Source organism: Corythoichthys intestinalis, chromosome 5, assembly GCF_030265065.1.
Source record: "Corythoichthys intestinalis isolate RoL2023-P3 chromosome 5, ASM3026506v1, whole genome shotgun sequence".
In the NCBI taxonomy this organism is placed as follows: domain Eukaryota; kingdom Metazoa; phylum Chordata; class Actinopteri; order Syngnathiformes; family Syngnathidae; genus Corythoichthys; species Corythoichthys intestinalis.
The window spans coordinates 30328301-30601759 of NC_080399.1; the positions used below are offsets into that span (position 1 = coordinate 30328301).

At 39.9% G+C, this 273459-nt stretch overlaps 9 protein-coding genes and 1 long non-coding RNA gene across 18 annotated transcripts; 5 read left to right on the forward strand and 5 right to left on the reverse strand.

The window, feature by feature from the left end:
• Window positions 1-11811: 11811 nt before the first annotated feature.
• dusp6 (dual specificity phosphatase 6) lies at window positions 11812-16302 on the reverse strand. The gene is made up of 3 exons (XM_057835665.1): window positions 15606-16302; window positions 14504-14932; window positions 11812-12447 (listed from the first exon to the last, which is right to left on the reverse strand). Exons 1-3 carry the CDS (start codon window positions 16030-16032, stop codon window positions 12107-12109), a joined length of 1197 nt encoding a protein of 398 aa, XP_057691648.1. The 5' UTR covers window positions 16033-16302; the 3' UTR covers window positions 11812-12106.
• Window positions 16303-22819: 6517 nt separating this feature from the next.
• On the reverse strand, window positions 22820-106164 carry poc1b (POC1 centriolar protein B). Its single transcript, XM_057836250.1, has 12 exons — window positions 105700-106164; window positions 105395-105479; window positions 100765-100936; window positions 99965-100144; window positions 98921-99028; window positions 98737-98852; window positions 98539-98672; window positions 97540-97608; window positions 87415-87534; window positions 87257-87334; window positions 27501-27863; window positions 22820-27110 (listed from the first exon to the last, which is right to left on the reverse strand). Exons 1-12 carry the CDS (start codon window positions 105700-105702, stop codon window positions 26976-26978), a joined length of 1563 nt encoding a protein of 520 aa, XP_057692233.1. The 5' UTR covers window positions 105703-106164; the 3' UTR covers window positions 22820-26975.
• Window positions 106165-107368: 1204 nt separating this feature from the next.
• Window positions 107369-121218, forward strand: cep41 (centrosomal protein 41). 6 transcript variants are annotated; one of them, XM_057836257.1, is made up of 11 exons: window positions 107369-107454; window positions 108816-108879; window positions 108965-109012; window positions 109117-109178; window positions 109461-109530; window positions 109605-109740; window positions 110019-110179; window positions 115502-115569; window positions 115676-115790; window positions 115866-116078; window positions 120250-121216. In XM_057836257.1, the coding sequence occupies exons 1-11, from the start codon at window positions 107416-107418 to the stop codon at window positions 120369-120371; spliced, it is 1098 nt and encodes a 365-aa protein (XP_057692240.1). In that variant the 5' UTR covers window positions 107369-107415; the 3' UTR covers window positions 120372-121216. The 6 variants fall into 6 exon arrangements, with proteins under 6 accessions (XP_057692240.1, XP_057692244.1, XP_057692242.1 ...); XM_057836261.1 differs by having other exon boundaries at window positions 107370-107454; window positions 108965-109016; window positions 120250-121217; XM_057836259.1 differs by having other exon boundaries at window positions 107424-107454; window positions 108929-109012; window positions 120250-121218.
• A 48-nt stretch (window positions 121219-121266) lies between these two features.
• Window positions 121267-137519, reverse strand: LOC130915960 (carboxypeptidase A1-like). 4 transcript variants are annotated; one of them, XM_057836251.1, is made up of 12 exons: window positions 137480-137519; window positions 136478-136738; window positions 128812-128893; window positions 128592-128726; window positions 128356-128460; window positions 128175-128276; window positions 127384-127485; window positions 127201-127311; window positions 126836-126926; window positions 121865-122064; window positions 121701-121785; window positions 121267-121521 (listed from the first exon to the last, which is right to left on the reverse strand). In XM_057836251.1, the coding sequence occupies exons 2-12, from the start codon at window positions 136543-136545 to the stop codon at window positions 121334-121336; spliced, it is 1269 nt and encodes a 422-aa protein (XP_057692234.1). In that variant the 5' UTR covers window positions 136546-136738; window positions 137480-137519; the 3' UTR covers window positions 121267-121333. The 4 variants fall into 4 exon arrangements, with proteins under 4 accessions (XP_057692234.1, XP_057692237.1, XP_057692235.1 ...); XM_057836254.1 differs by having other exon boundaries at window positions 136478-136734; window positions 137480-137496; XM_057836252.1 differs by lacking the exon at window positions 137480-137519 and adding an exon at window positions 137217-137346.
• Window positions 135576-137327, forward strand: LOC130915963 (uncharacterized). The gene is made up of 3 exons (XR_009063200.1): window positions 135576-135696; window positions 135764-135821; window positions 136513-137327. It is a non-coding gene; the product is annotated as an uncharacterized LOC130915963 (long non-coding RNA).
• Window positions 137520-140666: 3147 nt separating the features above from the next.
• Window positions 140667-148445, reverse strand: LOC130916321 (carboxypeptidase A1-like). Its single transcript, XM_057836955.1, has 11 exons — window positions 148378-148445; window positions 146292-146373; window positions 146063-146197; window positions 145269-145373; window positions 145087-145188; window positions 144006-144107; window positions 143821-143931; window positions 143537-143627; window positions 142216-142415; window positions 142051-142135; window positions 140667-140854 (listed from the first exon to the last, which is right to left on the reverse strand). Exons 1-11 carry the CDS (start codon window positions 148440-148442, stop codon window positions 140667-140669), a joined length of 1266 nt encoding a protein of 421 aa, XP_057692938.1. The 5' UTR covers window positions 148443-148445.
• A 4269-nt stretch (window positions 148446-152714) lies between these two features.
• Window positions 152715-158109, reverse strand: LOC130916297 (carboxypeptidase A1-like). Its single transcript, XM_057836911.1, has 11 exons — window positions 158042-158109; window positions 156692-156770; window positions 156467-156601; window positions 155119-155223; window positions 154932-155033; window positions 154382-154483; window positions 154193-154303; window positions 154023-154113; window positions 153266-153465; window positions 153106-153190; window positions 152715-152902 (listed from the first exon to the last, which is right to left on the reverse strand). Exons 1-11 carry the CDS (start codon window positions 158107-158109, stop codon window positions 152715-152717), a joined length of 1266 nt encoding a protein of 421 aa, XP_057692894.1.
• A 5128-nt stretch (window positions 158110-163237) lies between these two features.
• Window positions 163238-179787, forward strand: tes (testis derived transcript (3 LIM domains)). Its single transcript, XM_057837934.1, has 8 exons — window positions 163238-163885; window positions 168111-168196; window positions 168895-168967; window positions 169665-170270; window positions 170566-170994; window positions 174880-175095; window positions 176342-176500; window positions 178623-179787. Exons 1-8 carry the CDS (start codon window positions 163859-163861, stop codon window positions 178812-178814), a joined length of 1788 nt encoding a protein of 595 aa, XP_057693917.1. The 5' UTR covers window positions 163238-163858; the 3' UTR covers window positions 178815-179787.
• A 41597-nt stretch (window positions 179788-221384) lies between these two features.
• Window positions 221385-234285, forward strand: cav2 (caveolin 2). Its single transcript, XM_057837173.1, has 3 exons — window positions 221385-221604; window positions 224222-224409; window positions 233876-234285. The coding sequence occupies exons 1-3, from the start codon at window positions 221452-221454 to the stop codon at window positions 234024-234026; spliced, it is 492 nt and encodes a 163-aa protein (XP_057693156.1). The 5' UTR covers window positions 221385-221451; the 3' UTR covers window positions 234027-234285.
• A 5945-nt stretch (window positions 234286-240230) lies between these two features.
• cav1 (caveolin 1) lies at window positions 240231-252093 on the forward strand. Its single transcript, XM_057836779.1, has 3 exons — window positions 240231-240421; window positions 242332-242514; window positions 250618-252093. Exons 1-3 carry the CDS (start codon window positions 240386-240388, stop codon window positions 250957-250959), a joined length of 561 nt encoding a protein of 186 aa, XP_057692762.1. The 5' UTR covers window positions 240231-240385; the 3' UTR covers window positions 250960-252093.
• The last annotated feature ends 21366 nt before the right edge of the window (window positions 252094-273459 follow it).

The following is a 273459-nucleotide window of genomic DNA, read 5'->3' on the forward strand; positions in this document are numbered from 1 at the left end:
GCACACATAATTCAGGGCCATCACACTTTACCTTTTTTAATGGACACACGACTCTCCCTCACTTTCCATCCATGTATTCATGCAGTGTTAGAGAGTCTGTAGTGTTGCGGTGTGGGTGGCAGAGTTCGGATGACTCAAAGGCTGAAGAGGAGCCAAAGATAGTTTTTTGTAGGGGGAGAGACGGAAAGCTTTCATAAGTCTGCATCGTGACTCGAAAGAGCGCCAACAGGTTGGAGCACCGGAGCTCAGCGTTAGTCGTAATCGAATGACAATCATCACTCAGGTTACAGTATGTACTGTAGTGATCCTACACGTAACGGATTTTTATGATGTCATTTTATTTATGTTTTTATGCAGCTTGAGATGCAAGTGCCCTGATTTATGAGTTTTTTAACATCCAAGCCATTGTCTTTTTGTTGGTTTGTATGTGTGTGTGTGTGTGTTGGGAGGGGGGGAACAGTATAAAAGCACTATAAATATACTATATATATATATATATATATATATATATATATATATATATATATTTATAGTATATAGTATATATTGTATATTTATATCTATATCTATATCTATATATATATATATATATATATATATATATATATATATCCTGAGACAGTCAGGAAATTAGAATATTGTGTATTCTAATTTCCTGAGACAGTCCTGTATATATACACAGGACTGTCTCAAAAAATTAGAATATTGTGTATTCTAATTTTCTGAGACAGTCCAGTATATATATATATACAGTGCCTTGCAAAAGTATTCAGCCCCCTTGAATCTTGCAACCTTTCGCCACATTTCAGGCTTCAAACATAAAGATATGAAATTTAATTTTTTTGTCAAGAATCAACGACAAGTGGGACACAATCGTGAAGTGGAAAAACATTTATTGGATAATTTAAACTTTTTTAACAAATAAAAAACTGAAAAGTGGGGCGTGCAATATTATTCGGCCCCTTTACTATCAGTGCAGCAAACTCACTCCAGAAGTTCAGTGAGGATCTCTGAATGAGCCAATGTTGTCCTAAATGACCGATGATGATAAATGATCCACCTGTGTGTAATCAAGTCTCCGTATAAATGCACCTGCTCTGTGATAGTCTCAGGGTTCTGTTTAAAGTGCAGAGAGCATTATGAAAACCAAGGAACACACCCGGCAGGTCCGAGATACTGTTGTGGAGAAGTTTAATGCCGGATTTGGATACAAAAAGATTTGCCAAGCTTTAAACATCTCAAGGAGCACTGTGCAAGCCATCATATTGAAATGGAAGGAGCATCAGACCACTGCAAATCTACCAAGACCCGGCCGTCCTTCCAAACTTTCTTCTCAAACAAGGAGAAAACTGATCAGAGATGCAGCCAAGAGGCCCATGATCACTCTTGATGAACTGCAGAGATCTACAGCTGAGGTGGGAGAGTCTGTCCATAGGACAACAATCAGTCGTACACTGCACAAATCTGGCCTTTATGGAAGAGTGGCAAGAAGAAAGCCATTTCTCAAAGATATCCATAAAAAGTCTCGTTTAAAGTTTGCCACAAGCCACCTGGGAGACACACCAAACATGTGGAAGAAGGTGCTCTGGTCAGATGAAACCAAAATTGAACTTTTTGGCCACAATGCAAAACGATATGTTTGGCGTAAAAGCAACACAGCTCATCACCCTGAACACACCATCCCCACTGTCAAACATGGTGGTGGCAGCATCATGGTTTGGGCCTGCTTTTCTTCAGCAGGGACAGGGAAGATGGTTAAAATTGACAGGTAGATGGATGCAGCCAAATACAGGAACATTCTGGAAGAAAACCTGTTGGTATCTGCACAAGACCTGAGACTGGGGAGGAGATTTATCTTCCAACAGGACAATGATCCAAAACATAAAGCCAAATCTACAATGGAATGGTTCAAAAATAAACGTATCCAGGTGTTAGAATGGCCAAGTCAAAGTCCAGACCTGAATCCAATCGAGAATCTGTGGAAAGAGCTGAAGACTGCTGTTCACAAACACTCTCCATCCAACCTCACTGAGCTCGAGCTGTTTTGCAAGGAAGAATGGGCAAGAATGTCAGTCTCTCGATGTGCAAAACTGATAGAAACATACCCCAAGCGACTTGCAGCTGTAATTGGAGCAAAAGGTGGCGCTACAAAGTATTAACGCAAGGGGGCCGAATAATATTGCACACCCCACTTTTCAGTTTTTTATTTGTTAAAAAAAGTTTAAATTATCCAATAAATTTTGTTCCACTTCACGATTGTGTCCCACTTGTTGTTGATTCTTGACAAAAAATTGAAATTTTGTATCTTTATGTTTGAAGCCTGAAATGTGGCGAAAGGTTGCAAGGTTCAAGGGGGCCGAATACTTTTGCAAGGCACTGTATATGACCATGTTTCACCCATAAAATCCCCCAAAAATCCAGCTGTGGCCATTCACACCTGTGTCTTGACACTCGGTGGTCCATGCTACATGGAGTTTTTGGGTCGAAACAAAGAAGGTACACGATAATATCTCGTTAAAATCGTGGCGTCTGTAATTCTGCTCTCACGTGCTCTCACCTCCAGATCAGGTTTTGCTGTTTAAAAAATATTTTTAAAAAAAAAAAAAAATGCACTCCTGTTCAAAATTTTTCTTTCCCCAGAAAGTAGAGATTTTAAGCATTCCAATGATGTATCACAAATGCATATCGGACAATTTTGAAATTTGGCCAATTGGGGGTCTCAGAGCGGAACTTCACGTCACCTGAGTGTTTTCCGCCATATATACACTGTATATATAGATTGTCAAAAATTCCACAGAATGAGACGTCAAGTAATTGCATGCTGTATTGAAGTTTACAGCCAAGCTAAACATAACAAAATCATACTTTTTTTTTTTATATACATCTTTTTGTTTCAGCTTTTTATACAGTACATCAGTCAATACATCTCAGCCAGAACAAAAATAACAGATCGATTGATCTTATTCATGGTCCATCTGGTATAAGAACAAAAAGTAAACGCTTAGACTGACATGATTCCAAAGTTGTGATTGGCTGTATCGTGAGCAGGTCCTTCCTCTATTTTACACAGAAAATGAATATGTCACTAAACAAAAAAAAAAAACATACCAACACACACAGACACACACACACACACACACATAAATAAATACAAATAAGTTTAAATAAAAATAAATTTAAAAAAAGAATATCAACCAAAATTATACATTTTGTATTTAACTCATTCTCTGCTACTTACAGTGATAGGCCCTTCTAATTAAATTATGTGATTTTTATTTTTTGTGTGTGTGTGTCTCAAATTTTTTTCATGCAAGCTCTAACTGAGCTCGAGTCATCACTATCTCCTCTTTCACACAAGAAATTCTGCCTGATTCCCAACTTCTTTTAGGCAACAAAACAGTTAAAGAGGGTTTGGCTGTCAAGTCAAACTGCTAGAAAACACATTCATGACTTCTTGATCAACTTTGATGGAAACATTGGATACCACATGCGAAATGCTGGCTGTCCAACTTTTACCGGCAGAAGATCAAAGACAGTTTTGCTGAAAAGGTCAGGAATCGGGCAGTTGACGACGGTCTAGGAAGCAAGTGAAGCCACTATGTACACACGCCTGTCCTCCCACTGTTCTAATTCCATCCTGGAATTTCAGAGGTGGTGTGGTACTTTTACGGCTTCAATCTGATGGAAAAACAGAAGCCAGGAAGAATGGTCTGTTTGCTTGCCTTACAAGTGTTGTGAGAAAGTGGGTGCAATAAATTTGATAAGAACTTGTCTGTTCCAGGAACAATAAGTACTCAGGACGAAATGTTCCTTGGTCTTAAAGACCAAATGTGAAGTAATTTCATAACATGTCAAATAGGGTCACAATCAAAGTAATCAAACATTGCCCAACAAATAAAGCATGAAAAAAATAATTTATATTTTGTATATTTGACAAAATAGTCGCGTTTCCGAAGTTCGAGCCTGAAAGGGGACAAACCCGGAAGTGATACGTCACACCGAGAACAGCGATGGCAGCGCTCCATACGGCCGCCATACAAAGCCCTTCAAACAATGATTCAAACAGCGATATAAGCGATAGATCGAGCGCAGGGGAGGAAATCCAAGTTTTTGAAGAGTTGGAGGAAGAAGAGGATATTGGAATTTTATGTTGGACCTAACATGTATTAGCCAGACGCTAATCAGAATGCAAACAATGTGCCTAGACTACCTGACATGGAATGGAGACAAGACCCATCGAGATTACAAGATTGGTAAGATGTAGGCTGTTATTATTTTCATTTTGAAGATGCAGGCATTTGCACGTAAGTTTATGTTTTTGTCTATTTGATGACATAGTTTTAAAAAAATAATAATCAGACTTCATGTTCATTTTGGCAGATCCGGCAGCTCTTGTGCATATAAAATATTAATCTAAAAACGTTGGGGGGAAAGAAGGAGATGAGTCGTTGATGGCTTTCTCCACTTTATTGTGGCAACAATAAGAAAACAAAATAATAGCGGACTGCCGCCACATTCGACCGCGAAGTTTTGCTTCTCGTCATCTCCCCCTTGCCTCCTACTACTCAGAGCTCTCCAGTCCTAGCGTGTCTTAAACGGATCGTGCATAGTGTCTTGTTATGAGCTTTTTGTTGACAAAGGTATCGAACACACGACGTGCTGACAACTTTGTTTCTTTATTAACACATGGAGCTAACAGTACGAACACAGCTTGGGGCTCTCGGTAGGCTGTGCGGAGCGATAGATAGAGCCTGTAAAAGTGGCGTCTAATGGCGTGAGGAAATGTAGTTTTTTCACACAAGCGAACAGATTACAATGCACCACTTCAGTGTTGTCCCGAGACTACATTTCCCATGATTCACTGCGTGACCTGCGCTGCTCACTGATTCGCTGCGAGATTGACTCAGTGGCTACGCAAAACCAACACGCTATTTGTCAACTGTCACCTGTCAGCGCCTCTCGTAAAACACAAACTAGAAGGCTATCATGCGATCACCGTGAAAGAAATGCCAAAGCAATGCAATGCTTGATGCATGAAGGTGAAAATACATGATACAAATACAAATAAATGTGCACAAACTCACCAGCATTGTATGTCTCTTACGGCAACGTGACCGTGAATTAACGCGACGCCGACCCGCTGATATGCACATCCACACCCCTTTCCCAATTGACAGTGAATTAACTCTTTCGGACAAGATCGTAGATGACGCACAATTTAAACACGCTTAACCTAGCGAATGCAACAACAACTATGATCAGGGATTGCCACGAGTTAGCTTTCGGCTAACGTCGCTAGCTTCTACTGCTCATTCCACAACAGTTGGCAGCTCTGCTTTGACAAAGTCATCAATCATCTATCCAAAAAACAAACTTACTTTTTGGCAAATACTTGATCATAAGCAGACCGGTTGAGGAAGCAGGCATCTTTGAAGTCTTTGTAGCAGAGAACACGACTCGATGATGGCGTGAAATTCATTCGCTTTGTGCGAACAAAAGATGTCTGTCAGGGAATGCGCGGGCAGGCAGGTTGTGTGGACCCAAAAGCAGTGAAACAAAAATGCAGGGCAGGAGGCAGTGAACTCAAAAAACGTTTTAATAATAACTTACAAAAATCACAAAGTACAAACAAAAGGACTATGGATCAACAAAACTTACTTAAACGGATGGACAGGTACGCGAGGGCTTGGACGGGTCTTGACTTTGGCAAAGACATAGACATAGACAATGACGCAACAAGGAGTGACAAGAAACTGGGTCATTATATACACACACGCAGACAAGGGGTAAAGAGACGAGGAACAGCTGGGTAACACAGGCGGATGCAGATTGCAGGATACACTGGGAGAACACACAGGTGAGAGCAATGGGCAATCACAGGGACAAGTCACACTAGGAGAAACCAACACAAAACCTAACAATGTCCATTTACGTGCCCTGCTATCCTTCAGCCACTCATACAACTTTTCTTTAGATTGAGAACAATACATCGTCACACACCGCCGTGGCATCTTACCGAGAAGCAATGCAACAATACTGTGTGTATGGCGGACTTCCCTCGCAGTTCTCGGTGTGACATAATTTCCGAAGATTTCCGAAGATTGTCGAAGAAAAGCATTTTCGTTGTCAAGGGCGTTGCTATGGGTTAAACAAAGAATCTGGAAGGGTTGCATTAAAAAAAATAACGAAAGTATACTTATTTAGCCAACCTTACTTCACATTTGGTCTTTAAAGTGACAATGCAGCTTTAATAAAACTGGGGTACACACACAAACACGTGTGCACACACAGACATATGCACACAGTGTTGGGTGTTTGTTGTTGTTTCGTGAGCCATCTGTTGCTTCCGATGAGATTTTGGGTCACAGCCTGTTTCCTGAGTGGGATTAATAATCCATGTGTGTGTGTGTGTGTGTGTGTGTGTGTTCATGTGCATGTCGGACATCCAGAGAAAGAGAAAGCAGCAGCAATGATTTACAAAGCTTGCTAGTGGACCTGAGGGTGATGATGATGATGAGGCGGATAGCGTGGCTGGCATGCAAGAGGGAGAATGTGCATTTCCCTGTGGTTGTGTGTGTGATTTTGGAACGTGTAATGGGATCTCTGAGGGCAACAGGAAATTGCTGGTGTGGACGAGGAGGGGGTGAATGTGACATGAGACAGGTGTGCATGGGGGAGTGTTGGGTGGGGGGCAAAAAGGGGACGGAAACCAGCTGTCAACACAGGGCGAGGTAGCCCTGCATCAAAATAAGTATTAATAGAAAGTACATTATATACAAATAAGTTGAATGAATGAATGGTATTCCAAAATAGAAGATGGCATGTACAGTATTTTTCATTCATTCATCATCTGTACCCCTTAGAAATATACAAAATAAGTAGAATATACTTCATTTGAAAAAAATTAAAAAATAAAGTTAGTTCGTGGTGGGTGGTGCCTGGCTCTTGGCGGCCTAAAAAAAGGGGGCGAGGGCCTGCTGTCAGCACAGGGTGGGGTAATCGAAGGTGTGAGGGGAGTCTGTGGACAGGAAGTGTTAGCAGAGGATTAACAGATGCCCCAAGTTTAGCAGCAGGAACTCTATGTCCAAAGACAGGCCATGTTCTGAAGTGAGTGTCACATCCCTCTTTTTGTGACAAAAGAGGCAATGCTACCCAGGAACTTTGAGTTGCTGGTACCGCTTTGTGGGATAAGCCTCCTTAAATTCCCCTAGAACTTACATTACAACATACATTATAATGATATACTGTATGTAGTCATTTACTGCTTACCCTTCCTATTCAAATGTCCATTGCCGTCAATGGCATTTTTTCACCCTGTTAAAGCATAATGTTACTGCTCAACCTGCATGTAGCACTCCAGCATCTTGTAATAATATGCCAAATACTTTTTCAGGATAAAAATACCTCTATTTATTTTTGACAAACACTTAGGCTTGTTTAATTTCAATTGGCTATGACGTTGGTAGTTGGAGCACCAACTGTTTTTTTAGGAGGTACTTGGTGTAAAAGGTTGGAAATTAGCTGACGTATGCGATTGGCAGCGACGAGGCGATGAAGAGACGCTTGGAGTATTTCAACGTGCCATCCTAAAATTAGCGACCCCCACTTCCTGCGCCCTTTAAATCCACAACGGCCGACACCAGAGTAGAGCCAGAGCCGGGGTCCGTGCCTGCCAGGCGTTCCTCACATGCTCACCCCTGCTTGTCAATCAAACTGACAGATTTAGCCACAGAATGAGTAGGTTAATGTAAAGGCTTCAGGATAAATCTAAAATGCACGACACATAGGAATCCCTATCTAGTAAGGGTGTAACGGTACATGTATTTGTATTGAACCGTTTCGGTACATGGTGCTCCGTTTGGAACGGAGGCGTACCGAACGAGTTACTAACGTAATGTAACCCTAACTTTTCGAGGCTGTGAGTCGATCGGGTTACAGTTTCTTCGTGTAGATTATATTTACTCCGTCTTCTCTACTGTAATGAGGACCAACACGGTAGAAACGTCAACGACGCGACAACGTGGCCGCCGCGAGAACGCATTAAAACTCGGGCGTAAAAGTCAATCAGCCAATGCACACCAGTCGCAGTGCGGCCGCGTGTTAGACGCGTCCCAGAAGCGGCTCAACATGACGCACGCGAAAAGAACAGCAGAGTTTATTATTTGACGCGAGACCCTCCTGCGTCAATACTACTACCGGTAGATTATCTTTAAATACCCGCTACTTTATGAGCAGAATTCTAGCTTTGTATAGGCTAATGTTCCTACTGTTGAAAGCACAAAGGTGTGGAATAAACAACTAGCACATTTATTTTGCATTTTGTTTTCTTACTGTACCAAAAATGAACCAAACCGTGACCTCAAAACCGAGGTACATACTGAACCGAGATTTTTGTGTACCACTACTATCTAGAGTAGGTATAGTTCACTTGTATTAAACTTCCAAGTTCCATTTGTTTATATTTAATTTTTAAAAGCATATCCTAGTACATTTTTTACTTTTTTCTGAAAAACCATTTAAACAATAGTTCATCGGTTTTTTAAACATACTTATTTACCTAATTAAGTGCAGTGTTAGCATTTAACTTGTATAAAAAATGTTCACAACACTAGATAGTTATCATTCACTTTTTCAAAAGGAAGCTTTTTAAAATTCTATTATTTTGCCCTATCGTATGTTAGTGTCTTAACCAACATAACCACTGTCTGAGTGTCTAACTACAATCATTTCAAATTACTGAGGTAAATATATTATGAACAGATAACCCTGGCAAGTGTCTTTGTCTTCTTAAGGCGTAGCCAAACAAGTTAAAAAACCAGTCAACCATTAACTGTCTAACACGCACAATGATTTATTATCAGTCACACCCAAACCCACACAATGATTCATTCTTACTTTCCATTTGTGAAGCTATTTTTTCCATGCGGTGCGTAATCATTTTGTATAGAAGTCCAGCATAAGAACAATATGAAAAAACAGGATGTCTCTTTCCGGTAAACATCATAAACCTTCAAAACTAGCAACATTCTTGACAAAACAACAAAGTAGGAACTAATGACTTTATTGGTTGTCAGCGTCCATTAATCTGCTTTTGAGGGCCCTTTTACGACCTCCTCAGACCCACCCACAATAAGTAAAAATCAGCAATTGAGATAATACGGTATTTAGTAATAACAATGTTGCTTTACATCTACAACACACACACCCACGCAAGCACACACACACAGAGGCCAACACAAACGTGCCTGAAACACATTTGGAATTAATAAAACATTTTTAAACACACTGTAAACATATTTGAATATATCAAGAGAGAAAAAAAGTGCAAGCTTTTATTGAAGGTAAATACAGTGGGACAAATAAGTATTTAGTCAACCAGTTCAAGTTCTCCCACTTGAAAATATTAGAGAGGCCTGTAATTGTCAACATGGATAAACCTCAACCATGAGAGACAGAATGTGGAAAAAAAAAAAAAGAAAATCACATAGTTTGATTTTTAAAGAATTTATTTGCAAATCATGGTGGAAAAAAAGTATTTGGTCAATACCAAAAGTTCATCTCAGTACTTTGTTATGTACCCTTTGTTGGCAATAACGGAGGCCAAACGTTTTCTGTAACTCTTCACAAGCGGTTCACACGCTGTTCCTGGTATTTTTGCTCATTCCTCCATGCAGATCTCCTCTAGAGCAGTGATGTTTTGGGGCTGTCGTTGGGCAACACGGTCTTTCAAATCCCTCCACAGATTTTCTCATCTTCAATGCCCTTGCTGACGGAAGGAGATTTTCACTCAAAATCTTTCGATACATGGCCCCATTCATTCTTTCCTTTACACAGATCAATCGTCCTGGTCCCGTTGCAGAAAAACAGCCCCAAAGCATGATGTTTCCACCCCCATGCTTCAGAGTGGGTATGGTGTTCTTCGGATGAAATTCAGTATTCTTTCTCCTCCAAACACAAGAACTTGTGTTTCTACCAAAAAGTTTTATTTTGGTTTCATCTGGCAATAACACATTCTCTCAGTCCTCTTCTGGATCATCCAAATGCTCTCTAGCGAACCGCAGACCGGCCTGGACGTGCACTGGCTTCAGCAGGGGGACACATCTGGCAGTGCAGGATTTGAGTCCCTGGCGGCGCATTGTGTTACTGATAGTAGCCGTTGTTACTGTGGTCCCAACGCTCTGTAGGTCATTCACTAGGTCGCCCCGTGTGGTTCTGGGATTTTTGCTCACCGTTCTTGTTATCATTTTGACGCCAAGGGGTGAGATCTTGCGTGGGGCCCCAGAGCGAGGGAGATTATCAGTGGTCTTGTATGTCTTCCATTTTCTAATAATTGCTCCCACAGTTGATATCTTTACACCAAGCATTTTACCTATTGCAGATTCAGTCTTCCCAGCCTGGTGCGGGTCTACAATTTTGCCTCTGGTGTCCTTCGATAGCTCTTTGGTCTTGGCCATAGTGGAGTTTGGAGTGTGACTGACTGAAGTTGTGGACAGGTGTCTTTTATACCGATAATGAGTTAAAACAGGTGCCATTAATACAGGTAACGAGTTGAGCCTCGTTAGACCTCTTTGAAAGCCAGAAATCTTGTTTGTAGGTGACCAAATACTTATTTTCCACCATGATTTGAAAATAAATTCTTTAAAAATCAAACTGTGATTTTCTGGGGGGTTTTCCACATTCTGTCTCTCATGGTTGAGGTCTACCCATGTTGACAATTACAGGCCCCTCTAATATTTTCAAGTGGGAGAACTTGCACATTTAGTGGTTGACTAAATACTTATTTGCCCCACTGTATTTATTGTGCAATAATCTAATTGTATCATGTATGTTACATTTTTTAATGCATTTTTATGCATCACAAAAGATTTATGTCTCTGACTTTGATGTGGGGAGCGGGGGTTCGGAACGGATTAGGGCATTTACATGGTAAACAGGTCTCTACCAATTTCGTAAGTAAAAGATGCCACTGTATAACCATTTAAATTAAAATCAAGGATAGGCCTCCTGTTTTGATTACTATGAATGTTAACCTGATTGAGACGGTCAATGTCTGTAAAAGCGTATACTGTAAAATGTAGTGTGTAAAATGAAAAGCACTTAAATAATCATTTAAATCCTAGACTCTTATGGATGTTTGTGTGCTTGTGTGTGAACATGTACTTTTAAGTGCTTCTTTGTCATACAAACACAAATTTTGATTTATGACTGGATCTGCCGAAGGGCCAACACCTACAAAAAGACTTGCACCTGCACCAAAATTTGGAAAAACCTGTCTTGACTGCTTACGGCAGCAGAGCGTCAAGGAAAAAGCACAGCAGTTTCGTAGACAAAAATATCCATTTATTAATAACTTATTTTGACATTCATAGGAAGAAAGAAGGGAGGCATCCACAATCTTTTTCCCACTTCAGGGGCAGGGACCCTCTCCACTTCAAATCAAAACACCCACCTGATGCCCCCCCCGAAATGTCACATAAGGAGGTTAAATAAATAAGGCAACCTCAGCATGGCTGATTTAATGGGGGGGGGGGGGCAAGACAAGGCCTGTTGTCGGCTCCAAGCAATGAATCCCAAACAATGTGCCGTGCATTAATTACTTTAACACAATTGGTCCTATTATTCAAGATGTCCATGTGTGCATCTCTATTGAATTCCTCCAAGCTTTCTTTATGTGACAAGTCACATTATAAATCTGTGAGTACATGGAGAGATCATTACATCAGCATATATACTTTTCGGGACATTTTTCCAATATATGATTGGGAAAACACTGCAATAGTTTATATGTAAATAGAAAAGCCTCCTTTTTGATTGATTGATTGATTGATTGTAGGTTTTTTTTGGCATAATCAACAACTATACAGTATACACAAAAGTGTCCATTTTGTGTCTTCACAGAAGACAATAGCAAAAATCAATGTGAGTTCATAGCTCAAAGCAGTGGTCCAGTTTGAACACACTTCATTGGCGGGTTCACCGCCAGTGTTCCGCTTCTTGTCACCCGCCGCCCACGTCCAGCCTAGACGGACAGAAAACATCTTTCCGGGACGTCAATGGCCCTCAAATTTAGATTTTTAGGGGGTTCTCCTTATGGGTTACTCCTCCCTCACGTGGACTCTAAAGGGTCCAGCTGAAAGACATTGTGATTGGTGGGCGTAGTGAAATAGAGGGGCTGGCTCCCGGGCGGCGTCACGACGGTGGCTGTGCTGGCGGTGAGCCGGTTGTCGCACGGGCTCATGAGGCCCAGCGTACGCTCAAAGTCCAGCAGCTGGCCCATGAAGTTAAAGTTGGGCGAGATGTTGGATTTTTTGGTCTTGACGATATCGTAGGCATCATTCATGGACAGCTGCAGCTTCTGCATAAGGTAGGCCACTGTCACAGTTACTGAACGGCTGATGCCAGCCAGGCAGTGCACCAACACGCCACGGTGTTGGCCCCGAGCCTCGTCTGGAAAGGAAGAGAGTGAAGAGGAGCAACGTTAAAGCGGTGTAACACACTCACACAGATAGAACTCATTCATTGCCATTAACAGCGATAGATTAATATACTTGTATTTGAACTGGGAGGGCTGCCAGTGAATGATCATGTTTCAGTCCATTGACAACAATAGACGACAATGGCAACCACTGAGCATCTGCGAGACTTCCTGACAGGCGGATTTTTTTTGTTTGTGTTTGGTGAACTTAAAAGTTTAATTTATCAGCAAAAAAATCACATCTCAACTTAAATAATCAGTTTTACTAGATGATCCAGTTTTGATGTTATCAGTCATTCCAGTAAATACAATTTAATTAAAGACAAAAAAGATCTTTTGGGGCGATGGGGGGGTGCAATCGCAGAAGTTACATTATGCAATAGTAATTTTAATGTAAGTATACTGTAGATACCTGCCAATCATAAACTTATCAATTACAACAGTGGCCATCTATGCAAAAACTGACAGCAAAGGCCAAATAAGAAAGGTAGCTTTTGGATCGCTGACTGTTTCGACAGATGTGCTTTATTTTAAGTCACTTTGTACCTTTGACCTTTAATGCATTCTACTAACTGAATTGTGGCGTTTATCAGAAGGGGTTTACGTTTCACAACATTGTTTCTTTTATGTGCCGATGTGTTATCAGCGCACACGACACGGAAGTGGTAGAGAGATGATGGACAACGCTGTATCGCTCCTGTCTTACGCATCGGCAGGCGCCGGGCTATTGTGAAAGAGCAGCACTGAAAGGTCCTGCCTGAAACCCGAGAGCAAAAAGCCGGACAGTAATTTGAGCGTAACAGGAAGGAAGCACCATTCAAAGTAATCTAGGACATGCCCCCACCCCCTCATTACATGAACAAAAGGAGCCATTTACAGGCCCTGTTGACATCCTGTGGGCCTTGACAGCAGCCTCATGACTCTGGCTGCCCAAATGGCGCCATTGTCACGGAAAGAAGGCTAATAGGCTACGCTAAAACAAAACAAGCAGAGATGTCAACATGCTTCCTCTCTGGAACGTCAGCTGTTTTATCACATGAGCACAAAAAAAAGCTCAAATCCACATTGAGCTCAATTTATATGGTGACATGTGCAAAAGGTTTCGATGGTTTCTCACTAAAAGCCTGCTTTGTGAAGCCGGCCTTTTCGGTTGGACACCATGTTTGCGTATTTTGCTGGTAAAAATTCGGAAATTTCACAACTTTTTTCCCCCCAAGTTTTGCCTTTTATCCACACCTAAAAATTTGGAGGCACCCAGTGTTTGGTCACTTGTAAGGTCACAACCAGAACCTGAAGAACTACCTTGTATTTTTTTGTTCTTTTTCATTAGCCACTGACAATTTTACTTTGTCTTTGCCTCCACAGATTACAAAAAAAAAAAAAAAATTGAAATATGTGCTTTTTTTTTTTGCTTTTGGCTGATCAGGTCGTGAGAAATAACATCACATTTAAACCTGACTGTGTGCAAGTGTACCCTTTGAAAATTAGCAAGAAAGATTGATTTGAATCCATGTAAAGCACTTTGAGCACTTTTGAGTTGGCTAGGACAAGCTCTGGAGGAATAAAGTTGGATTGATATAAATTCAGAGATGAATGTTCTTCGGGTTTTCTCGAGGTCTTGTTTTTTCATCATCACATAAAAACTAACTTGACTGTCATTGCTCGTTTTAACGTGCTTCACGAGCAGTTGTAGGTGAGCGACTTTGTTAGTTGCCAAATCCTGAATATATGTTTAAAAACTTTAACTCAACAGTTTCTTGGACTTCTGGCCTTTTACCCAGACATCACAACTGGGAATGCACGCAGATGCATTCATTAACTCATTGGCTGCTATTGACGCTGATAGACGTCCAATCCATTTGAACTGGGAGGGCTGACTGCGAATGATCATATCAATGGCACTGAAAGAGTTAATTTAAATTTCGAAAGTCTTTTGTTTTTGTCTGCAGCGCCACCTGCTGCTATAACTAATGCTTTACAACCTAAGCTTTACAACATTGGCATTTTGGAGTTCACCGAAGAACTTACCGATGAAGTTGATGGCCTCAGGGAAGAACTGCGACAGGTTCTGGCTCCAGTGGTCCGAGATGGGAATCTGCTTGTACTTGAACTCTCCGGCGTTCTCAAAGAGGTTTGGCAGGTTGGGCGTGACGTTGAGGATGTACTTGATGCCGTACTCCTCCAGTACGTCAAGGTTGGTAGAGTCCTTTGCACAGCCCAGGTACAAGTGGGGCAGGATCTCCACAGGGAAAGATGGCTGTGGGTTGGACAGCGGGCTGCCGTCGGAGTCGGTGGCGCTGCTCGGGTCCACATCCGATTCGATGTCCGACGAGTCCGAGCTGATGCGCAGGCCACCTAGACCCAGGACCTGCGTGGAGGGGGGGCTGCTGTCGGAAGAGCCATCCAGGTTGGTCTCACACAGGTTGGGGAACTCAGCCTGGAACTTGCTGAAGCCACCTGGAAACAGAATGGGCATGTTAAGAAACGACCCATACAGTGCTGAGGGGCCTTAAGCTGCCCTCCCTTGGTGGCAACCCAAGCCCTTCTGCATTTTGCTATAACCATTAAGTTGTGCTGGTTTAAGATAAGATGATCTCAACAGTAGCTACTGGCTTGGCTAATAATAAAAATTTTCCAATCATGTTTTAAGATTTTTGTTTTTAAGTCTTGAAAACTTGCAAGCCTCTTCTTTTTGGACTATCTACCATTTCCCCCCCTAAATTTAAATTCTTTATGTCTTTATGATTGTATATTTTTTAAACAGAGGTAGTTGTTTGTGGGACTTTGTTGAATTGAATGTAGAAACAGTAGTGAAATGCAAAACAAAACAAAAAGAAATATTCTATAAAAATAAGGTTGACAAAAATTACACAAAAAAGTAACAGTAGGGGCTGGATTAAAGTATTTTTTCGGCTAGAAAGACTTGACTTCTTTTGGTCAATTAACAAGATGATTTTAAGATTTCTTTTATATTAAAAAAAATAATTTAAGAAATTCACATGAAAGTTATATGGGGGACAAAAATGGGTGTGTGGGGGGGGGGGGGGGGGGGGCGAGACCCGTTAAATGTCAATTGTAGTTATTACATATAACAACAGAGGATAGCGGTCGTTCCCCGGAGGCAACTCACCCTCCAAGTAGAAGGCCTTGTAGCCCTCGTCCTTCATGCGGCGCAGCAGGAGCCCGAGCACGGAGCCACCGTCCACATTCTCGTTCCACTCGCGGCTGTACTCGTCGTAGAGCACGATGGTGGCGCTCTTGCACCGCCGCGCGAAGCGCTCCCGGTCAGGGCCGTCGGCGAGCAGCGCCCGCACGGGTAGGTTGCCCTTGCGCAACCGGCGCAGCATGAGGCCGGGCAGCGCCACGCTGATGGCACCTTGGACGTGCGACGATTCATAAGGCTCCTGGCCACGGCAGTCCATGAGCAGCAGGAGGCAATCACGGCGCGGCGCCTCCAGCTGCTCGCGGAGCCACGCCGACGTCTTGCTTACCGCCATGACCACCGAGTCGAGTGGTTGCTTCTGCGGTGGGGCCACGGGTTTGAACTTGTCCAGCATTTAGACGGGTCCCGGGAGAAAAGCGCTGTTAAATAAATGGGCGGGTGGGCTCCGTGTTCGTCAGGGTACTGAATGAACCCTAGAGCTGCTCCTTACTCATTCGCCCCGCTTCTTTTTGGACGCCAAATGTATTCCGAGGAGTTTGACTTTCGAACAACCGTCGTACCGAGATCAAAATGAGTCTTCTTCCTTCTTTCCTCGTCGTCCTTCTCTCTCACTGAAGCCCGGAGAGCGGCGCCAAGCTTCTGAATGGCGGCGACGGAGGCGGTGGAGGAGGGAGGCGCGGCATCGGTTCAGCATTCCATTCGCCAGCCAATCACGAGAGACCCGAGTGGCGGTCGCCCTAGCAACGGGGGCCGGAAGGCGCGAACCCCTCCACCCCCATCCCACCCCTCTGTTGATGAATTGTTAATGAGTTTGTCATTCACAAAAAAAAGAGGGAGAGGAATTTCCGCTCCGGATCAAGTGAGTGCAAACACGATGAAGAACTGCGGAAGGAAGGAAGGAGGGAGGGAGGACAAGGGGAGGAAGGGGGAGTCTGCTTTCACATGCTGCACCAACACAATCCTATCGCTCAAAAGTGTGTTGTTACAACACAAGTAAAAGTCAACGAAGTACTGTAAGTGAAAGAATTATACAGTAGTTGGTTTATATTGTAATGAATGAAATGTACAGTTTTGCTGAAAAACGCACCCACTTTTGGGCATTTTGACCACTTTTACATATTCATTCCTGAAAATAAATATTCAAAATTATCATGTTTGCCCTGTAAATTGGCTGTTATGTTTCAAATACGTTATTAATAAGTTGGAATAACTGGTCATAAAAATAATCACAACCTTTGACACAAACATCCATTTATCTATCTATCCACCAAGGCCGTAGGTCTGTTCACAACACTGGTAGGGACAATATAACAGCATAAAAAATTGCCCGGGACATTCAGCAAGTGAAAAGGGGTAAATATATGTCTGAACATAATGACAATTCTCTTAATTATAGTAGGGCCAATTCTATCTTTACAACACATGGGAAGACAATTTAAATTACCTATATAAATGAACTCATTATATAATGCAAATAGGGTTGCTTAAAAGTTGGTGGTGAGGACAATTTAAGCATCCTGAATAGTTAGTAGTGTTATGTCCCTATACTGTCACTATGCAAACCTACGCCCTTGCTATCCACTCCTCTTATACTGTCACTATGCAAACCTACGCCCTTGCTATCCACTCATCGTCTTCAGTCTATCTGGTGTCAGGTCGCACGGGCAGCGGCTTAGGCAAGTGTCTTTCTCCTGAGACATTGCCCCCAGCTCTTGCAGTGGTGGAAGTGAGACCTGAGGTATTGCCAGGCCAGTTAGGAGACATAAGCAGGTGTTACATGCAGATTTTTATTTTATTTTTTTTTTTTTATCAATCCGATTGAAGATCTGTGGTCGTGATCTGAACTGTTTGGAGCTGATGAATCAGAACAGCCGTTTTACAAATGTGTGATGTGCATATATTTGAAAACACCACTCAGTGCAGATGTCTATATCTATTGGGGATTTCCGTCAAAACAGCCATCAACACTGCATCGACTACCTGCACATCATCAATGTTGGCATGGAACATGGCTTCCTCAGACCCTTGGATGTGGGAGGAGTTCTTAAATGTAAACCAATAGTTAAATGATCAAAACTGATTATTTTGCTATGTTTTTTCCCACAGATGTATATTTACTTATACTGTGTCATCACAACTGTCCAACTACTACAGTACATTGCGATACAAACCAGGGTTGACTGAACTTACGACCAGCTCCTACTGTGTTTTCTCCTTAAAAAAAAAAAAAAGAAAAAAAAGATGCCATCAGAGGGGCATTTCCTGGTGGAAAGTGGGCACTAATGGTATTCAAATGTACACTGAGAAGTCCTGCTCTGGTTTTGAAGTAACAAGCATGCCCTCACAACAGGGGTCCAACATGGTGCTGGAAAGAAAACGTGTGTGTGTGTTAGAATATAAAGTCTGCAGCGACTCCAAGCTTGGACGCAGGGCCCTTGTTAACCCCACTCCCCGGAACTTAGCCCCCTTCACTGACCCAGACAGCCCCCACCGTCCTTCATGCAGTGAATGGAGCCAAGCTGTTTGCATTTAAATCCATTGCACTCTTTGACTGCTGTTCCCTGCTGTTTGATACATTTTCATTTCGACTCGATTTCAAGAATATTTTTTTGGATTAGTTGTTACGGCCTGAGTTGAAGACATCTGAACAGCGTCAGATTGCACTAGTAGAGGCGCCACTGATGGATTTAAAATCAAGTCTTAATTTGAAGTCCTCACTAAAATTCTGTCATGCGTACATTTCTTTCACAACTCACTTTAGTGAAATTTTAAGTCAGTTTTATCCCCACTGCAATGCATTAATATGACGCATATTAAAATAATCCAGAAACTGTTTTTTTTTTATTTTTTATTTTTTTTATTAATAAATGCAGACTAATAAATGTAGAAAAAAGACAATTTGTTTAAAGCTTATAAACCTAAAACAAGTCAAGGTATCACAAAAAATATTTGAGAACATCAGATGATTGATGAAAAAATAATGCTAACGAACACTTCACCTTTGCTTATATGCTGTTTTTTCTTAATATTTGTTGGCATTAATCTTTGTTGTTTCACAAATTCACATTTACATTTTATTCTTTGTAAAACATTGTTTACAACCTATCCTTTGTTTACATGTTAACATTTTTTGCACATTTGCTAAAAGCTGCTGTTTCCACATTAATTTAGCAGCTAATTCAATGTCTCTGAGGACTTCTGAGATAACAAATGGCACAGAGTTCAATTAAATTAATATCACTCTTGTCCAAAAATCACATGAAAAAGTGACAAACTTGCGCACACACATGAACCTGGTTAGTTTGAGTATGGTTTGTATCTTTTATGTGAGGACAAAGGACAGCAATCTGAGACAAGCAGCCAGTAGCAAAGAGACACGAGCCCCTTTCACAAACATATCCCAGTATATTCCCATGTAAGGTGACATGGGATTTACTCGCGTCATTGCTTTCACGCATGTAGAGATATCCCGGGAATGGCGCAGGTTGGACACTTTCACAAACTTGTCCCGTTTTGCCCACTGGGGCTTTCTGTGCGGGGAGGGCTGCTAGCGCGATTTTATAACCCGGTGTGCCGAGATATTAATTTGCTGGGCAACACCTTGTACTCTCGAAGTTCGTGCATTTGTTGGTTTGTTCATCTGCCACCCTTGTTTTGAACTCCCCTACCTTGTGCTGGTATTTGTCTTATTGGCCCTCTGCCTACCGCTTAGCTTAGTATTATTGATCCCTGTCGACCTACTGTCACGAACTCATTGTGTTATGCCCCCATTTCCGCAATCAATTGGTATTTTTTTGTATTTAAAAAAAAAAAACTTGAACGCATCTCTCTGTTGTTTTTTGCTTTGCGGTACAACAGTGTTTCCGCAGTTGCGGACCCAAACATTGGCAACAAAATAAACCACACGTTTTCGAAGACTGACTCTTTCTCTGCTCTACGATCCAGTAGCAATTTAATTGCGTAATTGCGTCATGTTTTCACATACGCCTCGTCCCGGGATAGTCACGGACATTATACTAAGACGCGACCCGTTAAATGTTCGCATAATCAGTGTCAGTCGACCCGGGAAATGATTTAAACGGTGTTTAGGTGTATGTGAAAGGGGCCATAAATGTCTCTCTCTCTCACCCCCCCCCTTCCCACACACACACACACACATACGCACACACAGGGAATGTCATTCTGGAACCAGAAAGTTCCTGTGTCACATGACAATGGAGGCAAAGACAGACACAGTAGCTGTCAGCAAGACTGGACAGTGACTTGATGATTGAACTTCCTGTTCTTCTGCCCTTTAGTTGCAACAGTACAGATAATATGTACTTTGCGATAACTTTTAACGCAAACACGCTTGCTAGGATGCCATAAACATGCAGATAAAACAACAATGATAGGATTTTAACGGTGGAGACAATCACACTGAATAGAAGGCAGAAGTAGCCGAGACATACAGTAGGTTTAAAAAAAAAGTCACAATTTTAAATGTCCTAAGATTTTCAGACTGTTGTCCTATGTCAGGAAAAACAATTTTGAGAGTCAGATTTCAAAATGTCATATTTTTTGTTGCAAGTATTTTCCCCAAAAGATTACTAAAATATGCTAGGAACACTGAAGTAGGACCCATTCTATGTCAAGAACACCATTGATATTGACTGTAGAGTTGAAAATCTGAAAATGGGAAACAACACTTGTGCAACACACCCCACACGCGGAACCTCTGACAGCTGCTTTCTGTGCTGCCAACCGATCGTATTTCACATGCTAATGCAATAAAACTATTTACATTACATACAAACACACACAATGGTGACTCTCCTGATATAAGCAGCTCCATCATTTTTGTCACTGCACTCTGTGTGTGCCTTTTGTACTTTATTCAAATCTCAACAGTGTAAAGTTCATTGGTACATGAGCAATGAATATGAACACATAAAACTGCTGAGCTACTACTTGTCAGAGTCTACTGGAACACTCACTGTCCCTACTCATATATTAGTATCATCAATCATGCAGATTGGGTGAAACAAATAAGTCTAGTCGGTCTCTGAATCATAAACAAGGACTCACCTAACACTGCAGAGACACACTTACCTGTAAAAGCAAACTCGAATGCTAAACATTCACAAAAATGACTCCGTGCAATATGAGACTGTCTTAAATACTGCAGGCTGGGCGGGAAAAAACATTTCCCTAGGAGATAAATGTGGGTGCACACAACATTGCGGAGTGACCACGTCAGGTTATACAGCTAGAAAACTATGGTGGGACTCCAGCTGTCAGATGTGCACTAAGCTAAAGGACTTCTAATTTGCTAGCTCTTGTTTTTTTTGCACTTTGAATTCACACTATAGCCTTTTTTTTTTTTTTTTTTTTTTTTTAAATAACTGGCAATGTTGACTTTACATCGGCTTTAGCAAACTGAGTTAATTGTAATAATGAAGTGCAAATTATTACATGGAATTCATTCTAAAAAGATCCAGTGGTGACAGCTGTAAGATCCATAAAACATGCGTATTTACGGCATGTTTAAATCGACAGACGGATATGTTTGTAGGGGAATTGGTAGGCAATGTAGTTCACTTCACAGGTCAATGTAGCACAGATGTGAAGCTGCTGACAAAAACTATATGTATTTCTATGCCTGTTTATTAGTTAGTGGACACGAGCAGTTACAATTCCCTGGATGCAGCAAGTACTCTCTGGATGTAGCCTCTTTGGCTTGGGCCAGCTGCCCAGTGCCCGCAGGTCTCGTGCCGAGTAGTGAATCTTAAAAGATTCCCCAGTGTTAAACTGCTTAAAAGTTCAAAGCTGCTCAATGGAGTAAAGATTAGCGCTCAACGCTTCAACCTGAAGATCCCCGCCGCACAGTGGACCAACTTTTTCTGCCGACACACTCTTCTCTAGGGAAAAAAACAGTTCATTGGAAAGTGCTGACTTTGTATGCTTACCCTAGTAATTTCTGCCTTTCTGTTGTCTGGCATAAATATCGCCACAACAAGTGGAATTCCTCTTGCCTGTTTTCTGCAGGGAAACACTGCCCAAGTGCAATGCACGAAACACTCAAAGATCAAAATGATGAACAGAAAAGGTGAGGCAGGACGCAAAAAATTGTCGGAAAAATTGGGCAAATGTGAGAAAATGGTAGAGGAACAAGAACGATAGTTTTTGCACTCTGATCTTTTATACTGTGTTTCATCAGGTAGTGTTGTTGCTTTTTCTGCCTTTTTCACGTTATTTCCAGGTGTTGATTCATCAAAGGATGCTTTATGTCGGTTAAATTAGATGGTATACCTGATAAAGTGTCAAATTGTTGCATTAAGATGTGTAGGTGTATATGCGCGTGCATGTGCAGTGAAAGCAGACGGGAGGGTGGTCAATCCAATAAGGCAAATGCAGGTAAAGCGGATGGAGAGATAGACGGAGAGTAGAGGAGCTAGAGATAAGTAAGGACACCAACTGATCCCCCCCAGTCACGTAGCAGGTGCAAGCACCGGCAGCAATGAATTGTGGGACATGACCCACAACCCCCAAACTGTCAATAGACAGAACTTTGCAGTCACTTCTTAACAAAGAACACATATTACAACAGTTGAAGAGCCTGTACGGCATTGGTCAGTCTTTCAAAGATCAATTGTTGTGTTCTTTGTTCATATAAGTCCATTTTGTTGTGATGTTTAAATATGTAATTGCTTCTGAAATGCCCTTTTGAAAAATTTATATCACATATCTTTAAAGCGAAAGATGAGTGCATATTGTTTTCACAACATTAAACATTAAACAACATTAAATAAAACAATTCGCATTTTTAGGATTTGTAATTCTGGAGAAAAATGTTGAATATGCCAATAAAATTGCCGTGAGCTGATAATTTTATATGCCAGAGCAGTTTTAGCTAAACAAATGCAAGTATTTCAGAGGTAGTCCGCTTACTGCTTTTGGCTCTAGTTATACCCACAATTTCCCAGGCTATTCTGATGGCGAGGTGTCATTTAGATTGTTGTATATGCATAGATTTTGCTTGAATAAATAAATAAATAAATAAAAGAAGACTTGTCCTTGTTATTGTTGGGTCTTTTTCGCCATAGTTTAGTTTGGTGTGGCATATCTGCAGCTCCCAGTCTGCTGGTCTGGCTTGCTTAAGAGATCCCTGTTGTGTAGTGTATAGTCTTTCATACAAAAATTTCACTTACTTTAACAAAAATAAAATAAATAAATAAATAATAATAATAATAATAAAAAATACAAAAAAAATAAACACACGGCATAAAACAAAAGGAGTGTGCCAATATGCCCGTGTTCAGCTTTCGGTTGTACGAACAGCAAGGGCGTAGGTTTGTAATGGGACGGTAGGGACATAACACTACCAACTTTTCAGGATGCTCAAATTGTCCCCACCAACTTTTACGCAACCTTATTTGCATTATATGATGACTTCAATTATATAGGTAATTTAGCTTGTCTTCCTATGTTGTAAGGATAAAATTAATCCTACCATTATTATGTGAATTACAGTACTTTCAATATGTTCAGACTTACATTGACCCATTTTCCCTTGCTGAATGTGCTAGTCCAGTTTTTCCCCTTTAACACAAGTTTGATTGGCTGATGACTTGACCCCTCCCCTCCTTACACACACACACGCGTTCACAGCAGGTATTCTGTCAAACTTTTCACCCTGATAATATTTAGCTTCTGAAGCTTTTGCGGCGGTGGATAAGCAGTCTTTTACATTCAGTTGGACTCTCAATGTTATCCAAAGGTGCTAAATAAACATGTTACGTACATTATAATCATACACGAGCAACATGAATATGGAAAAAATAAATGCTTCAAGACATGGTGAAGACGTTAACAGTGAGAGAGCGGTGTGCAGTTGAGTTGTGGGCAGCCACATAGCAGATGTGTCTGAGGAGAACCTTTCCTGTACGTCCATTCTCAAATGTAAGTAAATATGCCTTTCTTTATCGAAAGTTTGATAAAACGAATGTGTGAATTCCAAGTGCTGTTGAATGTGAGATTTGGTTCTTCAATGCTCCACTTACGACAAGCGCAAATAATACCATTGCACAACCAAGAGAAATAGCAGCATGTTCAATCACCAATGAATAAATAATATAACATTGCAGAATACATTGCTGTCAGCCACCTAGCCCTCAAAAACGCAAAAGCTCCTGTTTTAAATCAACGATGCCCATGTCCTTCCAAACAACCTTTAACTTCGATAAAGCAAACACATTACATCATCTAACCACTTTTTCTCAAAGCTACGAGTATATAATATGCATTTAACATTGCGAGAAATGAAGTCCATTAATACTGCAGCTGTAAATGGGTCCAAATGCTGTAATGAAATCTCCATTTCAAGAACATAGTAGGCCAATTAAGGTCAAGGGTTTTGTTCCCAAACAATTCCATTTCAAATGTATCAATACTATAATGTGTGTTATACATAAAATAAAAGCTCAAAGTTTCAAAAATAATTCTTTATCATGAAAGATACCTTGATAGAAAGACAGTGTGACCACACCACATACAGTAGATAGTACTAGTAGTAAAAATACTAATAATACTAGCTAGTACTTTCGTACTAGCACACAACAAAAATGAACATCTTACAAAATCAAAGAAAAACATTAATTAGTTATCTATGTGATGAAATTAAACAAAAATTGTTTTTAACTGGGTAGTAATTTAATTAGGTACTGTAATCCTTTATCAAAATAAAGTACAATTCCTTGATAATAACAAAATCAGCTCAGTAAGCGGAATAATGTTGTTCTTGTAAGATATATAGTTGTTCCATATGCAGCAGAGGGAGTATGATCTTGCTTGCACGTTCACTTTTCTCACTCAAGTGACAGGCCACACGGGTACGTCACTGATGCACGAGTGACAGGCTTAAACCAAAGAGCAGCGTTAAGAAGCTTGAGAGGATCGGTCGTGTGAGGCAGCATCCACGAGGCCCTGCGGCAATGGCAGGAGTGCTCTCGGGAGGCTTCTGGTCAGGATGATCAATGGGCCAGTTGCAACTTTAAGCTGCTTAAGGGTTCTTCTCATTCACCTTGTCGTACCTAATAAAACTGAGCCAAATATGGGTGGAGTGGATGGAGATAGGAAAGATATCGGAATCCAGAAAAAATGTCTGCTGAGCCAAAAAAACACCAAGACATTGCACACTTTACTCATTACCATCTTGAACTAGCCTGGCTTTAGGTTTCAAACTATGGTTTGAGTTCCAAGGACGGGATAGGGTCCCACACTGTGGATAGGGTCTCAAGCCAGGGTCATGATTTCAAATTAGAAGGGGGTCTTGTTCACACGCAGCGCCCTCATCCATGTAGTGTCATTATTGCGGGGGCCAGCAATTTACTTGTTTTTTCCCAAGCAATTTAATCGTTTTCATAGGAACAATGGTTAATATGTGTTGTGTCAAAAATTGCTCCAACACAAACACTGCTGATATAAGCCTCTATAATTTGTGGCAAATTAAGTGTTTCCAATGAAGAACTGTTGACAATGGCATTGGAGCTGAAACAGCAAGGCTTCAGTCGGCGTTATTGGCCCATTGCCAAAAGTGCACCAGTAAAAATAAAGTCATTTTGATGTTTTCAGATGATAAATTATTGGTTTTTCAATCTTCATGTTTGGTTCTGTGTAGAGTCTATGGCTATGGTTTCCAAATTAGGGCTTCAAGCAATGGTTGTGATTTTGAATTACATAAGGGTTTCAAGGTATGATTTTGAATTCAGGTTTGAGGCGACGTCAGTATTTAACTCTAGGTTTAGGTTTTCAAAATATGGTTTGAAGCCAGATATAGGGGCCGTTTACTTGGTGAACCTCTAAGAATATGACAAATTTCATGTTTGCATTTACACGGTTCCGTTTCCATTCCAACGATGTCACAATTTTGTGTTAAAACGATGTAGTATTCCTGCCCAGGCATACGGGGCAGTGCAGTTCTACAAGGTGACAGCCTTGAAAACTTGCACTTCCTTGAAGACAACCTCCTCAGCCAGGAAGACAACATACCTACTCACTTGAATCAATGTTATCCTCGCCTTTTTTTCTTTTGCTCCAAAAGGCACAAAAACACGAACATAAAACCTATTTGAACTAAAAATATTAGAAAAGCAGTAAATTAAAGCAGCCGTTCAACCATGTTTGCTGTTTTGAATGTTTAAGAGCAGCGACTGCGTATGCCCAAAGTGACGTGTGCGAGTGCTGACATCATCAGAGAGAGCCTTCCATTCAAATGGTTGCGGAACAATCCCAGCAATTTAATCGCTCCGCTTTGGAGGCCGGAATTAAAAAAAAGTTTGCGTTTTCTCCTTCACCATGTAAGGGGCAGTTTAAATGGCGACTCTGCGACACAAAGACATCGCGTGCATATGGTGTTGGCGAAGACGAAAAATTCTGAATCCTGCCTCCAAAGTGGAAGAATCCGATTACGGGTGATTGAGGGGGGGCTTCCTGGGCATGCATATCAAAGGCTCTCGCGGCGCGAGACCGCGCCATTAACGTCAGCACTCGTACACGTCACATTGGGCGTGTGCAGCGGTGCTACTAAACATTAAAAGCAGCAAATATGGCGGAATGTCGGCTTTAATTTACTGTTTTAATAATATTTTTAAATTAAATATGTTGACTGTTTCAATTTTTGTGCGTTTTTGAACAAAAGAAAAATGTCACTGCTTCGAGTGGGCGGGCATATTTTTTTCCAGGCTGAGGGAGCTTGGTGGGGTCAAAGTGCATAATTCTCTGTCGCTCTGTAAATCTGCACTGGTCCCTGGGGCCTGGCATGAATACTACATCGTTTTCATGCGGAATTGCGACATTGTTCAAATGGAGACGCAAATGCAAATTTGAAATTTTTTCGTATTCTCGGAGAGTCACCATGTAAACGGCCCCTAAAAGCGAGGCCATTCTGCAACACAGTCATTGCGTCTTGGCGTGGCAGCGTCACCATGTAAACGGCCCATTAGTTTCGAATTAGGAATTCAAGAATGAAAAAAAAATGGTACGGAATTGAAATTAGGATCAAGGCATGGCAAGGTAAAGCATCTAGGAAAGTGCGATTAGTTTTACAGTTTTTAAAGTTCATATTGTATTAAAATTGCTCGCTAGGTTCGCTTTAGTTAAAAAAAAAAAAAAAAAACGGGTGTCCAATGACTATGATAAAAATCTTAGTCATTAGTGGCTTCATCTGGCAGCTTTGTTGTTCTCCACATAATGTTGCAGAGTAACACATCCATCCTCTGTGAGCCCATTGGAGCCCGGAAATATTTTTCACGTGACTGAATATCAAGGTCCATGCATGCATGCATGCACCAAAGTACTTTAAGTGAGTTCTTCTACTTTAGTGTCGGTTGGTCCTTCAGGACGCTGTGGCTGTGTGAGTGAAATGGCTTGGGTGATACACTCCTGAACTTTGTCCTCTGTCAGGCTAAGACGTTCCTCCAACACAGAAATGGCCTGAGGTGGGAAAATTGATAAAACGGTCCCAATATTAGCATTACACATTAGAACGCCTTGCTGTCTGCATTTTAAAAAACAAATGATGTTGATAATGATGTTGATAACGATAGCACTTAAATAAAGGTCTTAACAATAATCTAAAACATTTAATTTTAGCTATAGCTTTACCTGTTCTATTTTCTATAAATGCACTTAAACCTATTAAAAACACAACTTTTAAGTAACGTTGCAAATGTTTTTGAACACAGAAACGCTGCTGCTCATTCTAAATTCAAACTATAAAAGACAATATACGTACATATACAGGTATGGTTTTGTTCAGCACGTCTGCCATTCTTAGAATTTTCAAATGTAAGATGACCTGCATTCTTGCCACTACTGACCTACCTGTGTAAGAACTTCCAGCTGCTTGACCATTTGCTCCAAGAGGGAGTTGAGAACAGGCTGTTGCCTGGAGGGGACGGCCGTCTGGTTCGTCGGTTGTATTGTTTCGCCTTCTTCCGGCCACTCTTGTGCCTCCTCTTCCTCCTGACGTTTTTTGACGTTCTTTTCTTGCGGTTTTTTGCTCTTGGTCCCTCGCTGCTTCCGCCGACCTCCATCACGGCTGCTCTCATCACGTCGCTTCCGTCGACTTCCCTCGCGGCTGCTCTCATCCTTTGGCCAGTCTTCAGCCTCCATGGTCGTGGCGACAGATGGCACACTGTCGCGGACGTCCCTGTCATCAGCGTGGTGGTCATTGGTGTCGAAGTGCTGTAGGGAAAACATATTCATTTCATTACATATCAGAAAAAATACAAAAGTGACAAAATAAGTATACTTTACGTCAAAAATAATTCACAATTTAAATATTTTTGATCTGATTTTTTAAAATGGTGTACTGTAATTGGCCCACAGTTAAAAATGTGTTTTAATTATGTTTTTAAATATTTTAAACTGTATTTCAATTAGTGCTGCAACGATTAATCTATGAACTTGAGTAATTCCATTTGGGAAAAAAAGCTTCGAATCAAATTTTGCTGCTTCGAGTATTTGTTTACTAGAGCGGCATTGTAATGGTTTGTTTTGAAAGTGTTTGCATTTAGTTTTATTGATTTGAGTGGATACACTGCCCTGTAGTGGCAACAATGAATATGACGAAACTCAACAAGGCTGAATCTGGCTGCTCCCTGTTAAGACCAACATAGGGTCATAAGTTTTTGTTTGAGGTACAGTGCCTTGCAAAAGTATTCGGCCCCCTTGAACCTTGCAACCTTTCGCCGCATTTCAGGCTTCAAACATAAAGATATAAAATTTTAATTTTTTGTCAAGAATCAACAACAAGTGGGACACAATCGTGAAGTGGAACAAAATTTATTGGATAATTTAAACTTTTTTAACAAATAAAAAACTGAAAAGTGGGGCGTGCAATATTATTCGGCCCCCTTGCGTTAATACTTTGTAGCGCCACCTTTTGCTCCAATTACAGCTGCAAGTCGCTTGGGGTATGTTTCTATCAGTTTTGCACATCGAGAGACAGACATTCTTGCCCATTCTTCCTTGCAAAACAGCTCAAGCTCAGTGAGGTTGGATGGAGAGTGTTTGTGAACAGCAGTCTTCAGCTCTTTCCACAGATTCTCGATTGGATTCAGGTCTGGACTTTGACTTGGCCATTCTAACACCTGGATACGTTTATTTTTGAACCATTCCATTGTAGATTTGGCTTTATGTTTTGGATCATTGTCCTGTTGGAAGATAAATCTCCGTCCCAGTCTCAGGTCTTGTGCAAATACCAACAGGTTTTCTTCCAGAATGTTCCTGTATTTGGCTGCATCCATCTTCCCGTCAGTTTTAACCATCTTCCCTGTCCCTGCTGAAGAAAAGCAGGCCCAAACCATGATGCTGCCACCACCATGTTTGACAGTGGGGATGGTGTGTTCAGGGTGATGAGCTGTGTTGCTTTTACGCCAAACATATCGTTTTGCATTGTGGCCAAAAAGTTCAATTTTGGTTTCATCTGACCAGCGCACCTTCTTCCACATGTTTGGTGTGTCTCCCAGGTGGCTTGTGGCAAACTTTAAACGAGACTTTTTATGGATATCTTTGAGAAATGGCTTTCTTCTTGCCACTCTTCCATAAAGGCCAGATTTGTGCAGTGTACGACTGATTGTTGTCCTATGGACAGACTCTCCCACCTCAGCTGTAGATCTCTGCAGTTCATCCAGAGTGATCATGGGCCTCTTGGCTCCATCTCTGATCAGTTTTCTCCTTGTTTGAGAAGAAAGTTTGGAAGGACAGCCGGGTCTTGGTAGATTTGCAGTGGTCTGATGCTCCTTCCATTTCAATATGATGGCTTGCACAGTGCTCCTTGAGATGTTTAAAGCTTGGGAAATCTTTTTGTATCCAAATCCGGCTTTAAACTTTTCCACAACAGTATCTCGGACCTGCCTGGTGTGTTCCTTGGTTTTCATAATGCTCTCTGCACTTTAAACAGAACCCTGAGACTATCACAGAGCAGGTGCATTTATACGGAGACTTGATTACACAGAGGTGGATTCTATTTATCATCATCGGTCATTTAGGACAACATTGGATCATTCAGAGATCCTCACTGAACTTCTGGAGTGAGTTTGCTGCACTGAAAGTAAAGGGGCCGAATAATATTGCACGCCCCACTTGTCAGTTTTTTATTTGTTAAAAAAGTTTAAATTATCCAATAAATGTTGTTCCACTTCACGATTGTGTCCCACTTGTTGTTGATTCTTGACAAAAAAATTACATTTCATATCTTTATGTTTGAAGCCTGAAATGTGGCAAAAGGTTGCAAGATTCAAGGGGGCCGAATACTTTTGCAAGGCACTGTATGTCTTTTTAATCCATTAGGAATTTAGTTTAGTTTAGTTTTATTTAGAAAGTGTACTGTCAATCTACAAACTTTATTAAATCTTTGTATTATTTCAATTATTTTAATCCAGACAATCAGATTATTTATAACATGTTAGAATTATGTGGTCAATATGTAACTGAATGATGTATAATGTTTAACACAATGACTGCCATTTACAGTAAAAGAAAGTGAATGATCACTGACTGTCCCACTTTAATTGGATTAGATGTGTTTCACCATCAATGACAGGTAGTGAGTTATTAAGAAAATAATACATTGGCAACTTTATATTTAATTGACTGGTGAATGTACGTACTTGACTTAAAACTTTATTTAATAACAGGTTTGTATTATTGTACAAATATTTAAAACACTAACTCTGGTCACTTTTTGCTTTTTTAAAAAAATATTTTAAATATTTATAGTTTATTATAATCAACCAATATTGTTAGTGAAAAAAATAAAAGTTTTTCAGTACCATACATTTGCAACACAATTACAACGATGGAATCGTAATCTCATAGTTGAATTGGCCACAAAAAATAGACAAAATATGATTTTGTTAACCCTAAGCAGCAACAAATGCAAATAAAATAGTTGACCATAACAAACTTTAAGAAAAAATTAATCCACGGTAACGGAAGTAGCATTTTGGAACCAAAGTTAAAAAGTTGTATTTTGGCAAAACAAAACACTTACCTACGTATATTTGAATTGAGAAATACTGCTCACTATAAAATCAATGATAAAAATGAACGAGGAATTATCTGAATTATGATCATTTTAACTGGATTTTATTGTATCATGTACCTAAAAGAATGAGCACTGAGACACACGCACACACAAAGGAAGGAAGGAAGGAAAAAAAGAGGAAGTAAGAGGAGAGGGTGTCACACATTCCAGATTTAATGCAAAGACCTATCAATTCCGGCGTTCTTCCTGTCCTGCTTCAAAGAGCCGTTAATGATGGAATGAGCGGAGGAGGATTGTAAAGACACGAGGAGGAGGGGAAGATAGGAGGTATTAAACAAAGGTGAACAAAGCTGAGTGTGTCTCTGGTCGGCAATCTCTTTTTCAACTCCTCCTGCTCAGCAGCACATCTGGTTGACATCTGCTAAACTCATTTACACTGAGTGCATCCAGACCCCCCCTTGAATTGGCCCATACAGGAAGAGTGCCCGCATTCAAACCCGTTCTGGAGGCAGATTAGCAGATTTACTGAGCGCCAATCAGCAGAACGACACTTTTTACCATTTGTGCTAACCATTTGTGCTAATTAAGAGGTTAGCATAAGTTTAGATTAAATGTAACATTGCTTACAAACACATGCAATGACTGGCCAGACAAGGTCGTTGTTTACAAACACATACAATGGCTGATTATACAAGGTCAGATTTTGGTACATAAAGGGTTGCCCAAAAATTTGTATTTCAACTTCTTGGTGCAATGCAAAAGCATTTTGGCATACAAATATTGCATTTTAGACCATAAATATAGTAATTAATCATGAATCACATTAAAAACAAAACAAAAAAACAATCATTTTGTTTTTAAAATATGACTGGTGACCGGAGAAAGTTGTATTTAGCCCCCCCACCCACAAAAAAACATTTGTGAAAAACAGTTTTGGAATCAAAATAAAAATATATTTTTTTAAATATACACACGGTCCAAGGTTTCAACTGGGACCGTGTGCTTTGGTCAGATGAGACCAAGATTGAGCTTTTTGGCAACAAACACTCTAAGTGGGTCTGGCGTGCCACGAAAGATCCGCATGCTGAAAAGCACCTCATACCCACTGTGAAGTATGGGGGTGGGTCAGTGATGCTGTGGGGCTGTTTTGCTTCCAAAGGCCCTGGGAACCTTGTTAGGGTGCATGGCATCATGAATGCTTTGAAATACCAGGACATTTTAAATCAAAATCTGTTGCCCTCTGCCCGAAAGCTGAAGATGGGTCGTCACTGGGTCTTTCAGCAAGACAATGACCCTACACATATGGCCAAATCTACACAGAAATGGTTCACCAGACACAAAATCAAGCTCCTCTAATGGCCATCTCAGTCCCCAGACCTTGTTTTGTTGGCAAAAGGGGGTTGTAGAAAGTATTAACACCAGGGGTGCTAATAATTGTGACACACATTATTTGATGTCAAATAATTTTTTCTTTATGTGGGATTTTTTCCCCACTGAATGAATGCACTTGTATTGAAGGTTGGATTTTTCTCTTTTTTCCATTAAGGTCCCATATTATTTGAATTAAAAAAAAATATTAGAAGCTAAAAAACACATCTTTTTCAGGGGTGCCAATAATTATGGAGGGCACTGTATGCAAGTGTTAAAAGTTTCTGTTCGTTTGTTTACAGATGGAAAACGCTGTTAGGCAAGGGAAGACAACTTGATGTGCCTCACAACAACACTTACTGTACGTTGATGGACATTTATCGAGAATATGTGCATTCTACTTTGAAGATGGAAGGCTCGACTTATTCTCCACCTTTGTTAATATTGTAGTAACTTTATATATTTGTGTTTTATTGACCTGTTTTGCACATGCACTAATCATTTTAGATAAAAGAAATGGAATCATGTTGTCTAAAAGTTTTATTGCAACCAATATCTGCAATAAAAAGTATTTATTTATATGTACATGTGTGATGAGCTCATAATACCATAACTATAATCTAACCAAACGAACAATACATTGTAGTATTTCCTTGTAACAACAAAATCTGTGTCAGCCCTCCTGCATTCGGCAACTGTAATATTATTTGCAATTTTGCCTCATTTTGGTCACTCTAGTGGCCGGCATATCAAGCTACACTTAATGTTAATACAGGCCGCACTAAGGGTGTAACGGTACATGTATTTGTATTGAACCGTTTCGGTATGTGGTGCTCGGTTCAGAAGGGACGCGTACCGAACGAGTTTCTGACGTAATGTAACCCTTACTTTTCGAGGCTGTGAGTCGATCGGGTTACAGTTTCTTTGTGTAGATTATATTTACTCCGTCTTCTCTACTATAATGAGGACCAACACGGTAGGACTGTGGACAGGATAACCCAGAAACCTCAACGACGTGACAACGTGGCCGCCGCGAGAACGCAATGAAACGCGGGCGTTAAAGTCAATCAGACAATGCACACCAGTCGCAGTGCGGCCGCATGTTAGACGCGTCCCAGAAGTGGCTCAACATGACGCACGCGAAAAGAACGGCAGAGCTTATTATTTGACGCGAAACGCGACCATCCTGCGTCAATACTACTACCGGTAGCTAGGATCGGGCAGACCGGAAGTCACTCATGTAAAAATACGGTGGATCCGGTCGATTTTCAAACTAATATGCAATCGTAACCCACTTTTTGAGTCCATCAGATCTCTTGAGTGGTAGATTGGGGCACAGTTGACTTGTCTTTGTTGATTTACTGCTGTCTTCTCTGCTATAATAATAACCAACACGGCCCCGTGTTCAATACAAAACCCTCCTACCACAACAAAACATGTAGGAAGTAATATTCACATCGGAACTAAAGTTATACAACATAAAATATATTATATAAACAGGGGTGCACATAAGTGGTCCGCATGGACGTAGACAAACGCGCTGGCCCTCAACGGCTTCCATACGCTCTTGCGTACCGATGGCTGACCACTGTATTTGCGGCGGACACGAGAAAATAACTTCTCAAAATGTCGAAGAGGCAGGCCACACTGAGTAATTACGTCCGTGTTCCCCCACCCCCGTCAAAAGACAGACAGACGACAGAGACGTCACCGGAGCTACCGAAAAAAAGGACTTTTGCTGAAAAGTGGCTACAGGAGGTACCGTGGCTAGAAGCAAATGATGCTCGCACGGAAATGCGGTACAAAATGTGCTGTGAGAATCCCAATGTCGCCGATAAGAGCAGCGCATTTTATGTAGGGTCAAAGAATTTCAGCCATCCAAACTTTGAAAAGCACGAAAAAAACAGAGCATGTGGCAATTAAGCAAACTATCGATGTCAAACAGGACCCCACTCGCCCTATGGACAAGTGGCGGAATAGGACGGAATAAAGGTAATGAACAGCGACATGCACTGACAAACGTGTTTTTGCTCGCATTTTACAAAGCTAAACATGCACGTTCAATGAGGTCTTACGAGGAGGACATCCCACTTTTAAAAAGGCTTGGAGTTAATGTGGGAGCCGCATAATGCCCTTTATTTTGAATTGGTGCTTTTTATTTCTTTACATTTCACTTCAAAGTAATGGCAATTTTGTTGTGCCAGTTGATGTTAATCAAGCATTAATTGTTAATATAATTAATTAAAGTTAACTGGCTCTAAGTAAAGCTTGTCATAAATTTATCGCATCAGGCGGGTCGGCTCTCAAGCTCGATGAGGACCAAGTCACATCTCCAGGTCCTCCTCTGAGAACCTGGGCAAAAAAATTATGTGCACCCCTGAATATAAATGAATACTACATCACATTTGTAAAATATAAACACATAATAAAATAAATCATAGCCCATTTAAATAAAATAAATTGAAATAAGCTAAAACACCTGTAATTAAATAAAAAGAATAATGCACATATCCTGCTTACACAATTAAATTTATTAATTTCTGTGTGGCGCTTTAACTTGGGAAAATCCACCAATAATGCTTTTGAAAACCGTTCATAAGAAAAAAACATGATTCACTGAGGCATTTCATTTGTAAAATACATGTTAAAATCTTTGTCATTGGGATTGCTTTTCTCTTTAGCTTTTTTCTTCTTTCTTTCAGAAAGAAAGCTGACCAATACGCGGGCAAATTGTTGTTGGATTATTATCTTTAAATACCCACTACTTTTCTAGCAGAATTCCAGCTTTGTATAGGCTAATATTCCTATTGTTGAAAGCACAAAGGTGAGTAATAAACAACCAGCACATTTATATTTTGCATTTTGTTTTCTTACTGTACCGAAAATGAACCGAACCGTGACCTCAAAACCGAGGTACGTACATACCGAACCGAGATTTTTGTGTACCGTTACACCCCTAGGCTGCACAGATTGTTAGAAATTTGTCCATGAACGATCAACGAAGTGATAAGAACAAATCCACAACACAGAAAGTCCCATAGCTTCATCTACGTCGTGCTGTATCCATTTTTGGAGATTCCGTGGGTTCCTCTGGTTTGATTTTGCAGTTTTAACTTTGTCTATACATTGCTTACTTCAACTGCACTTCATGTTGTTCTGTCTAAACCTGAAGTCCGTAGCAGAAAATGTCAAAGATGGCGCCACCCATGTTTTGCTCAGCAAACTTATTTTTAGTTTTGTGTGAAAGAAATTAGGCAGAACCACTGAATACAAACAACAACAAAAAAAAACCTTTGAGGAAAAAAAAAAAAAAGAAGCAATGGGAAGACCAAAGCCACTCTTCCAGGTACCAAACAACAACAACATGAGACAGAAAAAGCCTCTTGAGGTGACATCAAACAGCTCCACCATGCTGGAGCAGAGTGCATGGCTAATCCTAGCCCGCATGCTAATGACTTGTTTGATCCCACATCTGTGGACTGTATTCCAAATGGATAGGAGGCTACTTTGAATATGATGTTACTTTTGAATCATCACAGAAGACCGTCAAACTTTGCAGCCTCGATGTTACTTTCATAGCTATCACAAGGTTGAATGATTAGAAAAACAAATTGTCTTTGAAGTTTACAAAAACACAATTTTTAAAATTCTTTTCAACAAAACACGTTGCATTTTATGCGGCAAATCAAACATTTGTAAGTAAAAAAAATTCTAGAGTTGAAGATTTGAAATTGTCTTGTGTATTAACCAGTGTTGTTTTTGGAAACCCTTTTAATTTTGGTCTTAGTCTTATGAATTGAATTATACCCACCTGGACGCCATGAACTGTATGTAAAAAAAGTACGAGAGTTCAAGAGGACATGCTAACGTGAATGCTATGCTAATGGTATGAGTTACATTTAGTGCATGACGATTACTCAGCTCAGACCTTTGAAGGCTAAAGCAATGTATTTTCTGTCTGGCCAAGCTAAGAAAACAAATCTTATCATGTGTCCAAGATAGAGCGACTGGAGACGACACTGGTGAGTCGGGGGGTGTGCAAGTATGTCACGACATAACCAAACACTGCTACGATGCAGGCTAACTACACAGAAATGTCACAAATTGGGAACATGTGACAGAAACTAATGCACATTTTCGTCTCGTTCTTGTCTCGTCGGACGAAAACTGGCATTTGTATCGTAATGTTTTAGTCTCCCCCCAAATATTTTTAGCTTGTTACCATCTCGTCATCATTATGAAAAAAAGGGTTCGTTAACGAAATGTTTTCGTTATAACAATAAAACTGGTATTAACAAACCATGAACGATACTTTTTTTTTAAAGTCACACCTTCATCTTAACCATAACTTTTCAAACTTCATTAAACACATCAACTTTTTATGATGAAACATCAATTTACATGTAGTAGCAGGTCTGTATCACCGGGACTAAACAACTAGATACATAACTTCATTGTAGAGCTGAAACGAATACTCGAGCGACTCGAGTAACTCGAGTTTAAAAACTGATCCGAGTAATTTTATTCACGTCGAGGAATCGTTTAATTTTGCCAGCTCTAAGCATCACATTTTGCCCGGACTACTTTTAATGTGGGCCAACGCGCTGACGTCACGTGCGTAGAGGAAGAAGCACTAATCAAAAAAAAAAAAAAAACTTACTGCAGCCGACAACCACTACAAACTACGCCGACGTTGCTAAAAACTATGCCCGCATGATGCTAGTGTGGTAGCAGGTAGTGTCCGATGCGTCTCATAGAGATCGCATGCATTTAGGACTAGATGCGAAATGACAGACTCGGCCTCGCCTGGGCAGCGTTACTAAACAGCCGCCATCTTTAAGCAGTAGACTTCTCGGCGCTAATAAATATAATGTTACTGTCACTCGCTCACGTAACGTTAGCCCTTCGGAGGGCTAGGTTTCTATTGATTATGACCACTGTCGATGCGTGGCTAACGTGTCTTACATACAGGCTTTATTTAATCTGTAAAAACACAGCACTGTAGAGTGATGAGGGTGTAAAATTAAAACATAATAAAGCTAACTGTCAGTTTTAGCTCAGTAGTCATTGCTGAATAAAACACCAAGTAGCACTTGTCCCTAATGTGCTCCAATACAGCAGGTATCATACATTTATTTTGAGCACTGCAAAAACTCAAAATCCTATCAGTATTTACAGTTTAGACCAACTTAAAACTTAACTAGAACTTAAAAATAGCTTGACACAAATTTAAATTCAATTGAAACACGTGGGAAAAACACGTAGCTTTCAAGTGATGTGTGTTATCAAGTGTAATGACATTTTTGGGTAAGAAATGATTTTTTTTTAATAAGATCTAGAAGTTTTTGGAGTGAAAGCAGTGATTTTTTTTCTAGTCACATCTGAGAAGCAATTGTTGGCTGTTTTCAACAATGTACATCGAAAATAAAGACATTGATTGACTGAAAATGGTTCAATATTGGATTAAATGTCTTTTTTTCTCATGCATATTTATAATTTATCTTTACCTAAAAAAAAAGTTTTATCCGATTACTCGATTAATCGATAGAATTTTCAGTCGATTACTAAAATATTCAATAGCTGCAGCCCTACTTCATTGCAATTCATCCTTCACACAGCCACTAGAAAACATATGTCCAATTCCAGGTGACTGGGAGATCAGGACTTTACGACAGTCGTGCAGGTCCTCATGTAAAATGTGGTCTGCCATTAGGCAAAACACTACTGCTTTTGCCCACTGGCAAAAATTACAGAAAACTGAAAAGTTGTTAAGTGTTGCTTTAAAGCTCTTTAATGCTGACTAAACACATGCTTTATTTTTAAGACAAACATCGATGTTTAACTCACAGCAGACAAAAATCTTCCTTGAACTGTAGGATGGTTCCAGAACAGCTTCTTTAACAGCGAGTGTATGTTGATACTTATCGACCTGAAGTAGATAATTATCAACTTGCTTTGATCTCCTGACACACAGGAAGTCAGGTGACGGGCTTTTGATAATTCTTTCGTGCAAAGACTGCAAGATGTGTTTGTTAGGGGGCCACGCCCGCAGCCGCAGGAAGACAAAACACCTGCAGGAGATGCGCCACCCACAAACCATTAAGAGTGTGTGCCGTCTAAACAAACTAAATGTCTGCCAGAGGCGCGGCTCTCAGTTCTTTTTTTTTTTTTTTTTTTTTTTAAAGGAAGCCGACATCCGTTCGTCTATCTCAGTGACATCCGCCCACGCTCAAACCAAAACATCCTGCTTGGCGGCCTTTCAATGACACGCACATACACACAAACACACACACACATACAAATGTCTCCGCCAAGGCCTCGTCACGGCTCAATGGTGGCGTGTCATTCAGAGAAAATAGTTTTGTGGTCAATATTCTTACTTTAAAGCTAAATGACAACTTTTTGCGGTCAAAATGTATCTTTTGTGCAGAAAAATATCATGTCCAGTGGTGAACCTTTGCATTTCTCTGTCAAAAATTTCACATTTTCTGGTCACACATTGCCATTTGCATGACAAAATATTACTTATTGTAGAAAATGTTGTTGGGTTAATCATTCCACTTTATAACAAAAATACAACTTTTGTAGTATAAGTGATATTTTTTTGCCTAGCTCCACCTTTTCGTGGTTAACAAGATCATTTTAACGACAACTACAACTTTTTGTTGCCAGCCGTTGTATTTGTGTACGGAAATACATCTTTTTGTATACAATTGGATTTTTACATCAAAATAAATCTTACAGATCAATGAAAGCTCAAATGACACTTATGCGCACACGCACCCTCACACACACACACACACACACACACACACACACACACACACACACACACACACACACACACACACACAAAAAAAAACAGATGGCCTTTGGCGGAAGTTGGTTGGGGCACCATTGTCACGGTCATCATCAGGATGGTAAACATCCTGTGTCCCTGAGCACAAAAAAAACCTGTTTGTTCTCGTGCTACACTAAACTTTGACCTACTGAGGTTGAAATAAAAGAGGCGTTCACTTCTAAACAGAAGAGATCTTTTAGCCCGTTCCAGTAATGAAAGACTACTTATTCCATGTATAATTTTATTATACATGTTTTTGTGGACAAGCATTTCATTCGGGGGATAAAATATAAAATTTTGTGGCCAGCAAGAAAGGGAAAGGAGTAAGTACCAAATATATAGTATTTCTATTTTTCTCCCTGCAGTAAAGGGTCCTTTTGTTCCATCATTCATGGGCAGTGGTGAGAAAATGTCAGTAAATCTGAAAGAAGACATACATGATACATGTGCCAGGTGCTGATTTGATCAGCCAATACAAAACATGTGATTCACATCCCAACACATCCAAAGTCAAGGGATGTTCCAGTGGGAAAATGTCTCACATTAGAATAATCTATTACCTTCCATCAAGTAGGCTCTCGGCATCACCCTCTTCAGGAAAGCTAATGTAATATCCTGCCAGTTAAGGCTGTACCGCAGCCAATATTAATGATGTACTTCTGGTGGTGATCTGACTTTTAAAATATCACAGTACCGTATTGGCCCGTATATAAGACGGTGTTTTTTTGCATTCAAATAAGACTGAAAAAGTGGGGGTCGTCTTATATTCGCGGTCTAGACGTTATACCCATTCACGACGCTAGATGACGCCAGATATCATTGAAGCGATGTTCTATCATGATGGATCTCAGCTACTCTCAAGTTTAACCAGTTTGCATTATTTTATTGCAATGTTTTTCCTTATTCAGATTTGTTTCAAGACTACAGTTAGGCTTCACTTTGATGGTTAATGCAGTTATTGCAATTTTGTTGTTTTATTACAATAGGTTGGTTTATTTACATTTAAAAAAAACCATAAGCCATTTATTTACGAATGTGATTGCACTTTAGTTTACATATTTAAATGTTCAGATATTAAGATTTGAATGAGGAAAAATAACATGCTTTTCTCTCAAATATATTGTTGTAATCATTTGTTTCAGATGTACTGTAATTATTTTCTGTATAAAAATTTGTTGTTCAAAAAGTCTTTTTTCAAACTTGAGTCTTGAAAAAGAGGGGGTCGTCTTATAATCAGGGCAGTCTTATATTCGGGCCAATATGGTATTTACACTGCAGTGATCTGATGACATTAGGTGTCACGGACAAATCTTTCGAGCAAGAGGAGCACGACTATGCCAACTTCGTCCTCGACTGAGTATATAGCAGAGATGCACAGAAAATCTTCGGCCAAGTGCTTATAATTGTTTTCAGGGACTGTTTGTCCATCAGTGTAGACTTGTTGGCCAATAAAGTTATGCACGCATGAAACGCAGTGAAAATTTAGCTGAAGAAAAATTGTGTGAACTGTCTGGACTGGTGTGAGCCCCATGTCCATATGTGCACTTGGCACCAGGACACAATAGGCCGCAGTTTGATTAACGACTTTGTAGTCATCGGATTTGCGACCGCATGTTTTGGACACTCGGATGAAGGGTTTCTTTTGGTGGGTTCCATGTTCATATGGCAATAGGCTAGAATTTTCTGTAGGCCTTGCAAAATCAGTCAAAATCCAGTAAAACAGCTGGGAGCGAAGGGGGTTGCTCCAGTGAAAATGGCTGGGAGTGGATGAGTTAAGAGCAACCAGGAGACTTATATTATTATATTCCTCGTTGAATGCGTTTGGCGGAAATGATAAACAAATGATTTTAGCATTTTGAAATTCTACAGGAAAAGAAAGAAAAAATGTAAAATCCTGCTTTTACTCGTCAAAATTTGCACAAATATGCCGACAGTTTAAATATGTGGTCAATAGTGGCAGTTTTGGCCATAACATTTGTGGTCAAAAAGAGCATTTCAATGCCAAATTATAACATTTTGTTGGCCACAGATGCATTTCTCTATGGCAGAAGTATTTTTTTTCTCAGCAACCATTGCAACTTTGCTAAAAGGACATTTCTATTTAGTCAATTATTGCATTGACACAACGCAACACAACTTTTTGTGGTCAACTATGACATTTGAGTTACAAAATACAACTTTTTGTAGTCAAGCATATTAAGCCTGAACGATATATCGTTGAAACATCGCCATCGCGATGTGTGCGTGCGCGATTGTCCCATTGCAAGGACGTGCGATAGTTTTAATTTTTTTAATCCACATACGCCCTGCTTTCTGCTCTGAGCAGAGCCTCACACCCTCCCTCTCCCAGCTCTTTGAACCTCACAGTCACTGCAGCACTTGCTTATTAAAGTTAACGTTGCTGGTATCTTTGATCTTGCCAAAGAAGCGGACATCACAGCGCAACAGCTGTCAATCATCGTTTAACTTGTTAAACAGTTTCTGCAAGGAAGCCGCTTTGGAATGAATATGTGTGTGTGGAGACGTTTGAGACATATAAATTAAATGCCAGAAGTGATCATGAGGAGTTTGTAATTTCTACATGTCCACCCTCTACATGTCCACCAAGAGTCACAGCTAAGGTAGATAAACAGAAGTATTTAATAAAGCCAAGCATTTTTCTACTACAGTACTTTATTCTTGTTCAATTTGGTTGGTTGGTTATGTTTAAAACTGACCCGAGCTTGAAAGGAGAGACCATACCGCCCGGCTGGGCGAGACGACGATTTTTAAATATATACATATTTTATATATATATACATACACACATTTTTTAAAATCATACTTTGGGGAAAAAGTGAGAAAAAAACATGCCTTATATGTATCTCTTTCCAATGCAAAATCTGAATAAATACATTGAGCACACACACAAAAATAAATAAAAATTTGGGGGGCGGGGTGCGCAACTTCGCGGTTTTTCACTTTTCGCGGCGGGTTCTGGTCCCCATTAACCGCGAAAAATGAGGGATCGCTGTACACTGGTCATTGTGAGTCATCCAAAGTCTTTCCAAACAGCTATTCAAGTCATCTAGTGAAAATTTCTTTAAAAAAAACATATATTTTTTAATATCGCAATATAATATCGCAAACCCCAAAAATCGCAGCAATAGTTTTTTCCAATATCGTTCAGGCCTAAAACATATTAATGCTTATGCATTCTTATTCCAAAATATTTTTTCCCCTCATAATTTTTTTTTTTTTTTTTACTTTTCTTAGAAGCCACCACAACAATTCAGAGATTGACTGTTATTGCAGTGTAGCTTTAATGCAAATTAAATGATCTTAGCATCCCTAAATAATCACAGCAGAGTGGATAACAAGGATGCACTGGATCACGACTCTCGTCCTCTTCAAAGCAACACAATAACAGTGGAGAACAGCTCGACCTAGAACTAAACACTCAATCACTCTTCGCCATGCATATGCGGCAGCTGCTCCAGCTTTTTAAAATAGATTTCATTCTCAAGCACTTTCCTTTCAACACTGCTGCCAATTTCAGTTTACCTTTATACAACAATGACCTTAAAACACTTACACATGGTGTTTTGTGAATGCCTGGCCACAAGTTGGTGATGTAGACGATCTAGCCCTGCTGTGTCAACCTTAAATTCACAATGAACCAATTTAAAAACAACAAAACAGAGAAAGTCACAAAACAAACTCTAAAAGAATATTTAATCATTAATTGACTGAAATGATATAATATCTATAGATGTGCCTTCAAAATAGTTTCAATTTAAAGTTGGCTAATAATATGTTAACATACCAGACAACTTTTGAAACCGGAAAAGTGTCGTAATCTGGCCAGCTGACTCAACTCTTAAAAAACACAGCACTGAAACATATGTGGACACTGCAAGATGAGGAACTTTCAGTTCTGTCTTTTTACATGAGTCAGTCCTTCATTTACTCTGCTTCCTCTTTTTATGTGTATTTTAAGGTGACTGATGAAACAACAAATCCTGTTTTCACTCTGTTAGGTGACACAGGGCACTAATTAAGGTTGATGTCATGTTACGCTGCCAGACCATTATGTTGTAAAATGCATGACAATGCAGTCACACCCTACTGATTCCCAGCAAGTATTTAGTTATTATATTTTATAACTGTATAATTATTATGATATCAAATACAGTGGGGCCAATAAGTATTTAGTCAACCACCAATTGTGCAAGTTCTCCTACTTGAAAAGATTAGAGAGGCCTGTAATTGTCAACATGGGTAAACCTCAACCATGAGAGACAGAATGTGGGAAAAAAAAAAAACAGAAAATCATATTTTTTTATTTTTAAAGAATTTATTTCCAAATTAGAGTGGAAAATAAGTATTTGGTCACCTACAAACAAGCAAGATTTCTGGCTGTCAAAGAGGTGTAACTTCTTCTAACAAGGTCTAACGAGGCTCCACTCGTTACCTGTATTAATGGCACCTGTTTTAACTCATTATTGGTCTAAAGGACACCTGTCCACAATCTCAGTCAGTCACACTCCAAACTCCACTATGGCCAACACCAAAGAGCTGTCGAAGGACACCAGAGACAAAATTGTAGACCTGCACCAGGCTGGGAAGACTGACTCTGCAATAGTTAAAACGCTTGGTGTAAAGAAATCAACTGTGGGAGCAATTATTAGAAAATGGAAGACATACAAGACCACTAATAATCTCCCTCGATCTGGGGCTCCATGCAAGAAGAAAATGATAACATGAACTGTGAGCAAAAATCCCAGAACCACATGGGGGGACCTAGTGAATGACCTACAGACAGCTGGGACCACAGTAACAAGGGCTACTATCAGTAACACAATGCGCCGCCAGGGACTCAAATCCTGCACTGCCAGACGTGTCCCCCCGCTGAAGCCAGTACACGTCCAGGCCCGTCTGCGGTTCGCTAGAGAGTATTTGTATGATCCAAAAGAGGACTGGGACAATGTGTTATGGTCAGATGAAACCAAAATAGAACTTTTTGGTAGAAACACAGGTTCTCGTGTTTGGAGGACAAAGAATACTGAATTGCATACGAAGAACACCATACACACTGTGAAGCATGGAGGTGGAAACATCATGCTTTGGGGCTGTTTTTCTGCAAATGGACCAGGACGACTCATCTGTGTAAAGGAAAGAATGGATGGGGCCATGTATCGAGAGATTTTGAGTGAAAATCTCCTTCTACCAGCAAGGGCATTGAAGATGAGACGTGGCTGGGTCTTTCAGCATGACAATGATCCCAAACACATAGCCAGGGCAACAAAGGAGTGGCTTCGTAAGAAGCATTTCAAGGTCCTGGAGTGGCCTAGCCAGTCTCCAGATCTCAACCCCATAGTAAATCTGTGGAGGGAGTTGAAAGTCCGTGTTGCCCAACGACATCCCCAAAACATCACTCTAGAGGCGATCTGCATGGAGGAATGGGCCAAAATACCAGCAACAGTGTGTGAAAAGCTTGTGAAGAGTTACAGAAAACGTTTGGCCTCCGTTTTTCCCAACAAAGGGTACATAACAAAGTACTGAGATGAACTTTTGGTATTGACCAAATACTTATATTTTCCACCATGATTTGCAAATAAATTCTTTAAAAATCAAACTGACGTTTACCCATGTTGACAATTACATCCATCCATCCATCCATCCATCCATCCATTATCTTCCGCTTAGTCCGGGGTCGGGTCGCGGGGGCAGCAGCTTTAGCAGGGAAGCCCAGACTTCCCTCTTCCCAGCCACTTCAGCCAGCTCCTCCGGCGGGATTCCAAGGCGTTCCCAGGCCAGCCAAGTGACATAGTGTCTCCAGCGTGTCCTGGGTCGACCCCGGGGCCTCCTGCCAGTGGGACATGCCCGGAACACCTCTCCAGGGAGGCATCCGAACCAGATGCCCGAGCCACCTCAACTGGCTCCTCTCAACGCGGAGGAGTAGCGGCTCGACACCAAGCCCCTCCCGGATGACCGAGCTTCTCACCCTATCTCTAAGGGAGAGCCCGGACACCCTGCGGAGGAAACTCATTTCGGCCGCTTGTATCCGGGATCTTGTTCTTTCGGTCATGACCCACAGCTCGTGACCATAGGTGAGGGTAGGAACGTAGATCGACTGGTAAATCGAAAACTTCGCCTTTTGGCTCAGCTCTTTCTTCACCACAACGGACCGGTGCAGAGTCCGCATCCCTGCAGACGCTGCACCGATCCGCCTTTCAATTTCCCGCTCCCTCCCACCCTCACTCGTGAACAAGACCCCAAGATACTTGAACTCCTCCACTTAGGGCAGGATCTCATCCCCGACCCGGAGAGGGCATGCCACCCTTTTCTGGCTGAGGACCATGGTCTCGGATTTGGAGGTGCTGATCTTTATCCCAACCGCTTCACACTCGGCTGCGAACCTTCCCAGTGAGAGTTGGAGGTCATGGCTTGATGAAGCCAACAGCACCACATCATCTGCAAAAAGCAGAGATGCAATGCTGAGGTCACCAAACCGGAAACCCTCAACGCTTCGGCTGCGCCTAGAAATTCTGTCCATAAAAATTATGAACAGAATCGGTGACAAAGGGCAACCTTGGCGGAGTCCATTCCTCACTGGGAACGAATTCGACTTACTGCCGGCAATGCGGACCAGACTGACACCGGTCGTACAGGGACCGAACAGCCCTTACCAAGGGGCTCGGTACCCCGTACTCCCGGAGCACCCTCCACAGGATTCCCCTAGGCACACGGTCGAACGCCTTCTCCAAATCCACAAAACACATGTAGACTGGTTGGGCGAACTCCCATGCACCCTCGAGGACCTTGCTGAGGGTGTAGAGCTGGTCCACTGTTCCACGGCCGGGACGAAAACCACACTGCTCCTCCTGAATCCGAGATTCGATTTCGATTTCCCGACGGACCCTCCTCTCCAGCACCCCTGGCTTTACCGGGGAGGCTGAGGAGTGTGATTCCTCTATAATTGGAACACACCCTCCGGTCCCCCTTTTTAAAAAGGGGGACCACCACCCCGGTCTGCCAATCATGAGGTACTGTCCCCGATGTCCATGCGATGTTGTAGAGGCGTGTCAGCCATGACAGCCCTACAACATCCAGAGCCTTTAGGAACTCCGGGCGGATCTCATCCACCCCCGGGGCCTTGCCACCGAAGAGCTTACCAACCGCCTCAGTGACATCAACTCCAGAGATCGAAGAGCCCACCTCAGAGTCCCCAGACTCTGCTTCCTCAAAGGAAGGCGTGTCGGTGGAATTGAGGAGGGCTTCGAAGTATTCTCTCCACCGACTCACGACGTGAGTCAAGGTCAGCAGTACACCATCTTTACTATACACAGTGTTAATAGTGCACTGCTTTCCTCTCCTCAGACGCCGGATGGTGGACCAGAATTTCCTCGAAGCCGTCCGGAAGTCGTTTTCCATGGCCTCACCGAACTCCTCCCATGTCCGAGTTTTTGCTTCGGCGACTGCCGAAGCCGCAGTCCACTTGGCCAGTCGGTACCTGTCAGCTGCCTCCGGAGTCCCACAGGCCAAAAAGGCCCGATAGGCCTCCTTCTTCATCTTGACGGCATCCTTTTCCGCTGGTGTTGACAATTACAGGCCTCTCTAATATTTTCAAGTGGGAGAACTTGCACAATTAGTGGTTGACTAAATACTTATTTGCCTTGTGGTGCCAAGCCTGAGTTTCACAAGAACTACTAGCATCCTGTATAACATTGAGGTGTGTTTATCTCCTGTTTTATGTACATGATCACAGATTCCCCTCTTCACATCCATGGTAGTACTGCCATCATTAAAACGTCAAAGTAGCAAAACACTTGTGAATTTAATCGTGCAGCTAAAAGTCTGAGAAGTGAAGTAATACTTTAGGACTCTCTTTCAATTCCTTGACACGGCATCACTCCATGACCATTCACACAAAATTATGCCAGTAAGAAACGAGGCCTACGCTGACATGTTTAGTCACTTCCCAACCTCTGCTGCTGTTGTTTTTATGAATTATTTTCCCACCTCTCACTGTTTCTTTCCCAGCAAGCGGAGGCGAATCCTTTCACGTCGAGGAAGTGAATGAGCGTCATTGTGGCTCGGCAAGGGATTAGCCCATTTTAAAGCTTCTTAGTAAGATTTACCCACATAATTCACATTTTCACACACAGATGTGTATGTGGAGGTAGAAAATGTAGGACTACAGAGAAGTAAATTTATCGCATGTGTCTTTTACTTAGAAACTATTAAGAAGTCATTCCACTTTTCATGAGACATTTAGAAAAAAAAAAAACTATAGTCACTTTTTTAAATCTTTCAGGACAAAGAATAGAAAAGCAGTGAAAAAGCTAGAAACAATCTAACAAGCTTATGTACATTTTCTTTTAACCATGAAAAACAATGCCTCTAAAGGCTATTTACATGAAATTTCAGTGAAAATTATTATTACTATTATTTTTTTGGAATAGGTAGGTAAGGCTCACCAAAAATCACCGAGCTCCCCAAAAAAGGATTTATACCAGAGGGGATTGCGCCACAACTGCAAGCTCACGTTCCCCCAAAATGTCAGAAAATAAGTGATCAAATATGTACTCTTGTGTGCACATGTCACTGACCAAGTATGTTCTACAACGCACTCCATTTTTGTTCAGAATCAGCCTCTTATTACTGGTTACGACGCAGCTTGCTTTTCGTTCATTCATGCAGCTTCACAGCGCTTTAATGAGTGTGGACGTTCAGTGTCTACAGAATTGAGAGTGTAATGTTGAGGAATGAGACAAGTCAGTCATTGGATAAATGCTAGACTTGTCCCACCCATCAAACGCTCAGCATTTCTGGGGGTCTATGAGAAGTGGGTGGGGCTCAGCTGGCACAGACGCTCAGCTTCTCTGCATGAAGGTTGGATCTGTCTGACGCTACTTCTACACAAGGATGGATAATTTTTTTTTTGTCTTGTAATTCAGATGGTATCTTATACCTGTCCGCACAACGTTTAAGGTGCGTTCATAAACGCCATGCTCCTGCAAGGGACGCCTATGCAAAAAGGAGCAGCCTCGTGTGTGACGTCATCATCCGTGCGGGTCACCGTTGAACTGGATGCTTGTAATTTTTCAGTGTTGTTCGATGTTCGATGAAAATTTACAAGTTCTTTCAGTTGTAAAAAGAGGAGCAGGAAAGCCACGTCTGTACCATTCGCCTCTATTTTATACAATGCCGTAATGTGTAACGGCCATTGTGCGCTCCGTGACGTCACTTCCTTTGTATCTGATGATTATACGGAAAGCTATGGCTATATTCAGCGGTTTAGGCTCCGTTCAAGTAATTATGCGCTCCTCTAGCTCGTGTAATCAAATCTTCAGACAAGAGGTACATTATTGGAGCTGACATGTCGTATAGTCTAACTCAGACATGATCAAAGTCCGGCCCGGGGGCCAAATGCGGCCCGTGGTCAAATTTCATCCGGCCCCCAGCCTCTGTCATAAAATCAATAACGTTTGGCACAGACTTCATAAATTGGTCAGCAGTACTGATACCAGCATATGAAGTAGCTTACACACTAAATGCTGCTGCTTATTTACCCACTAAAAGGCATCAGCACTCCAAGCAACATTACCTCATGGGATCCTTTACTCCCAATTTTCTGAAATAGCGACAATCAACAAAAAAAAAAAAGTTTTTGCAACGGCCGACAATTCAAAGATAGGTGGAAATTGGACTATTTCTTCACTAAAATACGCAACAACTGTGTCAATGTGAGGCGATATTACCAAACAAGACACGCTGACATGTACGACAAGATTACAGGGAAGATTCGTAGCGAGAAATTGAATCAACTTTAAGCTAGTTTAAATTTACAGCAGTATGTCGCAAGAGCCCGAGAGTCGAAAGAGAACGCAACAAAGGCTAGTTGCGAGTTTGCTGAAATAATTAATTAAAAATGAAAATAAAGCAAATGTGACACAAAGAAAGGCTTGCTAAAATTTGCTTATATATATTGTTCTACGTAAAGGACGTCAGCCAAGGTCGGCCCCCCGCATTTTTATGACACAAAATCTGGCCCCCTTTGCAAAAACATTTGGACACCCCTGGTCTAACTAATTACATGTTTAAGGCCATTATCTGTCGTAGTGTAGACGTAGCCTGAATCCCTTTTTGAATGACAGTGAAATGAGCAAATCAGTGATATTATGGCGTAAACATCTGAGGAAGGCATGTTTCGATTTTCATTCTGTTGTTCCGCGTTAAACTTCCTTTCCTAATCATTCTAGCAACTTTCTTTGTAAAAACGACTGGTGAAAAATCGAGCTTCGATTTATGGTGTTTTATTTACCTCTTGTAGCTGCTTGTGTTCGGAGACCGAGTCCTGTCACTAAGCCTGTCGCGATATGCAATAATTCCATTTATCGCGCGGTAAATGAAAATGAAGGCGGCAAGTTTCCCGCTGTGTTTTATCGCCTCACGTGCGTGCGTATGTGCGTGCGTGCGGCAGAAAAGGACAAGCCTGAAAGCCTGACAATTTTTGATTTTCATTCTATGCGCCAAATGAGCACGGGGGCAAATTGACACACCCACGTCACGTCATGCACACAAGTTAAGGCTTATGTGCGTGCGTGTATGCGTTCTATCAGTCCATATAAACTTTGAATAAAGGACTAAATGGGGATTATTAATGTCTGTTATTTGTGCCATTTTTTGGGGAAATCAAAATATGATCACCCTGGAATGACATACAGCTAGCATGTGTAATTTGTTTTGATGCTTCTTCGCATGCGGGCCCCTTTTCTGAGCGCAACTCGGACTGCGAATTAGTGCGTTTGCTTGATACTTGAACGGGCTCCATGGACAAAGGCAGTCTGGGGCACGCAAAAAAACAGACATGACATTCATTCATTCATTTCCATGCCGCTTTTCCTCACGAGGGTCGCGGAGGTGCTGGAGCCTATCACCAGCTACCAATCGGATTTGTGCATTAAGACCTGCAGTATGAACCTAGCCTTAGTGAAGCCAAATTTTTGTTACTGCTACTTAATTATTGTATTTTTCCTCTGTTGTTGTTGAAGTGCAATTGTTTGTGTTACTACAACTTTATACCTCTGTGCCTAAATGCTTAAGTTATTGAAGTGGAACTTCATTTTTTTTCTTGAAAAAAACATTTTATTTATTCTGTGTTTCTGTGCAGTATTGATATTGTTGTCTTTAACTTAAAAGAGGCATGGTCTATTGTTTTTCGTTGTGATTTCTTAAAAAGTATTTTTGAATTTAAGAGTAAACGTTTATTGCGTTTAAATGGGTGTACTTAATATTACCTAGTATTATTAATATATACTGTATTCTTATTGTGTTATTGTAAATTTCTTAAAAAAAATGTGTAAAGGAAAATTAAACAACCAAAGTGAACTGCGTAGTACCCAAAGTCACAGAGGCGCATATTCAATTTCACTTTCATTAGTTTTTCATTTGTCAAAATTGTCACTACTTCCAGGAGAGACTCACGAAACGGCTGCCCTGAGAGGCTCCACCTGTCACAGCTACTGTTATGCACATGCTCTCTTGGGTGTGGTTTCCAATTACAATAAATATACGCAGCGGTGTGGTGCAGAGTGGGCAAAAGATTTATTCTCTATTTTTTATTCTATTGCTCTCTATTACTTGCTAAAAGATTACCACCTTTTTCGTTGTCTGTCATTTTGACTGACAGGGTCATAAAAATCCGGTCATAATCTATTTTTACCCGTCACTTAAATTTTTAAAATGACTATATCTTGATGCAGTCACTATATGTATATACACAATAATACTTTATAATATAAAGTAACTAACATTAGTGCAGTCATGGATTACAGTAAGCAAACCAGTACTGCGTTTCCATATATATTTTTATTATATTTTGTATATATATATATATATATATATATATATATTTTTTTCTTTTCCCCAAGTGGGACCTTCCATGATCCTAATACATTTAATAATAATAAAATATTATATAATTCCATTATATATATATATATATATATATATATATATATATATATATATATATATATATATATTTATTATTATTATTATTAAACAAAAATGCACGTTGATACGACGCACATAAAGGCAACTTCCAATTTTTAAAAAAATCGTTAGAAAGTTGTATGGACTTAGAATCCGCTAGCTTGTTGTTTCCTGTTGTCTTCCGAAATACACCTGGGTGACGGCGCGTCAAGTGTTCGTTCATAGCCGACGTGCTACCGTGGTATGCGAGCTCAGCTTAGCAAAAAGAGTACACACAGTGGTGCCACCCTCCATATTTTCCTTGAAATAATTTCAGGCTCTGGCTAGTCTGGTACGCTTTTTTGGCTTTATGCCGCTTTCACCGTGTTACCAGTTCTGCCCTTCTTGGTAATTGGCGGCGTTTTCAACTGCTCGCCGCAGTGAGGAGTGAACCGGCGATTCACTTGATTCGTTGTCATCCTTCACTGCATCAGTCCCTCTTTTTTCACCTCTTTTATCAACACCATCATTGTTTTGGGGCTTTTTGAAGAAACTTGGGACACTCAGTTGCCTTGACATTTTTCCCAGTAAGGCCAACGACGACATGCATCAAGAGAGACAATAGCTAATTAATATGCTCACTCGCCACCCTGTGGTCTGGGGTGTGAATTGCAACCTGTCAAAATGACAGATGGACTTGTTTTTTTCCGTCACCGTTGTAAAAAAACGGTCAACGACGGAAAATATTCAGTTAACGCGACCCCTGATATATATATACATATATATACGTATATATACATATTAAAATATGACTATTTTTTTATTAAATTCAGATTTTTTTCTAAAAATAACCATGTTTTTATTAATACATTTTCTTGGTTTCCTTGGCCAAAAATTTAAGACATCTTAGTTTTCGGGCAGCAACAATTTCCTGCGATTTTATTTATAACGCCGATGTGTAGCTTGGTACTAATCTGTTATATTTGCAGGAGAACAAAAGATTTATCCTTCTTGCATGGATGCGCCCACGTTCAACTTTCAAGTTTGCACAAGCCCTGACGCAACTTCCTCTTAACCAAATTGTTTGATGCACCTCTCATTGTGAGTAGCATCGCCCCGACCGCTCACTGAAACATTCACTGCCCACACTACATAAGGAGGGATGCTTTGACATGAAAAATTGGCCTGATCAGGCTTTTGCCACCTGAGTAATCAGCTTTTGGACACAACGCTTGGTTGTTAATCCTGCAGAGGACATGCCATGCGGGTTTACAACATTAATTACTTTCTTTAAAACAAATAATCCAGAGCGACCATTTCAACAGCAGAAAATACGTATCCTTGACACTGTATGCTTTAAGGTCATTTTCCTTACCAATGATTGTCATCGACTACTTTCTCATATGTTTAATAATTTTTTTCCTACTTTATATCAAACCTGACTCTAATGGCTATGGCTGTTCTGAGTAAATTGTACTTCATTCTCAGAAAAAATTGGATTTTATTGTTACATATTCATCCATTGTAAGTACCACTTTACCTCACGAGGGTTGTGGGACTGCTGGAGTTAATCCCAGCAGGCTATGGATTGCACGGAGATGGGTGATCTGCTATGGACCACAGGCAGGGTTCACCCTAAACTGGCTGCAAGTTAATCAGTTTTATTATTACAAATTACACACATGTATTATACCTTTACATTAAAAAATAAATAAATAAATAAAAGTTTTTATTGACTATATTCATGAGCTTGCATAGTATTATACAATATTTATGATCTTGCAATATTGTTATATGTGCGATGGCTAACAAAATGCATTTTAATATACCAAGAACTTTTCTGAAAAAGCCCACCTGTGGCTGTCAGAGTCCAGAGGGGTAGGGTTTCTAAACTATCTTAACACTCCCACATTATATTGTGAAGGCCAAAAATGTAGCATGGCCTCTAATCCCCCCCGCGGCTCCGTCTGTCAATCACACCTCCATCTATGCCAGTGGCGGACATGCTGGATGCTCTTGTCCTCGCTTTAACCACTTGCTATTTGCATCAGACAGACTGCCGTTTATAAAGAAGAGTTTTGGTATTGTCTCTCTTTTGTACCACTAAATGTACGACCTTTCCGGCCTTGAGCTGGTCATGGCACCAAAAATTGATATTGATGGCAAATCATAAAACACTCCAATGCAGATATTTACATTATATATGTTAAACTCTTATCACCACATCAAAGTCACGCGATCTGCTAGTAAATTTTTAGCACCACGTGGACCCTCACCTCTTTGTAGTGTGATTGTTGAGTGTATTCGATACTGATAAGTGTCACAAATACAAAAATAAATCAAATCAAAAAGTTTGCAAAATAGCTAAGAGGAGTAGTAATGTGACTGTTCTATTCCATTCCCCATGTACTGCAAGTCTTCTTGTGACTGTAAAACATTTTGCACACATTATGTGAATCTAATGGAAGGAAGCTGGTCATTTTCGTAGAACGTCCCTTTTGCTGCCCGTCCTCAAATGGATTGTGATGGTCCAATAAACGACCTCATGACCAGAACAAGTAGGCTATAGGGCTGAATGATTTAAGAAAGAAAAAATAAACCCTAATTGCAATTTTTCAAAAAAATATTGCGACTGTGATTCGATGAGATTTTTACATTTCATACTTTTGTTTGTATAAAACCTGAAATAATGTGCACACGCGCACCAAAACAATTGCGTCCTAAGCAGCTTTAGAACTTGAGCTAATACCAAAAGGAGCGCAAAGAACTTGTGAGAAACTAATTTCCATTGAGAATAATCTCTGGGCTGATTGTTGATTGTCCCACAAGAAGATAATGCGGGCATTGGGTTAGCTTCTATAAACTTTGCCAAATTCCCTATAAACTTTGCCACATTCCTACACATACCGGTCGAGCGGCCAACGCCTAAGCAGCTTACACGGAGGACTAACTCTGACGAATACCTGCACAAACATAACAACTAGAGCTGGGAATCTTTGGGCACCTAACGATTCGATTACGATTCAAAGGCTCCGATTCGATTATAAAACGGTTATTGGTGCACCCCCCTCCTTTTTAATTTTTTTTTTTTTTAATGTTTCGTACATTAGTTCCAAAATTGTTCAAAAATCCTCTCAGGCTAAACCAAACCACTATTTCAGTATCAAGTTAACATATAACAGTAAACAAATATACAAAAATAACAGTAAATAAAAGACTCCAGTCCCCATTCTGTATCAGCAGCTTTAAACTACATTCAATTAATTTAATGTTGTGTATCAACCGTTACAGTTGTTAAAATTGTTCCCGTTATTCCATAATTTCCCTTCTGTCTACTTTTGTCAAAGTTTTAAAACTATTTCATCATTTAAAGATGGATTCAAGACAAGATTCTGCCGATTTAGGAGTACTTTAGATAAAAAGTTAATTAGGTTCGCTACAACAAAGCCTTCTAGAGAGGTCTACTGCTTTAAGATGGCGGCTGTTTACTGACGCCGGAAAGTGTCATTTCGCATCTCTGTTCAATAATAAATGTTCTAACACCGACGTCGTCTGTCATTTTACATCTAGTTCTACATATACACGATATCTACTGTAGCCGTATGTTTGTAGCAACTAGCAACTGGGCGTTGTTTGTAGCGGCTGTCAGCCACAGTCAGGTGTGATTGTTTTTTTTATCTAGCAGCATGAGTTGAACATGATATTTACTCTCGGTCCGTTCCTTATCGCGTCCCAAAGACCGCGCTGACTGTGTTTTACTTCCGCTTTACCTGGTATAATTCAATAATTGGAATTTGGATATTTGTGAATTGTTCTCGAATCTTCCACGGCCGAATCGTGAATAATCTAAGAATCGGAAATTTCGCACACCTCTAATAACAACACATATGAAGAGATTTGTATTTTTTTTTTTTTTGTAAAGAGAGGTGTATTTTGGCACAAAAACCCAAAAGCTGACAATTCAAATTCTGGCACTTTAATACAATGCCTACAAAAAGTTGTATATTGACAAAAAGGCAAATTAAGTGTTGACTACAAAAGGTTGAATTATGTCATTGAAATGCAAAGGTTCATCACAATAATAATCATTTTGGGGAAAAAAATTCACGGTTAATGACAATTAATTATATTTTGCCATCCAAACACAATGGCTGACCAATTCTTTTTTTTTTTTTTATGACTATAACAATTGTTTTCCATATATTTGTCGAAAAACAAACAACAACAACAAAAATATCCCTCATTTTAGTTTCTCTGCATTTCTCCTAATGTTTTTGATGAATTTTCAGTTAAATTGCATGAGGTGATTAAACATCAAAACAAAACAAAAAACCCTACAAAATGCCATTTGTGGCGAAATTGCAATGGTAGCTCAGTAAACACCTAAGACTTCATGTTAATTTTGCAGCATTTTAAAGTCATTTCCTGTTGATTTGGGGGCATTTCAGGGGTCACTTCCTGTTGATATCGGGTGACATTCTGCTGATTTGGGGAATTTCTGGGTCACTTTCTGTTGACATTGGGTCACTTCCAGCCAATTTTGGGGTATTTTGGAGACACTTCCTGTTGATGTTGAGACACTTCCTGTTTGTGGCATATCCAAGTCATTCCCTGTTGATATGGGTTCACTTCCTGTTTTGCGGGCATTTTGAGGTCACTTCCTATTGATGTGGGGACATTTCTGGGTCAAAACCTTTTGATATCAGGTGACTTGGTTATTTGTGGGATTTTCGGGGTCACTTCCTGTTAATTTGGTGGCATTTCATGGTCACTTCACATTGAAATGGGGCGACTTACTGTTGATTCAGGGGTATTTCAGAGTCCCTTCCTGTTGATTTATGGGCATTTTCGAGATCTTTTGCTGTTAATCTGTGGCCATTTTGGAGTAACTTCCTGTGGATATCGGATCACTTCCTGATAATTACATGTCATTTTTTGTCAATGGAATTGACGTACAGTATATGGCCGTCAACAGCATAAATAAATGTGATTTGAAGTATATTGGTAAATATTTTGTGGGTCCTATTCACTGTCAGAGGGACCCAAAAGAGACTTGTTTGTGGTTTAGTGTTCAATATGAATGGGAAGAAATGGAACGTTTTTGTGGGTCCAATAACATTGACCAAGTAGTCAAATTATACCATAGGGTTCAATACAAACGTTTTGGAAATTTTCCCAAAATATTTTTCCTGAAGAGCAAACTCAACAGCATGATGTTGGAAGTTGGTCGAAATCACTTAAAGGCATGGACGTACACGGTCGTCATTGGCATGAACATACACGGACATTATTGGCATGGACGTAAATGGTTGTCAATAGCATGGACGTACAGGGGCGTCATTGGCATTGATGTACAGGGGCATGAACTAACTAGTTACTTTCAGTTGCAAGCTTTCCCTGTCAAAGATCATTCTTCCCAGATCAATTTTCTTCCGCCACATTAAGAACATCAATACCCAGGCTTTTCCTGCCAAAATTGATAACCTCCCTCCTACAGTTATGAACAGTTCACCTGACGACCTTGTGTCCCACTGCAATATCAATCTCTCTCAAACCACTACACTCTTCTAAAAACCAGCTTTGTCTCCTTCACCTGTTCTGCCCCCTAGTTCAAACCTACCCTTCATCTAGGGTACTTAATTAAGTCTTGTAACTGCCGACTTGAAAATCTCTACAATAAAACTGGACTGTCAATACACTGACCATCTCACTATTTACAAGGACAAAATCAAAGCAGCTAAATCAACCTATTACTCCAGTCTCATTGCAGCCAAGCAAAACAATTCTAGATTTTGTTTTCACCCCTCACCAACATCCCCAAGCCCCCCAACTTTCTCGACTGTCTCATGTGCCATGCCGAATTCTGTGACACAATCTGGTAATTTTTCATCTCTAATCATCCACCGACTTCTAACAAACAGCTGCAGTTTCTGGGAATTTATGCCCCAACGTTCCTCTCACAAGCCCATTTTCTAGTTTTACTCTACCTTCAATCCAAGCAATCATTGACATCATAATTAAAGCCAAACCTGTCACCTTGATCCACTTCCCTCATCTATTGTTAAAACCTGTCTTCCTTAAGTTGCTCCGCTCGTCATTTATATAATTCAGTTCTCACTCATATCCGTTATAGTCCTGTCTTTTCTAACTGCTACTGTCGCAACCATCTTCAAGAAACCTGGCTTGAATCCTACCAATTTCAACAACAATAATTGCTTGGTGCGCAGTGATATCCTGAAATATTTGATAAGTGAATTATGTGAATCGGATAAAAAGTGGATTAATTTGGAAATTTTACTTTTTTCGTCAGAAAACATGCATTTTTGGGTGAAAAGTAATTTTTTGGGTAAGGTCAAACGGGTAAGGTCAAACTGTGTTGGCTTTGCAGCGTGCCATATAAAAGAAAGCTACCATAAAAAATAAACGATCAAATTAAATATAGGGAAAAAACAAACATATTTTACTGTTCAAAGTCTGTAGACATAACAAATCAAGTTTCTCATTGAGAAAAATTTCAAGACACAAATGAAAATTAGCTTTGGGAGCTCAGTCATGTTGTCTTTGGGCAGAGGTGCCTTCTTCTTTCTTCGTTAACTCATTTGCTTCCAAAAACGTATCAAAACGTTCTATTTTTAATTGCTTCAGTGTCCCAAAAACGTATTTATACGTCTTTTGCGTTTTTTTTTCCCACAATCGGCATCTACAGGTTCCCATGTATCTTAGATAGAATGCACAAAGCTCAAAACCTATTTTAAAGCAATAAAACTGGCCACTGGAGGGCAGTAGCGCATTTGGTAAGACCCCCCAACCCGATTGAACCAGTACAGCGTAGGTGTGACCTTGCTGCTCGCCGGCAGAGCCCGCTTCGCAGGCTCGCCGCTCGCGTCCCCCGCACCCTCCAGTGTCCCGCACGGAAACGCGCACGGCCAAACCAGTTCCGCCCCAGGAACACAAGTTCCCCATGCGAACGAGGCAGTGGTCACCACAAAAGAAAGACTAAAGAAAATCCATCTTTACGAGACAGGCGGCAATGAGGGAAAAGTTTAACCAGCTGTCGCGGCCACCAAGCGTCATTTCTCAGTTACAGTGCCTTGCAAAAGTATTCGGCCCCCTTGAATCTTGCAACCTTTCGCCACATTTCAGGCTTCAAACATAAAGATATGAAATTTAATTTTTTTGTCAAGAATCAACAACAAGTGGGACACAATCGTGAAGTGGAACAACATTTATTGGATAATTTAAACTTTTTTAACAAATAAAAAACTGAAAAGTGGGGCGTGCAATATTATTCGGCCCCTTTACTTTCCGTGCAGCAAACTCACTCCAGAAGTTCAGTGAGGATCTCTGAATGATCCAATGTTGTCCTAAATGACCGATGATGATAAATAGAATCCACCTGTGTGTAATCAAGTCTCCGTATAAATGCACCTGCTCTGTGATAGTCTCAGGGTTCTGTTTAAAGTGCAGAGAGCATTATGAAAACCAAGGAACACACCAGGCAGGTCCGAGATACTGTTGTGGAGAAGTTTAAAGCCGGATTTGGATACAAAAAGATTTCCCAAGCTTTAAACATCTCAAGGAGCACTGTGCAAGCCATCATATTGAAATGGAAGGAGCATCAGACCACTGCAAATCTACCAAGACCCGGCCGTCCTTCCAAACTTTCTTCTCAAACAAGGAGAAAACTGATCAGAGATGCAGCCAAGAGGCCCATGATCACTTTGGATGAACTGCAGAAATCTACAGCTGAGGTGGGAGAGTCTGTCCATAGGACAACAATCAGTCGTACACTGCACAAATCCGGCCTTTATGGAAGAGTGGCAAGAAGAAAGCCATTTCTCAAAGATATCCATAAAAAGTCTTGTTTAAAGTTTGCCACAAGCCACCTGGGGGAGACACCAAACATGTGGAAGAAGGTGCTCTGGTCAGATGAAACCAAAATTGAACTTTTTGGCCACAATGCAAAACGATATGTTTGGCGTAAAAGCAACACAGCTCATCACCCTGAACACACCATCCCCACTGTCAAACATGGTGGTGGCAGCATCATGGTTTGGGCCTGCTTTTCTTCAGCAGGGACAGGGAAGATGGTTAAAATTGACGGGAAGATGGATGCAGCCAAATACAGGAACATTCTGGAAGAAAACCTGTTGGTATCTGCACAAGACCTGAGACTGGGACGGAGATTTATCTTCCAACAGGACAATGATCCAAAACATAAAGCCAAATCTACAATGGAATGGTTCAAAAATAAACGTATCCAGGTGTTAGAATGGCCAAGTCAAAGTCCAGACCTGAATCCAATCGAGAATCTGTGGAAAGAGCTGAAGACTGCTGTTCACAAACACTCTCCATCCAACCTCACTGAGCTCGAGCTGTTTTGCAAGGAAGAATGGGCAAGAATGTCAGTCTCTCGATGTGCAAAACTGATAGAAACATACCCCAAGCGACTTGCAGCTGTAATTGGAGCAAAAGGTGGCGCTACAAAGTATTAACGCAATGGGGCCGAATAATATTGCACGCCCCACTTTTCAGTTTTTTATTTGTTAAAAAAAGTTTAAATTATCCAATAAATTTTGTTCCACTTCACAATTGTGTCCCACTTGTTGTTGATTCTTGACAAAAAATTAATATTTTATATCTTTATGTTTGAAGCCTGAAATGTGGCGAAAGGTTGCAAGGTTCAAGGGGGCCGAATACTTTTGCAAGGCACTGTATGTGTGAATAAATTGTTACTTTGCTATCAAAAGCTCTATTTGTCTGTTTTTTTTTTATGTTATTTTGTAAAAGGACAACATTATTCAGATGTTTGGGATGTAACTAAAGCAAAAAATAGCTGTGTTAAAGTCAGTTATGTTTGAAATGTATGCATTTACAAAAAGCTCATTTTCTCCGTTTTTTCATCAGAAATTGGAAAATTGCTCAAACTAAGCTATTTTCTGATGCTGATTTTCTAAAGAATGGAAAAAGATATGAAGTCACTTTTTTCTGCTGAAAGAAGAGAGTAATCTTTCTTTATGTGGGTTCCATGTTTATATAGCAATAGAACAGAATTTTCTGTGGGCCTTGCAAAATCAGTCAAAATCCAGTAAAACGGCAGGGGCGAAGGGCCTTGCTCCGGTGAAAATGGCTGGAAGTGAATGAGTTAATTGTTTTTTGATTGACATACGGGTAAACCAGTCAAATTTACCAAAGGATCCAAAATTAAGACCCCATGGAGGTTTATACCCAAGGAGAGGATTTATGGGCTTTTTGTCTTTGATGTTTAACCGGATGTTTGTGAAGGAGGTCAGAAGTAAGAAAGTGAATTAGTTTCCTGAGGAGGATGCTTTCTCAGTAAGCGAGCAATGTGATACTTTCAGAAAAACACGAGACGATCACAAGAAACAAGCCCAGTGCTTGTTCTTTTCCACCAATCTTGCACCAATCTGCCAAGCGACATGAGGACACAGAATCTAATCTCGTGCCCGCTGCTCTTCATTGCTTCTGACTTTCCATCTTTAGCCTGTTCCCCCTTTTCTCACGGCCAATCAAAGCAAAACAACAACAGATTAATATTTGCCAATCAGAATGAAGGTATGATAATGTTCATGTGGAGGAATGTGTTGACGAACAAAGTCAAATAGTTGACCACAAAAAGTTGTATTTGGCAAAGAAATACAAAAGTTTAGTTCAGATGTACGTTTATGGCAATTTAAACAGACATCTTGCATTGCGGCACAAACATTAAGGAGATGATTACAAATATTTTAGCACACATGTAAAAAGTGCACATCAAAAGTTGAATTTAGGCAAAATTGCTATAATAGTTGAACACAAAATTCTGGAAGAAAATACGGTCCCTGACAAAAGTCTTGTCTTGCAGATCTCTCGCACACCCCCATACTGGATGTAACCCCAGACCATGATTTTGCCACCACCAAACTTCACTGTTTTCTGAGTGAATCTCGGATCCATGCGGCCTCCAGTAGGTCTCCTGCAATATTTTCGGCGACTGTGGTGTAATTCAATGGAAGATTCATCTTAAAATCCACCTTTTGCCACTTTTCCAGCGTCTATCCTTTTGACAGGCTGCGGGCCTTGGCATATGCCACACTGTTTTTTAATTGTCTGCACCCTGAGAGATCTGCAGGGTGGAAGGCAACATAAATAGTCTGAAATATCAACGTATCTTAGCTGCCTCTTACATTCCTAACCATAAAAAGGGACAAATTCTGCAGCAGGATGGTGCTCCATCGCAGACTTCAACCTCTGCCTCAAAAGTTCCTCAAGGCAAAGAAGATCAAGATCCTCCAGGACTGGCCAGCTCAGTCACCAGACATGAACATCATTGAGCATGTCTGGGGTAGGATGAAAGAGGAAGCATGGAAGACGAAACCCAAGAATGTTGATGAACTCTGGGAGGCATGCAAGACTGCTTTCTTTGATGTTCCTGATGACTTCAACAATAAATTGTATGAATCCTTGCCAAACCACAAGGATGCAGTCTTTCAAGCCCACGGAAGTCATACAAAATATTAAATTTGGATCTCACAGCACCACTACTTAATTCGCTTATGCTATGTAACATATATTTGTATATGAAGTAAGCCTGAACGATATATCGTTTAAACATCGCCATCGCGATGTGCGTGTGCGCAATAGTCCCATCGCAAGCACGTGCGATAGTTTTTCTTTTTTTGATCCACATACGCCTCACTTTCTGGTCTGCGCACAGCCTCCTACCCTCCCTCTCCCAGCCTTTTGATCCTCTCAGTCACTGCGGCACAACAATGGCTTTGATCTGGCCAAAGAAGCAGACTTCACAGGGCATCTGTCAATCATCGTTTAACTTGTTAAACAGTTGCAAGGAAGCCGCGCTGGAATGAATGTGTGTACTGTGGGGACGTTGGAGACATTTAAATGCCAGAACTGATCATGAGGAGTTTGAAATTTCTACATGTCACTTCAACGGTCACAGCTAAAGTAGATAAACAGAAGCATTTAATAAAGCCAAGCATTTATCTGCTACAATACTTTATTCTTGTTCAAAAATGATTTGGTTGGACAGTTATGTTTAAAACTTATCATAATTATGAAATTTGAAGTGCTTAAAAACCATTTATTTATATACATTTTTTAAATCACTTGGGGGGGGGGGGGTGAGAAAAAAAACATGTCTTATACACGGTGACCCCAAAAAAATTTTACACTGCCATAATACAACTTAAATGCCATGTTTATTCAGCTTAGAATTAGAATTGAATCACAAATTATACATTATTGTAAAGAACATGCACAGTACACTCTATTTTTCAATGTGTCCTCCCTTAAGTGTCACAACAGCCTCTAGGCGCCTGCGGAACGCTTCTTTATGTAGGATGCTGTCATCCTTTCCCAAGATCTAACAATGGACCTCTCCAAGGCTGCCACAGAAGTTTGTGGCTTCTTACAGGCACTGTCCTCCACAGTTGCCCATATGCTATAATCCAGGGGATTGAGATCTGGACTCTGGGGTGGCCACATATCACTTTGTCAATCAACTTTTTGGTCCGCACAGATCGGCACTTCCAGACCCAGGTTTTCGTGAGGCTGTTCCAATATCTTTCTGTCATGTTTGATTGTGTTCTCAGTTCTTCTTTCTTTTATGCAGCACCTGATTGAGCCAGATTGGCAGGGTAATGCGACACACCTGTGCTTGATTAGGAAAGCGCAATATTTAAGGAAGCCTGTCACCACCTGCAAGTGTCGGACTATTACATTCTACTTGCTTGCTTACCGCTGTGTGCATGTTCTGGAGATCTCTTGCCTGTTACAGTTGTATCTTTTTGTTATCTCATTGCTGTTAGCATATTTTTGTTAGACTTTGCTGTTATTTGATTCAGCTTTTTCTGGCCATTGTTGCCTTCCCCTTAGTTCTTTCGCCGACTCGGTTCGTGCCCTTTTTGCGTTGCATTTTTCTCTCGCGTGTTTTGACGTGCTCCCTTTGTTCTCGATTTTGTAATAAATACTTCTAATTTAAAAATCTGTGTTTGGATCCATATTATACGGTTCACCGTATCATAACAGAATAGTCCGACCATGGATCCCACAGAGTCTGAAAGTATTCGCCATGCAATCGCTGGTCACGGCCACATGATCAGCCAGCACGAACAGTCATTGCGCGAACTAGTAAATGCGATCGGCTCGCTAATTTCACGAGTAGAAGATATGACGTCACCTGCACAGGCCGGTGGCGTAGTTGACGCTGCCGTGGCGCTCGATCAGCTCCCTCCATCTCCGATGAGCCCGCCGGTGTCTTTTTGGGAGCCGGTGTTGCCACACCCCCATCGTTATGAGGGAGAGCCCGGTGCTTGCCAACAATTTTTGCACCAGTGCTCCCTTGTTTTTGACCAACAGCCATACACGTTTTCGAGTGATAGGTCCCGTGTAGCATATGCCATGAGTCTCCTCGCCGGTAAAGCGGCTACATGGGCCATGGCGGTAAGCAACTCTAGACCCACGATCCGTCAGTCATACGAGACTTTTAAGACTGAGTTTATAAGGGTTTTCGACCATCCGGTTAAAGGCAAGGAGGCAGGCAGCCGCCTGCTGGATTTTTTTCAAGGCGATCAGTCCGTGGCGGACTACTCGATTCAGTTCCGCATTTTGGCCGCGGAGTGCGGTTATGGCGAAGCGGCTCTGTGTGGTATTTTTCGGTGGGGGCTGTCGTCTGCAATCAAAGATGAGTTAGCAGCCCGGGATGATTCATCGACTCTGGAGGACCTGATATCTCTGTCCGTGCTTTTGGACAATCGTCTGAAGGAGCGGGAGAGGGAACGAGCCGTGGAAATCCGGGGGCGTCGTTGGCCTTTGCCGCAGGGCGGCCCGACTGCGGTCCGCGCAGATGGCTTCGTCGAGCCGTCGTTCGTCTCCACGCTGACGCGGGGTCCAGTCTCGACAGGAGTGGAGCCTATGCAACTCGGTGGCGGTCGTCTTTCTGCAGCGGAGCGACGGAGACGGATGACAACGGGCTTGTGTCTGTACTGTGGCTTGCCCGGGCACCATGTCGCCGCCTGTGACGCGATCCCTTCACGTCGCCTCGGATCTTCGGCCGCTGGGGTTCCCCTCGCTCGAGGGGGAAAGAGATTCGGGCAGGACCGCAATCCATGCCTCGCGACAAGTTAAATGAACCAATACACCCTCGAAGTGATTTGAGACTGCAGCTGTCGGGGGAAGTGTCATATAATGGGGTTAATTTTAAGTTTACTGCTTTAGTTGATTCGGGGGCGGATGACTGCTTTATAGACCGGAGGGTTGTGGACGCTCTTAAATGTCCGTTGATAAGACTCGCTAGACCTAAGAAGGTTTTGGATCTCGATGGGCGACCCCTAGCGGACGTGAGATTTATTACGCCTCCGCTCAAAACAAAGCTGTCTGGTAATCATTTCGAGATTCGTAGTTTTTTAGTGATGCCGTGCAAATCGGCTCCAGTTGTGCTGGGGCTCCCCTGGTTAAAAGTGCACAACCCTAATATTGATTGGGCCAAGACACAAGTAGTGACATGGAGTACATTTTGTTATGCACACTGCTTACGTTCTGCATGCTTGCTTCCTAGTCAAACGCAGACGGCCATCGAGCCGGTTAATTTGGAGAATGTTCCGGCCGAATATTATGACCTCCAACAAGTTTTTAGTGAAGAGCGTGCCAAAACCTTGCCACCGCACCGTCCGTACGACTGTGCAATTGAATTATTGCCTAATGCCACGCTACCTAACTCTAGATTATACCAGGTCTCTAAACCGGAGCAAGAGGCTATGAGGGAATACATCTCCTCTTCCTTGGCTGCTGGCCTTATTCGCCCTTCGTCTTCTCCTTTGGGGGCGGGGTTTTTCTTCGTCGGCAAAAAGGATGGGGGTCTTAGGCCGTGCATCGACTACCAGGGTCTCAACGAAATCACTATCAAAAATAAATATCCGCTCCCGTTGCTGGATTCGGCTTTTGCTCCATTGAAATCAGCCACAGTATTCACCAAATTAGATTTGCGCAGCGCTTACCATTTAGTCAGGATTCGTGAAGGAGACGAGTGGAAAACCGCTTTCAAAACCCCGCTCGGGCATTTCGAGTACCTGGTCATGCCTTTCGGCCTCACTAACGCACCTGCTGTTTTCCAGAGCCTCATAAATGATGTATTGCGTGACATGCTAAATGTGTTCTGTTTTGTTTATTTAGATGACATTCTAATATTTTCTAGAAGCCTGCAGGAACATCGCCAACATGTCCGCGTGGTTTTGCAAAGACTACTAGAAAACAGATTGTTTGTCAAGGCCGAGAAGTGTGAGTTCCACCGAGGGTCAATCCAGTTTCTTGGTTTCATTGTGGAAAAAGGGCAGCTACGACCTGACCCAGCTAAAATCAAGGCAGTAGCAGAATGGCCGACTCCCACTTCACGTAAGCAATTACAAAGATTCCTTGGGTTTGCCAATTTTTATAGGCGTTTTATCAGAAATTATAGTATGAGGGCTGAGCCCCTGACCAGGTTGACCTCTAACAAACGCCCGTTTGTATGGTCTCCAGCGGCAGAGGCCGCATTCTTAAGTCTTAAACGGTCGTTCACGAGCTCTCCAGTCCTTGTCCATGCTGACCCAGATCTTCCTTTTGTGGTCGAGGTTGACGCGTCGAGTTCCGGAGTGGGGGCAATCCTGTCCCAGAGGTCTTCAGTCGACCAGAAACTGCACCCCTGTGCCTTCTACTCCCGCCGCCTCACCCCTGCGGAGGAGAATTACGATGTGGGCAACAGGGAGCTGCTCGCTATCATCCAGGCTTTGCAGGAATGGAGGCACTGGTTGGAGGGCACAGAGGTACCGTTCCAAATACTTACAGACCACAAAAACTTGGAATACCTTCGGGTCGCCAAGCGCCTCAACTCACGCCAGGCCCGTTGGGCGTTACTCCTGACGCGTTTCAATTACGTGATCACTTACCGTCCAGGGTCAAGAAACGGGAAGCCCGATGCACTGTCAAGGCTTCATGAGCCGGCAGGGGAGGAGCTTTCGGAGGAGCCTGTTGTTCCTGGAAACCTCATAGTTGGCGCTCTACGCTGGGAGGTCGAACGGCTCGTGGAAGAAGCCCTGCAAGGCGTTAGGGTGCCTGGAGGCTGCCCTGCTGGCAAGCTGTTTGTCCCAGTTGCTCAACGTGCGGCAGTGCTGAAGTGGAGTCATACTTCAAAGTTCGCCTGCCACCCGGGTGTGTCCCGCACGTTCTTCCTTGTTTCCCAGAAGTTTTGGTGGCCAGGTATGCGAAAGGATGTCATGGACTACGTTTCTGCTTGTTCCATCTGCGCTCGGGGCAAGGCAGTCCACCGTGCTCCAGCAGGACTCGTGCGTCCCTTGCCTGTTCCATCTCGCCCTTGGTCCCATGTTGCACTTGACTTCATCACTGGCCTTCCACGCTCCAGAGGTCATTCCGTCATCTTAACAGTGGTGGACAGATTCTCCAAGATGGTACACTTCATCGCTCTCCCCAAGTTGCCTTCAGCTCTGGAAACCGCTGATCTACTGGTAACACACGTATTTCGGACTCATGGCATCCCGTGTGACCTCGTCTCCGACAGGGGCCCCCAGTTTGTCTCTCGGGTTTGGGGCGCATTCTGCAAGGCTTTGGGGGCCACATCGAGTTTGTCTTCTGGTTACCACCCTCAGTCCAACGGGCAGACGGAACGGGTCAACCAGGAGCTGGAGGCTGCCCTCCGTTGTGTCTGTCACCTGCACCCAGCCTCCTGGTCTTCACACCTCCCTTGGGTGGAGTATGCTCACAACACCCTAGTTTGCTCAGCCACAGGAAGGTCACCATTCATGACCGCATATGGGTTCCAGCCGCCGCTATTCCCTTCTCAAGAGGCCGAGGTCGTCGTTCCATCTGTCCAGGTGCACCTGCGGAGAGCCCATAGGGTTTGGAGGGACACAAGGGCTGCACTTGTCCGTACGGCGGCCCGCAACCGTCTGATTGCTGACCGCCGAAGGAGACCCGCTCCAGCTTATCATCCGGGCCAGATGGTCTGGCTGTCGGCACGGGATTTACACCTTGCTGGGACTTCTAAGAAGCTGGGCCCTAGATTCGTGGGCCCTTTCGCTGTAGACTCTGTGGTGAACCCTGTCGCAGTCAGGCTGAAGCTTCCAAGTTCGATGAAGATCCACCCCGTTTTCCACGTCTCGCTGCTCAAGCCTGTCTCCACCTGTCCCCTGAACCCTCCGCCAGTGCCTCCTCCTGCTCCTCGCGTGGTCGACGGTGGGCCGGTGTATACGGTGCATACCATTCTCGATTCTAGGAGGCGGGGTAGGGGGGTGCAGTACCTGGTCGACTGGGAAGGTTATGGCCCTGAGGAACGCCAATGGGTCCACCGCTCCTGGATCCTCGATCCGTCGCTTCTGCGGGATTTCCACTCTCTTCATCCCACGAAACCAGGTGGTCCGCCAGGGGGCGTCCGTTGAGGGGGGGGTTCTGTCATGTTTGATTGTGTTCTCAGTTCTTCTTTCTTTTATGCAGCACCTGATTGAGCCAGATTGGCAGGGTAATGCGACACACCTGTGCTTGATTAGGAAAGCGCAATATTTAAGGAAGCATGTCACCACCTGCAAGTGTCGGACTATTACATTCTACTTGCTTGCTTACCGCTGTGTGCATGTTCTGGAGATCTCTTGCCTGTTACGGTTGTATCTTTTTGTTATCTCATTGCTGTTAGCATATTTTTGTTAGACTTTGCTGTTATTTGATTCAGCTTTTTCTGGCCATTGTTGCCTTCCCCTTAGTTCTTTCGCCGACTCGGTTCGTGCCCTTTTTGCGTTGCATTTTTCTCTCGCGTGTTTTGACGTGCTCCCTTTGTTCTCGTTTTTGTAATAAATACTTCTAATTTAAAAATCTGTGTTTGGATCCATATTATACGGTTCACCGTATCATAACACTTTCAGCTTCTTTTTAACTTTGTAGACTGCACATCTGGATATTCTCAGATTTGCTGCAATCTCAGTAGGTGTCAGACCGGCACGCAGCAATTCAGGTACAGCTAAAGTTTTCTTCATTTTCAGCAGAAGCACAGGAATTGTAGAGACGAGAGATTACCAGCTGCATTGAGTGACCTTAATGAATCACTTAAGCATGACAACCTATTTAGATATGTTTCAATGGCTTTTAAACAAGCAGTCAACTGAGTGTAAACTTTTTTTTGGGTCAACCTGTATGTATCTCTTTCCAATGCTAAATCTGAATAAATACATTGGGCACAAAAAACACAAAAAAAAAAAAAAAAAAAAAATTAAATGGGGGGGTGGGCTACTTCGCGGTTTTTCACTTATCGCTGCGGGTTCTGGTCCCCATTAACCGCGAAAAACAAGGGATGACTGTACACTGTGGTGATCTAAAGTCTTTCCAAACAGCTATTTAAGTCATCTTGTGAAAATATCTTGAAAAAAAAATATATAATTTTTTTTAATATCGCAATATAATATCGCAATATATCGCAAACCCCAAAAAAATCGCAGCAATAGTTTTTCCCAATATCGTTCAGGCCTAATATGAAGTACATTTTTTGTTCAATTTTCACACTACTTTGTGTAGGCGACAAAACTTTGACCTTTATGTCTTCATTAAATGATAAATCTTTTTTCAGTGAAACAAGTACATTTTTGTACATTCAACATAATTTTGGGGGGGGGGTCTTAGCTTTCATATGAGCCATTTCTGAAACCAATTGAATATTTAAAAGTCAGGTTATTCGCTATTAGTTCTACAAAATGGAGAAAGCAACAAGACTTTTGTCAGGGACTGTACAGTGGTACCTCGACATACAATCGCTTCGACACACGATTTTTTCGACATCCGACATAAAATTTGACTCGCCCTTTGTTTCTACATCTGACGACATGCTCTAAATACGATGATCTATGACAGCACCGCAGTTTCTTTAATAGTGCAGGTGGTGAAAAAAAAAATGTGATGCTTACTGTTACCATTGACATGTAGATAGATATGATAGAAAAATATGAGCGTGGGGTGCGCATCCGTGATATAACTCGCTCAACAATACAGCCATAGATGATCTATGACAGTCCTCCTCAGTTTGCCAGTCTTTATAAGTTAAGGTGGCAATTATTATTGTGGTAACATCGCCAGCTTTGTCAGATTTCTAATCAATTTATCCCATCAACTTGAGCAACACAGCACGCTTAGTGTCCCCCGCAGCAAGTAAAGAAAGTGGAACTACACCACGCGATGCGTTCAGGTACACCACGCAAACACATTCGCCACATTAGAACCCGGTTCGTTACATTATTACAGGTATTATTATTATTGCTATTATTGTATTATTATTCCGATTTTTATTCATACTTACTTGTTTTGCTCTTTGTAATTGATATTTACAATGGTAACAGCAGTATTTATTAAGGATTTAGTAGAGGTTTTCAGGCAGTGGAATCAGATAATGGAATTATAATGTATTGTTACGGGGGGAAAAAATAATGGTATTATAATGTATTCTTATGGGAAAATCCTACTCGACATACGACCATTTCGACTTTCAAACATGGTCCTGGAACGTATTAACTTTGTATGTGGAGGTGCCACTGTACAGTGGTTGACCAAAAAGAGGATTTTGGGCCACAAAATGCAAAGGCTAATCTCAAAAGTCAGAGAAAGGCACAAATTAAATGACCACATGAATCATACTGTAATTTATTAAACAAAATATTATAATTTTAAAGACTAGTGTACCGCAGACTGTAATATTCTGTAGTTAACACAGTCTTACAATGTACACGATATTACTTCTTTCAGATTGAGTACTGGCACTACTAATGCACTATATTTGACGCCATCACATTTTATAGATACAATTAAAATTTTAGTAAAATATGTAAACAAAAAGCCTGTCTTGAACATTGCATAAGTTTAAATACAATCATTTTTGAATAACAAACAATCTGCAATACGACAGTATAGTTTTACATTTTAGAAAACTATGTGATATTTCCCAAAGGCTTTATTCATCGCCATGGGACCATAATTATCAGACATCCGATTATGAAGTGACATCTCAAGATAATGAGCTGCAATTACAGGCTTAAACATACTTATTTGCTAATTTGTTACCTTGAAAGGGTAAATAGAAAAAGAGCTTTTGTTCCAATAAAATTTCCAAAATGAATGCAGCCGAGCAAAGTGAGTGTTGAAGGCAGCACCCCTACATCCATCCCAGTGTTAAATGTTTGTTGCGTAACCACAAGAAAAAGGCCAAGAGAGGTTAGGTGAACGGGGTGGGACAGACGCAAAGGACGGTGCAGAGAGAATCCTGCTGCATTAGTGATGAGGACTTGCCCTCTTTGTGTCTTTTTCATAAGCACGATCACATTTCTGGTCAACTGAGCATGGGCATAACTAAAGTATTATAAAGCATGACTGCTGTGACAAAACTCAGGACAGTCAGATGTCACACGTCACACACAGAAAAAAAATGTATATACCCTTATGAATCTGATAACTAAACTGTCAATTGTTATTTTTGCAGATCAAACCCATTGTATCAACAATGGCAGCCAGACTAAACCTTGAAGAAAGGAAATTCATTCTAAAATGTTTCTAACTTTCTGGAAGTATTGATAATGAAGTTAAAGTTTGAACACATCATGTTATCATCTGCAAAATGGTGTATTCAATTTGAGAAGATCTGCTGCTGTTCAAACTGAGCATCGGAAGGAGGAATAAAGGTGATTTAATGGAATAAACATGGACTGGTTGTTGGTGCCAGACTACTAGTCTTGTACTGGTGCTGCAGAGAACAGCCGTGGTGATCGATGTAGTCATCCCTAATGATGGTAATATCAGGAAAAAGGAACACGAGGAACTAGAGAAATACCACGGGCTCAAGGAAGAGCTGGAGAGAGCCTGGGAAGTGAAAGCAACAGTGGTGTCTGTGGTCATAGTAGCACTGGGGGCCATGTCCCCCACACTGGACAAGTACCGGGAGAATTATCAGACATCACTGTCTAGAAGAGCAGTCCAGGGAACAGGGAAGATATTGCACAGTACCCTCATGCTCCCAGGCTTCTGGTAGAGGACCAAGCTTGAGATGAACGGACTCCCACCCTACCAAGGGGAGGGTGAGGGAAGACGTTTATATATACTGTATATATATATTAGAGCTGGGAATCTTTGGGCACCTAACGATTCGATTACGATTACGATTCAGAGGCTCCGATTCGATTATGAAAAGATTATTGATGCACCCCCCTCCTTTTTTTCTCTCTCTCTCTCTCTCTCTTTTTTTTTAATGTTTTGTACATTAGTTCCAAAATTGTTCAAAAATACTCTCAGGCTAAACCACCCTACTATTTCAGTATCAAGTTAACATATAGTAGTAAACAAATATAAAAAAATAACATTAAATAAAAAACTCCAGTCCCCATTCTGTATCAGCAGCTTTAAACTACATTCAATTAATTTAATGTTGTGAATCAACCGTTAAATTTGTTAAAATTGCTCCCGTTATTCCATAATTTCTCTTTTGTCTACTTTCGACATGTGAAAGTTTTAAAACTATTTTAAAGATAGATTCAAGTCAATATTTTACCGATTTAGGAGTATTTTAGATAAAAAGTTAATTCGGTTTGCTTGGAAGGTTCGCTACAACAGCCTTGCAGTGAAGTGTACTGCTTTAAGATGGCGGCCGTTTATAACGCCCGCATCTAGCTTTTTGTAGATGTGCTGCTAACACTACCAAATCTATAATGCATCTAGTCCTATATAAATGATATCCACCGTAACATTGCATGAATGTACTTTGTGGCAGCTTTTCGGCAGCAGTCAGGTATGTTGTTGTGTGTTTTTTTTTATCTCGTTGCATGAGTTGAGCTAGAGCCGTGAGTTGAGCATTGGCATTACCCGAGGGGCCGGGTAATGGGAAGCATGATGTTTAGCTACTCTCGCTCCGTTCCGTCCCGAAGACCGCGCGGTGCGCTGAGTGTTGTATACTTCCGCTTTACTTCGCATATTTCAATAATCGGAATTTGGATGTTTGTGAATCGCTCTCGAATCTTCCACGGCCGAATCGCGAATAATGTAAGTCAAAATGGTCGTATGTCGAGCAGGATTTTCCCCATTAGATTACATTATAATTCCATTAATTTGTTCCACTGCCCGAAAACCTACACTAAATCCTTAATAAATACTTCTGGTACTATTGCAAATAGCAATTACACAGAGCAAAACAAGCAAATTGTGAATAGAAATTGGAATAATAATATATTAGTAGTAGGGCTGTCAAAATTATCGCGTTAACGGGCGGTAATTAATTTTTTCAATTAATCACGTTAAAATATTTGACATATTTAACGCACAAGCCCCGCTCAAACAGATTAAAATGACAGCAGTGTCATGTCCATTTGTTACTTGTGTTTTTTTGGTGTTCTGTCGCCCTCTGCTGGCACTTGGGTGCGACTGATTTTATGGGTTTCAGCATCAGCACCATGAGCATTGCGTAATTATTAACATCAACAATGGCGAGCTACTAGTTTATTTTTTGTTTGAAAATTTTACAAATTTTATTAAAACAAAAACATTAAGAGGGGTTTTAATATAAAATTTCTATAACTAGTACTAAGATTTATCTTTTAAGAACTGCAAGTCTTTCTATCCATGGATCGCTTTAAACAGAATGTTAATCATGTTATGCCATCTTGTTGATTTTTTGTTATAATAAACAAATACAGTAATTTTGTACAGTATGTTGAATGTATATATCCGCCTTGTGTCTTATCTTTCCATTCCAATAATCATTTACAGAAAAATATGGCATATTTTATAGATGGTTTGAATTGTGATTAATTACGATTAATTAATTTTTACGCTGTGATTAACGTGATTAAAATTTTTAATCGTTTGACAGCCCTAATTAATAGTAATAACAATAATAACACCTGTAATAATGTGACGAATCAGGTTCTAATGTGGCAGATGTATTTTTGCGTGGTGTACCTGAACGCACCACGTGGTTGACGTGCCGGAATGAAGTAGGACTTTTTACTTTTACTTTACATGGTCAGCTGCGGGGGAATGTAGGCGTGTTGTGTTGCACAAGTTGATTGAATAAATGACTAGAAACCTGACGAAGCTGGCGATTTCTTTGGCGATGTTACCACAATAATAATTGTCACCTTAACTTATAACGACCGGCGAACGGAGGTCGGCGGAGGACCATCGAGAGTAGACATTCTACGGCCATATTGTCGAGCCAGTACATGGATGCGCACAGGACGCTCATACTTTTCCATCATTTCCAACTTCATTTAATTGGTAAGCATCACCATTTTCCTTTTTTTCACCCACCAGCACTAACATTATTGGAACCCATGTTGATTGCTCTCACAAGAAAATCTTTCATGTGTCCGTCTTGTGGGAAAAAAAAAAAACTGGCGCTGTCATAGGTTGTATTTGGAGCATGTCGTCGGATATAGGAACAAATGGCGAGTCAAATTTTACGTCGGATTTCGAAAAGATCGTGTGTCGAAGCGATCGGATGTCGAGGTACCACTGTGTATATATACATATACTGTATATATATGTATGTACGCATAATAATGCAGTCAGTTTGACACATTAATAATACAATGAACACAAACCCCCTTTGACGCCGTTAATTCTTTAAACATGCGATAAACCCTGGCCCTTCCCTCACCCCGTTGTTTGGAATTCAAGACAACGCATGCTCTCAAGTACGCAAGTTCTAGGGGAGAGCCAGAAATAATCCTGGTGTCTTGATCCCGGTAAAACTTAATTTTGTGCTTTAATGGCCAAAATGGGGCACGTTGAGGCGGCGCAACAAACATGAACCCCCCTGGCCGCTTGGTGCGAACCATCACAGTTGTTTACGAGCATATTTGGATGAAAATACAGCGACAAACGTCTTGGCGCCATGCGCAGCTCTCGTGGCCACTCGAGACCCACTGCAAAAACCACACGGAGGATCGGGGTTGAATCCCCGAGTCATGCGAAAAGGCTGTTTTAGCCAAAATGTGGCACTCTGAGGCAAATTGTGGCAGTTACCGTTATTTATTTAACTGCAATGGACATGTAAACTGTTAATACATGTGTGGAATGAAAGAACGAATGCTTCTGAGCCAAGAGAACCTCCAGCATGAACACTCCAGGAGCTTTGCGCTTCTCTCGCGGCCGACTGAAGCTCACTATTTTCCAGCAAAATTACACAGAAGATCGGGGTGAAATCCACATTCTCAGGCAAGATCTAACGGATTAACCCTAAATGTGGCCCTCTGAGGTGGTTCAACTGGCGCAAACCCCCCTAAAATGAATATAAATATATATAAATGCTTTGTGAGACAAGCGTTTTGCTGAGTTCAATCATTTTATCTGATTTTGCGCATTTCATTAAAGAAAAATAATAAAATGATAACAAATGATATTTCATTAATGTATACATGTATATCAACATGTATATCACATAAATATACAATAAAATACAAGTGTTATAGATTGTACCAGAAAAAATGATATGGAAAAGCTCTTCTTCCGTGCCGCCCTTTTATTTGATGTTATTTGTGGGGAAATGGAAGTTTAATTCATCTTTACAAGTGTAAAGTTGCCCAACTCTTGTTTTTAATGAGGCTTAAATTGGAATGATATAAGTTTAAAAAGCACATTGGTCACGTCCTGTGCTAATGGGTGTACTTAAAACTTCAAATATATAATCAAAACAAAATGTGATCAATGACGAGTTAACTATGGACTCCATGCCCTTGACAGCACTAGTATCAAATTTAATAAAATAATTGGACAGGGGGAAAAAAATCAAGCAATTTTATTCACACAAAAAAAAAAGCGGGTAAATTGAGAAAGTTGCGATCAATCGTGATTAAAAATGTTAATCGCCTGACAGCACTATATATATGATTATACATGGGTATATACATATACTTTTAAACTTTTAAATCAGAGTATAGCAACATATCAAACTTCTGGAATATTGAGCTGATCAGTTAAGTAGCAGAGGGGTTAATCAGATTTAGCTGCTTTGTTGTTAATGACATCAACAACAGGTGCATCAGGGAGGCAACAATTAAATAGGCCCCTAAACCAGAACAGTTTTCCAAGTTGAGGCCACTGATACTTTTTTCCCCCCTCTCATCTATTTTGACTTTTTTTTTCCTGACTGACTTTGTACACCTGTAGTTTTTTATTTGGCTTGGTTCAACATCTCTGTTGATAGCATGGTGCGGTATCTGAACGCTACAGAGGTTGCACAAGTAGTTCAACTCCTCTAGAATAGTACATAAAAGTTTGCTGTGTATCCCAGCACAATCTCCAGAGAATGGAAGTGATTCCAGGAGACAGGTAGTTACTTCAGGGGTGCTGGACAGGGCTATAGAAAGTCCTTAAATCCACAGCAGGATCGGTATCTGTTCCTTCGTGCAAGGATGAGCACTGCCAGAGCACCTACAAAATGACCTTCAGCAGGCCAGTGGTGTGAATGTTTCTGATCAAACAATCAGAAACTGGCTCTATGAGGGTGGCCTGAGGGCCCAACATCCTGCAGTGGGCCCTGTGCTTGCTGCCCAGCACCATAGAGCTCGATTGGCATTTGCCATAGACCACCACTGGTGCCCTGTGCTCTTCACCAATGAGAACAGGTTAAACCTGAGCACATGCGACAAATGTGAAAGGGTCTGGAGATACCGAACAGAACGTTATGCTGCCTAAAACATCCTTCAGCATAACCAGTTTGATGGTGGATCAATGATGGTCTGGGGAGACATGTCCCTGGAAGGACGGACAGACCTCTACAGGTTAGTGGCACCCTGACTGCTATTAGTTATTGGTATGAAATCTTTAAACCCTTTTTTAGAACCTACACTGGTGCATTGGGACCTGGGTTCCTCCTGGTTCACAACAATGCCCAACATTGTGTGGCTAGAATTTGCAGGTAATTCCTGGCGGATGAAGGAATTGATACCATTGACTAGCCCCCACCTTCACCTGAGCTAAACCCAATAGAACACCTCTAGGACATTATGTTTAGGTCCATTTGGCGGCACTAGATTGCTCCTCAGACTGTCTAGGAGCTCAGTGATGCCCTGGTCCAAATCTGGGAGGAGATCCCTAGGACACCATCAGTCGTCTCATCAGGAGCATGCTCCAACGTTGTCAGGCATTAGTATCAGCACATGAGGGCCACACAAACGACTGAGAATCATTTTGAATTGCTACAATGACAATTTGGCAATATGGACCAGTCTGCTGCATCATTTTTTTCAATTTCATTTTTGCTGTCCAATTCACAATTTTCGTCTAATCAAGCTTAAGAGTAAAATTTATGATGGCATTATGCACACAAATATGACACATTATTACATCATAGCATCAAAACATATATGATATTAAAAATGCAAAGACACTAAAGTGATTGTTTGATGCACTCCTTTTATATCATATCCAGAAGATAAAGTGCAGTGTACATCCTGATCCTGAATGATTTTCCTCAAAACTACATAATTTTAACTCTGGCTGCCATTGTCGTCTATAGAAGTCCATTTCATTTTTAACTGGAAGGGCTAGTAGTGATCATTCACTTCCAGTCCTTCCTCGTTTAAATATGCAAATTAGACAGATATTGCGGTCAATGGCAATGATTAGTTCATGGTAATTTCTCTGATTCTTTTCATTTTTTTTTTTTTTTTTTTTTTAAACTGATAGGCAACCATAGCAGTGCAGAGAATGGATGGATAATTTCTTTTGACTATGAATAAAATTGAATAAACGAATAAAATGAATACAAAATGTCTAAAAACAAAATATAATACAAATGAAATACAAATCAAACAACAGCATCTGCTGGTACAACCACTTTTCAAGGAATGCAGTCAAATGAAATAAATAAATAAATAAATAAATAAAATAAATGCCAGACAGTGCTGCAACATTCACAAATATGCATACCATTCATCCAATAAATGTAGTATTTAGTAGGATAAAGGGAATTACAGGATTCCCTCAATAAGATCAAGGTAAAACTAACTATATAAAATAAAAAGGTATATTTTGATAAACGTATCTACGATATCATGTATCTATATATAGTACAACAATTATATTGCACGTGTCTCTCAAGTGGGGAAACGCGTGATTCAGACATTCCTATAGTCAATTAATACTACATGCCAAAAAATACAAATTTTTTTCCACTTGTTTTCTGTAGTGCATCTTCTAGAAGTCGTCATCATGGTGTAAGGAAAAATACCCCCTTCCTCCCATCCCCTTAGAGATTTTGCTATCTTTAGCTCGTTTCCGCCGCAACTTGTCACTCCGGCTCTCCTCTCCACTATCTAAATATGGAAACTAAACCCCCGGCGCAATTCAATCTCCCAGCATCCCCTTTGCGCAGGAAACTCCACACGAGGTGCCGCGATGTGTGTGCAATTGTGCAAGGCCTAACTGAGGGATTGGAATTCCACCATGGACACACAATGCTAGAGGACAAATGACCACAAAAGAGATTGCTGGCTAGAGGACACCCGGCCAGCACACTATGGCGTCACACCACGAGTCTGTGGCGAAACAGGAGAAACATCCGGTAACCCAATCACGCTCTCTTGGCTGCCATCTAATCACCACTTTAACGCACAAATGCACACAAAAGACTGCAGCATGACTGATCAGGAGTTGTATTAAAGGGACGATATGGAAAGGTGAATTTTAATTGCTTTTAATTCTAGTTAACTACTAAAAGGCATGGAAAATGACCACAAAATGTTGTATTCAGGTACAAAACTGTTTAACACAAAAGGTCAAACAAAAAAGTTGACCAGGATACACTATTTGACTCAAATCTATAGAATTACGTATTTTATCTAGACAAATGAACAAAAAGTTGAGGTTGGGCATAAAAATGCAATGTCTGATGACAAAAAGTCAAATTTACATAAACACAACAGCTGCCGAAAAAGATTCTCCTGTTAGCTCAAAAACAAAAAGCAAACACCAATTGTGATCACAAAAAGTGACTTTGGGCACACTTTTAAAAAAAATTCACTTTTAAACAAAATGAATGAGAGCATCTCATTTTTTGGTAAAAAAAATAAATAAAACAATGTATTGTGTTGTGAAATTGGACATATTTAGGCATGAAAAGGGGAATCACAAGTTGTATAAAGTGGTATGAAAAAGTATCTGAAACTCTTGGAATTTCTCACATTTCTGCATAAAATCACCATGAAATGTGATCTTTGTCAAAATCACACAGATGAAAAACAGTGTCTGCTTTAACTAAAACCACCCAAACATTTATAGGTTTTCATTATTTTAATGAGGATTGCATGCAAACAATGACAAAAAGGGGAAAATAAATAAGTGAACCATCACATTTAATATTTTGTGCCCCCAACCCCTCTTTGGCAGCAATAACTTCAACCAGATGCTTCCTGTAGCTGCAGATCAGTCTGGCAAATCGATCAGGACTAATCTTGGCTCATTCTTCTATACAAAGCTGCTGTAGGTCAGTCAGATTCCCGGGATGTCTAGCATGAATCGTTGTCTTTAGGTCATGCCACAGCATCTAAATGGGGTTCAAGTCTGGACTTTGACATTCTGAAGTTAATTTACTTCTGTGTTTTGGATCATTGTCTTGTTGCAGCATCCATCCTCTTTTTACCTTCAACTGTCTGACAGACGGCCTCAGGTTGTCCTGCTAAACATCCTGATAAAATTTTTTAAATTCATTCTTCCATTAATGACTGCAAGTCGTCCAGGCCCTTAGGAAGCAAAACATCCCCAAATCATGATGCTCCCTCCACCATGCTTCACGGTGGGGATGAGGTGTTGATGTTGGTGAGCAGTTCCATTTTTACTCGACACTGTTGCGTGTAGAGCTGAAACGAGTACTCGAGCAACTCGAGTAACTCGAGTTTAAAAACTGATCCGAGTAATTTTATTCACCTCGAGTAATCGTTTATTTTGACAGCTCTAAGCATCACGTTTTGCTCGGACTACTTTTAATGCGGGACAACGCGCTGTCACTTGCGGAGAGGAAGAAGGGGAAAAAAACTTACTGCAGCCGACACAAACGACGCCGACGTTGCTAAATACTAGCCCGCACGATGCTACGTTGGTACAGGTAGCGTCTGAGTCTCATAGAGATCACATGTATGTTGAACTAGATGCGATTTGACAGACTCGGCCGCGTCTGGGCAGCGTTAGTAAACCGCCGCCATCTTAAAGCAGTAGAGTGCTAAGCGCTAATAAAGAGCGCTAAGCGCTAATAAAGAGCGCTAAGCGCTAATAAATAAGATTAACGTTACTGTCGCTACTAGCTCACGTAACGTTACCCCTGGGGAGGGCTAGGTTACAATTAATTATGACCACTGTCGATGCGTGGCTAACGTGTCTTACATTCAGGTTTTAACATAACATAGCATTGTGGAGTGATGAGGGTGTAAAATAAAAACTTAATCATGCTAACTATCAATTTTAGCTCAGTAGTCATTGCTGGATAAAACACCAAGTAGCACTGGTCCCTAATGTGCTCCAATACAGCCTGTATCATACATTTATTTTGAACACTGCAAAAACTCCAAATCCTATCAGGACTTACAGTTTAGACTAACTTAAAACTTAACTAGAACTTAAAAATGGCTTGACACAAAGAGAAATTCAATTGAAACACGTGGGGAAAAAATCCTAACTTTTAAGTGACGTGTGTTATCAAGCGTAACGGCATTTTTAGGTAATATATATATATATATATATATATATATATATATATTTTTTTTTTTTTTCTTTAATAAGATCTAAAAGTTTTTTGAGTGAAAGCAGTGAATTAGTCTTTTTTATTCTAGTTACATCTGAGATGCAATTGTTGACCGTTTTCAACAATATACATCGAAAATAAAGACATTGATTGACTGAAAATGGATCAAGATTAGATGAAATGTCTTGTTTTCTCATGTATATTTATAATTGCTCTTCACCTAAAAATATGTTTGTTTTAGCCGATTACTCGATTAATCGATAGAATTTTCAGTCGATTACTCGATTACTAAAATATTCGATAGCTGCAGCCCTAGTTGCGTGTTACTCCCAAACCATTCAACTTAGGTTTCATCAGTCCACAAAATATTTCTGGGGAGTGTCCAAGTGCCTTTTTGCAAACATTAAACGAGCAGAAATGTTTTTAGATAGCAGTGGCTTCCTCCGTGGAGTCCTCGCATCAACACCATTCTTGGCCATAGTTTTACATATTGTTGATGTGTGCACAGAGATATTGGATTGTGCCAGTGATTTCTGTAAGTCTTTAGAAGACACTCTAGGGTTCTTTTTTATCTCTCTGAATATTCTGCGCTGAACTCTTGGCGTCATCTTTGATGCACCTTGGGGCAGAAGAAACAGTGCCAAACTCTCCCCATTTGAAGACAACTTCTCTGACAGTCAATTGATGAACATCCAGACTTTTAGAAATGGTTTTGTATCCTTTCCAAGCTTCACAGGTCTTCAGACAGCTCTTTTGATCAAGCCATGATGCACATCAGACAATGCTTCTCATCAAGACTAATCTTACCAGGTGTGTTCTTTATAGTGGGCAGGGCAGCTTCAACCCAATCACCAGAGATTGGGCACACATCTAACTTGAATTGTTTGGTAAAAATTGATTTCAATTGCTCTTTAAGTCCCCTTCGGCAGAGGGTTCACTTACTTATTTTTCCCCCTTCTGTCATTGTTTGCATGCCATCCTCATTAAAATATGGAAACCTATACATTTTTGGGTTGTTTTAGTTAAAGTAGACACTATTTTTACATCTGTGTGATTTTGACAAAGATCAGATCACATTTCATGGTGATTTTATGCAGAAATGTGAGGAATTCCAAAAGGTTCAGATACTTTTTCATAACACTGTGCCTATAATTTAAGTACAAAAAACGCACCCATGGACAAATGGATATAATAACTTATCTCCTTTAAGAATTCAGAAAAATATTTGTGGCACTCTTATCTCCCTGACAAAATATGTTATCTTTAGACATTAGTGACCTTTGCGATGAATAGTAACATTCGAGCAGATATGCGGACGTCTTTTTTTGTTCCAGTGACAATAAAAAAAAATGTTGCAATGACGCAAAGAGCAGCTTTATAAGCGCCTTTTGGGACATTTTGCATGAAGTTATATAAACTTTGAGGCAGTTATCACAACCTCTGATCTCCAGAGCAAAGGTGTGTTTTATCCTCAGTCATCAGCAAGCTATGACTGACCTGGAATTTTTCAAGCCAAAAAAAGGTTTTCATGGTACCTTCGGGAGAATATTATTCAACATCAATCAGGTGCTTGCCATGTAATTGAATAATAAAGTCAAAGAACAGCTGTTGAACGTTGGTAAAGAGTATACTTTAAAAAAAGCATTTTAAATTTTTCTCCGTCACAAAAGACTGGGGTCAACACAGACCAACAGCAGCCAAACTGCAAGTAGCGGAATCTCTCTCCTGCCCACGTACCCACCTCAGACGACTTACTGTATGGACTTCCCCCATTCCCCACCACCATGTAACCGCCTATGCTATGAACGATTAGAGCGAAACATGGAGGCAGGGCAGAAAGGAAAGTACTCTGATATATAGAGTGTGACTAGGGCTTGTTATTGCTTCTGCGTCTGGGCGGCAGCATACCCTATGCCGTAGCATGACGTGCGCCTGCCAAAAATCCTGACTACGCGTCGCAGTGACGCGTTGCTACGTGAACGGCAAGGACTGTGAGTGGCCTACACAAAACATTAATATCATTGCTTTAATTTTATTTTCATGGCATGCTTTGTGTTTGCTGGTGTTATATTAAAGGTTGAATTCAGCGAAGAGGATCACCAAATCTGCCTGCTGACATCCGGAAATATCGAAAGTACATCTCTGCGTCCATGCCCCTTAGTGGGTGAACATGTGTGGCAAATTCACACGTTCTCTGCAACGACTGGTTCAGTGGTCAGACAGACCACCTCCACAAATGTTTTCTGCATCTCCTGTGTTTCAACAATTGGAGTAAAAACAATTGTTTTTCGATTTTGATGAGCTCCAGCTCAAGAAACAGCTGCTCAGTCTCTGACATTAAAAAAACCAAGGAGTGCCATCATGTGAGGCCCTGCAAAAGCCCGCAAAACCACTGAGGCAACACCAGTATATAACACCTTTTGTACTGTTTATTGCTCGTTTTCAATTGTGGTCAAATACTTGGGGCGAGTTTATGTGATTATTTTTGATGATGTGCGGATGCTAAACTGCTAAATGCTAATCGTTTGTGTGGCATGTTATTGCTGTATAAGCAGCTGTTTATAAACAAATTTGAATTGCTGTTATTGAAGATGAAACTGATTTAATTTTTATTTTAGTTTGATTCTGCAAGAGTTGATGTCATGAGCAACTGAATAAAGTCAGCAAACCACACGGATGTCTGACATCTTCATTTCGGGTACGTTCTTGGATAGTTAGTTTGAGATTTGGGGGTATTTAGGGGTACTTCCGGGTTAATTCCGACTTACGCAAAAATTCGGGTTACGTCGCCAGTGAAGTAATGGAACTCATTCGTAACCTGGGGACTACCTGTAAATATATTTATCAAGCTGACACGTGAACTGTGATACCGTTTGGTGCATACATTTCTGTCTGCAACATTGCCACCATTGGTGAGAAAGTTAATTCACTAGATTACTTGCAGTGAGTGTATGACAAACATACCGTCTTTTCTATTATTAGAGCACGGTGGCAGGCCCTCAGGGTCCCGGGACGCTGGCACGTGCACTCCTCCAATGCTCCCACCCACAACAGCCTGTCCACCACCCACTGCTACGCTCATCCAGTAATCTCCATTTCCCTCCATCTCCCTCACCACTTCTCACTCGCCCAGCACATGCTTTCACATGCGCCAGAAAATCACCCAAAGTGGAGAGAGAGCAGTGGGTAGAAGGAAAAACTGGATATTCCATAAAAATGGAATAGGCTACTCCATACAAATGGATTGAGTGGGCCTAACCCAATAATCCTTTTTTTTGTCTTTTTTGAGGGCACATATGGCAAGGACAGGACTGGTCATCAGTCAATAGCAGGGCACGCAGAGACACATGCTGGACCGGTTAGCAGTCAATGTCAGGTCACATAATATAAATCCACGCAATTAACTAGTCACAAACCAAAGGCGGGTCAGATATACAACAGATTAACAATGGACTGGTCATCAGTCAATGAAGAACACACACTGTTCTAGACAAACAATGAACTGGCCCATACTCCACAGCTAATGCACGCCCACATAAGAACAAAGAATAGAATGGTTGGCATAAGTGGGCCTCATATAGACAAAGATTGGACTGGTCACCAGTCAATGACAAGGCACCTATTGAAAAACAATGGAATGATCACCAGGCCATGTCAATTCACATGTAAGCAAAGTATCGACTGTCGTGAGTAAATGTCAGGTAAACCAGAAAATTATGTCTAAATGCATTTAAATTCCTGAGCTTCTGAACTGTGTGCCAGACATGGCAAACACTAAACTGCCATGCTCTCCAGTGTTGTTGACATAACTGATAAAATAATTACTGTTGGTTTGGACAGGATCAAGTGTCAGAACTTCAGTCAACAGCTCTCAAACTTTGCAAGATCTCTATGTAAAAAGCATATAAAGTAGAGAACAAGCACTACTCAGGCTATACAAGTCCCACCCAATCACAAGGCCACAAGAGGGCTTTGATATTGGTGGGATGACTGAGGTTACTTGTGTCAGTCAAGATGACTTGTTGTAATAGCTTCCACTTGGCTTACTCCATTAATTGAATCCTCCCACACTGCAGCCACAGACAATGCATTGACAGAAGTAGGCCACATCACACACAGACACACAAACAAAAATTATGTTGTACAGTACTATCATATTCTATATTAGTGAACTCTGTCTTTGAGTGTGAACCGGTGTGAGAATGTTTTTCTGTATGTGCAATGGCATTGACTGGCAACTAGTACATTGCTTGTCACAATCTGTTCAGTGGTTGACTTGTGACCGGTTTGTATATGTACTATTACTTCAGGATTGGCTGGTAGAAGAAAATGGAGGGAATGATATTTGGATTACAGTGTCCGAAACCACAGACTGGGCTGCAGTGCCATTTAGTGGCCACCACTGGTAAGACATGCATCAGCACAGCAATCCTATGCAGTGCTCAAACCTCAGTGTAAATGTAAGTGCGTTATATTCGTAACAATGCAATAGCCAGTTGAAATCTATTAGGCAAAAAAGTACTGAAAAGAGAAAAGTTTAAATTCTACTTAAGCCTTATATGAGAGAAAAAAACATTTTAAAGTGAATGAAGTCAAAACATTTTAAGGTTAAGGGTTTGCTTGTATTTTTACAAAGATAAAACCTTAATAAAGTAATTTTGGATGTTGATAATTATCAGGCCAAAACTGCAACCTGAAAAAGGGTTACATCATTGCTGTAAGCCATAATTTGGGGAGGAAAAAAAATGCGCGGATATTGTGTTTTTTTAATGAGATTGTAAGTATTGTACTGTGTAGCATCGGCCGATACCGATACCATACCGATACCACTTGGTTAGAAATTTATGTATCTATATGTTTGTATGTACAGTGGGGAGAACAAGTATTTCATACACTGCCGATTTTGCTGGTTTTCCCACTTGCAAAGCATGTAGAGGTCTGTAATTTGTATCATAAGTTCTCTTCAACTGTGAGGGACGGAATCTAATACAAAAAAACAGAAAATCACGTTGTATGATTTTTAAATAATAAATTTGCATTTAATTGCATGAAATAAGTATTTGATACATCACAAATATTGAACTTAAAAGTTGGTACACACTTCCTGTAGTCCTTGACAAGGTTTGCACACACTGCAGCAGGGATTTTGGCCCACTCATCCATGCAGATCTTCTCCAGAGCCTTCAGGTTTCGGGGCTGCTGCCAGGCAACACGGACTTTCAGCTCCCTCCATAGATTTTTTATCGGGTTCAGATCTGGTGACTGGCTAGGCCACTCCAGGGCCTTAAGATGCTTCTTACGGAGCTACTCTTTAGTTGCCTTGGCTGTGTGCTTTGGGTCGTTGTCATGCTGGAAGACCCAGCCACGACCCATCTTCAGGGCTCTCACTGAAGGAAGGAGGTTGTCAGCCAAGATCTGGCGATACATAGCCCCATCCATCCTCCCCTCAATACGGTGCAGTCGTCCTGTACCCTTGCCAGAGAAGCAGCCCCAAAAAAGGATGTTTCCTCCTCCATGTTTCACGGTTAGGATGGTGTTCTTAGGGTTGTACTCATCCCTCTTTTTCCTCCAAACACGACGAGCCGAGTTTAGACCAAAAAGTTCAATTTTGGTCCCATCCGACCACATGACCTTCTCCCATTGCTCCTCTGGATCATCCAGATGGTCAGTGGCAAACTTCAGACGTTTCTGGACATGCACTGGCTTCAGCAGCGAGACCTTGCGTGCGCTGCAGGATTTTAATCCATGACAGCGTAATGTGTTTCTGATGGTTTTCTCCGATTGTGGTTCCAGCTCTCTTCAGGTCATTAACCAGGTCCTGCCGTGTAGTTCTGGGCTGATCCCTCAACTTCCTCATAATCAGTGATGCCCCACGAGGTGAGATCTTGGATGGAGCCCCAGAACGAGGCAGATTGACCGTCAACTTGAACTTCTTCCATTTTCTAATAATCGCTCTAAATTTATTATTTAAAAATTATACAATGTGATTTTCTGGATTTTTGTATTAGATTCCGTCCCTCACAGTTGAAGAGAACTTATGATACAAATTACAGACCTCTACATGGCTTGCAAGTGGGAAAACCAGCAAAATCGGCAGTGTATCAAATACTTGTTCTCCCCACTGTATATACCGTATTTTTCGGACTATAAGTTGCAGTTTCTTTTTCACAGTTTGGCAGATGGTGTGTCTCATACTCTAGAGCGACTTATGTGTGAAATTACTAACACATTAATATATCATTATTGCTTGTTAGCATGTTCTATATGTTATAGTTATCTCAATAACTATGTTACATTAACATACCAAGCAGGTTCTCAGTTCGTTGTTTATGCGTCATGTAATGTTAGTATACTGTACACTTATTCAGCCTGTTGTTCTCTATTGTATTTTTATTTAAAATTGCCTTTCAAGATGACGTCTGTTCTTGGTGCTGGATTCTATCAAATACATTTCCCCCAAAAATGTGACTTATACTCCGGTGCGACATATATAGGTTTTTTTCCTTTTCATTGCGCATTTTTTCGCTGGTGCGACTTATACTCTGGTGCGACTTATAGTGCAAAAAATACTCTATATACATGTATATATATATATATATTATACATATATATATATATATACATATATATATATATATATATATATATGTAGTATAAAGTGAATCCAGTAGAACTTTTGATTGCATACCTGGTATAGGTGACAATAGTTCTACAGCACTTTTGAATAGCCTTGCCACTTGTCCTTTGAAATAAGGAATCGTTTTGAATTGGGAATTTAAAGTTGCGTTCCGTATTAAACCAATACGGAATAGATATAGATACATTTCTATGCATTTTAGGAGTTTGGCCATGCCCCTTTTTTCTGTCGCCTGTAAGGCTTTGGGCGGGAGCGGGGAGTCCCTTATTTCTGAAAGGTGGCAACCCTACTTTGGAAAAATGTCTCAAATTACTGCAGCATTTCTTTCAGTAAAAGACAATAAAAATAAAGTAGACGTAGTGAACAGACCAGAGATTGTTTCTCTGGTCTCCTTTGCCTTCCTCTGGATAGCAATCCTGCTGTTGCAGCCTCAAACTCTTTGTGTTCGTTCACGTTTCCTCCTCAAATGTTTTAACAGGTTCGAGGTATGGAAACTGGCCGATTTAACGCCACCTCTCGAAACTTTCAGGCCGCAAATATTGTATGCAGTTATTGTACTCGACGGACATTATAAACTGAAATACAGTACGTCCAGACCGCCGACATTTTACTCTCGTACTTTGTTTTTCCGACATATGAAAAAGCTGCCCCGCCATTGGTTGAGAGCGGCTATTGGCCCACTGTCATTGGTCTGGAGCAGGCCAATAGCAATAGCTGCTTGCCATGCAAAGTGATCACGTGTCATCACACAACACAGACAGAGTGGAGTAAGCGTCAGGAGGAAAAAAGGCTGTGGTCAAATGTTATAATACTGGACTGGTAAATGGTATCGGCGCCCTCTTTATTGGTACTCGCCGACACAGATAACACCATTTCGGGCCGGATCTGCCCCCCTGCCGATACTGGTATCGGTATCGGTGCATCCTTAATTGAAAGTAATGCATGGAAGACTCAGTATTTAATTTTTTAAGGTAAATTGTAAACTATAACAACCATGAACCTGACTTTAACTCACAGGGTTTTGGTGACTAGCTGCTTGTAGCTCGATGATTTCTGGCTTCTGTGAGTGTGTGTCTGTCACCCATGGACTGACCTGTAATAAACGCACAAAAATTCAATTCATAGACACATTATTTTTAACGCTGAGAGATGGCCATAAGGGGTAAAAACCACCTGAATTTCTTGGGGGTCCATCAGGTGAGGGTGCTGCTGTCTAGGCGCTGTCCGCTGGCTTTGTGACTCCAGAACTTCCCTGTACGGTTTGGCGCCAAAATTGGTCTTCCACAACATCACCTGGTTGAGAAAAGAAAAAATAAAAAACTAATAAAAAATATATTATTATTAATTTCAATTAAAATAGAAAAAAATAATAATAAACACTACCATAATTTTCGGACCATAAAGCACTACACTGCTTTGAACCCTGCTGGCATATGGTTCGGTGTGGAATATTAATTTTTTCAGGCTCATCAGCTGCAAATATCTTTTGGAGTACAAGACCCTTATTACAATGTCACAGTTTTACATTTGGTGGGTGCATCTCATACAGCCCCAATTCCAATGAAGTTGGGACGTTGTGTTCAACATAACTAAAAACTGAATATCTTGTTCAACCTATATGGAATTGAATAAACTACAAAGACATGATATACAATGTTCAAACTGAATAACTTAATTGCTTTTAGAAAATAATTATTAACTTTGAATTTTATGGCTGCAACGTGTTCCAAAAAAAGCTGAAACAGACTCATATTCATAACTGTGTTACATCACCATTTCTTTAATCAACATCCAATAAACAATTCGGAACTGAGGACACTCATTGTTTAAGCTTTATAAGTGGAATTCTTTCCAATTCTTGCTTGATGTACAGCTTCAGCTGTTCAACAATTTGGCGTTGCCGTTGTCGTATTTTACGCTAGTTTCTCAAGCTATCTAGTTTCCATGCTAATACCTATCTCGCCAGCTCATCGTTGAGGTGGATGACTCGGACCTGGGGGTGAGTGCAGTGCTTTCCCACATCATCGCCAGATCAACAACTGAATCCTGAATCCTGGAAATCTGCTATTTGGTTAAATTTGCTTTTGTTCCCTAGATCCTCAAAAACTTGCCTGCCTGCCCACCTTGCTCACCCACCAAAAAAGCTCACCTGACTAATTCGACACCGTCTGCTGTACCTGTCAATCGTCACTGCCAGTTTGCGTGGGTCTCCGGCCACCCCAGAAACGTAACAATTTTGTATTCGCATTTAATGCGCTTTTCAAAGTGCAATCTTGGCAAGCCTTAGTTTTACATCTCCTAAAATTTATTTTGCAACACATGAAACGTTCCTAATCAATCTACTTAAATAATCAAAAGCTGCGGCCCTAAATTGAAGTCTACGGTTCGATAAGATTTTCAATACGAGGGACACGATTTTCGATTCGATTCAATACATTTAATGCTCTAAAACAAAAAAATACGTTTTTTTTTTTTTTTTTTTTAAATTTTGCTAACAAGCAAAAAATAACAATGCCATCATATAAACATGCATCATAGTGCATAATATTTATGTGCTTACTTCTTACTGATCTGAAGAAATTTTGTATAAAAGTGCTGAGAACAATCTTTACTGTTTGCAAAGTGAGGCGGGGCACACTGTTGATTGCTATTACTCTCTTAGCAGGTATGTTTACCACATGAGAAAAACATCTTATTTGTGGTCTGAGTCCATCTGTGTTACGTACTGAATTAACAATATTTGCAGCTTTATCTATAGTCACTGGTATGGATTGATTTGGCCTGCTTAACTTCCATTCAGTCATGGCAGTTTTTAATTCATCGATGAAGTATATAGACCCTACCCACCGACGTCACAAAATCACGTGCTCGCTGTATGGTTCCGCCCTCTTGTCCGTCATTTTGTGTCTGTATTATCAAAGGTCTCAATTGATCGAGCAATTTATAATGCATTTCATGGAAGACCCGGTGCTTTCGGATGCCGTAAACTCACTTGATGCGTTGCATAAAAGGCGTTATGTGGAAAAGCTTCAGTTTATCCATTCGCCAGATCCATATTTGATGCCTAAATCGATGTTTTTCGACCCGCTGTCTCCGCCGTATTTGCCTGACATCTGCTAGCTAGCCTGATATGTACAACTATCTTGTCCACACAAAATCAGCCTATTCTCACGAAAGTTTGAAAAACTTTAAGAGCTTGGAGGCTTATAAATACTTCGTTGCTGGTTGGGTGAAACAGGTCCTCGTCCATGAAAATTCGGCAGGAATCTGTCTTGTGCTTGGAAAGGTGAGTTACGAAATTTTCAATTCAAAATCTTTTGTTATTGCTAACATCCACTGTCAAGTCTAATGTATTTCATGTCGTTTGTCAATGGAGTTAGGGCTTTTAATGTTTATATGGTTTAGCGATAGCACTCTCACTACATACATACGTGTATGTTGTCGGCGATTAGCCTAGCAATGATCTTAATTGTGGTTGTCAGCCCAAAACCCTCTAAATATATATTAAATGCATCTTACCAGATATAAAATGACTACTACATAATCTGTGGTAATCGTTTGGAGCCCAGTTTTCTCGTCGAATTGCAGCAGCCCATCTCGCTCTCTTCTCTCCGGGTCTCTCGGAATCCGGTAGAACTTCAAGTCTCTCCGTCTTCTCCGTCTATCTTCTCTGTTATTGCAACCGACCGCCACACACGCCTTCACCATTTTGATTTTTAATGTTAACGAGCAGAAAAACACGTCGTAAATAGGAGGAATGTACGTAGCCGTAACAGGTAAACATGATGTGTTGACGGACAATTGGGCGGCACCAGTCAGGAGGAAGGAGTTGTGACGTCACGTGGGTAGGGTCAATAGACTACGCGTCCCATGATCACTCTGGGCTCACGTAGCCAATGGCATGGGACTTGGGGGAGGGATCGAACGTGGGCACATCTAGGTTGCTATTTGATGATATCTAGTGTGTGCGCGCGAGTGTTGTCAGGCATTTAAAAAATTAACAAACGACACAGAAGTCACGTCTGCTCATTATTGCACAACACCAGCATTTGACAGTCGACTTTCATAAACAGGGCGAGTTTGAAGTACAGCGCTCTTAATTTGCCACTCATTGTTCATCATGTAACAGAGAGCTAGCTCTCTGTGACCCACGGTCTTAACCTGTCTTTTTTCAAAGCGAAGGTATTCATAGCAACCAAGTCGGCAATAATATAATGGCTGACTTTGTCGCATGTATCCATAAAGGCAGTCTTTGTTTAATAAATACGAGTGGGGAAAGCATATCAGCTCACCCAAAATGCTGCCAAACATCGGACCTGTATGATATTGAAGTCGGCAAGCCGCCTCCGTAAGTATCGGTCTTTCCTCACGAGCAATGATCCTCGTGTGCCACACCTCCCACCTTTCATGCAGTTAGGGGGAGGAGTTGAGGAGGGGGGCGGCTAGCTGCAGAATTTGTTTTTTCAAGGCAAAGCTGCACCGGACATTTTAGCAAGAGAGACGACAAAAATAAATTCGGAAAATATATTTTGGGAGCTTTTCATTTGGATTGAATGTTTTTGTGTATTTAATCAAAGAGGGCGTATCGAACGGTTCAATATAAAACAGAGTATTGTTGCATCCTTATACGTAATGTGTCAATAATACATATGACGACTTTAATCTCGTAATTTTAAAAAAAATCTTGTAATATTACTTAAATCTTATGATATGTACAGTATGTATATGTAGTACTATATACTAGGATAGACTTCATTATCAGTTGGCGAGACTGCTCCAACAGACTTTGCACCATAGCTTCCTGTAGGGGGCCAGGCAGAGCGTCATGGCAGCTTTCACTGCGATAAACTCAAACACACGCTGCATTCTAACGCCGGATTTAGGTGGAAAAGGGACGAAAGTTTTAGTGCATTGCATTCAAGCAGGCAGGAGTTTCTCAAGAGTAATTTGGTCAAGGATTCAAGGTAATTATTATATAAAATAGCCCCATGCATGCGCTTTGAAAAACATTACTTGTGAAAACAATGAAATGAATGGGAAAAATAGGCGTAACTTTAGCTTGAAATATTTACGTAAAATGAATGATAACTGCCTGGTTGTTTGCTTTTAACCATAGAATCTAGACTGTTTTACGTTCGTATCTATAGAAATTCCGCGATTTACGCATTTATTTACAAGAATTTTAAACTTAAAAAGCTCTTTGTTTTGTGATGGCCGCGATGTTGGATTTTGTATCCATACACAATAGTGTAACTTTACATTCAAATAATCAGGTAGTTTTCAGCCAACTGCCAGTTTTTTGCGCAAAATACTAGTAATCTAGACATTTCAGTCCATACAAATTTTTTGGGTTCTTACATGTTTTATTTTATGTAACATTTCAATCTAAAAATGACAAGGCCCGATAGCCGGCAAGACATGCTGAGGCAATAATGACATCGGAATTCAACCTAAATAAGTTTTGATTGTATATTGAAATTTTGAAAAATGCTAAATTTGCTTTTGTTGGGTAAAATTAAGATGATTCTGTATGCTTTCCACAAGTATTAAGTTTGTGATGTTAAAATTGAGAGATTTATTAGCTGTTGAAAACTTAAGTCAGAATTGCACTAAATTAAAAAAAAAAAAAAAAAAGTCGCTATTTTGGGCAAAAAGTTATATATGTTAAATATTGCTATTGACCCTGAAAATATAGGTGATTATCTCTGAATTTGGCGATTTTTGTGCATCTTGTGTAAAATCTAAGAATATTATAGCCATTTTAATTATTGTTACACTTATAAAATAATTAATCGGGATTTTATTAAGGAACCACTTTGAATTTTTTGATGCCTCTGCTCATGGAGATTCACATATGGCTAAGGGAGGTGCCTGTTTTGCCTTTAGGTCGCTAGTGGCTTTGGTTTTGAAAATATTTGAATTTAGAGTTTTTGAAAATATGCCACCTACGGAGCAGCGCCACGCCCAGTTTCCCGTCAACTGATAGTGAAGTCTAGGACACTAGCTAAAATTACGTCTAAAGCAGTTTTGTGTTCACACAGATCTTACATTTCCAAAAGTTGGTGCATATGCAATAGCTCTTACAGCCTCCCATCCTTTTCCATCCACCTTCGAGCAGTAATCCTAAGTAGAGCATCTGTTTTCCGAAACTTCCGGGTTCGCGGTGAATCAGTTACAGGCACACTTTTGCTCAATAGACAATGTTTATTGATTAGAAAATGCAGAATAAATTAGATTTATTGATTACAATCCCACAAGAGCAAGCAAACACACATCAAAAAAACAAAACCAATGGCAACGATGACACTAGATTTGAGTTTGTCAATCCCAGAATCCCCGCGTTACCGCTACAGCAAAACAAAATGTCCCTCAGAAATGAAAATCGCTTACCGTGACAAATGAGCGGGGAGCCAACACACTCCGGCGAAGCGGCAAAGGAACAAAACCAGGCGACCCGAAACGTAATCCACTGGCAGACTTCCGCAATTTCTTAAACATCGTTATTCTGGTACGGCTTACTTCAGTTTATCAAATAACACAAGTATGGAGGTAGATTTGTGTCTTTATTATTCAATCAAAAAAAAGTTGCTTCAATCAAATAAAAAGTTGCTTCAATCAAAATATATATTTTCAATCGAAGAAAACGTCTGTTCAATCAAAAAAATGTGTTTGAATGCAAAAATAAATATGAAACTCAAAAAAATATATTTGAAAACTATTTTTCTTTGATTTAATTTTTTTTTTTTATTTAAGTCAAGTTTTTTTTTGATTGAAACACCATTTTTGATTGAAGTCATGTAATTTTGCGTTTGGACCACATTTTGGCTAGGACATTTGTGTCTATTATTCAATCAAAAATTAAGTCGCTTCAAACAAAAAAATATATATTTTCAAAAGAAAAATCACTTCAATCAAAATTTTTTTAAAAATTCAATCGTAGAAAAAAAGGTTTGAATGTGAAAAAATATTTGAGACTCAGAAATTCGCATTTGAACACTATTTTTCATTCAAACAGTTTTCTTTGATTGAAGCAATCCTTTTTGTGTTCAAGCCATATTAGGGGTAGGACATTTGTGTCAAAATCATTCAATCGCAAAAAAAGTTAATCAAAAAACTATTTGTAATCAAAGAAAAAAATAATTTGCAAAAATATATATTTTTTGAAAGTATATTTTTTTATTTGAAATATATATATATATATATATATATATATATATATATATATATATATATATGTGTGTGTGTGTGTGTGTGTGTTGAAGTATCATTTTAAACTTTTTTTTTCAAAGTGGAAAAAGTTTTGAACACACTTTTTTTTTTGAAGTGGGAAAAGTTTTGAAGGCACTTTTTTTCGATTGAATCATTTTGACACAAAGATTCAACTTCAACGCTAGTTCCGGTGTGTTTGAGTGGCAGCTTTTTGCGCCAATGGCATAAAAGTATGAAGCAAGAATAATGGCCACCAGGTCTCCATCCAGCCATCGGAGTCTCCTGGAGTCCAAGCCGAATATAGGGCACCGGTACGGGGGTGTAACATCGGCATTTCACCTGAGTACCCGCAACGGCACGTTGCCCTGTCGCGGCACAATGGTCGGACCCCGATATCACCCCCAGGGATTCCCCTATATTCAACAGATTGTGGCGCACCGCCACACTAAAATGAAAGCCGCCACGCCTGGCAAATGAGATGTATTTTATTTATTTATTTAAATAAAAAAATTTTTTTAAGGCCGCTTCAAACTAGCGGCAGCCGAGTGGGAGGAGTTCAGCGGACACCTATTCATTGTGTATTGTAGCCTAATGTTCGTAACTATGCAGGCCCCCCCTTAAGAGACGCAAGGGGAACGAGTAGGAAGAATGGGAGAACGAGCGAGATAGCGAGAGATAGCGGTCGCATGTCGTAGCAGCCCGCTGTTATTTTGTTATTGTTTTTCTTTATTATTGTTACCACAATAAAGTGGGTAAGCAAATACAGACTTCTCTCCTTCTTGCCCATATCCGGGGCATTACAATAATTTGGATCGGACTTTTCGGCGAAAGTGAGCGGTGGACGGCCGTCTTGGACGGAAAGCAAACTTTGACTAACTTGCGCTGAGAGACTGCGGAGAGGCGGGGCCCAAAATAAAGCCTTGCTCTATTTTCAGAGCGTTGGTCACAGTAAACGATTTATCAGTTCAAGCAGAGTAAAATGATACATATTCACGGTACAAGAACGTCGTTTCTGGTTCCATCGATTGGTAAGAAAAGGCTGTTTGTACGAGTGACGTGTGGGCGCTCCCGTCAGGGGGGACATTTCACGTGGAGTGGCTATTTTTCGGCACAACACCGGCGCGCCAACTTCAGACAATTACGGCTGACGAAACTTTGATAAATGCGCCCCCCCCACCCAAATTTCGCGAGCTCTGGGACACTCGAAAAATGACTCTCATACCTCTCCTTGCTAAGTTAATGGTACCTCGACGTGCCTTTGTGCGGAAATTTAGTTTACGAACAACGGGGAAAAAACTATTCACCTTCTCACCGAATCAAGTAAAACTCTTTACACGGCTATTAGAATTCCCCCAGTGCTCTAAATGGGTCAGTTGACAGAAGGACTGTTATTCTTGTGGTAATGTAGTACTTATGAGGGTCAAATAAAAGGAAAAAGGAGGACTACGACGGTGGTCTGCAACCCGCGGCTCTCGGGCCGCATGCGGCTCTTTAGCGATGCTTCGGAGCTTTTTTTTTTTTTTTTTTTTTTTAAATGGAAAAAGATGGGGGAGGGAAATATATTTTTTTGTTTTAATAGGATTTCTAGGAGGACAAACATGACACAAACATTCTTTCAATTCATTAATATTGTAATGAAGTTAAACTTGTGGTGGCATAGTACAACAGAGTAGTCACGTGGTGCGTCATTCTCTATAGGATCCACTGCAGGGAAAATAAACATTTAATCATGAAGGCTAATTACGTATTTCTAGCCAACTTAGTCATTTCTATAGTAGGCTAATATAGCTAGTATCGATAATTATAAGGCTTGTACAAGGCTTTTAATTTTTTGTGGCTCCAGACATACTGTATCAGTTTTTTTTTTGTTTTTTTGGGGGTCAAATATGGCTCTTTCATCAGTTTGGGTTGCCAACCCTGAGTCACTACGAGATGTAAGTCGTACTATTGCCACGAGAAAAAAAGTCGCATTAGTACATCGGGTAACGTAGCTGTAATCAGCTACGCATTTTACATACATGTACTGTAGCTGAGAGGTACAACATTAGCCTGGCTAATGAAATATTTCAAATATATCTTTGTTATGGTTCTTCTTGGGGGAAAAAATGAAGAAAAAAAAATTCGCTGTGGCACGACATGGTGAGGCTGTCCGACTCCGATGCAGCCCACCACCACAGCTTCAAAAAATCCTAGGGGAAACACTGCACCCCCCAGGCGCGGAGGCCGGCTGTAGAGTGGACGGTCCGCGAATGACACGACACTCATTCAAAGTTGAAGTGACGGGGCTCCAGGCGTGGACGCCGGCGACTCGCCGGTAGTCCACTCTCTTACTGGGCAGGCTAGTGTCGGGCCACTCGCCGACCACTCTTGTACCGGCACGTCGCGGACACTCCGGTTGGAATCAATTGCCAACCGTCACGTCAGGGCAGCGGGTGAAGTTCGCCGTGTTGAATCACATTAAGCAGCAGGGCACCGTACTCCGGTGAAATGCCGATGTCACACCCCCGTACTGGTGCCCTATATTCGGCTTGGACTCCAGGAGACTCCGATGGCTGGATGGAGCCCTGGTGGCCATTATTCTTGCTTCATACTTTTATGCCATTGGCGCAATCAGCTGCCACTCAAACATACCGGAACTAGCGTTGAAGGTAAATCTTTGTGTCAAAATGATTCAATCGGAAAAAAAAGTGCCTTCAAAACTTTTCCCACTTCAAAAAAAAGTGTGTTCAAAACATTTTCCACTTTGAAAAAAAAAAAAAAAAGAGTTTGAAACTTTTTGCTTTTCAAAAAAAGTGATACTTCAATAAAAAATATATATATTTCAAATAAAAAAATATATTTTCCCCCAAAAATATTTTTGCAAATGATTTTTTTCTTTGATTAAAAATAGTTTTTTGATTAAAGCAACTTTTATTGCGATTGAATGATTTTGACACAAATGTCCTACCCCTAATATGGCTCAAACACAAAAAGGATTGCTTCAATCAAAGAAAACGGCTTGAATGAAAAATAAAGTGTTCAAATGCGAATTTCTGAGTCTCAAATATTTTTTCACATTCAAACCTTTTTTTCTACGATTGAATATTTTTAAAATTTTTGATTGAAGTGATTTTCTTTTGAAAATATATATTTTTTTGTTTGAAGCGACTTAATTTTTGATTGAATAATAAAGACACAGATGTCCTAGCCAAAATGTGGTCCAAACGCAAAATGACATGACTTCAATCAAAAATGGTGTTTCAATCAAAAAAAAACTTGACTTAAACCCAAAAAAAAATTAAATCAAAGAAAAATAGTTTTCAAATATATTTTTTTGAGTTTCATATTTATTTTTGCATTCAAACACATTTTTTTTGATTGAACAGACGTTTTCTTGGATTGAAAATATATATTTTGATTGAAGCAACTTTTTTTTTGATTGAATAATAAAGACACAAATCTACCTCCATACACCCCTAGTACTACTCAAGTCAATTTATCAAACAACACAATTCCAGTATTACTTAATTCAATTTATCAAACAGCACAATCCCAGTAATACTTAATTCAATTTATCAAACAGCACAATAATCCAATTTACCAAATAATACAAATCTCAGTTAGTTTATAAAGTAATACGACAAACCAAGCCGACAACGCCACCTATGATTTCCGAAACTTCCGGGTTCGCGGTGAATCAGTAACAGGCACACTTTTGCTCAATAAACATCGTCTATTGAGCAAAACTGTGCTGGTTGCTAACTCACCGCGAATCCATAACTTTTCGTAAAACAGCATCTAATATTTGTATTCTTATGCATTTGAATTATTTCATACAAAGTATTTTGACGTAAATTTCGACTTCAATAGTGAAACCTGACTTACACTGAAATTAATGTTACGTCACAAGCGTAGGAACGGAGCTTATTCATAACTCAAGAGTCCCTGTATTGATATTTGATGCTAGTGCGTCAATATCTTATCATAAAAATTAACAATGTTTTCAATGTAACATCAATATTTGATGCTGGTGTATCAATACTGTATGTATAGCGATAACAATAGGCCACTATATTGATGCGTTTTCCATAAGACTATCTCTGAACTAACCTGGAAATCGGCACCCCCCGAAGCAAAAAGCTCTCCAGAGATGGAAAAGGCCACAGTGAGGACGGCACCCTTAAAGAAAAAAAAACAACAAAGACATTTTCAAAATTATTTTAGCAATTGCTGTAGCTAGTGCTGCACGATATAAAGTGTATCACCAAACAACAGTAAACTTACCATTGACGTTTAGACCTCGAACCATGCATTTTAAACATGTGGTGCATAGTTAAAACAATTAATGACAATGATAACTAATACAATGAGGTGGCTGAATATATATAGCGAGTACTATTACATGTTGGAGAAAATTAGCCACCAACAAAAGCAATCATATACTCATAATAACGTTGTACAAAAATGGCAGAAATGCATTTTGGTCCACCACCCCACCGATAGGAATTGGCCGTTTGGCTCGCCCTGCCAACCCAACGTGGGTAATGCACACAAGCTAATTGAACATTGCTGTGTTCAAATAGAACAAGGCACGTAATCCACACAGAACACAGACAACACAATTCATTATTAATGACATAATGCTAAATCACAGACTTCATAATGATATATATATACTGTATATTATGAAGGCTATTATGGCTAAATTAATAGTCTTGAAATTTGAAATTTCCCTTATGAAGGACAGATTCCTCGCCAATTTGCGCTTCGAAATATTTTTATTTGATCAACACAACAGTAACGCTGTACACACAAACAAAAACAAGCTCTTGACATTATTGAAGAAACGTCACAAGTATAGAGCACAGCTATTCTCCCAATACAACACAACCACGTCATCACACTCAGCGTGCATTGCAATGCACGTGTAAAACATGGCGCCCTCCGTCGGTCAAAATATGTACTAAATATTATAGATTTTTAAATAAATGGCAATATTTTACGTGTTTCTTATAACATTTTAGAGAAAAATTGTGACTCTAAGTCTGTGGAACCCTTTAAAAAATGTATACAATCAAATCTAATTACAAAAAAATTATTCAAACAGACCTTGTGTCCATGTAGCGTGTAGATGAGACGTCCCTCCAGCAGGTCTAGGATTTTGATAGTGCCATCGCTGGAGCCACTGATCAAATAGTTATCGGACGGGTGGAAAGAGAAGCTGTTGACGCTTGCTTTGTGAACTACAAAGCAAACATTTGACTAAATGAACAGTGTTCCTAGGCTTCCTTGGTGCTGCTTGATTACCTTGATATTGCTGGATGATCTTATTGGTGCGTATGTCCCAGATTTTAAGGGTGCTATCTGCCCCTGAGGATGCTATACATGTGCCTCTCGAGTTGAAGTCCACATAGGTTGCGGATCTGGAATAAAGAAGGGTATGGGAAATGCAGAAAAAGCAAAGCAATATAATGATTTTAAAAGAAAATACCCGCAGCAGTCAGTGAAACAGTTGATGCAGTTTTTGCTGGATGTGTCCCACAGCCTGACGGTGCGGTCATCCCCACAGGACACTAAAAGGCGATTGTCTCGTGAAAACCTACAGGGCAGAAATATTCCAAACTTCTAAGAGCAGCTTAAATGTGGCCCAGACACTACCAAATGATAACTCATCAGAGAAATACCTGCCTACAGTTTAAAGGGAATTCTTACTTCACCAGTTCATCACGTTTAGACCCTACCAAATCATCGCAGAACTAAGCAATTATACAACAACATTTGAAAATTCCTCATGATAGAGGGATGACAAAACATTTTAAACTCAAACCATTGGCTGATACAAGACACATGGAACATTTAAACTTATAGTGTATCACATAAGTGAGTACACCCCTCGCATTTGTGCAGATATTTAAGTATATCTTTTCATGGGACAACACTGACAAAATGAAATTTTGAAACAATAAAAAGTAGTCTCTGTGCAGCTTATATAATAGAGTTAATTTATTTTCCCCTCAAAATAACTCAGATTATAGCCATTATTTTCTAAACCTCTGGCAACAAAAGTGAGTACACCCCTTAGAAACTACGTACATCCCTAAATGTCCAAATTGAGTACTGCTTGTCAATTTCCCTCCAAAATGTCATGTGACTCATTAGAGGAGTGCTGTCAGCATTGCTGCAGAGATTGAAGAGGTGGGGGTTCAGTCTGTTAGTGGTCAGACCATACACTGCACTCTACTTCAAATTGGTGTGCATGGCTGTCACCCCAGGAGGAAGCCTCTACTGAAGACGGTACACAAGAAAGCCCGCAAACAGTTTGCTGAAGACATGTCAACAAAGCACATGGATTACTGGGACCATGTCCTATGGTCTGATGAGACGGGCGGGCTTTCAAAGTTTGTCAGTGTTGTCCCATGAAAAGATATACTTAAATATCTGCAGAAATGCGTGGGGTGTACTCACTTTTGTGATATACTGTATGAACAATCAGCATTTCAGGTAAGTGTTTAGAATATATGAAATGATTACATACCTAGCACAGCGTACCCAGTTGGTGTGCTGGTTGAGCGAGTAGACGAAGCATCGCCGGCTGACGCTCCAAACCTTCACTGACTTGTCGTCGGAGGCTGTCACCAGCCTCGTGCCGTCATAGGAGAACGCCACACTGCGCACTGGTGCTATGTGAGCCTTGAACACTGTCGACTCACCTTTTCTGAAACACACAACAAAACAGTGACTGTATTGTAAAATATTTGATGAGTTTTGATATGATGCAATAGGTGGAACAAATTATGATTTTATGTGACTACAAAGAAGTTGCAATATTAGAGCAACAAAGTCAGGATATTCAAAAATTTGGGGATTATCTATATGGTCACGTATTAAAATTCAGGTTTATATGGTATTATTGTGACTGTCTTCCATATAACATTACAATGACTGTGTTGCAAAATATTTCAATACAGGAGGTTATATTAACAGCATTTTACTCTATTAAAAAAAATCAAGCAAAAGTCCTAATTCTCCCAAAATAAAATAATATTTCAACATTTATGTGTTCAAATTGCAACTTTTTTCCAAACTATAAAGAATCCAAGCTTTTTTTTCTCCATTCATTCAAATAACATTACACTCTTAGAAAAATCATTTACTTACTATGTACCTTCAACTAAATTCTGCTTACAACTTAAGAAGGGGGAAAAATCATTTTAACAACAGGTCGTATCGTAAAGACCTCACAAGACGACCACTCAAACGGTACGGTACTACTGCAATGAAATGATCAAATCCATACTTTTGTTTTTATCTTAAAAAAGGTTGTAGGCAACTTACAAGGATGGTTTCCACAGTCTGACCATCTTGTCCTTAGACGAAGTCGCCACCAGGTTACCAAGGGGGCAGAACTGCACACCTGTGACGACATCCTGATGGTTGACAAAGTGCAAGCACCTCCCCTTAGATGACAGGTTCCAGACCATCAGGCTGCGATCCATGGAGCCCGATGCTGACATAGAAAGCACAGAAACTTTAATTGTATTGTCAGTCTTAAAGTCAGCAAATCAATTTAGCTCTCAAAATTTAATCTTTGAGTTTAACCAATTATTTTTTTAAATGAGGGCTAGGTGATTAATCAATTTCATCACTCAGTCTAACATATCAGAATTTTATTTTCAACTTTTGTATTTAAAAGTGTGTTCCTGCAAACACACACTGCTTTCACTAACAATAAGGCTACAAACCTATTTCACTGTTCCCCATTCCACACACAAAAATGTCTTAATTCCTGCTCAGTTAAGTATATTTTATTTTCTGTATACAGCACTGTTATCAGAAAAGACACATAGTGCTCTAATACGAATACGAACATTCCACACAAGATTCATTAGTCAGGAAACAACCTCCTCAGAAGCACTATGAAGAGGGATGAGGAATCCTATATTTTCCTCACACATTACATCTCATGACATACTGGTGAAGAAATTAAAACCAATTTAAAACCTTTCTTCACTGTCATATGCAAAGACTAAAATGAAAGTAAAATTTCATTTTTCATTCGTTTTTCCTTCCAAACAATGTCTTGTCATCCTCACTCTTTAGAAACCTTTGACCGGAGGTCTGTGGACTACGTGAGGTCGATGTTCAATTGTACGTGTTGAAAATATTGGCTTCTGATTGTTTACATACACGTTTCAATTTAATGGACTTTTTTTCATCAATGTGAAATTCTTATTTTGACATTATTTGTGAATATTTTTTCATTAGGGTTCGGCATCGTTTGAAATTGAACGATTCCGGTTCCGATTTTGATTCCAATTTCGATTCCGAACAATTCGCGATTCCGAGGCAGGTAAAAAAAAAATGCATACTTTATATTAATGTCTTAACTTCTCGATGATTTTTTAAAATAATTTTTTTAACTGGTATATAAATATCAGTCTTTGAACTTCCACAAGAGTGTATTTTCACAAAGATGTTTGATTTTTCAAAAGCTCACGGAGAAAACATTTACAGTTACACATATTCTTTTGCCATACATGTATGTTAGCTGTGAGATACAACGAACCATTAGTATAAATTCTTCTATTGATTATAATTTAATGATCTTTTAATACAGTTGACTTCGACGGCGGCAGCAACACGCTACTGCCGTTTCCTAACGCCGCCGGGTCTATCATTTCGCATGTAGTTCTATACAGTGGGGCAAATAAGTATTAAGTCACCAATTGTGCAAGTTAGCCAACTTGAAAAGATTAGAGAGGCCTGTAATTGTCAACATGGGTAAACCTCAACCATGAGAGACAGAATGTGGGAGAAAAAAAACCCCAGAAAATCACATTGTTTGATTTTTAAAGAATTTATTTCCAAATTAGAGTGGAAAATACGTATTTGGTCACCTACAAACAAGCAAGATTTCTGGCTGTCAAAGAAGTCTAACTTCTTCTAATGAGGTCTAACGAGGCTACAATCGTTACCTGTATTAATTGCACCTGTTTTAACTCATTATCGGTATAAAAGACACCTGTCCACAAACACAGTCAGTCACACTCCAAACTCCACACAGAGCTGTCGAAGGACACCAAAGACAAAACTGGGAAGACTGAATCTGCAATAGGTAAAACGCTTGGTGTAAAGAAATCAACTGTAGGAGCAATTATTAGAAAATGGAAGACATACAAGACCACGGATAATCTCCCTCGATCTGGGGCTCCATGCAAGATCTCACCCCGCGGCGTCAAAATGATAACAAGAACGGTGAGCAAAAATCCCAGAACCACACGGGGGGAACCTAGTGAATGACCTACAGAGAGCAGGGATCACAGTAACAAAGGCTACTATCAGTAACACAATGCGCTGCCAGAGACTCAAATCCTGCACTGCCAGACGTGTCCCCCTGCTGAAGCCAGTACACATCCAGGCCCGTCAGCGGTTCGCTAGAGAGGATTTGGATGATCCAGAAGAGTACCTGGAGAATGTGTTATGGTCAGATGAAACCAAAATAGAACTTTTTGGTAGAAACACAGGTTCTCGTTTTTGGAGGAGAAAGAATACTGAATTGCATCTGAAGAACACCATACCCACTGTGAAGCATGGGGGTGGAAACACCATGCTTTGGGGCTGTTTTTCTGCAAAGGGACCAGGACGACTGATCTGTGTAAAGGAAAGACTGAATGAGGCCATGTATCGAGAAATTTTAAGTGAAAATCTTTCCAACAGCAAGGGCAATGAAGATGAGACGTGGCTGGGTCTTTCAGCATGACAATGATCCCAAACACACAGCCAGGGCAACAAAGGAGTGGCTTCGTAAGAAGCATTTCAAGGTCCTGGAGTGGCCTAGCCCAGGGGTTCCCAACCTATTCCACTAAGGCACACTGTGGGTGCAGGATTTCATTCTTACCAAACAAGATGACAACACTTTTTCCCCAATCTGGTGTTTTACAAGTGCAATCAGTTGATTGCAGTCAGGTGTGGCTTGTTTTAGCAGAAGCCTCATTGGTTCAACTGTCTCTGCTGGATCGGCTGGAACAAAAACCAGGACCCACAGTGTGCCTTGAGGACTGGGTTGAAAACCCCTGGCCTAGCCAGTCTCCAGATCTCAACCCCATTGTAAATCTGTGGAGGGAGTTGAAAGTCCGTGTTGCCCAACGATAGCCCCAAAACGTCACTGCTCTAGAGGAGATCTGCATGGAGGAATAGGCCAAAATACCAGCAACATTGTGTGAAAAGCTTGTGAAGAGTTACAGAAAATGTTTGGTCTCCGTTATTGCCAACAAAGGATACATAACAAAGTATTGAGATGAATGTGATTTTCTGTTTTCTTTTTCCACATTCTGTCTCTCATGGTTGAGGTTTACCCATGTTGACAATTACATGCCTCTCTAAAATTTTCGAGTGGGAGAACTTTGACAATTAGTGGTTGACTAAATACTTATTTGCCCCACTGTATGTGATATCTACCGTGGCCCGATGGAATATCCATCCATCCACCATCTACTACTGCTTAATCCGGGGTCGGGTCGCAGGGACAGCAGAAGACAGACGTAATTTGTTGTTTTACTTACCTGGTTCTGACTGCCCAGTGTGACAAATATGCGGCACCCGCCTATGCACTTGGCACTTGTATTCCATGAAGCCGGAGGTGTTTAATTATATTGGTCGTGCAGCCAGCTTTGCATGATATAGTTTTGATGCAAATGTTGCACTGAGCTGACTTTTTTTTGTAAAGTTAAGCCAAACTTTTGAGTGAAAACACACTGTGATCATGGTTGTAATCAAGTTGCAATGCACAAACACACTTCTTGTGGCTTCTTCTTCATGGTTTTCAGCAGCATTTTTTTTTTCGCTCGACAGTTAGGGCATCAAAACATGGAATCGAAATTTAAACATTCGAACGGTTCTAGGAGCGTCGGAATGTTCGAACTGGATCCCAGCGATGATCGATGCCCGACCCCATTTTTCATATTCCTTTCTTTTAAGCTGATGAAGATTAAAGACAGTTTTAACGAGGGGTGTGACAAAATATCAAATTGGTGATATATCGTGATACTTTGTATCGCAAAGTTTTATCGATATGCTCCTGCCAAGAATCGAGATATCGTTTTAAAAAGGTGTCACTGTTTAAAAAAAAAAAAAAAAGGAACCAACAAGTTGCTAACTTGCCACCAAAATCTTCCACCATAACTGCATTGGTGGTGCTCGGCGCCCAATCCATTTAGACTGGGAACGTTTGTTCATTCGAAACCAGAGCATTTACAGTTATTCTGTCCGATTTTCAGGGCATTTACAGGTCACTTGCTGTTCATTTTAAGGCATTTACAGGTCATTTCTTGTTGAGTTTGAGTCACTGCCTATTCATTCATGTGACTCCCAGGTCACTTCCTGTTCTGTAACTCAAAATAAACAAAAAGTGACCTATAAAATACCCCAAAATCAACAGGAAGTAACTGAAAATCAACAGGTAAATGACCTTAAATGGTCCAAAATTACCTCATTGCCTGGCATTGGCCACTGACGGCCATAGACGTTCAATCCGTTTGAAGTGGGAGGGATGGCAACGAATGAACGAATTTTCATTCGCTGCCACCCTCCCAGTTCAAATGGATTGGACGTCTACTAGTTATAAACTCATTCCAATTCACAGCAGAAGCTTGTTTTGCTGTTCATTAGTGGTTTGTAGAATATCCTCGAATGACTTCCTGACCAATGTTTCGATAATCGTTGTATCGCTTTATCGTCAGATCATCGTTATCGTGAGCTTTGTATTGCAAATCGTATCGTATCGTATCGTGAGGTACCAAGAGGTTCCCACTCCTAGTTTCAACAGTGTGCTGAAATAACCGTTTGTATTTATTGTCATTGTAATATGCTTGTTGTTCAAATCCTGAGCAACATTTCCGTTTTAAGACCAGGATCAGCCTTCTGACCAATAGATAGAACAAAACAATTGGTAAATCTGGTTGCTTACCCAGCATTTTAGAGTTCGGACTGAAATGCACGCAAGTGACGGCATCTTTGTGTCCTCTAAACAGTCTCTCCATGCTGGGGTCATCCTGTAGTGATGTCAGAGACGCATTTTAATATAATTTGACCTATGTCGTTCTTTAAACATTGTTGAATAAAAAGTTTCAAAATGTTGAGACTACATTGCGGCAGCCTGTTCCACTTAGCCAATTACCCTTAGCAGAAAAATTGATTACTAATTTTCCATTAAATCAAAAGTCTGCTTCATCCTTAGCCGTATTTTTACCTTAAAATACAACTTTTACTCACCATTGTGGTTGTTTTTTGAGTGACTCGATGCTAAAGTTGTTCGAGTAGAACGTTTCCTCCATGACACTCAAACATACCGCTCTCCAGAAAGCTTCCAGACGTGAGCAGTCAACCGCGGATACGGCGATGACAAACTTCACAAGCTCCAGTCGACTATGCACTAACCATACAATGTTTTCATTTGTGCATTTTCACAACGCCTTTTGCATGCTGCGGTTTACTAAAAAATAAACCCGGTGCAGCAAGAGTGAATAGTGGCAATATCAGCTACGTTCTAGGGGGAAAAAATGATAAAAACGATTTAGTCTCGTATAATGACAAGTATACTGGTAAATGATATATGTTGAATGAATGACGACACGAGTTATTTCAAGTTAAAAACGAGCGAAATTGATGTATTCCACTCGTCATCTGCACATGACGTATAGCGTTCTTCCGGGTATTTTGTAAGAGACGACGTACAGAGTCGTTGGTAACCAGGGTTGCCAGATCTAAAAGACGGCTCCAGCCCAACCAGCCCATAAAAACAGCCCAGTTCAGTTAAAAAAACATAAAGAGCCGAAATTAAACCTCCAATGGAAGATAAAATGCTTCACTAATACCTTATATAGCTCTATGTATATTGTCATATTCTAACCAGAAAAAAATATGTCAACAGTGGGGAACACATTACGATGGAATCCTTGTTTTTTCACATAATGGGAGCTGTAGAGCATAGAAAATATTAAAAACGATTGTAATATTTTCATTTAAATAAATGCAACGATTGATAGTTACCTATATATTTTAATCATAATTCAGTGTCAAAAATACATGTTTGTCAACAGAAATCACAGTGGAAGTACAACTTTGACAATACGTTCTAGAGCTGATTCCAAATTGCAAAGTATGTCTGTTGCGATTGTTGCAATAAGCAGAAGCAAATCCACCTGTCGTTAGAAAACGATTAAAAAAAACACCAGAATATGCTGCAAAAATAAATGAATAAACAGCATCTAACACATAATCATTCATCAAAAAAAGCATTTTGTTAAATGTGTACCTCAAATCAGAAATTAATTGTGAGACACTAAAATGCCAGTGCTGCTGCAAGCAGGCAACATAGCTGAATTTCAAGGTGTAAACATAGAACTTTAACTGTTAAAACTGATTAAAATGCTTCCTCCTTATCATCTCGTACAATGCCTGTCTCCCGCCCGCACTGCCCAATCTGGCAACAGGAGAGGCTCACTGGCCAAAAGGTGTTTTTAGAGGAACTTTGAAATGTTTACATAAGCGCGAGACCCCACTGTCCTTGCTAAACTCACAACATTTGAAAAGCTGCAATTACTGAATAAGTATTCATAAAATCTGCCATTTTCGTATGCACGTATCTAATATTCTATAATGCCTAAACAAACAGACATATTGCATATGATTTAATTTTGCATCCATACTTTTTCGGTATTACTTTTTTTTTTTTTTTTTTTTTTAAATTTAAAATGCCCAGTTGTGCATTCGCCACACTTAAATCGCGTGTAAATCAGTAGCTTATTCATTGGAGACCTACGAAAGATGGCGACCGTCTAGCACATCCATTTCATTCGGCAGCTCAAGACCGTTAGGCTTCTAGTATCCATTATCTATGGTAACAGCCCGCTTCAAACATCTCGCTTCAAACGAGAATCAGTCATTATTTATGGTCGTGAACTTTGAACTGTGACGTCACACTGTAAGATGGCGTCTGTAGGAAAAATTGACACAGAAAATAAACAGGTAATTAAGTGGTATTTCTCAAAAGATGTTTACAAATATATTGGAAACCGAACGTCGTATTGTGATATGCGTAATGTGCCACTCCGTATCACAATACACCGAAGTTTCGGTAATACTGCGCAGCTTTACTGTACATTACTGTCCAAGTTACACAAGCATATTTAGCGTCTATTTTTCCTTATACAAACTAGGTGCGTATGTGCATTTTTACATGCACTGAACGAGTAACGCGCGTATAGGGAAATTCTCCATTATTTGACTCGTTTTTTATTTTTTTAATTGGTCATGGATGGCTGTTAGTTTGAAGTTTCCGATACAAAAGAACACACCCTCTCTTCAAATCGTACTATAAAAATGTATAAGTTATGAAAACATGATATACACTTTTCGTCTTTTTTTAGTCTTAATTTGAGCGTTCTAGGACAATTTGCCCCCCTCATCACCGAGGGTGCAGTTAAGACATTTAATGTGGAGAAGACACATATAACAGCCTGAAGTTATACTTTGCTAGTCGGTGTCTTTTGGTGTAGATCAAGCTCATATAATGCTTTGAGTAATAAGCTCTTTCCCGAACGTTCGATGCCTGGTGAAGCTTCATTTTAACACTACTAGAAGATTTTTTTTTTTTAAATCCACCTCTAGTAGATTAAATTTGTGACAAAATTTAAGTGACTCTGAACTCTTGTCACGTGACGTTTCAATGGCGGAAACGGGGCATTGATGTAATGTTTGTGATGACGTAAAGGCCTCCGTTGCCACGCCACGGACAGTTGCATGAAAATGTTCCCTTAAAAACGCGTTTCCTCGTCATGTCGCCGAAGTCCGCCATATAGTTTCCATGCCTTTTTGACATGTTGAGTGAAAGGCTGAAAGCAGACAATCGATTAGTTGGGTCTGCGCAATGCGATGCAAGAGAAATACATCAAATAAAGGGATCTCGTTTGAGTTAAAATAGTTGGCTTGGAAGCCAACCTCGCTGTTAATTGCGACCTTTTTTCTGTATTTGAACATTTGGCCGACATAAGCCTGAAAACGACGTGGTTGGTGTCGTGGTTTGGTTGAAAGATGTCGCTGTACAGGGGCATTGGCGGTGATCAGGTAATTTCTGTTTTAATGATCTTGTTTTCGGTATTTGTCTGATATTAGTGTGGTATTTATGGTGGCCGTATTGACCTAGCAACACAAGATTCGAGCTTAAGCGGAGCATGGCGAACTAGCAGGTTAGCTGTAGCTTGGAATTTTGTTGCCATGGCAACCCCACAGGGCTCGCAAACTATGCTGCAAGTGCATTTAAATGTCAACGCACAATTTTTATATTATTCCTAATCTATAAACTTGTCTTGACTGTCCTCGTGTCACAGTACATGAGAAAGCGGATACCAAAGAATGCCAAGTATCAGCACATCAAAACAAAGCTTGACACTGGTAGGCTCTAAATACTAATATTTATGACATATCATTAAAAATCTTTTAGCATGTGCCACGTTTGTGTGGTGTGTTTTGAAAACAGGGGTTAGCTTCACCAAGTATATGGAGCGCCTTGAGGAGATTAAGCAGCGTGAGTAAGGCAGTATCATTTGTCAGCATGTACTTGTTTGATACATAAATAGACAAATAATCCATCATAATAAGAGTGTCTTTTTTTTTCTTTTTTTTTTACAGACTACAAGTTCAACAAAGGAGAAATCTTCAAACGCTTTAAAGTGACAACATTTGCAGAGTTGGTAAGATTTTTTTACATTAATGCCTACCCTACTTCAAGTGTTAAAAGATACATGTCTCTTAGGTTTGCGCGCTGCCATTTTTTGTTATTTAAGCCTGGTGTTAAAAAAATATATATGATTTTTGTCGGGCTTCTGCAGATTGTGTTGATGGGCTGATCATTTGATTCAGGTGTTTAAGAGGAGGCAGGCATGGAAAACAAGCTGGATAGGCGCCCTCGAGGAATAGCCTTGTTGTCCCCTGGTTTAACCAGTGTTAATATTGAACAATGTTCTCCAATGCAGGTTCTTCAAGTCGCGTCAGTATCAGACCTCAATGAATGTGTCAGTGGTGATTCGTGCCACAATCTTCATGGTAAATAAAATGACCAAACAAATACAGTTGAATAACCATTGTTCCAATGATTAAATGCTAAATGACTCAAACAGAGGGCGGCAGCGGTGATAACAACATGATTGTGGCTAAAGCTGAGCCGGAGGCGGCACACACCAATGGCGCGCGTGAGACCAAGGATATGGCACAGGATCAGCAGCATAGCCAGACCATGAGATCCACTTTGCTAAGGTGACAGCCTTCTCATGCAGAGCATCAGTCAAATATCTATAGCATAAGATTTATGCTTCGGACCTTCCTATCACTACTGTGTTAATATTGATTTTCATGAGATATCCAAAAAAAGTTTTGCTTGATTTCCAAACATCTTATTTTTGAAAGTGGCATTGTTAGACCACTTTTGAGGCACATCTTTCCAGAAGTGTTAGAATATGATTGATATTATGGTACAACTTTTTTAAAGAAAAAAAAAAATTAAATAACCAAAACGTTTGGGAATTTTACTGCAGTGTCATCAATGGAGTCGGCGAGTTGAACGTGAATGGTGACCAAGCAAAGGCAGCTGATACACATGTGGGCACAGACACTGAAAAGCTCTACAAAGATTGTCCCTACTTGTTGCTGGACGTCCGTGAGCGTGAGCTGTACGACCAGTGTCACATTATCACGGGTACATTCTCCTTCCTCTTCCTCTGTCTCATTATAATATTAATGGATTTTTTTAAAAGGCAAAGGCACCTTTTACAGCACATAAGTCCACAATACAATCAAACAATACAAGGTTGCAAATATTTGAAAATATGACCAAAAAAATAAGAAACGCTTATTTGGAAAATACCAAATTTTGAAGAGGTATGTTTAACCTTAAAATAATTTGTTACTAATAAGGTCAAGGAAAAATGTCTGCCTATATTTTTTGCAGGGGTCATGATTGGACATTGACTGATGTTGCCTCAATTGCTCGCACCACTCTATGTAGAAAATAGTTGGCTGGATGATAGCAAGCCAGAAGTAAAACGTCTGTTGTAGACAACAAATGTCTAAAGTTTTGGGATCATTTTACACAAAACAAATGAAGGAAACATGCCATGTAAGACCATAACAGCACTTCTACAACCGCCAACACAAGGTAAAGTAAGTACATATAGGCTATTATCATAAGTTAGACAACATTGTGATGCCCTACAATGGGTCAAGGACTATCACACCTGTCGTGCACTTTCCATACCGTTATTGAACTCATGGTAAGAAACACTTAATGAACACTAGGGATCGAAAAACCGAGGCTTTCCGAAACAATGAACCACTTTTGAGACAATTGCCCTAAATTGAAACACTGTTTCGAGGCGTTTGACACACTGTAAGTGCTCCATCTACTGCATGTTTCTTTTTCAAACTTAACTCCTCCAACTGCTTCAGCATTACATATCTTCAATAGAATTAAGTGGATGTCGTCTATTTCAACCGTGGGATTGTGTCGTTGTTAAGTGCGATTTACACAATTAAGGTTGACCTTTTTAAGCCTGTGTCATTGCTTCGTCTGTGAAGATATGTTCAAAGTAGTATTTGTAATACACGACAGTGCTAGTCTCGTTCAAAGTAGTATTTGTAATACACGACAGTGCTAGTCTCGATGGCAATGCAAGGCAAATTTATTTACAGTGCCTTGCAAAAGTATTCGCCCCCTTGAACCTTGCAACCTTTTGCCACATTTCAGGCTTCAAACATAAAGATATAAAATTTTAATTTTTTGTCAAGAATCAACAACAAGTGGGACACAATCGTGAAGTGGAACAAAATTTATTGGATAATTTAAACTTTTTTAACAAATAAAAAACTGAAAAGTGGGGCGTGCAATATTATTCGGCCCCCTTGCGTTAATACTTTGTAGCGCCACCTTTTGCTCCAATTACAGCTGCAAGTCGCTTGGGGTATGTTTCTATCAGTTTTGCACATCGAGAGACTGACATTCTTGCCCATTCTTCCTTGCAAAACAGCTCGAGCTCAGTGAGGTTGGATGGAGAGTGTTTGTGAACAGCAGTCTTCAGCTCTTTCCACAGATTCTCGATTGGATTCAGGTCTGGACTTTGACTTGGCCATTCTAACACCTGGATACGTTTATTTTTGAACCATTCCATTGTAGATTTGGCTTTATGTTTTGGATCATTGTCCTGTTGGAAGATAAATCTCCGTCCCAGTCTCAGGTCTTGTGCAGATACCAACAGGTTTTCTTCCAGAATGTTCCTGTATTTGGCTGCATCCATCTTCCCGTCAATTTTAACCATCTTCCCTGTCCCTGCTGAAGAAAAGCAGGCCCAAACCATGATGCTGCCACCACCATGTTTGACAGTGGGGATGGTGTGTTCAGGGTGATGAGCTGTGTTGCTTTTACGCCAAACATATCATTTTGCATTGTGGCCAAAAAGTTCAATTTTGGTTTCATCTGACCAGAGCACCTTCTTCCACATGTTTGGTGTGTCTCCCAGGTGGCTTGTGGCAAACTTTAAACGAGACTTTTTATGGATGTCTTTGCGAAATGGCTTTCTTCTTGCTACTCTTCCATAAAGGCCAGATTTGTGCAGTGTACGACTGATTGTTGTCCTATGGACAGACTCTCCCACCTCAGCTGTAGATCTCTGCAGTTCATCCAGAGTGATCATGGGCCTCTTGGCTGCATCTCTGATCAGTTTTCTCCTTGTTTGAGAAGAAAGTTTGGAAGGACGGCCGGGTCTTGGTAGATTTGCAGTGGTCTGATGCTCCTTCCATTTCAATATGATGGCTTGCACAGTGCTCCTTGAGATGTTTAAAGCTTGGGAAATCTTTTTGTATCCAAATCCGGCTTTAAACTTCTCCACAACAGTATCTCGGACCTGCCTGGTGTGTTCCTTGGTTTTCATAATGCTCTCTGCACTTTAAACAGAACCCTGAGACTATCACAGAGCAGGTGCATTTATACGAAGACTTGATTACACACAGGTGGATTCTATTTATCATCATCGGTCATTTAGGACAACATTGGATCATTCAGAGATCCTCACTGAACTTCTGGAGTGAGTTTGCTGCACTGAAAGTAAAGGGGCCGAATAATATTGCACGCCCCACTTTTCAGTTTTTTATTTGTTAAAAAAGTTTAAATTATCCAATAAATGTTGTTCCACTTCACGATTGTGTCCCACTTGTTGTTGATTCTTGACAAAAAAATTAAATTTCATATCTTTATGTTTGAAGCCTGAAATGTGGCGAAAGGTTGCAAGATTCAAGGGGGCCGAATACTTTTGCAAGGCACTGTATATAGCACAATTCAACACAAGGCAATTCAAAGGGCTTTACATAACATGAAGATCATAAAAATCACATTAAATCAGTAGAACATAAAAACTAAGACAATCGAAACAGGAAATAAAATTATACATAAAAATCGCATTTAATCACACTTAGTGTTTGTTGCCAAAAAGCTCAATCTTTGTCTCACACGAAAATACACACTGTCCCAGGCTTCAGCTGGGACCATGTGCTTTGGTCAGATGAGACCAAGATTGAGCTTTTTGGCAACAAACACTCTAAGTGGGTCTGGCGTGCCACGAAAGATGCGCATGCTGAAAAGCACCTCATACCCACTGTGAAGTATGGGGGTGGGTCAGTGATGCTGTGGGGCTGTTTCGCTTCCAAAGGCCCTGGGAACCTTGTTAGGGTGCATGGCATCATGAATGCTTTGAAATACCAGGACATATTAAATCAAAATCTGTTGCCATCTGCCCGAAAGCTGAAGATGGGTCATCACTGGGTCTTTCAGCAAGACAGTGACCCTAAACATATGGCCAAATCTACACAAAAATGGTTCACCAGACACAAAATCAAGCTCCTCCCATGGCCATCTCAGTCCCCAGACCTTGTTTTGTTGGCAAAAGGGGGTTGTACAAAGTATTAACACCAGGGGTGCTAATAATTGTGACACACATTATTTGATGTGAAATAATTATTTCTTTATGTGGGATTTTCTCCCCACTGAATGAATGCACTTGTATTGAAGGTTGGATATTTCTCTTTTTTTTCCATTAAGGTCCCATATTATTTGAATTTTTAAAAAATTATTAGAAGCTAAAAAAACACATCTTTTTCAGGGGTGCCAGTAATTATGGAGGGCACTGTATTTATAATCTGAAGTACGTCTGGGGCTATGCAATGAAAAACAGTTTTGAAAAAGTTTGGAGAAAGGATGTCAAGGCAGCATGTTGTGGGCTTTAATTTTGACACAATTTCTGGTAAAGTGGCATAGTCCAAGAGTCTAAACTGTCTAAGAATGACACGTGGGACATTTTCGGAGGCGTTTAGTGTAACAATTGTTAATCTGGAGTTGCACACGGTCTAATCTTTAGTACTTTGTGTGTAAAGAATACTGCAAAATCATTACAGGACACCCCAGATGCCAATTCCTGAGGTATTGATGCTTGTGGGTTTGTCAGTTTGTCAACCACAGAAAATAGTGTGCGAGTATTGTTGGTGTTTCTACTAATGATCTCTGAAAAATATGACTGTCTACTGTCTAGCATTTTTCAGTTCCTGCTTGTATTTGTGAACACTCTCTTTGTAGATATCATAAAAAGCCAGGAGTTTGTTTTCTCGCCATCTGCGTTCTGCTCGTCTGCAATTGCTTTTGTTTTAAAGCTAGTGGCATTTCTCCAGGGTGACCTCTTCTTTCTAAGACAAAGTTTTTGTCTTAATTGGGGCAATAGTGCCAATTACAGTCATCACGCTGGAACTAAAACTATTTACAAGTTCTTCCACTGGAGCTGTTGTAGGGGTTAATGGTGATAAATAGGCCTGTGTGAATAACGCACAAGTGTTATTATTTATGTAGCACTAATGGTCAGAATCCCTAGAGCATTCAACACACAGATAATATAATCAATAAACAGCTAGACAACTCCACACTTATCTTAGAGAGGGAAGTATGTAGATAGTTTAACATTACAGGGTGACCCAAAAAAAAGTTTACACTGCCATAATACAACTTCAATGCCATGTTTATTCATCTTAGAATTAGAATTGAATCACAAATTATACATTATTGTAAAGAACATGTACAGTACACTCTATTTTTCAATGTGTCCTCCCTTAAGTGTCACAACAGCCTCCAGGCACCTGCGGAACGCTGCTTTCTGTAGGATGCTGTCATCTTTTCCCAAGATCTAACAATGGACCTCTCCAAGGCTGCCACAGAAGTTTGTGGCTTCTTGCAGGCACTGTCCTCCACAGTTGCCCATATGCTATAATTCAGGGGATTGAGATCTGGACTCTGGGGTGGCCACATATCACCTTGTCAATCAACTTTTTGGTCCGCACAGATCTTCACTTCCAGACCCAGGTTTTCGTGAGGCTGTTCCAGTATCTTTCAGCTTCGTTTTAACTTTGTAGACTGCACATCTGGATATTCTCAGATTTGCTGCAATCTCAGTAGGTGTCAGACCGGCACACAGCAATTCAGGTACAGCTAAAGTTTTCTTCATTTTCAGCAGAAGCACAGGAATTGTAGAGACGAGAGATTACCAGCTGCATTAAGTGACCTTAATGCAGGGGTTTTCAACCCAGTCCTCAAGGCACACTGTGGGTCCTGGTTTTTGTTCCAGCCGATCCAGCAGAGACAGTTGAACCAATGAGGCTTCTGCTAAAACAAGCCACACCTGACTGCAATCAACTGATTGCACTTGTAAAACACCAGATTGGGGAAAAAGTGTTGTCATCTTGTTTGGTAAGAATGAAATCCTGCACCCACAGTGTGCCTTAGTGGAATAGGTTGGGAACCCCTGCCTTAATGTATCACTTAAGCATGACAACGTATTTAGATATGTTTCAATGGCTTTTAAACAAGCAGTCAACTGAGTGTAAACTTTTTTTTGGGTCACCCTGTATTTATATAAATTTTAAAATGAGGAAAGAACGGCAACATTAGAAACTTGCATTCTTATGTGATGTTTATCTTCCGTCCTTCCAGCTCACAGTTTTCCGATCACCATGTTGTCTCGAACTATGAATCCTTATACCAAGGAAGTGTTGGAATATGTATCCTTTTTTTTCAAGATATAAAATTTCTTGACACCCCAGTCCCATTAAGTAATGAAAACGGAAGCAGATGTGTGGTTTGCTCTTTAACGGTGCATGAATAAAGAAAAACGCAGAGGGTAAGATCATCATTGTGTACGATGAGGATGAGCGCATCGCTACTCAGGTAGCGACGAGTATGTGCCAGCGAGGCTTTGAGAACCTCTTCATGCTCAGTGGAGGTAAGGTGGTGACAACAGCCCCTTCTTGCCATAGCAGGATCACCACCATCATCAGGTTACCTTTCGCTCTTTCAGGTCTCAAAGTGATTGCTCAGAAATTCCCAGAGGGCATGACAACAGGTCCCCTACCTGCATCCTGCCTGCCGCCCACAGTGCCGTCCAAGTGGAGGAAGTGCGTGCCGCCTCCACCGCCCTTGGAACAGATGGCAGGTCAAAGATGGAGGTTTACAGCAGACGAGCTCGCTAGGATCGAGGGCCAGCTGGAGAACATCTCTATGACGGGCAGTAGTAAGGAACATTCGACAAATGCCATAACATTTCATGATACAACAATAACGGGGTCATATTGGAAAAATTGTGAACATTCATACGTCAAAATAAGTATCATCTATTAAGGTTCAGTTCTTTACAAATAAGAGACATTATGATTTACGGGTGTTGTGGACAGGCCAGCCAGGCAGTCCGTTGGGGCCTTGACCAATAAAGGGGTCCCCAAGGGCTGCCAAAATGTAGTCCACAGAAACAAAAACAATTGGCCATTTGAAATGACACCGCAGCAGAAAACCCCCCTTTGTGGGCTCTGCCATAGCCACCTGCACTAGACGCTGTTATTAAACAACTTGTATTTTGTGAAAAGTGAACATGGGTTTGTACGGTAATTTTATTTTATTTCATTTATACTATTCAGTGTTTTCAAATGTTGTCAACTAACTTTATTTTCTTTTGACGTGCCCTTATGCATTGTATACTAGTCCTTCTCAAAAAATTAGCATATTGTGATAAAGTTCATTACTTTCTGTAATGTACTAATAAACATTAGACTTTTACAGTGCCTTGCAAAAGTATTCGGCCCCCTTGAATCTTGCAACCTTTCGCCACATTTCAGGCTTCAAACATAAAGATATGAAATTTAATTTTTTTGTCAAGAATCAACAACACGTGGGACACAATCGTGAAGTGGAATAACATTTATTGGATAATTTAAACTTTTTTAACAAATAAAAAACTGAAAAGTGGGGCGTGCAATATTATTCGGCCCCTTTACTTTCAGTGCAGCAAACTCACTCCAGAAGTTCAGTGAGGATCTCTGAATGATCCAATGTTGTCCTAAATGTCCGATGATGATAAATAGAATCCACCTGTGTGTAATCAAATCTCCGTATAAATGCACCTGCTCTGTGATAGTCTCAGGGTTCTGTTTAAAGTGCAGAGAGCATAATGAAAACCAAGGAACACACCAGGCAGATCCGAGATACTGTTGTGGAGAAGTTTAAAGCCAGATTTGGATACAAAAAGATTTCCCAAGCTTTAAACATCTCAAGGAGCACTGTGCAAGCCATCATATTGAAATGGAAGGAGCATCAGACCACTGCAAATCTACCAAGACCCGGCCGTCCTTCCAAACTTTCTTCTCAAACAAGGAGAAAACTGATCAGAGATGCAGCCAAGAGGCCCATGATCACTCTGGATGAACTGCAGAGATCTACAGCTGAGGTGGGAGAGTCTGTCCATAGGACAACAATCAGTCATGCACTGCACAAATCTTGCCTTTATGGAAGAGTGGCAAGAAGAAAGCCATTTCTCAAAGATATCCATAAAAAGTCTCGTTTAAAGTTTGCCACAAGCCACCTGGGAGACACACCAAACATGTGGAAGAAGGTGCTCTGGTCAGATGAAACCAGAATTGAACTTTTTGGCCACAATGCAAAACGATATGTTTGGCGTAAAAGCAACACAGCTCATCACCCTGAACACACCATCCCCACTGTCAAACATGGTGGTGGCAGCATCATGGTTTGGGCCTGCTTTTCTTCAGCAGGGACAGGGAAGATGGTTAAAATTGACGGGAAGATGGATGCAGGCAAATACAGGAACATTCAGGAAGAAAACCTATTGGTATCTGCACAAGACCTGAGACTGGGACGGAGATTTATCTTCCAACAGGACAATGATCCAAAACATAAAGCCAAATCTACAATGGAATGGTTCAAAAATAAACGTATCCAGGTGTTAGAATGGCCAAGTCAAAGTCCAGACCTGAATCCAATCGAGAATCTGTGGAAAGAGCTGAAGACTGCTGTTCACAAACACTCTGCATCCAACCTCACTGAGCTCGAGCTGTTTTGCAAGGAAGAATGGGCAAGAATGTCAGTCTCTCGATGTGCAAAACTGATAGAAACATACCCCAAGCAACTTGCAGCTGTAATTGGAGCAAAAGGTGGCGCTACAAAGTATTAACGCAAGGGGGCTGAATAATATTGCACGCCCCACTTTTCAGTTTTTTATTTGTTAAAAAAGTTTAAATTATCGAATAAATTTTGTTCCACTTCACGATTGTGTCCCACTTGTTGTTGATTCTTGACAAAAAATTAAAATTTTATATCTTTATGTTTGAAGCCTGAAATGTGGCGAAAGGTTGCAAGGTTCAAGGGGGCCGAATACTTTTGCAAGGCACTGTATATATTTTAGATTCATTACACACAACTGAAGTACAGGTAGTTCAAGCTAAAAAGTCAAGAAAAAACAAAAATCCCTATCTCCAAAAATTAGCATATTTCATCTGACCAATACAAAATAGTGTTTTTTGATGCAAAAAAAGTCAACCTTCAATTAATTATATCACCTATGCACTCAATACTTGGTCGGGAATCCTTTTGCAGAAATGACGGCTTCACTGCGGCGTGGCATGGAGGCAATCAGCCTGTGGCACTGCTGAGGTGTTATGGAGGCCCAGGATGCTTCGATAGCGGCCTTAAGCTCATCCACAGTGTTGGGTCGGGTGGCTTTCAACTTCCTCTTCACAATATCCCACAGATTCTCTACGGGGTTCTGGTCAGGAGAGTTGGCAGGCCAATTGAGCACAGTAATGCCATGGTCAGTAAACCATTTACCAGTGGTTTTGTCACTGTGAGCAGGTGCCAGGTTGTGCTGAAAAATGAAATCTTCATCTCCGTAAAGCTTTTCAGCAGATGGAAGCATGAAGTTCTCCAAAATCTCCTGATAGCTAGCTGCACTGACCCCGCCCTTGATGAAACACAGTAGACCAACACCAGCAGCTGACATGGCACCCCAGACCATCACTGACTGTGGGTACTTGGCACTGGACTTCAGGCATTTTGGCATTTCCTTCTCCCCAGTCTTCCTCCAAACTCTGGCACCTTGATTTCCGAATGACATGCAAAATTTGCTTTCATCTGAAAAAAGTACTTTGGACCACTGAGCAACAGTCCAGTGCTGCTTCTCTGTAGCCCAGGTCAGGCGCTTCTGCCATTTCCAGCACACCCCTGTGCACGGTGGCTCTGGATGTTTCTACTCCAGACTCAGTCCACTGTTTCTGCAGGTCCCCCAAGGTCTGGAATCGGCCGTTCTCCACAATCTTTCTCAGGGTGCGGTCCCCTCTTCTGATTGTACAGAGTTTCCTGCCACACTTTTTCCTTCCCACAGACTTCCCACTGAGGTGCCTTGATACAGCACTCTGGGAACAGCCTGTTCCCTCAGAAATTTCTTTCTGTGTCTTAGCCTCTTGTTGAGGGTGTCAGTGATGGGCAGTCAGGTCGGCAGTCTTGCCCATGATTGCGGTTTTGAGTAATGAACCAGGCTGCGAGTTTTCAAAAGCCTCTGGAATCTTTCGCAGGGGTTTTGAGTTAATTCGTTGATTCAGATGATTAGGTTAGTAGCTTCTTTAGAGTACTTTTTCATGATATGCTAATTTTTTGAGATTGGGATTTTGGGATTTTTGGTTTTTCTTGACTTTTTTTGCCAATATCATCAATATTAAAACAATAAAAGGCTTGAACTACTTCAGTTGTGTGTAATGAATCTAAAATATATGAATGTCTAATGTTTATCAGTACATTACAAAAAATAATGAACTTTATCACAATATGCTAATTTTTTTAGAAGGACTAGTATATATTTATTAAGCATTTATGTGTGCAAAATCAGCATTTATGCAGCGTGCACAGGTGGGGTAGGGGCCCTAGGGATTTCTTGCTTGAAGCCCCAAGAGACCCTCACAATGCCACTGGGTATTAGTAACTCCAAATACCAAGAAATAAATCTCCCCGCAAAATAATTAGATTCTCTCACATTACAATGCAATTCAAACATCAAAATTGACATAAATATTAAAATGTGATTTGTTCCATTATGATCCAAAAAGATTTACTCCCATTGGGATACAGTATATTTTACCTTAATTGTCATAGCGTTCACTGTAATTTGATTTCTCCTTCATTACAATACAGTTTGATTCACTTTAAAATGTTTTTTCCCTAATTGTAAATACATTAGGGTAATAGACACCATTTTAATTGGAATTCACAATCAAATACAATGTGTTCCCTATTAACCTGATACGATTTATTGAAATTAAAATACACAGCATTTCAATTCATTGACTTTTTGAAAATGCAATCAGATTCCAGCGTTGCAAAATTTGTTTGCTTCTTTTCTTAAGGTCGTACATCCAGTCGCATGTCAACATGCAGCAGTGTATCCAAAGTGTCCAGTATTCGCAGCCGCCAGGCATCTTCAGCTTCCTCGAGGGATAGCGGACGGGTCCAGAGGCCTTGGAAGTGATATCACCATTAATAACACCAACTCCTGGTGCTCCGCTCCAGTAGTATTTCCTCTTCTAACATTTGTTTGCACATGAGTGTTTATTGCACTCCAATGAAGGATTTCTGGATCACGATGATTTTGTTTAATATATATAAATATAATGTGTAAAGCAAAAGACACATTTGAATGTTGCATTTTGTGAAACGCATAACAACATCTTATGGATCATTGCAAACCTCACTAAGAATGTGTGCGTGTTGCATTGCTTGTGTCACGCTACTAGGTCATGTGATCAGAAGTGACTTCCTTCAAGTGACCTTCAACTAAAATGTTTGTTGCAAGCATTCAGGGTGACATTGTTTGTTGTCTGAAACCCTTCAATGTAACTTAATCAGGCTAATGATATTTGCATTGTGAAAGTTGTCATGAACTGGTTGTACATCTAGTCTGTTTGCTCTTTCGTATAAATAGGACTATGGAAAGCCATTTCTATTTTATGGGATTAAGAGCCTTTTATTGTCATTGTTTCTGTCGACATGCAATTGATTGTAGTCATTACTTTGCATTATTTAATTCAATTTGTGGATTAACTTTGCTAATTGAATGCTTTGTTTTCAATAGTACTGTGATTTTACTTTTCTGTAGTTTTTTTTTTTTTTAATTCAATGTTTCGTCATTTCACCTGATAGTTAATTAAATTTTTTTTTTATTTAAAAAAAAACATTTTCCTGGAAATTGATTTGTATTTTAGTTCTTACAATAGCTTTGTTCTTGTTTTTTTTTCATCTTGACTGGGCTGTATTGTGAGATATAGTGACCATTATTAAATTTTATGGAATTCTGAATTTGGCATATTATTTATCTTGATCCTCATTTAATTTAGACAAGCTAAAGAAAAAGTTGAGAGTGCATCTTTTTCCTTGACTATTTCTTTATTGGTATTGGTGACTTCCCTTCCCAAGCAGAGGACTGAGTGAACCTCAGTAGAGGTTTTTGGAGGTGTGGTCCATGATGGCCATGAGGGCCAGCCATGTCTCTTTGGCAGTGGGGATGATCTGGTTGGCAGGCAAGATGAAGCCGTAGCGTCCAGTGTCACGCAACTCGAAGGTTAATGAATACTTGATGCCCTGATTGTATGTCCAGTCGATGGTTCCACCACTGGCTTGGTCTGGAGTGCCACAGAAATATAACATTTAAAAAGTTGAGTGCAAACTTTATCCAAAGCTTGAACTACCAAGTACAATTGCAACTGTGGCATGGTACTGTACATGTCCCATGACTGACTATTGGACCTTCAGAGTCAATCTGTCCAACTGACTAGTGAACACGAGTGGAAAGAGAACTCACAGATTGTGTTGATGATGCTTCCGTATCGGTAGCGAGTGCCATACAGGGAAGCCAGGTCTGTGACGGCCTTCCTGGCCAGATTGTGCTGCACAAGCATAAATATAATGAACGCTGAACATAACGTACAGTAGCATAATCATAAATGATGAAGTTTGATCTCCTACCAGCTCTGCCTGGTGCTTGACAGGCGTCCTGGTGTATCCATAGGGGTAGAGGAGCATTTGCGAGTATGCGTGGATGGACACGAAGGACTTTATATTGCGGTGAGATTTGACGAAATTCACAATGGAGCTGACCTCTGACTCAGAGTGTGCCCGAGGCCCGCGGTAGGTCTCCGAGCAAGGGTTGCCACTTGCACCAGAGCCTAAGCGATGATAACGAAGGGTATTCATATATTACATTCTTTTAACCCTTTAACACCTAAACCTATTTTGGCCGAATTTGAATGCATTTGATGTTGCCTTTATATTTCAAAGAAAAAATTGTTCACAGTGGCCAAGTTGGGTCCCTTTTTTAAGGACACCTTGAACTTCATGTCCAAACTGTTGTTTTCTTCACTGACCAATTATAATCCACATTATGGACCCAAAAAGACAAAAAAATCCCAAAATATTTTTTCAAAATTTGTAATGTTGATGTCCCGCTGACAACCAAACATGCTCGACCAACCGTTATGAAGCTTGATAACAGTTATTCAACTTGTTAGGATAAACATTCAATAGAAAAAAATAAGATTGAATAGTTTTATGTTGGACAATTCAACACAAACAGCAAGTATGGTCATAGGCGTTTTTGGCCTTTACACATACTATGGTCAAAACAGGTTATATACAGTGCAAAATGGTGAGGGAAAATCATCTAACACAAAAAGGGTTTGGAGGATATCTCTTTGTGAAGTTAGGTATTATACCCATCACCTTATCTAAAGTATATACGTACATGCAATCAAGCTTCTCGAACACTCATCTTTATAAAAATTGAAAAGATTATAGTGAAGAAAAAATATATATAACATTGAAAAAAAGTATTTTCAAAATATTGACAAGTAGTTCAGTTCAATTTAAATTTTTTCTGGCATACGACCCAATAAAGTTTTTTTTTTTTTTTTTTTTTTTTTTCCTCACTCAATAAAGCTTCCGCATGAACAGGTCACGGACACGGAGCTGCGGAGCTGCGTCACACACAACGTCACACAGCCTACTCTTTAGCGCGCTGCTGTCACTTCTACTCGCCGAGACGCCGACTCATCCCAGGAAAACAACGACAAATGCGGCTCATCTTCTTCCTTGAGTTAATGAAATAATGCATTTGCTTATGCTAAATTTAGTTTTAGATTCATTCTGCACGTTTCAAAGTCGCTCGCTCAATCGAACCGGTGCACAACACCGGCCGTTGCTTGCTTCGCATGCCTCCTTTTCCTTAGTTGGCGCCTCGCTCGGAAATTTATTAAAAGTGTCCACATTCGGTTCGTCCTTCTTGACATCACAACGGTCTTGGGATCTGTAGTTTTTTTGTGCTGCTTTCGGTTTTGAAAAAGGACAAGAAATGATGGAAATATGGAGATAGATACATGGTCCATGCAGCGTTTTAATGCATATTTATGAGTGCAATAAAACTATAAAACTCAAATGACATTATCTCCCGTTTTTCTTGGTCGATTGACTTCAAATAAAAACTGGTGTGGACATCAACTTCCGCACGTTCAAATGAGACCAACCAGCGGCACGTGGGTGACGTAATTACAGCGTGACGAAGCTTCAAAGACGGCATGCATAAACGCGTCGCTGCCGACACGTTCGGTATTAAAGGGTTAAATATACTTTTCACCTCCAATTCATACAAAATATTTTCTGCCATTGAGAAGGAAGACGATATTAAAGGGACTAGCTAAATGAGAAACTAACAAAATTTAGTTTAAAAATGACTAATTATGATTGGAAGAACTGACTCACTAGCTAAATCATGATACATGGTTAGTCAAATAGTAATAATGGAAGGAACAGTCTCTGACGGTGTACTGGTACTGTATATTTGCATGACTCATGTACTGGCAGCCCGGAAACAATTCCCGTTAAGTTCTTATGTATGTTCCCTGAAAGTGACTGGTGAGCAATTCAGGCTGTAAGTCCACCTTTCGCCTAAAGTAAGCTGGGATAGGCTCCAGCACTGTATGACTCTTGACTAGGATAAGCGGTGTTGAAAATCGATGGATCAAAGGGACAATCAAGCGATCAACAGTGAAATGTATACATTAGGGCTGAACAATATAGGAAATAAAACTTACGTTGCGACTTTTTGGGGGTTTGCAATATACAAAAGGGGCTGTGTGTGTATATATATATATGTGTGTGTGTGTGTGTGTATATATATATATATGTATATATTAGGGCTGTCAAAATTATCGCGTTAACGGGCGGTAATTAATTTTTTAAGCTAATCACGTTAAAATATTTGACGCAATTAACGCTCATGCCCTGCTCAGACAGATTTAAATGACAGAGTGAAATGCCCACATGTTAATTGTGTTTTATGGAGTTTTGCCGCCCTCTGCTGGCGCTTGGGTGCGACTGATTTTATAGGCTTCAGCACCCATGAGCGGGCTGCAACAATGGCGGGCTACTAGTTTATTTTTTGATTGAAATTTTTACTAATTTTATTAAAACAAAAACATTAAGACGGGTTTTAATATAACATTTTTATAACTTGTACTAACAGCTTTTAAGAATTAGAAGTCTTTCTATCCATGGATCGCTTTAACAGAATGTTAATAATGTTAATCCCATTTTGTTAATTTATTGTTATAATAAACAAATACAGTCCCTATGTACTGTATGTTTAATGTACTGGACTGTCTCAGGAAATTAGAATACACAATATTCTAATTTTTTGAGACAGTCCTGTGTATATATACAGGACTGTCTCAGGAAATTAGAATACACAATATTCTAATTTCCTTAGACAGTCAGGAAATTAGAATATTGTGTATTCTAATTTCCTGAGACAGTCCTGTATATATACACAGGACTGTCTCAAAAAATTAGAATATTGTGTATTCTAATTTTCTGAGACAGTCCAGTATATATCCATCTTGTGTCTTATCTTTCCATTCCAACAATAATTTACAGAAAAATGTGGCATATTTTATAGATGGTTTGAATTGCGATTAATTAATTTTAAAGCTGTAATTAACTCGATTAAAAATTTTAATCGTTTGACAGCCCTAATATATATATATATATATATATATATATATATATATATATATATATATATATATATATATATATATATATATTTATATATATATATATACATACACAGTGGGGCAAATACGTATTTAGTCAACCACCAATTGTGCAAGTTCTCCTACTTGAAAATATCAGAGAGGCATGTAATTGTCAACATGGGTAAACCTCAACCATGAGAGACAATGTGGGAAAAAAAAAAAAAAAGATTTTTAAAGAATTGATTTCCAAATTAGAATGGACAATAAGTATTTGGTCACCTAAAAACAGGCAAGATTTCTGGCTGTCAAAGAGTTCTAACTTCTAACGAGGTCTAACGAGGCTCCACTCGTTACCTGTATTAATGACACGTGTTTTAACTCATGATCGGTATAAAAGACACCTGTCCACAATCTCAGTCAGTCACACTCCAAAATCCACTATGGCCAAGACCAAAGAGCTGTCGAAGGACACCAGAGACAAAATTGTAGACCTGAATCTGCAATAGGTAAAACGCTTGGTGTAAAGAAATCAACTTTGGGAGCAATTATTAGAAAATGGAAGACATACAAGACCATTGATAATCTCCCTAAATCTAGGGCTCCATGCAAGATCTCACCCCGTGGCATCAAAATAATAACAAGAACAGTGAGCAAAAATCCCAGAACCACACGGGTGGACCTAGTGAATGACCTACAGAGAGCTGGGACCACAGTAACAAAGGCTACTATCAGTAACACAATGTGCCGCCAGGGACTCAAATCCTGCACTGCCAGACGTGTCCCCCGCTGAAGAAAGTACACGTCCAGGCCCGTCTGCGGTTAGCTAGAGAGCATTTGGATGATCCAGAAGAGGACTGGGAGAATGTGTTATGGTCGGATGAAACCAAAATAGAACTTTTTGGTAGAAACACAGGTTCTTGTGTTTGGAGGAGAAAGAATACTGAATTGCATCTGAAGAACACCATACCCACTGTGAAGCATGGAAGTGGAAACATCATGCTTTGGGGCTTTTTTTCTGCAAAGGGACCAGGACGACTGATCTGTGTAAAGGAAAGAATGAATGGAACCATGTATCGAGAGATTTTGAGTGAAAATCTCCTTCCATCAGCAAGAGCACTGAAGATGAAATGTGGCTGGGTCTTTCAACATGACAATGATCCCAAACACACAGCTACACAGCTAGGGCAACAAAGGAGTGGCTTCGTAAGAAGCATTTGAAGGTCCTGGAGTGGCCTAGCCAGTCTCCAGATCTCAACCCCATAGAAAATCTGTGAAGGGAGTTGAAAGTCCGTGTTGCCCAACTACAACCCCATAACATCACTGCTCTAGAGGAGCTCTGCATGGAGGAATGGGCCAAAATACCAGCAACAGTGTGTGAAAAGACTGAAGAGTTACAGAAAACGTTTGGCCTCCGTTATTGCCGACAAAGGGTATGAACCATGATTACATTGTGTTCATATAATACCGTTTAATCCAGGCTAAGGGGGTTAATTATGAAGATCGCTGTATATAAACGGGATCCAGGAGGCCATGTCTCTGTACACTTGCTGCTTTCATGAAGCAAAACAAAAGTTGGCGTGTTCAAAATAAAACATGAAAAACAATCCCATATCCTACAATGAGACTATTGTGCATATGCACATTGCGATGACAATGTTTAAATGATGTATTGTGCAGGCCTAGTATACATACAGTCAATATTTAGATATTTTATATTTTGTTTTTTTAGACATTTGGAATAAGCCACTAAGATGATGGATGCGTATAAGAAAACTGTTGTGCTAAAATACTGAAAGAAGAAAGAACCAGCCAACAAACTGACTAAAAGTGTGTCTAACATAAGAGTTGATTTGTCGGCTAAAACTGTAACAGTTGCCACAAGCCTACGTTTGTTATGCAGAGGCGTTACCTCCAAAACCAGCGTCCCAGTTCCTGTTGGGATCCACTCCCACACAGCGGGATCCAGGATTGGGCTTCCTGGTCTTACGCCACATCCGATTCTGAAAGCATTAGATCCAATATTAACTCATTCACTGCCATTGGCAGTGTTAGAAATCAATGCCATTGTAACAGGGATGGCTGGCATAGAATGATCATATTTAACTGCCATTGCCAACACAAGACATCCAATCCAATTTGACTGGGGGACTCCCAGCCCTGTTAGTCAAAATGGAATGGATGTCTAGCGCCATCAAAGGCAGCCAATGAGTTCAACAATTTTTGGAGTGTAGTTGGTAATATTCAAAACGTTTCTGTGTTGGAATGTGGACACACTGTAGTATGTGTGTAGTAGAAGCCATCAGGGTTGGTAACGATCTCCAAGAAGATGTCCATCTTGTTGAGGATGGCAGTGAGGACAGGATCGCGGCCGTAGTCATTGACGATCTGAAAACAATGCATCCGTGAAAAAACATAGCTAAAAATGATGCACACGAAAGCTGAGAGTCTTCAGTTCACCTTTTTGGCGAACCAGGTGCCGCTAGCCTGAGTGACCCATTCACGGGAGTGGATGCCAGTGTCAAGCCAAATAGCAGGACGGTTGTTTCCACCTGTGCTGAACTACGATCAATAAACAAGTGTTGGGTTGAATGTTGTCAGAAAATGCTCATAAGATCACAAATACCTTACTTACTACATTAACAAATGAACAATAAATGGAGGGACCTTATGACTAGGTAAGGGCTAAATAAGCAAAAGTACGTCTGAAAAACATTTCAAATGAACAGACGCACAAGATAAAAAAAGTGACTGATAAACCAGTGAACCAAAACAACAAATTAACAGACCACATTTTATTGCTCATATGTCACAAAATCATTTTTTCGTGCCTGATTCGCGTACTCTCTAGATGACACCTTGCCAAAAGCAAGATTCACCAACTAAAGCTACAATAACATTCAATAAGACAACCTAAATAACAAACATTGTAATCCTGATACAAGGTTAATGCACAGGGAGACAGCCCTATCTTGCATGATTACATTGAGAACATTGAGTTAAGCAAACAACTAACTCACAGCACAAACAAAGGAACAATAAATAAAGTGAACAAACTAACTACCTGAAATCAAAGTACGATTAAAACGATTTCAAATGAAAAGAAGAAAAACATGACCGAATGAATAACTGGCCAATTTGGTAACATCTATTACATATGAACAAGACGTACTAAAACTACAATGACAATCAGTCAAACTGAATAAAAAATGTACTAATTCTAAAACTTGCCTCCCTGCCTGCATTATTACCTTCAACACGTTGAGTGGACGTTTTTCGTAGCTTTGACCAATTACTAGCTTGCTGACCAGTCCGGGATTCTCGGCCACCAGCATGTCTTGGAACCTGTATATCTAAACCATCACATTCGTAAGGTTAATACAACACTAAGTTAATCATCTCTAACAAGTGAAAAACGGTAATTATTGACACCTCGCTGATGGAATGGTATCTGGAGAAATCAAAGCTATCGGTATTTCTGGGCTCAGCTTCACGGGCAAATGAGTCCATCTCCTCCTGCTCCTCATCCAGGATCACCTGAGGAACAAGAACAAATAGCACGTCAGACATAACAACACCAAACAATAAATAAGCAATTCATCAAATGAGTATCCAACTAAAGAATGAACAAACAAGTGACAAACTAACTAAGGAAAGGTCAGTCTGACCTGCAGGTCTTCAATCATGATTGAGTATTTAATGTCGTTGCTCTCTAGAAAAAGTTTGACAGCCTCCAGACTTCCTAGGGGAACTCTGATGTCCACGTAAGTGTCTACATCTCTGGCCTTCTTCCAGAAGTCCAGCTGAAAAGCACACGCACAAATACCCACAGACAGATCATTTATACAAATAGAAATTTTATGTTCCTGTTTGGGGACGCTGGCTCACCTCGTACTCCTCCATGTCCTCCATTTGCTTCAGAAGAGACAGTTGCGCTTCATCCTTTGCCACCATGCGGAGAACCTGATGTCTTTGAGCACCCAACACAGTGGTTTGTAAGATAAATGTATGTGAATTTAAATCAAGTTTATCCAAACAGTGATTTAACAACACCCCAGCTGTAGCAATTGCTTTCTAGAATATGATTACATAGGATGATTTGAATTAGAAGAAAACAAATTAACAAGCATGCAAAGGAAAAGCCAGTCTTTAAACGCAACATTCAGTTTTCAAATTTTTAAGTAAGAGTAGTAAGCATCTAATGCTTGTCAATAAAACATTTTTTTTCTTTTTTACACACCATAAAAAGGAATGTTCAGTTGTGTTCGTGATTATTCAATCCCCACTGCCGTATAATGCTGTAGCAAATCAGAATATCATCTCAATCATAAAAGTGTAATATAGACAAATGTAATCGTCGATTTTAGATTTTATTTGATCAGTTTGTGAAAAAGATTTTTGTTTTAATTATAATGTCAAACTACAACATTTACGTGCACAGCATGAACTTCAATAAAACACACAAAGATTTTTCAACTTTATTAACTTTATATTTTTTTTAACACTACACACACTCAACTACACAACCTTATATCTTTTAAGAAAACATGCTCACTTGGTAACCAGGGGAAGAACCTCAGTAAATGAGCACAGAAACGTACCATAAAAGGCATACGCAGCGTTTAAGGGGGGCAAGGGGGGTATGACCCCCCTAGTGGCCGAAAAGTATCATTGCATGTAATTGACTTTCCCATATGATTTTAAAATTAAGAATTTTCTGGTAAAATGTTGTCTATAAAAGTTGTAAAGCAATAAAACAAACAACAAAAATGAAATAAATGAACAAAAAAATATTTTTATGATGGGTCAAAATTATTTTTTGAACAGATCATGTGACTAGCACCTTAGACGATCATTTGCTTTACTTAGCCAAAAACCACCTGAGGACCGACGAGGCATGATGGATTTACGTAATTTTTTCAAACCTAAGCTTTCAAAGGCGACAACAACTACTGAGTAAGAACCAAGGATTGAAATTGTGGACCATGAAACGCCAGAGAGCACCACCAAAATGGTGAGCAGAGCTTCGATTTACCCACTAAAATCGCTAATTTTATAACAGATATTCTTGGGGATAATTATAGCTGTCCTGAACAGTCTGATTTAGAATTCCCCTCAAAAAAGCAAAAAAAAAAAAAAAAAAAAACAAACAAAAAAAAAAACGCTTGTTTTCAACTTATTATTATAAATATTCCTGTAAGTTAATTTTGTTGTTGACACTGCGTTTAGGGATCATCAACATGTTTTGATAAACTATGATACTATGATAAAAAGGCTTTAATTGTCAAAATTATTTCTCACAATTAACTCACTGGTTACCACTGCAATGAACAGTCAGGCCTTATAAACTGGGACGGGTGGCAGTAACATCATGTTTCAGTGCCATTGACGGCAATAGACGTCCAATCTATTTGGACTCATTTGAACTAGGAGGACAGGAAGTGATTATTACCTTTGTACAAAGGACAGAAAAAGAAGGTCCAATAGAGTCTATACTTCAAATAGACGAGATTTTCTGCACCACTATCGGGTTTTTCTCTGCATGTGCTTGAACCTTATCTTGTTAATGACACCACAGCACACACTTCGGCAACTAAATGTCATGCCTTGTGCTGAGTTTTGTTAAGATTTTGCACTATGGTAAATAGTGTTATACTTGTATAGCGCTTTTCCACCTTTCAAGGCCCTCAAAGCGCTTTACACTATCTCCCCATCCACCTACTGGTGACGCAGCACCAGGAGCAATGTGGGGTTCAGTATCTTGCTCAAGGATACTTAGGCGAGTTCATCAGGGCAGGGAATTGAACCCACAACTTCTGGGTTGGGGGACAACTACTCTACCACTGAGTGTCTACCACCACTAGGGTGTCTGGTCATTGTGATTACCAGTGTTGCTAATCTTACTTTAAAAAAGTAAATAATTACAGTAACAAATTACTTCTCCCAAAAAGTAATTGAGTTAGTAACTCAGTTACCTGAATGTAAGAGTAATTAGTTACTTGTTACTTTTCATGCTTTTTTTTTTTTTTTTTTAATTCCCCAAAAAATATAGGTCACACTATATGAAGTTCAAACGGGTTTTTGGCCCAATTGGCCCCAGCACAATTCTTTACTCTAAACTTAACTAGACAAAGGGGTATTGCAGAGATTGCTAGATAGTAACCTTTGCTATGTTTGGAAGTCATCTAATGTTGTGAATCAACCGTTAATGTAGTTAAAATTGCTCCCGTTGTTGCATTAGTTCCCTTCTGTTTAGTTTTAAAACTGTTTCATCATTTAAAGATAGATTCAAGTCAAGGTTTTGCTGATTTATGAGTATTTTTGATAAAAAGTTAACTTAGGTTCACTTGGAAGGTTCTGTACAACAGAGCCTTCCTGAGAAGTCTACTGCTTTAAGAGGGATGCTGTTTACTAACGCCGGCGAGTCTATCATTTCGAATCTAGTTCTCTATACATGTGATATCTATCGTAGCATCATGTTGGTGTAGTTTGTAGGCTATCGGCTACAGTCAGGTATTATTGGAGTCACCTAGCATCACGTTTGCAGCGGCGTCACAACTCCCTATCCTCCTTCCCACTCCCGCTCTGCTTTCTCGGTGAGTCCGTGTCTCTCAATTTTCTCGTGTCACTCAACCAACGTAGTAACGCACGCCTTTACATCCTCAATAACGGTAACGGCGTTGCAAAGATGAGAAAAGTAATTAATTACATTACTCACTACTGAAAAAAATAACGCCGTCAGTAACACCATCATACTCTAACGCTGTTATTAACAACACTGGTGATGACCTATTGATTTCACCCGTTGTTTTTTGTCTGTTCCATGTGTCTCATTGTCACGTTACCCCATGTCTGTATTAAAGTTCCCCATGTGCTGTCTATTTGTATGTCCAAGCCCTCGTGTTCAGATTCTCGTAAAAAGTAATTTTTGATACCTTTTCGTTTGATCCCGGGCCTTTTGTTTGAATTTTGTATTTTTGTTAACTGTTATTAAAACATTTTGAGTTCCCACACATCCTGATTTGCCCTGCCTTTTGTTTTCCCTGCGTTTGGGTCCACCCCGTCCCTGAAACCCGGACACTAAAACGTTTGAATAGAACAACATGCACTTTGTAATTATGTAAAGAGCCTGATGTCTTTTAGGACAATACTTTCACAACTTTTAACACATCAGGAAAGATCATTTCACATGTGTGTGTAACTTCTTCTTTTGGCATACAGTGTCAAAATACATTCAGTGGCCATTTAGTTATTCATTTTGCTATATACAGGGGTGAAAGTGGCTAGAATTTCTTGCCGAAACGGGGGGCTGGGGGGGTGGACCCTCCTAAAACCACCGAAATGCTAAAACTGCTTTTGGCACAGTTACAAATATAACACACAATAAAACAACAGGTTTCACAGTGGTTTGCACGTTCCCCTCACAGTTCTGAGATCAACAAGTGTTCAATCACGGGCTCCAACCTTCCAATGTGGAGTTTGCATGTTCTCACCACGCCTGTGTTGGTTTTCTCCTGGTGTGCTTGAAAGCAGGGCTAAACTAAACAGGAAACAGCTGGAAATAGCTAAATTAAACTGAAAACTTTTCCAAATAAATATATATTTATATATGTATACTAAAACGATGTATGAATGTTAACTAAGGAATACTTGTTATCAAATAAATAATTTGGAAAAAAAGAGAAGGCGCTGTATGGTCATTGCAGAGCCAGAGCGTGCCATGCGCCCTCTTTTTAATATTCACCTCTGCAAGACGGTAAAACCGCGTCTCTTTATTTATATTTAGCCAACTTTTCCAGCGTTATTTCGTTGTGTAAATGTATTTATAATGATCATAAAAATATGTAGACTATTTCAACATTAAGAAAAGTTGCGTTTATTCTCTGCCAACTGAGAATTCGTTACAAAAGACAGGTGTTTATGCATAGGCATTGTCGCCAAATGTGATCACACAAAATGCAACCAGTTCGTTTTTCCAAGCAGCAAGCAGTTCTTTGTCCATGTCTGACTGGCGCATCCCTTCCCTCTCCTTCTCCTGAGTCCTCACAAATAATACATAGAATTTTGAGGTTTTTATCGGGCTCGGGCCTAAAAATAAAATATAACATTTGTTTTTTTTCCGGGCTCAGGCCTTCAAATAAAACATAAAATTTTGGGGGGGGTTTTCGGGCTCGGGCCTGCAAATCCGGTTAATTGAATGGGCTCGGGCCGGGTCGGGCTACAATACCTGCGGACCCGGGTCGGGTCGGGCTGGATTTTTCAGCCCCGATCTTACCTCTTGATAACCTTAAATTGATTGCAGTTACATGTCGGGAACGCTCCCTTCGGAACAAAACATGTCACGATTTGACCAACATTGTGACAACCAATGCTGACCAAAAATGATGTCCAGGTTATAAAATTGCGCCAACAGCCCTCCACGCACAGAGAGCGCCAGTAGGCAACACGGGACAAGTCCGTGAAAGCGTCCAATCTGCTTCATTCTAGAGACATCTTTTCATGTAAAAATAATGACGAGAGTAGATCCCGCGTCACCTGTGGCCTATACTACGAAGTAATCCAGTTTACCAGCGGGTAACCAGAGTTGACAAAACCTGGTTGTCTAGTTTGTGGTAAGTCGGTGCTACGACGCTGATTATGAGGTTGATTAGTCGAACCTGTGTCAACCCAGTCAGAGTTACTGCGCGTTCACATAAAAGGGGGCGGAGACCAGAGTCAAACACTACTTGTGACGATGGCACGGGCACGTTACTTCACGGAGGAGGAATGCGCGATGATCATGCGGCGTTATGAGGAATTAAAATCCAGCCTCACCGTGAAATTGAACACCGTTTCAGCGAGTAGAGCGCGACGGGTCTGTTGACCGCGAATTTACAGATCGTGTGATTTGTGAATGCGTCAATATGCCAGTTTACTTATGTCCATGCAAAGAAATAAAGCCTGCTGTCAGGATAATAAAATAAGATTTGGTACGTTAACAGTAAGAAATAATTTATCGCGCATCACCACATGAAGCAGGATAATTGTATGTTTAGTCCCATTGACTGTATGAATACGTATGTCCTTTTTTTTTTTTTTTCCTTAGTTTGGGCCTAAAAAATCAAGCCCGACCCGACCCGAGCCCGATCAATTAACTTGATTTGCAGGCCCGAGCCCGACCCAACCCCTCCCCTCCAAAATTTTATGTTATCTTTGTGAGGATTCAGGAGAAGAAGGAAATGCGGGGATGCCATGCGTTGTTGCGTGAATTAAAGCCCGTCTTTTGCAACGAATTTTCACAGTTAAACAAGACTGTAAGATGAGTATTCAATAAACATTTATATGTTTTATATTTGTGCGTCTGTCCTATCAGTGGATTTGACATTTAATTTAATCTCTTCGAGTTGGCAGTTTTCTCAATGTTTAAATAGTCTACATATTTCTATGATTATTATTAACTCATTTACACAACGAAATAACGCAGGAAAAGTCCGTTAAATATATTTCTTGTATATGAGAGCAAAGCTCTGCATTCGTTTACATTCAGCAATTTCAACGATCAATTTGAAGCGTTTCCATACCCCACTTCGAATCGCACGGCATACAGTGTTCTTACACAGATATTCAGCATCACCATTGGAATGCATATATTGTCCCTGGCGAAAGAGCGCATGGAGAGGCACACAATCTGCCCGTTTGTGAGGGCCTGACTTCGGCGGGTTACATTATAGTGACGTCCGCCTCGATCAGTTGGCACAGGTAAAGAATTCCCTCAGCTGAAAATCTACATCTTTCATGGAGAACATCTTCCGGGTACGCCAGCGGATTCTGGCGGTCTCCAAAAACCCGTGCACTCCGAAGAGAGCCCCTCACAATCCGCGCGCCAATGTCGTATGGGTCGTCCAGGTACGCTGTCATTGTCAGCTTAATTATAGCGTGGTTAATTAGAATTCTGGGGTTAAGCAAGATCTAACTCTGAGACAACCAGGTTTGGCGTGTGGCGTGTGTTGCCATGGCAACACTTCTCGGTTCCAACATATCCACCTTTCGTAGTCTCGCTTAGCTGCGAACTTAGGTCGCACGTGATGAAGTTACTCTCGAAGTTACCCTGCTAAGCCAGAAAACTGGCTTCGTAGTATAGGCCACTGATACGGGAATTTCCCTGGATATATGTGTGAAAAGGGCTACAGGCAACGCGACTTGTCAGATCGAGATGTTGGGAAGAACTATGTAGAATAAATGAATAATAAAAATCAGTGAAAACGGACGACGCTAAACATTATTATTATTATTAGGCTTGTTGTTAACACTTGTGGATGTAAATCTGACGTTAGTAGATTGTTCTTATTGGTGATGCGTGTGTGGCAGCGTGGCAGTTTTTTTTAATTCTTTTTTGATTTATTATAATTTTTTAATGGGTTTTGACAGTTGCCGTAATATTCTCGGGATCAAAGCACCGTATGCCGGATCGGCGTTCCACCATCGTATTTCATGGCAGAACGCCGATCCGGTGCGTTCCGGCTCACTTTCACCCCTGGCTATATACAATAAAAAGCGTATGGGACACACAAATGTAGAGGTAAGGGTGCTAGGGCCTTGGGGAAAACCTTATGGCAGTAAGCACCCCAGGGGAACAGTTAAAAAGAGAGCTACCAGCAAGGGGCGCTGACTCACTTTTTTTTTGAGGCAAGCCTATGATCAGGAGCAATTCACCACAGGTGCGCTAGCTAGGACGCCAAAGACTGCTGCGTGTGGCGTTCGGTGGATCTATACTCACTATAAACATAGCAGAAGGTAATATTTTCTTTTATTTGAAATTGTTGTCAGTTATTATTAACTTAATCTGGGCATTCAATTTTAGCATCCAGGCACCTGTTTGGCCTCATCCGGAAAGTGTGTGTCCTCAATTCTTCAAGGAGGTATTTAAGCAATGTATTTTAATTGTTTGTGTACATGCCTTAATGATGTTTTCTGCTTAATCTAATAGGACCCTGGCATGTGTCACTGTTTTTCCCCTTTCTAATTAGTATTTTAAGAGTTTATGGTTTTTTATTTTTACGTACATAGTCAATGGGATTGTGCACTTTACAGGGTTTGTGGAGCTGGCTTTTGCAGTGTTTTTAACCTAAGTGGCTTATAGGATTGCGGTGTTTTCAAGTGTTGCTTTAAATTTGCCACTGATTATTAAAATGGTTTGTTATTAAATTATACCAGCCCCATTTAGGAGGATTTTCAGCCCATGCACTTTCCTGTTCTTGTCTGTTTTTTTTCCCTATATTTAAAATATATTGTTTTGATCCAGTCCTAGCCTCTTGTTCAGTTTATTCGGAACACACCTGCATGTATTATGTTGTTGTGCCATTTCTGGCCACTACAAAAATATGGTATTCTTTTTTCCACTTTTTGTCTGAAAAACGTAATCATTTTATTTTTATGTTTAGCAACGCAAATATAAAAAAAACCCCTATAGATTCTGTACCTTTTGTGTACAGTTCAACATAGGCTCTACTGCTTAGCATATTATTTACGTAAAAATATATTTAGAAGAATTACGTATAATTGAAGATCAACTCACCCTTCAAACGTTTCGTTGCCGAACGCGGCAACCAGCAGCGCGGCCAAGACGAGCAAGACCCTCATCATGACAGAATTCAAGATCCTGGCCGGAATCCCTGGCTCACCCCTTTATGGATCCACCAGGGGAGGGTCAATGTCACCTTACTCAAGGGCAGGGAGGTGTGTCAGCAGCTGCTCCAATTCGCACGCCGGATGCCACCTGCAACACTGATGTCCAGCCTCTGCTGGTGTTGAAAGTTGCCCCACTTCTGACTGCTAGCTAGGGGAAAACAACAAACTTTACAGAACACGCAAGACTCAAATACTTCACCTTATAACAGAGTAGAAATGGTTTGGGAGAAAAAAAAATCAATGTATAAAACTACTTAAGAGTAAAAAAGTTATATGTGTGATACTATGATATTATGCTAATTACAAACAAATATCTTAAATACCTAATGTATGTGTCAACAATCATTTTGTAATTGTGGCTGGGCAGGACTAGCAATAGCAAAACAAAAAGGATGTGTTTCATAATGTGGTCTGCCAGTCGTTACAATTCACTGTGGTGATATAATTTCATAGAATGGCATCTTTTGAAGAAAAATCATTTTTTTTACAATTGCAATATCATAAAGTCTGTTGTATTCAAATAAAATTTGAAAGGTCAAATGAGAAAAAGGATGTCTACAGTTGGCTTCCCTCTCTTGTGTCAGAGTTCAATAAAAATAAATGAATAAATAAATAAATAAGCATACTGTTTTGAGCGAGCAGGTGATCCTCTGACACAGACTTGAGCATCATAACATTGTCCTGCACAAAATGTCCAAATATTGGACAGTCTTTCGACTATGCTGCATTTATTTTACTTTAGGAAGAAAAACATTTTGCATTTTTCACAAGTTGTAAGCAGCTTTGTCTTTCGTAGGGCTGCTGATAGCCAAGTAAGAACACACAGGTGATACAGTAAAAACACCTGCTACAGTCACACAGGCACACACACATCGATGCTGGTACATACCTGCTTACTGAAGATGTCTGAAGACTTATTTGCCTTCTTGTTACAGTGAGACTGCATTCTCACACAGAACTTCCTTTTTTTGTTCAACCCTTAAAGATTGCTGCATGTGTGTTGTTAGTTGCAAAACAGTTTAAATGTACAGCACTCCTAAGGTGAAGTGAAAGGAGGAAAAACTTCTCGCAAACTTTGTTCTCAACTAAGATTTAATAAAAACAAAGGGAAAAAATGGTGGGAACTAGTCATAAATTAAATTGTTGTGGGATGTGTGCCACTCCACAACTGCTCACATTAACAACGATATTGTCTGCCTGATCACAGTTACAACATTGGAAAGGTAAAAGTTCAAAGTATTCAACACATACAGTCTAAGGTCTTCCTGTGTGGAGTTTGCATGTTCTCCCTGTGCCTGCATGGGTTTTCTCCGGGTAATCCGGCTTCCTTCTACAGTACATCCCAAAAAACATGCGTAGTAGGCCGCAGTGAAAGTGGCTGGAATTTCTCCCTGACATAAAGGTCGCCACGGAGCCAGATTTTTTTTTTTTTTTTTTCTTTGAGGGAGGAGGGGGAGGTAAACTTCCTAAAACTACAGAAATGCAAAGAAAACTGCTTTTGGTAGTTACACCGATAACATGAAAACAACAGGTTTTACACATGCATTAGGCTACTGCATTATACTTGCTGTAACAACGCATACATAGAAACTGATTTTCTTTCAAAATTGTACTTTTTCAATAATGTGCAATATATATATATATATATATATATATATAGCGTAAAACACTCAGGTGACTTGTAGTTCCGCTCTGAGACCCCAATTTGGCCGAATTTCAAAATTTTCCGATATGCAAGTGTGATCATTGGAATGCTTGAAATCTCAATTTTTTGGGGGGAAGAAAATTTTTGAACAGGAGGGCATTTGAAAAAAAAAAAAAAAAATTAAACAGCAAAACCCTATCTGGAGGTGAGAGTAGGCGAGAGCAGAATTACATATGCCATGACTTTAACGAGATATTATCGCGTACTTACCTTGTTTCGATCCAAAAACTCCATGTAGCATGTATCACTGAGTGCCAAGACACAGCTGTGAATGGCCACAGCTGGGTTTTGGGGGATTTCATGGGTAAAACATGGTAATATAACAAGGGTCACGATGCAGAAATCGCAGACATCAAGGAGTGGTCGAGATTTTCTTTTTCATATATTTACCCTTTTAAACGTTTTTTTCAATTTTTGTTTTTTTGGATGGATTATCATCTAACATATCGGAGAAAATGCGACAGTAACAAAAAAAATTCAATTAAGCAATAGTTATGAGGTAGATATCTGTGACTTTTTTACAGACGCCATTTTTTTCATTCATTCATTCATTTTCCATTTGTTTAAAAGTTTAAAATATGCGAGTGAATAATTTCTTTAAAGTCGTATTTTTAAAAAAAACACCTAAATATTAGACATCAATTAATGACAAAACAACAAAACTAAAAATGACAGACATTTTGAATAACTAATTAATTACCTACGTTTTATGGCTGGGTTTAAACAAAAGCGGTTGCGCGACGTCTGTAAACCGGGATTTCCAGGGTAAAACGGACATATTAAAAATAGTTTGGGGGCTTAATGCGCCATGAATCTGCTATGGTAGCATATAGACGTATTGTTCTATCAAATATAACAGTTGTTTTGGCTTAAAATACAGCAGTTTCTTTTAAAGAGGAGTGCAAGAGCAGAAACTGCTTTTTCAGTTTTGTCCGTTTTCCGCCATATACGTGTGTGTATATATATATATATATATATATGTATAGTAACATACATTAACAAAAGTAAAAATGACTTATGCACAGTGAAATGGAATATATTTTGAAGATTATATGGAAATAAATAAGCAGCCTAACATGGGTAAATGAACAAAAATAACTCCAAAATGCACAAAAACTATATTGCTAAGTGTATCACATTTGAGACAAGCATTTCTGCACCTCATTGCAGTTAAAAAAATGTTTAAAACCTTATTACTAAATTGAGATTTAACATAATATTTGTATTACCACAAGAACTGCACGTAATGCTTAATGTATCATTTATCATACAATTAGAGAACTCACACACACACCTATATATACATACATGCATATAAATTAGTTTTAAAAAATGTTCCAAAAAATCTATGTTTAAGGACCACAAAAAGCTTTCAAATTAAAAAGATTTAAAAAAAAAAAAACAGAATTTTCTATTATATCAGGCATCATAGGGTTACCATGACAGATGTTCTGAGCCTCCCCTTCAGAGAAAATAAAATAAGTCTCTTCAATGCTTTCCTTTCTCTTAAAGATCTGATCAATTTTTCGTTTCATTGCATTCATTTTAGTGCATTAATTCAACAACCTCTTTTTTTGTTTTTTGTTGTATGAGAAAACGTGCATTTGAACCAGTCAGAGCTAACTATCCATGCTGATCACGTCAGTATGTCAGCCAATTGAATGGAGAACTGGAGTCCAGGCAAAGGAGAGTGATCACCGATCACTGCAAAAGGGAAAACCACATTATGGAGTGGGAAAAGGCCAGAGTCATCCGCACCGAAGAAAACATCAGCGCTGGATGGGGGAGGCCATTGAGATCCACAAGCGGGGCCCGAGGACCATCAACAGGGACGAGGGGGCTTACATGCTATCTACTACCTGGACCAGCAGCTTGGAAGAGTAAATGGTCAGCAGGGGGCGTGACTCGTCTGTCAAATCTGTCAAGTGAGTCACGCCTTCATCCATCAGCCGATAAAGACGCGTCACACCAGCACCAGTGACTCTCTGAAGAAGGCGGAAGTTGTCGCCGAAACATGTCAGGTAATTAAAACAACCTAAAACCATTGTCTGAGATAAAAGAAAAATTCAAGTGTTACATTTTGACTACAATTCACAATTAAATAGAATGCTTTCACTATCAACTTTATTGTTAAATCTACAAAACAAGTCAGTATGATTACTTTGCGACATAGGTGCATGTAATTATTAATTTCAGGCCAACTGCAAATATAATTTATACGTATAATTATTCATTCTTAATTGTAATACTTATCAAATGTTCCTTTTGCTTTTATTTTAGCTGAGTTAAAAGTTTCTAATTTTTAAAATTCATAGTTTTTTAAATTTCATCAAAACCTCATTTTTTATCAAATCTGACAAAGCAGAGGACTTCAGTAGAGGTTTTTGGAGGTGTGGTCCATGATGAGTTTGAGGGCAACCCATGACTCCTCAGCAGTGGGAACGATCTGGTTGGCAGGCAACAGCAATCCGTAGCGTCCTGTGTCACGCAGTTCAAGGGTGAATGAGTACTTGATTCCCTGATTGTACGTCCAATCGATGCTGGCACCACTCGCCCAGTCTAGAATGGCACACAGAAAATTAAAAGCGAAATGCAGACCAAGTCTTAAACCAATCAACTACCAAGTAGAATTGTAACTGCTAATAGTTTGCTGTTGTCTGAGCATGTTGAATGGATTTGTATAGACCCTACCCACGTGACGTCACAACTCCGCCCTCCTGACTGGTGCCGCCCAATTGTCCGTCAACACATCGTGTTTACCTGTTACGGCTATGTACATTCCTCCTATTTACGGCGTGTTTTTCTGCTCGTTAACATTAATAATCAAAATAGTGAAGGCGTGTGTGGCGGTCGGTTGCAATAACAGAGAAGATAGACGGAGAGACTTGAAGTTCTACCGGATTCCGAGAGACCCGGAGACGAGAGCGAGATGGGCTGCTACAATTCGACGAGAAAACTGGGCTCCAAACGATTACCACAGATTATGTAGTAGTCATTTTATATCTGGTAAGATGCATTTAATATATATTTAGAGGGTTTTGGGCTGACAACCACAATTAAGATCATTGCTAGGCTAATCGCCGACAACATACACGTATGTATGTAGTGAGAGTGCTATCGTTAAACCATATAAACATTAAAAGCCCTAGCTCCATTGACAAATGACATGAAATACATTAGACTTGACAGTGGATGTTAGCAAGAACAAAAGATTTTGAATTGAAAATTTCGTAACTCACCTTCCCGAGCACAAGATTCCGGCCGAATTTTCGTGTACGAGGACCTGTTTCACCCAACCAGCAACGTAGCATTTATAAGCCTCCAAGCTCTTAAAGTTTTTCAAACTTTCATGAGAATAGGCTGATTTTGTGTGGACAAGATAGTTGTAAATATCCGGGTCAGGCAAATACGGCGAAGACAGCGGGTCGAAAAACATCGATTTAGGCATCAAATATGGATCTGGCGAATGGATAAACTGAAGCTTTTCCACATAACGCCTTTTATGCAACGCATCCAGTGAGTTTACGGCATCCGAAAGCACCGGGTCTTCCATGAAATGCATTATAAATTGCTCGATCAATTGAGACCATTGATAATACAGACACAAAATGACGGACAATGGGGCGGAACAATACAGCGATTACGTGATTTTGTGACGTCGGTGGGTATGGTCTATATGTCCCATGACTGACCATTGGACCAGCAAGACCAATCTGTCAAATTGACTGGCAGACATGAGTAGAAAGAAAACTCACAGAGTGTGTTGATGATGCTTCCGTATTGGTAGCGAGTTCCATACAGGGAAGCCATTTCGGTAATGGCCTTCTTGGCCAAATTGTGCTGTACAAGCATAAACTTAATGAAAATGGAACAAAAACGTACAGTGGCATCATTATGCATGATTTGGGTTGATCTCCTACTAGCTCTGCCCGGTCCTTGACAGGTCTCAATGTGTACCCGTAGGGGTAGAGTAGCATCTGCGAGTATGAGTGGATGGAAACGAAGGACTTGATGTTGCCGTGAGACTTGACAAAATTTACGATGGAGCTGACCTCCGACTCGGAGTGTGCCCGTGGCCCCCGGTACATCTCTGAGCAAGGAATGCCGCTTGAACCAATGCCTAAGGGATGATAAAGAAGAATATGAATACTTTTCACCACTGAGTGACACATGAGTTCTTTTGCCACCGAGAAGAAAGGTGTACTGAGAGCAAGGTGTACTGTACAATGAATCTAGGCCCTTTTAAGTCTCAGTTAAAGACACACTGTTTTAGACTCGCCTTTTCCCCAGATTAGGGTAGCTTGGTTTTATTTCTCACGGGTTTTAATGTTTTCACATTTTATCTGTTTTATTGTTTTATTTGCTGTCTGACTTTTATCGTGATGCGCTGTTTTTGTTTTATTTCTTATTTTTCTTAACGTCATTGTATAACACTTTTCTGCCTTATATTTAGCATTTGCCATATTTGTATTTGGTGTAAAGCACTTTGAGGACCTTCAAAGGTTTTGTAAAGGGCTATATAAATTTGATTGATTGATTGATTGATTGATTGATTGATTGATTGATTGATTGATTGATTGATTGATTGATTGATTGATTGATTGATTGATTGATTGATTGATTGATTGATTGATTGATTGGTAAATGCTGGGCTTGTCCCGCCCACGTGTCGCCAAGCATCCCTGAGGGCCTATGGGCAGTGGGCGGACGCTCTTTGCATGATGATTGGATGATCTGTCTGATACTGAATCCCTTTTTGATTGACAGCGAATCAGTGATCTTGTGGTGTAAACATCCACCGCACCATTTTTCAATTTTCATTCCATTGTTCTGAGCTGAGCTGAGTCTTTCCTAATCATCCTAGCGAGCTTTCCTTTGTTGAAAACGACTAGCGAAAAATTGAGCTTCTATTTCTCTTCTAGCTGCTTGTGTTTGTAGAATGACTTCTGTCACGCTACAATTTTGTCCCTACGGAGCAGTGTGTGCAGCTGAGCCCCTCCACTGTTACAAAACACTCACATGTGGACACACATCACACAAGCCATGTGCCACGTTTTTTGTCTTAGGCCAAACTTGAGCCCCACCTTGAAAGAACAGCATTAGCCATTGGTTAAATGAAATTACAAGAAACACCCGACCAACAAACTAACTAAACAAGTGATTAACAAAATAGTTGGTTTCCATGATATGACTGTAACATCATGTAGTCACAAGGTTATGTTTGTGACTATAAGAAAGTACCTCCAAAATTAACGTCCCAGTTCCTGTTGAGATCAACCCCCACGCAGTACGAACCACGATTGGGCTTCCTGGTCTTACGCCACAGGCGATTCTGGAAACATTAGAACAACATGGCAACCAGTTCAGAGTGTCCCCTGCCTACTGCCCGTAGTTAGCTGGGATAGGCTCCAGCACCTCCGCGACCCTCGTGAGGAAAAGCGGCATGGAAGATAAATGAATGAATGAATGAATGAATGAACAACATCCGCAGTGTAGCTGATAATATTCAAACGATTCTGACTCACGGTAGTGTGAGAGTAGTAGAAACCATCTGGGTTCACAATGATCTCCAAGAAGATGTCCATCCTTTTGAGAATGGCAGTGAGGACTGGATCGCGGCCATAGTCATTGACAATCTGAAAATCATGCATCAATGAAAAAATAAACCTGCTGAAAAACGAGGGACAGAAGCCAAGTGTCTTTGGTTCACCTTCTTGGCAATCCAGGTGCCGCTAGCCTGAGTGACCCATTCACAAGCGTGAATTCCCGTGTCAATCCAATTGGCAGGACGGTTGATTCCACCCGTGCTAAACTATGAACAGTATTAAAATGTTCGGTTTAGTGTTGTTGTCAGGTAAAGCTATATCAGCTAACAAGCAGTCTACTTACTTGTATAAGAACAAGAAATTAATATAGTGGAAAAGTAACTGAAAATTAAACAATATCAAAACTGGCAAACAATTCTGAATGAAGGTGTAGCCAAGACAAAAAAGTACCGAGTAACTAATTAGCCTTGCCCAGTTAACTAAAAGAGAACCAAGAGTCCTTTAACAGGCCAAATCGTCCCTATAGTGTGTAACATAATCATCTCTAACACACACGTCTTGCGCACTCAGTGTATTCCGATTGTGCCGTAATCACTATCCAATGAGGGTAGGAGGGAGCGGGAGATGGACTGGTGGATCACTGCAGTGCGAAAGGCGAACCTCTCGATTTACAAGTCGATCTACATTCCTACCCTCACCTATGGTCACGAGCTGTGGGTCGTGAATGAAAGAACAAGATCCCGGATACAAGCAGTTGAAGGGCTCTCCCTTAGAGATAGGGTGAGAAGCTCGGTCATCCGGGAGGGACTCGGTGTCGAGCCGCTACTCCTTTGCATTAAGAGAAGCTAGTTTTCATCTGGTTCGGATGCCTCCTGGACGCCTCCCTGAAGAGGTGTTCCGGGCATGTCCCACCATCGGGAGGCCCCAGAGACAACCAAGGACACGTTGGAGAGACTGTCTCTCGGCTCGCCAGGGAACGCTTTGGGATTCTGCCAGAGGATCTGGTTGAAGTAGCTGGTGAGAGGGAAGTCTCGGCTTTCCTACTAACGCTGCTGCCCCCGCGACCCGACCCCGGATTAAGCGTTAGATGACGGACGGACGGACGGATGCATGGATGCATGGATGGATAGCCCAACACTGCTCATTAACCTCACTACAACAACGTTATATATCCAAAATAAATCACATACATAGTAATCCTGAGACGAGGTGTAATACACTTGGCTCCCTGTCGAGCTTCGTTACCTTGAGGACATTGAGCGGACGCCCTTCATAGCTTTGACCAATCACCATCTTGCTGACCAGCTCCGGATTCTCGGCCACTAACATGTCCTGGAATCGGTATATCTAAAACCACCGTGCCAACAAGGTAAATCCAAGAATAAGAAATCAGTCACTAACAAGTAAAAAACAGTATTGAGTGGCACCTCGCTAACGCTGTGGTATCTATGGAAGTCAAAGCTATCGGTGTTTCCAGACTCGGTTTCACAGACAAAGGTGTTTATATCCTTCTGCTCCTTGTCCAGGATCGCCTGAGGAAAAACAAGAACTCCCATGCAAGTCATTAGAGAGCACAAGCCTCCACCATAAATGTGTGAACAACAACAAACAAATAACTAACTTCTAAAGGAATGAACGAACAATGAACAAACATACAACTAATTAACAACAAACCAACTTTCACAACAATTGACTAATAAATGTGGTATAATAATAACAACAACAAATAAACATAACAAACTTAATTCAAGAAAAAAAATCACTGGCTTAGAAGGAAATTATTAAACAACTGACTAATTAATAAAATAAAATCAGGCTAAGTTAAAAAAAAAAAAAAAAAAAAAAAAAAAAAAACATTATCTTTTAAGCTAAAGAAAGACCAAAGAATGAAAAACTAATGAACAAATGACTAATAACTAAGAAACCGCTATCAAACTAACCCACAAAACCAGCATTTGACAAAAAATGATCAAATTAATTAACCAACAAACTATACTCCCCAAAAATTAACTCACTAAACATTAACAAACTCAGCAATTAATGAATATCTAAAAAACAAAGTGTTTAATGAACTACAAGTAACAAATGAGTAAACACCAGAGGAGCAATTATCAGGAATACATCAAAATGACAAACTTGCAAATGATGAGCAAATCATCAAATGATCAGCTAACTAAGGAATGAACAAAAAAGTGAGAAACTCAAAACAGGATATTCTGACCTGCAGGTCTTCAATCATGACTGAGTATTTAATGTTGTGGCTCTCCAAAAAATGTTTGACAGCCTCCAAACTTCGCGGGGGAACTCTGATGTCCACGTGAGCGTCCACGTCACTTGCTTTCCTCCAGAAGTCCAGCTGACAAACACACACACAAGTACGCCCGCAATTGATTTATTTTGGATTTATAGAAATTTTATTGTTTAATGTTCTTTATAGGGATGCTGTTTACCTCATACTCCTCCATGTCCTCCATTTGTTTCAGAAAAGACAGCTGCGCTTCATTCTTTGCCACAATGCGAAGAACCTGGTGTCTTTGAACACCCCACATATTATATATATATTTATTACACAAATACAACTCCAGTTTATTATAAAACTGTTTTTTCCAATAGCCACAGCTGTAACAAAGTGATGTCCAGAAGACATAATCACACAGGATGTATTGTGTTTGAACACAACCCATGTCTTTGAATGTTACATTTTAAGTTCTTCATGTTTTTTATTTTATTTTTTAATTTATAGTGTTAACGGGCGGTAATTAATCTTTCTAATTGATCGCGTTAAAATATTTGACGCATTTAACGCATGCACAGAATGACCCGCTCATACATGAGCTCTAACAGATTACAATGATGCCGTTTTTGCACATTGAGAGCTAAAAGGCAGAGAAATGCGAGTGGACACAGGCGTTCATTGGACCGCCCCTTTTTTGGCATAAGCTTTGACAACTCTTTCACTTAAAACATAATAATTGTGACGTGGGGAAGAATGACTAGAAACGATCTTTTTCTTAACACGCTTTATTGAACACAACGCAGGACATATACCACTTGCAGCCACCACTGACAGTCATGGGTACCCAACTTCCCATCATGCATTTGGGCGGAACAGTTAAGTCGCTACAGTATCATTTAGTGAAAGCACAACAAAAATAATATTCGTATCTCTCAAAAAAAATGATGTTCACAAAAAGAAAAAAGTTCAATGCAAAGAGAACTGGCATTCCCAATCAAAATAGCTATGCAAAATACACATAAAACTTACTCAGACTTTGCATTGGCTGGACCTCTAAATAATTTAAAACTCGCCATTGACATCTTGTGGTGTATTTCAATCACTACCTTACGTAGTCAAAGACACTGTGGAAGAACGGCAGGGAGCCCATGTGACGTCCCGATTGGCGACATCAACTTTGGCGAGCTATTAGTTTACTTTTTAATTCAAAATGTTATAAATTTTATTAAAACGAAAACATTAAGAGGGGTTTTGAAATAAAATTACTATAACTTGTACTCACATTTATCTTTTAAGAACTACAAGTCTTTCTATCCGCGGATCCCTTTAACAGAAAGAATGTTAATAATATTAAAGCCATCTTGTGGATTTATTGTTATAATAAACAAATACATTACTTATGTACAGTAGTGTTGAATGTATATGTCCGTCTTGTGTCTTATCTTTCCATTCCAACAATAATTTACAGAAAAATATGGCATATTTTAGAGATGGTTTGAATTGCGATTAATTACGATTAATTAATTTTTAAGCTCTGATTAACTCGATTAAAATTTTTAATCGTTTGACAGCCCTAGTATACATATATACTTATAGACAGCGAGAGAATATTTAAAAAAAAATCTTTTAAAATTCTTTAAAAATATTAATAATAACTGAAAAATACCAACCATAGACTTGTGTACTCTGTTTTGAAAAATGACCAAATTCAATGATTCATTCCATCTGAAGTCCCTTACCCACTGCTTTCCATGATATTTATGATATTTGTTTATATGTAGGTAAGGTTGTTGTTTCCAATTTGCAAAAAACGGAACACAGCAGAAGCTTTTGGAATTGTTTAAATATGAGTTCACCGTTTTACTGTGATTTTTATTTCACAAACTAGTAACATTTTGAAACTTTTTTTTCCCCAAAAAATGCATTTAAGCACAAACAGAAAATTTGCGGGGGTCATTCGAAATATTCCCTGCGTCGCGCGAGAATTCCGATCATTTTGATATTTGAACTGTGCCATTCGATCAAACGGTTTGGGCTGTGCGGTGTGCTGAAAAAACGCGGAGAATATGATGATTAATAATAAGAACAATAAAGTTAAGGAATTTATTAGATGGGCTTTTCCTTGGTATGCTTCCAAGTGCATTTGCACTTGAGATTAGGATCTCCAGAAACCAGTGCATACATTTCAAATCACCGGAGGTCTACATTTGATACTACAGTAATCCCATGTGAATAAGCTTTATAATACTTGAAGAACCAGACGAGGATGTTGTAAAACTGGCCCATTGGCATCAACTCACCCTTCAAACGTTTCCTTGCTGACGGCGGCAACAAGCACCACGGCCAACACGAGCACAAACCTCATCGTGACCGAATTCAGTCCCGCTCAGAGCCACACAATCTCCCCACCAGGGACAGGCAGGTCAACGCCGCCTTGCTCAAGGGCAGGGAGGAGATTCAGCTGCTGCAACACGGTAACAAAAACAGTTGGTTGAACATAAATTTCAAGTCAACCAAATTTCACGCTTTTCAAGTTTTGTATGGAAAACGTAATTAAACAAATTAACATTCTAGGTAAATAAGACTTCAGTCCAAGCAGTTTGATTCCAGGTATTTGTTCATTCATTCTCAATATCGTTTATCCATATTCAGGTCGCGGGGTGATGGAGCCTGTCCCACCTGACTATGGGCAGGAGATGGGGTGCACACTGAACTGGTTGCCAGCTAATAACATGAATTCAACAAATTAAGTAGATTGACAAATGTTTTTCTTCCTTTTCTTTTTCTTTTTTTTTTGTATGATACAGTTTAAGTAAATATGACTTCAGTGTTCAATTTTAAATACCTTGGAGACATAACTCATCCTTAAATGATCTTCATCCTCTATCCTTCCGACTCAAAGTTTTTTAAATTGCCACTCAATCCTGGACCATAAACCCATATATCAAAGAACTGCTTGACTGGATTATGCATCCATTTTTCAAGACACTGTAATTAATATGAATAATTAAAGAGATTTATGGTTTGTTGTTTGACAGTGTGCACATTCAGAAAAAAACTTTACAATGGGCCTTCTAACCTCCTTCTGCCTGCCCACCACTGTGCCATCCAAGTGGAGGAAGTGTGCACCGCTACTACAGTGGGGCAAATAAGTATTTAGTCAAACACCAATTGTGCAAGTTCTCCTACTTCAAAAGATTAGAGAGGCCTGTAATTGTCAACATGTGTCAACCTCAACCATGAGAGACAGAATGTGGGAAAAAAACTGAAAATCACATTGCTTGATTTTTAAAGAATTTATTTCCAAATTAGAGTGGAAAATAAGGAAGCAATTAATAGTGCCGGCTATGATTTCAGGATAAAGTTATTCAAATTTACCAATGCATGTCAATAATTGTAGTATGAACATCAACATTTGTAATCCAGCAGCTCAGCTGGGAACATGTTTTTTTTTCACCGCTGATTTTTTTTTTTTTTTTTGGAGAGAGAGAATGTGGGAAAAAAACAGAAAACACATTTCTTGATTTTTAAAGAATTTATTTCCAAATTAGAGTGGAAAATACGTATTTGGTCACCTACAAACAAGCAAGAGTTCTGGCTGTCAAAGAGGTCTAACTTCTTCTAAAGAGGCCTAACGAGGCTCCACTCGTTACCTGTACGAATGGCACCTGTTTTAACTCATCGGTATAAAAGACACCTGCCCACAACATCGGTCAGTCACACTCCAAACTCCACTATGGCCAAGACCAAAGAGCTGTCGAAGGACACCAGAAGCAAAATTGTAGACCTGCACCAGGCTGGGAAGACTGAATCTGCAATAGATAAATCAACTGTGGCAGCAATTATTAGAAAATGGAAGGGGTACATAACAAAGGATTGAGATGAACTGTAGGCATTGACCAAATATTTATTTTCCACCATGATTTGCAAATAAATTCTTTAAAACTCAAACAATGTGATTTTCTGTTTTTTTTTTTTTTTTTCACATTCTGTCTCTCATGGTTGATTTTCAAGTGGGAGAAGTTGCACAATTAGTGGTTGACTAAATACTTATTTGCCCCACTGTACATTTGATATTTGATTGAGCTTACCAGGATCGAAGGCCAGCTGGAACTCATCACCATGACAGGCAATAAACCTTTTTTTTTGTGTGTGTCCAGTTCAGCTGTTTGAGACGGAGAATCGAAGTCTATGTGTCCGGTTGGTCTGAACAGTTTTAATGTTTCACATTAGAGTATGACATACTCCCATTGTGATTATTCAACATACCTCGTTTATTAAGACGAAGTAGCGAACAGGAAGCAGTTATGAGGGAACAGAAGAAAAGAAAAACACAAGAAGAGAAAGAAACACAAACATCAACAAGAAATACATTGAACGCCTACACTAACTATGAATATGTTGGTGCTATTGTCAGCTAGATCTATTTCCGGTTGACACCATGTTGGGGGTCTGTTGACAAGGGAAACAGGGGGGGGTTTATAAGATAAGTGATTGGGAGGGGTGGAGTGTACACAAATCAGCTCTGTGATTTATAAATCAGTAATCGTGTGAATCCCTTATGAGTGTAAGCCCATTGGCAACCGACCCTACGCTGCCCCACCGCCAATCCCGACACCGAGACCCCCCACCTGAGCGCGCCCAATCACATCCAGCCGTGCGCGAGCCCCACCAAACATGCGACAGCGGCGCTGATGAGTGAAGACAGCCCCCACCCAGCCAACCCGAGGAAGGAGGGCGGAGGTGGTGGGGAGCCAGCGCAGCCCATCACTCCTCCCGCAGCCCAGCAAAAGGGGCAATCGTCATCCCCCAGGGATCCAGGGTGGACTCCTGGGCCACACGCGCCCCATCAACCGGCCTTTAGGGATGGGAAGAGGGGACACACCCCCAACGCCACGCCCACCCCCGTCCGCCCGCCCGGTCCACGAGCCACAGCCGCAGCCCCTAAAACAGCACGGCATGCCACGGGACCCCCAACAGCTCACCGAGCCCAGGGCAGGGCGCGGTTCCCCGCGGGAGCAGGCAACACCCAGCCGCCACACCGGCATCCAGCCAGCAACCTGCCAAGGAGTGCAGGGCGGATAACCAGGCAGAGAAGAGAGGGGAAGGCGGAAGCAGGGGAACGCAGAGGAGCCACCGCGGGGCGACATGAGACCGGAGACCCGACCTCCCGCCACTCCCGTGGCCGGCAGCCCAGGCAGAGGGGAAGCCACGCCCCGGGAGCCACGCCATAGAGAAAAAGTTTGGGACCCACCTGCCACCCTATTACTGTGGATGCCAGGTCTCCGGCTGGCAGCCATTACCGAGCACCGTGATGGGATTGTGTGGGGAGGGTAGTGCAATGTATGCATTAAAATAAGAGAGCTCAGCTTGGGGCAGTTGGACCGCTGCATGGAATTTCTACCCAGTCGCCTGTCCCACCGCCATTTGCTGGAGCTCCCCAGTATGATGTGTGTGGTGTGTTAAAAAAGGTGCAGGAATGGCGGGGCCTACCGTGAGGAGGCATGCAATAAACTTAACATGCGCCAAGCCATATCGTATCAGGATACAGTAATGACATGATAATATTGAACGATATATAGCTACAGACGAAAACATCAAAATGGACCTATATAACCAATATGATTTGATTCTTTTCAATGATGAGACATTACGATTTTTTTCCACGTTGTGGTGTGATTAACCCCAATTACCACAAATTTCACTTCACTTTGTTTTTTATCCTTCAATATATTTTGATTAGCACTTAAAGCAAAATAATGCAATTCAAGCATTAGTATTGCCATATTGTCGGTTAAAATGCACTTGATTATGGTATATGTGGACTCACTCTAATATGGTTTATGCTAAGTACAATGTAGTACCGACCATTTTAAATATACATATGTCACAATCAGATATAATGATTTCATTACCCAATTTAATGTTAAAATTACAAACAAGTCCAATTACTATGCAACATGGGTCTCTGTAATTATGATTAATTTAAGTCCAGCATCAATTAAATAATAAGATATAATAATTCATAATAATAATATAATTCATAATTTATTTTCATTATTTCTAATTTAAATTAGATACATATAATTATACACTCTTGCTTACAATTCTTTATAAAACTTTCTTAATAGTTTTTTATGCTTTTATTTGAGTTTTTATATTGTATGTATAGAATTTATTTTATGCTTTAGATGACCTTAAAGATTTTTTCATTTGGGGTGATTTAATTTGATTTTGTTATTCTATTTAATTTTAATGTATTCCTCAATTTTGTTTGCCATAGAATGTTATTATGTTTTCGTTAAGTTTGTTTATTTTATTTCAAATAACAGTTATTTTGTGTTTTCGTGTCTGTGTTTTAAATCTTGTTACAGTTGTTTAAAATTATTGACTATTTTAACATTTTATAAAAAACTTAGTGTGGCATTTTAATGAGCTTTATTTTTACTTCCTGTAATTTACCAAAAGTATTTTAAAATCAAAAATCAAAAAACGCTGTTCCATATTGCTTTAACGTTGATAAAATATTTTGTGCTGCATTTAATGAAGAATCAGTTTCATTTGATTTTGCAAAAATAAAAAAGGAACTGAGTGACTGCTTCCGTTGCTTTATTGATATTCCAGAAAGGACAGTGCCTCAATAGAAATTTTTGGAGGCGTGGTCCATGATGACCATGAGGGCCACCCATGTCTCCTTGGCAGTGGGGACAATCTGGTTGGCAGGCAAAATGAAGCCATAGTGTCCTGTGTCACGCAACTCAAAGGTGAACGAGTACTTGATGCCCTGATTGTACGTCCAGTCAATGGCTGTCCCGCTAGCCTGATCTGGAATGCCAGAAAGAGAATTAAAAGTTATTTGTATACCTCTGCCAACAGTTGAAATCAATACATTGCCAAGTATAATTGTAACTGCTCAAAGTTTTCAAATGTCTAAACAGTCCAGATAAATAACGGACAGACAGAGTGACGAATGGATCAAAACGGTCAAGCAATCAAGCTAACCCGACATGAACAGAAAGTCAACTCACAGAGTGTGTTAATGAAGCTTCCACATTGGTAGTTAGTGCCGTAAAGGGAAGCCAAGTTAGTGATGGCCTTCTTGGCCAAATTGTCCTATACAAGCAAACATACTGAATAACACATACAGTATAATAGCATCATCACGTGTCATTTGGGTTGATCTCCCACCAGCTCCTCCTGGTCAATGGCAGGGGTCTCAATGTACCCGTAGGGGTAGAGCAGGATCTGTGAGTAGGAGTGGATGGACACGAAGGACTTGATGCTGCCATGAGACTTGACAAAGTTCACGATAGCGCTGACCTCCGGCTCAGAGTGCGCTTGTGGTCCACGGTACATCTGAGAGCAAGGACTATCACTTGCACCAGGGCCTGAGGAATGGGAAAGAAGAGCTGACTTATTTTTCAAAAGTTTTAATGAAAAAAACAAAAGTAACCAAGATATCACTGCCAATAAAAGGAACTAACAAAATTATTAAATAACCAATCATCAAAGATAGGGTATACACAGAGGACAATTTTGAATAGGCAGACTCCTCTCCTGTCTTTCAAGGGGAGACGTCATCTCAGGCCGGTGTAAAATCTTTCTTGTATTAATATTTGAATCCCAAAATTCCAGTCCTTCTTTTTGGTCCTCAGTAGTATAGAAAAAGCAATAAATTTAAAAGAACAGGTTCAGTTCAGTTGGAGCCGAAAAAAAGGATTTAACAAGCAGTTATGTTATATAGTGAATTTGCAAGTTGAGTGCAATTTTCGTTCTTTCTTTCTTTTTTTTCACATTTGGAAAAACATTAAAATAATGGAATTTCTGTGGGAAAGCAGTTATGGTAACCTACTGCACTAAGGAAACAACAAACAGACCAACTAACCAACAAAAGAGTTAGTTTGTGTCGGGTTTTACTGTACGCATTGTTACTTTAAGACAGTACCTCCAAAATTAGCGTCCCAGTTCCTGTTGGGATCCACTCCTATGCAGGAGGAACCAGGATGGGGTTTCCTGGTCTTACGCCATAAGCGATCCTGGAAACATTGGACAATGTTGGGTGTGTAGTTGTTAATACAGTATTCAAAACCTTTATGTGCTGCAATGCAGACTCACGGTAGTATGTGAATAGTAGAAACCATCAGGGTTGGTGACAATCTCCAAGAATATGTCCATCTTGTTGAGTATGGCAGTGAGAACAGGATCGTGACCGTACTCGCTGGCAATCTGAGAACAATGCACTGGTGATGAAAACAGAAAATGCCGAAAAATGATTGTCAAAGAAGCAGAGAGTCTTTGGTTCACCTTCTTGGCAAACCATGTGCCGCAAGCCTGAGTGATCCATTCACGGGAGTGGATGCCAGTGTCAAGCCAGATGGCGGGACGGTTGTTTCCTCCTGTGCTGAACTACAACCAATTAAAACGTCTTCTGTTGAATTTTTTGTCATGAAAAGGTTTTTTTAGAACACACTCAACTAATTCACATCACTAACAAAGGAACAATAAATGGAGTGAACAAACTAACTACCACTGCTATAAAAGTACGTCTAAAACAATTTCAAATGAAAAGATGGTCAAGAAGAAAAATACGACTGATTGAATAACTAGCGAATAAACTAAACACAACCAGGAGTCCATCAGGTAATATACATGCGATATTTTTTCTTTTTTTGTGTACACCGATTCTGCTGCGATCATTTGTGGCACACCCACATTTTGGTAACGTCTGAAATATACAAGAGGTGTGACTCTCTTACTAAAACTGCAATGACAATTAATCAGTCAAACTGAATAAAAAATGTACTAATCCTGAGACTAGGTTTCATGAAATTGCCTTTCAGTCTAGTATTGTTACCTTCAACACGTTGAGTGGACGTTTTTCATAGCTTTGACCAATTACCAGCTTGCTGACCAGTCCGGGATGCTCGGCCACCAGCATGTCTTGGAACCTGTATATCTACAACCATCACATCCGTAAGGTGAATACGTTACAACACTAGGTAATTCATCTCTAACATGTGAAAAAAGGTAATGATCGACACCTCGCTGATGGTATGGTATCTGGAGAAATCAAAGCTATCGGTGTTTCTGGGCTCGGCTTCATGGACAAAGGCGTCCATCTCCTCCTGCTCCTCGTCCAGGATTACCTGAGGAACAAAAAGTTCATGACAGAATGCAAAACCTCCACCATCACTAACTAACAAAAAATGTACAAACAGACAAACAAAAAAAAATGAACAACTTCCTAACTCGCAAAGGAAGGAATGAGAAACAAACTTTTTCAATGCCACTAAAAATAAAAGACCAACAACAAACTAACTGCCTTACCAACCCATGTATGTGGTACATACAACTGAAAAATAGCATTAAATACTCCACGAACGACAATGAAATACAGTGGGGCAAATAAGTATTTAGTCAACCACCAATTGTGCAAGTTCTCCTACTTGAAAAGTAGGTTTGCAAATAAATTCTTTAAAAATCAAACTGTGATTTTCTGTTTTTTTTTCCACATTCTGTATCTCATGGTTGAGGTTTACACATGCTGACAATTACAGACCTCTCTAATATTTTCAAGTGGGAGAACTTGCAAAATTCGTGGTTGACTAAATACTTATTTGCCCCACTCTACTAATAAATGAATATAGAACAACAAACAAAGTAATGGATTTGCAGTTACCAGGGAATTGGTAATAAAAAAAAACAAACAAACAGCATGTCAAAGGAATTAATTAACAACTAACACACTAATTCACTAACTACAAACCCCAAACAAACTAACCCAACAAACTCTCAATAAAAGCAAAGTAGTAATCAAATTAATAAACAAACTACTACAAAATCATGAGTAAACAAAGAGTTCATTTGCAAAAACAGATATCTCCATTTCTTATACATTTTCAATTAATTAGTTTTTTTTTTTTTACTAGAAAGATCAGGGAATACTTGTAAAAGTAAAGCTTTTATATTTTCTGTGTGTCTGTATGCGCTGCGCTGATTGGCTGAGGGGAGTTGACAGCTTTTGCTGAAAGGCACCTGTCTGTTGGCTTCTGCCACAAAACAGGAACTTTGGCAGCGATTTAAACAGAAAATATTGGATGTAGCACAAAAATAGATTTTAGTGCTTAAAACAGCCTTATACAAGGAGTAAATTTCAAGCATAACGGTTATTCCCCCCAAAATGGCAGTTTTTGCAGATGAACTCTTCAAATTGCAAATTCAGCAATCAACTAACCAATGGGTGAATACCAAAGAAGGTCTTGACTGAAAACAAATAAACGAATGATTGACTAATGATGAGAAGATTCATATATGACCATGTAAATAAGTAATGCATGAACAAACCAACCAACCTACCTACTAACTAACCAAAGGACAGGTCAGACTGACCTGCAGATCACGGATTATGACGGAATATTTAATGTCGTTGCGCTCCAGGAAATGTTTGATAGCCTCCAGAGTTTCTGGGGGAACTCTGATGTCCACATGAGCGTCCACGTTGCTCGGCCCTCTCCAGAAGTCCAGCTGACAAACACACACACATGTGTCACATACACAAGATTTTCTATATAGTATTGATTAAAACTGATTTTATACCAGCGAATTCTGCCTCACCCCGTACTCATCCATGTCCATTTGCTTCAGAAGAGACAGCTGCGCTTCATCCTTTGCCACAATACGAAGAACCTGATGCCTTTGATCATACCACACAGTGGTTTACGCAACATGTTTACAGAAATTCAACTGAAGTTTATTTAACAACAGCCAAAATGGTCCAAAAAAGCCTTTCAGAACATATAAAAACACATGACAAGAACTGGGGGTAAACTGTATTTGAACACAACACACATTGTGATCATGTCATCAACATGTTTTTGAATGTAATACACCATCTTTTACGCTTTTTTTTGTAATTTTGTTTGACACAACACGCATTTATTTAGCAACTTTTTTTTTTTGCCATAGCCAAATTATTTTCATATAATTAGGAAAACAGTTCTGATATACTTTTCTTATGTATTAATTTTTGTTGTCATGATCAACACAGTCAACATACCTACTTTGTTTAAAAGGCAGATAAAGGTAAACTACAGAGGATATAAAACCCCGACACGTTCATGTTTACACAGACCGGCTTTTTTGCACCTCTAACGGTCTATCTGTTTATGTGGGTACTTCCTGACGTTCCCTATGTCGTTGATGTCATCTCAGGACAAACTTTGCTACTAGAATCTTCTAATAGAACGTCATGCACTTTGCGATCATCTGAATGTCAACAAAAAAAAGGAGATTGTTGTCAACTTCCAGCGAAGCCCCAGCCAACACCTGCCAATGATCATTGATGGGGCTGCCGTAGAGAGCGTAACCAGCACAAAATTCCTTGGCGTGCACATCGATGAGGATTGCTCTTTGACCACCAACACCACATCACTACCCAAGAAAGCACAGCGGTGCCTCTATTTCTTAACGCTCGCGCCCCACCACCCATCATGTCCACGTTTTACAGAGGGACCATCGAAAGCATCTTCACCACCTGCATTGCTGTTTGGGGCGGGAGCTGCACGGATTACAACATGAGCGCCCTACAGCGTGTAGTGAACACTGCAAACAAAATTATCAATGCTCCACTTTCTTCCCTGCAGGACATCTACACCACCCGCCTCACTCACAAGGCTGTCAATATGAGCTCTGCTGAATAGTATATGAGTTTTATGAAGTAGGTGGCGTTAAGTGTTCCATATATCATAATCCATATATATTTTTACTTTGGTTTTAAGTGGTGCACATTATGCCGAAGCTTTAAATCTCGTTGTACTCTGCACAATAGCAATAAGGTTTTCTATTGTATTGTATTGTATTGTATTCTATTGTATTGTATTGTATTGTATTGTATTGTATTGTATTGTATTGTATTGTATTCTATTCTATTCTATTCTATTCTATTCTATTTGAGCAAAAACTCACCCCTCAAATGTCTCCCTGCCGAGCGCAGCAATGAGCAGTGCGGTCAACACAACCAAACTCTTCATCATGACAGAATTCAACAATCTGGCCGTGTCTGCTCGCTCGTCCTTTATGGACATACCACGGGGGAGTCAACACCAACCTTGCTCAAGGGCACGGAGGAGATTCAACAGCTGCTATGATTCGCACACCGGGTGACTCGTGGAACACTGACTAGCTCACCTTGCACTGTATAATTGGAATTCATCGTGGCCGGCTCATTCTGATTGGGGGATCCTTCCCACTGTGGTCCCTTCTCAAAGTTTGTTTTTTCCTTTTCTCAGATAGGGTTTTATTAAGGTTCCACTGGGGGTGGGTTATGATCAGTGGCTGCCTCTTTTTAGATCTTATATACAGTGTTTGTTGGGAGGTTTTGCATTCCCTTGTAAAAGTTCTTAATTAGTCGATGGTGTTCATTTCAACAAATTTCGTGCAGTTTGTTATTTATTAGTTTCAGGGCACCGAAGTGGCTAAGCTAGCGCGAGTCAATAGTGCCTGCTTAGCATACTAATGAAAAACAACATACGCACATATAAAAATCACCGACGACCCAAGCATTTAATAGTGCCGGCTATGTTTTCAGGATAAAGTTATTCAAATTTACCATTGACATGTCAAAAATTGTAGTCTGAACATCAACATTTGTAATCCAGCAGCTCAGCAGCGAACATTGTTTTTTTCACCGCTGATTTTTTTTTGAGAGACAGAATGTGGGAAAAAAAAAACAGAAAACACAATTTTTGATTTTTAAAGAATTTATTTCAAAATTAGAGTGGAAAATAAGTATTTGGTCACCTACAAACAAGCAAGATTTCTGGCTGTCAGAGAGGTCTAACTTCTTCTCACGAGGTCTAACGAGGCTCCACCCGTTACCTGTATTAATGGCACCTGTTTTAACTCATTATCGGTATAAAAGACACCTGTCCACAATCACAGTGAGTCACACTCCAAACTCCACTATGGCCAAGACCAAAGAGCTGTCGAAGGACGCAAGAGACAAAATTGTAGACCTGCACCAGGCTGGGAAGACTGAATCTGCAATAGGTAAAACGCTTGGTGTAAAGAAATCAACTGTGGGAGCAATTATTAGAAAATGGAAGACATTCAAGACCACTGATAATCTCCCTCACTCTGGGGCCCCATGCAAGATCTCACCCCTTGGCGTCAAAATGATAACAAGAACAGTGAGCAAAAATCCCAGAACCACACGGCGAATGACCTACAGAGAGCTGGGAACACTGTAACAAAGGCTACTATCAGTAACACAATGCGTCGCCAGGGACTCAAATCCTGCAGTGCTAGACGTGTCCCCCTGCAGAAGCCAGTACACGTACAGGCCCATCTGCAGTTCGCTAGAGAGCATTTGGACGATCCAGAAGAGGACTGGGAGAATGTATTATGGTCAGATGAAACCAAAATAGAACTTTTTGGTAGAAACACAGGTTCGGAGGAGAAAGAATACTGAATTGCATCCGAAGAACACCATACCCACTGTGAAGCATGGGGGTGGAAACATCATGCTTTAGGGCTGTTTTTCTGCAAAGGCACCAGGACGACTGATCTGTGTAAAGGAAAAAATGAATGGGGCCATGTATCGAGAGATTTTGAGTGAAAATCTCCTTCCATCAGCAAGGGTATTGAAGATGAGACGTGGCTGGGTCTTTCAGCATGACAATGATCCCAAACACACAGCCAGGGCAACAAAGGAGTGGCTTCGTAAGAAGCATTTCAAGGTCCTGGAGTGGCCTAGCCAGGGCAACAAAGGAGTGGCTTCGTAAGAAGCATTTCAAGGTCCTGGAGTGGCCTAGCCAGTCTCCAGATCTCAACCCCATAGAAAAATCTGTGGAGGGAGTTGAAAGTCCGTGTTGCCCAACGACAGCCCCAAAACATCACAGCTCTAGAGGAGATCTGCATGGATGAATGGGCCAAAATACCAGCAACAGTGTTGAAAAGCTTGTGAAGAGTTACAGAAAAGGTTTGGCCTCCGTTATTGCCAACAAAGGGTACATAACAAAGTATTGAGATGAACTTTTGCTATTGACCAAATACTTATTTTCCACAATGATTTGCAAATAAATTCTTTAAAAATCAAACAATGTGATTTTCCGTCCCCCCCCCCCCCCCCCCCCCCACACACACACACACATTCTGTCTTTCATGGTTGAGGTTTGAGTGGTTGACTAAATACTTATTTGCCCCACTGTGTATATATATATATATATATATATATATATATATATATATATATATATATATATATATATATATATATATATATATTTATATATATATATATAACATGTTTTGCCCCCCCTCCCATAAAATTCAAATTCCACCAATGGCCGAAGTCCAGTATCAAACCGTTGATCTCAAAACTGTGTAGCGGAAGTGATAAAGTCAACCATTGGGCCATTTGAATAATTTATGGATGTATTTATAAAAGATAATTATACAAATACAATGATGATTAATAATTAATGTATGTACAAGTATATAATTACTAATACTGTATTGGTCTTTTTAATGACTAAAAAAGTCACTTGCCTGTCCTATAAAAGTTTAAAGGTCTTATGTGTCAAAAAAAAAAAAAAAAAAAGATATTTTTAAATGACCAAAAATAGTCACTTGTTCAAGAAATGTTTACATGTCTTAAATGTCAACTTTTGAATTGCTGTCCACTGTAGTTACCATTGTTCCTGAAAATGTTAACTTCTCTTTACACATGTAAGCAGTTGAAATGCGACCTGTTAAAGATGAACAGGAAATAAAGCATTTTTTTTTTTTTTTTTTTTTTTTTTGTTGTTGAGCTAATATAATAATGCGGTGCATAATAAATATGCAGCAAAGTATCACAATGGTGCAAGACTGACTGCTCACTGATATTGAGGGTTTGGAAACATTAACAAGTTTTCACAGGAAACCACATTTTTTCCTGATGGGTAATGTTTATCGTAACATCACAGCAATTGCTTTGGCGGTAAACAGTCGCTAAACAAAAGCGTAATATAAAGTGTTAAAAACAGAACCTGCCGGTTGAATAGACAATTTGGCCCCAGGATGAGGGCCCGCCTCAAATGCAATTCGATTGGCTGGTTTATCGTCCCGCTGTTTGTAAACTGGGATTGTATTAGTTAAACGAAACATCATTCATCACCGCTCGGTACATGTGAAAGTGAACAGTGCCCGCAGTTGAGCAGACATGTTATATGTGTGAGAGAAAAATTCGAAATACGGCATTTTGAATTTCAAAATAAAACAGATGTGTAGTCTCGAAGTGATACAAACGAAAGCAGCCCGGTTTCTGAAAATTGTTTGTCGACTTTTGTAATTCATTAGTAGTCATTCAACCGTGTAAAATAGCAAAAGTGACCAAATCGCTCATTTTAAACACATCTTGTCTTGTCTTACTGCATAGGATTATACCGGAAGTGTTGACGATAACAGTGAAAAATCAATACTTTTGCGTAGCAGGCTGTAGTGACGGGATCTGTCGTTCACTGGAGTAAACGAATCCATTCCGGATCGTTCAGTAAAAAGATTCGTTCAAACGAATCGTTCAACGAATCGTTCGCCCCCCTCATCTCCCTCCCCGCCCAAATGAATCGTTCGGTTAGTGAACGGGAAGTGACGTTGCCGAACGAATCACCAAAGACCGCTTCGCAGTATAACTGAACGGGAAGTGACATTGCTTGGTCCCTCCCTCTCTTCCACATTGACCACTCGTCGTAGTTTCAGAAATGAGTGACAGGCGATATCATTCTGCTTTCACAGACAGCCTCGTCTCCCTCCCTCCCGCTGCTGCAAAAGCGAGGGAGAACTTCCGCGTCGTCTGTCCTAGTTCTATGGGCTCAAAGTCATGGATCGTGCTTGCATTTCGATTGAGGACACGGTTAAACATTTTCCTTTTGTGGGGGGAGCGGGGGGTTGGGGTCGGGGGCGAACGGACTTTCTTTAGCATGTTCTTGATCACATTTACAATGCTGCTTGCTACCAGCCAACGCAGCATGCTTGCTGTCACGAAAATAAAAATAAATTGAAAGTTTAATTTCTAATTATGGAATCATCATATTTACATCTCGCTCTGTTGTATTTTTGTTTTTATGCTCATCACTATTATTTTTAGTCACTATTAAAACTATAAGTGTAAATACCTAGTTGTCGAATGTGCTGCTCTGAAATAAAGACAATACTACATTTTGATATTTGCCAGTTTAATTGCCAATCAGTATTAAGATGATCGTATTGAATTTTTGCACTGGTATTAATAAATAAAATAATCCGGTCAACTCCCCTGTCGTCCCCGCATCTCAGCTCGTCAAATGCTGACGAGAAATGATTGCTTGCTCTTTACGATGTCGCCTTTCTACCCTCATTAGTCTGTTAAGAAAAATGTAGACATATTGCGACATCTCCCGTGTTCGCGTGCGTTGTTTTGGGGCGCTTGAGTAGCGCATGATCAGGACGGATTGACATAATTTGTCAAACCAACCGACACGCTCTGACACGAAAAAAAAAAAAAAAACACTCGGAAAAATTGACATGTATATACAGTTTCATTGCAAATCAGTATTATGGTGATCGTATTGAATTTTTGCACTGGTATTAATAAATAAAATAATCCGGTCAGCTCCCCTGTCGTCCCCGCATCTCAGATCGTCAAATGCCGACGAGAAAATTGTTTGCTCTTTACGATATCGCCTTTCTACTCTCATTAGTCTGATAAGAAAAATGTAGACATATTGCGACATCTCCCGTGTCCATGTGCGTTGTTTTGGGGCGCTTGAGTAGCACATGATGGACGGATTGACATAATTTGTCAAACCAACCAACACCTGACACGAAAAAAAAAATAAAACACTTGAAAAAATGGACATGTATATACCGTTTCATTGCAAATCAGTATTATGGTGATCATACTATATATTCTTTTTGTCTGTGCACATATTAAGTAAATATCGCTGCCATGAAGCCTCCATATAGTGACGGTTCTTTGCCCCCTTCATTGCCGTCACGCGACCGCAGCTCAGCTTTTGCTTGCCTCGTAGCTACCCGTGTTTTAAATTACTGTAAATTTGATAGTATGTCGTAATAGGTAGTCCCGAGTCTGTTGAGAAAAGTAGTACACTAAACCATGCTCGCTAGATTTGTGTGGTGTTTTTGTCTTTTTGAGCGGCATTTGATAGGCTCCACGTTAACAAATATGTGACAAAGTCCTTTCCTTTCATTTTTTGATTCGTTCACCGCATAGTCATTACTGGAAAGTCAAGTTAGCAGCAAGCTAGGTCAGGAGCCGGAGGACCGAGTCACTGAACGGGAAGTGACAAAACTCAGTCTTGCCCCCCTGCCTGCACGCTGGCTGCTTATTGGCCACACGTGGAAGTGGGTGACATACGCCCTGATTGTGTTTCCGGTCCCTCCCCTGCCCGCGATGAGGCTGGCGTCTGATTGGTCGTGTGCGATGTCAGAAGACGCTGCCGCTTGCTCAACGCCCTCCCACGCAGTGAACAAGCACCAACTTCATAGAACGAATCAGTGCAGATGGTGATTAGTTCGGTCTCGGTCACCCAAACAATTCGTTCAAAAAGAACGAATCGTTCGCGACCGATACAACACTAGCAGGCTGGCAGCCTGGCATCTAAAACCGAAAGTAGTGTGATAATCGCCTCGTTTGTCTATCACGGTTTGTCTCATCTTGTTTCCTTTGCGGTCAGCTTGTGACAGCTTTCCCGGCGGCATTCCTTGGTTTCTTCGGTCTTTTCGCAAAAGAGGGAAGTGAACATGGAGATCGAGAAGGAAGTGAAGAAGGTGAGTCAACACCCTGCTAAGAAGGTGTGCGAGGAGGAACACAGTGCAGGTGGTCGTCAAAAACAACGGGCCCTGAAAGTTGTTAAAAGTACCATTTTTATTATTTTTTTATGAACTGTGTGGGATATTCACTCTTTCACTGATGATCTTGTTAATTTATGACACCAATCATGGTTCATATCCAGTGAATTTTACATGATGTAGATTAGGAGTGGGAACCTTATGGTACGCCACGATACGATTTGTGATTCAAAGCTCACGATGACGATGATCTGACGATATGGCGATATAACGATTATCGATACATTGGTCAGGAAATCATTCTAGGATATTCTACAAACAACTAATAAACACAAAAACAAGCTTCTGCTGTGAATTGAAATGAGTTTATCACTAGTAGACGTCCAATCCGTTTGAACTGGGAACCGGGAACCCTCCCACTTCAAACGGATTGAACGTCTATGGCCGTCAGTGGCAGCCAATGCCAAGCAATGAGGTAAATGTGGGCCATTTAAGGTCATTTACCTGTTGATTTCAGTTACTTCCTGTTGATTTGGGGGTATTTTATGGGTCGCTTCCTGTTTATTTTGAGTTACAGACCAGGAAGTGACCTGGGAATCACCCAAATGTATAGGCAATGACTCAAACTCAACAGGGGATTACATGTAAATGCCCTAAAATGAACCGCAAGTGACCTGTAAATGCCCTGAAAATCAGACAGAATGACTGTGAATGCTGTAGTTTCGAATGAACGAACGTTCCCAGTCTAAATGGATTGGGCGTCGTGCGCCGTCAATGCAGCCTTAAAGTTAACCGAGACACTATTATGGTGGAAGATTTTGGGAACAAGTTGTTGGTTCCGTTTTATTTATTTTTTTTAGACATTGACACCTTTTTAAAAACGATATCTTGATTCTTGGCAGGGGCACATCGATACCCTTTTGGGATACAAAGTATCACAATATATCACTATTTCGATGTTTTGTCACACCCCTAATGTAGATGTAGCAAACCTAAAGGGATCAACCATATACATATGTGGATAAATATTTTGATTCCATGAAAATAAAGCAAATGTCCAGCAGTTGGAGTAGGAGAATTCCTTTCAATTGGAACCAACATAACAAAAGTAGAAGAAATGAGGGAACTGCAGCTTTTTAAAGTTTTGAAAATCTGCCAAAGGTTCTTCCACCGTTTCAAATGTGCACTTTATGAAACTAAACTTGTTCTATTTCCGTATTTCATTTTTGAATGAAAAAAATTACATTTGTCTGATATTAATGCATGCATTATAATGCACCAGTTTAAATAGGATTTTATTGCTTTTAAATGAATAGATAATAATAGATAAGCTTCGGCTTCTCCCGTCAGCACTTTTCTTTTCGGGTTGAATTAATTGTAAACACATATAAATGCTGTATGTTTGTTTGGATTTGTCATGGCTGAAGGATAAATAAATAAATAACTAAATATAATATGTAATAATTATAAATAATTATATAATTAATTTGTCTTAATTGTGATGCTCAACATTTCATGCTACTGTAACTTTACTGTGCATAAACTCCATTAATTGCACTATTGTTGCGAGACCATAGTACTGTACTTAAGTTCACTTTATTGTAAGAAAAAACTCTGCATCACTTCCACAGCTGTCATTGCACAGCACCTTTGCACTATTTTTATTCTTGCTTGGCTAACTGGTTGTCCGTACTTATGTGTTATGGTTTCATTGGCTTGTTTGATGTTATACTACAGTGGTTCTACATACTGGAGTGGAGACTAATTGTACGTGTTTTTAATGTACTGGGCCAATAAAGATGATTCTAGTTATGTAGAACAAAGGACAAAACCGAGCGCAGATATATTAAACAAACAAATCTGCTCAGATTGTACTGTTTTATTTTATTTACATTAATCCAAAGTAAACGATCTTCTATTACAGTATGTGACGGTTATCAACAAAATATTTAACAGGACTTTTCTTCCAAAAGTTTTGTTGCTGCAGTTGTTTCTACATTTATGCATGAAAATGAGAATTTGTAATTTTGTCAACATGGCGGAATAACTAATCAGCACACCAGAATGGTATGGCGTGACCCGAATTCGTCAAACAAGTTCATCAATAAGGTTTATTAAATTTGCAATGATCCAACAATGTTAAATAATACTAACTAGTGTTGCAACGATTAATTGATTAACGTGAGTATTCGATTAGAAAAAAAGATTCAAATTAAATTTTGCTGCTTCAAGTATTCGTTTAATTAAAGTGGCGTTGTAATGGTTTATTTTTAAAGTGTTTGCATTTAGTTTTATTAATTTGGGTGGATACACTGCCCTCTAGTCTGCCTCATTTCACATGGCTAAATCCAGCTGCTTCATGTTTAGACCAACATAAGCCAAGTTTTGGTTTGAGCTAATGTTTTTTTTAATGCATTCGTAATTTTTTTTTTTTTTTGGATATATTTAGCAGTTTTTTTGTTTTGTTTTGTGGGAATATGTGTCTGAATCATTTGTTAAGAGCATTGTGATAAAAAAGTGTTAGCGTTTTATAGCATCTAAGCTAGCAGACTTTTGCTATGTAAGTTAGCTATTGTTCTTTTGTTGTCCATAGATTCTTTTTTTTGTTTTGTTTTTATTTTTATAGCGTTGGAGGCTCAGCTCAGTTATTTTAATTTTTCAAGCGCTTGAGGCTCAGCTCAGGTATTTTAATTCTTTATGTTCCTTATCCGATTATTCGAACTAACAAGTTCATCGATTAATCGACTACTAAAATAATCGATAGTAGCAACCCTAATACTAACCCAATAATGTGATTATCACATCTAAAGAATCTAAAGTTTATGTATGAATTATAGTTTGTGATTATATGGCATCCGTTATTTTTAATCGGCAATGAAATGTTGGTGCGATTGACACATTTTTCAAAGATGTTAGCCCATCATTTCCAAGGCATCTTCCTTATCAAATTACTCCTGACTTCATACAGGAATAATTTGAGCTCTGAATTTGGAAAAATAAATACAACTTGTTTTGGTATAACTGTATTTCATATTTATAGTAATGTTTGTGTATTTCCATAGACGGTGCCAATATTTAATGGATCTGAATAGAGAGAACCATTTGTTATTTATTTTTTATATATTTATTCATTTTGAGAATGCTTACGAAAATAAGACATCTAGGTATTATGAGTCACTTCAGACCTATTTAGGCCGCGTCATTGTTAGTATATTCACAGACACATTAATTCATGAGCTGGCAGATGACCCAGACAGGCTTGCTAAAACGTCTAATTTTAATCCCCGGCAGAGATAAACACTCGTAAATGCTAAATTCTCATCCTCACAGCTGTTTTCTCTCATTGTGTCATCAGACAGATGTTTCATGGAAACATATGCACCCACAATGTACCAAGTTACCCTCTGAAACATCTTTCCTTTAAAGAAATTCTGTTACCATTTTTTTTCTCATTTAAAAATGTTAGTTTCATAAATTTCAGCATTCACATTCATGAAAATTTGTTTAAAAGGTTATTTATATCCTTTGTTTTTTTCCCGCGTTCTTGGGTTCTATTCTACTGTTTTTCAAAATATTCAAATGTGTTTATTTGTATTTTTGAGCCAACAACTAAACTCTTTTGGTCAAACTACAGACACCCTAGAACTGTTCCTAGTCACATTTTTACATTCTCACCCCTCATTTAAGTGTAAAAACAAATTAATCACTAGTAACACTAATTAATAATTTTATGTATTAAACAAATGCACATTACAGGAAAAAAATCTCTTCCTGTGACCAATTATAGCCATTACAGAGCCTTTAGTAATCAAACAAGTGTTTAAGGAAATTAAATGCTATTTAAAAACTGCATTAACGTAAAAATACGCAACATTTGCTCAATGCTATTTACATTACATTTTTTTCAACCCAAAACAAAAACCCAAAGAAAATGTACATTATCATGTTCCGTCATGTAAGCATGATGATCAACTTGTCCTTATGGGCCACAACATTAGTTAAATTTCACTTTGAATTTTTTCTGAGCTATTGTGTGTTAATAAAAAAGGACTTGACACACATTAGGAAGCTACATGAGTCAGTGTTGTTGACGAACCAGGGTGAGTCACCAACTGACTTGCTGACCATATATGGTCATTGAAGGATGTTGCATGGGGTTCTGTACCTAATGAAGTGTCCTCTTTTTGTAATATTTGTTTTTCAGATGACACTTGGGCACGAGTTTGGTGCGGGCGCCGCCTGCCTTAAGTGTAAAGACAAGTGTGAGGGCTTTGAGCTTCATTTCTGGAGGTGAGACCCCCCACCAAGACTGAACAGGAGCAGGAAGGTTTACTGTTGGTTATCGTCAGTGTTTGTTGTACTTTTTGCATCCATGTTTTAATACAGTAGATCTTTACATAGACACCTAATTGACACACTGAACAGAAATACATGAATGTGCACCTTTTTTCTTCGCCACTTTTACTGTCAAATGGTTATGTCGATTGTTCATAACCCTGCTAAAGAATAAAATAGAGGAGCAAAAAAAGAAATATAAAGCAGGCTTTTGTTGTTGAGCATATCCTTCTTGTTGAGAAACAAGTGAACTTCATGAACAACTGACAAGGCTGCTTTGTTGAACACAACATATGGACTCGCACAATGACTCACTGCCGGATTCCGGCAAATTCCCAGCATGTGTGTTTAGCCTCGGATCAGCAGCTTGTGATGAAAGTGTGGACTGAAGACTTGCTTAATTGGAAACACTTGACTGATGTCACAACATCAGCACGGATAGAAATATCTAACATTCATGCACTTCTGTGTAAGGCCTCTGTTGAACTGTAATGATGAACATATGTTCCCTCATGTATCTACGTATTGCAGAAGTCATAAATTTATTCAAAATTGTTGACGTCAAAAACTGTGACTGGTCTGCACTTTTAAAATTCAACTGTCCGGATGTATTTTATATGCCGATTAATAAATTGTCCGTTGTTGTCTTGCAGAAAAATCTGTCGTAACTGCAAGTGTGGGCTCGCAGAGCACAATGTGCAGATGAACTCTGAGGAGAACAAAAAGGTCATCATCTCCCAAAATGTCTTCCTTTAATAGATTAAGCTAAACTTGCTATTTGCGACCAAAGACGCACGTGCCGGTTATAGAGACATTGCTAAGCAGAAATTGTGTTGTGACATATTGTTGGAAATGTGAATGTAAAACAAATACATAGCACATAAGATTACCTTTACGTCAACTTGTATATGTTAATGGTTTCAGATTATTTCCTCAAAAGCAACTATAGAGAAGTGTTTGTTATTTGTGACCACAGTTGTACTTTAGCCGGGTTTTGTTATCAATGAGCTCACTGACAAATGTCTAATGTGATACTACAATATGATGCAGCAGATATCATCACACACGACACCTGTGATGTTCTGATTTGCGTTTAGTCGCGGAAATTTTATTATATACTGAATAAATTTGTGCCGTTAGACATGACAGTACACCTATTGAATGTTATTTGTGTTTATGAACAAAAATGGATTATATGTGGGAAAGTACAGTACAGTGCAGTCATCAATTATCTTACATTTTTTCGGAAATATTCAGGGTTTAGTGAAGTTTGCGTGATTACATTTCGATGATTTCACAGTATTTATTCTTTTCTATATCTTTCCCATCGCACAATTCTATTTTTTCCCCACCAGTGTTGTTCTTGTGCTTTTCCCAGAACACTTTTCTCTTGTTTTTCTGATTGGCCTGAATGACCTTGCAGGTGGGGAAGCTTTTTGAGGACACCAAGTACACTGGCCTTATAGCAAAACTGAAGACGGATGGTGTCCCTGTGTACCGTGGCAATGCCATCACCATCACACTGGGCGGCCCCGCCATGGCTCACACAGTGTTACCGGGCACCGCTGCTGCAGCTGTACCTTATGTTGCTACTGCCAATGCAGGTTTTGTCCCACCTGCTACAGCATCACTTGATAAGGTGTCCGGTGGCATCCAGGCAGTCTCAGGAAGCATAGCGCCCGGTGGCATCCAGGCAGTCCCAGGAAGCATAGCGCCCGGTGGCATCCAGGCAGCCCCAGGAAGCATAGTGCCCGGTGGTATCCAGGCAGCCTCAGGAAGCACAGCGCCCGGTGGTATCCAGGCAGCCTCAGGAAGCACAGCGCCCGGTGGCATGCAGGCAGCCTCAGGAAGCACGGGGTTCGGTGGTGTCCAGGCCCGGCCTGCACTTGCTAGCGTCGCACCCCTCAAAGCGAACGCAGCCAGTGTTTCTGTTGTTTCCAATACAGCCAACGTACTGCCGGTCAACAATGACACGCCTCTCAAGTCTGTCACGTATGAGTGGGCTCCCCCTGTTGCCAATAAATATGTGGTAAGTTTGCTTATGTTTCCTTTTAAGGTTGTATTAAATGATCTAATTAAGTAATCAACCGCTAAAACATAGTAACACTGAGTAAAGTCTTGAAAAATATGTCCTATCAATCAAAAACTTCATCAACATCAAAACAAACCTAGTTTTGGTGGTTTAACCTTTTTTCAAGTTGTGTTTTACTCAAGGGCGGACACAATTGATTGTTTTGTCTCTGTTCATATCTCACTTCCAGATATTTTCCCCTACCTCCCAAGTGATTGGTCCTTTTTTTTTTTTTTGCTTCTCTTCTTCACAGGCTGTGCGCTACATTGAGCTCCTTCCGCCTGAGAAGCGGCCTGTGATGGGCACAGAAGGCGCCGCTTACCGCCGGCAGCAGATGGCCCGCCAGCTGCCTGAGCACGACCAAGATCCATCTAAGTGCCACGAGCTGAGCCCGGCCGAAGTCAAGAAGATGCAGCAGTTTGTGCGCAAATACAAGGATGAGGCATTGGGTGTTGGCGACGTGATGCTGCCAGAAGAGATGGTTCTAATGCAGGCGGCAGCGGGTCAGGGTGGACCAGGAAGAGCTGGAGGTACTAAAACGGCAGGGCCAGAAGCACTGGGTCTCAAAGGGGTCGCTGCAGCTGGAGCTGAAGCGGCCGGGTCCAAGCCAGTTAGTGGTGCTGTTGGTACCGCATCCACTGCCGGAGCCATGGCCACCTCAGGAGCCCCACAGCAAAACTTCGTAAGGACTTTCACTTTGATGTTCTTATTGTGTTAATGTAATCAGTGTTATTAATATTAGTCTCTTGCACAAAATTGTGGCCCAACCACACGCCATAGTGTTCCAGAATGTGAATCAGCAGACTTGCTTAGTGCTTACTGGTCTTTCTAATTCAACCCTGGTGACCGCCAGAGGGCGGTGCTCAAAGCACTGAATGATGCCTATGCGCATACGCAGTCCAAGTATTAGAGGTGTGCATCTGCACTGCCCTCACGATTCGATTCGATTACGATTCGGAGGGCCACGATTCGATTCGATTAAGAGGGTCACGATTCGATTCGGTTCGATTCGGCAATGCATCGCGATGCCTTAAAGCCTGGGATGCATTAAAATTCTAAAGCAAAGCATATTTTTCATGAATCATGAGGCAACACAAGCGGTCAGACATTAAACAACTTTTTATTGGCTCTTGTGTCACTCCTGGTTGAAGTCAAATGAAAATACTTTCATACATACATATATATATATATATATATATATATGTATATATTTAAAAAAAAAAAAAAAAAAAACATCACAGCATTTAATTAGTGCTTTGAAAGAGACTATAGCAGCCTTTCACACAGTGCAACATCTGAACTCCTGTGCAAAATCAGTAATAACAGTCACTGTATTTTAGTCACAACGACCCATCAATAAAAATATTCAAGTAAATATTAAAGAAAACGACAAAGAAAATATTGTCGTGTAGCAGCATCTTTATCGCAATATCAATCCAGGGATCAGTTCAGTTGCAAACAAAACATCAACTAACTTGCAATGTAGAACAAAAGTAAAATGTAGGCCTAGCCCACTATATATGTGCAATCAACTTAGAAATGCAATCAGTAACTGCCACATAACAATAAAAAATAATGAATTAAAATGAAGTGCAGCAGTTTTTTAGCAGCCATAACAATCTGTTTCAACATGAGGAAATATCAGTTTTTTGCAATCGAGAGAGCAGAGAGATAGTAGAGATTAGATCGGGCCTAAAAAATCCAACCCGACCCAACACGGCCCGCTGGTATTGAAGCCCGACCCGGCTTGGAGTGACGCGCAAAAAAAAATGCAGCAGCAGCAATTTATTTTCATTTATTCGAGTTGGCAGAGAAAATGAATGTTTTCTCAATGTTTAAATAGTCTACATATTTTAATGATCATTATAAAAGCATTTACACAACGAAATAACGCCGGGAAAGTTTAATATAAAAAAAACATGCGATTTTGCAGACACACAGAGGAGAAGATTCAAAAGGATTACATTTGTGTTGCCTTTGTGTGCATAAAAGTGTCTTTCGTAACGAATCGCAAGCGCCACAGCGGAGGAGAAGAAGAAAAAGCGGGCGGCGCCACTGCGTTCATGTGCGTGCACAAGCAAATGCACAATACAGAGAGCCTGCTCTCGGTTTTATCCCATTTTTTAAAAATAATTTATTAGTCCGGCGCGGCGGCCCGACCCGACCCGAACGTGAATGCTTAACATTTTGGGCCCGACCCGTTCGGGTTCGGGCACAAGCTCTAACCTCTAAGAGATAGGACCTAACATAACAATGGCTGAAGCGGAGAAAGAGGGAGCAAGAAAGATTATTGATGCACCTAAGACATTGAAAGCAGACATCTGGAGACATTTTGGCTTCTACGAGGTTGGTGGGACGACCAGAGTTATGCACAGAGTTATGCAGTGTGTAAAAAATGAAACATGAGAATAATAATACAAATGGGGAAACCAAATCCGTTGCATCACCGGAATTGCGCAGGGAAGATTTTTGAACGTACTTATATATTTTAAAATGCGCTGAATCGATTCGGCTTGTTGCCCGCATCGAATTGAATCGTCCATGCCCCGCATCGATTATTGTTGACACCACTACCAAGTATACATACCAAAAAAGTAATCAGAGATGAATTGGGCCTGGTTTTTATAAGGTGGCACCAAAGTTTTATTTTTTTGGTAACATTTTTTTCATAACCTTTGACTCCATTATACCAGGTTTGCAAGACAGTTCATATTGCTTTCAATGTAAATTGACGTGCAAATCCCTGGCCAGAATGTCATTGTTTAAAGCTGTTTTAGTTTGTCCTTTTCTTCTTCTCTCTGAAAAATCCGGTTTCTATTACTATGCATTTTATTGGAACCAATTTGAATATTTAATACTTAAATGTCAACTATTTGCTTTGATTAGCCGTTGGTGGAGGGGGGTGTGTCCTTGGGAAGCTTGTGGCTATTGGCAACGCGTGTGTGGTGACTTTAATACATTGCGAAGACACGAACTATAATCGATCTTTAGTGACGCCAAGCTTCGCTATTTTACAATAATGCAAAAATAAAATATACACTTGCTTGTCACTCTCACTTAAAGCGGAAGTTCAGGATTTTTGACATTAGGCTTAATCTTCGAGTTAGTGGGGGTTTTAATGACTTGGTGGAGTTGATTTCAACAAATTCCGTGCAGTTTGTAAGTTATTTGTTAGTTTCAGGGCTCCGGAGTGGCTAAGCTAGCGCGAGTCAATGTGCCCAATTTAGCATGCCAATAAAAAAACGATACAGATCTACGAACTGATCCAACATAGTCAAATAAATTCAAAATGCAAATCATTGTTCCAAAACACCCATGCCGCTAAAGAATGTCACAAAAAACGGCCGTGATTCATGTAATTCTGCAGGACTATTTTTTTATTTTTTTAGATGCGTAATAAGACCACTATAGAGAGGAGTGCTTCAGCCACTCGTGTTCACGCTGCATTTAAGGAAGGTGGAGTCGGACTTGTCCCGCTCGGAGGGTACAAGTTGCGAATTCGCCCTCAAAGCATTTCAAGTGAATGTAAACAGCAAATATGGCTGATCGCAACAAGTTGTTTTTTATTTTGGCCATCAAAAGACATTTTGACCTCCAACAAACCTGCCTTCTTCGTTCATTTTCGTTCAATGGTATTTTTCCGGATCGGAGGTTGGAAACTGACTTCCCACCTTCCTCGAATGCAGCATCAGTCTGCTGGCCGGCAACATGGTGAAATGCGCATTTAGAGGCTGTGGAAACAGACAGAAGAAATGAGCAAAGGAACGATATAACAAGAATATAAATTGTGGTTACTTGCTGCTGGCTACGACATCAAAAAATCAGCGGTGGAAAAAAACCCGATGTGATATCACTCTTCTGCAAAGCTTCTCGATTACCAGTGTTGCTGTTCATACAGCAATTATTAACATGCAGTGGTAAGTTTAAATAAATTTATCCTAAAAAAACATAGCCAACACTATTGATTGCATGGGTCATCGATGATTTTCATGTGTGCATATGTTTTTATTGGCATGCGAAGTCGGCCCAAATGACTCGCGCTAGCTTAGACACCCCGGAGCCCTAAAACTAACAAATAACTAAAACTACACAGACTTTGTTGAAATCAACTCCACAGACTACCGTAATTAAACTCACGCTAACTCGAAGATTTAAGCCTGATGTCAAAAATTCTGAACTTCCCCTTTAAGCGGGGCTCCGTGCGCAGAGCTTTGGACTTATCTTATTCATGAAATGGTTCAAAATATTGAAAATGACAACTGCCTCTTTAAGGTTGGTATCTATACTTTCATAGTTGGACACCAGATGGAGACATTTCACACTATTGAGGCTTGAGCTTTATTTCAAGACTCCAAGTGTAGCTTTGCCTTCCCCATTTAGGGTAGCCTACAGAGAAGCATGTTAGGAAGATTAGGAAAATGGAACTGCACTATGTCAGAGTTATCATGTCACTTTTCTTAAACGACTTTATTTTGGGTTTCTCACATTTAGATGTTCACGCATAACTTATTTTTTCTCCATAAAAATGTCACATCCCTCCAAAATGTAACTGGCTCTTTCCCTGCAGTCATGTCGCCGCTGTGATCAGCCCATGCGTGTCGGTGACCCGGCTGTATACGCCGAGCGGGCCGGCTACGACAAGCTGTGGCACCCGGCCTGCTTTGTGTGCTGCACCTGCGATGAGCTCCTAGTAGACATGATCTACTTCTGGAAGCGTGGGAAGCTCTACTGCGGACGCCACTATGGCGACAGTGAGAAGCCGCGCTGTGCTGGCTGCGATGAGGTGAGATATATAGGTGACCCCAACTGAAATTGGAGTTCAAGTATTTGTTCTGTGAAGTATTTACCATAGCATTTTGTTCACATTTTATGATTTAATATACTATATCAGTGCTACCTAGACTTAGGAGTACCATTATTAGCTAGGTTTTTGAGTTACGAATTGTTGCTTTTCTCTGCAGTAAAAACCCTAAGTAGGGTTGTTCCGATCATGTTTTTTTGCTCCTGATCCGATCCCGATCATTTTAGTTTGAGTATCTGCCGATTCCGATATTTCCCGCTCTGATTGCTTTTTTTTGCTCCCGATTCAATTCCAATCATTCCCGATAATTTTTCCCTATCATATACATTTTGGCAATGCATTAAGAAAAAAAAGAATAAAACTCGGACGTATATATACATTCAACATACAGTACATAAGTACTGTATTTGTTTATTATGACAATAAATCCTCAAGATGGCATTTAAATTATTAACATTCTTTCTGTGAGAGGGATCCACGGATAGAAAGACTTGTGACTTTGTATATTGTGACTAAATATTGCCATCTTGTGTATTTGTTGAGTTTGCAGTAAATGATACTGTAGCCATGCCCCAATGCATGATGGGAAGTGGAACCATGACTGTGCGTAGTGCTACCAATTGATATACTGTATCTTCTCTGCGTTGGGAAATAAAATAAGGTGTTAAGAAAAAGATCAATTGCTACCTTGCTTCCCCACATTGCTTCCCATGATATTTGTAACCGTAGGGAGAGGGATTGTAAGGCTTTAGCCAATTAAAATAACCCTCCAAAGGCTGCCAAAATTCACTCTACTCAATTTACGCTACCTTTTATCTCTCTATATAGGTAAAATGGCGCCATTTCAGATTGAGCGCGACAATGTGTGAGTGGGTCGTGCAACACATGCATTAATTGTGTTAAATATTTTAACGTGATACATTTTTTAAAAAAACCTTAGTACCGCCGTAATCGGGATAAATTTGATAACCCTACCTTAAGCCTAAACTAAAGACTCTGGATGAGTGTAACATATTATGTATGTAATGTTAAATACAATTAGAAAATGATTTAATTTAAAAAAAAATATATATATATATTAAAAAAAGGCATGGCCGACATTTTTTTGCCGATTCCGATACTTTGAAAATGACATGATCGGACCCGAGCGATCGGGATCTCGATCGATCGGGGCATCTCTAACCCTAAGTAATGAGTAATCACTTCTCTGTATGTTTCTGCTCCGTAGCTTATCTTCAGTAATGAGTATACTCAGGCTGAGGGCCAAAACTGGCACCTGAAGCACTTCTGCTGCTTTGACTGTGACCTGGTCCTGGCAGGAGAGACATACGTGATGGAGCAGGACAAGCCCGTCTGCACGCCCTGCTACATGAACAACTATGCTGTGGTAAGACATGCTACGCCTGATTACCAAGCAAGATGTGTGCATCTCAACAATTTTATGTTTTATGTGGCCACTTAACCCTTTCTTGCCCGAATTATGATTATCATTATATATATGTATATATATATATATATATATTTGTTATGAACTCATTGGCTGACTTTTATGTTTAAATGGACGTCTAACACCATCAAGGGCATGCAATAAGTTAAATAGTATGAGAAAAATACTTTAGAATGTTACTGTAACTGTGTATTTGTTTTTATTCATTTTAACTTATTTGTAAATATTTATATTTTATTAACATTGTATTAAGTTTATTCATAATTATGAAATAATACCATAAATATAAAATGATTAAAAAATAAATAAATAAATAAAAACGACAGTACTTATAGATAGAATTTTTTTAATGACCAAAAATAGTGTCTCTTGCCCTATAAAGCGTTATAAAGGCGGTGTCAAAAAAGTGCCTGTGACAGCATAAAAAAATCTTAAATAGCATTGTTATGTGAATTAGAATCATATTTTGAGACGATTCGACTGTTTACAACAATTTGGAAAAAAACGTAGATTACGAGAAATTAGTCTTTTAATCTGCCGTTTAGCCCTGCCTGACATTATAGCGCTCTAGTGTCCCCAGCTAGAGGATGACGTCAGCAGGGTCACAATTTGATCTAATTTAGAATTCAGCCCATTGAGGGGGAATTATTCAGAACGAGGGAGAGAACAGAGCAGCAAAATGTCATTGTTTCAATCTCTCTACTCAAATCTTTTCACAGGATATTCTTTTTATGTAAGTATTTTTCCCCGATTGCTAAATAAATGTTATGGTCATGATAAATAACAGTCTTGTGCTAAATGGAATATGAAATACTCAAAATGCATTTATTCAGTACGACATGGACAATTACTCCATAATGGTCAAAACTTTCGACTTCTTGCACTTCCCGAACGATATTTCATGCTACTGGCGTTAAGTCTGGCTTTTATCATTTCCCTGCCCCGGCTTCGGAGAGCGTAAACAAACCAGAAGGTGTGACAGCTAGCCAACATACTAACCCGAACCGATCGGTGTTTCAAAGTGTTATTCTCTCCTTTTGAAGCGAAAAATCACACAAAACTACCCCAGATCATGTCATACGACAGCGGTGGGGTTGCCGATCGGTGAAGACAATCGACAACCCCACCGGCGGCAAGCGAGTTACAGCTCGTCGTTCCCCTGCTGCAGGCAGGAGAGCTCGTTTGCCGGGGAAGCAGCCGGAGAATGAAAGCCGGACAAACGGGCAGACGTCGGAGGAGCGCGTAGGTGCCCGAGCCCAACCCCAGGATAGTGGACTATTGCCGGGCACACAAAGAGGGCAAAGGGGGCTGGAAGTCTGAATAGTATGGAGAACTGCACGAGTATAAGACGAGGATAGCGCTCTTCCGGCGGGCACCTGAAGAGGACCGAGGGGGAGTGCGACAAGCCGCCAGTCGTCGGCTGAGTGGCATTCTCGGTGGACAAGGAGCATTGTCAGCCACAAAATGCAAGCCACCTCCGTATTAAAACATGTGCCATGATCCCAGAATTTGACATAATACAAAACACGATGTTTACTCACTTCCTCATAAGTTCAGTGGTACCACAGTTGTCGGACTTGTTTTGGCCAATCTCTGGGTGAACGGGAACGTTTTGAAACCCAAAAAGGCTCACACAGATCTCTCCCTGGTGCGGCAACAAAGCCCTACAGTACATTTGGCTGGCGTGATGTGAAAAATAAACGAATTAATCCGCAAAATCAGCTGAATCCGCAGTCCATCTGCATGCTGTAAAGCAATGATGTATTGTGAGATGCTGACCCAGGTGACTTCACATTCGCATTCCTCCTCAATCCAGGAAGTCACTCGTTTTCATGGCGCGAGATAAAAAAAATTCAATATATAAATCAATTGCTTCCACACACATCCAAGCGGTCCATTTCATTCAGGAGCATAAAATATTGCGTGAAATATGAACTAACCATGCTTTTTGCTGTCATAGGCAATTTAAATGACCAAAAATAGTCACTTGCTCTTTAAAGGGTTATAGGTCTGCTAAGCCATTTTTTTATGCGAACAATTCCACTGTCTTTCACATCCACAGAAATGCTCAGGATGCGGTGAAGCGGTGGAACCCGAAGCTCAGCGTGTCTCGTACGGTGCGCACCACTGGCATGCGGCACCACAATGCTTCAAGTGCTCTGGCTGTGCCAAAGTTCTGATAGGCCAGCGCTTCATGGCGGCGCAAGACAAACTCTTCTGCTCAGTCGAATGCAAAAGGAATTGCGCCACCTAAGTGCCTATTTCAAGACACCAGCCGTGAATTCCAGGTAGCGGTGTGGTCTTGAAGTTAACGGAATGTATGAGTGCCTTAAAGTCTGCACTTTTTTCTATTCAGGTCTCAGTCGTATAACTACTGATTTACGCAACTCCATTAGGTTGTATCATTAAATGACTGAATCTTTGTTTTGTTCATAGCTGACCATTTTAGGCTTATTTTCTTTCCACGGGTCCTAAGACTTGGAAATTGGGTGACATTAAATTGGTGACTCACCACCAAATTAACACAAGACATTTTTTCAAATAATTCAGCCCTTGAAGCCAGTTGCCCATAGCGGCATGAAATTTGGTAGGCATGTCTATTATAAGTAGACCCTTGTAAAAGTCTCAAGAACACATGTCTGGAAAGACTCAGGACAGCAACCATTTTTATTTTTAAGCAGCCACTTTTGGTTCCGTGTGCAGACACAACCTTAAATAGATTTATTAAAAGCCCCTAAAACAAGTTACTCATATATTGTAGCAACATTAGATTTAGTTGGTTTGTCTGTCATAAGTAGACAGGGGTTTGACGCAACCATTTCAGACTGTATTCAACCATTTCAAGCATTCCTATACAGACAAACTCCTCCTTTTAGTTTTTTTTTTTTTACAATTGTTACCAAGTTTGAAATGCAGAACTAGAGAGATGGAAAATGCAAAATTTGAATGACCTTTGAATTTTCGTCATCATATGCAAGTAGAGCATTGCGGCAAAGTTGGCCACTCCCCATTTGGATCAAGCATCCCATAATTTTGTAAAAATTCTACCTCGGAAACAATGTCGCCTAACATGCTGAAATTGAATTGGCATATGTATGAGATGACCGACAAAAAAAGTCTCCAGTGGCTATTCACTAAAATATTTCAGCTCAAAAACCTTTGCAATACAAAATGTTGTCTTTTTTTCCACTAAATTGCATTAAACTTTTTGTTGTTTGTTTCTTTTCCTTTTAATGTGTCATGTACTGTATGTTTGATGGGGTTGGGGGAAAGGTTTCCATATGGCTTTGATGTTGGAAACTGCAAACAATTCAAGGAAGTTTCGTATTCCGATGGACGCCACTGTCACCAATAGGAGTGCCTTCCCCAATGCTCCTACACTTCCCCTTTATTCAAACCAATTTGCTGGCCACTTAAATTCCTATGCAAATGGTCAATTGACCTGCAGAGGGTGCATGCACACCAGAATCAAAGGGGATTGCTTGAATTGATAAACGTCTGTGAGTTTAAAGTAGGGAAGGTTTAGGTGCGGTCATATTTGGATTGACACGTTGCAGCTTCACTCTCACTTTATTTGCACATCTACTAGCCACTTCCCTATCTCCTGAAGGCCAATACAAAGTCAATATTCGTTTACGAAGAAGGTCAAAATAGTGAGATAAAATTCATGTTTCCTGCCATTCAAAATTAATTGGGAAATTCAAATATTGAAACCTGTCAATTAAGTCACAAAATTTGATATTGCAGTTTTTTCATTTTCATCAAAGAACTGTCAATGAAATTGAATGCTGCTATGTTTAGGTTTGCGTGGAGCTGAACTAGGGTGCAAAAATTTGCGTTGAGAGAAATTTGCATTATGAAAATTACCAAGGTTCATCTCAAAAAACAAAAGTTCATTGGGTCTTACATTTAATACTCTGAACTTGTAAATAAGCTTTTGAAAGTTTTATGATCAAATTGAAGTGGGCGCACCTGTTGAACAAATGTGAACTGAATGACGTCTTATCAAATCCACCTAAAATATTTCCATGAAGAAGCTGAAGTCGTAAGTGAAAATAACATGAGGCTTGTAGTGAAGTTCTACACACAGCTGAGTCCACACCGTTCGATTGCCAGCACTCCGAATACATTCAACTTTTTGTCAACGTTTTTCCAAGGAACCTACTAAGAACCTAATTTGATTAGAAATAGAGATAGACCGATTATTGGCCAGGCTGATTATCGGCGCCGATATTAGGGAATTTCACGTATATCGGTATCAGCATTTTTTATTTTTATTTTTTTAAATGTGACCGGCAGATTAAAAAAAAAATCAACTTATAACTGTTTTTTTTCTTCACGATAAATTGGAGTGTCCTGTCAGCCGGTCATGCTTCTTTTTAGGAGGAAATAAAAGAACCTGGAGAAAACATGCAAACTAGAAGGTTGGAGCTGGGGATTGAACCTGTGATGGAGTTGGGGATTGAACCCTTGATCTCAGAACAGTGAAGCAGATGTGCTAACCACTCCTACCGTGCTACCAACAGTAGAAAAAAAAATACCTTCAATACATGTTTCTACAATATCTCACCTTCTAAAAAAAAAATTCAAATGTAAACAACAGCAACAACAAACACTAATATTGCTACAATGCAAACTACAAGTAGTCCACGGGTTACGACTTACCTGGTTTGGACTTTACGACACCGGAGTCTCGTCCGCCATTTTGTCACCATTTTATTATATATATTTTTTTACTTTATTTCATTAATATGAGGTATAATAGATGTTTTTGGATGGTTATTTTAATTCTGATTCACGTGGAAATTCGGGTAACGTCGCCAGCGTAGGAACAGAACTCGATCGTAACCTGGGGACTACCTTTAATGTTAAATGTAGAATTTTTTTTTTTTTTTAATCCTAACCTGGGGTACTACCTTTAATGTTAATGTCTTTTATTGAAAATCTACGTACTTGCTCAAGTATGAGTGATGTTTTAAGGCCAGGCTGTGATACTACTTATTTGTAAGTAACACATGCTTGCATGCACGCACTTCCCATGACAAGTTTCCCCTTCCTGCTATTGTCTGTGCTGCACTAGCAAACATGGAAAGTTGGAAAAAGGGTGCAGCAGAATTCCACACACTCCAAACTCCCAACAATCATACAAAGCGTTTGAGGACCTTCGCCGGCGGGTGTAAAATTGTGAGCGCTCTGTTCTCCCTGACAACAGCACTGTGATGAGTGCTTCCATTGTATTGTGCAAACACAATGCAGCTGTTTGCTTGACTCATTACCACCGCCAAGAATGAAAGGCCAGAGGTAAAGTACAACCCCTTTCTTATTGGCGGTCTTTTTTCGCAAAAACACGGCACAATGAGAATGTTACACAAATATAACGTGTGTGTGTGTGGGTGTCACCTACATGTAAGAAGTGGTCCATGTAAGTGTGGATTTTGGCATTGGCGCACCCCCTGAGGTCAAATCTAGTGAGGTGAGTAGTGGGTCATGAGGTGTTGCCGTCCACTCCTGGAATTTGTGAGTATGTGTAAATGGGGAAAGGATTAATAAGATGTTAGCTTCTTGATGGAGAATACAATCTCAACACAAACCCAAAACTTGTTTCAATCACTTTTTATTTTTTTATTTTTATTTTTTAAACATCTTTTCATGAGCTACTGTGGATGCAATACATGTCATTGAGTTAACCAGGAAATTAGTTACTTTGTCAGTTCAGTTGTTAGTTATACATTGAAGAATTATTCAGTCATTTGGGTAGTCACGTGGTTCTTCATTCAGACAGTTTGTTGGTTGGTCAGTCGGTTGGTTAGTATGTTAAGTCAGTTATTGTTAGGTGGCCGTGTTGCAAATTAAATCGTGAGTCAGAAACATATGGACTTCAGTGAAGTGTTAGTCAGACACTCGTGTTTTCTGTTTTTTTTGTCACAGTGGTGGATGCTGGTCTTTCAAGGAGGCGAAGCTCAAAGTGTCTGTCTGTGAGTGCTTTATGACTGTGGAGAGGCTCCGCAGCACCTGCTCCTCAGTATGGACAGAAACTGTAGAGTGACAGTCAGTCTCCAAACTCAAGAGCCTACAAAAGAAAAAATACACAAGAAATAAAAGTTCAATTTTTGGCTTGTTTTTTTTTAAACAAAGAAAGTGTCGCTAGAATGATTAGGGAACTGAGTACATCAGTCTTTGCAATATTGTTTGTCAGTTCAGTTGTTTGTGAGTCAGTTGTTAATTGATGGGTTACTTAGTTGGTCATGCTGTCGGTAGGTCAGTTTAGTGATTAACTAGGAAATGAGTAAGTGGTGGTTAGCAAGTTGGTTAGATACTTGGTGACTGACTTAATTTTGATTAGTTGCTTGATCGGTTAGTAAATGAGTCATTTACGTAGTTTCTCAGCCACTGCTTTTAGGTAATTGTTTATTGTTAACATTCTGGTTGATTGTCAATTACAAGTAATTAGTCATTCAATCCGGAAATTTTCCTGTCAGTTGGGCGGCAAGTCAGTCCGTTAGTCATTCGACTGGTTGGGCAGTAAGTCAGTTTATTTAGTTGGCGTGTTGGTTCGTTAGCGAGACAGCCTTTCTCAGTGGTAGAGTAGTCAAAGGTTGTGGGTTTGATCTCCGCCCTTGTGATCGTGTATCTTTAAACAAGATACTGAATCCTATGTTGCTCCTCGGGCTTTGTCATCAATAGGCAGTGGTGCAGAAGTGGGGGGCTCAGGGTGTTGTAGCACTCCCTGGTGTTGGGGAGAAACAAAAAGTGTTTTGGTAGTCTTTTTTTTTTTGTCTGTTTGTTTGTTTTTTGTTTTGTTGAGAATAAATCAACAAATGAAACATACTGAAACCATAGCGTATTAACTTTAGGGATTAAATATATATGTTGAAAAAGTATTTTTTATTTTTATTGTTAACATGGTCACTACCTGACATCTTGCTTGCTACCAGGTCACGTTGGATAAGGCTCTATAGTGGAGCGGAAAAGTTAACCGTTGACAGAGGAGGTGCTAACATGGCACAAAAACAAATTGGCGATCCCCCCCCCACACACACACACAAAATCAAAACTAAAATTCAATTCGAGGTCGAAAATGAAGATGCTTATGGTACTTCATAATGGTACTCAGCGAAGAAAATTTAGACCTTGGAGAACTTCAAATACAGGTGGTCCCCGGGTTACGAACGAATTCCGTTCCTAGGCTGGCGATGTAACACCATAATTTCAGCGTAAGTCACAATTAACCCTTTAAGTACCTCAAGATACCCTCTGAACCTTAAAATAACTGTCCAAAAACATGCATTATTCAGCATACTATTAACAAACAGTAAAAAATAAGATACTACAGTAAGGTACTTTGTGTTAAATGCTGTTATATTCAATGACTATCCGGGCTTTTCTCGCAAGTGAGTCACCATGCTGAGAGAAAAGGGCGCTGTGGAAAGAAGTGGGATATCATGGCCGCTTAGGTCGCCCGGTTCCCATCTCAATGCGAGCCCGCCGTTCAAGCTAAAAAAAACGGATCAAGACTCGCAAGAGGAGTCCGTGCCAGGGGGATTCTGCAGCAGCTGAACACCGGAACCCCCTCCACCGGGCACGATGATGCAAGACCCCGTTTTGACGCTGGCCAGCTGGGAGAGGTTGACGTCCGTGCCCCACCTGCCTGATGTCTCTCAGCCCACTGCCCAAGGCTGGATGCTCCCATCTCTTGTTGCTCAACATTACCAACAACAACAGCAGCAGCATGACAACAAAAAAGTGGGACCTGACGTCGGTGAAGCTGCTGGAGGAGGAGGGTATCCTGACATGGCAACAACTAGGTACTGTTTATGTGATTTAAAAAAAAAAGAAAAAAAGACTGGAGACAGAATGGCAGATGAAACTCCGGCGTCGTAAAGTCGAAATTATGCAAGTCGGGTACGACATAACCCGGGGCGTAGACTTCATAACCTAATAAAGTAATGATGTCTAATTGTCTATGCCCTGGGACTACCTGTAGTTTGCATTGTAGCAATATTATTGTTTGTTGTTGCTGTTGAGCTGCCGCCATGCAGAGCGCTGTTGGATATTCCTGTGCAATTTATTTGAGTGGCTTATTGGACCTTTTAGTTTTCAAATGTGTTAGTGTATCATAGCGCCGTTGAGCTGAGCGGATTTGCATTATAATACCCGGGTGCTTTTATTTCCAATTCAAAAACACCAGCGCACACTGTAGATGATATAGAACGCTGTGTTTGTAGTAGCCTAGTAGTAGTACGTAAACTATCCAGTATGGGTATGTACTGCCATTGTGCACGCCTTGAATGGAGAAAAAGCGCAAGCATGACAAATTTGGACCGAATTGGCTGTTTTTGGATGGGGAAAAAAACAAAATAAGATTCTCAGCACCCCCGGCTGCAAGTGACTTCCAGGCGGCGCCCCTGTCAATAGGTCAGTGGTTCTTAACCTGGGTTCGATTGAACCCCAGGAGTTTGGTGAGTACATCTAAGGGGTTCGGTGAAGGTTAAGACACACAGGGCGCAATTTTCATAATCTGTCTGAAGGCCAAGTATCGTTTTAAACTAGGTTTTGGACTGGGTTGTCTCCAATTTACAGGCTGTATTCCATTTCTTTTAACTTCTAGCCCTCTATCTAATGGGAGGAGAAACTGGTTTGCTCAGTGGAAGGTTGACTAATGATGAGAAAGTATAACAGACCTATGGGCAGCGTGCACTGCGGAGATAATTTAATTAAAAAAATTAAAAAAAAAACATTTGCGTCACATTCGACAACATGAAAATAGTATGTGATGCAAGGATGTGACCATAAACTGAGAATGTAGATATGATGAACAACCACAATGGTAGTATGTAAAACTCCTATGTGATACATTAAAGCTGTTCAGACCATAAGGACACTCAGATTCTTATTCTCCGTGTCCAAGCAGCTGAAAAGGACAGATTAAAAGTAAAATAAATAGACAATAAAAGAATGTAGACATTTCATTTTCCGACGTGAAAATGAACTGTAAAACACCAAATTTACTTGTAGTAAATTTGAATACATTTCGACGGGAATTGGCCTGCTAGCTTAGCCATATCGGTTTTGAATTAGAAAGAAAGAAAAAAAAAAAACCTTAATTATTAAATTCCAAAGGGTTCAATGAATGCACTTGTGAAACTCATGGGGTGCGTACCTTTAGCAAGGTTAAGAGCCACTGCAATAGGTACTGTATATGAGGAGACCATGTCAAAGCGCTTTGAGTATTTGTGTAATGCAGTATACAATAAGTGAATGCTCATTTGGTTACTTATCATATCTGTTTGTTTGTTGGTTACTCGAAAGGTGAGGAACTTGGTTAATGTCATCTATTCACATTGTTGGTAAGTAGATCTGTAAGCCAGTTTATTAAATTAGTTGCCAAGTCACACAGGCAGTCAAATATTGTATTTATTGATCTAGTCACTAAGGTAACTAGCTAATTGATAAACTTAGTTTAAAATCAAACATATATAATGTAATATAGTTTGCTAGTTTACATAGTTACAAAGTCAGTTCTTTGGTTTGTGAGACTAGAGTCAGTTTGGTCAGATCGTTGCATGGTCAGGAAGGTTTTTCCTTTTTTTGTAGCCTTTTTGTTTATTTACATGCTAAAATTTCATTTGAATCAGTTTCCATTTCGTTTACAGTCCTGATCTTTCATGTTCATATGTTCAGATGTGTTACTTCGAGACAAACGTGAGAAGCCATTCTCATCAGCCTTCATTTTTGCAAGTAGAATATTACATAGCAGCTAGGACAAACCCTGGCTCTGCTCTGTGTTTATGCCCATACAAGGATTCAACACATTCCTGACTCCCTCATGGACACACTGTTAAACTTCTACACAGAGGAGGGGGAGGTACTTATCTGGTTTGCCCTCATTAGTTTGTAATAAGGGATGATCTGCGGTCAAAAGAAAACCAGAGTAGGTCAAAGATGCGCTTCTGGAATGACGACTCTCCTTCTGGAAACTTCCTCCCCAAAACATTCAGAATGGGGTGTTGTTGTTTTTTTTAATCATATCCTGTAGAGGGCGCTAGTTGTTGCTAGCCAACTTAGTGACAATTGCTTTCAGCACAACAGGTCTGCTGGAGTGTATGAATGAATAGCTTGACAGTGTCAATCATGATCATTTACATATTTAGCGTGTATACAGAGTTTGCGTCATTCCAAGCATGCCTCTCGGATTTGCGTGCTGTGAGTTTTGGCCAAACCGGCTTTTCCTTCTCCTATTCCTCCTTTCAGCATCGCTATCATACCTGCAAACAGACGGAACGGTGCCGTGCAGTTTTTGTAACGTTTAGCAGCACAGCTGCAAAAACAACACTCACTAATCTTGTATGTTTTACTTTTAGTAAGAAGTTGGAGAACAAACGTGGGAAATCCAAGTTTTAATCTTTAAATGTTTCCTAAATCTGAGAGTTCAGTTTAGGGTTAGGTCTGAGTTACCATGAGGTTTAGGGGCCGTTTACACGGTGACTCTCCGAGAATACGAAAAATTTCAAATTTGCATTTATATGGGCCCGTCTCAATTCGAACAATGTCGCAATTCCGCATGAAAACGATGTAGTATTCATGCCAGGCCCTAGGGGGCAGTGCAGATTTACAAGTCGACAGCGAATGATGCCCAACCAAGTTCCTCAGCCCGGATAATAATATGCCTGCCCACTCGAAGCAATGGCATTTTTCTTTTCTTCAAAAAGGCACAAAAATGGAAACATTCAACATCTTTAATTTAAAAATATTATTAAAACAGTAAATTAAAGCCGACATTCCGCCATATTTGCTGTTTTTAAAAGCACCGCTGTGCACGGCCAATGTGACATGTACGAGTGCTGACGTTATCGGCGTGGTCTCGCGCCGCGGGGGCCTTTAATATGCATGCGGAGCAAGCCCCCCTCAATCCCCCGCAATCAAATTCTTCCACTTTGGAGCCAGGATTCAGAATTTTTTGTCTTCGCCTTCCGTCTTCCACGACACCATATGCACGCGAGGCCATTCCGCTTCTCAGCCATTGCGTATTTGTGTCGCAGAGTCGTGTAAACTACCCCTTAATGTTAGAGTTTTCTGTCTGGGTTATGGTTTTAAAACCAGTTGGGGTTAAGTGTTATAGTAACCTAAAGAAAAAGACGGGATAAATTGTATTTGGTTCATTCTGTGAGGAAGTAAAACGAGAATGTTTTGGAGAGGGAGTTTTATGTCATGAGAAAGGGCTTATGAATCCAATTAAATTTACTACCACTTTAGAACAAAAATTAGTTAAAAAACAGTGGCGATCTTGTTCTTTTTGAGAGACTTGAACATATTACTAAGTTCAAATGAGTAGGTTTTTACTGTACTCAGTTCAATATTATAAAGGCTGGAATAGATTGATGGCAATAGAAGGAGACCTTTTTGTATGTAAGTTTTAGAGTACAAAGCATCATGACGGAAAAAATGTAGCTTGAATCTCAATCCACAACTGTAACCGCATATTGTTTGTTTGGTAGTATTTCTGTATAAGATCCTCAGTCATCCACCTTATCTAACAGTTACTGTACATATTCCGTGCTAATTTGGTCATGTCTTTCCCAATCAATTTGACCAATAACCAATATGCACTGGAGAAAAAAAGGACACATGTCAAACAATGACTCTTTCCACAATATGACCACCACGAACATCCAAAGTGATTGCCCCCACTCAAAATTTGTTGATGCATGAAGCTATGCCTCTGGAAAACAACCTTACCAATGAAGTCATCCTAAACTTTTTCCACTCTCTGGTTAGAGGGGAGGGAATTGTTTGGAAAATGTTCTGCTCACTCCCTCCCGCTAATCCGGAGATGTCACGGCGTAACCAGTTCAACACTGGAAAATTCTTCTGTGCTCCTACTGAAGACATTCCCAAGCCCACCAGGAACTCTCCAACACCACACCCACTCGCCGCCTTTTACCTTCCTGTCTCTAGGTGGTACCGCAGCTGACATATTCCATGTCAGGGATTTTGTATTTAAACACAAGCAGTGATGACAGGAAGCAGATGCATTTCTGTTTCAAAGGATTTTGATCATTTCCAGGGTGCACCTCTGAGCCAACTCCAAGGGAGCCCTATTGCTACCAAAGTGTGTTATGTTCTAGCCCAGTTGTTCTCAACTTTTTTTTCTGACTACAAAGTAACCTATCGGCATCATGACCAACATTATAATATAAAGTAAAAGGGACCATCCAATGAAAATCTAGATTCATAAATAAATTTTAAAATGCTAACTGTATCTCATAAGGCTTCAAATTGGAGATAAATAAGGCTGGCCTATCAGTTCTCAGGCGCTGTAGGCGTGTCTGCTGACGGCGCTCAAACCACGCCCCGCTCAAGTGCCAAATATCTACTTGTTACCATAGCTTGTTACTACGTGGATGATACCATGTTTTATCATCCCAGTGAGGTTTTGGTAACGCAAAGCAAAGAATCTCCCTCATTAGTGAAGCTTTGCAAGAATGAAACAGCGAGCGGCAGACAAGCAGGGGCTTGTGCAGCAGTTAACGTCAGTAAATGCAGATGGTTGGCTACAATTCACTTGAAATTTAGTATTCCCTTGGCAGTATTGTAGCCGAATGTACATATCCACCCCTAGCTGACTCGAGGAATCGTTTAGTTTTGCCAGCTCGAAGTTGACGTTTTACCTGAACTTTTTTTAATGCGGCACAACGTGCTGACGTCACGTGCGGACAAGAAGAAGAGAGAGGCAGCGGATACATTTGATTTCAACCACGCATGAATACAGAGGTCATGACGAAGAAGCCGACGAACGCGAAGACAAAGGCACCAAGAAAAAGTAGAACATGTCAAAAGTGTGGGAGCTTTATAAGCTGGAGACCAAAATAAACACTGTTTCATGTATTCACTGTTGGGCAGCGCTTGCATAACACTACCACCGCCCGGCCACGGCTACCCGCAGCCCCGCCGACGCTTTCGCAACCCCGGCTGGAGCCTGCGATCAATGACTGCCCCGAAACCCGGGCCGGGTGCTACCACATGACCCCCCGCCTAGCCCTGACTTTACCGAAGGCACCCTGTTTACTCCTAGACCGGAGGAGCGATACTCAAAACAAGGGAAAATTAAGTTATCGTAGTGCTAATAAATAAGATTAATTTTACTGGATCTTGCTAATGTAACAGTCTAGGTTTCTGTTCATTATAACTAAGGTGGATGTGTGGCTAACATGTCTTTCATACAGGCATATTTAATCTGTAAAAACACAGCGCTGTAGAGCGGTGAGGGTGTAAAATAAAAACACAGTAAAGCTAACTGTCAATTTTAGCTCGGTAGTCATTGATGGATAAAAAAAACAAGTAGCACTGGTGCCGATGTGCTCCAATACAGCAGGTATCGTGCAATTATTTTGAACACTGCAAAAACTCAAAATCCTATCAGAACTTACAATTTAGACTTAAACTTAAAACTTTACTAGAATTTAAAAGTAGGTTGACACAAATGGAAATTCAATTGAAACACAAGGCATAAAAAAACTAACTTTTAAGTTGATGTGTGCTGTCAAGCGTAATGACATTTTTAGGTAAGAAATATACATATATATATATATATATATATATATATATATATATATATTTTTTTTTAATAAGAAATATAAATGTTTTTTTTTTTTTATATAAGATCATAAGTTTTTTGAGTGAAAGCAGTGTATTTTTCTGAGATGCAATTGTTGGCCGTTTTCAACAATGTACATCTAAAATAAAGGCATTGACTATCTAAAAATAGTTCAATATTAGGTTAAATGTCTTGTTTTCCCATGTGTATTTATAATTTCGCTTTACCTAAAAAAAATTGTTTTGTCCGATTAATCGATGTCATTTTCAGTAGAATAATCGATTACTAAAATAGCCAATAGCTGCAGCCCTACTGGCGACAATAAGTCAGAATTAACCCTTTAAGTACCCCTAAATACCTGATAAATTTCAAAAACACTATCCAAAAACATGCATTATATGTCATAATAATAAAATAAAAAATAAGATACTGTACTTGCCATCAATGCTGCGGGATGGTGAAAAGGGTACACTGAGCATGCCAGCTTGTTCATATTTGGAGAAGCAATAGTTCATATTTAGCTTATTTAGAACTTGATTTCAGTGACTTAGACGAGGTTGAGCTGCTTATGCGACACTGTGCTTGCTCGGACTCTACTTCCTTAGTAGAAAGAAAGCAACCTAATTGGGTGTGTGCTCACTGTAATTAAACTTATAAATTTCCCTATTTTAATTTAACTTTTAAACAAATCATTGTTAACAATATAGCCCTAAGAATTGTACAATGACAACAGGAAAACAAAAAACAATGCACGCAAAAAAAAAGTTGTGCATCGTGTAAATTTTCAGTTGACCTTAGTGAGACAACAGCTCCTCTTATTGTCCAAACAAAGATGGAAACTTGACAGCTGTCACACTGAGAAAAATACGGAGCTCAAACACACACTCTCCATTACATGACAAAAAAAAAAAGAAAAATAACAGGATACAAAATGGCGGACGAGACCCCGGCGTCAAGTCGAAATCGTGTGAGGCTAGTAAATCGTAACCCGGGGACTACCTGTACACAAAACCCAAATTACACTGGCCTGCAAGCAGGACTGAACGGGCCCTCGCAATCTAGCGCAACTCGGACGTCACGCAACTCGGACAGTGTGCAGGTCAGGGTGGTGGCAGATCCTCCTCTCCAATCATCTCATTAGAACCTAACATGCTCGAAAGTCGCCTCTTTACATTCACACACCTAAGAGATAAAAACCCCTATTGGAGAGAGTACTACAAAAAAGGAGCCACTACTGAGCTGTGCAGCCAAGCCCTTATTCAAAACCAAAATGAATCTTTCGACTGGGCCAATTCGACCAAGTGTGCCAAATTCTGTGGCTCTATAAGCTGCCTGAGTCTCTGGAAAAAAAAATTCCTTTTAATGGCGAACAAAGGGTCGTCACGGCAACAGACAGAGACATGTGGACATGGGCCGTAAAATAAGTATTTCAAAAGGTCTTGAAACTACAATGACCAACCTGAAAAGAACTGGACATGTATTGGAAAAACGAGTGACTTTCTATTGCCACTAGTTGGCGCTGTAGGGTTGATGCAAATGACCCCTAGAGGACCCTTTAGAGTATGACTCAACAAGCACGAGATGTTTGGCGCAGATATGTTGTAGATCTTCCACGTTATGACTGTTCAAAACTTGTGGTGAGACGAAATGGCTTCAGTCATTATCTCTTCTCCTGTTGGACCCTTCTGCTTGAACCAAACCTCAGTATTTTTCATCAGGCACCTGAACACATGTCTTATGGCTCCCTCGATGCAGGTTTCAGGTGAATAGAATTATTTTCCTTGGAGGAGGAGCCAGTTTCGTTAAAAAAGGCATTTCCTGTTCCCACTAGGGGGCGCTAGGCCTAATGGGTAATATTTCAATGCACTCATGTTAAGGGTGGGATCCCGCACATACATGCCAGATATGAAAAAGATTGAACGTTGTGTCAAGGAGCTATTAGTCATTTACTGAATTTGTCATTTTGCCGAAAAAATGGCCGACTTTGGCACCACGCCCAGGTCAGACCCATGAATGAAAACGCACCATTTTGAAAATTTTAGATCTCCTATGTCTCCTGAATAGTCTCACCAATTTTGAAGATGATCAAACCAACTCATTCTGTGACAAGGTCTCAAATGTGCACCCTGTTAATTGATAAGAATTTCACATTCGATCCAAAATACCCGATTTCCTGTTGGGTTTGGAATATGGGTTCAAGAGACTTTTTGGAGCAGTTTTGCACAAAGTATTGACTCCCCAAATTTCATTGCTCTATGTTAAAAAAACCTAATAGGAAACGCCTTTTTGAAAAATTCAAGGGGGCGCCACTGAGCCATTTTGTTACATTTTTTTGTAACGTAGCAAGATTATCGAAATACACGCAAAGCCGCATGTATATGCAAAATTTGGTGAGTTTTCGTGCATGTTCAGGCTTCCAAATGTAAACTATACAACAAATGGATAAAAATTTCATATTCGATCCAAAATACCCGATTTTCTGTTGGATTTGGAAAATGGGTGCAAGAGACTTTTTGGAACAGTTTTGCATAAGGTATGGACTCCCCAAATTTCATTGCTCTACGTTGAAAAAACCCAATAGGAAAGGCCTGTTTTAAAACTCCTTTCTGTCGCCATTAGTTGGCACTGTAGAGTTGATGCAAATGACCCCTACAAGACCCTTCAGCGTATGACTCTCAACAAGCACGGAAAGTTTGGCACAGATATGTTGTATATCTGCCGAGTTATGACTGTTCAAAGTTTTTTGCGAGACAAATTGTTGACGGTCATTTTCACTTTCCTGTTTGGACCCCTCCGCTTCAACGAAACCTCAATATTTTTCATATTTTTCAACACAGGTCTTAAGGCTCCCCTGATGCAGGTTTGAGGTCAACAGATTTTTTTCCCTTGGAGGAGGGACCTGTCTCGTAAAAAAAGGCATTTCCTGTTCTCACTGGGGGGCGCTAGGCCTAATGGGTAGTATTTCAATGCACTCGTGTTAAGGGTGGGATACCACACATACATGCCAGATATGAAAAAGATTGAACGTTGTGTCAATGAACTATTAGTCATTTACTGAATTTGTCATTTTGCCGAAAAAATGGCTGAATTTGGCACCACTCCCAGGTCAGACCCGCGAATGAAAACGCACCATTTTAAAAACTTAAGATCTCATATGTCTCCTGAACAGTCTCACCAATTTTGAAGATGATCCAACTAACTCCCTCGGCGAAAAGGTCTCAAATGTGCACCCTGTAAATCGATAAAAAATTCATATTCGATCCAAAATAACTGATTTCCTGTTGGGTTTGGAATATGGGTGCCAATGCTTTTTTTTGGAGTGGTTTTGGACAAGGTATAGACTCCCCAAATTTCATTGCTCTACGCTGACAGACCTTAATGTGAAAGGCCAATTTCAAAATTTCAAGGGGGCGCCATTGAGCCGTTTTGTTACATTTTTTTTGCAACATTGCAAAATTATCGAAATTTAGTTTTCCGCACGTATGTGAAAATTTTGGTGACTTTTCGTGCATGTTCAGGCCTCCAAATTGGCTGTTTTCATTTGCCCTGAAAAAAAAAAAAAAAAAAAAATCCTTTGCAAAACAATAGGGCCTTCGCACGCTTAGTGCTCGGGCCCTAATAAAATAGTAGTACATATGAACCTGATGGAATTTGTGTTGTGGTGACGGATGTTGGAATTTCATCTGCTGCTCTTCCCTGAATTAACGCTAGAATTTCAATGGACCCTTGGCAGAACTGGAGCCCACCACACTGCATCCAATATTGGGCACTGCTGCATGAGACACCACTGGTGTCCTGTAAAATTATTATGAAGCACTGAGTCAGCACTGTTAAAAGTGCACAACGACATTGCCCTTTCTGTGGATAACGGAAACCCAGCTATCCTTGTTTTATTAGACCTCACAGCAGCATTCGATACAGTCGACCATACAGTCCTTGTATCTCGCTTAGAGCACTTCATAGGTATCGGTGGTAACGCTCTACAATGGTTTAAATCGTACCTGGAACATAGGACCTTCTTGGTAATGATTGGGGAATTTTCCTCCTCAAAAATTTATCTGTCTTGCGGGGTGCCACAAGGCTCTATTTTAGGGCCTGTCCTATTTGCACTTAATCTCATACCTTTAGAATCAATTATTAAAAAAAAAAAAACAATCTCTTTTCATTTTTATGCTGATGACCTGCAGCTGTATCTGCCCCTGAGACCCAACGAACAAACTGCACCCACTAAATTGATGGAGTGCATATCCGATGTGAAGTAGTGGCTAGCACGAAACGTCTTACATCTTAACGAGAGCAAAACTGAATATCATGGCACACCTTCCATGATGAATGCCCTTGGGCCCAACTCTGGCACTCTGGCTCCCTTTTTTCAAACGTACGTTAAAACTCTTGGAGTGATATTCGATAATAGGCTCAACTTTGAAAAACAGATTAGTTCTGTTGTGAGAGCAAGTTTTTTCCAGCTCCGTCTCTTCACCAAAGCAAAGCCTTTTCTTAGTTGCCAAGACCTTGAACCCCGTGCCATTATCGCTCCACTGGCTTCCAGTCGATTTTAAACTTTTACTGTTTGTTTTTAATTCTACTAATGGCCAGGCTCCTTCTTATTTATCGGAAATTTTAACCCTCCGTAACTCTGGCAGGGGTCTTCGTTCTACCGGCTAGCTTCTTTTGCAAGTTACGAGGTTGAGACTTAAATAGTGGGGGGACGGATCTTTTGCGGTTGCTGCTCCCAGGTTGTGGTATAGCCTACCCCCAGAAATCCACACCATTACCAATCTAGGCCTTTTTAAGTCTCTGTTCAGGCTCGTTTCATTTCTTGAGGGTTTTGATGTTTTTAGATTTTATCTGTTGCTGTTTTGACTTTTATCGTGATGCGTTGTTTTTGTTTTTTCGTAATGTCGTAGTATAGTACTTTCCGTCCTTTTATTTATCATGAACCATGTTATCTTTGTTGTAAAGCACTTTGAGGGCCTTTCGGGTTTTTGTAAAGGGCTATAGAAATAAATTTGACAGATTGATTGTAGTGATAATGTCGTAATCCAAAGTTTGTAGCAGGCTTTAAACAGCTTTGTCCTAATGATGAAACTGGGAGGCTTAGAATAGGGCTCCTTTGAAAGAATGCTCAGAAAGGGGCCAGCCTCTACTGGTAATTTCCAGTACTGCATGCTTTTAAAACACTTCCACGGCTTCATTTTTACACCATGGAACTTGCCCCTTGGGTGGCGCACATGTTCTCATGTCATTCCGAGAGAGGGTAATTTGTCTTTAGGGCATGAACGGGAGGCTCAGTACTCCTGTCAGAATCCACTTTGGCCTCCCGAATGGCTCCAATAAATAAAGCAAACCTACAAAGACAAGCTCCACGGAGCTTCACAAGGAATGTGTGTGTGTATTTTTGTGTACCATGTAGCCATTGTGTGAGTGTGCGAGCCCCGCCCAGTCTCTCATCTCCACACATTGTTTCAGCTATTTTCCTTGGGGCCTGTCAGGACATTCCAGTTCTCAGGTGCTCTGTGAATATTTTCCCTCTGAAGACAGAGGCAATAACATGATACGGATGCTTCATTTGGTTGTTATCGAGATTCTGATACTGTACTGCTATCTCCTGTTACAGACTATCCATATATGGTGATTTATTGATAGCTTTTGTAGTACAGTGGTACCTCTACATACGATCGCTTCGACACAGGATCTTTTCGACGTCCAACATAAAATTTGACTCGCCATTTGTTTCTACATCTGAGAACATGCTCGAAATACAACGATTCATGACAGCGCCGCAGTTTCTTTGTTTTCCAGCAAGACGGACACACGGCGGATTTTCTTGTGAGAGAAATCAACATGGGTTCCAACAATGTTAGTGCAGGTGGTGAAAAAAGGAAAAAGGTGAGGCTTACCATTGAAATGAAGTAGGAAACTATCGAAAAGTATGAGCGTGGGGTGCACCTCCGTGAACCGGCTTAACAATATGGCTGTATGATCTCGGCAGTCCTCCTCCTTTGACCAGTCTTTATAAATTAAGGTGACAATTATTATCATTGTTACATCGCCAAAGAAATCGCCAGTTTCCTTAGGTTTTAAATCATTTATTTCAGAACTTGTACAACATAACATGCCTACTGTCCGTCGCAGCTGAACATGTAAAGTGAAAGTAAAAAGTCCTCCCTCACTCTGACAGCCACGCGGTACGTTCAGGTACACCTCGCAAAAATACATCTGCCACATTAGAACCCTATTTGCTACATTATTACAGGTATTATTATTACTACTATTATTATAATATTATTCCGATTTTTATTCATAATGTATTTGTATTGCTCTGTGTGATTACTATTTGCAGTAGTAACAGCAGTAGGATTTAGTGTAGGTTTCCGGGCTGTGGAACGGATTAATGGAGTTTTAATGTATCCTTATGGGAAAATCCTGCTCGACATGCGACCATTTCGACTTACAAACAAGGTCCTGGAATGAATTAACTTCGTATTTAGAGGTACCCACTGTATTGTGATATTGGAATCATTGCAAAATGTTGTGATGTATCTTTTTTTAATTGTTTGTTTGTCTAGATGTGTTTTTAAAATCTATAATAATATAATAACAATATATAATATCATGACGGGGGGGCTCAAAACTGTCAACAGCGGGGTTTTTTTGTTGTTGTTTTTTTTTTTAGTTAGTTACTGAGCTGTGGTAATATAGATTTGCAACTTATCGATGATCATACATACAAGGGTTTTATACAGTAATGATATTGTGGAATCTATGGTATCATTAGCAGAACTAACCTGACTCAAATTGCTCCTTTTCATTAAAGGTTTTCTAATCTCTGATTTTAAATTGGGATTTTACCAGTATCATTGGAAAAATATCCTGATATCATTTGTATTAAAGTTTTGTGATCAACACTAATATAGGTTTTGCAAAATAGCCCAGCAGGGCTGAGAACGTAAAGTGGTATTTGTCATGTGGCCAAATGGATTTTGCCATGTGGCGTTCGTTTTGTCATGTGGCAAAATTGATTTTGCCATGTGGCATTTTGTTTTTGCCGTGTGGCAATTGTTTTTGTTTTTGTTTTTTTTTTTGCTATGTGGCATATTTTTGCCATGTGCCAAAATTGATTTTTCCACATGACATTGTTTTTGCCATGTGGCAAAATTGATTTTGCCAAGAGGCAGTTTTTTTTACCTTTGACATTTTTTTGCCATGTGGCAAAATTGATTTTGCCATGTGACATTCTTTTTGCCAAGGGGCAAAATTGATTTTGCCATGTGGCATTTTTTTGGGGGTATGCTGCATTTTTTTGGGGGGGTGGGGGGGCATTTTTGCAGGCCATGCACATCCATGCCATTGACGGCTATGCACGTCTAAATTTTCCATTCATTTTAAATAGGAGAAAAATGTGTCGCTGTGATTTTTTTTTTTTCAGCGCATTAACATTCAACTGGCAAGCAAGTCAGGCTATGCCATTGACGGCTTTGCACGTCCAAATTTTACATTCATTTTTAAATGGCAGAAAAACATGTGTCTGTGATTTTTGACCATTACAGCACATTGGCATTCAACTGGAAACCAAGTCAAGCTAAGCTATTGACGGCTATGCACGTCCAAATTTTCCATTCAAATTTAATGGCAGAAAACCATGTGTGGCTTTGATTTTTGACAATACACTTTACATTACAGAGCATTGACATTCAACTGGCAACCAAATCAGGCTATGCCATTGAGGGCTATGCACGTCCAAAATTTCCATTCATATTAAATGGCAGAAAAAACATGTGGTTGTGGTTTTTGACCATTACAGCACATTGGCATTCAACTGGCAGCCAAGTCAGGCTAAGCCATTGACGGCTATGCATGTCTAAATTTTCCATTCAAATTTAATGGCAGAAAAACCTGTGTGGCTTTGATTTTTGACCATACACTTTACATTACAGCGCATTGACATTCAACTGGCAACCAAGTCAGGCTATGCTATTGGCGGCTATGCATGTCCAATTTTTTTCATTCCTTTTAAATTGCAGAAAAAACATGTGGCTGTGATTTTTTTTACCATTACAGTGCATTGGCATTCAACTGGCAACCAAGTCAAGCTATGTCATTGACGGCTTTGCACGTCCAAAAATCCATTTTGCCACATGGCAAAAAAAAAGAAAAAAAAAAAAAAAGCCACATGGCAAATAGCACTTTTAGTTCTCGCTGTCTCTCAAATATCGATTCACACAATGGCTGAATAATGATATGACTTTTCGGTATTGTTGTTAAAATAATGTGTGAGCTGAAAATGTTACAAAACCAATGGTGTGAATGATTTTCACACAATACTTGTATTCAGACATAATGAGGTTTTCTGTATTATTCACAAAATTAACATTAATAAATAGTGCTTGTTTACGGACACTTTTTCTGAGAAAAAAACAAAACAAAAGAGTTTCGATTTCTGGTTTCATGTCTTTATATTGGGATTTTTGTCAGTGTTCTGGTGGAATAGCCTGATAGAGCATGGATGCAAAAGTGTCCATATTAAAAAAATCACTCTTTTGTGTTAAGTAGATATATCTGTGGCGCAAACAATTTAGTAGGGAATCGACTACTATTGCTCAACTAGTTTATATAATAAACCTTCCCATTGATGCTTTTTAATGAGGGTGTCTTTATGATCTTTTGACTTTTTTTCCCACCCAAGCATCACAACATTCCGACCTTTTGCTTTAGGCAGCTGGGATGTTTTTCGGGATATTATTTTCCTTGCTGAAACAATAGACGGAAGCGGCCAGCTGATTCCTGCCTCTTTAAGCGGGGCCAGGAGGACCCTCTCTGGTGTGTCGTTTAGCCCAGTGTGGGCTCGGGAGGGGGCCTGGGGGGATCCGGAACACACAATAGTCAGGACACAGTGAGGACGAGGGAGTGTGAGGAAACCCCTGAATTGGACGTTGTATGTGGCCTCTCCCAGGGTATTCCCTCTTATTGGAGCAGATGTGAGATCGTGTCAGCCAGAGTGTGTGTATCAATGCACGTCTGTGTGTGTTTGTGTGTGCGGTGAGCGGGTTTGGAAGGAATTCCTTGGGATGAGAGGCTTTCCCTGTCGGCCCTTTTGACAAACTCGCACCCGTTTCCAAGGCGGATGGAATTCCCGCACGCATGTGGTCGACGACATCATTCCTTGTTACATTCTCTGTGCCTCATGTCCAAAGAGTTTGACGAGATAGTTTTGACAGATTAGCAATGATTTCAAAACTTCTCCTATTACTTCAAACACTAAAACACTTTTCGAAATTTAATGATGGCTTCTCTCACTCTGTTTGCTGAGTCCTTTGAGCATGAGTCTAGATGTAATGGTGCAAACCCGGGCTAGGCGGAGATTAAGGGGGAGCACAGGGAGAAGTTCAGTGAGAATTTACAATGTGAATAGTTTTGAAAAGAAAGAAAACGCACGAATGAGAAGGTGTGTCCAAACTTTTGGCCTGTACTGTATATATTGTAAGTTATTTTTATGTCTGACACTCCGTTTCGGGGTCAGCAACATGTTTTGACCCCTTCCCCCCTCCCACAAAAGTCATACTCGTCGAAATATAGTGCCCCACCTTATCTACTGAATTGAACAGGACCTTTTGCATTTCAAACCTAATTTTTAATTAGAGTCATTTGGTAAAGACAAAACATGACATTAAATAACAGAGATGAATAAAAAACTTTGCTAATCATTAATTATATATAAAATGCATGTTTCAAAATATTTTTTATCATCATAAATATATTTATAGAATTATTGTTTTCTTCTCCTAGAAGGCAATTTGATGATCGTTGGCAGACCCGTGCGCCCGCCATTGCCCAATAATAACCATTTTGTAATCCTAATAGCGTATTGCACGAATGCTATTTTTAGACCATGACGTCGCCATCATAACGCGGAAGCAGGTCATTATAGACACGCCCTCGCATACAATCCATGTTATTTCTGCTTGTTTTCTCCCGTAATCTTTCAAAAAAGAACATGCTGATCAAACACTGCTGCTATGGATTCTTGTACAAATGACTCCAGACATTACGACATGTTAAGGATGTTTTCTTTATACGTTTCCGGAAACCAAAAACTCAGAGGAAAAAGTGTGAACAATGGATAAACTTGCGCGGACATCCAAATGACCAGTTTAATGCCAGCAAGTTGAAGCCACTCACATTTCATATGCAGTAAACATTTTGTTGGGGGCCATTGGCCTACAGAGGACGAAGAGGTAGACCATACTGATATTTTTACTTATTTTTTTAGCGTGGCGTTTTGCCGTGCTGCTTCTGTCTGACAATGAATGACCTAAGAAAAAATCAAAATGGTATCTAACTGCCACTGTTACCTTTTCTGTGGTAAAAAAAAAAAAAAAAAACTTTAGTAAAGGGGAACTGTAAAAAAATTATAGAATTACGATATGTTATTAATGAAAAATTAATGTGTTTGTTGGCTGTCACTGAGTGGCATTTTCGATCGTTACACAAAAATAGCAATCTAAATTGACCCCCCCCCCTCCCAGAAAGGTCAGAGGCGTAAGACAACCAGAGGATATAATATATAAGAAAGACAGGGCATATGGTGGTAAAGGATAGATTGTTGAAACAGGAAAATGTCATTGTCAGTGGCATAAGGCAATGCACACAAGAAAAAGGTGTTGATAAAAAAAGCTAACTCTGGATCAGATCAGCTCTTTTTCCCGTCTTTTTCAGACCTTGACACTCAAGCCATCTCTTTAACTGAACATGTGTATGTTCTTCCACATCTTTACCAGTGAATTTGGCACCAGGGACATCATTATCGGACAGAATTGATAGGTTTAGCTCAGTAAACATCTCGTTCGTACACTACTTCCATGCATTTACTATTAGGGACAAACGGGAGGTTGACCCGCCTAGCAACAATTGCTAACGTCGTGAATATTAATGAGCAAAAGTGACTTGTTGCTTGCGGTACGCCATTGAACAAAAAAATAATAACCGCAACCCGGTTGGATAGCTTATTCCTCCAGAGAGGTAATTTACTTCAACCTGCCTCTTTTTTTTCTTCCTTTTAGATGTTTTCAACTGTTAAATGTCCAGCAGATGAGATCAAGAAGCCCTTATGGACGCCTCCTGTAGCCATGGCAACAGCATCACAACATTCCACCTGTCAGAATGGGGGTGGGGGTTGGGGGGGTAAGCCCGGAGTGTTCCCACTGACATCAGCTGAGGGGAATTTGTGTGCGTGTGTTACATTACTTTGGCGTTTATATCCAGCTTTGGTAGAGTAAATATACAATATACGGAGCAGGTTCATGTACGTACAGTATATTCAAATACTGTATGTATGGGGCACAGAAGGCAAGAGTGAGTCATTGAAAGGAAAGCATGATGACTATTTTTCATTTGCTGAAGAGAAAATATGGTTTAAATGTGAAATGTTGAGTGTACGGGCCATGTTCCAACAGTGGAGAGCTTTGTTTATTCTTTCAACACAAAAGGAGTTTCAAGCTCAAGTTTAAAAAGAACAGGAAACAGTGAAAGTTGTGCTTCAAGCACAAGAGCTCCTACGTCCAAATACATGAAGAGCACTTTTTACTTTTGTTGAATGAATCACTTTAATGTTCATACCATTAGTTTCTTAATTTAGTCATTGCAAAACTAGTTTGTTTAATTGGTCATTTAATTGGTCGAATGATTATAATACTTTTATTTTTGCTGAGTTGTGGTAAACTTAGCATGATCCTTTAGTGGTGTGTCAGTCACCATAAAATCAGAATGTTTGTGCTTTTATTTTCTCACATGAGTCATCAGTGCCACCTGGAGATTTTTATGCACTTACGAGCAGACTTTTAGTTTTTACAGATTGTTACTTTTATTTTTGTTGGATTATGAAACATATAGTTGATCTACTTAGCCGGGGATTATGTAAAAAGTCTAATAATAATTCATTCATTCGTTATCCCAGCCGCTTATCCTCACGAGGGTCACGGGGGAGCTGGAGCCAATCCCAGTTAACTATGGGCATTAGGCGGGGTACTCCCTGAATTGGTTGCCAGCCCATTGCAGGGCACTCTGATAATAATAATAATAGTAATAATTCATTTTAGTTTAATTGGTAAAATATATATGTTTATGCTTTTATTTTTGCTGTATCAGGCTTCATAAGGCGGGTAATATGAGTCTATTTTGTTGATATACTCTTTAACTCTTTCAGGAATAGTTTTCACTACAATGAGCAGCTATTCAAAAGTAACACGTAAGACCTTTAAACACTTATAAGCCAGGTGACTAATTTTGGTGATTTAAAAAAAATAAATAAAAACTTGAATACTAGAAAAAAAAAATGACAAAAAAAAAAAAAAAAAAAACTTGAATACTCGAAAAAAAAAAATGTTTATTTATTAATCTTTATTGTATTTTTACATCTATTTTATAATTACATGATGAAATTAAAATGAATAAAAACAGAAATACACACATAATTTGGCCATTGGCTGTGAAGGCTCATGTTTCAGTGCCATTGATGGCACTCCACATCCAATGCAACAATCGTCCGTTTGTCCCTCCCAGTCAAAATGGATTGGACGTCCAGCGCTGGCAATGGCAGCCAATGAATTAAATGCGTGCCCTGTAGGGGTAGAGGTGTCCATGCTTTTAACTGTTGAAAAAGTCATGTGGAAAATGTTCATGCTTTTTTTAGGCATCATAAATTTCGACCGTAAGACTTAAATTTTGAGGAGATGTTTTTAATAAGTTCATGCATCTGTTTTGTTGAATTATGGTACTGCTTGTAAAGTGATGATATTCTGCTTTCACATTCTTGAATTAGTTAACATGTTATTGAATATACTGTAATTGAGTTACATAGATGCGCTACTCCATATTTGGCAGGGTGCTCAGTTTTAGGCAGATGCTCCAGCAGCTGTTTTGAGGAACACACCCATCAGCTCGCCCACGTGGAGATAAAGACAATGAAGGAGCGGTTGCCTCCTAACTGGTTACCTCCTCTTTTCCTAGGAATGTTGCTCACAAGTTTGCAGAGAAAGGAGAGGAGGAGGATGAGCTCTAAACCTGCACTCGACTTTGTTGAAAATAGATTAATTCCGCCAAAATGGAAAAAAGTAAAATGATACTTACCGAACATTAGAACCAGCAGCACACTTTCAAAATAAAATAATCCACAGTATGATGAGTAAATAAGTCTTGCAAAAATACATTACAAATTTACTACTTACTTTATCTGCCAAATACTGAAAACCATGGACATCAAATGCTTTATACGATATTCAATTGAGGATATGGATGATTCAACAAAATAAAACCATAAAAATCCTTATTTTATGAATTACCACTGTCATACTATCATGGATGTGGAACTAAAAAAAAAAAAAAAAAAAAAAAAAAAGCATGAACATCATTTTACTAAATTACTCCAAATGAAGGTCCAAGCATTCACATTATATGCCAACTGGTTCAATCAGAAAAAAAAAGTTTTAACATTAAATATTATTATATCTTTCATAAAAAGGAAAAAAATCTTAATTCTGATCATCGATTAAACAAAATATAAGAATGAACATCGTTATTTTAGGAAATTTTCCGACCAAAAGTCAGTACAGTGGTACATATACATACAAATTTAATTCGTTCCAGGACCTGTTTTGTAAGTCGAAATGGTCGTATGTCAAGCGGGATTTTCCCATAAAAACACATTATAGTTAATTAATTTGTTCTAATAATAATTAATTTGTTCCACAGTCCTAAAACCTATGCTAAATCCTTAATAAATACTGCAGGTATAATTACTAGGGCTGTCAAACGATTAAAATTGTTTTAATCGAGTTAATCACAGCCTAAAAATTAATTAATCATAATTAATCGCAATTCAAACCATCTCTAAAATATGCCATATTTATCTGTAAATTATTGTTGGAATGGAAAGATAAGAAACAAGACGGACATAAACATTCAACATACTCTACATAAGTACTGTATTTGTTTATTATAACAATAAATCCACAAGATTGCATTAACATTATTAACATTCTTTCTGTTAAAGGGATCCACGGTTAGAAAGACTTGTAGTTCTTAAAAGATAAATTTGAGTACAAGTTATAGTCATTTTATATTAAAACCTCTCAATGTTTTCGTTTTAATAACACTTGTAAAATTTTCAATCAAAAAATAAACTAATAGCTCGCCATTGTTGACGTCGCCGGGTGGTGACGTCACTTCGGGCTCCCTGTTGTTCTTCCACAGTGTCTTTCACTATGTAAGGTGAAATACACCACAAGGTGTCAATGGCGAGTTTTAAATTAATTTGAGGTCTAGCCAAGGCAAAGTCTGAGTAAGATTTATGTGTATTTTGCATAGCTATTTTGATTGGGAATGCCAGTTCTCTTTGCATGGAGCGCTTTTCTTTTTGTGAACATTATTTTTTGGAGAGACAGGAATATTACTTTTGTTGTGCTCTCACTAAATGATACTGTAGCGACTTAACTGTCCCGCCCAAATGCATGATGGGAAGTTGGGCAACCATGACTGTCAGTGGTGACTGCAAATGGTATACAGTATGTTCTGCGTTGTGTTCAATTAGGCGTGCTTAGAAAAGGAACCTCTCCTGCTCTGCCCAAATGCATGATGGGAAGTTGGGCAACCATGACTGTCAGTGGTGACTGCAATGGTATACAGTATGTTCTGCGTTATGGTCAATTAGGCGTGCTAGAAAAGAACCCTCTCCTGCTCTTCCCAAATGCATGATGGGAAGTTGTGCAACCATGACTGTTAGAAGTGGCTGCCAAATCTTAAGACAATAAAAGGCGCGATCCAATTTCTCTGCCGTTTCACTCTCAATGTGCTGTAACGGCGTCATTGTAAACTATGTGAGGCAACGCAATAACAGGTCATTCCGTGCATGCGTTAATTGTGTCAAATATTTTAACGTGATTAATTTAAAGATTAATTACCACCCGTTAACGTGATACATTTGACAGCCAGCCCTAATAATTACAAATAGCAATTACACAAAACGAAACAAATAAATTATAAATACAAATTGTAATAATAATAGAATAATAATAATGTAATAAATCAGGTTCTAATGTGCCAGTTGTGTTTTGCATGCTGTTCCTGAACGCACCGTGTGACTGACGCTAGAGAGAGAAGTGCGGAAGAGTGGGAAGATTTTACTTTCTCTTTTCATGTTCTGTTGTTGTTGGCGGCGGCTACAGCGGACAGTAGCCATGTTGTGTTGCACAAGTTCTGAAATAAATGTTTAAAAACTTAACGTAGCATGCCACTTCCTTGCCGATGTTACAATAATAATAATGAGAGTCGTCGAGATCGTAGAGATGTATATCGTCCATATTGTCGAGCCAGTTCACTGTCGCTTATTATTCTATCATTTCCTTGTTAATTTCAATGGTAAGTGTCACCTTTTTCCTTTTTTATACCACCTGCAATAACCTTCTTGGGACCCATGTTTATTTCTGTCACAATAAAATCAGCCATGCGTCGGTTTTGTGGGAAAACAATGAAATTTTGACACTGTCATAAATCATCGTATTACGAGCAGTGTTGGGCACGTCACTTTAAAAAAGTAATTAGTCATAGTTACTCACTACTTCTTCCAAAAAGTAACTGAGTTAGTAACTGAATTACTCTATAGTAGAAGTAACTAGTTACCAGGGAAAGTAATTATTTCTGTTACTTTAAAAAGAAGTTGTTGTATGTCAAAGAATTTGAAATTTTCTGAGCAGTATTCGAGTCAGTTGAATAGAGAAGAACAGACAGGTAGTTGTGTTATAGAACCTTGTAATATTTATTGCACCTCACCAGCAACAGATTTATCCTACACTTGAAGTGCAACAAAAATAAACAGTAAACAATATAATGAAATAACAATCAGCAGTAAACAATATAAAGTGAATTTAATCAATTAAATGTAACTCTCACAACCTGAGACAACTGGTCAAGTATACATAGCCTACTGTACTTCAAGTATTTTGACTTGAAATAGTGTTTATATCTCCACCTCGTAATGGACAAATTTTCCTCTGAATGCTCTGCCGTCATATCCCTCTGCATCTGTTTTGCATGTGTGTGTTTGCCGAACACGCTGTTCCGGTTTGTGTGTGAAAACACCGGATCTGATTGGCTTACCATGACACATGACATCACACCCTCAGCCAATCACAATCACTTCCATCGCATCTATCCAGGTGGTGCATTCAGGTAGCCCCATCCCCCTACTCCCCCCGTCAACCTCAAAGCGTCTGCCATCCTCAAGATGGAAGCAGCATTTTTGCTGGCTGACAGTGGGGGATGGGAACCAGGCTAGCATTCAGGTGTAGCAAACACAGAAACGTTGGCAAGCTTTGGAAAGTATTGTCTAATTGAATGAGCAGGGACAAACAGCCTGGAGTCATAAGAAGTACGTGCTGTAATATCCTGATACAGAATTATCCGAGGCACCCTAAAGTGCACACGGCGCCAATATTGTTTTGCTCACATGATGGGGGAGTGAGTTAGAGACGCGGCCTGTCGAGAGCCGTACGTTTGTGTTAATGTTGAAGTTATATGTGCTAATAAAGAAACAGAGTGCCAGCACGTCCTGTGTGGTATATATTTCTTAAGAAAAAGCACAAAACAAAACACGTGCGCTATTCCGAACCTGAACGCACCCCAAGTCTTGGATGACAAATAAACAGAGCAGAGTAGACTCGCTACGGCTGGTAGTTTCTTCAATGTATTCAAAGTAACGCACCGCTTTTGACCGTCAGTAACGGTACTGAAAAACCCCGTACCCCGTTACTGAAAAAAATAACGCCGTTATGTGACGGCGTTATTTATAACAACACTGATTATGAGCATGTCGTCATATCCCGGGACATATAACGAGTCAGATTTTACGTTGTATGTCTAAGCGATCGTATGTCGAGGTACCACTGTATGTCATTAGCTGACCAAATTAAACACAGTGAAAGCATCATATACTGCACTTTATGGTCACTAAGATAACAAAATCAGAGAATGACCATTTCATGTATGAGTTCACCCTGTAGGAATTCATGCACAAACACACACAAGATTCAGGAAGTGTGTAGTACCTCCGATAACGAGAGTGCTTTTTGTGCGTTAATGGCCGGCTAATTGATGCCAGCAAACAGGAAATGTGCGCTTTGTTGTCATTGTTGCGACTGAATGCTTTATCGCAGACCCCAGGTTCCTCAATCTGATACTACATTGCAGAATGAATTGAGATAACATCACCGTTGACAGCCAACCAGCAAAAAATACGACAGGTTATTTCCTATGGGGAAAATGTAACAATTAACAGTGGTACTTAGTGTTAAAGATGTTCAAATGTGAATGTAATCTAATGAAGGTTCTTCAGGACCACAATTTCTTTTCCTTTATTTTATTTGAACAAACCTGTAGAGGCAACCTTCTTACACTTGCAACGCTTACACGTTCAAGTGCATTGTGCTCTATAAAAAGCTCTCCCTCCCCCGGCTCACTTTCTTCCCAGCATCCCGGTCAAGTCAGCGGACGCACACTTTCCTGGCGTGCGTTCAGGAAGCGCTCGCTCCAAATAAGGCGGAGGAGAGACGAGCCGGCAGGACCAAAACCTTGGAGATGTTTCCTTGGAGACCGGACCACCACAATAAAACACGCCCTCTGTGACTCCCAGCCTGACGGAGGAATTGGTGGGAGACAGCAATGTGGGAATGGAAAATGTGGGCAAAAGTATTGGGACACGCGTAACAGAATGTTTCAACACAATAAAAATACACACGGTCAAAAGTATTGGGACACCCATATCTCAATGATTTACTTTATTAGAGCAGTTCATGAAGCTTGTGTCTGATGATGAGGTGGTAGGGAACTGTGTGTAAGAGAAATGTGTGAGTGTACAGTATGTGGGACTATGAATGTGAGTGCAACTTTGTGAGCGACTCTGTGTTTTATATAGATGTGTGAGAGTGAGTGTGTGAGAGAGTGCGTCAGAGCAAGCAAGTGTGTGAGTTTGAAGAAAGTTTAAGAAAGTTTGTGTGTGAGAGTGGAATGATGACTCATAATTACAGAGTAAGTCAGGACATTTTTACCCGAGAGACCCTGCGGCATTCTGGGAGAAGGAGATGAACAGGGCCGCCCGCCACTCGCCCCGCTTCTCCTTACCGGTGGATTGTCCCAATGGGTTGCCATGGTTACCCACCAGAATAGTCCAAAACAGAGAGAATATCCCTCTCAAAATGAGTTTTGACAAGGAAAAGAGAGTCATTTGTGCACTTTTCACAATTTGGGCACACTCACAATTTTTCTTCTTAACCCTCGAGACTTCCGAAGCACATGTTCACATTTTCACCAGCGTCTTAAAAGAAGCTTTGTGCTCCTTGGAGACGATTCCACACGTGCAAGTCAAAGCAGCATTCACCCGCCTGGATCGGAGGCCTGTGGAAAACTACTGTTTGTGTGTGTGTGGAGGGGGGGCGGCTTACATGTCATACACTTACCTGTGTAAGTGTCTGTGGGTTACTTGTGTATATGTATGTGGATTACATGTATATGTGGGGGTTACTTGTGTATGTTAGTATCCATGTGTTCAATTACTAGTGTATGTGTAGGGGGGAGTACTACTTGTGTGTTTGTGTTTTCCTAACTTTACCAATTTTTGGGTGATATAATGTTGAATTGTGAAATGATGTGTACAATGAATAAGTGTTCATGGTGCTCACAGTTTGACCCTTGTCACTATTTCCATAATGATAAAGTTATAGTGGTTAACTTAATTTTTCACTTGTAGGCCACTCTAAAATGTTGAAATGTGACCTTTATGGAGACATTTCTATTTGCATGATATCTTATGGGGAAACAAATGACTGATGTGGAGTTCCACTGTTTTCTTCCTATTTTTTTTTTTATGTTGGTTCATTTTTCAGTTAGCAAATTAGTGGAAACCATTTGTGCACTAATGACAGTCAAACAGTCCTCACATGCTTATGCTTTTTTTCCTTATCTATTGATTTTTTTTCTCTTCACTTAGCATTATTATTTTGAGTGAAGCAGAACATTCCAGCGATAGGCTCGACAAACACACAAACGCGAGCACGCGCATACACACAAGCTGTTGTTGCCAAGAGAGAGCCAGCCAGGCCCTGCACGCATTCCTGTTCCTGCCCCAGGCAGACTGAAGCAAGAACAAGTACATTTTTAATCATCTTCACAACTATATACTGTAAGTGTGTGTGTGTCAGGGTTAGGAATGTGGTGAGCAAGGTGTGAAGTTTCTGAAGTATATTTTTTTCACTGGGAAATGTGCTTGAGTGATAGGATGATAATGACATGCCAAACACATGTTGTAGCTCAATGCTATATTGTCCAAATTATTCATATATCAGTGTGTTTTTCATCCTTGGATTGTCCATACACAATTTCATCATTTCCTGACATTTAGTCTGCTTTATTGGCAATTCATTTAAAGAATTGTTTCAATTGTTGTTTTTTTTTTTTTTTTTTTTTTGATAGTATACAGTGATCCCTTGTTTTTCACAGTTAATGGGGACCAGAACCCGCTGCAATAAGTGAAAAACCGCTAAGTAACGGTTTTGTGTGTTCAATGTATTTATTCAGATTTAGCATTGGAAAGAGATACATATAAGACATGTTTTTTCTCTTTTTTCCCTGAAGTATAATTTAAAAGAAAATGTATATACCGGTACTAGTACATATTTTAATAAATGTTACTGTCCCACCGAATTATTTTTAAACAAGAATAAAGTAGAAGAAAAATGTTTGGCTTCATTAATGCTTCATTGAGTGAGTCCACTGAAATCTGCTTCAGCTTCTCACTTACACAAAAGTGTTGCCAGAGCAACTGTTCAACAAGTTAAACGATGATTGACACTTGCGGCGCTTTTGAAGTTCGTGACTCTGGCAAGATCAAACACATTCATCTGTCAATCATCGTTAACTTGAATAAGCAACTCCAGTACACGGTGCTCTGCCTGACGGACAAAGAGCAGGGAGAGGCAGTGGGCGAAAGTGAGACTACGCGATCAGCTCGGGACAGCTCATCTGAAAAAAATCCGCGATGGACTGAGGGTGTGAAGTTTGAAGCGCGAAGTAGTGAGGGATCACTCTCTTGTATATTTTTTCATGAAATTATAGTTGTACATTATGCAAATAGTAGTTTTTATTGTTCATGTACATTTTAGGAAATCATTAATGTGTCTATTATGTATTTATTGACGCGATGTAGTCTTCAATACATAATATCCAGTATCACATTCTCATTAATTTATTTTCTGGTGATCCGCCTAAAGAGTGTCTGTACAATTAATATCCAAGCCAACTTTATTAGATGTGTAGAAACATCCATCTCATTTTTTAAAAAAAATCTTGTAACCATAATTATTTGTTATTTACTTGTTTTACAGTGCTGGCCAAAAGTATTCTCACCCCTGCAATTCTGTCAGATAATGCTCAGTTTCGCTCAGAAAATGATTGCAATTACAAATACTTTGGTAGCAATATCTTCACATTTTTCCTTGCAATGAAAAAACATGAAAGAGAATGGAACAAAAAAAAAATCCTCATCATTTTACACAAATCTCCAAAGATGGGACAGGCAAAAGTATTGGCGCTCTTAGAAAAATCATGTGATGCTTCTCTAATTTGTGTAATAAACAGCATCTGTTACTTACCTGTGGCACATAACAGGGGTGGCAATAGCTAAATCACACTTGCAGCCAATTAAAATGGATTAAAATTGACTCTACCTCTGTACTTTGTCCTCGTGTGTACCACATTGAGCATGGAGAAAAGAAAGAAGACCAAAGAACTGTCTGAGGACTTGAGAAGCAAAATTTTGAGGAAGAATGGACAATCTCAAGGCTAAAAGTCAATCTCCAAAGACCTGAATGTTCCTGTGTCTACCGTGCGCAGTGTCATCAATAGTTATAAAGCTCAGGGCACTGAGGCCAACCTCCATAGATGTGGACGGAAAAGAAAAATTGACAAGAGATTTCAAGAAAAGATTGTGCGGATGGTAGATAAAGAACCTCGACTAACATCCAAACAAGTTCAAGCTGTCCTGCAGTCCGAGGGTACAACAGTGTCAACCCGTACTATCCTTCGGCATCTGAATGAAAAGGGACTCTATGGTAGGATACCCAGGATGACCCCACTTCTGCCCAGAGACATAAAAAAGCCAGGCTGGAGTTTGCCAAAACCTACCTGAGAAAGCCAAAAACGTTTTGAAAGAATGTTCTCTGGTCAGATGAGACAAAAGTGGAGCTTTTGGGGCAAAAGGCATCAACATAGAGTTTACAGGAAAAAATGAGGCCTTCAAAGAAAAGAACACTTGACCGTGTGCATGGCATTTATGAAATCTGAAGACTACCAACAAATTTTGCAGCATAATCTAGGGCCCAGTGTGAGAATGCTGGGTCTCCCTCAGAGGTTATGGGTCTTCTAGTAGGACAATGACCAAAAACACACCTCAAAAAGCACTAGAAAACGGTTAGAAAGCACTAGAGACTTCTGAAGTGGCCAGCAATGGGTCCAGACCCAAATCCATAGACCACCTTTGGAGAGATCTGAAAATGGCAATTTAGAGAAGGCACCTGGAGCAGTTGGCCAAAGACGAATGGTCTAAAATTCCAGCAGAGCATTGTAAGAAACTCACTGATGGATACCGGAAGCATTTGTTCAGTTATTTTGTCTAAAGCAGACATGTCCAAAGTCCGGCCCGGGGGCCAAATGCGGCCCGTGGTCAAATTTCACCCGGCCCCCAGCCTTTGTCATAAAATCACTAACGTCTGGCCCGAGCACAGACTTAATAAGTTGGTCAGCAGTACTGCAACCAGCATATGAAGTAGCTTACACACGAAATGCTGCTCCTTATTTACCCACTAAAAGGCAGCAGCACTTTAACCCTTTATTGCCAAATGTATCACATTTGATACACCTAAAATGCAATGATTTTGAGACTGATTTAGAATTTTGACATTTCTTTTTGAAAAACGAAAAAAATGATGGATGCAAGTCAACACATGCATCTGCAGGTTCCATGACAAAAAAAAAAAAAACATGATTTAGCATGGGTTTTAGATATTAGAGCGCTTATTACACATATTCATTTTGACTTTTCTTTTTACAAATTTGAAAAAAAGGTTTCATTAGGACCTTATTTTTCAAATATTGGGATTCTCTGATAATTGCTTCATGTTGCAGATATTTAAGGGCTAAGCAACATTACCCCGTGTGACCCATTACTTCCATTTTCTAAAATGGCGACAACAAAAAAAAAGAAAGTTGACGGCCGACGCTTCAAGGATAGGTGGAAATTGGACTATTTCTTCACTAAAATACGCCACAACTGTGTCTGCCTCATTTGCAAAGAGACAGTCGCTGTTTTTAAAGATTTCAATGTTAGGCGATATTACCAAACAAGACTATCTGACATGTACGACGAGATTACAGGGAAGATACACAGCGAGAAAGTGAAGCAACTTGAAGCTAGTCTAATTTCACAGCAGCAGTATTTCGCAAATGCCCGAGAGTCGAAAGAGAACGCCCAAAAGGCTAGTTGCAAGATTGTTGAAATTATTAATTTAAAAAAAAAAAAAAAAAAAAGGCAAATGTGCCGCACTGAATGGCTTGCTAAAATTTGCTTAAATATATTGTTCTACATAAAGCACGTCAGCCAAGGTCGGCTAGCCAAATTTTTACCACACCAAATCTGGCCCCCTTTGCAAAAAGTTTGGACACCCCTGGTCTAAAGGTTGTGCTACCAAGTATTAGACTGAGGGTGACAAAACTTTTGTCCAGCCCCTTTTTGGAGTTTTGTGTGAAATGTTAATGAAATTATTTTTTTTCCAATTTTTTTGTGTTTTTTCATTGCAAGCAAAATGAATGAAGATATTACGACCAAAGCATTTGTAATTGCAATCATTTTCTGGGAGAAATTGAGCATTATCTGACAGATTTGCAGGGGTGTCAATACTTTTGGCCAGCACTGTATGTATCGCTAGCCTGGTAGATTATTTGCCTCCAGAAAAGATTGCACACCCAGACAGTGGCGACCGTCCCAGACAAAATAATGAACTTTTGCCAGAATTCAGGTCACAGGATTTGGTTTCATAAATGTGGTAATGCAACAGAAACTGCCTCCCCAATGTCCAAAACGAGCAATAGGACAAAACATGCTCATCCACAAGGTACTAAAAAGTCACAATTGATCTTTTTGACAGCCAACTTAAACCGTGGCCCATCAAGGAATCTTAAAAATGATGATGAAGGCTTGTATCTTGGGGCCATGGAAAGTCAGCGCGAGCTTGACAGGTCACCGCATGCTGGTTAAGTGTTTAAAAAAAAAAAAAAAGGCATCGCTTCTGCAAAAATTTGATTTTGAATATCTAAAATAAGTGGCAACATCACTAATGCTAAGCTAACCTAGCGTGTGCAAGTACAAGTCAACAGATAATAATAAACAATATTACCACAGTGACCAACACCCACATGTCGAAATGATTTCTATTGGGAAAGTTCAAGTCATTGGACTTCACTGAATGGTACACAAAGTTGACTGGATGGACATCAAATGTGTCAAAAGTGATTATGTGAATGAAACTGACATCAACTTTTTACATGCTCTCGGTGTTTCAAACTTATCTTCTTGTTGTTAAAGAGTTACATTTGTTGAGATCGATGCGTTAAAAGAAAAGTGCTGTTATTGGTTTTTCCAGTTCACAGTAAACCTGTTTCAGGCTCCCAAAACTTGTCGAGACACTCCTGGTTCCTGCAGGCTGATCCAGAGCTTGACGAGCATATTTGATGTGTCAGATGATGTCATGGCTCACGCTGGCCTTTCGCAACCTTTGGAGCCACCGAGTTGGACCACATTCCCACTTTTCGTGTATGCACGTTGTTTTTACATTGCATTACAAAAGTGACACGTAAGTATGAGTTTGTGTGGCCATGTCAGTTTTACCTACAATGTAGTCCAAATGTAAAGTGTGGCAGCCCTTTTGTCAGGGTCTGAGTTTGGTACAGTGCCCTAGTGTGTCTTGTACATATGATTGCCCATTGATTTCACCTGTTGTGGCCTGCCTCTTGTATCACCCACCTGTGCCTCATTTGTCTTATTACCCCATGTCTGTATTTAAGAGCCCCATGTGCTGTCTGTTTTTGTTGTGTCATTGTCGATTTCTCGTCTATCTCAGCATCTTGTCAATGCCTGCATGTTACCAGTGTTCTTGATCCTGTTATACATAATATGTTGGTTTCCCAATCTTTGTTCTGTTCGGACTTTGCCTTTTGAGCCCCAGTCTTTTTGTATGTACTTTTAGGTTTTTGTTTGCTTCAATTAAAACATTTTCTCGACTGCAACCTGTCTGCCTCCCCGTTTTTCCCTGCATTTGGGTCCTCCCGCCTCCAAAACTTGACACTTTTAAGAGAATAATTATTTTCTTGCTAGATCTCTCGGTGCACAAATTTGACCTTGACGTATGTGAGATCATGTTTGCAAATTTTTGTACTTTTTTCTTAATTTCAAGAATTTCGACAATCGTACTCCCTTGTTTTTCGACCGATTCAGACCCTTCCAACTTCAACATGTTGACATTTTACAGGAACTATCTAGCATATTCCCTAAAAATTCCCAAATTCACAAATGTTAAATTATTTCCACAGGCCCTGGTCAGCTCTTCAGTTTCTACAGAAATTCGTAGAGGACACAAAGCAGATCTCCATCCTCCAGAGATTAAGTACAGTGGTACCTCGACATAGGATCGCTTCGACACATGATGTTTTCGACATCCGACATAAAATTTGACTCACCATTTGTTTCTATTGTATATCCTACGACATGCTCAAAATATGACGATTTATGACAGCACTGCAGTTTCTTTGTTTTCCCGCAAGACAGACGGACGACGGATTTTCTTGTGAGATAAATCAGCATTGGTTCCAAGAAGGTTAGTGCAGTTGGGGGAAAAAAGGAAAAAGGTGACACTTACCATTAAAATGAAGATGGAAATGATAGAAAAATATGAGCGTGGTGTGCGCATCCGTGAACTAGCTCGACAATACGATCGTAGAATGTCTACGATCGCCACGGTCCTCCTTCGACCTCTGTTCACCAGTCCTTGTAAGTTAAGGTGACAATTATTATTGTGGTAACATCGCCAAAGAGATGGCCAGCTCTGTCAGGTTTTTAATCATTTCAGAACTTTGTGCAAAACAACATGCCTACTGTCCGCCGCAGTTGACCTCAAAATTAAAGAGAAAGTAAAATCTCTATTGCACTTTTTGCTCTGTGACGTCAGCCACACGGTGCGTTCAGGGAACACATTACATCCGCTACATTAAACCCCGATTCGTTACATTATTACAGGAATTATCATTATTATATGATTATTCCGATTTTTATGTATAATTTATGTTTTGCTATGTGTAATTGCCATTTGTAATGGTACCAACAGTATTTATTAAGGATTTAGTGTAGGTTTTCGGGCTGTGGAACGAATTAATGGAATTAAAATTCTCATTGACATACGACAATTTCGACTTAAAAACAAGGTCCTGGGACGAATTAACTTAGTATGTAGAGACACCAATGTATTTTATTTCCAATATTAAACCAAATAATAAAAAAAAAAAGTAGTCCAAATTTATACAGAGTATATACTGTACAGTACTAGACAGAACAGGCTAATTTTGGGGGTAACTTTTATTAATTGGATCTTTCCAAATGTTTTTTGGCAGAGGAAGTAAAAGGCCACACAACTCACTCCGCTCACATCCCATCACTGTGTTACAAGTGAGTTTTGCCTGTTAATCCAGCTCCATTGTTTATTTTTTTCTACTGTTCCTGTTGGATGTGTTCAACCTGATGACTGTGCCTGATGCATTTCTGCTTAGCTGTCACTCACAGTGATCGCCCACGTTTATGAGATCCCCACTACCACAACCATCTCACACACACACGCACCCCCCCCCCCCCCCCCCCCACACACACACACACATGCAGAGGTGCAACTTGTTCCGAAATTGTGATGTGGACACAAAAGCATGCCACATCTACAAATGACATGCAAAGTGACACACCTCACTGATCATGTGAATTGAGTTGTTGCTAAGACAACACTTTTTACAATAACCTGAAAAAAAAAAAAAAAACAATACCATACTAATACACTGTATAGTAAATATACATATACAGTGGTATGGAAAAAGTGAACCTTTTGGAATTTCTCACATTTCTGCATAAAATCACAATCAAAGGTGATCAGATCTTTTTCAAAACCACACCAATGAAAAAACAGTCATCTTTAACTAAAACCACCCAAAAAATTATAGGTTTTCCTATTTTAATGAGGATAATATGCAAACAATGACAGAATGGGGGAAAATAAGTATTAAGTAATAAGTAAAACCATCACATTTAATTGCTTTTAATTCTAGTTAACTACTAAAAGGCATGGAAAATGACCACAAAATGTTGTATTCAGGTACAAAACTGTTAAACACAAAAGGTCAAATAAAAAAGTTGACCAGGAAACACTATTTGACTTAAATCTGTATAGAATTATGTATCTTATCTAGACAAATGAACAAAAAGTAGAAGTGGGCACAAAAATGCAATGTCTGATGACATAAAGTCAAATTTAAGGGCGAAACAGCAACTACTGCCGAAAAAGGTTCTCCCTGTTAGTCAAATAACAATTGTGATCACAAAAATTGACTTTAGGCACACTTAAAAAAAAATGACAGTTAAAAACAAAATGAATGAAAACATCTCATTTTTTTGTCAAATAAAATAACACAACGTATTGTGTTGTGAAACTGCACATATATAGGCATGAAAAGGTAAATCACAAGTTGTACACAAAGGTATGAAAAAGTATCTGAACCTTTTGGAATATTTAACATCTCTGCATAAAATCATCAAACGTGATCTGATCTTTGTCAAAATCACACGGATGAAAAAAAACAGTGCTTTAATTAAAACCACCCAAAACAGTTATAGGTTTTCATATTTTGATGATGATGGTATGCAAACAATGACGGAAAGGGGACAAATAAGTCAGTGAACCATCACATCCTAATATTTTGATCAGATCACATTTGATGCAGAAATGTGAGAAATTCCAAAAGATTCAGATACTTTTTCATATCACTGCACATATACTTTTGTGTTAAAAGAACATATTTATAATATGTGAGTGAGTGAGTTTGTTATTTACGAAAATTATTTTAATTAAAAAAAATACATCAATGATAATAGACTATAAACTATTTTGGAAGTAAAAATGTACTGTTATTAAGCTGGCACGCCAGATTGATTGTTCCATAAATCCACTTCCAATATATTCCACAGTTTTAAAAAAGGCCTTTCCTATAGGGTTTTTTCAACGTAGAGCAATGAAATTTGGGGAGTCTATACATTATGCAAAACTGTTCCAAAAAGTCTCTTGCACCCGTTTTTCATATCCAACAGAAAATCGGGTATTTTGGATCGAATGTGAAATTTTAATCCATTTGTACTATAGTTGACATTTGGAGGCCTGAACATGCACGAAAACCCACCAAATTTTGCATATACATACGGCTTTGCATGGATTTCGATAATCTTGCGACATTACAAAAAAATGTAACAAAATGGCTCAGTGGCGCCCCCTAGAATTTTTCCAAAAGGCGTTTCCTATAAGCTTTTTTTTAACATAGAGCAATGAAATTTGGGGAGTCGATACCTTGTGCAAAACTGCTCCAAAAAGTCTCTTGAACCCATATTCCAAACCCAACAGGAAATCCGGTATTTTGGATCGAATGTGAATTTTTTTTTATCAATTAACAGGGTGCATATTTGAGACCTTGTCACAGAAGGAGTAAGTTGGATCATCTTCAAAATTGGTGAGACTATTCAGGAGACATAGGAGATCTAAAATTTTCAGAATAGTGCGTTTTCATTCATAGGTCTGACCTGGGCATGGTGCCAAAGTCGGCCATTTTTTCGGCAAAATGACAAATTCAGTAAATGACTAACAGCTCCTTGACACAACGTTCAATCTTTTTCATATCTGGCATGTATGTGCGGGATCCCACCCTTAACACGAGTGCATTGAAATATTACCCATTAGGCCTAGCGCCCCCTAGTGGGAACAGAAAGTGCCTTTTTTACGAAACAGGCTCCTCTGCCAAGGAAAAAAATCTATTCACCTGAAACCTGCGTCACGGGAGCCATAAGACATGTGTTCAGGTACCTGATGAAAAATACTGAGGTTTGGTTGAAGCAGAAGGGTCCAACAGGAGAAGTGAACAAGACTGAAGCCATTTCGTCTCACCACAAGTTTTAAACAGTCATAACTTGGAAGATCTACAACATATCTGCGCCAAACATCTCGTGCTTGTTGAGTCATACTCTGAAGGGTCCTGTAGGGATCATTTGCATCAACCCTAAAGCGCCAACTAGTGGCAATAGAAAGTCACTCGTTTTTCCAATACATGTCCAGTTTTTTTCAGGTTTGTCATTGTAGTTTCAAGACCTTTTGAAATGCTTAGTTTACGGCCCATGTCCACATGTCTCTGTCTGTTGCCGTGACGACCCTTTGTTCGCCATTAAAAGGATTTTTTTTTTCAGAGACTCAGGTAGCTTATAGAGCCACAGAATTTGGCACACTTGGTCAAATTGGCCCAGTTAGAAGATTCATTTTGGTTTTGAATAAGGGCTTGGCTGCACAGCTCAGTAGTGGCTCCTTTTTTGTAGTACTCTCTCCAATAGGGGTTTTTATCTCTTAGGTGTGTGAATGTAAAGAGGTGACTTTCAAGCATGTTAGGTTCTAATGAGATGATTAGAGAGGAGGATCTGCCACCACCATGACCTGCACACTGTCAGAGTTGCGTGACGTTCGAGTTGCGCTAGATTGCGAGGGCCCGTTCAGTCCTGCTTGCAGGCCTAGTCTGAGTTTGTTCTACATGTTAAAATGTCTGAGTGAGTGGTGATTCCATCCTTTTTGTTAGGGGTTGTATATAATGATAACAATCTTTGTTGGCTGTTTGTGAAGTTTTGTGCTTGTACACTACGTTCATTTACATCCTGTACATCTCCTGGGGGCTAAGCCCAGGGGTGAAATTGGCTAGAATTTCTTGCCGGAACTCCCCGATGTGAAGGAGCCAGAAATTTTGTTTATTTATTTTCTTTTTTTGGGGGGGGGGGGCTCCTAAATCTACTGAAATGCTGTTATTTCTATAACATATACAAAAATATACTTTCATTCAAAGTTGTATTTTTTCAATGATTTGCAAAATAAAAGATTACAAAAACAGCAGTAACCCCAACGTCCATCTTCTATTTTTTATATTCCCTAATTTCCTCACTTACTAAATGCCCAATCTCAATTTTAACTATTTAAAAACATAGGATGTATATTAAAATTGAAGTTAATATAAACATTTACTTTTGCTTTCTTTTATTTCTTTTTTTTTTTTTTTTAAATAATGAAGATATAAGTAACATACATTCAGAAAAATAAGTACAAATGACTTTTTTATGCAGAGTGAAATGGAATATATGCTGAAGCTCGTGCAAACATTGACTTTTTTAAATCATAAGGAAATGAATGAGTAGCCCAACAAAATGAAAAAATATAAGTCCAAAGTGCACAATGACAGCTAAGATGTTCTGAACATCCCCATCAGAGCAAATAAAACTAACTATAATAAATAAGCCTCAACTCTTTCTTTGCTCTTAAAGATTTGATCCATTTTCTGTTGCATTGCCCTTTTTTGTCACATCAATTCAACAAGCTTTTTTTTTTAATTGCTGTTCCAGAAAACATGCACATCTAAACCAATCAGAGTTAACCATCTCTGCTGATCACATGTCAGTATGTCAGCCAATTGAACGGATAAATGAGTCCAGGCGTTTTGCTTTGCTGCGCGCATTTGCACATTGACATGACTCATCATCGTCAGACTCAGATAACTGCAGCATCTGGGGAAACCTCCATGCCGTCCGTGGAATAAAATAAATCATAAATATCGGTGAAAACAGATTACGCTTGCCTGGCACGGCCAGACTGTTCTCCCTGTATTTTCAAACACTGAGAGAAAAGTCTGGGAACCAGCCCATTAACGGCCTCTCGAGCAGGTACAAATCAGATTTGTTTATTTGCGTGACGTGTTCTTAACGAGCAACGTCACTCTTGCGCGTCGAAAGTCGTCGCCACAACAACACAGAGGGTGAACAGGAGAGCCGAGAATATGTTCCAATCCACGGTAAAATCAGTTTTAAATTACCAAAAACACATCGACACAAGTCATTGACAACAGTCTGTCTCGCTCTAGCCATGTTGAATAAACTCTGCTTCCCTCGTATGTTTACTTCCGCGCGCAAGTCCCTCGCCCTGCCCTCGTCGTTTTACCAACGTCACGTCTGCCCGTCACTGATTGGTCCACTCCGCTGTCTGTTTGCTGTGGCTTGCTCCGCTCTGGAAATTATATTCGCTGCATGGTGCCCAGACTCAATAGCTGGAACAGCGGTGAGTCTGGTGTACCAGGCAAGAATTACGCTACACAAGCACTTTATTATGCTTGTTGTTAACACTTTTGTATGCAAATCTGATGTTGGTAGATTGTTTTTCTTCTTGGAGATGAAATGCATTTGTGGCACCTTAACATTTTTTTATGTAGCGTTTTGACAGTTGCCGTTATATTTTTGGAATCAAAGCACCGTGTACCTCAACAGTATTCAGGCCCTGAATCTTATACCGGAACTGCGTTCCTGACCGTTCTGGCCCACTTTCACCCCTGGCTAAGCCCCACCTGTTCTTAAAACCTATTGACGCCACTGGACATCACTGATCCTCAGTACCTGTATTTCAATTCTTTGTACCGAGACTGATTAAAGAATTGCGGACCTAAGCTAGTGAGATCAAATCACAAAAATGACAAACGTCAACCAGGTTATACACTCATTTTGATTGATCTTATTTTCAGTTGAAAATGTCATAAAATCAACTTTAAAAGAGGAGGTTTTTGAGAGGTTACCCATGATAAGATTGATTAAAGTACATGAATTGAATGTAGTATCATCCATCAAAGAAGCAAGTTGAAGCCTGACTGCTGTGCAGTAGCTTGTTGTGTCGCCGTCAGGCCCCACGCTACTTCCCAGTGAGCAGGGCGGGGGTGGTGCCTATCCGCCTGCCCGCCCGCCTGTCTGTCCCTCGTGCTGCTACTGCACACGAGCGAAGCCGCTCGCTTACTGTGCACTCGAACTAGATCTCTAACTCCAACCGGGAACGTCATGGGTGTGGAGAAAGAGAAGTCGGATACGAGTATTATCATGGATGAGGATGAATTCAACAGGTCCATCGAACCCATCCTGTCACGGAAGGGGCATGTATTCGCATCCCCAGATGAAGACCGAGACCCTGAAGAAGTCAACGCGCACCTCAAGGTAAAAAAAAACAAAAACAATGTCATCCAGCCTCCCATTGTTTTGAAATCACCATGACGTGAATGAGTGACGTCATTGATTAGTATAGCTTTTGCTTCCGTAGGGGAGGGTCAGTTGGGCTTCCGTAACATCATCACCTAGAATAGAATAGAATAGAATAGAATAGAATAGAATAGAATAGAATAGAATAGAATAGAATAGAATAGAATAGTCTTTATTGTATATGATATATAAGATTATATATTATTTAACAACGAGATTTAAAACTTCGCCATATGTACAACACATAAAACAAGCAAAAGTGGAATAAGGCTAATATAAATACACAGGTAACAGTGTACACAGAATGGGAATAAAATTAATAAGTGACTAGCAGCAAGTGGTGATGTGGTAATATAACAGTGCATAAGAAAATTTACAGTACTTAAACGAGGAGGCAGATGGCTGACTTGATATGACAGTTTGTGCATATACTAGTTGATGTAACAGTGCAAAAAATGCTATCATGTTCTACGTACAGTACCCAGATAGAGACAGATGTCTTTGTATACATTTCCACATTTTGATATTTACCCTCATATAGAAAATACAGTGGTACCTCGAAATACGATTGCTTTTAGGGTTGCCACCTGTCCCTTAAAATAAGGAACGATCCGAAATTGGGAATCAAACGTTGCGTTCCGTATTGAACTAATACGGAATATAAATGAATATATACATTTCTATGCATTTTAGGAGTTTTGGGGATGTCCCTTTTTTTCTCTGCCTGTGCAGCTTTGGGCGCGAGGGGGGCATCCCGTATTTCTTATTTCTGAAAGGTGCCAACCCTAGCTTTGACACACGATCTTTTCGACATCCGACGTAAAATTTGACTCGCCATTTGTTTCTACATCGGACGACATGCTCAAAATACGACGATTTATGACAGCGCCCGTTTCTTTGTTTTCCCTTTGAAATCAACATGGGTTCCAAGAATGTTAGTGCAGGTGGTGAAAAAAGGAAAAAGGTGAGGCTTACCATTAAAATGAAGATGGAAATGTTAGAAAAATATGAGCGTGGTGTGCCATCCGTGAACTGTCTCGACAATACGGCCGTAGAATGTCTACGATCTCCACGGTCCTCCTCCGACCTCCGTTCGCCAGTCTTTATAAGTTAAGGTGACAATTATTATCGTGGAAACATCGCCAAAAAATCGCCAGCTTCGTCAGGCTTTTAAATCATTTATTTCAGAACTTGTGCAACACAACATGCCTACTGTCCGCCACAGCTGAACAAAATGAAAGTAAAATGTCTTCTCTCACTCTGTCAGGTCAGCCACGTGGTGCGTTCAGGTACACAACGCAAAACACATCCGCAACATTAGAACCCGATTCATTACGTTATAACAAGTATTATTATTATGATTATTATTATTTAATATTATTATTTTATCATAATGTATTTGTTTTGCTCTGTGTAATTGCTATTTGCAATAGTAGCAGCAGCATTTATTAAGGATTTAATGTAGGTTTTCGGCCTGTGGAACAAATTAATGGAATTATAACGTATTATTATGGGAAAATCTTGCTCGACATACGACCATTTCGAATTACAAACAAGGTCCTGGAACGAATTAACTTCGTTTGTAAAGGTACCACTGTATTGCATTTTAATAGTTTTCCAAATAATACTAGGGCTGTCAAACGATTAAAAATTTTAATCGAGTTAATTACAGCTTAAAAATTAATTAATCGTAATTAATCGCAATTAATCGCAATTCAAACCATCTATAAAATATGCCATATTTTTCTGTAAATTATATATATATATTCTGTAAAATAAATTGTTGGAATGGAAAGATAAGACACAAGACACATATATACATTAAACATACGGTACACAGGGACTGTAGTGGGCATTTCACTCTACTGTCATTTAAATCTGTCTATGCTGTCCTCACTCCGAAGCGTCTACTTTTTCCAAAGCTAGACAGCTAGTGAACGACGCCTTAATAGTCAGACTTCTTCCTTTTTCATCTGATTTATTAATAAAATGGCCTCAAACCATTGTCCTCTTTAGACCGTCGTAAAACTACCAAAAAAAGTACACAAGCATTGCCTTAGCAACAACGTTAGCTTAGCACGCTATACAGGTTCACTAAACATAAACAAAAAGCGTCTCATACAAAAAATATAACATTTCGCTTACTAACATAATATGTACATTATTTACAATAACCATACTTACGGACAAATCTTGTCCAAGGATCTTATAAGCACAACATTACAATGTAGGCGTCAGCCCGAGACGTCGTGCAGCCATATTGAACTGGCAAGACAACAATAAACCATGTCGCAAAGCGACCACAAGAGTTCGCTGTTAGACAGCACAAAAAGCCTTGCTGTAAAACTTACCAAAAGGCAGAATACTGTCTAAGCGGGACATGTGCGTTAATTGCGTCAAATATTTTAACGTGATTAATCTAAAAAATTAATTACCGCGCGTTAACGCGATAATTTTGACAGCCCTAAATAATACTCAAGACATGTTAACAGCCTTGTGATTGTTTTCTTTTCAAGTCACAATTAAGTTGATGTCCAAGATACTCAGTGATTTGTTGTTGTTTTTTTGTGGTCAGGTGGGCTTCAGTGACGTCATCGCCGAGCCGCAGTCAGCTCGGACTTTTGACCGGGTGTGGATATGCAGCCATGCCACATTTGAGGTGGTCAAGTTGGGCCTGTACCGGCTTCTCGGGGTACTGTTGGCCGTGCCCCTCGCATTCCTCCTTGGAATTGTCTTCGCTGTACTCAGCCTGGTGCACATCTGGTAAGCTACCCACAATGTCGTAAGGTTAACACTGCGATTGGTCCAAAATATGACTCTGTGCCAAATGTTGTCGCATAATATCAGGTGAAAAGTTATGTTTTAACAGTTGTAATATCATTCAGTAAAGATTTCAAACAATAATGCAATAATAATTGTACAAGCTGATACCATAAAAGTCATAATGCAAAAACAGCCATATTAATAAAAGTGTTGTTGTTTTAAATTTACAATCAGGGCAAGAAGTAAATGTAAAAAAAAAAAATATCAGAATTTTGTTTTTTTTTTTCAAAAATTAAGGATTTCTTTTTCAATTTTTGGAATTAAACTATCACAAAGTTTGGGTTTGAAGAAAAAATGCTAATTTTAAGGAGAAAAAGAGTAATTTTACAAGAATAATGACAAAAATCAAATTGAAGAGTTGAGGAAAGAGGGATACATTTTCAATCTCATTTAAAAAGTTATATATATAGCAAAAACAGTATTAATGTAAATGGAACAATGTTTTTCTCGCAAAACATTAATTTCAGAAGTTCTAATTGTACAAGGTGTCATTTTACGAGAAGAGCATTGTAAAATTACAGGATGAGTTGTATATTCTGTCTAAAAACTTTAACTATTCCAATCATGATGACGGGAAAAGCGAGTATAAGGGTCCAAAACAGAAGAATCAATGACATGTTGGTGAGCCAATGGTAAGCTAATGCAATAACTGCTGTCATTTGAGTTCTGTTTGGACAGTGAAAGACGACAAACGAAACTGAACTTGAAAAGCTGACGGACTACTATGGGATGTTTGCCCAAGCTCCCAAAGCAAACATTGACACAAGTTATTTTCACAGATGACGTCAGTTTTGCAAAATAGCGAGCCCTTCTCTCCCTACAATTATTACGTATGGGAGTCTGGGCACAGAGTGGGGGGTCGACTGACTGTTGACATCATCACACAGGCCACCTGGGGGCTGTTAGGCGGCGAGCTAACGAGCTAACTCGAAGAGAGCTCACATTGATGTGAAATGCTTGTCGTCACTTGCCAGAAAGTGGGCCCTTGGAAAGTTGTAGAAAATGTTCCAAGAAAAAAAAAGTTCCACTGAGCAGGCAGAAGCAGCAAAAAAAAAAAAAAAAAAACAAAAAAAAAACAGACATGATGCTAATCGATAGTTTTCAACCCCTCGGCAGCCATCTTGGAAGCAGGAAGTTCCCGCAGGGAGACAGGAAGCTCGTTTTGAGATGGCCATGTTTATGAAGGGACAGAAAACCCAACCTCAAAATCAACAAATTCCTGCTTCGACGACTCTTCACTCATTCACCATTGACTGATATCACCAGTTACTTTCTTTCAGTGACGAGCAATCTAACGCGTTCTTTTTTTCCAAGCCAGTCATCTGATTAAAGTTAGTTTCATTGGTGCCTGTGCGTTACTATTTTATTGTTGCCTCATACTGTATGTAGAATGAAGAACATTGTAGTCATGTACGAAGAGCATTTGAAAAGAAAATCCTGCGCTTGAGTTTGGGAGTGACATCACATCTCACGTTTTCTCATCGGGGGGAAAAAACGGGTCACGTGCATTACCATGCTGCCTGTGCGCTCCGTCTGCCGTGGCGGTCAACAACATAGCCTGGCTAGTGGTTACCTATCAGGATGCTAACAGTAAAGGACCTGGAGAGATACAACAAACGGCTGCATTTGCTCACTGGAGATACAGCCATTACTTCACATATCCGTCCAGTAAAGATGACAAAAATATCTCCGTGCGTTGCAAACTCTGCGCTGGCGCAGAAAGACTGTCGACCGCTATATACTCGACATCCAATTCAACAAGGAAGCACTTGGAATTACAGCACAACGCGTCGCGAAAAAAACTCGAGACAAAGCCGACAGGTAACGAAATAGCCAGCCCTTCTACAGTTTGTAACCAGCCTTTATAATATGTGTAATTATGTGCATTTTATAGTTAGAGTTTGTAATCATAGGGGGAGTTTTACATTTGTGGGACGGGGGGAGAAGCATGTTGAAGACTAAAACGAAAGTCAAAAGTTTGGACACACTTCATAATTTTTGCGTTATATATATTTTCACTACTATTGTATATTCTCACTGAAGACATCAAAACTATGAACGAACATGTGGAATGGCAAAAAAAAAGTGAAATAACTGAAAACTGGTTTTGTAGTCTACATTCTTCAAAGTATCCACCTTTGAGGTGTCTCCAAACTTTTGGCCAATACTGTATAAATATACAGTATACACATCTTGACTCTGTTCGAGTTCAATCAGCTGTTCAAGTTGTTGTTGGCAGCGTTTGAAAGAGGTTTAAAGAAATTCTAAATATCCATCTTGCCTCCTCTGGTGTAGTTTTGGCTAAGCAAAGCAAAGGATAGTCTCCAAGGTGCTAGTCACATGATCTGTTCGAAAAATGATTTTGACCCATTACGAAAACTTTACGTTGTAGGATTTTTGTTCATTTTATTCATTTTTGTTGTTTGTTTTATTGCTTGACAGCTTATAGAGACAACATTTTAACGGCTAGGTCTTTATTTCAAAGGGGAAGTTCAGAATTTTTTACATTAGGCTTTATCTATGAGTCAGCGGGGGTTTAATTGGTCGTTGGAGTTGATTTAAGCAAATTTTGTGCAGTTTGTCAGTTATTTGTAAGTTTTAGGGCTCCTGAATGGCTAAGCTAGGGCGAGTCAATGGTGGTCGACTAATTGAACCCCCGCTAACTCAAAGATTAAGCCTTATGTGAAAAACGCAGTTACACGCGATTACATTTTTCTGTTATTTTTATGTTGAGGCAGCAAAAGGAAAAAAAATTAAAAGTAACTGATACGTTACTTTTAAAGTAACTTAGTTACTTTGATAATAAAGTAATCAGTAAATTAACAAGATTACTTTTTTTTAGGTGTAATCAGTAATCAGTAATTTAAATTACTTTTTTAAGTAATCCGTGACAACACTGGATATCACTGATAGTTGTTGACAGTGTTGTTAATAACGGCGTTACAATATAACGGCGTTACTAACGGCGTTATTTTTTTCAGTAGTGGGTAATCTAATTAATTACTTTTCTCATCTTGGCAACGCCATTACCGTTACTGAGGACGGAAAGGCATGCGTTACTATGCGTTACTATACTGGTCGAAAAGTCTGAGGGAGACGGACTCACCGAGACGACAGAGCAGGGCAGGAGTGGGGAGAGGCAAGAAAGTTGTGACGCCGAGCAGACGCGATGCTAGGTAGCTCCAATAATACATGTTGTAGCCGATAGCCTACAAACTACGCCCGCATGTTATGGTAGATATGGTAGACATGGTAGATATCACATGTACTGTATATAGATATAACTAGATGCAAAATGACAGACATTGCACTAAATGCGTTAGTAGACAGCCGCCATCTTGAAGCAGTAGACTTTTTAGGACGGCTCTGTTGTAGAGAACCTTCCTAGCGATCCTAAGTAACTTTTTATATAAAATACTTCTAAATCGGCAAAATCTTGACTTGAATCTATCTTTAAATGATGAAACAGTTTTAAAACTTTCATATGTCGAAAGTAGAGAGAAGGGAACTAATTCAATAATGGGAGCAATTCTAACAACTTTTAACAGTTGATCCAGGGTAAAGAGTAAATTAGGGTAAAGAATTGGGCTCTTATTATTATTATTAATGATCACCAATTACTTTGCCAAGTAACTAATTACTCTTACATTCAGGTAATTGAGTTACTAACGCAATTACTTTGTGGGAGAAGTAATTTGTAACTATAATTAATTACTTTTTTTCAGTAAGATTAACAACACTGGTTGTTGAATATATTTAAAATGGTGAGTGATCACTGCCAGTCGTCCCGCATCCTATTGGACATCTATTGCCGTCAGTTCCAGCGAATGAGTTCATCCTAGTGAATTTGTGTGAAGTGCTATTCAAAATGAACAGACTATTCTTCATTTGCCTACATTTGCCTTTACTATTAATAAACAGCATTCTTGTTATAACAATCATTTTTGTCCATGACTATCATATTCAGCTCAGATTAAAAAATTTAGGTAACATTTGAAATCAACAAATTGTAGTTACAGTTCATACCAGTGTTGTTTTTGGCAGCCCTTTTAATTTTTGCCTTAGTCTGTCTTTTAGATGATAATACTGATTAGTCTTAGTCTTATTTTAATCATTTCAAAATGTGTTTGTCCTTGTCTAGTTTTTGTTGATGAAAACTCAAGAATAATTTCGTTTAGTTTTAGTCGAAGTTTACTTAATAGTTTCGTCTGTAAAATTAGAAAGTTACACTCCAAAAATGAATAAATAAAAAAAGGTTTCCAACTATTTCAAATAAAAATTGACAGATGAACTCATATTGTAGCATCTATACATATATCATGTGCAAGGGCCTAGGTTTGGTGTCAACATTTGTTAGGGACGACATAACAGCATCACCTGTATGTAAACTTTTTGCTGGGGACGGGACATTAATAAGACCAAACAGTTTGAGTGAACGGGGGTCAGGGCTACATTTCTCAAGAATATGAACCTAATTAATTGATAGGATAAATGATCAATGCAATATAAATCTGTATTGACTTATGCTAACTTTCATGTGTATTGTTTCAGGTGATACACTGTTCGATTCAAACTTTATTTCTTAAAACCTACTCAAGAAACATTTTGAAAACTTCCAGAATAAATGTCTGGATTTGATTAGCAAATTTAGATTGCAATATTTGAACATAACTTTAAAAAATTACATTAAAGCACAATATAAACAGAAACTTGATGATAATCTCTTAACTATCCAGGAATGCTAGAAACAAAAACATTTGTCTTAAGACCACTCAACATTTCTCTAAATAATGAAATTCAATATAACTGAAAACACTTCTTCGGCGGGGGATAACAACAACAAAAACAATAATACTAATAATGAATTGAGGTTTCCTTCAGGTAAAACACTATTACTTTTGTTTTGATTTTTGCCACAAGACAGCCAAACTCATCAAAAAAAAATGAAAGCTCTTTTGGGCTGCTTTAAAACCACATAAATAAAATAAAAATGAAAATTGCGGAGGAGGGGGTAAACTTCGGCGCACTACATTTCTCACAGTTTTGCGTTGACAGTAGAAAACACATACAGGAGGACACTTCTCTCCAAGCAGCTTCCTACTCGAGTTTTACAGGTCAGAAAATTCACACAGTTTAATGTTATACTAACTCTGATGCAGATTGGACTTTCAGTAGCAAATTTAGTGGTTTGTCCCCCACCACAACATTGATGTCTTTTTACATTGCCTACAGTGGCTACTGCTGGCCGAGGGAAAAAAGAAAAAAAAAAAGTCTAATATCTCTCCTTTTCGAAAGGGGCGGAGGAGGCGGCATGTTGTGTTTCTGTTGGGGCTGTGAGTGCGTGTTTTGTCAAGTCATGAGCCGATCAAACTAGCGTTTGAAGGGAAAAAAATGGACTGGCACATTCAGCAAGTGAAAAGGGTAAATTTAAGTCTGAACATAATGAAAATAATTCACTTAATAATAGTAGGGTCAATTATATCCTTACAGCATATGGGAAGACAATCTAAATTAGTGTAGATATATAACTGAACTCATTATATAATGCGAATAAGGTTGCTTAAAACTTGGTGGGGACAATTTGAACATTTTGAGAAATTGGTAGTGTCATGTCCCTACCGTCCCTATGGAAACCTACGCCCTTGATCATGTGACAATACATACTCAGCAGGAAAACTATATTATTTTCAAATAATTATACCCACCTGGATGCCACGAACTGTATGTAAAAAAGGTTTTCCAAGAGTTCAAGCCTGCCTTTAGCAATAGCCTAATGCTAACGTGAGTGCTAAGCTACCGCTATGAGTTACATTTAGTGTGCACTCAGCACAGACAGGCTAAAGCAACATTGCATCTTCTCTCTTGCCAACAAAAGAAGACAAATCTTACTGTGTGTGTCTCAAAACAAGCAATGGGGAGACTGGAGAGGACACTAGTGGGTGAGTTGGGGGGTGCGCAGCACGTCACATGAGTGACACAACCAGACACTGCCACTATGCATGCTTACAGCACATAAAATGTTACACGTTGTGATGTGATGGAAACTATACTGCATTTTCGTCTGGTTCTCGTCTCGTCAGACGTAACCTAGAATTCATGTCATTATATTTCCCAAGACAGGTTCTTAGCTTGTTATCGTCTCGCCATCGTCATAAAAAATTGTTCATCGACGAAATATTTTCGTTAATAGTCATCATCGACGAAAACAACACTGTTTCATACCATGTCTCCCTGTCAATTGCATATGGCGGAAAACATTCAGGTAACTTGAAGCTACGCTCTGAGACCCCCAATTTGGCCAACTTTCAAAACTGTCCGATATGCAAGTGTGATACATCATTGGAAAGCTTAAAATCTCAATTTTCTGGGGGAAGAAAATTTTTTAAAGTGTAAGTTTTTTAAACAGCGAAACCCTATCTGGAGGTGAGAGCATGAAACAGCAGAATTAAAGACGCCATGACTTTAACGAGATATTATCGCATACTACCTTGTTTCCATCCAAAAACTCCATCTAGCATGTATCAATGAGTGTCAAGACACAGCTGTGAATGGCCACAGCTAGAATATTTTGGGATTTTATGGGTGAAACATGGTAAGGGACGAGGGTCGCAATGCAGAAATCGCAGACATCAAGGAGTGGTCGAGATTTTCTTTTTCATACTATATTTACCCTTTTAAAAGCTTTTTTTTTTTTTCAATTTTACTTTGTTTGGATCGATTATTTATCATCCAACATATCAGAGAAAATGCGATAGTAACAAAAAAAATACAATTAAGTAATAGTTCTGAGGTAGATTTTTTTTACAGACACCATTTTTTTCATTGTGATGTAATTTGTTTAAAGGTTTAAAATATGCAAGGGAATAAAAAAAAAAAAATTAACGAAATATTAGACATCAATTAATAATTCTAAGCTAAAAATGACAGACATTTTGAATAATTAATAGAATTAATTACCTTCATTTTATGGCTGGGTTGAAACAAAAGCGGTTGCGTGACGTCTGTAAACAGGAGTTTCCAGGGTAAAACGGACAAATTAAAAATAGTTTGGGGGTTTAATGCGCAATGACTCTGCTATGGCAGCATATAGACATATTGTTTTATCGAACACAACAGTTCTTCTGGCTTAAAATATAGCAGTTTATATTTTAAAGAGGAGCGCAAGAGCAGAAACTGCTTTTTCAGTCTTGTCTGTGTTATCCGCCATATACAAACTATTCAAAATCAATCATGATTCTTGGTTTGACATTTCGTTTCAACCTTAAATCTATATTGGATTATATTCGGATGCTGAATTTATGGGTGAGGCTTGCTGTCCCTTGCCGGTGGGGTGGACGTCCCCTGGTCGCCAGCGCTTGGTGTGGCGCCTGCTCGGGGTGGGGGGGGGGGGGCGGTCGCGGAGGCGCCGTGGGTGGTCTGGGGCGGGGATTGATCAGGGCCCTGACGCTTCTTCCGCCCTGCAGCCGGTGGTTCGGGTGGACGGGGCCACGCCCGCGGGAGCCTGCCTCTTAACTCACGCACTTCTCACTTCGGCACTGTAAATATTTTTCACCCTGGCACTTACATGCTCATACATTTCTCCGGGGAGAGTTGGGACAGGGCTTTACAGTCCCGGCCCGGCTCCCCCCTGTTTTTAATGCACCACACACCAAGGTTGTGGGATGGTTGGGACCTGTTGGGGGGGGGGGGGGTACCTCACGGCTGCCTCCTCACCACAGGCCCTGCCATCCCTGCACCTTTTTTTAAATGCACCACACACATCATACTCCACAGGAGAGCTCCGGCAAAGGGCGGTGGGACGGGCGGCTGGACAGAAACTCCATGCTGCGGTCCCACTGCCCCAAGCCAAGCTCTCCTATTTTAATGCATACATTGCACTACCCTCCCCTCACACCCCCATCACGGTGCTGGGTGATGGCTGCCAGTCGGGAACCTGGCAGCCACAGTAATAGGGTGGTAGGTGGGTCCCACACTTTTTCTATATGGCATGGCTCCTGGGGTGTGGCCTCCTCTCTGCCTCGGCTGCCGGCCGCGAGAGTGGGTTGGGGGGTCGGGTCTCCGATCTTGCATCGCCCCGTGGCAGTTCCTGGGCGTTCTCCTGCCTCCGCCTTCCCCTCTCTTCTCTGGCTGGGCATCCGCCCTGCGCTCCGTTGCGGGTCGCTGGCTGGGCGCCGGTGTATCAGCGGGGTATCGCCTGCACCGGCGGGGGGCCCTGCCTTGCCTGGGGCTTGGTGGGCCGCTGGGGGTCCCGTGGCGTGCCGTGCCGGTTGGGGGGCTGCGGCTAGTGGCCTGGGTGGGCGGGCGGGGGTGGGTGTAGGCGTGGGGTTGGTGATGCGTCCCCTCCTGCCATCCCTGAAGGCCGGTTGATGGGTGCGCGGGTGGCCCGGGGGACCACCCTGGGTCCCGGGGGGGGGGGGGACGATGGCTCCTTTGCTGGGCTGCGGGAGGAGGGATGGGCTGCGCATGGCCCCCCGCTCCCCCGCCCGCCCGCCCTCCATCCCCGGGCTGGCTGGGTGGGGGCCGTGGCCCTGGGTTGGCGCCCGCGCGGCTTCTCCGCCTGTCTGCGTGGCTGTTGCGCGCCCGGTGGGGCTTGCGTGCTGCTGGATGTGGTAGGGCATGCTCGGGTTGGGGGTCCCGGTGCCGGGATTGGCGATGCAGCGGCATAGGGTTGGTCGCCAACGGGCTTACACTCATAAGAGATTCACACGATTACTGGGTTCTAGATCACAGAACTGATTTGTGTACACTCTACCCCTTTCAATCACTTAGCTTATAGGCTTATAGACACCCCCACCCCCATTCTCCATGGTGTAAACCGGAAATACATCTCGCTGACGATAGCACCAGCATATTAGTAACTAGTTTAGATGTTTAATGTATTTCTTGTTGTTGTTTGTGTATGTTTCTTTTCTTTCTTCTCTTGTATTTCTTTTCTTCTGTCCCCCCATAATCCCTTCCTGTTCGCTGCTTTGTCATAATAAAAAGGTATTTTGAATGATCACAATGGGAGTATGCCAGACTCTCAGTGTGAAACATTAAAACTGTTCAGAATCCGGGCACTTAGACTTCCATTCTCTGTGTCAAACAGCTGAACAGGACAGGTATTAAAAAAAATAATAAAAAAATTTTTTGGGGGTTTAATGCACAATGACTCTGCTATGGCAGCATATAGACATATTGTTTTATCGAACACAACAGTTCTTCTGGCTTAAAATACAGCAGTTTATATTTTAAAGAGGAGCGCAAGAGCAGAAACTGCTTTTTCAGTCTTGTCTGTGTTATCCGCCATATACAAACTATTCAAAATCAATCATGATTCTTGGTTTGACATTTCGTTTCAACCTTAAATCTATATTGGATTATATTCGGATGCTGAATTTATTTTTTTATTTTTTTATCCTTCTAGGCTGGTGATCCCGAGCATCCGGAGCTTCTTGGTAGTGCTACCATCCCTGCAGGTGGTTTGGAGGAGTCTCACGGACACATTGGTTATGCCGCTCTTCCACAGCCTGGGCAGGAGCTTCACCTCCGTCCGTATCCAACACATGGACCATTGAGGATGTGTACGAGGTGGAGTCTCCGTTGCCAAAATGGTTCTCCAATCACGGTCCACCTACATACTGTCCCATACTGAGTTACTCTAGAAGCAAAATTGCCCAAGTTATATTTGGATGTTTTTGGAGACACACACAAAAAGATAACACTTTATAGTGTTTACACTGATACCTTTTCTTAACTTTAAGCCAATTAAAAGTTATGATATGCCTGTGACATCAATTTGACATTCCTGATTTAATAAACTCCCTTTTTTTTGGGGGGGGGGGTTAACAAAAGGCATAATATTATAGGGAAAAGTGGTTCCTTGTTGACGACAAATGGCACATTTTTTGGGAGGTGGGGAGGGGGGGTTAAAGTCCTTTTTTTTTTTTTTTTTTTTTTTTTTTAGAACAAAAGGCATTTGGGAAAGAATATACTGTGTATAGTCCAACTTTAAAAAAAAAAAAAAAAAAGACATAATTCTGAGAATGAAGTTGCAATTTTTCAATAAAATTCTTGCATTAGGATTATCTTCTTTAAACTCATTTTATAACTATACAACTTTATGTTGGAAAACTAAAACCAAATCTATAAGGTTACAACTTTTTATGAAGAAAAAACGGTCATTATTTTTGTGGTGATTACACTTTAAAAACAAAAAGTACAGCTCTTAATAACATATAGTAAGGTGTCCCAGTACTTTTGCCTACACTGCTTCTTCTAACAAAAATGCAACGCGAGATGCAATGCCGGAAAAGTTATGTGATGTTGGTTGTAAATATATTTTAAGAAGAATGAAAAAGATGTAAGCTTTTACGCTGTTTGTTCGTTTGTTTTTTGTCTGATTTGAATATATAAGTAATATAAAAAATTTGTTGATTCTACTAGTTTGTCACTCTCATTTTTTAATCTTACACCATTTTATTTTCTGTTTTTTTCCTCAAAAATGACCTGACTTGATTAAAAAAACCAAGGGCTTTTTGTTAGTATTTATTTGTTTTTATGTTCCTTTGCTGCGCTGCAACTGGCTGGCAACCAGATCAGGGTGTACCCTGCCTCCTGCCCGTTGTTAGCTGGGATAGGCTCCAGCACCCCCGCAATCTCCCTGAGTTTAAGGAAGATGAATGAATTATTGAATATTCCTTTGCTCACTTGGAGCTGCTGTTGGCCACACCCTACAGTCAGATATTCACACACAGATGAATTGACCAACCCAAAAATTGATTTAGCACGACGTAGATGGCACGCCGGGACGTTTTGTGCTGTGCTTGGTTATGTGAACTCCTCGAAGCACCTATATATATATATATATATATATATGCTTAGAAGTTGAATGTTTTGAACAGCGTCCAGCTTCAAAGCCCCAAAGTAGATATATTACCACGCCATACGCCCTAAATCGAAACCAGCAGCAGATTTAACGATTTGGCTCGCAGTTGAAACCCTAAAAGATCCACCTAAAAGAATGCATGTTTGTTCTTATCGCTTCGTTGATTGTTCGTGGACAAAATTCTGATAATCTGTGCAACCTGTGGTAATGTGGGGTTTACGTTGATACCCGGCGAAATTATAAATATTACAGTTGCTAGACGAAGAAGGAATGATACAGATTTTGTTGTTACAAAAAATGCTATAAGGTCATTTTCATCTAGTTAGGTTATCGTTACGGTATTAAGAGGTCATCACACATGTACATATAAACACAAATAGTATGTCATTCTTTTTTATTGCAGAGACTGATCGCAATAAAACCTTCGGACAACATGATTCCATTTCTTGTTTTATTTAAAACAATTGGTGCATGTGCAAAACAGGTCAATAAATCACAATTCATAAAATGTCATAAAATTATTTTTTGAGTGTTATGTTGAGTAATGCCACTCCAGTTCAACTGTTGTTTGGTTTGAAAAAGTGTAAAACGGAAGTCGCGAGCAGAAATGCGGAGGTAAAGCGGAAGTACCTTGGAAACTTGTGTATAAGTCCGGTTTTTATTTTTCATATGTTTTAGCAGGCAAAATATGAAGTCATTGGCTGCCATTAACACATTTATGCACGAGCTATGATTTTTTTTTTCTTAAGTGTTTTTATTCTGTTCATATTGAACATGGGTCTCAAACTTACGAACCAGGGTCCAATTATGGCCCACGGTACAATATGTTGCTGTCCCTATTTAAAATCCAATTGTTGTATTTGTTGCCTGCGATGAGCAATTGAAAAAAAGAATATATATATACTATGTAAATAAATAAAAATAAAATGAATGAATTAAATAAGGGATCCATTTTGGGCAAAAAAAATCTATTGTTTAAATTGTAATAAATAAGATAATGGAATTTAAAAAATAAATAATAGAAAAATAAAACTATAAAAACCCAAATCAAACAATGCCGAGCATGACAACAAATATATATAATTTAAAATAAAATAAAATATATTTTAAAAAACAAACAAATTTTAATTAATTGGATAAAAAAAGCAAAATAAAGAAATCATTTAAAAATATGCGTGGCCCATGTGCATATTTTGCTCAGATATTTTTTGTATTTTTGAATGATTAATCTCTTATGACCTCACATATGTTAATTCTTTGATCAAATGATCGCTTTTAGCCCCTCCCAGTAGAAATGGATTGCAAGTCTATTGCCAGCATTATACCCTAATTTTCGCACTATAAGCCGCCAACCACCAAATTTTGCACGAAAAACGGCATTTGTTCATAGATAAGCCGCACTGGACTATAAATTGCAGCTGTCCTCACTGTATTATGGGATATTTACACCAAAAGATTAAAAGGTAACAGTTTATTCAACAGCGGCAAATATTTGACTACCACTGTCATAAGATCAAATGAACCACCATGAAGCTTGAACACCTTGACTGCAAAGCTTCATTGTTTCAAGAAGCTTCATTTGGCCATCACTGCTCCATTACGGAATACAATCAACCTCTGCTGCCACCTGCCATCAACACTGTTGTTGTCCAACATGCCTCCTAGCAAGCATTGCAGCGCTACAAATGTAAATAAAAATCAAAATTCATGTTCTTTGCTAATTGTTTCTTCAGTTACTGTTCCAATTGTTTCATTAATTGCTAGTTATGGTATTTGGTAATACTTTATTTGACAGAGGCGCCATAAGACTGTCATTAAACAATCCTAATTATGACACTATCATGAGCATTGATAAATGCTTGTAACAGAAGTCATTTAGTGTTATCAGGCAAATTATCTCACTTTTGAATGAATGTAAAAGATCCAAGCTGGACATAAATGGAGTCAGTGACATAATTTGCCGGATGACACTTCATGACATCTGTCATAAGCATTCAGTAATGCCCATGATAGTGTCATGTCATAATTATGACGGTCTTATGACACTTTTATGACTGTCAAATAACCTATTAACCCAAATAAATCAACAACTAAGCTTCTCTGGACTATAAGCCACAGGGCTCAAAATGATGGGAAAAAGTAGCGGCATAAAGTCTGAAAATTACGGTAGGTGTTTTCAATATCAATATCCCTCTTTTACCAGCGTAACTACAACAACACATACACTGTGACCTGGGTTGGCAGTGAGTGAGTTAAGCCAGTGTTTTTCAACCGGTGTGCCGCTGCACACTATTGTGCCGTGAGAGATCGTCAGGTGTGTTGCGAGAAATTATCCAATTTCGAATGTTTATTTTATGTTTTTTACGTCGTCGGGCGGCGTTACAGTAGGAAAGAAGGAGGAGGAGGTATAAGTTGCGGTCGTGTGCAGATGAGATATTGCTCTTGTCGCGTTCAATAACTGCTCGGATTTCTAGCCATCAGCTACCTTGCTGTCCGCGACAATGTGGACCCTAGCACGTCTACTGTACACCATTTAGTTAGACTCGTCAAGAGTCAATATTCATGAAAGTGTCCTTTCCATTTTATCCATATCTGACGACAGTCAATCCTCCCCCTGTGTTTTATTCCAACACATTGTCAAGGGCAGCAAGGTGGCTGATGGCTAGAGATCTGAGCAGTTCTTGAACGCGACACGAGCAGCTATCCAAACGAAACACCTGTCGCTTCAAAACAGGTCGATGGACTATTTTGTTCGCCTTTGTGAAAACACAGAGAAACAGGCAACTTTTTGAGAAAGGCTACAAAGGTAAATGAATGACAAAGCCCCCAAAGCCAGTTACCTTGTTGCTGAACTTGTTGCTAAATCCAAGTCCCTCACTGTGACAGAGACCTTAATACTACCTACCTGCAAAGCTATTGTCAGCGAGCTGCTCGGCCCTGATTCGGTTAAAGCAAGGGGGTAGGTTTAGTTTTAGTAGTGGTAGGGATGATATAACAGCATAACCTGCATGTACACTTTTTGCTGGGGACGGGACATTAATAAGACCAAACATATTTGGTGAATGGGGGTCAGGGCTATATTTCTCACCAATATGAACCTAATTAATTGATAGGCTAAATTATTAATGCAAAAATAAATCTGTATTGACCTATACTAACATTCACCCTGCAAATTCATAATGTCTTAATCTGATTTTTTTTTTTTTTAAATCTAGTCAAATAATTTTCTCCATCTTTTTTTGAGTGTTAAAGGCTAGTTAACAGATTAATGTGTCAGATTCTTCCACTTACTTTAAGTAAATATTACTATTTGTTCGTATTGAGCCCATACATCTAAAGGTTGGTCATCTTTCACCTAAATCAGGAAACAAAAATATTTCAAGTAATGTTTTGAACAATATTCTTGAATTAAGAACATTTCTGACATGTTTTTCTTTTAAGATTAAATATACAAACTTTTTGGTTAAAATAAGTCTGTTAAGCTTATTTTCAGCTGACTGTTTTTCTTATTCCAAGAAATCTCAGTGAGTAAAATCGACTTGAAGCACTGTAGCAGTAGCAAAATTAGTGGAGTGTTCCCCACCTCCACAACATTGATGTATTTTTACATTATTTACAGTGGCTGCTGCTGGCGGAAAAAAAACTTTGAATATCCCTGGTCTTTGAAGGGGGCGGGAGAGGCGGCATGTTGTATTTCTGATGGGCTGTGAATGTGTGTGTGTGGGGGGGGGGGGGGTTCAAGTCATCAGCCAAACAAACGTGCATTTTTCCATCGAAAAATGGACTGGCACATTCAGCAAGTGAAAAGGGGTCAGTGTACGTCTGAACATAATGACAGTACTGTAATTCACTTAATATTGGTAGGATCTATTCTATCTTTACAACATATAGGAAGACAATATAAATTACCTATATAACTGAAGTCATTATATAATGCAAATGAGGTTGCTTAAAAGTTGGTGGGGATAATTTGAGCATTCTGAAAAGTTAGTAGTGTTATGTCCCTACCGTCCCTATGCAAACCTACGCCCTTGGGTTAAAGACATTGCTAAAGTCATTTTGTCTGATAATTCTGAGCTTTTCAAGCCTAACTGCTATGAAAAAAAAAAAAAAAAATTGAAAAAAAAAAAAAAACAGAGACTGAGAGCTGTTGATGAAGATTCCTGCCAGGATATCAGCTTTGGGTTCATCTAAACAGGCTCAAGTTTCACACTGAGTAAGTATAAATATTGAGAAACTATTTTATAAATAAATATACTCTACCGAAAGTAATTTTGGAACATTTTTTGTTTGTGGTGTGCTGCGAGATTTTTTCCAATGTAAAAACGTGCCGTGACTCAGAAAAGGTTGAAAAACACCGAGTTAAGCTAATGATAACTTTTGAATAAACCCTTGAAAGGGTTAAAGGCAATATATTTCTAGTACATATCAACTGGGATATTGATATGAATTGGACATCTATCAAGGGCATTTAATGAATTAAAGGTATTTTCATTAATCTCCATTGGGTGAGTTAATCTGACACGTGAGTAAAGTGAGTTACGAGCTGGAAGAACTTGCACTCGTAAATCAAAGTAGCTCTGTGATTTCTTGAATGCAGCCCTTATAACTCTTGCTTAAAGTCTATTCATGGTATATTTTTGCTCCATTTGGCAAAGTTTGGGCTCCACTTGATCTGGCTTGTGCTGAACGGCGCGTATATAAACACCTTGTCTCTTCCAATTAACGCCCACCTCTCAGCCGACAAGAAGGCTCTTGTACTCGGCCTCCTGCGTGCAAGTCCTTCCATGCACTCTTTTACCCTCCACACACGGACGCACACACACTTTTGACATCAGAGATCACATCACTTCATCGTGATCCTCCTCCGAAGCTTCCTGCCATCCCATTCCAATCACGTTCTCTGGGTGGATAGGTCGGGAATAAATCACCGTGGGAACCCCCTGCGCTCACACCCACACCCACCCACACCTCCTTCCTCCTTTTCGCGATCTGCCTCCACGCCTCCCAGCCGTCGGATTCCCTTTTTGTCGCTAGAAGGTGAACGTCATGGCAGGAGGACTGAAGAGCACTGAACCGGAGGAGGTACGGGTGGGCACTTAACGGGTCGTGCGGTTGCGTCTTCGCGTTGCATTTTTTGCTATGCCCCCCTGAGCTCTCGCACCAGCTGACTGAATGTAAAGGACCCTCGGCGCGTGTACATTAGCGCGACGGTGCGACATTTGGCGGAATTTTTGCGCGTGTACATTCCGTGCGCAAAAATCGAACTACGCGCGCTTTAAATGCATTTCAGTATAAGTGCGCAAAAGACAGAAACAAGCGCGCTCCTGATGACGTCACTTACTAAATGGCAGCAGTCACGCGCTGCTTGTGGGCTAAGTGGAGCAGTGTTTTTTTATTTATTTATTTATTTATTTTAAAGCATTTGCTGAATACTTAACTCGTTGGACGCCATGGACGGCAAAGGACGTCCAATCCATTCTAACAGGGAGCTCGCAGCAAATAATTGCTGCCATCTCTCCTAGCCTTAATGGACTGTACATCTTTCGCCGTTGATTTCACCCAATGAATTAGGAGCATCATTTTTAAAACTCTCTTAATCTGTGATCCTCAAAGGATTTTTGTTTTTAATTTAATTTTCATGTAAAATTACCGTTTAGTTGTATTTCGCTTTTAAGTGTATAAGTACAATCTATAGGTGGGAGTATCATTTTAAAAACCCTTTTAATCAGTGATCCTCAAAGGATTTTTTAAAAAATTATGTAAAAGTACCATTCAGTTGTATTTCGCTTTTAAGTGTAAGTATAATATATTGTGCTGCACTTAAAAGTTACTTAAGTTACTTGAACTTTTCTTTTAAGTTAATTAAAAGCTATTAACCTAAAAATGTAAGAAAAAAAATCAAGTAATAATTATGGGTAATTGTCCTTTATTTTAGCGAACTGTCATACTTCAAAATTAATTGGTAAAAAAATGAATGTATAAGGAAAACAATAACACATTGACACATTATACAAAACGGAAACCTTTACGGGACAGTGGTCACTACATTGGACAGCTATTAAAAAGTTGACACGCAAGAGCCTCAACCATGTATAAACCAAGTGACTATTTTTGGTAATTAAAAAGTAATTAAATTATACATTTAATTATTAATCATTATTGCATTTTTATATTATTTTTTTACAATCATAAATGCACGTATAAATTAATAGATTTGCAATAAAAACTCAATTAATGAAATTAAAATGAATAGAAACAGAAATACAAAACGGCCCCAAGTCACACTCTAAAGTTAATAACTTCAAACCCTTTTTTCAGCCATTGACGGCAAAATACGTCCAATAAATTTAAACCGAGAACACTGGCTAAATGCTCATGTTTCCATGCCATTGACGACGATGGCCATCCAATCCATTTTGACTGGAATGAACGGATGTTAAATGAGTATCCTGTAAAGGTTAAAAAAAAAAAAACATAATTCGTGCATGAAAGGGTTAATGCAGGGGAATTTTTGCATCATTCGCGGTTATAGTTTTAGTGGCAAGGGTATAGTTTTTCTCATTTTAATATAATTTCAAAATGTTGCCTTTTTCACTCTTTATAAAAACATTACGAGTGTTTCCCTCCTCAAAATGAAGCAATTTTTACACTCCTGTGGGATTTAGAGTTGTATGTGGTAGTTATGTATCGGATAATGAGAGGGGCCTTTGGAAAAACTCTCCCCTGGAAAAAGTCTGAGAAGCCTCTTCTGGATGATATACAGCACGCTGGTTCAAAGTTTTGGAGGTGTTTCCTGACGCGTAATTACGCACGGGCAAAGCAGGTCCACACTGCATGTGAATAGGGGGCGAGGACCCCTTGCGGCTGTTTTGAGGGGTGTGGTCCCGCTCCACCCCGTGCAGCCACTCCACTCGCCTCTCTCACTCCTTCCTCCTCCTCCTCCTCCTCCTCCTCCTCGCCGTCGTCCCTCACTCCCTCTCCGTCTCGCGCAGGAGTTTGTGCACTCGCCCTTCATCCGAAAGCAAGGCAACATTTACAAGCCCAACAACAAGAAGCAGGACGGGGACATGGACAACGACAGCCTCAACGAGAAGTCCATGATGGAGGACGTGCACACGAAGGAGATCGACCTGGTCAATAGAGATCCCAAGAACATCAACGACGATGTGGTCAAGGTGAGCTTTTTTTTCATGACGTCATCTTAATCAGGGGGTATTTTGTGTGCGCTGTGTATGAATGGCCAATTTCCTGTTAATGGAGCCCCAGGTTGGGGAATTGTTTATTTCATTTAGTTTTGTTCAAATGAGTAAAGGCAATGAAGGAGTGGCGCCACCTGTTGTCTGCTGTCATGGATGAGGTGTGTGCATTTTTCCGTGTGTGTGTGCATGTGTGAGTGAAAAGCATGGAAAAGCAGGGAAACACCCATGTTGTGTCCATGGATTGCATCCTGACAGTCGCCACACCCTGCTAAATTTCCTTTCCACTTCCCATGTGACCACCCCGATGACAGCATTATCAGAGTGAACCCACTTTATCGTGGGGGCATACATTCCAGACTCACGTGCACTCGCTGAAAAAAAAGGAAAAAAATCAGCTCTATAGGGATGCCATGTAAATGTACTCTAGATCAACATACTCTATACATAGACACAAAAACCCGAACAAACAAATTATTTTAATTAGAAAATTAATCGACTGACAACCCTAATATATCTATACACTCCACCTCATTCACTTTCAAAACTTCTTAAAACAGACTTCAAACACATTTAAGAACCAAAATAACCGATCAATGTATTCATATTTTAACCCCTGTACAACCGCCTATAATGGGCGGGGCCCGGTGGCATGTGAGTTTCTGTGTGTGAGCTGTGGTCGACAACAGCTTTTACATGAGTGTCTCTTATGACTGTTCATTGGGGACACTGGCTTTGCTATTCCAGATATGCGATATACAGTGGGGCAAATAAGTATTTAGTCAGCCACCAATTGTGCAGGTTCTACGACTTAAAAAGATTAGAGAGGCATGCGATTGTCAACATGGGTAAACCTCAACCATGAGAGACAGAATGTGGGGAAAAAAAACAGAAAATCACATTGTTTGATTTTTAAAGAATTTATTTCCAAATTAGAGTGGAAAATAAGTATTTGGTCACCTACAAATAAGCAAGATTTCTGGCTGTCAAAGAGGTCTAACTTCTTCTAACGAAGTCTAACGAGGCTCTACTCGTTACCTGTATTAATGGCACCTGTTTTAATGCATTATCGATATAAAAGACACCTGTCCACAATCTCAGTCAGTCACACTCCAAACTTCACTTTGGCCAAGACCAAATAGCTGTCGAAGGACACCAGAGACAAAATTGTAGACCTGCACCAGGCTAGAAAGACTGAATCTGCAATAGGTCAAATGCTTGGTGTAAAGAAATCAACTGTGGGAGCAATGATTAGAAAATGGAAGACATAAAAGACCACTGATAATCTCCCTCGATCTGGGGCTCCATGCAAGATCTCACCCCGTGGCTTAAAAATGATAACATGAACGGTGATCAAAAATTCCAGAACCACACGGGGGGACCTAGTGAATGACCTACAGAGAGCTGGGACCACAGTAACAAAAGCTACTATCAGTAACACAATGCGCCGCCAGGGACTCAAATCCTGCACTCCCAGACGTGTCCCCCTGCTGAAGCCAGTACACGTCCAGGCCCGTCTGCGGTTCACTAAAGAGCATTTGGATTATCCAGAAGAGGACTGGGAGAATGTGTTATGGTCAGATGAAACCAAAATAGAACTTTTTGGTAGAAACATAGGTTCTCGAGTTTGGAGGAGAAAGAATACTGAATTGCATCCGAAGAACACCATACCCACTGTGAAGCATGGGGGTGGAAACATCATGCTTTGGGGCTGATCTGTGTAAAGGAAAGAATGACTGGGGCCGTGTATGGAGAGATTTTGAGTGAAAATATCCTTCCATCAGCATGGGCATTGAAGATGAGACGTGGCTGGGTCTTTCAGCATGACATTGATCCCAAACACACAGCCAGGTCAACAAAGGATTGGCTTCGTAAGAAGCATTTCAAGGTCCTGGAGTGGCCTAGCCAGTCTCCGGATCTCAACTCCATAAAAAATCTGTGGAGGGAGTTGAAAGTCTGTGTTGCCCAACGACAGCCCCAAAACATCACTGCTCTAGAGGAGATCTGCATGGAGGAATGGGCCAAAATACCAGCATCAGTGTGTGAAAAACTTGTGAAGAGTTACAGAAAACGTTTGGCCTCCGTTATTGCCAACAAAGGGTACATAACAAAGTATTGAGATGAACTTTTGGTACTGACCAAATACTTATTTTCCACCATGATTTGCAAAAAACTTCTTTAAAAATAAAACAGTGTGATTTTCTGTTTTTTTTTCCACATTCTGTCTCTCATGGTTGAGGTTTACCCATGTGGACAATTACAGGCCTCTCTAATATTTTCAAGTGGGAGAACTTGCAGAATTACTGTTTGACTAAATACCTATTTGCCCCACTGTATCAAGCGTGTGAACAATGAGCCAAAATGGCTGTAGAGATTTTATTTGGGGAGGGGGGGGTGGGGGGTTGCACACGTCTGAGTACAACCTGCAAGTAGGTGAGTTTCCTTTGTTGAGTTTGTGAATGACGTACTTAAACACATGGATGGATAGTGTATTGGGGATTAATTCTATTTCCACGTGGTCAAAACTTTGCCGTCTGTCACAAGACGCGCTGATTGAATTTTTGGAATGCAAAAAAATCATGCAGAAAACAACAATATAAAGTGGAAAATTAATTTAGCTCACACGAGCTCACACGAGATTTAGAATGTCCATCCAGCTCAAAGCCTGAATGAATTAGAGGAGGGGATATCGCAGATTGATACCCACAGAGGATTTCAGCGGTTGAAATATAGCGCCCCCAGTGGCTGTGAGCTGTATAGAGCAGTCTGATTTGGATGCTCTCTGAACAATTGATTAATAATATTGGAGTGCATTACAAAAATTGGATTTACAAATGACCTTTATATTATTATGTTGTCATTTTTGACTTGTGATTCTATATTTACTATTCGTGGGATATTATGATTTGATGATATTATGATTATGAGTTTCTCATAGCTTGACGTGTTTTATATATATATATTTTAATTTAACGTTATAACTTTTCCTCTTAACTTTGACTTTATGACTGTTTATGACTGTTTATGACTGTTTATTTTTCAATTACAATATACTCCTTTCATATAAAGTCATATGATTCTCGCCAAATTACACTTTTTTCCAATTTCATAGTCATGGTTTTTGTGACCTTACAACTTCACATATCCCAAGATATCAGATCCTAAAAGTATTGTGGAATATTCCAAAATGACTCTAGTAACCCAAAAACTACATTAATTTGTCAAGAAATTTGTTTGCATGTAAAAATGATAAGAAGCTCAAGTCAGTCTTTCATTTTTTTCTTTCTTATGACAAATGAGTCACACTCTCCTACCTCCTTCGCAATGTTAACATCTCCAGTGGAAACATTTAATTACACTCACGACTCTGTAATTGTATGTAATACAAAACAGGACAAAACCAAAGGGGTGGAGTTACACCCGGACAGGTCGCCAGCCAGTCAAACAGTGAACTGGTCACATGTATTGATAAATAAAAAAAAAAAAAAGCCATTCTCACTCACATTCACACCAATTTTGAGACTTCACTGAAAACAATTTCGATTCAAAATAATTTCGGAAGCTCAGGCGGACAATGTGCAAACGCCAACTGAAAACCCAGCTTCTACATTTTGTGTGTAAAATCACTCAAAAAGGAATTTCTCAGTCGCGCATTCCATAGCAAGGAACACCTTTTGGGCTCCAGCCTCCGGACAGGAACGTCAACTTTTCCAAGTCGTTGCTTGGTGATTTGAGGTCACTGACTCAACTCTGCCAAGCACTCAAGATCACATACACACACATAGAGGGAACCCCTTCCAGCAAACCACTCACACAACAAAGTATACACACACTAAAATGCAGGCTGGTTGCAGGGAGCCGCGGCTTCCGCAGCTGGTCTCAATCACCAGGCCGCATCAGAGCCACGAGGGCCGCTTCGCTTCGCCCGCTTGTGAGTTTCCATTGAGAAGACGAGGTGTTTCCATAGCGAGAGTGTCGGCATGCGTGCAGATCTTTGAGGAAGACGCTTGTTCATTGTGGACTAGTTGGCTCCATCAATGTGGGCAAGTGGTTAATGCATTTGCTTTGTAGTTCTGAGGGTCGTTTGCATGATTTTAACCATGCGTGTGTGAGCTGTTAAAAAAAAAAAAAAAAAAAAAAAAAAAAACTTCATTTAGGACCCATATGTGACATGTGATTGGCTGGCGACCAGTCCATTGTCTGTTTTTATGTCACCTGCAATTGACTTGGCATCCACTGCATTACTTGAATGTAACATGCCACATTTTTTACATCAAGGCCACATCAACTAGACGTAGTGGAAGGTTTGTGATGTGGTATTGTCAATTGTTATTATTTTATTGTGAAACAGGATGTGGGCAGAGCAGACACTTCCTGTGACGTAAAGCGACCCTCAAGGCAACACAAGAGTCCATTAACATGCTTCTGTGCCACTTTGTTTGAAGATAGTGTTCTGAGAATAGCATGACACTCTTGTATTTGACACAAAAATATGGTTGCCAGGGTGACATGGGAGTGTCGGCGCCGGTCACATGCTGCCACAAGACTCCAATTTGACATCATAAAAAGCTATAAGATATTGTTGATATTCACAAGAAATGTTTGATTTGTTACACACCACCCTTTTAACTCATTTACTGATCATTAAAATGTTTTTATGGTGTTTATATAGGACAGTGGGCCCAAACTTGCGGCGTAGGAGCCAATTGGAGCTTGACTCATACATGTAGTATGAGTGTCGACTGCAAGTACTTTAGAATGAGCAATTAAAAAAAAAATATATATATATACATATATATATATATATATATATATATGTATTAGGGCTGTCAAAATGATCGCGTTAACGAGCGGTAATTAATTTTTTAAATTAATCCCGTTAAAATATTTGACGCAATCAACGCACAAATGCCCCGCTCAAAAAGAACTAAAAGGACAGCAAAGTAAAAGGTGTACTTGTTGTATTTTTCGGAGTTTTGCCGCCCTCTGCTGGTGCTTAGGTGTGACTGATTTTATAGGCTTCAGCGGCCATGAGCATTGTGTAAGTAATTATTGACATCAACAATAGCGGGCTACTAGTTTATTTTTTGATTGAAAATTTTACTAATTTTATTAAAACGAAAACATGAAGAAGGGTTTTAATATAAAATTTCTATAACTTGTACTAGTTATTATCTTTTATTTTCTATATTTTTTTAATAAATAAATGTTTTATTGATTTAGATATTTTATTTATGATTTTTATATATCTTTTAAGAACTACAAGTCTTTCTATCCATGGATCGCTTTAACAGTATGTTAATAATGGTAATGCCATCTTGTTGATTTATTGTTATAATAAAGAAATACAGTACTTATGTACCGTATGTTGAATGTATATATCCGTCTTGTCTTATCTTTCCATTCCAACAATAATTTACAGAAAAATATGGCATATTTTATAGATGGTTTGAATTGCGATTAATTACGTTTAATTAATTTTTGAGCTGTAATTAACTCGATTAAAAATTTTAATCGTTTGACACCCCTAATATATAATATTATTTTATATAAAATTAATGAATTAATACCATTTAGGAGGGGGACAATTATTTAAACATTAATGAATAAAAAAATAACAAAAATGACACTTTAAAAAACGTCATAAGTAATTAAAAAAAAATCTAAATAAATTAAAATTAATTCAACAAAATTACAACTTCCAAAAAAATCAACTGAAACACTTTGTAATAAATTGAAAAAAGAAGAAAGATATAAAATGGCACGTGTGTATTTTGCTCTGGAACTATTATTTCTTTTAATTTTATAAATACAGTTGTACCTCGACATACGATTGCTTCAACACACGATCTTTTCGACATCAGACATTATATTTGACTGGCCCGTTGTTTCTACATCAGACTACATACTCAAAATATGACGATTTATGACAGCGCCGCAGTTTCTTTGTTTTGCCGCAAGAGGGACTCTTACGAGAGAAATCAACATGGGTTCCAATAAGGTTAGTGCAGTTGGTGAAAAAAAAGGAAAAAGCTGACACTTACCATTGAAATGAAGATGGAAATTATAGCAAAATATGAGCATGTGCATCTGTGAACTGGGTCGACAATACGACCATAGAATGTCGATCTCGACGATCCTCCTCCCACCTCTGTTCGCTAGTCTTTATAAGTCAAAGAGACTATTATTATTACTGCAACATCGCCAAAGACATCGCCATTTCATCAGCTTTTAATCATTGTAATCAGTGCAGCACTGTCTTCACAGTTGACCCCAGAAACAACAGAACGCTAAAAGAGAAAGTAAATTCTCACTTGCACCTTTCTTACTTTGCCATGTTAGCCAGGCGGTGCGTTTAGATACAGCACGCAAAACATGTCCGCCACATTAGAACCCGATTCATTACATTATTACCGGAATTATTATAATATTTTGATTTTTATTCATAATTTATTTGTTTTGCTATGTGTAATTGCCATTTGTAATAGTACCACCAGTATTTATTAAGGATTTAGTGTAGGTTTTCGAGCTGTGGAACGAATTAATGGAATTAAAATGTATTCTTATGGGAAAATCCTGCTCGACATACATTTCGACTTACAAATAAGGTCCTGGAACAAATTCACTTAGTATGCAGAGGTACCACTCTATCTTATTACCTCACATACGTAGCTTAAGTCTTTGGCTGCCATTGACGGCAACAGACATCCAATCCATTTTAACTTGGGGGCGATCATCCAATCGCATCCTGCCCCTCTGAGCAGAAATGGATTGGACGTCTTTTGCCGTCAATAGGTGTTTTCAATATCAATTTCCCTCTCTTACTAACTACCACAACACATAATCTGTGACCTGGGATGGCAGTGAATGAGTTAAGATCATCATAACTTTCAAAATAGATGTCTACACATTGGCCACTGACCCCGATAGGGTTGAACAAATCAGATCTACTTTATAAAAACATTTGGAGCTCATAATAAAACCTTGCTGATGTTGCCTCTGTGAGAGCAGTGTGGTCTCCAAGGTTTAGAAGGATAAATATTGACGGTGAACTCACAAAGCCAAGGAGAGGAATGATAGGGAGTGTATGTGTTGTGTTTATGCTTCAACTTGACCTTTCCTGTTCCTGAAATGAGAAGTTCCAATGACAGGAGCAAGGTTAATTTAATGGGAACATGTTAATTTAACATGATCATTTGTTGAAAAGAAAATCTATTGTTACTATTTACTATTCAAGCCAGCATTGAAGAAGCAGGTAGAAGAAATTGGCCCACAGTCACCGTAAATTTTATCAGCAGTGTGAATGTACGATATCCTATTTTGGCAAGTCTGGTGTATCTACAGTAGATCATCTTGGTTCACTTTTGGAAAAGTCCACATCAATAGCTTTTTGTCTAATGGAAGTGCAACATCTAGAAATTTACTGAATATTTTGTCTCATTTTAGGTATGGTCAATGTTAGTACATTTTTCCTATAAAATCAGAGACAAAACTCAATGGTTTGTCTTCTTTTTTTGAAAAGTTCCACATCACCAAAATTTTTATTATATTATTTTTTAAAAAAAAAAATTTTATGAGAGACCAGAAACAATCGTTTCTCTTCTTCGGAAAGGACCACATAGTTTGTCTTCTTTTCCAAAAGTTCGACAATACATCAGTAGTATTTTTTCTTTTCAAGAAAGGGTTTTTTTGTTTTTCTCATGATTTCTTCCTCCAGGAAATTGTAACATCAATGTCTTTTTTTAGAAAAGCATTACATAAATAGCTCATCTTTTCATGATAGTGTAAAATCAACACAGTGCACACAAGTACAATGGTAACTCTTTGATTACGTAGTTTGAATTGACCAAATTATCAACATGTTCGCTGCCATTGACGGCGATATATGTTCAATCCATTTGAATTGGGACTTTGGGAGCCATGGCAGTGAAATAGTGAGTTAGAAACGTATTTTGCATTTTGATGGGAGGAAAAAAAACAGTATTTCCCAACTTTGAATGAGCAAGAAAAGTCTCTAAATTTTACTTCCACAGTAATGCGGTCCCACTGACAAAATCTTTCTGTTGTTCCTCAACCCCTCAGGTGGACTTTGTGGATGTAATAGCCGAGCCGGCGGGTACGTACAGCTTCGACGGCGTGTGGAAGGCCAGCTTCACCACCTTCACCGTCACCAAGTATTGGTGCTACCGCCTGCTGACGGCAGTGGTTGGCATCCCATTGGCGCTGGTGTGGGGCATCTTCTTCGCTATCCTGTCATTTGTGCACATCTGGGCTGTGGTGCCCTGCATCAAGAGCTACCTGATCGAGATCCACTGCGTCAGCCGCGTCTACTCCATCTGTGTGCACACCTTCTGCGACCCGCTCTTTGAGGCCATGGGCAAGTGTTTCAGCAACGTGCGGATCAGCACCACAAAGGAGGTGTAGGCATCATTCGGAGGATGATTCACGGGGGGTTGAGGGGCCGGGTGAGGGTAGGGGCAAGTCTGATCGGACATTATCACAGGATGGACATTCCGAGCAGTTTGACAGGGAAGTGGTGGTATTCCTAGATCTTTCCCTCGTGTTTATAGCTACCACATAAGTCCACCCCACGCGAGCAACTGAAGCAATTGATTTGTGATTCGTGGTAGGTCTACCATTAAATGAATGTGGATAGCTTCAACTGTTGTATAAAAGTGAAATACAATATGTCTCGTTTTGTTTCAATGTTCGCTCTATGTTTGTAATGCGCCGGAGTTGTGAGTGAACTCATTCGTTGCCCTTGACGGCGATAGACGAATCCATGTCAAATGGATTAATGTCAATCCCCACCAATGGCGCTCAATGATTTAAGGAGTGAGCAGATCAACAAATTGAGGTTTAGTGTTTTGTACTATCATGTGTGGAGTCTCTTTATGTGGTTGCTGGGTTTACACAAAGCGACATTCACCTGTTTGTTCGTGGAGGGACGCCCCGTCGTAGCGCTAGCTCGGCAGTTGCTCGAAACCTGCTGACACCGCACAACCAAACAACCATTGATCCCTTCACACTCCCGTGCCTGTGACCACCAAAAAGACCCCCCTTCCCTCCTCCCTGGCTTTGCTGCAGTCCAACACACTGAACCCGCCGCCCCTTTTTTCACCGTCCACCACCCTAGAGTCCAACACGCAACCTGCTGCTCACTCACTCGCTTTGAAAAAAAAAACAAATTTGATGTAAAGACTTGACTTGGACTCGCTTTGCTTTGAGTTTTTTTCACATACAAGAGAAAAATATTTTTTGGGTTGTTTGTTTGCACGTTAACGTTTTTCAACCAAAAACTAACAACTTTTTTTTTAAGTTCGTAAAATGATGACACAAACTGTGATGTGCTTCTTTGTGTCATTTGTCATTCAAAAACTTAATGTGATATCTCCCATGCTTCGCTTTTCACATTTGCACGCTTTGTTTCCCTGCTGTTTATTTCCTCACAGTGGGCTCAAAAGGTGATATTTTTATAAGAAAAAAAATTTGGTTTTTTTTCCATTCCTTGCCTTTACTTGTATAATATGCTGTGCACATTAAAGTAAAATATGGCCACGTGAGTGTTTGTGTGTGACATTTGTAGGTTGTCTATTTGTCTTCTACAAATACTTATGAAGGCACAACAGATTGTCTTCCCTGGCTGAAGGCCTGTCAGGCTGCCAGGTACGGATCACAACCAAATTTGGTAGGTGTACAGTGGGGCAAATAAGTATTTAGTCAACCACTAATTGTGCAAGTTCTCCCACTTGAAAATATTAGAGAGGCCTGTAATTTTCAACATGGGTAAACCTCAACCAGGAGAGACAGAATGTGGGGGGAAAAAAACAGAAAATCACATCGTTTGATTTTTAAAGAATTTATTTGCAAATCATGGTGGAAAATAAGTATTTGGTCAATATCAAAAGTTTATCTCAATACTTTGTTATGTACCCTTTGTTGGCAATAACGGAGGCCAAATATTTTCTGTAGCTCTTCACAAGTTTTTCACACACTTTTGCTGGTATTTTGGCCCATGCCTCCATGCAGATCTCCTCTAGAGCAGTGATATTTTGGGGCTGTCATTGGGCAAAACGGACTTTCAACTCCCTCCACAGATTCTCTATGGGGTTGAGATCTGGAGACTAGGAAGGCCACTCCAGGACCTTGAAATGCTTCTTACGAAGCCACTCTTTGTTGCCCTGGCTGTGTGTTTGGGATCATTGTCATGCTGAAAGACCCAGCCACGTCTCATCTTTAATGCCCTTGCTGATGGAAGGAGATTTTCACTCAAAATCTCTCGATACATGGCCTCATTCATTCCTTCCTTTACACAGATCAGTGTACAGCCCCAAAGCATGATGTTTCCAGCCCATGCTTCACAGTGGGTATGGTGTTCTTCATATGCAATTCAGTATTCTTTTCTCCTCCAAACACGAGAACCCGTGTTTCTACCAAAAAGTTCTATTTTGGTTTCATCTGACCATAACACATTCTCCCAGCCCTCTTCTGGATCATCCAAATGCTCTCTAGCGAACCGCAGACGGGCCTGGACGTGTACTTTCTTCAGCAGGGGGACACGTCTGGCAGTGCAGGATTTGAGTCCCTGGCGGCGCATTGTGTTACTGATAGTAGTCTTTGTTACTGTGGTCCCAACTCTCTGTAGGTCATTCACTAGGTCCCGCAGTGTGGTTCTGGGATTTTTGCTCACCGTTCTTGTTATCATTTTGACGCCACGGGGTGAGATCTTGCATGGTGCCCCAGATCCAGGGAGGTTCTCAGTGGTCTTGTATGTCTTCCATTTTCTAATAATTGCCCCCACAGTTGATTTCTTTACACCAAGCGTTTTACCTATTGCAGATTCAGTCTTTCCAGCCTGGTGCAGGTCTACAATTTTGTCTCTGGTGTCCTTCGACAGCTCTTTGGTCTTGGCCATAGTAGAGTTTGAAGTGTGACTGACTGACTGAGATTGTGGACAGTTGTCTTTTATACCGGTAATGAGTTAAAACAGGTGTCATTAATACAGGTAACGAGTGGAGCCTCGTTAGACCTCGTTGGACCTCGTTAGAAGAAGTTAGACCTCTTTGAAAGCCAGAAATCTTGCTTGTTTGTAAATTACCAAATACTTATTTTTCACTCTAATTTGGAAAGAAATTCTTTAGAAATCAAACAATGTGATTTTCTGTTTTTTTCCCCACATTCTGTCTCTCATGGTTGAGGTTTACCCATGTTGACAATTACAGGCCTCTCTAATCTTTTCAAGTATGGTGTTATGGTGTTATACTTATTTTCCACCTGGCGCTCTACAGGAGGACTTGCACAATTGGTGGTTGACTAAATACTCATTTGCCCCACTGTATATATGGATGTATAAGCAACAATCGCGGGGGCCTGCTTGTCAATATTTGTTTCATTTTTTAAGTCAGCGTTCAATAATTAATTGCGAACTTATATTTGCCTGTAGGTTTAGATTTAGCCAATAGAGGGCATGCTCGGTCTTCATTACAGTCTTCAGCCTGTAGTAACATACTAGAAAAATTGACACTATAATACCCTACTAAGAAAACCAGCATATGCTGGTTTCTGGACCAGCAACATTAATACCAAAACACAACAATTGCGGCAGAACCTTGCTGGATATCACTTAGTCAAAAACGTAATCAAAGGGCTAATACTGTAGAAGGCAGTATTTCATAATATTCATAAACAATAAATTCTTCATTGAACGTGGCTGATATATCTAAAAAACTTTGTATTGCTGCCCCAAACCCCGAAATAATATATGATAACAAATGCTGAATGGCTCCTTATTATGAAAGGTAATCGACTGTAATGTATCATAATGCGGACCCATATCACATACACAGATAAAAAAAAATAATAATAATAAAATAAATATTTAAAAAAAAACAGATAAAACATGTATTTGAGAGCATTGTTTAAAAACAGACTTTGCTACATAGATCATTTTAATTTCTTGCGTTAAGCACCATCGTTGAGTAGTGTCCTAGACCTAGATGAAAAACCTTTGATAATATAAATATTTAAATAATTCTACATCTCCCTCTAGTGCTTAAAAGGGTTAAGTACAATATATGTTTGCAATAGTGAAGTACAATACGTACGGTATTTTGTGCTGTATTAACTTTTCAAATAAGTTAGTCGTCTGTTAAAAAAAAAAAAGTTTGAAGGGCTAAAACTTGCCTTTACATGGAATGGGTATCACATGAACGCAGAAATGTCTAATTTGCAGTAACAACATCTAGTAAAATTATAACGATAATAATTGCTGCATAACATCATATGTAACGAATTTGTGGGAAGATAAAATACTGTTGTTTAGGAGTCTAATATCGTCTACATTATATTGGTTGGCAAAAACGGCATTTAGAGGTAAAAATATATAATTTTCCTGGAATGAATAGCAGGTTTGAGTTCATAAGCGGATTTTAAGGGGGGGGCAGGAGGGCCAGGCCCTGGTGGCCGAAACGTGTCATTGCATGAAATTGACTCTCCTATATATATGTTAAAGTTGTAAAGCAATAAAACTGCAACAAAAATGAATGAAATTTACAAAAAATATATATTTTTACAATGGGCCAAAATCATTTTTCAAACAGATCATGTGACTAGCACCTTAGACGGTCATATGCTTTGCATATAATTAAAATATATATATATATAGGGGAGGGCAATTTTATTTTTCAAAAGATTTTTTTCTCTGATTGAATTTTTTTTTTTTTTTTTTATGATTGAAGCAACTTTTTTGGGGATTGAATGATTTAGACTCAAATGTCCTACCCATAATATGGTCCAAACACAAAAAGGATTGCTTCAATCAAATACAAATTGTCAATGAAAAATTAAGTGTTCAAATGCAAATTTTTCAATCTCAAATATTTTTTCACATTCAAAAACGTTTTTGTATGATTGAATTTTTTCTTTTTTTGATTGATTTCTATTTTTGAAAATACATTTTTTAAACAACTTATTTTTTGATTTAATAATAAGGACAAAAACATCCTAGCCAAAATGTGGCCCAAACACAAACCAACATTACTTCAATCAAAAAAGTTTCTTCAATCAAAAAAACTTCACTCCAATCAACAAAAAGAAAATTAAATCAAAGAAAAATAGCTTTAACGTGCATTTTTTTGAGTTTCAAATTTATTTTTGCATTCAAATACGTTTTTTTTTTTTTTTTAATTAATTGAAGCGACTTTTTTTTTTATTGAAAATATTTATTTTGATTGAAGGGGATACAGTTTTTGACTGGGGTAACTACATTGGCACGACACCGGTGGGTGTGCCATATTCAGTGGATGGCGATCTTGGCGAAAAGTATTGCCTCAGCAGCCTGATTTAGAATTCTTCTCAAGAATTATGGGAAACAAAAAAACGCTCATTGTCAACTTGTTATATTCTTGTAAGTTAATTTTATTGCTGACACTGCATCACGGTGTCATCAACATGTTGTGCCTCCCCCGACCCAAAAGTCAAACTCCGCCTATGTTTGAGTGCTTATTTTTCTTTGTAACAGCATACCACAAATTTTTGCCCTTGAGATGGTACCTTAAGGTACCTGTGACAGGATATATATATACTTTTTAAATAGCATTATTATGTGAATTAGAATCATATTTTGAGATGATTCGTCTATATTCAACAATTTGGCAAAGCGCAGATGACGAGAAATTAGTCTTTTAATCTGCCGTTTAGCCCCACCTGTCATTATAGCGCTCTAGCGTCCCTAGCTGGATGATGACCTAGGCAGGGTCACGATTTCGTCTGACTTAGAACTTAGCTTCTTCTTGGGGAAGATTCAGAACGAGGAAAATACGAAAGAGCAGCAAAATGTCATGATTGTTTTAATCTCTCTACTCCAATATTTTTACAAGATATTCTTTTCATTTGAGTATTTTTCCCCAATTGCTACATAAACGGTATGGTCATGACAAATAACAGTCTCGTGCTAAATGGAATATGAAATATTAAAAATGCATTTATTCAGTATGACAGGGCAAAATTACTGCATAATGGTCAAAACTGCCGACTTCTCCGCCTCCTGAATGGTATTTTATGCCACCGGAGTTAGTCCGGCTTTTGTCATTTCCCTGCCCCGGGTTCAGAGATGGAGGAAAGAGCGTAAACAAAACAGGAGGCGTGACAGCTAGCCGACATTATATCACGAACCCAGCAGCTTTTCCAAGTCTTACTCTTGCCTTTCGAAAACAAAAAATCACACAAAACTACCCCAAATCATGTCACACATGGCGGCGGGGTTGATTGTCTTCACCGATCGGCCAGCCCCTGTAGCGAGCAAGTTTCAGCTCATCGTTCTGCTGCGGGCAGGGAGGGCTGGCAATGCTCGTTGCCGGGAATAAACAACAAAAATAGCCCATTCTCGGTGGACAAACCGGCTGACGTCGGAGCAGGAGGCTGCACGTGGCCAAGCCGAGGAGAGTGGTCTATTGGCGGCCACACGAACAGGACCGAGGGGGTGGAAGTGACCATGATGTGTGACAAGCCGCCGGTTGTCGGCCGAGTGGGCTAATCTGGACAAGGAGCATTGTCACCCGCAAAATGCAAGCCACCAATTAATTAAAACGTGTGCGATGATCCCAGTATTTGACATAATACAAAACACGTGGTTTACTCACTTGTCAGACTTGTTTTGGCCATTATCCACGGTGTACTGGAAATTTTTGAAACCCAAAAAGGCTCACACTCCTCTCCCTGGTGTAGCAACAAAAGCCTGCAGCACATTGGGCTGACGTGATGCGAAAAATAAAGCAATAAATCAATGGCTGTATTGTGAGATGGTGACCTGGGTGAAGTCACATTCGCATTCTTCCTCAATCCAGGAAATCACTCATTTTCATAGCGCAGGATTTAAAAATAAATAAATAAATCGATCACTTCCACACACATCCAAGTGGTCCATTTCATTCAGGAGCATAAAATACCGTATGAAATATGAAATAAACATTTTTTTGCTGTCATAGGCACTTTAATATGATCCTCGTTGATTTCAAGTTACTTGCATCCCAACAATTAAAATGATGTAAAATGGCATCGTTCCAGCCATGCTCTCATTTTTGTATTTGTGAAAATTTGTTAGAATATTTTGCTCAATAAATAAATAAATAAATAAATAAATAAATATTCTGAGTTTAAATATTGATACAGAATATGGTGAATTGTACTTTTTCTACTAGCGTGTCCATTTTGACCATTGTGTGGCAGTATAATACAGTTATGTAGACAAACCAGTACAACTTCTCATATTATTCTGCAAGGGGCTCAGTAAAACGCTGCAAACTATATTTCAAAGAATATGTCTGTGTTGCTGATTGTTTTTATTTAATTTAATATCTACACGTGTAACTGCAGCATTAAGTATCATTGCTAACCTTGAGTAGGTCAAGGGCGTTTTTACTACCCAAAGGCAAAACCACTGAAGTGTTTTTAAATAAACAACAGTCAATTACATTTCTGTAGAATTTCACCTTAAACGTAAACTGTGAGTCACGCAGCCTAGAGCCTGTTTTTTTAAACTATTGTTCAATATTTGCCAAATGGCTTGTTGTTGTGAAGTGAGTTGAAACGAGTTCATGTACATCAATGGCAACATGGCCAAAGTTCCAAATTTTACTTTGTGCTCAAAAGTTCCAAAATTGCATTTACTTGCAACAAATGGCTTTTTTAAAGCACAAGCATAATTTTAAGTGCAATGTACAGTGCCTTGCAAAAGTATTCGGCCCCCTTGAATCTTGCAAACTTTCGCCACATTTCGGGCTTCAAACATAAAGATATGAAATTTAATTTTTTTGTCAAGAATCAACAACAAGTGGGACACAATCGTGAAGTGGAACAACATTTATTGGATAATTTAAACTTTTTTAACAAATAAAAAACTGAAAAGTGGGGCGTGCAATATTATTCGGCCCCTTTACTTTCAATGCAGCAAACTCACTCCAGAAGTTCAGTGAGGATCTCTGAATGATCCAATGTTGTCCTAAATGACCGATGATGATAAATAGAATCCACCTGTGTGTAATCAAGTCTCCGCATAAATGCACCTGCTCTGTGATAGTCTCAGGGTTCTGTTTAAAGTGCAGAGAGCATTATGAAAACCAAGGAACACACCAGGCAGGTCCGAGATACTGTTGTGGAGAAGTTTAAAGCCGGATTTGGATACAAAAAGATTTCCCAAGCTTTAAACATCTCAAGGAGCACTGTGCAAGCCATCATATTGAAATGGAAGGAGCATCAGACCACTGCAAATCTACCAAGACCCGGCCGTCCTTCCAAACTTTCTTCTCAAACAAGGAGAAAACTGATCAGAGATGCAGCCAAGAGGCCCATGATCACTCTGGATGAACTGCAGAGATCTACAGCTGAGGTGGGAGAGTCTGTCCATAGGACAACAATACACGGCACAAATCTGGCCTTTATGGAAGAGTGGCAAGAAGAAAGCCATTTCTCAAAGATATCCATAAAAAGTCTCGTTTAAAGTTTGCCACAAGCCACCTGGGAGACACACCAAACATGTCGAAGAAGGTGCTCTGGTCAGATGAAACCAAAATTGAACTTTTTGGCCACAATGCAAAACGATATGTTTGGCGTAAAAGCAACACAGCTCATCACCCTGAACACACCATCCCCACTGTCAAACATGGTGGTGGCAGCATCATGGTTTGGGCCTGCTTTTCTTCAGCAGGGACAGGGAAGATGGTTAAAATTGACGGGAAGATGGATGCAGCCAAATACAGGAACATTCTGGAAGAAAACCTGTTGGTATCGGCACAAGACCTGAGACTGGGACGGATATTTATCTTCCAACAGGACAATGATCCAAAACATAAAGCCAAATCTACAATGGAATGGTTCAAAAATAAACGTATCCAGGTGTTAGAATGGCCAAGTCAAAGTCCAGACCTGAATCCAATTGAGAATCTGTGGAAAGAGCTGAAGACTGCTGTTCACAAACACTCTCCATCCAACCTCACTGAGCTCGAGCTGTTTTGCAAGGAAGAATGGGCAAGAATGTCAGTCTCTTGATGTGCAAAACTGATAGAAACATACCCCAAGCGACTTGCAGTTGTAATTGGAGCAAAAGGTGGCGCTACAAAGTATTAACGCAAGGGGGCCGAATAATATTGCACGCCCCACTTTTCAGTTTTTTATTTGTTAAAAAAGTTTAAATTATCCAATAAATTTTGTTCCACTTCACGATTGTGTCCCACTTGTTGTTGATTCTTGACAAAAAAATTAAATTTCATATCTTTATGTTTGAAGCCTGAAATGTGGCGAAAAGTTGCAAGGTTCAAGGGGGCCGAATACTTTTGCAAGGCGCTGTAACTCTCAAAAAGGCGTAGCCCTTTTGTAAACAAATATAATCTATTCATGTGTTTAAGCAAAAATCCACCATTGTAATGGGAATACACAGTATTCTCTTTCAAGTCAAACCTCATGTTTTGTTAGATACTATATAATTTTCATAGACTAGTTTGGCCCCCTGAAAAGATCATGTTTTCATGGCTAATTTGTATTTACAGAGGATGACTTGATCTGTATGTTTAAGCAAACATTTATTGATTGAGTCCAACTGCTGCTATTTTTTTTTTTTTTTTTTACACAAAACACTATATAGGCTACTACAGTTGTGGCATATTGTCAGAATCACTGTTGTTCACAAATATAGTATTTTCATAGCAAAAAACTAATGCATTTTCTGTACAGAGGCATTTATGTTTGGGGAGGGCAAATCTATAATCCAATGGCAATGGAGAATTTTAGCCGAATGGAGGCTGCCTTCTGAAAATAATTGTGTAAAAACTACAGTGGTCAAATACTGCATTTCTGCGGAAATCTAGATAGAGTTTTGTGAATATTTGTATAGTGTTTTTGGGACTTGAATTTAAAAAATAGCTTTTCTATGTGAGAATGTGTCTGATTGGAGATGTCAGATCACTGAGTTTTAGTGAATTCGACTGTTTTTTTAGACCACACACACAGGTTTCCCACAAGTTCCCTTTAGGCTTGTGCCTGTTCCATGGAAATTGTTTGTATTGAAAACACGAGTTGTAATTACTAGAGTAGCAACTGTTATCATTTGTGAACATTTACATGCAATATTCTACAGTACTGTGCAAAAGTTTTAGGCAGGACACCTGCCTAAAACTTTTGCACAGTACTGCATATATTTTTTTTTAATGATTAAATTTATTAGGATCATGGAAGCTTCCACTTGGGGAAAATATATACATACAGTATATCCTGTATATACATAATATCATAAAAATATACAGTACTGTGCAATACTTACGTGTAATATTAGCGTGCAATATTCAATGCCTTCACTGTCAAACCGCTGCCACTCACTTCTATTCACACATATTCCATGTGCAATACTTACTCACATGCAATATTATCGTCCAATATTCAATGCCCTCACTGTCAAACTGCCGCTACTTCACTTCGATTATTTGCACTGCCTGAACATGGTACTATCTCATACACATACTGCTAGTATTTAAGTCCCTGTGGCGGCCCCCTTAGTACGACAAAGAGCTTTTAGCGTTGAAAATTCTTGTGAATAAATGCTTAAATCCCTGAATTCTTTATAGATTTGGACGTAAAACTGTCTCGATTCTTGGTCATAAGCGAAACAAAACAACAACAAAAAATTGATTGTTTCAACGTTTCAAAATGCATGCATGGTACAAAAAATATAATAATTACTTTGAATCCTCAAACAAATCACTCCTGAGACAATCCTTCCTGTTTGTATGCAGTACAGCTTTCGTACTTTTTCAACCTAAATCCGGCGTTAGATTGCTGTGGCCGACTGCTAATAAATGAAGCGGAGTGTGGGACGGCCCCCTTCGGGAAGGCGTGATGCAGTGAATGGGGAATGTGTCATGTCAATACATTATGAAGTCTATGATTTATATTTATGATTTTATACACTTTTGAGATTTAAACTTATCCTGCACTGTAAAGGGAACTGCCCCCAAATTTCATTGTACAACTGTATAATGACAATAAAGGGGTATTCTATTCTATTCTATTCTATTCTATTCTATTCTATTCTATTCTATTCTATTCTATTCTATTCTATTCTATTCTATTCTAGAGACACTGCTCCATAGTTGCCCCAAATGTCGATTGATTAACATATTTGCTACCCTTGTCAGTACTAGACATTCAGTCTATTTGAACTGCGAGGGGCCAGCAGCAAAACATCACTGCCAAGCCTACCAGGTAAAATGGGTTGGATGTCTATCACTGTCAATGGCACTGAAACATTACCATTCATTGAGTGACTTTCCATGGGCTGTTGTGGTTCTCTTCTGATTTCCGCTTCATTAGCAGCGATCAGAGCTTCAGACATGGAAGATGCTGCACGAGATGAACCAACCACTGTTGATTTGATTCAGATGTCCACGGCTCGAGACGAAACGAGTCGGATCGTCTGGCTTGTCAGATGCAGACACAGGCGTTGACGCAAAGGCCAAGTCATTTCCTTTCATATGTGCGATTGTCTTCCTTTGATTTCCTGTAGTGAGAAGGTGGGGAAATATCAAGCCTGTCAAAACTGCTACATCGAATCAAGTCTGATGATCAGAATAGCCATACGTCCGTCAACTTGTTTTCAAACTTACACTAGAAATAAAAAATATAAAATACAAACAAGGTATTCATCTTTTTATAGTTGAATGGAAACATGACACGAGAAGATGCGAAGAGGGCATAGAGGAGCTTAAATCTTATACTCTCATGTAGCTTTTTGATATATTTCATTAATATTCAGGGAACCTAGATGCAAAAAAAATGCAGTTTCATGTCTTTTAATTCTGCATATCTACAGTGCGCTTAAAAATGTGTTTGGATGAGTTCCAGTTTTGATGAGTTTGAAGCATTTTATTTGTGTTGGTACTCTGTGTATCACGAATTTCCACCTATTTGATCTGGTTTGGAACATATTCCGCGATGCAGGGGTCGGTGGGAGTGGGGTGACATTGGCCGAAAACCTGAAGGAAGAATCTCCATTCATTTTGGCTTCATTTTAAATTGTCAAATTTTATGTCATGATATCAAAGTTGACACAGCGTAGCATCACACTTAAAAAAAAATTAAAACATTAAAAATAATGTTTATTTATATCCTGTTTGGATGTGATCCCTGTACTTATTTGGGTTTTCTCCAGGTACTCCGGCTTCCTCCTGATATCCCAAAAACTTGCATGGTAGGCTGATTTAACACTCAAAATTCTCCATAGGTTTGATTGTGAGTCTGAAAGGTTGTTTGTCCATATGTGCCCTGTGATTGGCTGTCAACTGATTCAGTGGGTATCCTGCCTCCTTCCCATAGTTAGTTGGGATAGGCGAGGGGTCAGCAACCTTTAATACTCAAAGAGCCAAATTTGACCCAGTTTCAACAGAAAAGACATTACTGGAGCAACACATACATATGGCGGAAAACACTCAGGTTACACTCAGGTGAAGTTCCACTCTGAGACCCCCAATTTGGCCAAATTTCAAAATTGTCCTATATGCATATGTGATACATCATTGGAAAGCTTCAAACTTCAATTTTCTGGGGGAAGAAAAATTTTGAACAGGAGGGCATTTTTTAAAAAATTAAACAGCAAAACCCTAACTGGAGGTGAGAGCACGCGAGAGCATAATTAAAGACGCCACGATTTTAACGAGATATTATCGCGTACTTACCTCTTTTTGATCCGAAAACTCCATGAAGCATGTATCACCGAGTGTCAAGACACAGCTGTGAATGGCCACAGCCGGATTTTCGGGATTATATAGGTGAAACATGGTAATATAACAAGGGTCGCGATGCAGAAATTGCAGACATGAAGGAGTGGTCGACTCTTTCATTTCATATATTTACCCTTTTAAAAGTTTTTTTTTTTTGTCAAATTTTCTTTATTTGGATCGATTATTTATCATCTAAAATAGTGGGGGAAATGCGACAGTAACAACAACAACAACAACAAAAAATACTATTAAGCGATAGTTATGAGGTAGATACCCGTGACTTATTTACAGACGCTAATTTTTTCATTGTGACGTAATTTGTTTAAAAGTTTAACATAAGCGAATGAATAATTTTTTTAAAGTCGTTTTTTTGTTGTTTTTTTTTTAAACTAAATATTAGACATCAATTAACAATTATAAGCTAAAAATGACAGACATTTCAAAAATTAAATACGATTACTTACGTTCTTTTTATGGCTAGTTTGAAACAAAAGCGGTTGCGCGACGTCTGTAAACGGTGTTTCCAGGGTAAAACAGACAAATTAAAAATATATACCGGTACTGTAGACATTTGAAATGATTGCATCAGCATGATTTGATATATGCATACTGTGTGTGTGTGTGTGTGTGTGTGTGTGTGTGTGTGTGTGTGTGTGTGTGTGTGTGTGTATATATGTATATATATACATATATATATATATATATATATATATATATATATATATATACACACAGTATGTATGTATGTATATACATATGTGTGTATATATATATATATACACAGTATGTATGTATGTATATACATATGTGTGTATATATATATATATATACAGTTTTTTATTTATTTATTATATATATATATATATATATATATATATATATATATATATATATATATACATATACACGTGTATTCTTTGTTGCATATTTGACTCCTTTTATTATGCTTTACGCCTCTGAATAGCACAAAGACTTGTGGGTACACCTTCTGAGTGGTAACCATGACTTTACATAGTTTGTGAATTAATGACCTAGTTGGTGAATTAATGGGCTGAATGATTGAACTATGTAAGGTCCCGATTCCTATTTGGGAAAGTGTACCCACAAGTATTTGCTCCTGTGAATGGTGCAACGACTTGGGGGTACACCTTCTGGTGGGCAACCATAACTTTACATTGTGAGGGAATTCAAACATGAGTGTTCTGTTAATAAAGACACAAAACATTGAGCCTTTCCTGATCTGCCAACTAAAAGGAAGTTAAATTTTTCTCACTTAACTCTCGCAAGTGCCAGAATAAATTTGAAACACATTAATCAATACAATACAGAGCTGCATCAGAGGGTTCAAAGAGCCGCATGAGGCTCCAGAGCCATGGGTTCCAGATTCTTGGGATAGGCTCTAGCCCTCCTGTGACCCTTGTGAAGATAAGTAGTAAAAGAGCTGAATGAATGAATGAATGAATGAATGAATGAATGAATGAATGAAAAATATATTCATATTTTACATATATTTGTAAAGATGCAATAGTAATCGGAGTAAAGTTTATTTTTTCATATTCACACATTTTCCTATGCATAGAAACAACTATCCTTCCATGTAAAATGTTGTATACATTCTAATACATGTGACTCATGAGTTGTTTGTTTTGACAGGCCAGCTGCATGCACAGAAAATAGAACATGCACATAGTTTGTCACATTGCAGGTGTTGCGGTTGCAGGACAGAGTGCTGCGACATTAGAACCAGAACCAGAACAGGAACCACATTACGAGCTTTTCCACATTCCGACCTCGTCGTCCTTCTTCCTCCTTGCTCTTTTCCCGCTTCATACCCAAGGATAACAACACTCACGGCCGCAAGAACCACACAGACACACCCGTTGGGCGCACAAACACATTAACACACGCGTACACAGGACACACCCCTGTGTGTGTACGCGCGTGTGTCCTGAGGCCAAGCCAAACTGTGCTCTCTAATCAGACTGACAAGAAAGATGGGAAGTGTTTCCATCACTGGAACGCCACTGGTTAGCCTCATTCGTTTTCTGTGAGAACATAACCCCTGCAAAAATGTAATTAACAAAAAAATAATCACTATGCTTGTAAACAAGTTTAAGTGGATCGACACTGCTTCACACTACAAAATCATCAAACTTCACAGGATTGCTTAATTCACACAGCATGACAAAATCGGTAGTTACTCACAATTTATTGGCGTTTTGTCTGACGTGTGTACATTGTTTAAATTTGGTAGCAAGTGGGGGAAAAAATTCAGGATCATCTTTTACAGAAATGTGACGAAAGTGCCAGCTTCAACCCAAAGTGGCAGTCTTCTTGTGCTGTCCACAACATGACTTCTTAAGACTGTTTTGTGTGTCTATTTATGACAGACATTACTTCCAAGTTTTATGTGGCTAAGTCAAAACGGCTTTTGGGGCTGAAATTACAAAACTTTCAGTGGTCTGTGAAGGATCCACGGAAAGGAGACTCAAATGAGTATTTGAAAAATCAGAACAGGGAACTCACTGTGTCTTTTCAGGAATGGCTTCTTGAGGTACCATATTTTTCCACACTATAGACAAGTTTCCTGAGCGAAATATGGGCTGCGCCATCTTGAAGTAAGCAGTGTGTTGGCGAAGTTAAAACTGCAAAGTCAAGCCAGAGGAACCAATGGAATCTTCAAAAATGTATTCAGCACGACGTAGATGAGACGTAGATGAGATTGTATCATTGTTCTTATCACTTCGTTGATCATTTGTAGACAAAATTATAACAACCTGTCAACCTGTGATGTATAGATTGATACGCCGGCCACTTTATTGACCAAAATGAGGTGAAATTATAAATTATATTACATTTGCCAAATGCAGAAGGGCTGACACGGATTCTGTTGTTACAAGGAATGTACATATAAACAAAAATACTATGTCATTTTTTTTTATTGCAGATATTGATCACAATAAAACATTTGGACAACATGATTCCATTACTTGTTTTATTTAAAATGAATGGTGCATGTGAGGTCAGTAAATCAAAATTTATAAAATTATTAGAAAAAATACACCTGAGAGGGGTGGAAGTCTCGACATCATCGATATCAGACAGCAGGGCTCCGGAGCAGCTTGAGAGCCTCGCCAAAACTTTGACCCTACATTTCGCAGACCCTTGGTGGCCTACAGACGGGCTTTCTCATGCATTCCTTGGTAATTCCAGCTCCAATAGCCTATCTTAAAATTAATTCAAGTAAAAAGCTCATAGTTGGATCTCGGGATCGAGCTGATGGTCCGCCGCGAGGTGAGCCACCACCTTCAGCCCCAGCCTCTCGGCCGCTCCCGGGTAGAACGGCGTAGTCTCGATATACGTCCATCAACATACAGTAAGTGTTGCTGTGAGGCACATTAACTCATCTTCCCTTGCCTAACAGCGTTATCCACTTGTAAACAAAGGAACAAAAAAACTTTCACTTGCACTTGCACGTAACACTTGCATTTATGCGTTGACAAAATTGTGCCATCCTATACGTACTGATTAGCAACATGCTAGTAGCAGATAGCATGTGTTGCAGCCACAGTAGTTGTTGTAAATAATATTAAAAAGCATCATAATTACAATCATCATCGTAATAACAATATCAAAGGTAGCAAGTCGTTTCATGCGCAAGATTTTAGCTTTTGTATTTTTTGAGCACTGGACACATGAAAATGCAGGGATAGGAAGAACATACCTTCCATAACACAGCGGCAACATGGCTACAAAAACACCCGGTCTTTGTGGTGGCACGAGCTTGCTTCCGCATCTGCCTTCATGAACTTGTAATCCTCCCCTGTCGTGATTATGGCAGATGGATGTGGTATTTCCAAATTGTGTTTTTTTAAGGGATCTTTACGAGTAATGTTACTCCAGCTCCACTGTTGTTTTGGATGGAGAAATTCCAAATTTGACACGAAAACGGCATTTGTTCATAGATAAGTCGCACTTGACTATAAGCTGCAGCTGTCCGAACCGTATTATGGGATATTTACACCAAACGATATTAACCGGTAACACTTTATTTGGCAGCGTCATCATAAGACCAAATGAACCACCATGAAGTTTTGAACCAATTGGCTACAAAGCTTCATTGCTTCAAGAAGATTAATTTGGCCATCACTGCTCCCTTGGCCAACCTCTGCTGTCAACATTGTTGTCATCCAACATGCCTCCTAGCATGCACTGCAGCATTACAGATGTAAATAACAATCAAAATTCATGTTCTATGCTAGTTATTTCTTCAGTTACTCCTCCAATTGTTTCTTTAATTGCAAGCTCTGGAATTTGGTAACACTTTGACAGTGGCACTATAAAACTGTCATAAGACCATAATAATTATGTCATAATATTGTCATAATTATGACGGTTTTATGGCAGTCTTAAGAACCACTGTCAAGTAAAGTGTTACCTATTAACCCAAATAAATCAACAAATAAGCCGCAGTGGACTATAAGCCGCAGGATTCAAAATGAGGGAAAAAAGTGGCGGCTTATTGTCCAAAAATTACAGTACTTTTGTTGCCCGACTCCGACTTGACATGCGTACCAAATGTCACATTACTAAGCGAAACTGGCTTTTTGAGCTGAATTTCAGAAAACACACTATCTCCAGAATATTCATCAAGAATTTCATCAAGAGCCTAAAATGGTAGCTGGGAACTCCAGACTCACCACTGTTCCAGCGATTGAGTCTGGCAACCGTCCGGCGGATCAAATTCCCAGGGTGGGGCAAGCCACTGCAAACAGACAGCTGAGTGGACAAATCAGCGACGGGTGGACGTGACGTTGGTAAAGCGACAAGAAACTAGCGCGAGCGGAGAATGGAGAAGTTTATTCAGCATGGCTAGCGCAAGACAGACTGTTGTCAATGACTTGTGTCGATGTGTTTTTGGTCATTTAAAACTTATTTTACCGCGGATTGGAACATATTCTCGGCTCTCCCGTTCGCCATCCGTGTCGTTGTGGAGACGACTTCTGCTGCGCAAGAGTGACGTTGCTCGTTAAGAATACGTCACGCCAGTGAGGTGCGGTGAGGTTCATGGTTGGTGAGGCACTGACTCCTTTAGTGTCAGATTTCCAAATATATAAACAAAAAAGGGTAGCTTATTCAATTGGCTACTGGTTATTTCATATCTCATCAGCATTCTTCACAAAACACGCACACACGGTACATATTATTGATATGTAAAAGTAAGAAAATAACATGCATTTTCTCTACACACGCAATGTGTTGGCCGTCGCAATTCTATAATTCATGCAACATAAATGAGAGTAAAGAGTGGTGTACAAAATCACAGAATTCAATTCTGACCTTTGGTGAAATATTCAGTTGTTTTTAAAACTTTTAATTCTGATACTTTAATCAGTTTATTACAGATTGCTAAACAAAAAGTGTGAAAAGAAAAACAAAGAATATTTTATGTAAGGCCAAAATTTAGTTTTTAAATATTCTATTGTATTTTTCTTAGTCTAAGCTCTTTTTTTTTTTTTTTTTTTTTTTTTTTTTTTGTTTGTTTTTAAATAAGATTGAAATTAAAACTGTTTGTGGTCTTGCGCCTGTCCTTCACCACAAAAACCGGCGTTAATTTGGAAGGGCATAGGTTTGGTCTCAACATTCGTAGGGACGATATAATAGCATAACCTGCCTATAGGTACACTTTTTGCTGGGGACGGGACATTAATAAGACCAAACAGATTAGATGAAGGGGGCAAAGGGCCACATTTCTCATGTATATGAACTTTATTAATTAATAGGCAAAATGATCAATGCAAAATAAATCCTTATCTACTGATAATAACTTTTACGTGCATTGGTTCAGATGATACACTGTTCGATTCAAACCTTTGTTTTAAAAAAATACTAAAGAAATATTTTGAAAACTTCCTGAATAAATTTCTGTTTTTTATTAGCAAACATAAACATAATGAAAATAATTCACTTAATAATGGTAGGGTCAATTCTATCCTTACAACATATGGAACTATTGAAAGATCTAAATTCTCTATATAACTGAACATTATATCATGCAAAAAAAAAGGTAAGGTTGCTTAAAAGTTGGTGGGGACAATTTTAGCATCCTGAAAAGTTGGTAGTGTTATGTCCCTACCGTCCCTATGCAAACCTACGCCCTTTTTGTAAAAGTCCTCCTTATTTTCCTTTACTTTAAAAAATCTCTCCGCCTTAATGGAGAGGATTGCTTCAATTAGATCGTTCTGTGTTCTATTTGACAAGCCAGAAAACACAGTGGATGTGTCCAAATGTCTAGCTAACCTTTCATCTTTCTCAGCAAAACCATGTAATCGTTCTACATATGTGCCACGTTTAGAAGAGCTTACACGCTCATCGTTACCACGAAATGTTAACTCCTGTTTAGCTAGGATACAGATTGCATTAATGAGGTCTTTCAAACTCCTTCGGTTTTCTTTTACCTTAGCATTGTGGCCGCTACCGTTGAGCTTCCGCTGTTCGTCAAAGCCAAATCGATCCTTGAGCTTCCAAAAGTTTTTAAAGCAATCAGGCTTTGAATGTGAGTGGTCGAGCTCTCATGTTTGCTGAGGCTTCGTGATAGTTTTTTAATGTCACAATATATCCAGACATTGGCACAAGTTGAGAAGAAAAGGCAGGGAAAGCAGCAAAGGCGATTTTTCGAAGGACAGCCACATAGCCAGTCTTTTCGGGTGTACCAGTCCGTTTGAAAAGCGCAAGTTATCTTCTGTCCCGCAGTTTGAAGCGAACCTTTTAGCTCCGGTGTGGTGTTAATCGCGTCCACTTTTGACGGAAAGTCCAGTTTCACGTACGCCCCCTTTCAGTGCGGCAGAGTACTATCTGCCGCAACCTGCGCCTTTTCACTGTGGTTTTATTTCCCATCAGCAAAACTAAATATGTCGCTAACAAACATTCAACTTTAAGGGTTAAAGACATTAGCCAGACTGTGGAAAATCAGGTCAAATAAACGTATCTGGAAACATTATAATGGCGCCATGCAGATGTACGGCAACCAGCACGCTCCAATTCCATGTATCAACCCAGTTTGTTATGGATTGCGCAATCAGAGGTGAGGCTTTACTTGTTGCTGCCGCACCTCTCGTTTCATATCTTTATTTGAACAGGAAATTGGAAAATTCAGCGATTTTGACTATAAAAAATGTTTGAAATGAGTCATACATAAAGAGCAATGGACAAATATTAATATAAATTTGATGCTATAATTATTTTTATGTCATGATGACAGGTGAGGCTCTGCCTCACCTGCCTCCCCTGACCGCACATCACTGCGTCACGCAAATAATCGAATTTGATTGGACGCATGATTTCGTTCACCTTGAGAGGCCACTAGGGAGCTGGGTCCCAGACTATTCTCACAGTGTTTGAAAAATATAGGAAGAACAGTCTGGCCGTGCCAGGCAAAAATGATTTTTGGCAGGCCCGGATCTAGGTTTACCCACCAGAGTGGGCACTAAGAAATCTTGAGGGGGCACCCCCAATACAGCCTTTTTTTGCCCTCTGCATTTCTCCTGGCTTGGGACCGGCGCAAGTAGGACACTGGCTTGTGCCCCGTTGAGGCTGCATTAATTTTTGGGGGATTGACTTGTTTCATTTTTTTTGTTTTGTTTTGTTTTTTTGTTTTTTTCATTCATCTATCTACTTATTCTCGCAGTTGGCGTGATGTCACTATGACATCATATCGCATAACAATGTGTCACCATTTTGAGATGGGGGCACGCACAGGTAAACATCTGTAGACAAACGTTGTCTGAAATTCTTATATTTCAGCTGTGTTTTGCGTCTTTTTTTTCCATAAAAACGTCTTAAACATGACTTATTATTATCACGAGTCACTGCCAACAGACGAGAGGAGGCGGTACAACTTAAAATTAGCGTGTATTGGCCTGCAAATCTGCCCATACAAAGTTGCAGCTGATAGCTTGATAAACAATCCAAAGGAATTGCCTGCAGTGGAGTTCGGAAACATCTACAACTACCTCATAAAGTCACCCAATAAATTGACCTTTATCAATTACGTGGAATATGTACTGTGTGGAACTAAGAAAACTGGTAGTATATACGGAGTGATTATTTCTGCCGTAACTGGTAATTCGCCTCCAAGCGTTATTTAGCCGTGAACACGTCACGGCAAAATAACCAACTCCCACCAGGCCAACAATATACCGATTGACCGATCAGAGCAGTTCACGGCAAAAGAAAAATAACGCTTTGCGAGTTGTCGGTTACGGTAATAATAATCACTGCCTAGTCTATTGAATCCTAGCAGCTAATTGGGGCAAAAAAATCGATTAAAGTTCACTCACCAGTAATAAAATGTCGGCTGCAAACGTAAATGTGCCTGGTCCACGGAACCGTCTTTTTTTACTGTTCCTCGATTGATTGCTTTCAGCCATTTGCTTGTCCTTTTGCTCTCACGAGGAAGAATGAAGAACTTCAAATGTGGCTCCGAACTGTTCCTTGTGTTACAACCCGCAACACGGCAACTTTTAGTCATTCTGATGGAAAAAAAGACCGCAAATAAGACAAAAGTTCAATGCGTTTGTACTACAATGCACGACAGAGCAACTGCTTGTGACTCGTATTTCCCCCCATTTCAATATGGCGACGCTCATTAATGCCCGGATGTCCGACTACGAGAATGTGTCTGGAGGAGAGAGAGGAAGCGCGCGGATAACAAACAAGGTTGGAAAAACTGCTTGTTTTGGTGATTGCTTGTTCGGCATCGTTGTAGCCAACAGTAACCGTTAATCCTGCAATAAGAAAGTAGGTGAGACCAACTCTCCGTGCATTCTCTATATCCAGTGCGTCGCTACAATAGATATTCCCGATATTTTGATTGGGTGGGCACGACCCCCCCCCCCCCCCCCCCTACATCCGGCCCCGATTTTTGGAATTGAAACTTGAGACTTACCAAAACAAATTTCTAAGTGTTTCTATACCGGCTTGTCTTTCAAGTGTTTCAGCAAATATGTCCATGTTATCTTAGCAGGGCTAGTTGTGTGTTTTAGAGGCGGTATTGTTGTTGTTGCTAAACATTAGAGTTGCATGTCATAAAACAGAGCAGACTCATTCTTTTGACACTGTCGGTGCTCTTCAATCATTCAGCACTCTCACTAATTATAACCATAATGCACTGTTTGTACACCAGAGAGCTGAACTGTTAATTAACTAACATCTATTGACCAAAACCTAATTGTGTGATGTTGAGAGAAAATACTCACACTAAGGCTATTGTGTCAAGAATATTTCATGCATGAGTGCAGATTCTTTGGCGACCATTGACATCTATAGACGTCATATCCATTTGAACCTGGAAAGCGTATTACCTTAAACCCTCCCAATTCAAATGGATTGGGCATCCACTGCAATCAATGGCAGAAAATGAGTTAATGCTTGTCTCTCAGAATACATTAGTTTTTTGTTTTTTTTTAATCTTAATTAATTGAAGAAAGCTTCCATCACAAACAAACAAAAAAATAAAGCCTATGACCTATGAGGTTTGCCACACGGTGAGGACTAAGGAGTGACTTGTGTCATTCTAAACGGAACCATGACAAACATTTATCATTTCGACACTTGACCGGTCATCGGCACCTTCATTATGGAGGCGGTGTGAGTGTGTGTATGTGTGTATGTGAGACTCCCGCGTTCTTTCAGGAAGTGGCACAAAGGAATGTTTGGCCGTGATTCACGACGCTCCGTGGCCATGCAGCTCGTTATTTACGGCCCGGCGAGTCGTCGCTACGCGTGTGACTCAGTTTGTGGACGCCAGCGTCAGGTGCAGAGGAAATGACAAGTGCTGTCTCTGTGCTCCGTGTTGATTTGGAGGGTTTAATGCTCAATCGAACTGGAAAGTAATGGGACAAAATATTTAGGACAAGTTTGGAAGAAGTACTGCAGTAGCTGAGATGAGCCAAGTGAGATCACTTCAGATAAAATGGCATTTCAAGACTTGATAATTTTTTGTGGTTCAACTCATGATTGATATGCCTGCCTATGTTGCTAGGTGCAACTTAATGTGTTGAATAAAAGAAGATACCAGAACAAAATCTCTAGGTTAAGTTCATCTTAAGAACCCTGCAAATGGCTTTAAAAATGTGAACTTCCAGTGTCATGATAGGCAAGA

Excerpts from the sequence above, each read along its gene's own strand:
- LOC130915960 (XM_057836251.1), bottom strand. The coding sequence starts at position 136,545 with ATGATGAGGGTCTTGCTCGTCTTGGCCGCGCTGCTGGTTGCCGCGTTC. Across the intron at positions 128,727-128,811 it reads AGGACATGGAGGAGTACGAG|CTGGACTTCTGGAAGAAGGC; the intron begins GTGAGCCAGCGT and ends TGTGCTTTTCAG. Across the intron at positions 128,461-128,591 it reads TCATGATTGAAGACCTGCAG|GTGATCCTGGATGAGGAGCA; the intron begins GTCAGACTGACC and ends CTTGTTCCTCAG.
- cav1 (XM_057836779.1), top strand. The coding sequence starts at position 240,386 with ATGGCAGGAGGACTGAAGAGCACTGAACCGGAGGAG. Across the intron at positions 240,422-242,331 it reads AGAGCACTGAACCGGAGGAG|GAGTTTGTGCACTCGCCCTT; the intron begins GTACGGGTGGGC and ends CGTCTCGCGCAG. Across the intron at positions 242,515-250,617 it reads TCAACGACGATGTGGTCAAG|GTGGACTTTGTGGATGTAAT; the intron begins GTGAGCTTTTTT and ends TCAACCCCTCAG.
- cav2 (XM_057837173.1), top strand. The coding sequence starts at position 221,452 with ATGGGTGTGGAGAAAGAGAAGTCGGATACGAGTATTATCATGGATGAG. Across the intron at positions 221,605-224,221 it reads AAGTCAACGCGCACCTCAAG|GTGGGCTTCAGTGACGTCAT; the intron begins GTAAAAAAAAAC and ends TTTTGTGGTCAG. Across the intron at positions 224,410-233,875 it reads CTCAGCCTGGTGCACATCTG|GCTGGTGATCCCGAGCATCC; the intron begins GTAAGCTACCCA and ends TTATCCTTCTAG.
- dusp6 (XM_057835665.1), bottom strand. The coding sequence starts at position 16,032 with ATGCTGGACAAGTTCAAACCCGTGGCCCCACCGCAGAAGCAACCACTC. Across the intron at positions 14,933-15,605 it reads CAAGGCCTTCTACTTGGAGG|GTGGCTTCAGCAAGTTCCAG; the intron begins GTGAGTTGCCTC and ends TTCTGTTTCCAG. Across the intron at positions 12,448-14,503 it reads TGAGGCCATCAACTTCATCG|ACGAGGCTCGGGGCCAACAC; the intron begins GTAAGTTCTTCG and ends CTTCCTTTCCAG.
- LOC130916297 (XM_057836911.1), bottom strand. The coding sequence starts at position 158,109 with ATGATGAAGAGTTTGGTTGTGTTGACCGCACTGCTCATTGCTGCGCTC. Across the intron at positions 154,114-154,192 it reads TCTACTATTCACATACTACC|GATCGCTTATGGCGTAAGAC; the intron begins GTGAGTCTGCAT and ends CAATGTTTCCAG. Across the intron at positions 153,466-154,022 it reads CTGGGACGCTAATTTTGGAG|GCCCTGGTGCAAGTGATAGT; the intron begins GTACTGTCTTAA and ends CCCATTCCTCAG.
- cep41 (XM_057836255.1), top strand. The coding sequence starts at position 108,520 with ATGTCGCTGTACAGGGGCATTGGCGGTGATCAG. Across the intron at positions 115,791-115,865 it reads CCTCTTCATGCTCAGTGGAG|GTCTCAAAGTGATTGCTCAG; the intron begins GTAAGGTGGTGA and ends TCGCTCTTTCAG. Across the intron at positions 116,079-120,249 it reads CATCTCTATGACGGGCAGTA|GTCGTACATCCAGTCGCATG; the intron begins GTAAGGAACATT and ends TCTTTTCTTAAG.
- tes (XM_057837934.1), top strand. The coding sequence starts at position 163,859 with ATGGAGATCGAGAAGGAAGTGAAGAAG. Across the intron at positions 170,995-174,879 it reads GAGCCCCACAGCAAAACTTC|TCATGTCGCCGCTGTGATCA; the intron begins GTAAGGACTTTC and ends CTTTCCCTGCAG. Across the intron at positions 175,096-176,341 it reads GCTGTGCTGGCTGCGATGAG|CTTATCTTCAGTAATGAGTA; the intron begins GTGAGATATATA and ends TCTGCTCCGTAG.
- poc1b (XM_057836250.1), bottom strand. Across the intron at positions 100,145-100,764 it reads AGACTGTGGAAACCATCCTT|AAAAGGTGAGTCGACAGTGT; the intron begins GTAAGTTGCCTA and ends TGTGTGTTTCAG. Across the intron at positions 98,673-98,736 it reads GATCATCCAGCAATATCAAG|TTCACAAAGCAAGCGTCAAC; the intron begins GTAATCAAGCAG and ends TTTGCTTTGTAG.
- LOC130916321 (XM_057836955.1), bottom strand. The coding sequence starts at position 148,442 with ATGAGGTTTGTGCTCGTGTTGGCCGTGGTGCTTGTTGCCGCCGTCAGC. Across the intron at positions 143,628-143,820 it reads TCTACTACTCTCACACTACC|AATCGCCTGTGGCGTAAGAC; the intron begins GTGAGTCAGAAT and ends TAATGTTTCCAG. Across the intron at positions 140,855-142,050 it reads AAGCATCATCAACACACTCT|ACTGGGCGAGTGGTGCCAGC; the intron begins GTGAGTTTTCTT and ends GTGCCATTCTAG.